Here is a 252,942-nt window from a genome sequence, read left to right as displayed (position 1 = left end):
TTAATTTGGGGACAGGTTCAAAAAGCATTAAACATTTATGGCAATTTAGCTAGTTAGCTTGCTGTTGCTAGCTAATTTGTTCTTTTTAGCTAGCTTGCTGTTGCTAGCTAATTTGTCCTGGGATATAAACATTGAGTTGTTTTACCTGAAATGCACACGGTCCTTTACTCCGCCAATTAATCCATACATAAAATGGCCAACCAAATCGTTTCTAGTCATCTCTCCTCCTTCTAGGCTTTTTCTTCTCTTGACTTTATATTGCGATTGGCAACTTTCATAAATTAGGTACATTACCGCCACTGATCTCGTTCGTCTTTCAGTCACCCACGTGGGTATAACCAATGAGGAGATGGGAGAGGCAGGACTTGCAGCGCACTTTGCATCAGAAATAGAACTGATTTCTATTTAAGCCCGTGGCAACGCAGACACTCGTTGGCGCGCGCAATAATTGTGTGGCTCAGTGGGGTCCCGTGTGGCTCAGTTGGTAGAGCATGGCGCTTGCAACGCCAGGGTTGTGGGTTCGATTCCCACGGGGGGCCAGTACAAAAAAAGTATGAATGTATGTACTTGTAAGTCGCTCTGGATAAGAGCGTCTGCTAAATGACTTAAATGTAAATGTAAAATGTAAAAACATAGATTTCAAAATTTGCACGCGAATGGTGTAGTTAGCCTGTTAGCCCTTGGCTATTGTATAACACACATATGTCAGAGTCAAGGCCCGCGGGCCACATCCGGCCCGCGAGAAGGTTTTTTACGGCCCCTGGGATGATCTTGATTTATTATTAGAACCGGCCCGCAGACCGCAGCAAGCCGGCAGCCCGCAGATCTTTTACACGCACCAATACTACATTTCCCACAATGCAACGGTGACGCACCGAGCAGTAGGCTGCTTCATTTCAATATTTATTGGCACAGCAGTCGTCAGCATCACAGTAAAATTAACTTTCAGATACCCATCAAAAATGGCAAAACGGAAGGTGGACACTGAGAACCGGGGGTTTCAAACAAGGTGGGAGTCGGAGTATATGTTCACGGAGGTAGCTGGAAAACCTGTGTGTCTTCTGTGTGGAGAAAGTGTGGCGGTACTGAAAGAGTATAATCTGAGACGACATTATGAAACGAAACACGCGGACAAAAACAAGAATATGGACATGGAACAAAGGCTACAAAAGGCAGAGGAATTAAAACGAGGCCTCAAATCTCGACAGGCTCTGTTCAAAAAAGCCAAATCACAAGGCCAGGCTGCTGTCAAGGCCAGTTTTATTTTGGCAGAAGAGATCGCTAAATCAGCCCGGCCATTTACGGAGGGGGATTTCATCAAAAACTGCATGATTAAAGTTTGTGACGAAGTTTGCCCAGAAAAAAGGCAACTCTTTTTAAATGTGAGTCTGAGCAGAAACACCATTGCCGAGAGAGTAGACCAGTTGTCCATCAATCTAAAAGAGCAGCTTGTGAAAAAGGGAAAAGATTTCATTGCATATTCCTTGGCTGTGGATGAGAGCACCGACATTTCTGACATTGCCCAGTTGTCAATTTTCATCCGCGGAGTGGACTCCAGCCTAAGCGTGACAGAGGAGTTTTTGGCTTTACGTCCTATGCATGGCACAACTACGGGGCATGATTTGTATGAAGAGGTGTCAAGATGTGTAAATGAGATGGAGCTGCCTTGGGAAAAACTCGTGGGTTTGACAACCGACGGAGCACCTGCGATGTGTGGACACAGGAGCGGACTGGTGGCGAAGATACGGGAAAAGATGCAAGAGGAAAACGCGACAGGTGAGCTGACAGCTTATCATTGTATCATACACCAGGAAGCGTTGTGCGGTAAAGCCTTGAAAATGGAGCATGTAATGAGCATCATCACGCGCACAGTTAACTTTATCAGAGCCAAAGGTTTGAATCACCGCCAGTTCAAGGCATTTCTGACGGAGTTAGAAACGGAGCATGGTGATTTGCCTTATCACACAGAGGTGCGATGGCTAAGCCAGGGAAAGGTGCTTCAAAGATGTTTCGAGCTTCGTGAGGAGATTTGTCTGTTCTTGGACAGCAAAGGGAAAGACACAACACAACTCCGAGACGAAATGTTTCTGTGTGAAATGGCTTTTCTGTGTGACATTACGAGTCATCTGAATGCAATGAACTTGCAGCTGCAGGGTCGGGATCATGTCATCTCTGAAATGTACAGTACAGTGAAGGCATTTAAAACCAAACTGACTCTGTGGGAGACGCAGATGCGGAAAGAAAATTTGAGCCACTTTCCCAGCTGCCAGACCATGAAAGAGAAGCTCTCTACCAGTGCGTTCCCGAGCGCACAGTTGGCTGATAAAATAGGTATGCTTGCCGCTGACTTTCGACGCCGATTTGCTGACTTTGAAGCACAAAAAAGCAGGTTGGAACTGCTCGGTAACCCATTTGCTGTTGACGTGGAAAGCTCACCACCAAACCTCCAAATGGAGTTGATTGACCTCCAATGCAATGATGCACTGAGGGCAAAATATGCGGCAGTGGGTGCTGCGGAGTTCGCCCGTTTCCTCCCCGACACAATGCCCCAGCTGCGCATCCAGGCTGCTCAAACGTTGTCTATGTTTGGCAGCACATACCTGTGTGAACAACTGTTTTCTTTGATGAACCTGAACAAAACATCACACAGAAGTCGACTTACTGCTGAACACCTCCACTCAATTCTGAGGATTTCCTCAGCTCAGAGCCTTACCCTGAACATTGATGAACTTGTGGAAAAGATGGGACACCACCAAGTATCACCCTCAACCTCAAACAAGTGAACATTACTGTGCAATCACATATTTAGAGTTTTTACTCAGTTCAAGTTTAAAAGTTAAAGTTTAATATTTGTTTTCACTGCATGTTACTTCTCCTTAAACAAAGTGTTGTTTTTGATTAATAGATTTTTGCACTTTATTTTATTGTATTTCAATCCAATTATATTTTAAAAATATTTCAGTTGAGTGGATGATAGAAAATTGCTATTATTGTTTTTTTCTTTGAAGTAAATTTAGCCCACTTTTGCTAAAATAGAAAATATAGGCTACTGATGGTGCCTTGAATACCGGTTTCTTTCATTTAATGTTCATGTTATGGGGATTTTTATATAAAGGAAATTTGTCTTTTGTGTCTGTTGAAAATTAAAGATTACTGACAGAGCCATAAGAAAATATTGCTTTATTTATCTGATCATATTGGAATATATTTGTTAGGTTTTCAGTAGGTTCAATTAGGTTCACTAGACTATATGCGTCATTTAAAAAATTTTCAATGAACATTCGAACAGTCCGGCCCTCGGCTTGTAGCTAAATTTTTTATTTGGCCCTCCGTCCATTTGACTTTGACACCCCTGGTATAACAGATTTCAAAATTTATTTTGCAATGCGAGCGAGCGGTGTGGTCAGCCTGTGAGCCTACAATTTCTCTGAAATTCTGCTGGACAATTGCCGAACAACTGGACGTTATGTCACACTAAGTTATTTGCAAGAGAATCTTTCTTCGAGTTGGACAGGTACAGTACTTTTATGAATAGTTTTTAATTACGTTTTGTTAAGAGGGAATAACACAGCAGTCGTCGACCGTGGGGCGCTGCACTCACATCCCTTTCTAATCGATTTAATGGTGGAGTTTTCAGCGTGGGTATATGCAATTATTTTGTTTAGAGGTGGCACCACTGGTTCAAAAGTGTTGTTGCAAAATTCATACATGTATTTTCTGGGCCCTCATTTATAAACCTTGCATAAATTGTACACAATTTCTGCCTGCGCCATTTCTGAAAGTCTGCCCAAGCCATACAAGCGCAAGTTTCCTGTTATAAAAATCAGACGTTGTCATAAAACTGCGTGAAGGAGCATTAGAACTCTGCCTGAGAAACACCTTCCATTCACTTTTTATGGTGACAATAACGCCCTTATTTGCTATCTAATGTGGAACTATTGGCATTAGGCCAAGGCATGCAGAAGGCCAATTGTTGTTTAATATTTAGTTTATCAATAGATTATTGGGTGTCTATACCCTGGTTTGGTATAGGCTCAGATTAAATATGCAATTATGTCACGCTCCTATCTCACACCAATACTGTAGCATACCCATACTGTCAAACATTTCACATAAACTACCGGTCTACTTTGTTGGCAGAATGTTTAAATCTTTAGCATCTTTAGGACGTTTAAATCTTTATGCTGTATCTGGAAAAGGACCATAGCTGCAGGAAGTACGGGGTGCTGCAGCCGCCTCTGATAAATCAGAATAAGCTTCTTTTTTTTTTTAAGGTTCATCCATATATTTACTTACATAGCTAGGAGACTGAATTTCAATATCCACCCTCCAGGAAGACAATCTGTTCCTGTATTTATTGAGTATTTGTGCCGCCATAGAAACGGCCCCTCAACACATATTGATCTCCAATATAGGCAATGAAAGCCAAGGATCTGGTATCATGTACCACCTCACAATGCCAAATATGGAAGCCAAGGATCTGGTATCATGTACCACCTCACAATGCCAAATATGGAAAAGATACAACCAAGAGCAGCACAATCTAAACTAGCAACAGTCACAGCAAATTGCCATTCTTATTTCATCAATACTATCAAGTGCAAGTATATTAAGGTTATAATATTGTGGAGAACAATCTAATGAATAATTATCAGTGGAGGCTCTTCCGAAGAGGAAGGGGAGGACCATCCTCAGTGAATTTCAGAAAAAATCTAAATAGTGAAACATTCAAGGTATCCTTAGTTTTATCTAAAAAAAATGTTAAATATATTCACGTCACCATCGAATGTATTAAAATACACAGTTTTGCCGTGAAGGTCTACAGTAACCTCAACAGCACTCGATAAGGTAGCACACCATGGTGTAGCTTCCGTCCTCCTCTGGGTACATTGACTTCAATACAAAAGGTAGGAGGCTCATGGTTCTCACCCCCTTCGATAGACTTACACAGTAATTATGACAATTTACGGAGGACATCCTCCAACCGATCAGAACTCTTGCAGCATGAACTGACATGCTCATAAAAAAATTATCTGTCAGTTATTGTATGGCTCCTTCGGGAATATGAACTAGAGGTTGACCGATTAATCGGGATTGGCCGATTTAATTAGGAGCGATTTCACGTTTTCATAAGAATCGGTAATCTGCATTTTTGGACACAGATTATGGCAGATTACATTGCACTCCATGAGGAGACTGTGTGGCAGGCTGACTACTTGTTATGCGAGTGCAGCAAGGAGCCAAGGTAAGGTGCTAGCTAGCATTAAACTTATCTTATAAAAAAGACTCAATCTTAACATAATCACTAGTTAACTACACATGGTTGATGATATTACTAGTTTATCTAGCTTGTCCTGCATTGCATATATTTTAATTTATTTCACCTTTATTTAGGTAGGCAAGTTGAGAACAAGTTCTCATTTACAATTGTGACCTGGCCAAGATAAAGCAAAGCAGTTCGACACATACAACAACACAGAGTTACACATGGAGTAAAACAAACATACAGTAGGAAAAAAAGTCTATATACAATGGGAGCAAATGAGGTGAGATAAGGGAGGTAAAGGCAAAAAAAGGCCATGGTGGCGAGGTAAATACAATATAGCAAGTAAAACACTGGAATGGTAGATTTGCAGTGGAAGAATGTGCAAAGTAGAAATAGAAATAATGGGGTGCAAAGGAGCAAAATTATAGATGGGCTATGTACAGGTGCAGTAATCTGTGAGTTTAAAGCTAGTGAGTGAGATAAGGGTTTCCAGTTTCAGAGATTTTTGTAGTTTGTTCCAGTCATTGGCAGCAGAGAACTGGAAGGAGAGGCGGCCAAAGGGGGAATTGGCTTTGGGGGTGACAAGTGAGATATACCTGCTGGAGCGTGTGCTACGGGTGGGTGCAGCTATGGTGACCAGCGAGCTGAGAAGGCGGGACTTTACCTAGCAGGGTCTTGTAGATGACCTGGAGCCAGTGGGTTTGGCGACAAGTATGAAGCGAGGGCCAGCCAACGAGAGCGTACAGGTCACAGTGGTGGGTAGTATATGGGGCTTTGGTAACAAAGCGGATGGCACTGTGATAGACTGCATCCAATTTGTTGAGTAGGGTGTTGGAGGCTATTTTGTAAATGACATCGCCGAAGTCGAGGATCGGTAAGATGGTCAGTTTTACAAGGGTATGTTTGGCAGCATGAGTGAAGGATGCTTTGTTGCGAAATAGGAAGCCAATTCTAGATTTAACTTTGGATTGGAGATGTTTTATGTGAGTCTGGAAGGAGAGTTTACAGTCTAACCAGACACCTAGGTATTTGTAGTCGTCCACATATTCTAAGTCAGAACCGTCCAGAGTAGTGATGCTGGACGGGCGGGCAGGTGCAGGCAGCGATCAGTTGAAGAGCATTCATTTAGTTTTACTTGTATTTAAGAGCAGTTGGAGGCCACAGAAGGAGAGTTGTATGGCATTGCAGCTCGTCTGGAGTGTTCTTAACACAGTGTCCAAAGAAGGGCCAGAAGCATACAGAATGGTGTTGTCTGTGTAGAGGTGGATCAGAGACTCACCAGCAGCAAGAGCGGGGGTGCCACAGGGTTCATTGATATGAGAAGAGTCGGCCCAAGAATTGAACCCTGTGGCACCCCCATAGAGACTGCCAGAGGCCCGGACAACAGGTTGCTAGAGATGCGACCCAGTCGTTTGTTCGATTAGTTCGATATTTATGGTCGTTAGTTCTTTATGTTCCGTTGCCGTTGCTCTTTCAACGGGGGGGGGGGGGGGGGGACTGCCTCCTCTGGGACTCTTTATTTGGAGTCAGAACACACTTATCTAAATAGTAAAGTCCACCTGGGATGCTCTCTATGCTAATACAGCCACACCATTCGTTGTCCGCCTTAGTCCATCCACTCCCACTGGCTAACCTCATGTCAACAGCAATATCTCCCTTCTCAAAAGTTTCAGAAGCACCTAGATGCGTATTAAACTAGATTTATCAGTGGTATCTTCTACTCTGTAAGGTGAATGCTTATAGTAACCGCTTATTAACTGCTCCTCCATATATTTTGTTGGATTAAAGTTTCCAGTTAAGTGTCCTTTGGGGGCAACATCCATTGTCATGGACAGGCATGGCACTCGATTGTGTTTGAATGGGACATGGTCCATTCAAAATGGTCCTTAGATCTAACTGATACGTAGTAAAAGATGTCTTAATATTCAGTTCCCACAAGTTGGGAACACAGTAGTAGACGTCAATGAAGTGGAAAGTGTCCTTCAAAGTACAGTTTCACCATTCGGCGACCTTTGGTTTCCAAACAAGTGGCCTTTGCGTATTCACCATATTATTATCTCATTTTGGTCACCTCCCTGACCAAAGCCCTTATCCCTTGGTTGCTCAGTTTGGCCGGGAGGCCAGCTCTAGGAAGAGTCTTGGTGATTCCAAACTTCTTCCATTGAAGAATGATGGAGGCCACTGTGTTCATGGGGACCTTCAATGCTGTAGATTTGTTTTGGTACCCTTCCCCAGATCTGTGCCTCGACACAATCCTGTCTCGGAGCTCTAATCGAATCAAATCAAATTTAATTTGTCACATGCTCCGAATACAACAGGTGTAGACCTTACAGTGAAATGCTTACTTACAAGCCCTTAACCAACAATGCTTTAAAATTAAAATAAGTGTTAAATAGAAAATAAAAGTAATTAATAATTAAACAGCAGCAGTAAAATAACAAGCGAGGCTATATACAGGGGGTACCGGTACAGAGTCAATGTGCTGGGCACCGGTTAGTTGAGGTAATTGAGGTAATATGTACATGTAGGTAGAGTTATAGTGACTATACATAGATTATAAACAGAGTAGCAGCAGCGTAAGAGAGGGGTCTTAATTAGCTGTTCAGGAGTCTTATGGCTTATGTAAAAGCTGTTAGGAAGCCTTTTGGACCTCGACTTGGCGCTCCGGTACCACTTGCCGTGTGGTAGCATAGAGAACAGTCTATGACTAGGGTGGCTTGAGTCTTTGACAATTTTTAGGGCCTTCCTCTGACTCTGCGTCTCTTCACCCAGAGCCCTTACTTGTGATCGAACAGCCTCCGGTCCACGTTTGTCGTTCCCAGCCACCAAGTCCTTAATCTTTTCATCCAGAGCCAAGTGAGTCTGACATGTCAGAATATAACGGGTCATGTGACAGATTGAAGTGTCTGGGAAAAAAGTAACAATGGACAGGGATGAGGTAATGCATATCATCATAGTCATTTTAAAGTCCTGTCTTGATTGTAGTCATTCTAAATTGTTTGATTGGTAAGAAACTGGAAACCATGCATCTAAAGTCTGTAGTTTATAGCATTACTCCCAAGAACAACTGGAAACCATGCATCTAAAGTCTGTAGTTTATAGCATTACTCCCAAGAACAACTGGAAACCATGCATCTAAAGTCTGTAGTTTATAGCATTACTCCCAAGAACAACTGGAAACCATGCATCTAAAGTCTGTAGTTTATAGCATTACTCCCAAGAACAACTGGAAACCATGCATCTAAAGTCTGTAGTTTATAGCATTACTCCCAAGAACAACTGGAAACCATGCATCTAAAGTCTGTAGTTTATAGCATTATTCCCAAGAACAACTGGAAACCATGCATCTAAAGTCTGTTGTTTATAGCATTACTCCCAAGAACAACTGGAAACCATGCATCTAAAGTCTGTAGTTTATAGCATTACTCCCAAGAACAACTGGAAACCATGCATCTACATTCTGTAGTTTATAGCATTACTCCCAAGAACTGACCTTAGATGATGTTTGACTGTCGATCGGGACACGTAGAATATCTGCTATCTGAGACACACTGAAAGCACAGGACATCAGAAACCTCAGTTGCTCTTGAGTGATGGCATAACAAGGTGCACCTCTAGCTCCTCTCCAAGTCCGAGGAGCCCGGTAACCGGAACTGGTTGTAACAATAATACTGTGTTTAGGCTACTTAATGTATTGTGACACAGCCCACCCTCATCATTCCAAAAACACTTAAATTATAGTAACTGTCACAAATTGTGGCCAAGTAATGTTTTTATGATATTGGATTTTAAAGCCAAGACATAAATAGAAATGTTGACCAAGAATGGGATAGAATGGGCAGCAGGAGAATGAAGAGTGAAAAAAAAAAAAAAAAAAGTAAACCCACACAAACCCAACCACACCCAACATTGGTCAGCCTCCCCCTACAGTAAACCCAACCACACCCAACATTGGTCAGCCTCCCCCTGCAGTAAACCCAACCACACCCAACATTGATCAGCCTCCCCCTGCAGTAAACCCAACCACACCCAACATTGGTCAGCCTCCTCCTACAGTAAACCCAACCACACCCAACATTGGTCAGCCTCCTCCTACAGTAAACCCAACCACACCCAACATTTATCAGCCTCCCCCTGCAGTAAACCCAACCACACCCAACATTGATCAGCCTCCCCCTACAGTAAACCCAACCACACCTAGCATTGGTCAGCCTCCCCCTTACAGTAAACCCAACCACACCTACAGTAAACCCAACCTCCCCAACATTGGTCAGCCTCCCCCTAGCCCACTCAAGGCTCCTCTGTATGGTCTCCATTCTACAAGATGACAGTTTGGTGAAAATAGACACCATAGATGGGACTACGATTCCTGTTCAAACAGTGCCATAGTACTAACGTTAACGTTCCTGGTTCATGTCTGAAATTGTTCATTTCTACATCATAGGCTTAGGTGAAATATTAATTATTCAAAAGTAATATCTGTGCTGTTGGAAAGCTGATTTGTTGATATTAGCAAAGTTTTTACATGGTTGTCAGAGGTCAAATGAGCATTGTGAGCTTTGTAAATGTTTTCATGCTAATCGCGAGCTAGTGCGGCTAAGGCTAGGTAGCATTGAAATGATTTGTTTGATGTCAGTACTCCTCGATAATAAGTCACCTTTATGTAATTAGCAGGGCTGTAAAAATATTACTAGACGGCGCCATTCACTGTGGCTTTGGCCGGGGTAGGCGGCTAAGGAACGTTAAAAAGTGAACTAGTAACTCATTTAGCAATCCAGCCATTTACATACCAGCACTCATTACAACAAAATACACTGCTCAAAAAAATAAAGGTAACACTTAAACAACACAATGTAACTCCAAGTCAATCACACTTCTGTGAAATCAAACTGTCCACTTAGGAAGCAACACTGATTGACATTCAATTTCACATGCTGTTGTGCAAATGGAATAGACAACAGGTGGAAATTATAGGCAATTAGCAAGACACCCCCAATAAAGGAGTGGTTCTGCAGGTGGTGACCACAGACCACTTCTCAGTTCCTATGCTTCCTGGCTGATGTTTTGGTCACTTTTGAATGCTGGCGGTGCTTTCACTCTAGTGGTAGCATGAGACGGAGTCTACAACCCACACAAGTGGCTCAGGTAGTGCAGCTCATCCAGGATGGCATATCAATGCGAGCTGTGGCAAGAAGGTTTGCTGTGTCTGTCAGCGTAGTGTCCAGAGCATGGAGGCGCTACCAGGAGACAGGCCAGTACATCAGATGTGGAGGAGGCCGTAGGAGGGCAACAACCCAGCAGCAGGACCGCTACCTCCGCCTTTGTGCAAGGAGGATCAGGAGGAGCACTGCCAGAGCCCTGCAAAATGACCTCCAGCAGGCTACAAATGTGCATGTGTCTGTTCAAATGGTCAGAAACAGACTCCATGAGGGTGGTATGAGGGCCCGACGTCCACAGGTGGGGGTTGTGCTTACAGCCCAACACCGTGCAGGACGTTTGGCATTTGCCAGAGAACACCAAGATTGACAAATTCGCCACTGGCGCCCTGTGCTCTTCACAGATGAAAGCAGGTTCACACTGAGCACATGTGACAGACGTGACAGAGTCTGGAGACACCGTGGAGAACATTCTGCTGCCTGTAACATCCTCCAGCATGACCGGTTTGGCGGTGGGTCAGTCATGGTGTGGGGTGGCATTTCTTTGGGGGGCCGCACAGCCCTCCATGTGCTCGCCAGAGGTAGCCTGACTGCCATTAGGTACCAAGATGAGATCCTCAGACCCCTTGTGAGGCCATATGCTAGTGCGGTTGGCCCTGGGTTCCTCCTAATGCAAGACCTCATGTGGCTGGAGTGTCAGCAGTTCCTGCAAGAGGAAGGCATTGATGCTATGGACTTGCCCGCCCGTTCCCCAGACCTGAATCCAATTGAGCACATCTGGGACATCATGTCTCGCTCCATCCACCAAAGCCACGTTGCGCCACAGACTGTCCAGGAGTTGGCGGATGCTTTAGTCAAGGTCTGGGAGGAGATCCCTCAGGAGACCATCCGCCACCTCATCAGGAGCATGCCCAGGCGTTGTAGGGAGGTCATACAGGCACGTGGAGGCCACACACACTACTGAGCCTCATTGACTTGTTTTAAGGACATTACATCAAAGTTGGATCAGGCTGTAGTGTGGTTTTCCACTTTAATTTTGAGTGTGACTCCAAATCCAGACCTCCATGGGTTGATAAATTTGATTTCCATTGATAATTGTGTGATTTTGTCAGCACATTCAACTATGTAAAGAAAAAAGTATTTAATTAGAATATTTCATTCAGATCTAGGATGTTATTTTAGTGTTCCCTTTATTTTTTTGAGCAGTGTACATATACTAGCTAAATATAAAATACTCCCTTGGCCTAATCAGACTAATCAGCGACACATAGGCTTAAGTTACTTGCACTGCTGTCTCTGTCTGAGCCTCCAACATAGCCATACACAGATCCATCCTCTGTGTTAGCTCTGTACATAGTTGATTAGTTCTGTCTGGAACCCAGGTGGAACCCCATGTTAATATTATTATAATTTCTATAGCACATTAATGTCAGTTATGCCTTCCCCATCAACACTTATGTTATGGGCCAAATGGATCATGCGAATGACAAATAAATGAATATTCAAACGTAAACATTTTAACTATTTTATACCCAACCAATAAGTCCCTCTGTCAATCAGTGAACGAATGGTATTTCTGTAGTTATTTGAACAGTTTATTGCCATGTATCTGGAAAGAAGAAACTATTAGTGGGTCTTGGGGTAAAAGAACACATTGTAATACATCAGCCAATTTATGTCAATACCACGGTGATTGCATTTAGCAGGCAAAACAAAAAACAGTTGAGTCGCCAGTTCTTCTTTGACTTTTATTTGAGCTTGCATTTTGTTAAAATTCATGTTTGAATACATAAAAAGTTTTTAAAAATGTCAAACTGACCAGATATCAAATTACTTTTTAAAAACCATTGTGTAAAAACTTAGGACCGATTTAGAAAAAAAACGTCTTCCGTTTCCCCATAACTTTTTTTTTTTTAATATATAGCTGTCACTTAAAAATAATGGAACAAAACAGGTCTGCATAGATTCTGCAGGCAAATCGGTGGTAATCTGGTCAAATGCATGGTACAAGCTTAAGACGATCGTCCAGTCAAATCTGTTTCTTATTGCTCAGATCTTTGATGTTTCTTCTTGATGACGTCACTGTAGAGAGGAAAAGAGAGATTGTTAGAGAAGAGACATTGACAGGTCAAATCCCTTTACTGTATCAGTCAACTCAGACTGTGCAGCAGCATCAAGACAGACAGGAGGACCAACAGACAATGGCAGGAGGCCTGCAGTCAGTCAGGCAGACAGTTTGCTTGATCAAATCCATGGCATCACCGGGTAATGAGCGCAGCGTCAATGGAAAGTGCAGACCGATGCTGGCTTTAGAACTCAAGAGTGAACTGGCCCGAGACACTACACCAAGGCCTACTGCCATCTGATGGACTTTTCCCACTGATATGTTGTAAATTGGGGGTCTCAAACTGGGGGCATGCGGGCCAGATGCGTCCTGCAAGCAGACTTAATGCGGTCCGTGGTCGAAAATGTAGATTGTATATTGAGAAGTGCTGTGAATGACTACAGCTAATCAACTGATCATACTGAGGACAACCAAACTATTTAACCAGGTTTCTGGGATAAGTTATCATTTGGCCAAATTCCAAGTTGTATTTGAGATTTTTTTTTATACATTAACCATGAATAAACGAGCACAGTCCACTATGAACAAAAACTAAGCTTGACTATGGAAATTCAATCCAGCATGTTTTCTAACAAGGAAACAAATAATTGTTTACCCATATCCCAGAAATCAGGTATGCAGATTTGATTAGAGCACCAAGTAGCGATTTGTGTGTGTGTTGGCACTCACCCGGACGATGGTAGAGATGGTATGCCGGTAGTTTCTACTCAGCCCCGCCCTGCTCGGCTGCGGGAGCGGACGTTTTCTCAAGGGATGGTTCGCCGTCGGCCTTGGCCTCCTTTCCATCCTGGGGCTTGCCGCCGGTCTGTGGGCGTCTGCGGCGGTAGTTGAAGTTTCGGCGGTAGCGGCGCTGGCGGGGCTCCTGGTTCTCGCCGTCACCACCCTGGTTCTCCTTGTTTTCCCCCTCGCCGTCCCGTACCGGTCTGGGACGGGGTGGACCACCACCTCTGCTGTAGGACGGGGGACACACCTTAACACCTGACAAATCTTAAAACAGCCCCTAGCACCCATACAACTTCAAATTCTGACAGTGAATTCCATTTAAAAACTCTTACTGAAATCCCAACTCGGAAACATTGAGTCAAATTTCAGACGATTACCTAAATTGAAATTGACCCAAACCCCAGGGTTTGCAGATTTGATGGAATTGGAGGTGTCCAAAAGCAATTATGGGGATTTGATCCACCCAGCCTTCTAATGGGCTTAGGGGTGGTTGTGCATTACATGGCTGCAAGGACACATGGCCCAAACATCTTGTGCACCATGTGTGTGTAATATGTGCCATGTACAGTATGCAATGTGCTGCCTTGTCCTTATATTTCATGAATGGGCTTCTGTCAATTGTGCCATATACTCAAACAAGCGAAGAATTGACCATTACCTAACAGTACCACCATGTGTTTGAGCATATAAAACAAGTGGTGGAGCTCACTCCTGTCATGTGTATGAACCTGTGTCTGTGCCCTCAACTACTTCTGATCAAGTACCAATTTAAATACCATGCCCCCATACAAGCTCATCGGTGCATACCAGGAAAGAGTAAAAGCAGTGCCATAACAGCCAAAATGGGAACAGGAATAACCTGAGAAAGTAATGGGCCATATACAGGGTGGTTGAGGGGGCATCAGAATAGACGTTAACTATGCATATGCTGAGATCAGAGGTATTTATGCTCTCTCCATTATTATTGTCAGAGAAGAGACATTAAACTCATCACTTCAACAGCATTGATATTCATAGATTGTTTAGTTCAGGAATGATTCAAGATAATAGTCCATAGATAGTTTGGCCAATTCGCCATGTTCACACATTTCATAATACTTCTACTAATAAAAACAATCAGGACTAAAGAGACATGAAGTCGTTGTCATTTCTGAAGGAGTACCCATAGAGTACATTTAAAATGCTAAGTAAAATAAACTTTCGGAAAGCAGTTGCCATTCAATGTTAGGCTGCAATAAGGGGAACACGCAGTCAGTAAACTGCCCAATGGTAACGTCGCAGATAAATAGATTCCGAATCACGTACCTTTGTGACAAATTCACCTAACCTTTAGTTGACAGGCAAATTAGATATGGCTTTCTGCTGTTATATAACCCCTTTTTGCAGCCTTGTGTCAATGAACTCAACACGCAAACCTTGGTCTGAACCTTGGTCGGAAGCCTCTGTAGTAGTTCTGCCTCATTGGTTTGTTGCCCTGGTCTGGACCTCCCTGGTTCTCATCACCTTCTCCACCCTATAAACAAACAGGAGTTAGTCACACACATTCAATCACTGACTCAATACCCTAGATCCAGGTCTGAAACTCACCTTTTGGATAGAACGAGTCTTGAAAAACAGGAAAAGATATACTTTGACGAAGGTCAAGTGACTGAAAGTTTAGTTACTATTAAAATAAAACTAAAATAAATGCACAGCTGTGCAGACACTTTTTCCTGTTTTGCATTTTACCTTAAGTTATTACCAGCCACTGATTCCGTGAGGAAATCAGTGACTGGTTTCTTCAAAATCAGTATTTGTCTGTTTGCAGCCAACTTCAGGTGCGGTCAGTATATTATATGAACCTAAGTGTTTTTCACTAGCGCCGACTAGACTCATTTTTCAGCCGGACACTTTCCCCACTTTAACAAGGCTACTAATTAGCTAGTCCTAAAATAATTCTGCTGAGCCCTCTTCTGTTAGAATGAACATTATTCATCTTCTAGCGATCTATTGACAGGACAGGCGCCCGTCAGTCACAAAGTCAGCGATGACAGGGAAACAGTGCTGGTTTGACAGTCTGCTGTCCGTCCCACCTCTCATCACCTGGGTGTGCTGTGTGCGCTGTGGTTGCAGCCACATTTCTTTACACGGAGGGTGAGAGCACGAATTTGGACATCCCATATGTGGTAACGATGAGTCGAAATCCAATTAACCTATTGTTTTCTGGCACATTCATATCCTTTCGCGTGCAGGGTCCGAACATTAAAGATGACCCAGGAAGAGTAAAAACATGTGCCGGCCCAATGGATCTTGTCGGCAACTTTTCAGCATAATTTTGCATTCCAGTTCAACATTTACCTGCAAAAATGGCTTAACCCTGGGGGACAAGCCACTCCAGACCACACACGAGGAGAGCCTAGCTGGCTTCTTTTTCAATTTGGCTGGCTACTCCATGTGATTGAGGAAAACATCGCTAAATATAGATTGAAGCGCTGCGTGTGTTGCAATCAGCAGTAGGTGTAACATCTTGGGTTTGTGTGAAAGTTTGATTGATAGATCTATTTTTGGTCAAGCTGAGGTTTGATTTTGGTCTGTTAACCAGTGGTTTGGAGCCAACTTTAAGTACGGTCAATATATAGACCTCGATGTAGACCTATTTTGGTCAACCTGTATTGGTCTGTTGACCAATACACATGAGGTTTTGATTTGTCCGGCCATAACCAATTGTGGCGCGCATGTTTGACGAGAGTGTGTATGACATCACTGGAACAGGGCCGGACTGCTTCAGGAGTGCCTGTGACAGCGTACCTCAGTCATCTCTCCGCGAGGTGCGTTGGTGTACGGGGGCCGACGGCCGTAGCGTCTACGTACAAGGTATGGGGGGTAGCGCCGTCTCCCAGGGAAGGAGGGCCTGCGCTGCTGGGTCTGCATCTCTCCCTCTGGGCCGCTCTCGGCGCCCTCACGGCTCTTGCGGGGGGGCCGCTCTCCTTCGCCCTCACCGTCGCTGTCTGGGTATTCGCCGTCACGGGCTGGGCCCCTCCTGCGGGGGTACCGCCTATAGCGGTTCCGGTCAGCGGCATACTTGCTCCCCTGGACCGGGACACCCGCTGGGCCGGTGACATTGGCTGCCTCTGCTCCCTGGGAAGAGATACATACATAACCACTGGGGTGCACACTACCCTTCTGGAGTATGAAGTTGGTTTTAGCTGTGTATCGTTGCATGATATTGTGTCGACTGGTCAAATCCAAAAATTGGGCTCATTAGAATCACCAATAATCATAACTTTGAGGTACATGAAGTTAAAGTCTAGATTTGATTGCCTTAAATATGGCTAAACATATTAAACAAGTCGTATGAAATAATTTGTGAGCCTGGAAGAGTGGTGCCAATTGATATGACAGCTAACAATAAAGCTCTCTGTTGTGTAAATAAAAGTTGTAACTACCTTCTCCCCTTCAACCACATCAAACTCCACAATTTCTCCATCTCCAACACTGCGAAGGTATTTCCTTGGGTTGTTTTTCTTTATGGCAGTCTGAAGAAAAAAGAAAGTATAAAACATGTCATTACAAACTTGTCTTTGTGGTGCTAACTACAATCCAATTGTGATGGTTCTATGTTGGGCAATAAATGACTCGACCATTGGAGAACTGGAGTGTTTTTACCTGGTGGACAAAGACGTCATCTTTCGTGTCATTCCTTGTGGGTGAAGGGAGAAAAAGGTGTTGTTAAATATAGGACAATAAAACCCATTGGATTAAAAATGTCTATTGTAACATTGAGGCTAACAGATTTTAACAGAACTGGCTTAATTGTGCATGCATTGAGTCTTTACACAACAAGAGCATGCCGTGGACAGCCAAATACACTTCCTAGCTTTGTAAGCAAATCCAAGGCATATTAGGATTCGGAATGTTCCCTCACAAACACCCTCATCATATTAGTGTCTTTAGGAGACGCCCGGGAGAGTGGGGCAACTTGCCTGTTGATGAAACCGTAGCCATTTCTGACGTTGAACCATTTGACTGTACCCAAGACCTTAGTTGCTGAAAAAGAAAAATATGTACACACAATTTAGGTGTGATTCACTTGTTTTTATCCCCTATATTTTTTTTGCAGTCAAATTAATAAGGCGGCACCCCAAAAAAATTTTACATGCACATGAGCAGTTTCGCATTCACATATTGCACATCAAAGGGGGGGAAATTGTGAAGTGCACTTCAAGTGGGTAATCTAATGGCAAGACTGATAAAGACCACAGACAAGGACCAGAGAAGATACTAGGGAAGCAAGCTATAATTAACCCCCAACCGTTGGGCTTTTTATAGATTGTGATGCTAAACCCTTGGTGTTTGCTTCCACCTGCCATGGCATAGTCCAATGCATATCACCATTACAGTGGCGCAACTTTCACTGGGGACAGGGTGGTCATGACCCCCATTCTGAAATTTAATTGTGTCCCTCCCAGTTTTATCATTGCACTGTGATACAACAACATAAAACGGCAGCAGTGTGCTTGAGGACCACGCGGACACCTCAGAGCGGCCGAGTAGGCTGTTGGGAGGTTAGCCGGCTGGATTTAAGACCTGTCCGAGCGGGCTAATAGGCTGTTTGAAGACAAAGCTTCTGAAAGACTGTTCAAGTCTTTGGTGCAGGCCAGCCAGAGGCCGCTGCTGTCAGTGCATGTGTTGTACTCTTTCGCCGATTTGTAAAAGCAGAGCAGAAACTGGCTACTCTTTAGTTGACTGATGTAGCTGGCAAGGTAACTGCTGTTTAACTAAACAGAAGAAAAAAAGGTGTTTATTCCCAGAGCTGAGCTGGTAGTGTAACAGATGTAACATTGGCTAATGTTTCATCTCGACTGAGGTGAATGAATTAGCTAGCTAGTAGCTACCACAACCAGCTCTAGCTATTGGTCAGATAGTAATAATAGCCACTGCATATCGATATCCAACAGCTTTTTGTATGAAATGTTTTGTAGCCTTTGTTTTGTCCCATTTCAACAGAAGTAAATGAACTTGGCTTGCTTTCGCCAGTTGATGTACCATTCGAGTTGGCTAGCGTTAGCTATTTATTTTGCTTCAATCACACCAGACCTGAATCAAACGATGAAATCAGCGGCCAAACTATTGAAGGTTAATGGTTTGACGTTTTCAGTGCAATGTGAATCATAATTAGAGTCGGTATAGCATTGTAACGTGAAACATCAGTCAGTTTCGCTAACTAATTCCCTATTTTTCACACTGACAGTAATAAACAGCTCTACGGGCTTTACGGTCATCGTACAGTCAGTACACAACATTATGCTCATCAAGTCTTAACAGGATCAGATGGTGACAGGTGTCCCAGCAGGGTCAGACAACCAGGGAAGACCAGTCTACAGAGCGCAAGTTGATGGGTAGACCTACAGTATCTACAGGACAGCAATTTAAAGAAACAGTCTGGGATCTGGGAATAACGGTCATTTCAATTATTGAACAATTGATTCTATTCTAGGTTAATATAATGTATAAATGGACACCAAGGTCATTCTTTGTCATGCATCATCTTATGAGGATCAGATGGTGACAGTGGTCTCAGCAGGGTCAGGCATCCAGGAAAGACCAGTCTGACAGAGCGGAGGTAAGTTTTTGCAGATAACACTATTCTCTGTGCAGTAAGCACTGGACAAGCCAGATGCTTCAACGATTGAAACTATTTTAAGGGAGGAAAACCTGGTAGAAGCTGTTGATGATGAATGGATACAGATATGTTTGAATGCCAAGTCATGTTCATATAATCTCAGACAAATTGCTGCCGTGTAAAACCACATGCCAGCGAAACATTAACATGGAATCAAAAGTCAGTCCTCTGCTTTAGGTAAATTAACAAAAGGGGACACATTTGCATAGGTTATGGTCTTGTGAAGGCTGGCTGAATTCTGGCAAAGAGTATGTTCTTTTATCTCAGCATGTCTACAGATTCTCCATTCTCCCTGTTTTTGTTTGCTTGGAAATGTTGATACTGGAGACTTATCAAAAGAAACTATAACCATTAATTGGAAGCTTCAACAATGTCACAAAGGATGGACGAAATGTCAATTTAGGTATCACTATATGTGATTACAAGATTAAGGATATATTGGGCAACTTTCATAAAGTCTGGATGCCTTACATGGAATACAGTATGACAAAAGTATATTGAAAACATGCCCACGCCAGGGGAGATATCTATGTAGGCAATCTCTAGCTGCTGGGCTGCTCAATCCTGGCCCTGGGGGGCTGCCGTCCTGTGGGTTGTCACTCTGGCCTTGGCCTAACCCACCTGAAACCAATAATAAATGTTTCACTAAGATCCTAAAGCAGAGTGGGGTGAGCTGCAGGGTGGTGGACCCCTAGGGACAGGACGACCCAGCTCTACAGTGTGCAAGTAAAAATGCCTCTACAGTGCACTATTAGAGATTAATTATATGGAGGATGAGGTGTTTGTGTGTAAATGTATGTTATTTTTAGTTTTTATGACTTGTTTCCTAACATTACTTTTAGGAAGGCATTTTTTTTTTTAAAGATGGGAAGGAAATTGATAGGAGAGTTGTGTTGTTATTGACTAGACTGGTGGGGGTCAGGTATGCAGGTGGCTGGCTAAAACTAAAGTTGCACCCCTGCATCATTAGCTCCAAAAACGCCCATCCTACGTGTTATGAGACCAGAACATATCGGTACTAGCCTAGACATTCAATGTGGCCTACCAGCATTTAACCAAACTGATCTGAACGAGTGCCTGCCCTGGAGGTAGCATAGCTAGCTAATGTCATGTGTAAGCTGGACTGCTAATTATTTTCCGAGCGGAACTATCTGAGCATCATTTATGAATACTAGGTAACTAGCTAGACACCCATTTACCCAGTTCAAAAGAGCAAGTTCTGAATCTTCGCACGTGGCGTCGCGCCTTATGATGATAGCTTGCTACTTTGCTAGCATATTATATTTGGTCTCAACCGTGTGGTTGGACATGAGCCAGGATGTCGTTCATAACGTCAAATGAATACTCATGTGCACAGAGGTAGAAATAGAGTGCTGGGTACGGTTTCATGCTTCATAAAAGTACAATTGTCAGCCAAAGCGGGACAAAAGAAATTCGTGGAATCAGAATATCAAGGCGGACATTTTGGGGGCCCCTATAACGCTAGCTATCACCTCGACCGAACGGAACCTTATCTAGCTTACTAGCTTAGCCATCTGCAATTTTACACGAAATAATTATTTGGGGGCTATGCTTTTTCATATTACACTTGGTTATATAGTTATCTAACGTTAGCAGTGTATTAGCGAGCTTGTTAGCATGATCGCTAGCAAGCGAGTTAATTAGTATGTGCATAGCTGCGAACAAAGGGATACGAATGCAATCGAGCCTCTGCAGTGCAGTCAATCATGGGCCTCAATGAATTGTTTGTTACAAAACTGTCGTATACACTACCAATGTATTGGAAACAGTGTTCTTTATGTGTAACCAGTGCGTTACGAAACCAGGAACCGGTCACGACCAAGACCAATATCTACTTCTGCAAATGTTTTGCCAGGTTAACGTTAGCTGCTGGCTAAATCACTGCTAGATACACGAGACTGCGGACAGGAAGGTAAAGTCAATCTAACTACCGTTGGTTACAATTACAACATGTGCCAAACCAGAAGCCAAACCACATGCATTACAGTATTAACGTTAGTTAACTAACGTTACCTCTAAACTTGTCTCTTAGGTCAGGTGTGTGGTCAGACTGATTGATGCGTTACCAGTTAGGCTAGGTAGAAAACAGTTGTAGAGCAACTGACATTTTGAATTGGCAGTTGAGACTAAATATAAACGATATCTAACGTTAAACGATTTCAAACTAGCCATCATGCTATCAAACTAAATAAAGAAACGGAACAATATTTAGCGGTTGCTATCTAACTAGTTAGCTAATAACAATATTATCTAGATTTAAACAACTAGTTAGTTACCTAACGTTAACTGTTTTAATAATCAGCTGACGTTGTGAACTAGCTAACGTCAGTTAGCCAATGGACATAGTTTATAGTTAAGCGAATTGTAGGTAAATTAGTAAGCTTTTTGGGAGTAACGCTTTTTGGGAGTAACGTTACCGTGCCAAAAACCCACAATTGCATTTAATGGTTCACCTGGCCAGCTTGCTTACCGATGACCTTCTTATCCCCCGCGGAAACGGCGGCTGCCGCCGGGCTGGATGGGCTCTCCGCGTCGACGACAGCAGGCTCCGGCGGTTGTGTCTCGGCCTCGCTGCTCATGTTTTCTGGTTGGTTATGGCTTTTGCCGGCGGTGGCTCTCTAGTGTGTTTCCCGGTTCTAGATGGTAACCTGGGCCGGCGGTGGTGGGGGCTGCTGCCTTCGGGCTCTCAACTTTCCTCTCCGCTCCCGTTGCCGATCGAACTGGGAGGAATGAGAAAAGATGCAAAGGAATATCCCTAGCCATAGTCCCTCCCACTCTATAATATAATTGGTCGAATTCTTTCTCCTCCATAAACATAACGAATAATTTCGTTACTATTGGTTATATTGGTTGCCAGTTATTCAACAAAAAAAACACCATGAATATTGGTAGAAGAGAAATGTCGAAGACCAACACTGACTACAAGACAGAGCCAGACAGACGATCACGACACATTGTAGCTAGCTACCCCATTTTGTTACATTGTACAGTACGCCTAGATTATGGAGAACCAAAACTGCCGTAATTAGAATTTCATTCATTAATACATTCACACAAATAGATACATACATTAATACATCCATATAAATGTATACATAAACGGATGAATGATTGCGTACAAATATATTATTATTTAAATAATTCATCCCACTTTTATTTTATTAATTTATATAATTTTCCTGTTTCTGTATTTCTTCCTCCAATATGATAATGAGGGGGTGTCAAGCAAAGGTATGTGGGTAGTGTCTAACACACCATTGGTTGATCAATGCCACAGTGCGTTGATCGATTGCATTTGCCTGGGCTGCATTCTGTATGATAAAGTGTCCAAAGTTTAAAGGTCATGTTCACAATAATATATAATGAATTAACATTTTGTTGCTTTGCCACACGTGCACAATAGAAACTCACAAAAATAGCAAACGGCACATTTTCCTTGCTTGACGTAGAAACAGGTAAACAGTTTTGGATCACTGTGCCAATGACTGTACCAGATCTGTGTTACGCCTGGGTTGCCTTTGACAATAAGGCACCGGACTACAGCCGTATAGTTTTCAAACTAGAAGGCCAATAGACGAGAGTAGGCAAGAAGGAGTCTACCTGGATGGGCGAGAGGAATGTCCAGTTGTCCATAAAAGCATGGTAATCTACCTCCGTTTTACACTTCGCTAACTAGCTAGATAATGAAGTAAACTGCAGTCAAGTAAGGAGGAGCATGTTGTCATGATGGAATAAATCACCTATGTGAAGCTAGCCACAATACGGATTAGCCACAATAGTGGAATTTACTGTTTGCCTTAGCAATTGTTAGTGAGATGAGACATGGCGTCATAAAATAAATAATATCTTAGCAAGTTATACATTCACATGTATGCCATGTACTGTAATTTGTCATAGCTGTTATCACACAATGGCATGCATACTTTTAATTAGATATATTGTCATTTACAGACAGGAATGTGAAATTGACATACTGATACATAAATCCTAAATACATGTGTGCCATTTTCTTGTTAATCTCTGCAGGTTTGTCATCTGATTTCTTTGAGCCTGGTGGAGATGGATGCAACCATACTACAAGGCAGGACATTTTGCTGCATCCAAGTTGAGGGTTGCTACCAGCAGTAACATGTAGCACTCTGTCAGTAAGTCATTATATTGTTTTTTTATATTGCATGATACTAGGCAAGAGGCCCTGGGCCAGTCAGGGGTGAGGGTTCTCTCTCTTTATAGCACTCACTACCTCTATCCATCTCTCTTCAGGTGCTACAGAGACAGAATGGTCCAAGGACCTCCAGAGCCTTCTGATCAATTACCTGCGTTCTCTTCAGACTACAGAGAAGTAAGCTCCACTCATAGTGTACCTAATGCATCATGTAAACCTCCTTCACTGTGGCTGTCCGCCTGTGTGATGACATAGTATATTATCTAGAGCCACTTGTTGGATTGGATTTACTGTACTCACTCCATAAGTCATGCGCTCTCCTCCCTGTAAACGTCTCCCAGACTTTTATCAAAACTAACATGTCCATCCCCTTATCCCCAGGTGAGTCTGTTGGACTATGGAACTTTAGAGCAGCACATCAAAAGACCTGCCACCCTGTTGCCAGGTATATGCAAACAGTTCCCTGAAGAAGGATGCCACTATCACGGCTTAAATGCCACATTTTGGGGATGACCAAATGCCATATAGTTTTGTATAAACTAATTTGATTAGATTACAAAACAACTTTTTCATAGCATGTTTGTCACTAACTTTTACTTATTTCTGTGGTAACTTAAACTCAACACGTGGAGATTATGATTCAAAAGGTCTAAAGTATATGAACGTCTCATGTAAAGGGTGAATACATTTTATTAATGTATATCACACAGGTCTCAAGGAAAATATATATATATACCCCAGACAAGATTGAAGAATGGGACAAGTAAAGTGAATATTTGTCAGTAATTGTGTCCGTAGCAGTTTTTATGAATTTAAGTGGTTGCGTACAATACATGTGTGACTGAATGACTTTACTTCCAGGTGAGGCCCTTGCTTCTGATACCACTGAAGGCCACAGGCAGGCAGCTTAAAGAAATGTCACCATCCAGGCCCATGTCGTAGCATGCAGTTGTCTGATAGGGAGATGACATGCATTATGTACCTTTCATCACCAAAGCAGTGTTAGCATTCACTGCATGTTGCTGAACAATTCAACCCTTTTGTTAGTGTCATTGATATATTGAAATTCGCATACAATATTCAGTTCATAAGCTACTAATACCTCTATGGCAGGGGTAGGCAACCCTGGACCTGGAGTGCCGCAGGCACTTCATGTTTTGATTTAACCGACCTGGAAGACTAGGTGTGTTGATTTTAGGCAATCACTCAACTGATCAATTAGTACAGTTGGTCAGGGCTGCGTTCAGTACATAAAAAACGTAATAGAACGTTAAATGGAACTGAAACGGTACTGTATTGAACAACTAGTTGAGAAGCTGGGAGGGGTTGGGTTGTGGGTTCAAAAGGTACCTTAAATACGTAACTCATTGCGTCAAGCCACACCCCCACAAACGGAGCAAATGAATATCTGTTCAATACCATACAATAATATTTTGGGAACAGGGTTGCCTACCCCTGCTCTAGGGACCTGTGGTGTAAGGACTGCTGTGCAACAGTGTTCTTCCAGGGACCATATTCACAAAGCATCTCAGTGAAGGCATAATATATTATAATATCAGGGGAATATGGGCCCTGGCCTATCAGCATGCTAGCCTGTCAGGAATGCCACTCCACTTGAAATGCAACAAAAACACAAGTAAGAATTAGCTTAGTAACTTAGTTACTGAAACACTAATGTAAATGTGCACAAACCCTCTAATCGGCGGAATTATATGAAAACAGCCTATTTGCAGTCACATTTGGGACATTTTCTTGCCAACTTTCAGTCACAAAAGCATGAATAAACCCGGCAGGGGAACAAAGTAGTTTGACAAAAACTGTTCAAATTGCCAGTAACTACTAGTAGCTACCAATTATATAGCCAGTTATTTTCTAGAAACGTAACTGGAGTCCACTTAGCTAGCTAAAGTGACCTCTGTTGGTGGGGGTTAGCTAAAGTAAACTCTGTTGGTGGTGGTAAAACAACGGTATCAGCCTACTCGGTGACCTACTCGATGACACCCACAGAACACAATTGTGAAGTGTACATAACCATTGTAGCTCATTTTGCAGGACTTTGACTGTGGGAAATCACCTCCCCAGTCAGTCTATTGTGAATATTGTACATTCATACTTCAATGTGCAGCACAGTGTAGGTGGGTGCCGTTTAAGATGAGGGAGGACGAGAAAATGTTTTATGAGCGTTGCATTATTTCTGTTACAGCATATTTGATGACTCATTCATATTCCATTCACCCAGCTCAATGTAACATCGATAGGTTTTGCTACCACATGATACTTGAATTTTCCCTATACCATGGAGTTTTATACAACCTAGCCAGTGGTGATTTTAGCATGTCAATCTTGGTGTAGCAAAAAAACATTTTTTTTTAGATGCATGCCAGCAAAGCCACAACACTAAACAATGATGTCGATTTAAGGCAGGCCCCCGCACCTCTCTGATTCAGAGGAGTTGGGTTAAATGCGGTAGACACATTTCAGTTGAAGGCATTCAGTTGTACAACTGACTAGGTATCCCCCTTTCCCTTACATTAACAGCACTATAACGGTGACAAACGGTGCACACAAACTGTTGGGGCCTACATAAAGCTGTCCCAACAGCAGAGTCCCAACCGCAGTCCCAACACTGCTACACCTGGCTATCAGCGGAGCCTTGTCGGGCAGCAAAACAGTTCATTCAGCCTCATTTACTGCCTTTTAAAAAAACATAGCTGATATGGCCGACTTGCTTAAACATATGTGGTTTCTACTGACAATTGAGAAGTACAAACTATGGCATAAATGGATGAAGAGAGGATAAGAGACATTCATGAGCGTGCTAGGACGGATATAGTCAATATAATTATTTATTTGTTCAGCATTTTTTAAATGCACAGCGACATAATTCAGAACATGGGCCGTTCTTACAGTATTCTCCCTGTACAACAATTCAGAACCGTAGGATAAATAAAGGGGGCATATAAACAGACAATAAAAGCTCTTACAATATTCAATGATGATATTTCTCTAAAACAGGCTATAGGATACATGTGCACCACCAAGTCAGAACAGGACAGATTTCCACCGGTCTAATGTCCATTGCTCGTGTTTCTTGGCCCAAGCAAGTCTCCTCTTCTTATTGGTGTCCTTTAGTAGTGGTTTCTTTGCAGCAATTTGACCACGTAGACCTGATTCATGCAGTCTCCTCTGAACAGTTGATGTTGAGATGTGTCTGTTACTTGAACTCTGAAGCATTTATTTGGGCAGCAATCTGAGGTGCAGTTAACTCAAATGAACTTATCCTCTGCTTGCAGAGGTGACTCTGGGTCTTCCTTTCCTGTGTGAGAGCCAGTTTCATCATAGCGCTTGATGGATTTTGCGACTTCACTTGAAGAAACTTTCAAAGTAGCAAAAATATATAAAACTGCAATTCCAATTCCCTAAAATGCTTTTTTAATGTTCATTGGAGTGTCACCTATGCCCTTATATTAGGTATATTCAAGAATAAAGCCAATAAATAATTTTTATTGTGATTCATATGAATGTCATTCAGTATTTATTACATTTTTATTTTACCTTTATTTAACTAAGCAAGTCAGTTAAGAACAAATTCTTATTTACAATTACACCCTAGGAACAGTGGGTTAACTGCCTTGTTCAGAACGACAGATTTATACCATGTCAGCTCAGGGATTGGATCTAGCATACTGGCCCAATGCTCGAACCACTAGGCTACCTGCAGCCCCTATAGCACTGTTTAAAAAAATAATATATATATATATGCCCATTTTTCAAAATCACAAGGTTATATATCCATGCTTAGACTGGCAGAAATGTGAAATTATTTTATTTTGAATACCACATGTACCCGTGACACATCAAATAACTCAAAATTTGTTGAAGTTTTTTTTACAGAACTTCCTGCCTTACACTGAAAAAAATGCTAAAATCTATGAAAATATTTTTCACTTCAAACTTTGAGATTAGTTTTTGTCTCTCTGAGTCAACAAAACAAAGTTATTGTATTTTAATATAAAAATACTGGTGTTATACTGTATGACAATATTTGTTACCCTGAATGACATATCACTACGGCCCACAAATATTGGTTAAATCTGATTTCTTCAGCAATAACAATTATGATCCTATGAACTATTATTAGTAGCAGCAATAGTATTTTTCTTTTAGCAAATCTTTTTTCTTCGGCTCTGTAATGTAAAATGGCCGCAGTCGTAAAAACTGTCTGTATGACAGCGAGATTGTCCCATCCACCTCTGAATTGTACTCTGCATGGAGTTCTTTTAGAGATTTCATGAGTATGTGCCTTTGAACCACATTTTGCGTGACAGTGTCTTTCTTCCCTGAGAGAAGGTGACTATTTTCATCTCTACTGAGAAATGCAATGACCTGTGTTTTCCTCTCTAAAGACATTTTCTTTTTCCCTCGTGGCCTGTATTTTTCACTTAGATTGCGTTTGAATTTATTTGACCTTTGCATGTCCTTTCGTAATTTGTTGCTTTTTTGTTATGATTATTTTAGTTGCATTTCCAATTGGAGAATTTTCTTCTTTAGTTCTAATATTTTCCTTTTGCAGTCGCTTCCAACGTTTTGATACACTTTTCACTTTTTTTCTGGAGTGGAGGAAGAAAGTGGTTGCTCCAGTGTTTCAGATTGAGGCTCAAGAGATTGCTCTAATTCTGGAGTCAAGGACCCAGATGGTTGCTCCAGCTCTGGAGGTGCAGGTTCATGTTGTACTTGTAGTCCTTTAATAGTTTTCAAGCCCTGCCACCTCTGACGAGCGTCAAAGCCGGTGTAGGAGGATTCAATCTTAATCCTGTTTTGGCGCTTTGCTTGTTTGATGGTTTGTCTGAGGGCATACCGGGATTTCTTATAAGCGTCCGGATTAGTGTTCCACTCCTTGAAAGCGGCAGCTCTAGCCTTTAGCTCTATGCGTATGTTGCCTGTAATCTATGGCTTCTGGTTGGGATATGTACGTACGGTCACGTGGGGACGACGTCGTCAATGCACTTATTGATGAAGCCGATGACTGAGGCGGTATACTCCTCAATGCCATTTGATGAACTCCGGAACATATTCCAGTCTGTGGTATCAAAACAGTCTAGGGTGTAATCATGAGTCCAACAGTTGCAAACAACAGTTTTTATTGGACAAATTCAGGTATGTTTCTCCTTTCAGTCTGCTTCCATTTTAAAAAAAATAAATCAACAGAATCGACAGAAGAAATACACCCATGATCACGCGCAAACACAGTTCACCCTCATAGCAGCCACATACCACATACAAACAGCATCATCACTTTGCTCACTGTAAAAACCTTTCCAAGCCAAACCTCATATCATAACCTCTACACACAGCCTACATCGTTGTCACCAAATTAGTTGACATCATAGTCAACATTGCTATTAGAACTAACGGGTTAGTAAACCCGCTACAATCATGCAGTACAGTGCCCCAGTGGCAAAAAAAATACAATACCAAAAGCTTACCTTGACTTGGAGTTCCAGTGTTGGGTAGCTATAGCCAGCTAGCTGGCATAGCATCCCTCTCTGTTTGAGGCGGGTATTTGAGTAGGCTAAACTAGCTAGCTAGCTGCATTCGCTAGCTAAGTAAGGGAAAGTGAAGGGAAAAAACAAAATATAGCTCTCTCTCTCTTGCTACACTTGCTACTCCTTTAACTATTGTCTCTTTCTTGGAGTCAACTACTCACCACATTTTATGCAGTGCTAGCTAGCTAGCTGTAGCTTATGGTTTCAGTACTAGATTCTTTCTCTGATCCTTTGATTGGATGGACAAGATGTCGTTTCATGCAGCAAGAGCTCTGATAGGTTGGAGGATGTCCTCTGGAAGTTGTCATAATTACTGTGTAAGTCTAAGGAAGGGGGTGAGAACCATGAGCCTCATAGGTTTTTCTATTAAATTCAATGTACCCAGAGGAGGATGGAAGCTAGCTGTCCTCCGGCTACACCAACAGAGTGCTGTTGAGGTTACTGTAGACCTTTAGTGCCAAAGTGGGTATTTTAATCAATTATTTGGTGAAGTGAATATATTTAGTATCGTTTTATCTAAAAAGGATACCTTTTTAATTGTTTCACTATTTAGATTTTTCTGAAATTCACTGATGAGGACGGCCTGTTCCTCCTATGAGGCGCCTCTGCTGGTACAGCCTTACCTATTGTAAAAATGCCTAGCTGAAGCCGTTTGAGCGTTCGGCTGTGAATGCCTTCACCCGCTAGTACTTAATGTGATATAATTGGTTCTGACTCACTACAGACTGTCTGGCAAGAACAGTACAGATCACCACCACACACTATAGTATACTACTATACTATAGTCTATGCTGCTCTGACATTGCTCGACCATATATTTATATATTCTTAATTCCATTCCTTACTTAGATTTGTATGTATTGGGTATATGTTGGGACATTTTTTAGATATTACTTGTTAGATATTACTGCACTGTTGGAGCTAGAAACACAAGAATTTCGCTACACCCGCAATAACATGTGCTAATCACATATATGTGACCAATACAATTTGATTTAGTATTCACACACACACACACAGACACAGAAATCTTCAGGTAAGAACAAATATACAAGATGCACAGGAATATCTACACAGGAATGAATGGCATAGCATCTATACAAGGATATTCAAAGAACAGCATACACATTTACAGCAGTACATGTAAAAGCATCTCCCTCGCTCGCTCGAGATAACTAATTACTTACAGGCAATATTTTATATCCCTCTCTCTCAGGACTGGTGGATATCTTATCTGATCTGATATGTCTGGTGCCACAGTCATAAATCTTATTGCGCATGCGCTAAACATCTAGAATCTCTCGCCATGGTTTAAGAGTAGCGCAAACCATGGAAACGCAGAGGTAAAGTGCGCATAAAGTATACTCGCTAATGTTTAGTCCCTGGACAGTAAAGTCCAGGCAAATGTCAGTACAGAGATAAAGTGGAGTCACACGAGACGTATGTGGCAGGGTCTACAGATAATCTACAGATAATCACAGATTACAAAGGGAAAACCAGCCACGTCGCGGACACCGACGTCTTGCTCCCGGACATGCTAAACACCTTCGCCCGCTTTGAGGATAACACAGTGCCACTGACGCGGCCCACTCCCAAGGACGGTGAGCTCTCGTTCTCTGTGGCCGACGTGAGTAAGACATTTTTAAGCGTGTTAACCATCGCAAGGCTGCCGGCCCAGATGGCATCCCTAGCCGTATCCTCAGAGCATACGCAGACCAGCTGGCTGGAGTGTTTACGGACATATTCAATCTCTCCCTATCCCAGTCTGCTGTCCCCACTTCCTTCAAGATGTCCACCATTGTTCCTGTACCCAAGAAAGCAAAGGTAACTAAATGGCTATCGCCCCGTAGCACTCACTTCTGTCATCATGAAGTCTTTGAGAGGCAAGTTAAGGATCATATCACCTCCACCGACACCCACTTCAATTTGCATACCACCCCAATATATCCGCAGACGATGCCATCGCACTGCACACTGCCCTATCCCATCTGGACAAGAGGAATACCTATGTAAGAATGCTGTTCATTGACCACAGCTCAGCCTTCCACACAATAGTACCCTCCAAGCTCATCATTAAGCTCGGGGCCCTGGGTCTGAACCTCACCATGTGGAACTGGGTCCTGGACTTCCAGACAGGCTGTCCCCAGGTGGTGAAGGTAGGAAACAATACCTCCACTACGCTGATCTTCAACATTGGGGCCCCACAAGGGTGCGTGCTCAGCCCCCTCCTGTACTCCGCAACAGCGCCTCTTCAACCTCAGGAGGCTGAAGAAATTCGGCTTAGCCCCTAAGACCCTCACAAACTTTTACAGATGCACAATTGAGAGCGTTCTGTTGGGCTGTATCACTGCCTGTTATGGCAACTGCACCACCCGCAACCGCAGGGCTCTCCAGAGGGTGGTACAGTCTGCCCAATGTATCACCGGGGGCACACAGCCTGCCCTCCAGGACACTTACAGCACCTGATGTCACAGCCTGTTCACCCCGCTATCATCCAGAAGGCAAGGTCAGTACAGGTGCATCAAAGGGAAAATTCTACTGTATTTTAGTCAATGCCACTCTGACATTACTCGTCCTAGTATTTATATATTTCTTTATTCCATTCTTTTACTTTTAGATTGGTGTGTATTATTAGATACTACTGTACTGTTGGAGGTAAGAACACAAGCATTTCGTTACACCCGCAATAACATCTGCTAAATATGTGTATGTGACCAATACAATTTGATTTGGCGTATGTGTTAAGCTGTTTGCGTTGACGGCTTGACAGATATGGTCGCAGAAGGTGAACGTTGAACTTTTGTTGCACACATATCCAGATGATGCTGCTGCGTACTATTTTGCGCAATGATGCTATCAGTGTGATCAAGGCATAACCCTTTCACACACTCTCCCTATCTACATCATACAGTTGACAAAATATCAACACATGCTCCACCGTTTCCTCCAGTAAACACTCATCACACAGACAACTTGCGTCTTCATCTGCCGAAAACGATAGCCACTCTGACCTGGAGTGGGAGGGGTCAGTGTCCAAATGTGCATTCGGGCATTCTGATTGGTGGAAACCAGGAAGCTGTAGACAGCTGAGAAGGGGAGAAATCACACTTACACAAGGTTGCCATGACCTCGGTTTTCCATAAAATTGGTCTGCTTTGAAAATTATGTCACAGGTGATTCGTAGTGCGTTGCTGGTTTTTCGGCTACTTCTAAATTGCACTGCGGCCGCCATTGCGTATATATATTTCACTGTGATCTGCTGCTACTGACAATCAGGCAGTGAGCCGGCTGTTACTGAGCGAGGAGGGCAACATTTTTTGTATTGTATGTAGGCTATTTAGATCAGTCATTATGGAGACATTCCAACCCTTTTCCCATAAAACGTATTAACGCCCTAGAACTGATATAAGGCGACAAAGCATTCGAAAACGACTATGCGCACTAGAGTGCTTTATATACATTTGCTCAGAGGTAGCTTAAAGATAGCTGCATTCTAATACCTACTTTTCTTATGGAAAACCATATCAAGCGAAAGGTACTCATGCTCAGTTCTTGGGTCTCAACTTTGCGTGAGTGCAACTTTAAAATGGAAGTTATAGACCTCCCTTGCGTGCTTCTGTTATGGGGGAAAAGTCCACAATGAAACTGACATTAAGTGTGGAGAATGATAGGTCTACATTTGCATTTGCTCGCCATTAAGTAGGCTATTACATTTTATGCCATTGTAGGTTACTTTTTAAATTTAATCCGTTACAGTTACTAATTACCTGTCTAAAATTGTAATCAGTAACGTGACTTTTGGATTACCTGAACTCAGTAATGTAATTTGATTATTTTCAGTTACTTTTGGATTACTTCATCCGTAAAACACATAAGAAAAAAATGTTTGAGCCACGAAGCAGAGCCACATTAGAACACACCACATTTTATTTTACAATATGCACAGTGTAATGATACATTTAGTCCACCAAGTACTTTTTAAGTTTAAGCAAAAAAATTATTATTACCAATTTAACAACATTTATTGCAGGATGTTTGAGGCACTAAGCAAAGCCACATTAAAACACATCACAAAACATTGTGACAAAAATGTATTTAGGCCCTGTATACCTGCCTCTAACATGTGTCCTTCGTCCTGATCTTGTCCATTTACACCTATATGATCTGATCACAGTCAGATCCCATAGCGTCTTTTAATAATGTACACCTGTCTAAAAATGTGGGCTTAAACACAATGTGCAGAACAAAGGATACATGTTAAAACCAGGTTTAAGTAATGGTTTAAGTATCACCGCAACATGGATGGTGCTAAACACTTATCGCACGGGACACCAGTACAAAAAAGTATGAAAATGTATGCAATCACTACTGTAAATCGCTCTGGATAAGGGTGTCTGCTAAATGGCTAAAATGAGAAATAGAAATATGAAGAAAACATTTTTTTTTACAACATGCAAAGTGTAATGACACATTTAGTCCACAAAGTGTTTTTTTAAAGTTTAAGCAAAAAAAGTTTGCTTAAAGGAATAGGTTTTGTCGTGCCCTCTTCACGACTGTCTTGGTGTGCTTGGGCCATGTTAGTTTGTTGGTGATGTGGACGCCAAGGAACTTGAAGCTCTCAACCTGCTCCACTTGAGAGCTTCAAGTTGAGACTTCCTTAGAGATCGTGCACCAGCTATTGTGCTCCTTCCTTTTCCGGTAGTCCACAATCATCTCCTTTGTCTTGATCAGGTTGAGGGAGAGGTTGTTGTCCTTGCACCACATGGTCAGGTCTCTGACCTGCTCCCTATAGGCTGTCTCATCGTTGTCGGTGATCAGGCCTAACACTGTTGTGCCATCAACAAACTTAATGATGGTGTTGGAGTCGTGCATGGCCTTGCAGTCATGAGTGAACAGGGAGTACAGGAGGGGACTGAGCACACACCCGTGGGGCCCCCGTGTTGAGGATCAGCGTGGCGGATGTGTTGTTACCTACCCTTACAACCTGGGGGCGGAGCCAGTTGCAGAGGGAGGTGTTTAGTCCCAGGGTCCTTAGCTTAGTGATGAGCTTTGAGGGCACTATGGTGTTGAATGCTGAGCTGTAGTCAATGAATAGCATTTTCACATAGTGTTCCTTTTGTCCAGGTGTGAAAGTGCAGTTAGGAGTGCAATAGAGATTGCATCATCTGTGCATCTGTTGGTGCGGTATGCAAATTGGAGTGGGTCTAGGGTTTCTGGAATAATGGTGTTGATGTGAGCCATGACCAGCCTACGGGTCGGTAGTCATTTAGGCAGGTTACCTTAGTGTTCTTGGGCACAGGGACTATGGTGGTCTGCTTTAAAACATGTTGGTATTACAGACTCAGACAGGGAGAGGTTGAAAATGTCAGTGAAGACACTTGCCAGTTGGTCAGCGCATGCTCGCAGTACACGTCCTGGTAATCCGTTTGGCCTTACAGCCTTGTGAATGTTGACTTGTTTAAAGGTTTTACTCACATCGGCTGCGGAGAGCATGATCACTCAGTCGTCCGGAACATCTGATGCTCTCATGCATATTTCAGTGTCACTTGCCTCGACGCAAGCATAGAAGTTATTTAGCTCGTCTGGTAGGCTCGTGTCACTGGGCAGCTCTCGGCTGTGCTTCCCTTTGCAGTCTGTAATAGTTTGCAAGCCCTGCCACATCCGACGAGTGTCAGAGCTCGATGTAGTACGATTCGATCTTAGTCCTGTATTGATGCTTCACCTGATGGATGGTTCGTCAGAGGGCATAGTGGGATTTCTTATAAGCTTCCGGGTTAGAGTCCCGCTACTTTAAAACGGCAGCTCTGCCCTTTAGCTCAGCACCAATGTTGCCTGTAATCCATGGCTTTTGGTTGGAATATGTACGGACAGTCAGTGTGGGGACAACGTCATCGATGCACTTATTGACGAAGCCAGTGACTGATGTGGTGTACTCCTCAATGCCATCGGAAGAATCCCGGGAACATGTTCCAGTCCGTGCTAGCAAAACAGTCCTGTAGTTTAGCAACTGCTTCATGTGACCACTTTTATAGAGACCGAGTCACTGGTGCTTCCTGCTTTAATATTTGGTTGTAAGCAGGAATCAGGAGGATAGACTTATGGTCAGATTTTCCAAATGCAGGGCGAGGGAGAGCTTTGTATGCATCTCTGTGTGTGGAGTAAAGGTGGTCTAGAGTTTTTTCCCTCTAGTTGCACATTTAACATGCTGATAGAAATGAGGTAAAACTGATTTAAGTTTCCCTGCATTAAAGTCCCCGGGCCACTAGGAGCGCCGCCTCTGGATGAGTGTTTTCCTGTTTGCTTTAGAGCAGTATACAACTCATTGAGTGCTGTTTTAGTGCCAGCATCGGTCTGTGGTGGTATGTAGACAGCTACGAAAAATACAGGTAAACTCTCTCGGTAGATAGTGTGGTCTACAGCTTATAATGAGATACTCTACCTCAGGCGAGCAAAACCTTGAGACTTTCTTAGACATCGTGCACCAGCTGTTGTTTACAAATATGCATAGGCTCCCACCCTGTGTCCTACCAGAGGCTGCTGTTCTATCCTGCCGATAGTGTATAACCTGCCAGCTGTATGTTATTAATGTTGTCGTTCAGCCATGACTCTGGGAAACATAAGATATTACAGTTTTTAATGTCCCATTGGTAGGATATACAGTTGAAGTCAGAAGTTTACATACACTTATGTTGGAGTCATTAAAACTTGTTTTTCAACCCCTCCACAAATTTCTTGTTAACAAACTACAGTTTTGGCAAGTCGGTTAGGACATCTACTTTGTGCATGACACAAGTAATTTTTCCAACAATTGTTTACAGACAGATTATTTCACTTATAATTCACTGTATCACAATTTCAGTGTGTCAGAAGTACACTAAGTTGACTGTGCCTTTAAACAGCTTGGAAAATTCCAGAAAATGATGACATGGCTTTAGAAGCTTCTGATAGGCTAATTGACATAATTTGACTCAATTGGAGGTGTACCTGTGGATGTATTTCAAGACCTACCTTCAAACTCAGTGCCTCTTTACTTGACATCATGTGAAAATCAAAAGAAATCAGCCAAGACCTCAGAAAAAAATTGTAGACCTCCACAAGTCTGGTTCATCCTTGGGAGCAATTTCCAAACGCCTGAAGGTACCACGTTCATCTGTACAAACAACAGTACCCAAGTATAAACACCATGGGACCACGTAGCCATCATACCGCTCAGGAAGGAGACGCGTTCTGTCTCCTAGAGATGAATGTCCTTTGGTGCGAAAAGTGCAAATCAATCCCAGAACAACAGCAAAGGACCTTGTGAAGATGCTGGAGGAAACAGGTACAAAAGTATCTATATCCACAGTAAAACGAGTCCTATTTCGACATAACCTGAAAGGCGCTCAGCAATGAAGAAGCCACTGCTCCAAAACCGCCATAAAAATGCCCGACTATGGTTTGCAACTTCACATGAGGACAAAGATCGTACTTTTTGAAATCATTTGCGCCAGCCATTTCACACAATATCTCCTCCCTCTTAGGAATCTGAAAATGCTCCCTTTTGATACATTTATTAAGGTCCTTGGGGTCCAAACAGACTCTCAGATCTCCATTCCTTTTCCAAACACACACCATGGAATTCACCCAGTCTGTTGGCTCCTCTGTTTTCACATACACATCGAGTTTCACCATTCTTACCAACTCCTTCTTTAGATCCTTCCGTAGTGGCACCGGAACTCTGCGTGGTGCATGATTCACTGGCTTGGCATTCTCTGTGAGGGTAATAGAGCGAATGAGAGGCAATGCTCCAAATCCTGTGAACACATCCGAATACCTTTGCGCAATCTCCTCACCATTTTGATTACTTGTCACCCGTTGAACACTGTGCAGCCAGTCAAAGTCATTAATGGTGTACACTCGCTTAACCAGTCCCAACGACTCACATGCTGTATCCCCCAAAAGAGAATCGTGCCCCTCTGGTACAATCACAAACATAAGTGTGTGGCTTCTTGTTTTCCCCTTTACAGTTAGCCGACACAAACCTTTAGTCTCAATTGCTTGGCCATTGTACGCTTTGAGAGCCACAGCTTTTTGCATGATGGCTGGTTTGTGCTTTAACTCATGAAAATCCCTCATATTTATTAGGTTGGCTTTAGCTCCTGTATCCAGCTTTAAGGTCAAAATTGTACCATTGACCACTAGTGGTACAACCCAGTGGTCACTAGCTACAGTATGGACCTGTGATGGTTATTGCCTGTCCTCCATGCAATCCACAGTGCCCACAAACAATTCACTTTGTTCATTCTCCTCCATTTTCAATGATGTGAACATTTTGTCTCCAATACTTGTCCTCTGCAAAACACATTTTCCCAAAATGATTTTTTCCCTTGCACTTGTAGCAAAATTTCCCAAACCAGGACACCTCCTGGTCTGGTGCCACACCTGATGCAATCATGTTGCTTGTGAATCCTTTGATGAAAGTCATATTGCTTGTGACTCCTTTGCTCATAGCGCCCCCTTGTGTCTTTCTCTACAAAATCCAATTGCCTATGAATGATTTCTGAAGCATCTATATAGGCCTAATTTTAAATAGTTACATTTTTATTCTTTGTAAATGGCTTACACGAGCTTGTTAGCTCCCTCCATAATTGCCTGATAATTGCCTGATCAGGAGGAGTCAGAAGAGGTGGGTTCCAGGGTGGCCTCGTGAATGTCAAGTGTTCTTCTGTTCTGTCCCAACATTTTAGAAAAAGAGTGCAATAGAACAATGCAGGCTATTAGTCAGTTACTGTATCCTTGTAGGAATGTCTGTAGTTGCTGACATCAAATCTAAATAGCAAATTATTCTATGAGCCATTCTGAGTGGTCAAAGGCTATTTCTAAATATTTCCAGACTTTTTTGGAATTTCTTACACTTATTACTGTCAAGTGGGGAAGCGACTTTTAGCTTTTACACCACAAACCTCTGGAATGCCGTACCACGCCATACCAGGGACCTTTTCACACAAAGTGAAGATTCACCTCTTTAGTTTGGCTTGTAATTAGCCTGGCTAGCTTTTGTCTTTCTTTTTAACATCTTTGTCACTCCCGTGTTTGTGCTTGTCTCCACCCCTCTACAGCTGTCGCCCATCTTCCCTGTTATCCATTCTGCCTGCCTTGACCCTGAGCCTGCCTGTCATTCTGTACCTTGTTATACCACCCTGGATTACTGACCTCTGCCTGCCCTGAGCCTGCCTTCCGGTTTGCAGACTAAGCAGTTGAATTAAAGTTCAGTTTATGAACATTGATAACATAATTCTCGTAACAGAATGATACCCTGTGCAGTAAGGCAAGAAACAGGGCATACCTTTTTTTGGCGACCTTTTTCAAATCATAGTCGCACACCTCATCTATCCTAGCCCATAGGCCGATATGTTTGAATAAGGTTTGTATCACAACTAAAGTGGCCAAATTACTTCTTAAAATTAAGCACATTCATCTGCTTTATAACCCGCTGTAGAGCCTAAGTGGCATACATAAGCTGCGCCCGAGTTTCAAGTTTGGGGAAGAACATTTTCACCATAAAAAGGCACCTTTATAATAAAGCATTACAAGGATCATCACATTTGCCGTCACGTTCGAGAACACTCGCACTTATCGCCTACTGCCGTGTGCGCATTTCTGTGGTTATAATGTGAAAAAATAGCCGAATAGCTTATCAACATTTTAAGCTAAACGATCTGTCCTCATTGCTTTTCAAATTTTGGGGATGCGTGGTTGTATTAATCTGGGATCTATATTGCGTCCCACAACAGTCCCAGAGTATGTTTGGAATATTTATTTCTTACACAGAAGGATAAGTTGACCAATAGAATAGGTCAACTTTTGTACTATGCGGGATAGTAGATTGACATAAGCTAGTGCTTTTGCTGTTCGTTAGGCCTACTCATCTTGTTGGCTGACGATAAGTAGGCTAAATGTGGACAGTTCTTACATCTCCAAAATGCTCCTTGGAATTCAATAAGAGGGACGGGCGCAGTTGCCTCCCAGATGTGTCTGTCTTCATTCACTTGTAGCCTACTTCTTAGCTGAAATGCCTGTGAGAAGGACCCAATCACTTGAAGGCATTGGCTACATCTGAGAGAGCCATGTGAGTTAGAGGTGCTTCGGAGCACGGCAGCAGGGAGAAGGAGATTATAATTAGCCTATTATATTCAGCCCAAAGACACAACGGCCACTTTGGCCGCAAAAGGCGTGGATTTTTTAGGGGGCGTTGCGGCCACACAAGGGGGATGACACCGGGAAATTCGATGCCTGGTGAGAATATTATCAAGTGCTTGTCAAATTGTGAATGAGAGACTGATGAAGTGTGTGCAGCTTGCGACCTTTTTTCAAATCATCATTAGAGTCCCATCATGCAGCCTTAGAATGTATTAAAAATCAAAACATAGCCCAACGTTTGTATCACAACTAATTAAGCGATAATGCCCTCGAAGCCAATATATCCTCCAAACACCGGCTTCGAGGACATTATCACTTTTAAACAATGGGTTATCAACATATTCAAATAATGATTGACATATTTTTATTAAAATGCAAATGAATTACTTAAAAATCATACAATGTGATTTTCTGGATTTTTGTTTTCGATTCCGTCTCTCACAGTTGAATAATAACTATGATAAAAAATTACAGACCTCTACATGCTTTGTAAGTAGGAATACCTGCAAAATCGGCAGTGTATCAAATACTTGTTCTCCCCACTGTGTATGTAATAGTGCCAGACATGCACACAAACATATACAGTTGACATTGCTGTTATGATTTTAATTGTCCTTGATGTCCTTTGTTTTAAATTGATTATTTAAAAAAAAAATGGCATTGTTTGCTGTTTTCTTCTGTCTTTTCCTTTTGTCTCTCTAGTTCATTCTCTTGGTTGTTGGTGCTTTGGGGGGTTCTTCGGGGTGGGGAATGGAATTAATTGTATTTTTTTTTTCTTCCTGGGGAGTGTGGGAGGGGTCTCGAATGGTTGAGGGACAGCTATTGGGGAACTGTGGGGGGATCTTGGAGGGTTCGAGTTCACGTTTTTTGGCCTGGTGGTAGATTGGTCAGCATGCCTTTGAGCAAGGCATTGACCCTGGATGCTTCTGTTTGTCACTCTGAATGGGAATCTGTTAGATGACTGGTATGATGTAGTTATTGAGCGGCTTCACTGCAAGTATATTGTATGTTTCGAATATTCAATAAATAAATCAATACATCTCTTAGTGCTTTATATTACCTAAAGTTCTCTGCCCTCTTGGGAACCACAACCGGAAAAGAGCTCTACCTTCATTCTCCCAACTTCCTGGAAAACAGAAAGTCAAAGGCTGGTCATTTGAAAAGGGTTGATGACTGTGTTAACACTCCACATGCAAACATGGACAGGAGAGAGACCACAATGGTCATATAATGAAAGCATCACCTTGCATCACAATCTGGTTTTGAAAGCCATTTTTGCCCTCAGTCATATCCCCATGCTTAGCTATTCGTATTTCTAAGCTACACTCATGGTTTTATATGAGGAATTATTCCAAAAGCTATGTAAACGTTACAGACGTTTTAGTAAGGGGTGTCATTTCAACCTCTCCAAAGTGTCCGAATGAATTCCACTGCTATTACACATCGAATAAGCATAAAAGATCCCACATTAATAAGAACTATTTAAAATAAAAATTATGAAAACAGATATACATTATACATTTTACCGGGCCTGACTCTTGCGATAGAATCATACCCTGCAGTCCCCTTCATTCTCCTCATCCTTCTGTGGGTCACTCATGTGAAGAGTACGGTTGATGGCAAAGAAAAGGTTTTCACTTATGATGGAGGTGGGGAACTTGAATCGGTAGGGCGGAGACTTGATCCACTAGTCAACTAGTCTGATACCTTCGCCAGTCCCATGTACATCACCAGGGAAATGTACGATAGCATGTCGCCCATCGTGACGTTTCCAGTGCATCTTCTTTCACACATGATATAGGCTACACAGGACAGGACACTGCTATACTGTAAATACAAAACAAAAAGAAGCAGACTATAACTATATAAAAAAATACTAAATACATATAGTAAACTAACGAATTTTTAATTTTCTAAAATGGAATCCAATCCTTCTAGAAAACTTTTTTCTCTGCCCATGTCATAGGTCATTCCCACCATGTTTTAAATGTATTTATTTAACTAGGCAAGTCAGTTAATAACAAATTCTTATTTACAATGACGGCCTACCCCGGCCAAACCTGGACGACGCTGGGCCAATTGTGCGTCGCCCTATGGGACTCCCAATCACAGCCGGATGTGATGCAGCCTGGATTCTAACCAGGTACTGCGGTGACGTTTTAGACCACTGCGCCACTCGAGAGCCCATCTGTGTCTGACTCACTAATAATTTCCTTCAAAGTCTCTTTCTCAGTTTCTCTGTTCTAATTCAGCCATACATCATTGGAGAACATTGACAATAGGCTACTTTTGTTCGTAAGAACCTAACGATTCATGTAGCTCTAGTTTAAACACAGACCAAATTGAAACTTACCTTGTAAAATGTTTGTGGTTTAGTGAAAACAAAGTATAAAATGAACTCATTGACTCTCTGGGCTGTGAATCGATATTGATAAGTCACAGGCCAACAGATAACATATCCTTATCATCTGTGGAGTCTACACTTTCAACACATACCAACGCTGTTCAAGATTTGTATAGTTTTAGCTGTATAGTTTTAGCTTCTCCACACACCAACAGACCGTCAGTCTCAGCTATCTTGAAATGCGCTCGTGAGTGTGGCCTGCCCTTTTATGGTTTAATGTCCATATATGGTACTAAGTCGCACCAAAGATTGTATGGTTTATCTAGAAATCTAAGATCCCCAGCTTTCAGGAGACACCCTGTATTCATGAATAGGGGCTACGGTTCTCATTTTGGCGACATTGAATAAAAAAAATTATATCAAAGTCCCCTATTTAGGGAACCCTACATTTGAAGAAGTTTTTAATGAATACACGTGGATTCCCCTTGGATAACTAAAGCCCCCATGCAGTGTTTGTAATTTCATTTAAAAATTCATCAATGTCTAATAAATGAGTGTTTATTTGATGAAAATAACTCCAAAATATATTTTGTATCAGTTATTTCCCTGAGTCTACTTTGGCCATTGAAATGCTCAGTTGGATCGTGTGGGCGTTAGGGAAAAAAATATGGAGATTTACATACAAAGCCCTGATTGGCTGATAGGATGGTCTAGAGCACAACCTCTTACCCAGATGGTCAGTTATTGGTCTATTATAATCAGATCATATAATGTGAAATCGTGATGTGGGCCAAAATTTCCATCCCACTTTCACAGGCTGAAATTCCAGGCATTTTTTTAAACAGCTATTACACAAAAAGGGCATTACCATCATTTCCACAATTTCAGTGTTATTTCGACCTCATAGTGTAAAACACATTTTTTAAATTAATAAGAAAATCACTTTTAATTGCACTGCGCCTTTAAGTAGTACTAACTGTATGTAACGGCTTTCCTCTTCCTCTTCATCAGAAGAGGAGGAGCAGGGATTGAACCAATATGCAGCGGATTGTGAAGACATGATTTATTAAAGAAAAAACACGAAAACACGAACTTGACTAATAAACTAACAAAACAACAAACGGTGTAGACAGATCTGGACGACGGACTCACATAACACACGAGAACGCACGAACAGGGAAAAAGCCTACACATAAATGACACTTAACAAACAAACCGAAACCAGTCCCGTGTGGCGCAACGACATACACAAACACAGGAGACAATCACCCACAACGAACACTGTGAAAACACCTACCTAAATATGACTCTTAATTAGAGGAACGCCAAACACCTGCCTCTAATTAAGAGCCATACCAGGGAACCCATAAACCAACATAGAAACAGAAAACATAGAATGCCCACCCAAACTCACGTGCTGACCAACTAACACATATAACAAACTAACAGAAATAGGTCAGGAACGTGACATAACCCCCCCCCCCCCCCCATAAGGTGCGAACTCCGGGCGCACCAGCACAAAGTCTAGGGGAGGGTCTGGGTGGGCATCTAACCACGGTGGTGGCTCAGGCTCCGGGCGAGGTCCCCACCCCACCATAGTCAATCCCAGCTTCCATCTCCCCCTATGAATGTCCACCCTCATCTTACCCCCACAAAATCCTTTTGGTAACATCGACAACAGGGGCAGCACCGGGACAGAGGGATAGATCAAGACAGAGGGATAGATCAAGACAGAGGGATAGCTCAAGACAGAGGGATAGATCAGGATAGAGAGGTAGCTCAGGATAGAGAGGTAAATCAGGATAGAGGGGCAGCTCCGGACTGAAAGGCAGCTCCGGACAGAGAGACAGCTCTGGACTGAGGGGCAGTTCTGGGTAAATAGCCGCTCCGGGCTAAGGGACAGCTCATGACTGGCTGACGGCTCTCGACGCTCATGGCTCGCTGACGGCTCTGGCCGCTCATGGCTCGCTGACGGCTCTGGACGCTCATGGCTGGCTGAAGGCTCTGGACGCTCATGGCTCACTGACGGCTCTGGCAGATCCTGTCTGGTTGGCGGCTCTGGCAGATCCTGTCTGGTTGGCGGCTCTGGCAGATCCTGACTGATGACTGGCTCTAGCGGCTCCTGACTGACTATCGGCTCTGACGGCTCGGGACAGACGGGCGGCTCTAATGGCTCAGGACAGACGGATGGCTCAGACGGCGCTGGGGAGACGGATGGCTCAGACGGCGCTGGGGAGACGGATGGCTCAGACGGCGCTGGGGAGACGGATGGCTCAGACGGCGCTGGGGAGACGGATGGCTCAGACGGGCTGGGGAGACGGATGGCTCAGATGGCGCTGCGGAGACGGATGGCTCAGACTGCACCTGTCTGGCGGAAAGCTCTGGCTGCTCCTGTCTGGCGGAAGGCTCTGTAGGCTCATGGCAGACGGGCAGCTTTGCAGGCTCATGGCAGACAGGCAGTTCATGCGCCGTTGGGCAGACGGCAGACTCTGGCCGGCTGAGACGCACTGTAGGCTTGGTGCGTGGTGCCGGAACTGGAGGCACCTGACTGAGGACATGCACTTCAAGCCTAGTGCGGGGAGCAGGGACAGGGCACACTGACCTCTCGAAGCGCACTATATTCCTGGTGCGTGGTACCGGCACTGGTGGCACCGGGCTGAGTGCACGCACATCAGGACGAGTACGGGGAGAAACAACAGTGTGCACAGGACTTAGGAGACGCACATGTGGCTTAGTGCGCGGTGCCGGAACTGGAGGCACTGGGGTTACTGGGCTGGGGCGGGGAGGTAGTGCCGGAAATATCGGACCGTGAAGGCGTACTGGCTCCCTTGAGCACCGAGCCTGCCCAACCTTACCTGGTTGAATGCTCCCCGTCGCCCGACCAGTGCGGGGAGGTGGAATAACCCGCACCGGGCTATGTAGGCGAACCGGGAACACCATGCGTAAGGCTGGTGCCATGTAAGCCGGCCCGAGGAGACGCACTGGAGACCAGACGCGTTAAGCCGGCCTCATGACACCTGGCTCAATGCCCAATCTAGCCCTACCAGTGCGGGGAGGTGGAATAACCCGCACTGGGCTATGCACTCGTACAGGAGACACCGTGCGCTCTACTGCGTAACACGGCGCCTGCCCGTACTCCCGCTCTCCACGGTAAGCCTGGGAAGTGGGCGCAGGTCTCCTACCTGCCCTTGGCCCACTACCTCTTAGCCCCCCCCAAGAAATTTTTGGGGTCTCCTCTCGGACTTCCAGCCACGTCTCCTAGCTGCCTCCTCATACCACCGCCTCTCTGCTTTCGCTGCCTCCAGCTCAGCTTTGGGATGGCGATATTCTCCCGGCCGTGCCCATGGACCTTTCCCGTCCAATATTTCCTCCCAAGTCCATGATACCTGTGTAGTCTCCTGCTCGAACTCACGCCACTTGGTTCTGGATTGGTGGGTGATTCTGTAACGGCTTTCCTCTTCCTCTTCATCAGAAGAGGAGGAGCAGGGATTGAACCAATATGCAGCGGATTGTGAAGACATGATTTATTAAAGAAAAAACACGAAAACACGAACTTGACTAATAAACTAACAAAACAACAAACGGTGTAGACAGATCTGGACGACGGACTCACATAACACACGAGAACGCACGAACAGGGAAAAAGCCTACACATAAACGACACTGAACAAACAAACCGAAACCAGTCCCGTGTGGCGCAATGACATACACAAACACAGGAGACAATCACCCACAACGAACACTGTGAAAACACCTACCTAAATATGACTCTTAATTAGAGGAACGCCAAACACCTGCCTCTAATTAAGAGCCATACCAGGCAACCCATAAACCAACATAGAAACAGAAAACATAGAATGCCCACCCAAACTCACGTCCTGACCAACTAACACATATAACAAACTAACAGAAATAGGTCAGGAACGTGACACTGTATGGTTGTCACCATTCTCAATTTCCCATGGCTCTTTGATAACCTGCTTTATGTCAAATGTGGTACAGCTTGGAAAATAAACAAATGTGACTCCAAAAAGCTGACAACGTAAGGCTGTTTGTTTTTAACATTAGCCTACAGTTCTCAATAAATTAAGTCTGCTTCACGTTTTGTTTGCTTGATGTGATACTTCTAAGTATCACAATGCTGGTATATGGTTACAACCCTGGTACCAAGTTCCCTTTAGTTCCAGTCAGGGGTGTAGGAGCGACTCTGACATTTTGCTACAGGAATCCAGATTTAATGTTGTTGAAAAACAGCTTTTAAATGCTAATTTCTAGTGAATTTTTTGAAAGGGATACAAACAAATTTTAACTTCCATATGGGCAAATTTAAATTGATATATGGGCAAACTGATGTTGCCAACTACTTTTAATTATTTTTTCATTGGAACGATTAGCAAACTTAGGCATGCCAGCAACAAATGCTGACACTACACATCCAAGTACATTTTATGAAAGAGAAACATTGTAATTTTGAAATCAGTAAAGTGAGTGTGGATGAGGTAAAAAAATTGTTGTATATCAACAATGACAAACCACCAGGGTCATCTTGGATGGAAAATTACTGAGGATAATAGCGGACGATATTGCCACTCCTATATGTCATAACTTCAATTTAAGGCTACTAGAAAGTGTGTGCCACCAGGCCTGGAGGGAAGCAAAAGTAATTCCGCTACCTAAGAATAGTAAAGCCCCCTTCACTGTCTCAAATAGCTGACCAATCAGTCTGTTACTAACCTGTAGTAAACTTCTGGAAAAAATTGTGTTTGACCAGATACAATGCTATTTCATAGTAAACAAATTGACAACAGACTTTCAGCACGCTTATAGGGAAGGACATTTAACAAGCACAGCACTTACACAAATGACTGATGATTGGCTGAGAGAAATTGATGATAAAAAGATTGTGGGGGCTGTTTTGTTAGACTTCAGTGCGGTCAAAGTCTGCTGCTTAGTATTGACTACAGTTTGCTGCTCCTTTACACTTTCAACCATCTCAGTGACGCACCTTTCAACAGTTCTGGCAGACACAGGCATGTCTTTTATCTTTGAGATGATTGTGTCTGTTAGGCAATCCATCAAATAAGGCCTGCGAACTACTGAGGAAAGCCTCCTTGATATATTCCCCATCAGTAAATGGTTTTCCATGTTTAGCAATGCACTGTGCAACTTTGTAGCTCACCTATAGGGGCGGGCTCCTGAGTGGTGCAGCGGTCTACGGCACAGCATCTCAGTGCTAGAGGCGTCACTACAGACCCTGGTTCAATTCCAGGCTGTAACACAACCGTCTGTGATTGGGAGTCCCATAGGGCGGAGCACAATTGGCCCAGCGTCGTTAGGGTTTGTCCGGGGTAGGCTGTCATTGTAAATAAGAATTTGTTCTTAACTCACTTGCCTGGTAAAATAAATTAAAAGAAAAACCTCTGTAGCTTTTGTCATACCTGGACACTGCCTTATTGATTCCTTCAGCCTTGTCCTCATCCTTGAAGTTTTTCTCTTGTCTCGTTTCAAAATAATGCTGTACACTTCATGTCCGACAAACAACAGTTTTACAACAGAGAGCACAAACAGACCAGTCCTTCAGCAAAACAAACCCATATTCCTTTGTCCAAGAGGCAATAAATGAGCGGACACCTGCCTTATTTTTTCTTTGCTGATGACCTTTTGCTCCCTGAACTTTTTTAAATAACAAAAGAAGGCTTACTAGCTGTTAGCCATGTGAAAACGAATCTCTCATCTTCAGTGCTGCCTTGGTTTTGAATTTGGCGGGAGAGGCGAGGGGGGGTTATCTTGCGCTGAACTAATAATATGAAACTGCAGCAAAATCATGAAAGCCCATTGGCTAATCAGGATTGATATACCTTGGGAACTACAACGTTACAGTGAATACCAATGCAGTTTCGAAACCAATGCCTGCAATTTCAATTATTTTCTCCAGTTTAAAAAAATTATAATTATCGGCAACAAAAAAAAGTGAGATAATAAACGTCCAGCAAAGGCTTAGCACGCCACACCAAAAAATAATACAAAAAATGTAAAACATTTTACTAGGAAGAATTTCACTGTGATGAATTTAAAGACAGCTAGTTTGCCAGGGGTGGTGTGCAGGCAGTTGCAGAGAACCTACTTACAGTCCTTTACACTACAGAGAAAATCAATGTGATACATTCTTAGAGACATCTAAGCTTTCAAAGTCCTTTACACTCCTTTGAAAAAAACATGTCTATTTTATTTTCTCTCTTCTTGACTGAAGGCACATCCATTGCCAACTTGCTACCCCTCTGATGAAGACTAAGACGGTGATTGTGCAAGTAATTCTGAAGCTAGCAATTATTCTTGGCGTCAAAACAGTCACTATTAGTTTTTCACACAACCAGAACTACCCAGCTTTAGCTAGTTAAATAAAACCTGTAAAGCCAACTAGCTACTAGCAAAGAGAAAGTTTTAGTTGCTCACGTTTGTTCTAACATATCAAAGTTTATTCTCCTTCATACAGGTTTTACTTAAACTTACTTTGTTGTTACCAACAACAATTACTTTACCTGGTGCAGTGAGTAATGATGGGGGTGCTACACACACTGCCAGACTGCTTTTAACAAATGAGAGTGACAATGAAGCATTTAGTTGGGGCGGGGGGAAGTGACACATTCCAGCAGCGGAGGCCTTTTCAAATAAGAGTCCCTCAACGAATCTGGGGATTCATTTTTCTAAATAAAATTCTTGCAGATTATTATTTGTATTATTGGGGGGAACCGTTTTACCTGCTTTTAACATGGGCATGTGTACCAGGGGCATGTGTACCCCCCCGGCTCCTACGCCCTTGTTTCTGGTCAGACCTTGAAGTTACGACTTACCAGCTGGTATATGGGTGTAAAACAAATGGGCCTACATTTCCCTACTTACAGGAACTTATTCAAATACCATATGTAGCATCTAGCCTAACCGGTATGGAGACGTGAGGAGAATCATTGTTGTACTGTAATTTATGGTAATCTATCGCATCATTTAATGAGTGTGTGTGGATTGTGCTGGGCTAGGTCTCTGTCTGCCCACACGCCTCAGAGTGTGGTGCTGGTGGATGAAACGTACACATACCAGACTGTCACTGCGCTGTGGGGGTGGAGAATGGGGGGGTGGAGGGGGAGGACATTCAGCCACCCTGAAAGAGCTGTTTGTACCCAAGGCATCCCTGCAGAAACTCCTTCACCCACCCAATAGTACTGGCCATCAGAGTCAGTCCACCCCATGTATGTCCAGAGTCTCCTGTCTGCACATCTTTGAGGGGGAAGAAATGAAAGCTTGTTATGGCCACAAAACCCCAGCTCATTGTGATCTGGTTGAGAGCTTCAATACTGATACCTGCTTCAATACTGAGACGCACAAGTTAAGGTCCAGAATTGTGTCCAACCACAGGTAAGATTACTGCATTAAACTTGCTTGAAAATAACATGATTAATAATGTCAATGATAAACAAAATGATGAGACATGCAGTCAGGACAGTGCTTTGAGATTGACTGACATTTTAAAGATACAGTATGTTTCCAGTGATACGTGCATAGGGCTAGTACAGGGGTTCCCAATTATTTTTGGCCTGCGACCATGTTTTGATGTTTCTTTCAAATTGCACCATGTAACAAAAGGGGTGCAATCACCATGTAAAAAAAGGGGTGTAATCAACGACCAATGTTAACTTTTTCAATTGGGGCTATGACAGTCTATTACAAATCAGTTTGACAGTACTTCAATCTAAGGGAAGTATAGTTTGAAGTGACGGAAATTCATGTATTGGGAAGTTCACAAAGTCATAGGCAATCATTGTATATGATATTCTGTGTGTAGAAAATAAAATCATTATTAACCAGGTTTCCATCCAACCTTTATATGTGAGTAAAGTACATGTCGAATAGAAAAATGTCACGTCAGGCTCGATGGAAACAGAACATTTATCAGTAACCTTTCCATATGTCGACAAAACAAAATACGCTAGACGAGGTGCAATGTTTTTGTGTTAGTGAAGCTAATTATGCGAGAAATGTTGGTGGAAACGCTTTTATGCGCAAATATTGATTTAATAACCATGATATTGAAGTTGTCTTGCAGTGGTGTAAAGTACTTAAGTAAAAATACTTTAAAGTACTACTTAAGTAGTTTTTGGTGGTATCTGTACTTTACTTTACTATTTAAATTGTAACTACTTTTACTTCACTACATTCCTAAAGAAAATAACGTACTTTTTACTCCATTAATTTTCCCTGACACCCAAAAGTACTCATTACCTTTTGAATGCTTAGCAGGACAGGAAAATAGTCAGATTCATGCAATTATCAAGAGAACATCCCTGGTCATCCTCTAACTCTGATCTGGTGGACTCACTAAATACACATGCTTCCTTTGTAAATTATGTCTGAGTGTTGGAGTGTGGCCCTGGCTATCTGTAAAAAGGAAATTAAAAAAAGGAAAATGGTGCCGTCTGGTTTTCTTAATATAAGGAATTTGAAATGATTTATACTTTTACTTTTGATACTTAAGTATATTTTAGCAATTACATTTACTTTGATACTTTAAGTATATTTAAAACCAAAAACTTTTAGACTTTTACTCAAGTAGTATTTTACTGGGTGACTTTCACTTTTTCTTGAGTCATTATATATTAAAGTATCTTGACTTTTACTTGAGCACTTTTCCACCACTGTTAACTTGGAGTCACGCGAGGACTTTGTATGGTCGTCCCACTACGACTTGTCTGGAAATCATGCAGTTTATTAGGCTACAGATTAAATCAATTATGATGAACTTCACAGAGTGGTGAAAGTAAGTTCACAGAGTGGTGAAAGTAAGTGGATGAGCTTGATGCTCCTTTCCAATAAAATATTGAGGGCCTTATTCTGGTGACATGATCATCAATGCTTGGCTGCTGTCATGAAAAGGTATTTTATGACATCTAGCGGCTACCAGAGGTTACTGATGTAACCCCGGTTCTACGAACCAAGTGCATTTTTTATTGCCACTACACTCACTTCTTGAATGACCAATGGCCCCACACACTACGCTTCGGTATTTTTCTGCTACCCCTGCAATATCCATGCTGATAACTGGTTTCCAACCTGCCATCAAAGCAGACGTACCCATTCTATCAATATACTCACATACCCAAGCTGTGTTCAAATACCCATACTAATATACCATATACTACATGCTTGATGAGTATATACTTCATACTATATACTATTAGTTCATTTTAGTATATTGTAAACAAACGATAACCTTTCAGTTGAGCATTACATGTCTACTGGAAGTTGATACTGTTGCTATGCAGCCTCTTGCTAGCTTGTTAGCATAACAAATTACTAGTTAGACATTTTACGACTTTGTGTGTTTTGGAAATTCGGACTGTTTAGAGCACACACTGCCCGCTCTGGCCAAGGAGCAGGGTTGATCCAAGTTCTCTGACCTCACAAAGGCAGTCAAGCACCCAAGCTAACTGGCTAAAGTTGGCTAATTTGCTTGCTACTTCCAGACACAAATACATTTCTGGGGGATTTCTGGGGGGAATGGCCCTAGCCCTCACCCTCCGATCCAACAGGTCCCAGACGTGCTCAATGAGATTGAGATCCAGGTTCTTCGCTGGCCATGGCAGAACACTGACATTCCTATCTTGCAGGAAATCATGCACAGAATGAGCAGTATGGCTGGTGGCATTGTCATGCTGGAGGGTCATGTCAGGATGAGCCTGTAGGAAGGGTCCCACATAAGGGAGGAGGATGTCTTCCCTGTAACGCACAGCATTGAGATTGCCTGCAATAACAACAAGCTCAGTCCGATGATGTTGTGACACACCGCCCCAGACTATGACAGACCCTCCACCTCCAAATCGATCCCACTCCAGAGTACAGGCCTCGATGTACCGCTCATTCCTTCGACGATAAACGCGAATCCGACCATCACTCCTGGTGAGACAAAACCGCGACTCGTCAGTGAAGAGCACTTTTTGCCAGTCCTGTCTGGTCCAGCGACGGTGGGTTTGTGCCCGTAAGCGACGTTGTTGCCGGTGATGTCTGGAGAGGACCTGCCTTACAACAGGCCTACAAGCCCTCAGTCCAGCCTTTCTCAGCCTATTGCGGACAGTCTGAGCACTGATGGAGGGATTGTGCGTTCCTGGTGTAACTCGGGCAGTTGTTGTTGCCATCCTGTACCTGTCCCGCAGGTGTGATGTTCGGATGTACCGATCCTGTGCAGGTGTTGTTACACGTGGTCTACCACTGTGAGGACGATCAGCTGTCCGTCCTGTCTCCCTGTAGCGCTGTCTTAGGCATCTCACAGTACGGACATTGCAATTTATTGCCCTGGCCACATCTGCAGTCCTCATGCCTCCTTGCAGCATGCCTAAGTCACGTTCACACAGATGAGCAGGGACCCTGGGCATCTATCTTTTGGTGTTTTTCAGAGTCAGTAGAAAGGCCTCTTTAGTGTCCTAAGTTTTCATAACTGTGACCTTAATTGCCTACCGTCTGTAAGCTGTTAGTGTCTTAACGACTGTTCCACAGGTGCATGTTCATTAATTGTTTATGGTTCATTGAACAAGCATGGGAAACAGTGTTTAAACCCTTTACTATGAAGATCTGTGAAGTTATTTGTATTTTTATGAATTATCTTTGAAAGATAGGGTCCTGAAAAAGGGACGTTTCTTTTTTTTGCTGAGTTTTGTACGGTTAGTGCGGTTATGCTGAGTACATTTACGAAACTTGGTTCTGTCGGGTTTTTCTCCTCTGCCTATAGAACGGTGACATCAAAACACTGATATCGATTTTGTGTTATTGACTGTGCTTTTGTTTATCCTATGTGTAACTCTGTGTTGTTTTGTGTCGCGCTGCTTTTCTTTGTCTACGCCAGGCTGCAATTGTAAATGAGAACTTGTTCTCAACTGCCCTTCCTGGTTAAATAAAGGTGATATATATTTTTTGGGGGGCCTTAGACTTTCATTTCATGTCATTGTGCCAACTCACTATAGAATCTGAATTCTTTATTAGATTTGAATTTTCCATCCGCAGGGAAATCCTGCCGAATTTTATCCAGAAATAAAAACAATTCTCCCCATATTCTAGCCGAATTGGTAGAATATGCTTGCTCTTCTTTTAGTGCCTCTATGGCTTTGCTATAGTTGACCTCTTCCTGGCTGTAGCTTGTGTTTAGATTTACTCACTCACTGCTCTAATATATGCCAATTTAACCATTATCTAAAGTAGTGGTACACACTTCCCTGGAGAGTAGTTATGGTTCTTGTGCCTTTTAATTGGTAACGGTTTTGATACCTTGTATTAGAACCAATACTAGAACGTCTTCCAGTTAACTACTGGAGAATGTGTGTTCCTTTATTCCATCACACAGTGCAGCCAGTCGGGCTGATAGGGTCCATCGTCCGTCCATAATATACATCTCTCGTTAATACACACTCTGGAAACAAAAACAGACACACAGAACTAACAGTATTTGGTTAGGAATGTCTTCCTTTCTAATTTGAAAAGAGTCATTTCTCCTCCATAAAAATGTTTTTTTAATTACTCTATGTAATTTTAAATGTTGTACCCACATGGTAGTTCCTCCTATGCACATTTCCGTGTAGGGTTTAACTTTATAGCTGGTTTCCCAATCATAACCAACTGTTTTACCAGTACACTGATTACTAATTTCTCTTTTACAATGTTTATATTTTTGTATATTTTTCCGTTATTTAAAAAAAAAAGTTTTTTAAATGTACCTGTAGGAATATTTGTATTTTTTCTCAGGATTGTGCCCTGGAATCACATAGCTTTTAACTGTGTCATATCATCCCATGGCTGTTTCTCTGCTTCAACAGAGAAACACAACCCCTGTCTCTAAACAGGATACTTCTGCTTCAACAAAAAGATGCCAATCGGAGATGTCCCCTGCTCCTACAGGGTCACCCTGCTTCAACAGGGGCCTAGGACTTTCCCCATTCAGAAATAACTCTGCTACCACAAAGTTTCTAACTCGGGGTGTCTTTGCTACAACAAATACATAATGTGCACAGCCTGTTCTTAGAACAGGATTTTCTATGATGTTTAAAAGAAAATCAGTCTCACCCTGAATTTCTCTTATCTGTCCGGAATGACATATCTACTGACTGACACTCCCGGCAGGTCCAAGGTGGGTCCCCCTCTGCTCTGTTTTAGTCAGAGCGTGTGGTACCCTGAGCCACATCTAACGGAGCCCCTGCGCACAGTTTAACCTAGGTCTCTTGGGAGCAATCTGCAAGCAGAGTTAGCATCCCACCACTGTCACTAATTTGTCGTGGAATATCTAATCCAAGGGAAGAGAGACTGCAGATTCTTTCAGACACTTTATCATGAGATTTCAAAAATGGAGAATCAACTACCCACTCAACAGCGCATAGTTGAAAAGCTCAACAAACAGTGCCGGTTCAATGCCTTTATAGAGAAAATACATACAACCCCTTTCTGTATTCGTGGCAGTCAGAAGATAGTGTATAAAAGGTCATTCGTTGTCTGTGTAAACTTAAGATAGGACAAGGTTGACAGCCCGAGGGCTCAGCCGTCTACCTGCATTCACAACAACAAACACTATATTGTACTCTTTTCTGCAAGGTTCCATACATGTGACTTTCTGTAGATAGTAAACCCACGGGATTTCACATGCTGCGGTCGCACCCAAACATCTCTTAGCTGTAAGCCTAGTCTTATGACTAAGTGACAACAAGACAAGTTTGTATCAAGTTAGAAAAAACACTAGCATATAACAAGAGACTATTCTTTAAGCAGTAAAACACGGGATAGCATGACTAATTATGCAATTTTACACGACAGCACCCACTTTTATAAAATAAGAGGTTGCTTCTTCTATGCAAACGAAAGATGGCCAACGATTGAACAGAGCAGTAGCTGAGTTTAAGTGCCATTCTGGGACTAATACAGCTTTTTAAAAATGTTGTGGTAACATTCTGATATCGAGTATCATGATGGTATCGAAGTCAGAATTTTCGTATCGTGACTACACTACAAAGACGATCATCAACATCACCCAACAGTTATACCTACAGTCATCCTGCAGAGTAATACACAATGGACATCTCACTGATAGCTTCCCCGTAAACACAGAAGTTTGACATGGCTGCCTGTGGTTCCCCCTTCTCTTTCCAATGGCAGTCAACTGGATAATGAAGGAAACCACCACAGGAGAAAACCTTGGATCCTCTGGTCCCAATTAGCAGCCTGAGACATTGTTGACAACATAGTTCACATAAAACATTTGCAGAACAAGATGTACTGGAGGAAGTGACAGGAAGTGATATTATCAAATCAATTCTCTATGTGTAATTTATTTATGCGATTGAACTAATCATTAAACTACTTTAATCAATTAGGATGCCAGGGCACCACGGAAAATATGTTTATAGAGTGTCAATTTCCCGAATATAACTCTTCAGATATTTTCAAAACAGTCACTTGTTAATGCATTATTATTTTCAAAACAGTGCTTATTAATGTATTATAATTACCTCATCAGTTCTCATTACTGAATGTGGCAAACCCTTGGAAATCAGCACGAACCCTAGCATAAATTATGAATCAGTGATATACAAATTGGCTTAATTATTTATTTACTAACTAACTAACCAAATCACAGAAACACATGAAAACACACACAATTAGTTCATACATGGGGTATGACATGATACAAAGAAAAAGTCCCTAGCGGACGAAACCAATATGATTGCTTGGTAGACAAAGGAAAGGGGGTGTGGACCGCTCAATAGCGGGAAACTCATAGCTGATAACTACACTCATAGAAAATGCTAATACTTTACATTAACGACCGCTCATTCGAAAATAAATTGCAATTGACATATTTACGAGTGTATGTCTTGTTGTCTCTCTGTGGTCGCCGGTCCGTCTGCAGGAGAGAGTAGACAAAAAAGTCTCTGGTTATAAGGGCACAGGACGAGACCCAGATGCAGACACGGGAGGCAGATGGTTCGAGTCTCTGATATTTATTATAATCCAAGGGGCAGGCAAGAGAATGGTCATGGACAGGCAAAAGCTCATAACAAGGTCAGAGTCCAGGAGGTACTGAGTAGCAGGCAGGCTCAAGGTCAGGGCAGGCAGTATGGTCAGGCAGGCGGGTTCAGAGTCAAGGCAGGAAAGGGTCAAAACCAGAATGACTAGCAAAAACAGAGAAAAGGGAAAAGCCTTATAAACTGCATGCTTTCCTGAGTTGTAGTGGGACGATCATACAACATATCGCGTGACCAAGTTTACTTCGATATGATGGTTATTATATCAATATTTATGCATAAAAGCACTTCCACCGCCGTTTCACGTATAATATATTTTACCGACACAAAAAGATCCCACCTTGTCTAGCATGTTTTGTTTGGAAAGCTCTGGAAAGCTCTGGAAGGCTTACGGACAAATCAGCGGTTTCCATCAGGCCTGTTGTAACATTTTTTGATCCAACGTATTTAACTCGCATAAAAAGTGTCACGTTCCTGACCTTATTTCGTTTGTTTAGCCTTGTTTAGTTGGTCAGGACGTGAGCTGGGTGGGCATTCAATGTTATGTGTTTCTATGTTGGGTTCATTTAGCCTGATATGGTTCTCAATCAGGGGCAGGTGTTTTACGTTTTCTCTGATTGAGAACCATATTAAGGTAGGCTGTTCTCACTGTTTGTTTGTGGGTGATTGTTGCTGTGTCTGTGTTTGTTCGCCACACGGTACTGTTTCGTTTCGTTCGTTCGTTTGTTCCTGTTCGTGCGTTCATGTTTTATGTTCTCAAGTTCAGGTCTGTTCACGTCGTTTTGTTATTTTGTATTTGTCAGTGTTCTGTTTAGTTGGATAATTCATTAAAATTCAACATCATGAACATTCACCACGCTGCGCCTTGATCCTCCTCTCATCCACATAAAGATGAATCACCCACCAAAACCGGACCAAGCAGCGTGGTAACAGGCAGCGGCAGCAGGAGCAGCGCAAGGAGGAATGGACACTACGTGGGAGGAGATCGACAGGTGGGCGATCGACCCAGGGAGAATGCCGGAGCCCGCCTGGGATTCTCTGGAGCAGTGTGAGGAGGGATACCGGCGAATGGAGGCAGCACGACGACGCGGTAGGAAGCCCGAGAGTCAAGCCCAAAAATTTATTGGGGGGAGGCTACAAGGGAGTGTGGCGAAGTCAGGTAGGAAACCTGCGGCAACTCCTCAAGCTTACCGTGGAGAGCGAAAGTACTGGCAGACACCGTGTTATGCGGTAAAGCGCACGGTGTCTCCTGTATGTGTGCTTAGCCCGGTGCGGTACATTCCAGCTCCTCGTATCGGCCGGGCTAGATTGAGCATTGAGCCAGGTGCCATGAAGCCGGCTCAACGCGTCTGGTCTCCAGTGCGTCTCCTCGGGCCGGCATACATGGCACCAGGCTTACGCATGGTGTCCCCGGTTCGCCAACACAGCCCAGTGCGGGTTATTCCACCTCCCCGCACTGGTCGGGCTACGGGGAGCATTCAACCAGGTAAGGTTGGGCAGGCTCGGTGCTCAAGGGAGCCAGTACGCCTGCACGGTCCGGTATATCCGGCGCCACCTCCCCGCCCCAGCCCAGTACCACCAGTGCCAACACCACGCACCAGGCTTCCAGTGTGTCTCCAGAGCCCTGTTCCTCTTCCAAGCACTCGCCCTGTGGTGCGTGTCTCCAGCCCGGTACCACCAGTTCCGGCACCACGCACCAAGCCTCCTGTGCGTCTCCAGAGCCCTGTGCGCCCTGTTGCTGCTCCCCGCACTAGCCTTAAGGTGCGTGTCCTTAGCCCGGTACCACCAGTTCCGGCACCACGCACTAGGCCTACTGTGCGCCTCAGCCGGCCAGAGTCGGCCGTCTGCCCAGCGCCGTCTGCACTGCCCTTCTGCCCAGCGCCGTCTGCACTGACCGTCTGTCCTGAGCCTTCAGAGCCGCCCGTCTGTCCGGAGCCGCTAGAGCTGTCCGTCAGTCAGGAGCCGCTAGAGCCGTCCGTCAGTCAGGAGCCGCCAGAGCCGCCCCCCAGTCAGGAGCCGCCAGAGCCGCCCGCCAGACAGGAGCTGCCAGAGCCGCCAGCCAGGAGCTGCCAGAGCCGCCAGCCAGGCATGACCTGCCAGAGCCGCCAGCCAGCCATGATCTGCCAGAGCCGCCAGCCAGCCATGACCTGCCAGAGCCTTCAGCCAGCCATGACCTGCCAGAGCCGTCAGCCAGCCATGACCTGCCAGAGCCATCAGCCAGCCATGACCTGCCAGAGCCGTCAGCCAGCCATGACCTGCCAGAGCCGTCAGCCAGCCATGACCTATCAGAGCCGTCACTCAGTCCGGAGCTGCCCCTCAGTCCGGAGCTGCCCCTCAGTCCGGAGCTGCCCCTCAGTCCGGTGCTGCCCCTCAGTCCGGTGCTGCCCCTCAGTCCTGTGCTGCCCCTCAGTCCGGTGCTGCTCCTCGGTCCAGTGGGGTTAATTTGGAGGGTCACCATTATGAGGAGGCCACGGAAGTGGCGATTAACTATGGTGGGGTGGGGGCCACGTGGACAGCCGCCACCGTGGACAGATGCCCACCCAGACCCTCCCCTATAGGTTCAGGTTTTGCGGCCGGAGTCCGCACCTTGGGGTGGGGGGGGGGGGGGGGGGGGGGGGGTACTGTCACGTTCCTGACCTTATTTCCTTTGTTTAGCCTTGTTTAGTTGGTCAGGACGTGAGCTGGGTGGGCATTCTATGCTATGTTGGGTTCATTGTATTAGCCTGATATGATTCTCAATCAGGGGCAGGTGTTTTACGTTTCCTGTGATTGAGAACCATATTAAGGTAGGCTGTTCTCACTGTTTGTTTGTGGGTGATTGTTGCTGTGTCTGTGTTTGTTCGCCACACGGTACTGTTTCGTTTCGTTTGTTCGTTCGTTTGTTCCTGTTCGTGCGTTCATGTTTTATGTTCTCAAGTTCAGGTCTGTTCACGTCGTTTTGTTATTTTGTATTTTGTCAGTGTTCTGTTTAGTTGGATAATTCATTAAAATTCAACATCATGAACATTCACCACGCTGCGCCTTGATCCTCCTCTCTTCCACATAAAGACGAGCGTTACAAAAAGGTTGAATGGAAACCTTGTTACTGTAAAACAACTATTCATTTAAAAAAGTGAATAAGTTAAAGGCAGCCCTGTCGCTTGGTTTGAAATTCAATCATGCTCAAATCCATAGATGGAGCTATGAATGCAATAACACTTGATTTTGGTGGAATCCAAACAAAGAGTGTCGAGGCATGATACATCCATTAAAGGGAAAGTTCACCCAAAATACTAAATTACATATTGGTTTCCTTACCCTGTAAGCAGTCCATGGACAAGATATGACAGCAATCCATGCTTTGGTTTAGTTTCCTGGCACCGTTTCCAAACGTTTTAGCATTTGTGGCACAATTCCCAATCAAGTCATAGTACAATATTAGCATTCTTTACAGGGTAAGGAAGCCTGTGTCATTTTGTAATTTGGGTGAACTATCCCTTTACAGGGAGAGTTGAAGTTTCTTATTTTTGAAATCCCTAGGGTGTAGTTGTTTCTGTAAACAAGTCACAAGAGGCCAGGTAGTACTGATAACACAAGAAACATGTTTAATTGCTTGGTAGAAGCTGTTTGTAAATTGCTGCTAACTGTTCCGTATGTCACTCTCTCTTCAACAGCTTTCCCCTGAGCATGGTGACATCGGGTGGAACGTCACAGACCCAGTAGATGACTTCTGGAGCTGGGCTCAGTCCTAATCGCAAAAGCTTCAACATGCTGGCCATCATTGAGTCCTGGGAAGAGGAGGGGAGCTACTACGAGGACAGCACCGGTCAGTTTCTGTTCATCTTGCTGTTAAAGGTGGGCCTGGACTGTCTGGTCCTGTCGATGTGCTTGCGTTGGCTGCACACCTCCTTCATGGGCGTCTGTGGCCTCTCCATCTTCCTGGGCGATGTGGTGTTGGTGTGCGCTGTGGCGGCTGTCTGGTTCCTCGGACCCACACGCTCCCCGGTGTCCATCTGTTTCATCTTGGCCCATGCCTCAGTCGTGTTCAACGCGCTGCCTCTGCCCATGCTGGGCCTGGGGCTGCTGGACTACGCCTCCGAGCCACGCTACACCACCTGTCACGTCGCTCCCTGTAGGGACCTATGGAACTATGCCCTGACGCTGCTGGTGTGGGTGCTGGCCGGTGTGCACTCCTGCTGCTCAGCCGTCACCAACCTCCTAGAGGTTGAGTACGAGGGAGGGAGGAATGCTTTAGGGTGCGCTGTGCAGGAGTCTGTGTTTGTGGTACATTTCTCAGTGGGGATCTCCGTGGCCATCTGCTGTGTAATGCTGCTCCACTACAAACAGCTGCCTTTGTGGCTGAAGGAGGCCAACAGGCGGTCAGAGCAGAGGGATAATGTTAACCCAATGCTGCAGAGCCACTCGAGATTCAGGTATGCCAAGTTACAGCAGCTAGGGGGTGACGAGGACGAGCAGAAAGCACTGGCAGTGGAGACCGAATGGCAGAGGCCCCCCCTTTACCTCAGCCTGACTTTGGACTTTGGCACAACGTGGGCATCTTACCTAGTCATGTGCATCGCCTGTGAACTTTTGGGCCTTGCAGTCCCTGCCTACATCAGCATCAACGTCCTATGGTTGGAGTGCGCCAACAGCGTATTGGTGGGGCTGGTGTTCTGGCTCAAGAGCGACTGACTGGGGCCTTACACTGTCAGTGGCATGTTTACTGGCATTTATAGTAAAGATTCACCATTCTTTTTTCAAATATTTTATTTTACAATTTTACAATTCAAGCAGGCAGAAATTCTGCCCGTATGACGTAGCATTGAGATAAAGCCACTTTCAACACTGGAAGTCAATAGGAATAGGACTTTTAGATTATGAAAACGTCTATCATACATGTCAGTTTTCAGGGTCTAAAGTGGGCACCTGATCGGGTTGCACTCCATTGCATTGGCTTGGCAGGTGACTCGTTTGGAGGTCAGACATGTTCAAAAATATTACTACATCTTGCTAGGTTCTAATTATCAGAATAAGACATCGATGGACGCTATGAAAGCTTAAACCAAGTTTATTTATCCCACAGGGTCGAACAGCTGAACCGACCAAAATACATTTCCAATAGTGGTGGTGTATGTACCCCAATTTGGGGTGGAATCTTCTCCTTCTCTCCAAACACTAAATCTCTGTTGCTAGGCAGGAAATGAAGTGGCAATAAGCTGTGTCTTCTCCCTTAACGTGACCTGAACACCCTTCATCACTAATCCACAGCTCTCTCCCCTTATCAGTGCTGCCACATCTGATCGTTTTCCCTCCACTCACCACATTCCAAGCTTAATTGCACCCACCCCATATACCTTTCTCCTACAGATAACCATTAACTTCTGGTGTAGACCCTCTAACCCTAAGCACTCAATATTTCAAAAGGATACCTGATAATTAACCCTATCCCAAGTTTAGAAGTTAGAACCCAGAATCCATCAGTCCCCCCGTTTTGAACATTTAACTCCATGCTGTTCAACATTACATAAGCTTGGGAATTACTTATAGATGGACAAACAATAATAATAAAACACAAACAAAAAATAAACATGATTGACATTCACCATGAGGTTTACAAACTCAGAGCCTTATGGCCTCTGTTCTATGATCACACAATTTCTCATAGAAACTGATAATAACGTGTCCGCTGGAGTTGATGACCCCTTCCATTTCAACTTTCTCCATCGGGTTCCTAAGTGAGGGATGATACAAGACATGAAAATCAACGAGAAACACAAAACATAACAGTATTAACAATGTGGTAAGCTTTGCATAATTATATATGCAAAGAAATCCCAAAGTTTGATAACATGACAATTCCCACTCTCTCTTCGCCTGATTCTATGCCTTCAGAATTTTGGATTCTGCTGGATTCCACAATAATGAAGGCCCTAGAAAACCTCATCATGCTTTCATCCAGTCTTCCCCATCAGGCCACAGGTTATAAGAGGTGTTCCCAAGCCATGTCATTTTCACTTGATAGGCACGTCACCTGATAGACAAGTGCCGCCCTTTCCCACCTGGACAATAGGAACACCTATGTGAGAATGCTATTCATTGACTACAGCTCAGCGTTCAACACCATAGTGCCCACGAAGCTCATCACTAAGCTAAGGACCCTGGGACTAAACCCCTCCCTCTGCAACTGGATCCTGGACTTCCTGACAGGCCGCCCAAGGTGGTAAGGGTAGGCAACAACATGTCTGCCACGCTGATCCTCAACACTGGGGCCCCTCAGGGGTGTGTACTTAGTCCCCTCCTGTACTCCTTGATCACCCACAACTGTGTGGCCATATACGACTTCAACACCATCATTGAATTTGCTGATGACACAAAAGTGGTAGGCCTGATCACCGACAATGTGTCAGACCTGCTCCCGCTCTTCCCCCCGAGCGCCAGGCTGCCCTGCATTACGCACTCCTGCCACCATCATTTACGCACACCTGCCTTCCCTCGTCACGTGCTTCAGTTATAATGGACTCACCTGGACTCCCTCAATCACCTGTTTATTACCTCCCCTATATTTGTCAGGTCCCCAGCTCTGTTCCCCGCTGCTGCATTGTTTGTTGTATGTCATTGTGTATCTGTGTTCTGACGTTGTTTCTGTCTTGCTCTTTATCTGTTCATAATTAAATGTCAACTCCCCATACCTGCTTCTCATCTCCGGCGTCGGTCCTTACACAATGTGAGACAGCCTATAGGGAGGAGGTCAGAGATCTGGCAAAGTGGTGCCAGGACAACAACCTCTCCCTAAATGTGAGCAAGACAAAGGAGCTGATCGTGGACTACAGGAAAAGGCGGGCCGAACAGGCCCCCATTAACATCAACGGGGCTGTAGTGGAGCGGGTCGAGAGTTTCAAGTTCCTTGGTGTCCACATCCCCAACGAACTATCATGGTCCAAACATACCAAGACAGTCGTGAAGAGGGCACGACAACAACTTTTCCCCCTCAGGATACTGAATATATTTGGCATGGGTCCCCAGATCCTCAAAAAGTTCTACAGCTGCACCATCGAGAGCATCCTGACCGGTTGCATCACTGCCTGGTATGGCAACTGCTCGGTGTCTGTAAGGCGCTACAGAGGGTAGTGCGTATGGCCCAGTACATCACTGGGGCCAAGCTTCCGGCAATCCAGGACCTGTATATAGGCGGGGACAGAGGAAAGCCCATAAAATTGTCAGAGACTCCAGTCACCCAAGTCGTAGATTGTTTTCTATGCTACCACACGGCAAGCGGTACCAGAGCACCAAGTCTAGGACCAAAAGGCTTCTACTCTCAAGCCATAAGACTGCTGAACAATTCATCAAATGGCCACCGGACTATTACATTGACCCCTCCCCCATTTGTTTTGTAAACTGCTGCTACTCACTGTTTCTTATCTATGCATAGTCACTTCACCCCTACCTACAGTTGAAGTCGGAAGTTTACATACACTTAGGTTGGAGTCATTAAAACTAGTTTTACAACCCCTCCACAAATTTCTTGTGAACAAAATATAGTTTTGTCAAGTTCGTTAGGACATCTACTATGTGCATGACACAAGTAATTTTTCCAACAATTGTTTACAGACAGATTATTTCACTTATAACTCACTGTATCACAATTCACAATTCAACTCACTGTATCACCTGTATCACCTCCACCCTACCTGACACCCTAGACCCACTCCAATTTGCTTACCGACCCAATAGGTCCACAGACGACGCAATCGCAACCACACTGCACACTGCCCTAACCCATCTGGACAAGAGGAATACCTATGTGAGAATGCTGTTCATCGAATACAGCTCAGCATTTAACACCATAGTACCCTCCAAACTCGTCATCAAGCTCGAGACCCTGGGTCTTGACCCCGCCCTGTGCAACTGGGTCCTGGGTCCTGGACCCAGGTGGTGAGGGTAGGTAACAACATCTCCACCCCGCTGATCCTCAACACTGGGGCCCCACAAGGGTGCGTTCTGAGCCCTCTCCTGTACTCCCTGTTCACCCACGACTGCGTGGCCATGCACACCTCCAACTCAATCATCAAGTTTGCGGACAACACTACAGTGGTAGGCTTGATTACCAACAACGACGAGACGGGCTACAGGGAAGGTGAGGGCCCTCGGAGTGTGGTGTCAGGAAAATAACCTCACACTCAACGTCAACAAAACAAAGGAGATGATTGTGGACTTCAGGAAACAGCAGAGGGAGCACCCCCCTATCCACATCGACGGGACAGTAGTGGAGAAGGTGGAAAGTTTTAAGATCCTCGGTGTACACATCACGGACAAACTGAATTGGTCACCCACACAGACAGCGTTGTGAAGAAGGCGCAGCAGCGCCTCTTCAACCTCAGGAGGCTGAAGAAATTCGGCTTGTCACCAAAAGCACTCACAAACTTCTACAGATGCACAATCGAGAGCATCCTGTCGGGCTGTATCACCGCCTGGTACGGCAACTTCTCCGCCCACAACCGTAGGCTCTCCAGAGGGTAGTGAGGTCTGCACAACGCATCACCGGGGGCAAACTACCTGCCCTCCAGGACACCTACACCACCCGATGTCACAGGAAGGCCTTAAACATCATCAAGGACAACAACCACCCAAGCCACTGCCTGTTCACCCCGCTATCATCCAGAAGGTGAGGTCAGTACAGGTGCATCAAAGCAGGGACCGAGAGACTGAAAAACAGCTTCTATCTCAAGGCCATCAGACTGTTAAACAGCCACCACTAACATTTAGTGGCCGCTGCCAACATACTGACTCAACTCCAGCCACAATAATGGGAATTGATGGAAATTATGTAAAAATGTATCACTAGCCACTTTAAACAATGCCACTTAATATAATGTTTACATACCCTACATTACTCATCTCATATGTAAATGTATATACTGTACTCTATATCATCTACTGCATCTTGCCATCTTTATGTAATACATGTATCACTAGCCACTTTAAACTATGCCACTTTATGTTTGCATACCCTACATTACTCATCTCATATGTATATACTGTACTCTATACCATCTACTGCATCTTGCCTATGCCGTTCTGTACCACCACTCATTCATATATCTTTATGTACATATTCTTTATCCCTTTACAATGGTGTGTATAAGGTAGTAGTTGTGGAATTGTTAGGTTAGATTACTTGTTGGTTATTACTGCATTGTCGGAACTAGGAGCACAAGCATTTCGCTATACTCGCATTAACATCTGCTGACCATGTGTATGTGACAAATACAATTTGATATGATTTGAATTCCAGTGGGTCAGAGGTTTACATACACTAAGTTGACTGTGCTTTTTAACAGCTTGGAAAATTCCAGAAAATGATGTCATGGCTTTAGAAGCTTATGATAGGCTAATTGACATAATTTGAGTCAATTGGAGGTGTACCTGTGGATGAATTTCAAGGCCTACCTTCAAACTCAATGCCTCTTTGCTTGACATCATGGGAAAATCAAAATAAATCATGCAAGACGTCAGAAAAAAATTGTTGACCTCCACAAGTCTGGTTCATCCTTGGGAGCAATTTCCAAACACCTGAAGGTACCACATTCATCTGTACAAACAATAGTACCCAAGTATAAAAACCATGGCCGTCATACCATTCAGGAAGAAGACGCGTTCTGTCTCCTAGAGATGAATGTACTTTGGTGCGAAAAGTGCAAATCAATCCCAGAACAACTGCAAAGGACCTTGTGAAGATACTGGAGGAAACAGGTACAAAAAAGATCTACATCCATAATAAAACGAGTCCTATATCGACATAACCTGAGAGGCCGCTCAGCAAGGAAGAAGCCACTGATCCAAAACCACCAGAATATGGTTTGCAACCGCACATGGGGACAAAGATAGTACTTTTTGGGGAAATATCCTCTGGTCTGATGAAACAAAAATAGAACTGTTTGGCCATAATGACCATCATTATGTTTGGAGGAAAAAGGGGGATGCTTGCAAGCCGAAGAACACTATCCCAACCGTGAAGCACGGGGGTGGCAGCATCATGCTGTGGGGGTGTTTGCTGCAGGAGGGACTGGTGCACTTCACAAAATAGATGGCATCATAAGGGAGGAAAATTATGTGGATATATTGAAGCAAAATCTCAAGACATCAGTCAGGAAGTTAAAGCTTGGTCGCAAATGGGTCTCCCAAATGCACAATGACACCAAGCATACTTCCAAAGTTGTGGCAAAATGGCTTAAGGACAACAAATTCAAGTTATTGGAGTGGCCATCACAAACCCCTGACCTCAATCCTATCGAACATTTGTGGGCAGAACTGAAAAAGCGTGTGCGAGCAAGGAGGTCTTCAAACCTGTGTAATGTAGTCTGTGTGTAGCTGGTGTAGAGGAGTCAGGCGCAGGACAGCAGATATGAGTAAATAAACGTATTTTCCTCAAAATAGACAAATACAATACAAAATAAGCGGACCGTATTTCATAAAAACAATCACTCACAAACAAACATGGGGGAACAGAGGGTTAAATAATGAACAAGTAATTGGGGGATTGAAACCAGGTGTGTAAGACAAAGACGATGGCTAGAAGCCCGGTGACGTCGACTGCCCAACGCCGCCCGAACTAGGAGAGGGACCGACTTCGGCAGAAGTCGTGTCAACCTGACTCAGTTTACACCAGCTCTGTCAGGAGGAATGGGCCAATATTCACGCAACTTATTGTGGGAAGCTTGTGTAAGGCTACCCAAAACGTTCGACCCAAGTTAAACCCAAGTTAAACCTTGTACAGATGAACGTGGTACCATCAGGCATTTGGAAATTGTTCTCAAGGATGAACCAGACTACAAGGTCTATAATTTTTTTTCTGAGGTCTTGGCTGATTTCGTTTGATTTTCCCATGATATCAAGCAAAGAAGCACTGAGTTGGAAGGTAGGCCTTGAAATATATCCACAGGTACACTTCCAATTGACTCAAATGATGTCAATTAGCCTATCAGAAGCTACAGGTCTACAGTAGCCTCAACACCACTCTCTGGGGTAGCACCATGGGGTAGCATGAACTTGCAGCATGAACTGACATGTTGTCCACCCAATCAAAGGATCAGAGAATGAATCTAGTACTGAAAGCATAAGCTACAGCTAGCTAGCATTGCGGTGCTTAAAATGTGGTGAGTAGTTGACTCAAAGTTGACTCTCTTTCACTTAGCAAATGTAGCTATCTAGTTAAACCTACACAAGCACCTGGCTCAAACAGAGAGCGATGCTAGGTTAGCTAGCTGGCTATGGCTATCCAACACTGGAATTCTTCCAAGTCAAGTTAAAAGCTATGTTGACTATTAGCTAATATGGTGACAACAGTGTAGGCTGTGTGTAGCGGTAATGATATGAAGGTTTGGCTTGGAAAGGTTTTTTCACTTGGTCACAGCACTGAAGTCCACAAGCGAAGGAAAAAGGTGTGAGGAGGATAGTGCGTAGATGGGATTCAGAATTATACAACGAGCAAAGTGATCATGCTGTTTGTATGTGAAAGTGAACTGTGTTTGCAGGTGATCAAGGGTGATTTCATTCCGCTGATTCTGTTGAAAAATGTTTCTGAAACGGAATGTAAACAGAATGTTTGATTGGTGGAGTGCTGCAGAGATGGTTGTCCTTCTGAACGTGGATGTCGATTAAGGCAGCCCCCCGCACCTCTGTGATTCAAAGGGGTTGGGTTAAATGCGGAAGACACAATTCATTTGAAGGCATTCAGTTGTACAACTGACTAGGTAACCCCCTTTCCTTTCCCTTCTGGAAGGTTCTTCCATCTCCACAGAGGAACTCTGGAGCTCTGTCAGAGTGACCATTGGGTTCTTGGTGACCTCCCTGACCAAGCCACTTCTCACCCGATTGCTCAGTTTGGCCAGGCGGCCAGCTCTAGGAAGAGTCTTGGTGGTTCCAAACTTCTTCCATTTAAGAATGATGGAGGCCACTGTGTTCTTGGGGACCTTCAATGCTGCAGAAATGTTTTGGTACACTCCCCCAGATTGGTGCCTCGACACAATCCTGTCTCGGAGCTCTACGGTCAATTCCTTTGACCTCATGGCTTGGTTTTGGCTCTGACATACGCTGCCAACTGTGGAACCTTATATAGACAGGCGTGAGCCTTTCCAAATCATGTCCAATCAATTAAATTTACCACAGGTGGACTCCAATCAACTTGTATAAGCATCAAAGATGATCAATGGAAACAGGATGCACCTGAGCTCAATTTCTTATAAGTTTTGTGCTATGATATAATAGCAGTCAGTTAACATGACCTTCTTGAATTATGAAGCCTTTATGTATTGTTTTTGTATATTACATAAATTATTCAATTCACAAAAAGTGATGTTAGCTGATTAAGATGATCTCATTAAACAAAATGTATAAAATCTCCTAAGCCTGTGTATACCAAAGACCTTATTTTCAGCATTTATCCAAAAACACCATTAATTTTCTTCATAGGCTTTGTCCAACGAACCTTGGCGGAGTTAGTGCCTACAAAAAGACACTGTCTTTCCCTCTATTACCGACTGCACCCACTCAACCTAAGGTTAAATACTATTTTTAGTACTGTTACACCATCCTGATAAATATTTTACCAATAACTCTTCCCCTTGTTATCACCAGACTACATAAACAAAAAGGCAACAAAGTCAGAAATAAGTAATTGTTGAACATTTTATTTGTATCAATAAAATAGTAGCTCAAAATTACACATGAAGCAAAGTATGCTCTACTTTAAAAAAAAAAAATACTAACAGAACAGTGACTGCAATGAATATTCTACTGACATCTTTAAGAACCATGATCGTAGGGGGTTGCAACAGTGTAAGACCAATTTCCTATGTGAAGTAATGAGGTTTCTTTACGTTGATGCCATACTCAGAAAGGGCAGGGGAGAGGTCCTCCATGGTCAGTGTGTACTTCTTGTCATGCTTTGGGAGGAAAGAGGTGGGAGGACAGAGTGAGAAACCAATCAAAAAGATCCAAACAGCATTCATTCTTGTGCATCTCACATTAACAACAGTTCATGTGTTCATTTCATGGGAAATGGAAAAAGAGCCTGTGACGAGACTTCCGGTTTTGGACGTTAACCAAGGCGACACTCCATCTTAACATTTACTGGATTGGTTGAACAGGGCAGAAGAGAACCTCCCCCGACCGTTTTTCTCTGTCTGGACCAGTAAGAAAGAAACGCTGCTCATGTGTTTCTTTTACGCCTGCAACGTTAGGTTAGAAATGTACTAACCTTTGTCTTGTTCCTGGAGCTCCCCGAGGCAGTTCCCTTCATTTTACAGTGCTGCAGGGCATCGTTAGCGATGTCTGAGATGAACTTCTGAGCCGCGAGGGAGACTAGACGGATTCTGAAAATGATGGACATAAATAATGTTTACGTTTGGCGCTCACGTGGGTTAGTATTGAATTGAACTGGTGTAAAAGCTGAAATAGATGGAGAGGACTCTTGGCAGTTAAGGAGCTAAGAGACATGCTTACATTCGCGGATCAGACGCCTCAAAGCCGGCCCGGTTGAGATAGTAGCCTGTCACTGCATCAGGGATCTGGCGAAAACATGGTAGAGGTTGAACTGAAGTCATTCCAATGTGTATTTTTTATTTTTTTGGTACACTAGCATCTCACAATTGACCAGAGGACATTTACATGCTAAGTGAATCAGAGGCACCTGTTAACTACATAACCCAAATATGCATTATGTATATGGACCAAGCGACTGTTGACATCAGCCTAGGTATGTGAAAAAAGTAATGTACATTTGTATTTTGTTGAACTAACATTAGTCCAATTAAGGGGGTTTGACTCACTGTAGGAGTGTAGTCCTCCAATTGCATAAGAAAGTCAGCCAGTGGTGTGGTTGTGATTACAGGCTTCACATCGCCGTTGGCAATGCCACTAGGCACATACACGCCGTTGGACACGGATGTGCCAGATGGTGTGGCCATGGCAGCTGTGGTTGGGGCTGAAACAAATAAAGAGAAATACAATGTTTAATATCTTTCTAAATGTAGCTAATATGTTGATAGCCAAGGTCCAGCAGTCGTCTAAGCCGTTGTTTCACAAAGCAGCAAGCAATGAACAGAGCTAGCTCTAAGATGGTTCTCAAGTTCTGCACAGGGCTATATGGTATGGGCTACTGTACTTAAAGAATTTCGACAAAAGTTCTAACCTAACTACAGTAGATAGCAGACCATAAATTAGTGTAACCATGTATAGAGCCAGCTCATAACCTCAAAACTCGTCTGAATACTTACAATTACTTACGGCAACCGAGGGTATGCTGCTGACGTTAATTGCTGCATTGTTGTTAGTGAGGCAATTATTGGATGTCGAGGAATTTGAAGAGCCCCCTGTTATGACTGGCTGTGGAGTATCAACGTTCATGTTTATTGCTGGCTGCACCGCAGTTCGCTTTGTAAAATGGCCAAAGTAACAAAATGAAGTTTGCTTGCTGAAGTGAAAGGGTTCAATTGAGTGCCAAAAAATAAAATGTTACGATAGTTTATAGGCAAATAAAGAAAAGTAAGATCATTCATCCACTATAACCGTGTTAGCCTGCGAAACAGTTTCTTATTTTTTTTCACGTTCGTGTGCTTCGAATTCAAAGTCCGGCGTAAACATGTCTTGTGCTTCTAATAGTTCCACCCAGGACAATATGCGCAGACTTTCATTCACCATGGCGAATCGATTGGACACACTGAAGAAGACACCACGTCAAGGTAGGTCGTCTATCAGTTTATCTACTGTAGCTTATATTGTATGCAAACGTTTCTAGAATAAATATATAGATTAAGATCGTTCTGATTTTCACGTTTTATGAACACAGTCAAAGATAAACTCTCACTGGCATGTAGCCCAAAGGCCGGTAGGTGGCGATATTGAGTCGTACGATGAAACGACCTAATAGAGCGCGACAGTTACTAGTCCTTTAAAATGATGTACCTCTCAAATCACATTTTATTTGTCACATGCGCCGAATACAACAGGTGTAGACGTTGCCGTTAAATGCTTACTTCTGAGTAAGAATGGTTGCAATAAAGTAAATACTAAACTCTTGAGAAGTTTGTCTCTTTATTTAACAAGTCAGTTAAGAACACATTGTTATTTACACTGACGGCCTACCCCGGCCAAACCCAGACGATGCTGGGCCCATTGTGTGCGGCCCTATGGACGGTCGGATGTGATACAGGTTTCCTCAGTGGGTCGTGGCAGATAGGTTGCCAGCATCCTCCTTTATATGGCCTCACAGGTCTCCATAATGCACTGAGACACTGTCTGGAATCCAAGATGATAGGTAAAGGCCAGGTTGCAAATAGAGTCTCCAGATGCCAAGTACCTGTAATGACAAAATAAATGTTTTGCTATTGGTTAGCATTCATGTATATTTTACTCTTCATAGATGTTGAATTGCGCAAAACCAGATGGAAGTCCCTCTGTGTGTCACGCCCTGACCTTAGAGAGCCTTTTTATTTCTCTATTTGGTTAGTTCAGGGTGTGATTTGGGTGGGCATTCTAGTTTGTCTATTTCTTTGTTGGCCGGGCATGGTTCCCAATCAGAGGCAGCTGTCTATCGTTGTCTCTGATTGGGGATCATACTTAGGCAGCCATTTTTCCCCACCTTCAGTTGTGGGATCTTGTTTGTGTGTAGTTGCTTTCTGCACTGCATATAGCTTTACGTTCGTTTTGTAGTCATTTAAAATAAAAGTATAATGTACGCCTACCACGCTGCACCTTGGTCTCCTAACAACGGACGTGACACTTTTTTAAGGCATCTACGGAAGGCCCCATTTATTTAAAAAGATTGCAGTCAGAGTGTAGTATAACAGCAGTACACTGCAATATAACTGCAGTATGCTGCAATACTGTGTCCAATTGACTGAGGCAAATCAGCATTTGCAAGACAGGTTGCCTCGAGTGGAAAATAGGTCAGCATAAAAATAAAAAGTCAAATGTGTTTAAGTAAACTTTAGAAATCTCAGCAAGACAAATGACTTCGGGCAAATCAAATCCAGTTGTGTATACATTATTCTTAGATCCACAGCCATGGTGTTGAACATTCGTAAATTCCTCAGTTATTCTGCGCTGGCACACTCAGGTGAGAGTGCTCTGAAATCGGAGCAAATAGCCAGAGCGAATTTACGAATTTACTATCGACAGTTGTTGCAATGACATTATGAACATTCTATTGAAATGGTTACTTGCATAGTGGAGTCTTTTGTTTAGACATGTAGCAAGCTAAACAATGAACCATAATCCGAACTCATGACGTTACTACCCTGCATGAATCTGCAGGTAACTAACCAACCAGGTTCAACTAGCAATGCAAATGGCTCTAAGATGCAAACAATATAACTACACAGATCCTACACGTGCCGTTAGTTAACTAGCTAACAGTACACTTTACCTTGAAATCAAAACTACTTTCTGACAATTAGAAACGTGTAATATCTGAAAATGTAGCTAGCTAGGCTATCTTACCCATACACATGGATGGACGCTTCTCCCTCGGTCACGGATGCCATGGTTGCCTTTAGTTTGACGTTTTAATCCGGAGACAGGTGTTTTATACAACAGCCTTCTGTGTGTTCTCTTTGACTCCATCTGCATATTTGCAATCAAACGCCAGTATTTTCTCCATCTCCTACGACCTACGTGATCATACTCTAATTAGGTTGGAGTCATTAAAACTCATTTTTCAACCCCTCCACAAATTTCTTGTTAACAAACTATAGTTTTGACAAGTCGGTTAGGACATCTACTTTGTGCATGACACAAGTCATTTTTCCAACAATTGTTTACAGACAAATTATTTCACTTATAACTCACTGTATCACAATTCCAGTGGGTCAGAAGTTTACATACACTAAGTTGACTGTGCCTTTAAACAACTTGGAAAATTACACAAAATGATGTCATGGCTTTAGAAGCTTCTGATAGGCTAATTGACATCATTTGAGTCAATTGGAGGGGTCCCTGTGGATGAATTTCAAGGCCTACCTTCAAACTCAGTGCCTCTTTGCTTGACATCATGGGAAAATCAAACGAAATCAGACAAGACCTCAGAAAACAATTGTGGACCTCCACAAGTCTGGTTCAACCTTGGGAGCAATTTCCAAATGCCTGAAGGTACCACATTCATCTGTTCAAACAATAGTACACAAGTATAAACACCATGGGCCAAGCAGCCATCATACTGCTCAGGAAGGAGATGCGTTCTGTCTCCTAGAGATGAATGTACTTTGGTGCGAAAAGTGCAAATCATTCCCAGAACAACAGCAGAGGACCTTGTGAAGATGCTGGAGGAAACAGGTACAAATGTAAGGAAGAAGCCACTGCTCCAAAACCGCCATAAAAAGGCCAGACTACGGTTTGCAACCGCACATGGGGACAAAGATTGTACTTTTTGAAGAAATGTCCTCTGGTCTGATGAAACAAAAATAGAACTGTTGGCCATAATGACCATCGGTATGTTTGGAGGAAAAAGGGGGAGGCTTGCAAGTCGAAGAACACCATCCCAAACGTGAAGCACGGGTTGGCAGCATCATGTTGTCGGGGTGCTTTGGCGCAGGAGGGACTGGTGCACTTCACAAAATAGATGACATCATGAGGAAAGGAAAATTATGTGGATATATTGAAGCAACATCTCAAGACATCAGTCAGGAAGTTAAAGCTTGGTCGAAAATGGGTCTTCCATATGCCACGAGGCATTGTGGATCTAAGAATAATGTATACACAACTGGATTTGATTTGCCCGAAGTAATTTGTCTTGCTGCAAAAATCAGTTCTAACTTGTGAATAAAATTCAACAAATCGTCTATATAATATGGAGTATGATTTTTTTACATTCTGAAAAATAAAATACGAATGTGAAAATTGATCACTGTCAATTAGTGTTGACTCTCCATAAATCATACCCCACTAAGCATTTGACGTCTTTGGGACATCTTTCTTTGGTCCGGACCAAATCTGAACCAATGTGTTCAGAATGTGAACAAGATCAGGAAAAAATACCCATGTCAGCACCAGGTATAAACAGGGTTTATGTTTGAGTGTAGACATTTGAGTGTATGCATTCTCTGAAAATGTTCTTCCTGCAGGTGACCAGTGCTACCTGTAGCAGACTGGTCTGGGCTATCACTTTTGTCTCAAACCCCTGTACCACTGACCATGACCAGGATGGATGAGAATATGGTAGTGAAAGTTGACTGCCAGGACTGGTTGTTGTATTAGCAGCAGTCATTTATTTAGTTTATTTGGACAGGGACAATATACAACAAAAACATACATTTTTTTGAAGTGAAAAGTGATGAGTTGCACCAGTTAGCTAACAGCTCATTCACATCTGCAGTCCCCTTAGATTTGGCAATACAAGGCCTGTGTTAATTACCAGTAATTATATAGTATATAGTTTGGAGATCATGAGGGGCACGCACAGTTTGTAGAGCATGAGGGGCACGCACAGCCTGTATGCCTACCTGCCTCTTTCCCACTTTATTTTAATCCCAAAACAGGGCAGGATGTCAAGATTAGAGGAAGATTACTTTTTTTTCCATTGTACACAAATGGAAACTTTTGTTGTGCTTTGTCCCTTCCCCTCTGAAAAAAATGCATAGGCCTTACACAGAGGTTGAAGCAAGGGCGCACATGGAGCAATTTTAGGGGTGAACTGAAGGGCCTTAGGGATTCGAACTGGTGACGTGGATCACTGACCCGCCTCTCTAACCTCTAGGCTACCAGTCGCCCAAATACAATTTGCAAAATATAATTCAACCCACATAATTACACAATTTTCACAATTATTCAGTGTGACCAAAGATTATTTATTATAATGACAAGATAGTCGAGTAACCACTCTAACAATTAAAAAACATGTCCTCAAAGATAGAAGGCAAGCGGGAGGAGGCGAGATCAGGTGGGACCGTTCTTGCCAATGAGCGGGCAGAATCTCACAGTGAAGAACAGGCACAACTCCGATACAAAGTCGTTTTTTTATGTTGCCGAAATGCCACGTGCGTCCACTTATATCAGTGCATTCATAACAACCTAAACATTACGAAACTTCTATTCGATCAAATAAGCCTCACGTAGAAAATGTGAAGTAAAAAATTGTGTTGATCAAATTCGACACGCATTGATTCCTCACTTCGCGGTCTTATTTTAGTGGACAGCTTTTGTGCGGAGTACACCCTCTTGCTTTGCCTCTTCCTCTCTGAGTCCCCAGTCATGTGACACCTGATAAAAATGGCCACCTTCGTGTTTTGATTAATAATACTTTTATGTTTGTTTCATTCTTCGTAGAATTTGAATAGATAACACACATTTAGTAGGAAACTGTTTTTCCCCCTTTAAATTTATGACAATCAATACAAACTGCTATTTGTTATACGAGTTAGACTATGCACATTTGTGTATATTATATAGAAAGCTAGCTAGTTGGCTGGCACAATAAGTAAACTAAAGCTAGCTGAAAGTAAAGGATAAACGATGGAGTTGAGTGCCGACGAGGTAAGGTAACGTCTAAATGTTAACTACAATTAGTTTAATACAATATGTGTCAACGAAAGTTACTGCTTGTGGTCGTGATTATCTGTGCAAGACCATGTCGTTATCTTTTCAAAGCCTAACGTTAGCTAACTAGCTGATATTAGATTGGCTAACTAGCTGAGTCTCTAACGTAACGCATTGAGGATCCGCAGATGTAATTGTTAGCTAACAACACGCATCTTCGCATGACACGAGCCTTTTCGATAATAATAAGGGTTTGGATACCTTGACGTCTATTAATGCGACATACCATCGTAATACTGGATATTTAGCTAGTTAGCCCACCTAATCTAGCTAGATAACATATTAACTAACAGTATCTAACGCAGAAGGCCACCATGTGCAACCCAATCAAGCCAGTTTAGCTGCTTACCGATTAGGTATCTAACTAGTTCTGTAACTAGCTAGATGCCATTTTCTATCAGTGGTGGCTAGATTTATATGACCGTTTTACCTGCTAGCCGGTGTTATAGCCAGCTGCTCGCTAGCCAACGTTCTTGCTTGCTGTAATGGTAACGTTAGTGAAGATAAATGAGCATAAACTGTATTAATTTCAATCTAGCTGGCTAGCTAGTTATGTACGATCTAAAAACGTAAATATTAAAATTCCCTATCCAGCGTTGCCCATGATTTAATCCACATGTTTTATGTATACTAAATATGTATCACACTGATTTAATCATTATGGTTTCTAAAAAAATATCCCTGAGTGTCTCTCATATTTGGTCTGTTATACCGGTAGATAGTTAATGATGATTCAGTCTGACTAACATCTGTTCATTGCAGATCCGCAGGAGGAGACTGGCAAGACTGGCAGGAGGACAAACATCCCAGCCCAGCACTCCCCTGACGTCCCCACAGAGAGAGTCCCCCCCTGGGCCCCTTCCTGGGACCTCAGGGGCCACACCCCAGCCCTTTCCACCAGCTGCCTCACACGCACTGGGACTCAATGTCCAGAGTGTCACCCCCGCCACCTCTCCTATGGGCGCCTCTGGTATGAGCACAGACAGATTATGTTTAAAGGGATAGTGTGAGATTTAGGCAATTATGCCCTTTTTCTACTTACCCAGAGTCCAATATGTTTTTTGTTGTTGTTTTTTTAAACTTTTATTTAGAAGAGGGGTCACAATTGAGACCAGGGTCTCATTCTCAAGGGAGCTCTGTGAACATGAACACACAATTCAACATCATTACAATAAATACAAAAGATGACTCAACTATTACATCCCTCAAAATTGATCTAAACTGTCCAATGGAGACCAGCAAGTTTAGCTTCAAGCTGGCCTGAAGGCTATTCCACGAGCTGGAGGCATGAAAACTTAAAGCATTTTCCCTCAGCTCAGTGGAGACCCGTGGGACCGCCAGAACCAGCCAGTCCAGAGAGCGGGTCTGAAAAGAACTGCTTTATATACAAAAAAGCATCCAATTCTGGGCCCTTCTGTCAGAGACTCCAAGCCAATGGAACTAGATAAAATGCAGTGATGTGTATGAAAATTGTCCCCAGTGCTGAGTAATAGATTGAGTCTAAAGGTTTTAAAACGGAGGCTGCCGCATGTGGATTATATCACCATAATGAAGTGCTGGGAGAAGTGTTCAAGCAACAATCTGCCTTCTACTTTTCAAAGTGAGGCTGGTTTCATTTATTGAAATAGGGTTTATCTTAATTCTGCCCCCCCCCCCTGTTTTTCATTGTTTTAAAAGAGGGTATTCTGATTTACGATAAGCAAGTATTAATAATGGGGATATTGCTCAATTTGGTCACCTTTTAATGTGCAAATGCATATGTCCTCTGGCTAAAATCGACCCCAGCGGCACACCTTTCATAATATTGAGGAAACTGTCCATTAGTTCTTGAACCAATTGCAAGATGCCTGATCTAGGCCCATTTCAGACAAGGCCATCTGTATCAAACTCCTTCAACAGGTCAATAAATAAGGCAGCACAATGTTCTTTATGGTCTAAACAATATAGCACATCCAAGACAAGTGTAGCCGCTGAAGCGGTTAGAATTGTATGAGTTAAAGTTCTAAGCTGAGAGTTGGCCAGGGACTCAAACATTTTGGCAAGGCAAGATTGCTTGTAAATTGGACAGTAGTTATTTAGGTCTGACGGATCGCCGCCTTTGGGTAGAGGGAGGACTTGTGCCATTTTCCAGATCTTAGGGATAACCTCAGAAACACGTGTCATGCACTCATGGATACCATTTGTTTGTCTCTGCGTGTAGCTTGAAGGAAGTTGAAGGTCGTTTCATGAGCCATTGCTAACTATCTAGCTGTTCCCATGGACTTAGTCATTGCACACAAGTTCCTTCAAACTGCACGCGGAGACAAAGATGTTATCCATGAGTTCATCTGACTCTGGGGAAGTAGAAAAAAGGTCTTAATTGCCAGGACAGCGCTATCCCTTTTAAAGATGACTACAATTGATCAAAACATTCAGTAAAGCCTCAGTCTTTTGGCTGAATTTCTATAGTGCGTTATTTAGCTAGCTTTCACACAATCTCCTATGTTGGAAGTCAAACAAGTTTTGTCAGAATGCTATTTCTTGGTGTAAAGGCATTGGTGTATGCTAAATGGTGAATTAAATGGACAGCACACATGAGGCTAAACTTCAATAAAATTCCTTTATTTGCCCTGTATGGATGTTTCAGCCTCAGCCTTCTACATGCAGAGAATGCCTGTGTTTTTGTTGTCAGCCATAATTAGGAAAATGGGTCAAGTTCACAGACGTCACTGGCTAGTAAAACGCACCACTAGGGCAAAGTACTTCACTTCTTAGCCATGTTGTATTGAGTGAACATGCTTATATACAAATGTGTACTTTCCACTAGTGTTACACAATATACCAGTACCAAAACATCATGATACTTTTAATACCAACATTTTAGAACACCGTTGTACCGTTTCACATGATGCTGTCCATTTTGTTTTCTTTTTTTCTGCCCTAGTCAGTTTTGTTTATACATTCAGTTGAAATTGAAGCAAGAGCCACGAGTCTCTTGAATGTGCCGGTCCAATAATATCCACTTCAATTTCATGCGCATATCACGTGGCAGCTGTAATCAGCCAGCTGCATCCCCTACCCGGCTTCACTCACCTGCTTCTCTCCGTCTGCTCTTCCTGTGCATATATTTCTTCATCAATTTTTATAATACAATTTAGCCATACTGGCGGGCAGGTATGCAGACCCTGCTGAGCCTTCTACTGTTAGATTTGTTACGTTGGAGCAGAGCGAGCGAAGTTGATATATTGTATCATTTCATCGCCTGTTATAACCAGTCAGAGTAGACTTTGCAAGGGGGGAAATGGCGCAAAGGCATGCTTGCAGCTTTACAGCAAAAAACGACTTGTCTCTAGCTTAAACATTAAAAAAATTACTCATTACTGTAGAGCTTTTTTCTTTCTATTTGTACCCATTTGATATAATTTCACAAAACAAGTTGTTGACCTTTAAAAAAACAAAAAAAGAATAATCCCGGTTTGCTAATTATTGTTTTGATAAACGTTGTTCAATCATGTTACCTAGCTAGCTAACAACCTGTTAACTTGACCGTAGGCTAGGCTTGGGCGGTATCCAAGCCATACCTGTCATACCTTCATACCGACCTCGTGCAATGCTGGGATATTCAGTAATACCGGCACTGAACACAAGGGGTGCTATTGTAATCTAAAGGTTAGTAATGCTAACAAGTACATGTAAAATCCCATAGAGAATGCTAATGAGCGCATTGCAAACATTTTATAGTATCTGACCTGAAGTATTTGCAGGACAGACATCCCAGCTCATAAAGTTATACTAATAGCACAAAAAATGTTACTCAGTTTGCTGCTTGCTCAAAGCAAATATAAGACATCAAAACTCTTAATCCAGGAGGGGATTTTCTGCTGTTACCAAGCGAAACTTGGTTTGGAAGAAGCTAACCACTTAGCTAGACAGCTAACTAGTTTCTAAATGAGCAACCCAAATGCACCGCATTTAGCACATTTTGGACAGTTAACTTATACAATATCTAGCTGCGAGCTCGGGTGCATCCTGTTTCCATTGATCATCCTTGAGATGTTTCTACAACTTGATTTGGAGTTCACCTGTGGTAAATTCAATTGATTTTACATAATTTGGAAAGGCTCGCACCTGTTTTATATAAGATCCCAAAGTTGATAATGCTTTTAGAGCAAAAACAAAGCCATGAGGTCGAAGGACTTGTCCGTAGAGCTCCGAGAGACTGTGGTCTCCATTCTTAAATGGAAGAAGTTTGGAACCACCAAGACTCTTCCTAAAAGCTGTCTTCGGTCAGGTAGGTAACCAAGAACCCGATGGCCACTCTGACTGAGCTCCAGAATTTGTCTGTGGAGAAGGGAGAACCTTCCAGAAGGACAACCATCTCTGCAGCACTCCACCAATCAGGCTTTTTACGGTAGAGTAGCCAGACAGAAGCCACTCTACAGTAAAAGGCACATGACAGCCAGCTTGGCGTTTGACAAAAGGCACCTAAATGATTCTCAGACCATGACAAGACTCTTGTCTGATGAAACCAATATTGAACTCTTTGGCCTGAATGCCAAGCATCACATCTGGAAGAAACCTGGCTCCATCCCTATGGTGACGCATGGTGGTAGCAGCATTTTGCTGTGGAGATATTTTTCAGCGGCAGCGACTGCAAGACTTGTCAGGATCGAGGGAAAGGTGAACAGCACAAAGTACAGCGATATCCCTGATGAAAATCTGCTCCACTGCGCTCAGGACCTCCGACTGGGGCAAAAGTTCACCTTTCAACAGGACAACGACCCTAAGCACACAGCCAAGACAACGCTGGAGTGGCTTCAGGACAAGTCTCAATGTCCTTGAGTGGCCCATCCAGTGCCCGGACTTGAACCCGATCGAACATCTCTGGAGGACATGAAAATAGCTGTGCAGTGACGCTCCCCATCCAACCTGACAGAGCTTGAGAGGATCTGCAGAGAAGAATGGGAGAAACTCCCCAAATACAGGCGTGCCAAGGTTGTAGGGTCACACCCAAGAAGACTCGAGGCTGTAATCGCTGCCAAAGGTGCTTCATCAAAGGACTGAGTGACGGGTCTGAATGCTTATGTAAATGTAATAAGTCTGTTTTTTATTTAATACATTTGCTGACATTTCGAAACCTGTTTTTGTTTTGTCATTGTGTGTTAATACATATATATATATATAATATATATATATATATATATATTTATTTATTTATTTATTTATTTAGAACATGGCTGTAATGTAACAGTGGAAAAAGTGAAGAGCTCTGAATGCACCGCAGTGCTCTACTTTTGACCACGGCCTATATTATACAGGGAATTGGGTGCCATTTGAATAAACTAAAAAAAAGGTTTCATTCTGTTGCCCTTGCTTATTTGTTTTTGTCTTCCTGTCGTTCCTGTCTCAGGTGTGGTGTACCGCAGTCAGAGCAGCGAGGGTGTGAGCTCCCTCTCCAGCTCTCCCTCCAACAGCCCGGAGACCCAGAGTCTATCCAGATCTCAGAGTATGGACATCGACACTGGCTCCTGTGAAAAGAGGTGAGCACCTCGGATCGATCTTTTTCAAAACCACCCTTAGCCCCTATACTGCCGAGTGGGTTAGGTAGGATGTGGCAGAAATATAGAGACTCAAAAAATATATCATGCTATTGCCAATCATACAGTGTGAGGGATCAACGTCCACCTCATGTTTGAAATGTTTTTTTTTTTAGTCACACTGAAACAAAAATAAATCCTTTAAAGAATGATAGCAACAAGCTTTGGAGTACATTTTTAAATGACATTTTGGGGGACAAAATGCAAACTTTGCTACATTCATTGAATCAGATGGCTCATTCATCACACAACCCACTGATATTGCCAACTACTTTAATTATATATTTTTTTCATTAGCAAACCTAGGAATGACATGCCAGGAACACATGCTGACACTACACATCCATGTACAGTACCAGTCAACTTTGGACACACCTACTCATTTCAGGGTTTTTCTTTATTTTTACTATTTTCTACATTGTAGAATAATACTGAAGACATCAACTATGAAATAACACCTGGAATCATGTATTAATCAAATCAAAATCTATTTGAGATTCTTCAAAGTAGTCACCCTTTGCCTTGATTACAGCTTTGCGCACTCTTGGCAATCTCTCAACCAGCTTCATGAGGAATGCATTTCAATTAACAGGTGTGCCTTGTTAAAAGTACATTTTGTGCAATTTCTTTACTTCATGCATTTGAGCCAATCCTTTGTGACAAGGTAGCGGTTGTATGCGGAAGATGGCCCTATTCTGTAAAATACCAAGAACAGCTCAAATAAGCGAAGCGAAACTGCAGTCCATTACTTTAAGACATGAAGGTCTTTGGTTATCTACACAGGATGGTGTTTTACCCCCAACCCGGCTTAGTTTCCCAGATGCCAGGAAGATGAGACAATGAGGCATTGTTCTAAACTCTTCCAGGCTATCTCTCTCTCTCTCTCGTCACACAAACCACATCTTGTCAATGGATGACAACTTTAGGTTTTTATCACCAAGCCATTGTCAGCTCAAGCTGTCTCTAGGAAAAAACCATTTCCCTTGACCATATGCCCAGACTATCTGCAGGAAGCTAGAGTGGAAACCATCTCTTTAACAGTTGCCCTCCCACGCTTCAAAAAGACTCCTCTCAGTTAACTCAAAGGGAGAGAGTAGGTCCTAAGAACCTTTCTCTATTTCATAAAACAATCATTTGGTGCATAAATATAACAATCTTCTAATCCTGCGACCACAAATCAGTTAGGTGAGGCATTGCTTTGGTGGACAATACAGGGATAGAGCCAGCACTGGTGGCTGACATGTAAACAGTATGGCATGTTGCCAAATGAGATGGCCTTATAGCGGAGTGTTTTAGTAAAAAATAAAGGCGCTTCCTTTTTTCTGATAACATTAGAGTGAAAAGCTGTAATCCGATGGAGGTTTCAATAAGAGTGGCACTTCAGTCTTACAGCCATGTTGTTGGGACTGGAGCACTACTAGACCCTGTTCTTCAGTCTCTAAAACAGTTTGATGTTGCTGGGACTGGAGCACTACTAGACCCTGTTCTTCAGTCTCTAAAACAGTTTGATGTTGCTGGGACTGGAGCACTACTAGACCCTGTTCTTCAGTCTCTAAAACAGTTTGATGTTGCTGGGACTGGAGCACTACCGGACCCTGTCTGTCAGTCTCTAAAACAGTTTGTTGCTGGGAAAATGTTCCGAACCCTTTCAATAACACAAGAGGGGGCCAGCGAAAATGATTCCCTTCCCTCTGCAAATGAGGGTGTTGAATAATTTGGTGGTATACTCCCAGTGCTGACTCCTGGGGCTGGTACGTCCGTCTCAAGCGGGGCAAAGCTATTTGATAGCTGGATTGGATCTTATCTGAGTTGAGCTGAACATCTGTTGGAGTGGGACAGATCAATGCTGCCTTACTCATCAACAGCTTTGCTATAACTGAGTTTCAGTTTGTCTGGGCTATAGCAAGGTCGGTGAACTAAGAAAGAAGGTTATGCTTTTCTCGCAGCCGAGCGAGCAGCCGGAGGATCTCTCCCCTAAGGTGGTGCATTTATGGCAGACCAATCCCTGTTCGATCATCTTGCGATTGTGTGGATATCGGCTTGCACCTAAATAATTTGTGCCCAGCCGTGGATAAAAACACAGGTGGGTTTGCACTGCTAGCATTAGCCTGCTCCTTTTTCATGACGGCTAGCAGCTAACTCCTACTTAACAGGGATCCGGAACACAAACTTGCAGTCCCAGCTGTGAAGGCTAACCGCATCACGGAATCTGTAGCAATAAAAACTTTAGCTATGATAAGAAACATTTAATGAAAACTATTTCATAAAACAACAAACCGAGTGTAGACAGTACACTGTTCTGTTGCGTGCTCTGATGACGTTTGTTGCGTGATGACATCAAAGCTAACCCCGAAAGTTTATGTCTACATACTGTCTGTGTGTGTGTGTGTGTGTGTAAGATGAGTGGAATGGCACAAAACATGAAAGCACTTAAATGCAGAAAAGAGGCCTAAGGATTTGTTTTCCTGAACGTTCCAGTAATAGCAGGCCTTAAGAACAAAACTTTCCAGATGAACAGTTAAAACCAGTGGAAGGTCAGTGTGCAAGCAATCAACTGCTGGGTGTCGCCGAATAGTAGCAATTCAACATGTAGAATTGTCCGTGCATAAATCAAGTAACATAATTTAAAAAATCGCAATCAAAATCCGTCAGTTTAAGCTACTACGTGTGTTATTTTTATTAAGGTCCTCATTTAGCCGACGCAAATGGCAATAGCTAGGTTACGGTAGTCCGACCAAATGGAAGAAAACATTATAGACAAAAGACTTTACTCTTAGTGCATTCGGAAAGTATTCAGACCCTATGAATTTTCACATTTTGTTACGTTACAGCATTACTCTAAAATGTATTAAATCGTTTTTTCCCCCCTCTGTCTACACACAATGCCCCCTAATGACGAAGTCAAAACAGGTTTTTAGAAATTGTGGCAAACTTATTAAAAAGAACAAACTGAAATATCACACTTACATAAGTATTCAGACCCTTTACTCAGTGCTTTGTGAAGACCCTTCGGCAGCGAGTCTTCTTGGGTATGATGCTACAAGCTTTGCACATCTGTATTTGTGGAGTTTCTCCCATTCTTCTCTGCAGATCTTCTCATGCTCTGACAGCTTGAATGGGTAGCATTGCTGCGCAGCTATTTTCAAGTCTCCAGAGATGTTAGACTTGGTTCAAGTCTGGTCTCTGGCTGGGCCACTCAAGGACATTCAGAGACTTCTTCCGAAGCCACTCCTGCGTTGTCTTGTTGTGTGCTTAGGGTCGTTGTCCTGTTGGAAGGTGAACCTTCTCCCCGGTCTGAGGTCCTAACCTGCTCCAGTTCCTTCTCACTTCATATGACCTGACCTCCGGCCGAATTCCTCACTACTTTTTAATCCACGGCTGTCCTACCTTCAGGTGACTAAAAGCAGACTGTCACATCCGACGAGCGGCGGAGCTGGTGCAGTATGATTCGATCTTAGTCCTGTATTGATGTTTTGCATGATTGTTGATTTTTGTCGGAGGACGTAGCGGGATTTTTTATAAGCTTCCGGGTCAGAGTCTAACTCCTTGGAAGCGGCAGCTCTACCCTTTAGCTCAGTGCGGATTTTGCCTGTAATCCATGGCTTCTGGTTGGGGTATGAGAGTCAATGTGTGGACGACGTAATTATTGATGATCCAGTGTCTGATGTGGTCTACTCAATTTCATCGGAAGAATCCCAGAACATATTCCAGTCTGCTAGCAAATCAGTCCTGTAGCTTAGCATCTGCTTCATCTGACCACTTTTTTTTTATAGACCAAGTCACTGGTGCTTCCTGCTTTAATTTGTGCTTGTAAGCAGGAATCAGGAGGATAGAATTATGTTCAGAGTTGACAAATGGAAGGCGAGGGAGAGCTTTGTACGCACCTCTGTGTGTGGAGTAAAGGTGGTCTAGATTTGTTCCTTTCTGGTTGCACATTTAACATGCTGATCGGAATTTGGTAAAACTGATTTAAGTTTCCCTGCATTAAAGTCCCCGGCCACTAGGATCGCCGCCTCTGGATGAGCGTTTTCCTGTTTGCTTATGGCGGTATACAGTTCATTGAGTGCATTCTTCGTTGCAGCATCGGTCTGTGGTGTTATGTAGACGGCTACGGAAAATACAGGTACTCTCTAGGTAGATAGTGTGGTCTACAGCTTATCATAAGATATTCTACCTCAGGTGATCAAAACCTCGACACTTCCTTAAATATCGCGCACCAGCTGTTTACAAATATACATAGACCGCCACCCTTTGTCTTACCAGAGGCTGCTGTTCTATCCTGCCGATGCAGTGTGTAACAAGCCAGCTGTATGTTGATCACGTCGTCGTTCAGCCACCACTCGGTGAAACACAAGATATTACGGTATTGTCCCGATGGCAGGATATACTTGCATTAAGCTCGTCCAATTTATTTTCCAGCGATTGTGTGTTGGCCAGTAGTACGGATGGCAAGGGCAAATTAGCCACTCATCGGCGGGCCTCACAAGGCACACCGATTTCTTTTCCGTCTCTTTCTCCAGCGATTGACTGGGATGAGGGCCTCTTTGGGTGTCTGGAGTAAATCGCTCTCGTCCAACTCATTAAAGAGATTCTTCATCAGGTTCAAGGTGAGTAATCGCTGTTCTGATTTCCAGAAGCTCTTTTCGGTCATCAGAGACAGTAGCAGCAACATTATGTACAAAAAAAATAAGTTTCAAAAAATTTGAAGTAACTAACAATATAGCACGGTTGGTTAAGAACCCATGAAACGGCAGCAATCCTCTCCGGCGCCATTTAATACTGACGAACAACAGATGTATTGTCTGTCTAGATGTGCAAGGAGTTGACTCCGCCTCCTTGGAGGGGGGTATAAATATTCAGTACCAGTCAAGATTGGTCAATCTAGTTGATTATCTCTGGGTTAGGACGTTCGTCATTGGTGCTGGTGGACCTGATTCAAGAGCCTACAAGGGATTCACCCTACTCTAACATTCTTAAGAAAATACACTACCGGTCAAAAGTTTTAGAACACCTACTCATTAAAGGGTTTTTCTTTATTTTTACTATTTTCTACATTGTAGAATAACAGTGAATACATCAAAACTATGAAATAACACATGGAATCATGTAGTAACCAAAAAAGTGTTAAATATATCAAAATATATTTAAAAATGTTTGATTATTGTGGAAGTCAAGGGGAGTGAATACTTTGCACTGTATATACCCCCTAATAGACTTTTAGAGGTTAAAAGAAAATGACAGCAAGTGTTGCGATAAGACGGCCACCCGCTGTATTTAACTGTTCTTCGACACTGTGTGTGTTGTCCTTTTGTGTTGGTAGAGTACAGTTGATAGCCTGTTACTGTGATTTGATGCAGGGATGAATTCATTGACCATGTTGCTTTTCCCCCCCTCTCTCTCTCTGTGGCCCAGCAGCATATCCCAAGTGGATGTGGACTCAGGGATAGAGAACATGGAGGTGGAGGACAGTGACCGCAGGGAGAGGAGGAACCTGGCTGAAAAGGTAGGCAGGGCTCCCAATCCACCCTCTTCCTTCCGGTATGTACTTTGATCAGTCGCTCTTTGGCTGTGTTCAAAATGGCACCCTCTATTGCGCACTACTTTTGACCAGAGCCTTCAGACGCAGCCTCTATCACGAAAAGGGTCTGCCAAATGAATGGGAGATAACAGAACTCTTTTTCTGTTTTGGTGTGAGTTGGTATATCAATACTTTGGACCAAATGAGCTGGGGATTCATGTACTCTAAATCAAATAAATGTGTGTTTGTCACATGTCAATACAACAGATGAAGGCTTTACCGTGAATGCTTACTTATGAGCCCTTTTACCAACAGTGTAAAGTTAAGAACAAATAAAAGTAAAGGACACAATAGATAACGAGGCTATATCAAGTCAAGCTGTATTTATACAGCACATTTCCAACACGTAACGTAACACTCACAGGAAAAAAGAAAAATTTAAGTAGAAATATTTACTCCACAACAAAAATGCGATTTAAAAAGACAAACTGAATGACTTAAAAGCACCCCAAGGAAAGCGACGCTAAAAATGTTTTAAGATCTGTTATTTAAATGTGTCCACAGTTTTGGCCCCCCTCAAGTTCTCTGGCAGGCTATTCCAGAGGCTGCCTCTCCATGCCTCTTGGTCCTAGGCTTAGTTAAAAGGACAGTGCCAGAGGACCTGAGTGACCTACTGGGTACATAACTTAAAAGCTTTTCTGACATATATTGCGGTGCACAGTCTAGGATTTCTTTATGCTGCAGCATTCTGTATGGTTTGCAGTTGACCAATGGCTTTCTTGGGTAGGCCAGACAGAGCATTACAGTAGTCAAGCCTGCTTGTAATAACAGTATGGAAGAGTCTGTCTCTGTTTCAGCCAGAAAGAGAAACTGATGCACCGTGGCAATGTTCCTGAGGTGGTAAAAAGCTATTTTGGTCACATTCCTATTGTGACATTATTATTTATTTTTTACATTTAGTTCAGTATCTAAAATATAATAGTTTTTCACTTGGTGTTTTATCTTTATAGCCCGTGAATAAAAAAAAATGTGGCTAGATTGTCTCTGTGCATTGGCTCAAACTATAAGTACCTCAGTCTCCACTTTCTGGAGGACCGAGTTTTGAAATCAGTGGAATGCCCAGTGGAATTAGAGTATGATAGCTAATGGAGAAAATTCTAGAGTTTTGATTGCAAATATGCAGAGGGTGTCAAAAAGAGAACACACAGAAGACTATTGTAATACGGAGACAGGTATTTTATACATCTTCAAACAAAGGGCAACCATGGCATCTGTGACAGAGGGAGTGGCGTCCATCCATGTATACAGGGAAGAGGCTAGCTAGCCACATTTTCAGATATGACACGTTTCTAATTTAGTCTGTCGTTTTCATTTCAAGTTAAAGCGTACGGTTAGCTATCTAGGTGTGGAAATGCAAATAGTCTGGGTAGCCATTTGATTATCTGTTCAGGAGTCTTATGGCTTGGGGATAGAAGTTGTTTAGAAGCCTCTTGGACCTAGACTTGGTGCTCCGGTTACACTTTCCTTGCGGTAGCAGAGAGAACAGTCTATGACTAGGGTGGCTGGAGTCTTTGACAATTTTAGGGCTTTCCTCTGACATCGCCTGATATAGAGGTCCTGGATGGCAGGAAGCTTGGCCCCGGAGATGTACTGGGCCGTACGCACTATCCTCTGTGGTGCCTTGCGGTCGGAGGCCGAGCAGTTGTCATACCAGGCAGTGATGCAACCCTTCAGGATGCTGTGGTGGTTAATTTCTTCACTATCAAATGACAAGAGATAAACTTATCCCACAAGTCAGAGTTATACTTAAACTAAAACTTGAATCACTTATTAATAAGGGAGCAGGTCAATACAACGCACACATAAAGTGAATCGATTGAGTGCTCTACAATAATGATGGCTGGTCATGGCTGGTCGACAATTCACGCTCAGATGATTCGTGGAGAGCCCCGAGACAAAAGTACAAAGGTCTTTTATAGCCAAGATACACCTCTTTCAACCTACATGACGATCAACCGATATATGGAATGGTTCACAAGGTTAAGATCTGTTTGTAAGATACCTATAATACATATGTGTCAACAGTTTTCATTGTCTGGTCAACAGTTTCCAGTGTCTGGTCCTCTGACTCCAAACATCTCTCCCTGGTACGGTATAGAGAAACATGCTCTTTAGGTTTTATCACCCAAAGACAGTGTACATTTCCTATGTCAGTTATCTCCCAGAGGCCCATCCTCAGTAGAACACACACACAATAGGTAGAATAATATTCTATTCTGCTGCATAAAACAACCATTTAATGCAATAAAAGTATTATAACAATCTTACAATTTTTCCACTTTAATGCTCTCGATGGTGCAGCTGTAAAACCTTTTGAGGATCTGAGGACCCATGCCAAATCTTTTCGGTCTCTTGTGGGGGAATAGGTTTTGTCGTGCCCTCTTCACGACTCTTGGTGTGCTTGGACCATGTTAGTTTGTTGATGTGGACACCAAGGAACTTGAAGCTTTCAGCCTGCTCCACTACAGCCCCGTCGATGTCAGTGGGGGCGTGCTCAGTCCTCCTTCTCCTGTAGTCCACAATCATCTCCTTTGTCTTGATAACGTTGAGGGAGAGGTTGTTGTCCTTGCATCACACGGCCAGGTCTCTGACCACCCTATAGGCTGTCTCATCGTTGTCGGTGATCAGGCCTACCACTGTTGTCATCAGCAAACTTAATGATGGTGTTGGCGTCGTGCCTGGCTGTGCAGTCATGAGTGAACAGGGAGGGGACTGGACACGCACCCCTGAGGGGCCCCTGTGTTGAGTATCAGCGTGGTGGACGTGTTAACTACCCTTATCACCTGGGGGCGGCCCGTCAGGAAGTCCAGGATCCAGTTGCAGAGGGAGGTGTTTATTCCCAGGGTCCTTAGCTTAGTGATGAGCTTTGAGGGCACTATGGTGTTGAATGCTGAGCTGTAGTCAATGAATAGCATTTTCACATAGGTGCCCCCTTTGTCCATTTGGGAAAGGGCAGTGTGGCATGCAATAGAGATTACATCACCTGTGGATCTTTTGGTGCGGTATGTAAATTGGAGTGTGTCTAGGGTTTCTGGGATGATGGTGTTGTGAGCCATGACCAGCATTTCATGGCTACAGACGTTAGTGTTACGGGTCGGTAGTCATTTAGTTATCTTAGTGTTCTTGGGCACAGGGACTATGGTGGTCTGCTTGAAACATGTTGGTATTAAACACACAGCCAGGGAGAGGTTGAAAATGTTAGTGAAGACACTTGCCAGTTGGTCAGCGCATGCTCGGAGTACACGTCCTGGTAATCCGTCTGGCCCAGCGGCCTTGTGAATGTTGACCTGTTTTAAGGTCTTACTCACATCAGCTGCGGAGAGCGTGATCACACAGTTGTCCGGAACAGCTGATGGTCTCATGCATGTTTCAGTGTTACTTGCATATACGTTTTTTTTTAGCTCGTCTGGTAGGCCCGTGTCGCTGGGCAGATCTTGGCTCTCAGCTCTCCCTTTTGTAGTTTAATAGTTTGCAAGCCCTGCCACATCCAATGAGTGTCGGAGCCGGTGTAGTATGATTTAGATCTTAGTACTGTATTGATGCTTTTCCTGTTTGATGCTTCATCAAAGGACATAGCGGGATTTCTTATAAGCTTCCTGTTTAGAGTCCGCTCCTTGAAAGCGGCAGCTCTAGCCTTAAGCTCATTGCAAATGTTGCCTGTAGTCCATGGCTTCTGGTTGGGGTATGTACAGTTGAAGTCAAAAGTTTACGTACACTTAGGTTGGAGTCAATAAAACTATTTTTTCATCCACTCCACAATTTTCTTGTTAACAAACTATAGCTTTGTTAAGTTGGTTAGGACATCTACTTTGTGCATGACACAAGTAATTTTTCCAACAATTGTTTACAGGCAGATTATTTCACAATTTCATTGGGCCAGAAGTTTACATACACTAAGTCGACTGTGCCTTTTTAAACAGCTTGGAAAATTCCAGAAAATGGTGTCATGGCTTTAGATGTTGCTGATGAGAGGCTAATTGACATAAGGTCCTGAGCGCTCTGGAGCAGGTTGTCATCAAGGATCGGTCTGTACTTTGCTCTGTTCATCTTTCCCTCGATCCTGACTTGTCTCCCAGTCCCTACTGCTGAAAAACATCCCCACAGCATGATGCTGCCACCACAATGCTTCACCGTAGGGAGGGTGCCAGGTTTCCTCCAAACGTGACGCTTGGCATTCAGGCCAAATAGTTCAATCTTGGTTTCATCAGACCAGAGACTCTTGTTTTTCATGGTCGGAGAGTCCTTTAGGTGTCTTTTGGCAAACTCAAAGAGAGCTGTCACATGCCTTTTTACTGAGGAGTGGCTTCCTTCTGACCACCCTACCATAAAGGACTCATTTGGTGCAGTGCTGCCGAGATGGCTATCCTTCTGGAAAGTTCTCCCATCTCCACAGAGATACTCTGGATCTCTGTCAGTGACCATCGGGTTCTTAGTCACCTCCCTGACCAAGGTCCTTCTCCCTCGATTGCTTAGTATGGCCGGGTGGCCAGCCAGCTCTAGGAAGAGTCTCGTTGGTTCCAAACTAATCCTTTTTTATTTATTTATATTTTTTATCCCATTTTCTCCCCAATTTTCGTGGTATCCAATCGATAGTAATTACTATCTTGTCTCATCGCTACAACTCCCGTTCGGGCTCGGGAGAGACGAAGGTTGAAAGCCATGCGTCCTCCGAAGCACAACCCAACCAAGCCGCACTGCTTCTTAACACAGCGCGCCTCCAACCCGGAAGCCAGCCGCACCAATGTGTCGGAGGAAACACCGTGTACCTGGCCCCCTTGGTTAGCGCGCACTGCGCCCGGCCCGCCACAGGAGTCGCTGGAGCGCGATGAGACAAGGATATCCCTACCGGCCAAACCCTCCCTAACCCGGACGACGCTATGCCAATTGTGCGTCGCCCCACGGACCTCCCGGTCGCGGCCGGCTGCGACAGAGCCTGGGCGCGAACCCAGAGACTCTGGTGGCGCAGTTAGCACTGCGATGCAGTGCCCTAGACCACTGCTCCACCCGGGAGGCCCTAATCCTTTTTAAGAATTTTGAAGGCCACTGTGTTCTTGGAAATGTTTTGGTACCCTTCCCCAGATCTGTTCCTCAACAAAACCTATCTCGGGGGCTCTATGGATAATTCCTTCAACCTCATGGCTTGGTTTTTGATCTGACATGCACTGTCAACTGTGGGACCTTATATAGACAGGTGTGTGCCTTTCCCAATCGTGTCCGATCAATTTAATTTACCACAGGTGGACTCCAATCAAGTTGTAGAAACATCAAGGATGATCAAAGGAAACAGGATGCACCTGATCTCAATGTCGAGTCTGATAGCAAAGGGTCTGAATAGTTTTTGTAAACCTTTCTAAAAAAACAGTTTTTGTTTTGTCATTATGGTTTATTGTGTGTAGATTGAGGATTTTTTATTTTATTTAATCCATTGTAGAATAAAGCTATAACATAACAAAGTGGAAATGTTGAAGATCGATGAAAAAGTTAACGGCATGTTTAAATGAAGTATTTCTCTGTCCAAGGTCCTGAACGTGAACTTTGATGGGCCCTGCCCTACTGTGTTCTCCAGACGACAGCTCTGTCCATTGTGCTAACGCCAATAGTTTGATTTAAGATGAATGGACTGTCACTTGGTTGATGTTAATCCAAATTTGTTCACATGTCGGCCTCTTGGCCTTCGTTTCACACATTAAACCCTGATCCCCCTGCATTTACCCAAGGGTATGTAAATGTCGATTTTTACCGCCTATCGGTAAACTCAACATGACCGCAGGTCCACCTGTCACTTGAACAGCATTGTCCGCTCTAGCTAGTCCTTGTAACTCTCCATGGGTGTGCCTGTCCCAGGAATCCGCTGAAACCTCAGATGTCTCTGAAGAGCAGGCTCTGCAGCTCATCTGTAAGATCCTGCGTGTCTCCTGGAAGGAGCAGGACAGAGATGTCATCTTTCTCCCCTCGCTTGCCGCAGAGTTCTACCAGAGCAGCCCCAAAGAAGGTAGGGCAAAGATGCAGGGGAGTTGATATGATTTTTCTCCTTCAGTTGTATAGCTTTTTGCAGAAAAGTCCTAGATTAGTGCTTTATGATATTGGCATCTGATTGTAATAGCTATACAAAATGTATGTCCTCTAACCCAACGTTTCTGTTGAAATTTGAAGAAAATATTTGTATTAAATTGAAATGCAAATAGTTTTCTCTCATGTATATTATTGTACGTTGCACTGCAATGACAAGTCATAAATTAATTGTGTGTGCTATTTCTCTTCCTCCTCCCAGTCTACTCTGACTTCAAAGACCTGATTGGCCAGATCCTGATGGAGGTTCTCATGATGTCCACCGTGTCGCACATCCACAACCCCTTCGGCAGCCTGACTGCCACGTCCCAGCCAATTGCTGCTGCCAAATCTCCCGACCACCACCTGACGCTGGTTCAGCCCTCTAGCCAGGGTGGCAGTCCCATGGCCACCTGTGCAGGCTCATTTGGGGCCAGCTCTCTGTCCAGGCAAGTACGCCCAATGACCCCACAACTAGCCCCCAGTCCTGGGTAAATACAGTAGGACTGTGTCCTAAATGGCATTCTATTCTCTATAGAGCTCCCCTACTTTTGACTAGCTCCCATAGGGCTCTGGTCAAAAGTAGTACACTGTATAGGGAATAGGGTGCCATTTGGAGCTCAGTCTAAACTTACCATTTGCACATATGGTTGTTCAAATTCAACCAGTGCCATTTAACTCAATCTCTGATTAGAAATTGTACAAGACACCCTGATGGAATCCATTCAAAATAGTGTCTAATGGAATTCCAGAGATTGAATTGTTCCCTTTCTTGTAATTGAGGCCTACTCAGTAGGACGTGCTGTCTTTTTTGAACTGGCCCAGTCATGGTATCGTTCTGTGTTCTTCGTTAAGTTTTATATAACCCCTTTGTTTTACCATGTTGTCCACAGCCTATACGGGTGTAGTCCACACCCACTGGCTTTGAACCCAGCCAGGATGACCTCTCCATCTCTACCTGCCTCCACCCCCTCCTCCCCACATCCAATGGTAGCCCCAAGTCCCCCTACTATGGCCAACTCCTCTAGGCTCTCTCTCTCCGCCCCCCTGCCCGTTTCCCAGCGCTACCGGCCCTACTCTGTCACCTCTCCCTCAGGGTTCTCCACCCCCCCTTGCCCCACTCTGGCTAGCCTCCCTGGGTTTTCCTCCGTCCCTGGCCCTGTCCCTGCATGCTTCCCAGTACCGCCCATCGCCCTGTCCCAGGCCCCAGCCCCAAGACTACCAACCACTCCCCAGTCGGTTCTCCTTCCCTCCCCTAGACCTCGCCCGCCCAGCTCCATGCCCCTCCCTCTGGTGCCCACCTCGCCCAGAGCAGCTTCCCGACAAGCTGCCCGGATCCCGTCTAGGTACCTCCTCAACCACCTGTGTGACAGAGTGACATGCAACAAGCTACCTTACTAAAACATTAATCCTCCGCTGCCCATGATATATCCCCCCTAACACGATTGGATTGGGGTATGAACTGAAAAGCTTGCTCTGTAGATTTAAAGGTGGTTGCATACGCTGTCAAATGAAATGAGATTTAAAGCCCTTTCCACCAAGTTAGAATTTAAACGTATTCCCTTGTGCTGCATGCCACTTCCTGAAATGTGCCACTAGACACTTGGAATGTGTCCATATTGGCACCCTATTTACTGTATAGTTCCCTACTTTTGACCAGGGCCCATAGCGAATACGGTATGGTGCCATTTTGGACGCAGCCTTTGTTTGGTGGGTGATACTAGTCTCGTGGGGCATCCTTCCAAATCTCGTCTGGTACTAATATAACACTTGACCTGAGTACCTCTTATGTCTGTGGGGTAAGAAAAGCACGTTTAGCTAGCTTGTGTATTGCTACATGATGATGGGCTACTTGTGTAGGCCTATTGCGTAAATTAACATGGGCGTTTTCCCAGACACAGATTAAGCCTAGTCCTGGACTAAAAATGGAGTTTCTCCATTGAGTGCTTTTTTGTCCAGGACTAGGTTTAATCTGTGTCTGGGGAAGAAGTCAGAGTAAAGGTTTACATATAATTCCCACCCACAAACCTTCAATTCTCTGATTAGAACAATTTACAATCGCTGTCATAAAAAAATAGTGTGTATGTGTAAATAAAATGCTCAGTGTTGGGACAATGGCCCAGTTCTGACGAATAAAAACTTGGAGCTGGAACAGTGTCATTGAGAAACCAGGAGAAAGACCCTTTATTTTTGCTTGCACATGCATTGCTTGTCCTGCATGTTTTTTGTGTGAAGCATAGCTATGGTACTCTTTGTCTATGGTGGCTGTAGGAGCCCATGTGTCCTTGTATCTTCATATAACATGTACTGATGGACATGGAATAAGGTCAGCACTAGGGGAGTGGTCTGGTGTTTTATTCCACAGTGAATCACAATCAGGGTTCAGCTGAAGTCCGAGAGGCGTGCTAGTCATATCACTTCCTTCCTACGTCCTTTCCTCAGTGCTACCCTCTTCCTTCCCTACCCCACCCTCTCTTATATATGACCTGTGTGTCTAAACTGTCCATCAAATCCCCATCTTAGTCGTCGTGTTTTTCCACCCTGACCACCTATCTTATCCCTCCTTCTTCCACGCCAGCCCCCTCTCCTTTCTGTTCTTCACCCTCTGACATGTCTCAGGACAGCAGCGACGAAGAGGATGAACAGGAGGAGGATTTTTCGCAGTTTGGGTCCAGGTAGACACCGCTGCACGGCCTGTGTGTTCAGTAGACTCACCGGCAGGTAGGCCTGTACCCTACCTGCCCTAAGCTCTCTCCTGGCCCTTTACACTAAGTCTGAATTTGTCCTGGTAGGTGACCTAAACTGGGACATGCTTAAACAACCTGACCGAGTCCTAAAGCAATGGGACTCCATAAATCTATCTCAGATTATTACCAATCCCACAAAGGTATGACTCCAAACACCCAGATAAGGCTACTCTCCTCGATGTTATCCTCACAAATAATCCTGATAGGTATCAGTCTGGTGTTTTCTGTAATGACCTTAGTGATCACTGTTTTACAGCCTGTGTTCGTAATGGCTGCTCAGTGAAACGACCTGATTTGTCATAGACGCTTGCTAAACAACTTTAATGAGCAAGCCTTCCTTCATGAACTGGCCTCTGTAACATGGTATAGAATCAGCTTGATCCCCTTGGCTAAGATGCTTGGACCTTCTTTTTTTCAGTGGTATTGTTAACACGCCCCCATAAAGAAAATGAGAATTAAAAACAGGTTCAGCCCCTGGTTCGACTGCGATCTTGCAGAGTTACTCCACCTCAGGAATTGCATTTGGCGAAAGCCTCGGCACACACATACTCAGGCTGACTCTAGTTCAGGCAAATGAGAAATAAGTGCTATCCGGAAGGCCAAAGTTAGTTACTTTAAGGAGCCATTCTGTAAGTCAGGATTCCTATTTGACTCAGCCATGCCTCTTTGCCCGTCCAACATTTCCTCATCTCCCAACCCTTCTAATGCGGCTATCCCCGATGCTTCTCCCTCTTTTCCCCCTTCTCCCTCTTTCCCCCCTTCTCCCTCTTTTCCCCCTGCCCCACAACAAAGTTTCTCCCTGCAGGTAGTCACTGAGTCCAAGGTGCTGAAGGAGCTCCTGAAACTTGACCCCCAAAAAACATCTGGGTCAGATGGTTTAGACCCTTTAAGGTTGCAGCCCATAACATCATCAAGCCTATCACCAAACTTTTTAACCCGTCTCTCCTTTCTGGAGAGGTTTTATTTTTAATCCCAGCCCCCGTCCCCACAGGAGGCCTTTTGCCTTTTTGGTAGACCGTCATTGTAAATAAGAATTTGTTCTTAACTGACTTGCCTAGTTAAGTAAAAAAAAAAAAAAATGAACGGCATGCTTCAGCAGTGTGACAAGCCTAGCCACTGACCGCTGATTTGCGTCCCAAATGGCACCCAATTCCCTACTTAGTGCACTAATTTTGACCAGAACCACAGGTCCCTGGTCAAATGTAGTGCACTATATAGGGAATAGGATGCCCTTTGGGACGTAACCAGAGTTAAACCACTGCAGGCCAGCTGCAGCAGGAACAGGTTGAGAAATGTAGAGGCTGTAAACACTTGCAGATTTTACGGGCCTCGGCTGTATTTGAAGCTCAGCTTTGGAACTAGTTTATTCCAGTACAGCTTGAGGCAGGGTGCTCAGCTTTGGAACTAGTTTATTCCAGTACAGATTGAGGCAGGGTGCTCAGCTTTGGAACTAGTTTATTCCAGTACAGATTGAGGCAGGGTGCTCAGCTTTGGAACTAGTTTATTCCAGTACAGATTGAGGCAGGGTGCTCAGCTTTGGAACTAGTTTATTTCAGTACAGATTGAGGCAGGGTGCTCAGTTTTGGAACTAGTTTATTCCAGTACAGATTGAGGCAGGGTGCTCAGTTTTGGAACTAGTTTATTCCAGTACAGATTGAGGCAGGGTGCTCAGTTTTGGAACTAGTTTATTCCAGTACAGATTGAGGCAGGGTGCTCAGCTTTGGAACTAGTTTATTTCAGTACAGATTGAGGCAGGGTGCTCAGTTTTGGAACTAGTTTATTCCAGTACAGATTGAGGCAGGGTGCTCAGCTTTGGAACTAGTTTATTCCAGTACAGATTGAGGCAGGGTGCTCAGCTTTGGAACTAGTTTATTCCAGTACAGATTGAGGCAGGGTGCTCAGCTTTGGAACTAGTTTATTCCAGTACAGATTGAGGCAGGGTGCTCAGTTTTGGAACTAGTTTATTTCGGTACAGATTGAGGCAGGGTGCTCAGTTTTGGAACTAGTTTATTCCGGTACAGATTGAGGCAGGGTGCTCAGCTTTGGAACTAGTTTATTTCAGTACAGATTGAGGCAGGGTGCTCAGCTTTGTTGTCTGAATTGCAGTTAAGTGAACAAAACAAAAATTATGACTAGGCTAGCACTGCAGTTAGTAAGTAGCCTGATATCAGGTACTCAAGCACTAGGATCCTGAAGGTCTTGGAAATAATCAGCATGAGTTTGGCCCAGGATTGTAATTTCCCTGTGAATTAGGCCTGTCATGGACTGTAGCTCAGATGGCCAATTTCTCTAGCTCTCGGATCAAATTTGTGCAAAGAATCCAAGTTTAGACCTGTTTGTCAAGACCAGGCAAATAAGTCTTGGAAGTGCATGTCGAAGATGCTGTTTAATCTTTCTGCAAACAATATTCAGATCAAAGACGACAACAGGTTTGATCTTGTCTTCAGATGGTGTCTGTTGCTGTAAATGCTGCTTGCTGCACCCCGGATAAACAATCTGCTGGATTGAAAGTGCAAGTTCTCAACCAATATCACAAGACAATCAGTTCTCCGTTCTGTGCATTCAAGTCTCTGCTAGAAATCTTTCAAGCACCCTTTGGCAGAATAATTATTCACATTATTCCTGCAGTCACTGAAAATGTAGATTTCTGCGGTATTGGCAGAACATTTTTTGCAATACGTGTGCAACGCAGCCCTGGTGTCTCCTAGCGATAGTTTGTCACAAAAACCTATGTAAAAGTTTTTTTTAAATTAACTTTTAATGTCTGCAACTGTAGATTACATGACTAACGGTATAGCCAGGGGTTTGTGGTGGTGTGAAGATGCTCACAGGTTACCCACCGGTCTGTCTTCTTCTGAACCCTGAACTGTCTTCTTCTGAACCCTTGTGGTCATTGGATATCTCTGTGGAATCCATTACCTGTATTGTGTTCATTAGGCACCAAATGGAAGAGAATTAACTAAAAATGGACTGAAACAAACCAGGAGGGAGCAAGCGACTACATGGAGTTGAAACAAAAGGTTGCAAAAGGTTTTCCGTTGCGTGCCCTATTAAACACGACCAAACTTCAAACTGCTATTGAGGGAAATTATTGAAGGAATTTTGTCAAATCGAAGAGTTAAGTTAGTTAGATTTCAAACTCGAGAGTTGTGGATAAAAAAATGCTGAAACACTACGTTGCAGTACTGTAGCTAACGTTTGACATTTCTTTCAGGAGAACCTGAAAGGTCGCTTATTTACCACATTTGTCGACGCGGCTTGTTTCTTATGGTGCCCTGGTTCTGCTCCTGTTCTGTTAAATGTAATGACTTTGTCTGTGTTTTACCCTCCGTCTCTCTCTGTGTAGTCTGGGTGTGTCTGCAGGGGGAATGGACTCGCAATCCTGCAGCGACTGCTTCTCCATCGAGGCGTGCATGGAGACTGAGATGCTCAACTACCTCATCGAGCGCTTCGACAGTGCAGGCATGGAGGAAAGTAAGGCGCCCAAGGTAAACTGGAAACACCCCGAACATATGTGTTATCTACTCATTTGGAAGTTTGGTTTTGGAATTGCCGGGGACCTCACGATACGATATTATCACCGTACTTGGGTGCCGATTTATTGCGATTCGATACTGGGGTTTTTATTTTGACGATGTTCAAAACATATTGCTCACTATTTGTCTGCGGCAGAGAGAAAAGTGAGCGCATGAGAAAGTTAGTTTTGATCAGTCATGGAAATAGAAGTACTGAAAACATGTTGGTTCACAATTTAAAAATAAGATGTAGAACAAGCTATAGGATGAAAAGTACCGGCGTTTTGCCGCAGGTACAGCCCACTAGTGCTAGCTGACGCTACTTAGCACAATTTTTTTTTTTTTGCATTTTACCAACCAGTACATGGGAGTTCAAGTAACATCGTCCAAAAAATATAGCGATGGGTTTCTATCATACTATTTGAAGCATTTGGAAACACCATTTTAAGATAGTGTCCCCAAACAATACTTACTTTTCTGCCATGCGTGGTGTGCTATGCCTAAAACCTTGTCCTGAGATGAGGCAAAGTTACATTTGCACATTGGAACGCTCTTTTCTGATTAAAATGCGTCTTATTTAAAAGAGATGGACAATACACATGAACATAAACCCCTCGCAACACAAATCAGGTAATACCCAATTGAGTTCAAAGAGACTGACCACAATTAGGGCTGTGGCGGTCATGACATTTAGTCAGCCGGTGATTGTTAAGCTAATAACTGCCGGTCTCGCGGTAATTTACTTTTTTAATGAACATAAACACATTTAGCATCTCCTGGCTTCCACGCACAGCCTACAAGCCAATGGTGCTGACCTTTGGAACATATACATTTTTAAAAGTCTACTAAATACATGTAATATAGCCTACACCATCGCAATAAATCCATAATTTATTTTAGACAGGTCTAAAGGAAAGAAACAAGTCCTCCTATATGCTTAATTTAGTTATTTATGCAACTTTAGTTGTGATACAAACGTTGGGGTATAGGTTTTGATTTTTAATACATTCTGTAGACAATTGCATAGCCTTATAGAAATGTTGCGCAACATGAGCTCATGGGCTCTTATGAAGTGTTTGATTTAGATTTTCTGAAACATTTGCATTGATGTCAGAGTGATTAGAGGGACAATAGAGTGCTGAGTACCAGGCAGTTAGCAAGTTTGGTAGGCTACTAATGACCACCAGCAGCATCAGAGCACCGTTTTGGAGAAGCCTAGTGTTGGAATCGGCTAAACTTTGAACATTGAGATATTCAATAAATGATCGAGCCTTGAATAGGAAGAGTGGAAGAGACTGGGTTGTGTGTCAGAAGTGAATGGTTCTCTGTGGGAAGACGGATAGCTTTGGAATGCGTTGGGTGGAAGGGAGTAGAGCAACGGTTGAGATGGGGGAGACAGATAGACATCTGTGGACTGAAGGAAGGAGGGGTTGAGATCAGTTCCCCTTAAGGGAGTTATCAGGGTTTAGTATCTGGTTACCTTCTTTCTGTTGAACCATAAGATGTAAGGATTGGAGAGAGGAGGAGGAGTGTCCTACAGTGGGATGGAGAGAAATGTTAAAATAATTAAACTTGGTTAAGCTTCTCTAGTGTCCGTGAGTTATTTACTCTGAAAAATAAGAACCTAACACTACTTACATGACTAAACGGTCAGATGGAATTTAACTGCGGTCATGACTTGTGACCAGTGGTGTGGTGGTAATGCGGTCACCGTAACAGCCCTAACCACAATACTGCTCACGATGAGAGGAAGCGCCACTCCTCTGTGACCAAATTATGATTCTGCAGAAGAATGTGGAGACAGGGTCACCTTGACATGAGCAGCCCTGATGCTGTCAAAACAAACTGAACTTGTACTTCTCTCTCCTCCTCTTGTCTTCTCAGATTTGCAGCCACCCCGGTGTCAGCCAGCTCCTCAGCAACATACGCTCACAGTGCATTTCCCATGCCGCTCTTGTCCTTCAGGGCGCCCTCACGCAGCCCAGGTCAGTCTGACACCTTCCTGTCACCTCTTCCAATACTGTGGTCATAATACAGTCATTTCTATTATTCTGTTCATCAGTGTTTCCCCTGCCATTGAATAGGAGTGTCTAGCTGCCTAGGTCTGTTGCATGTTCGTTTCAGATGACCCATTTATTTCCAATAGATATTTTTTTACAGCCCAATTATCTATTCGTAAGCACATGGAAGAAAACAGCAGTTAAACTATGGAAAATACATGTTTTGTTCTTTTTGTCTGCTATTTCATCACCCCTAGCAGGAGCTACTGTTCGAGCACCGTAGCAACTCATTTATTTATCATTGGGTTCACATATACACATTATTTTGCCATGCCTTTTACACCTTTGCTCCCACACTCTAGAGTTTCCAATCACCATTCTCTGAGCAAGTTAGTTAGCATGCATGCTACCACTTGTTAAAGGGCAGAATACAAGTATATGATGCAAGAATTTGGTCAATAATAAGTTTGTTCCTCCAAATAGTATTGGCCAGGAGACTCGTTCCAGGTCTGTTGTGTGTCTGAGTAAAGCCTAAGTTATATCCTACGCAATACGCATTGCAAGAAAGAAAATTAGCTACGCAAAATGGCCAGCTTGCATAGTAGCAAGCGTGTGTAGCCTCAGTTTAGTAACTCGACGCAGTCAATCAGTACAATGTATTTATAAAGCCCTTTTTACATCAGCAGATGTCACAAAGTGCTTATACAGAAACCCAGCCTAAAACACCAAAGAGCAAGCAATGCAGATGTAGAAGCATGGTGGCTAGGAAAAACTCCCTAGAAAGGCGCAAACCTAGGAAGAAACTTAGAGCAGTCAGGGTCTGAGGAGTGGCCAGTCTTCTTCTGGTTATGTCAGTGAAGATTGTTGTTCAAGATGTTGAAAGGTTCATAGATGACCAGCAGGGTGAAATAATAATCATAGTGGTTGTAGAGGGTGCAACAGGTCAGCACCTCAGGAGTCAGTTGGCTTTTCATAGCCGGGCATTCAGACAGAGTATTTGTATCTATTAGGGATCCAACACATAATTACAGATTAAACATAACATTAGTTTACCACTTCATATCTCAAATGTAGAATACCATCATACAACAATATTACACCGTGTGTTTAGAGTTTGTGTGCTAGCTCCTGTGTGCATAGGTGTCTCTGATGTGGAAGTTCCATGTAGTCATGACTCTATGTAGTATTGTGGGCCTCCCATAGTCTGTTCTGGACTTGGGGATTGTGAAGAGACCTCTGGTGGCATATGCATGGGTGTCCGAGCTGTGTGCTAGTAGTTTAAACAAACACCTCGGTGCAATCAGCATGTCAACATTTCTTACAAAAACAAGTAGTAATGAAGTCAATCTCTCCTCCACTTTGAGCCATGAGAGATTTACATGCATCTTTTTATCATTTATTTCTCTCAGCCAATCATCAGTCATTTGTGTAAGTGCTGTGCTTGTTGAATGCCCTTCCCTATAAGCATGCTGAAAGTCTGTCAATTTGTTTACTGTAAAATAGCATTGCATCTGGTCGAACAAAATGTTTTCCAAAAATGTAATAACGATTGGTAAAAGGCTGATTGGTCGGCTTTTTGAGCCAGTAAAGTGCGCTTGACTATTCTTAGGTAGCGGAATTACTTTAGCTTCCCTCCAGGCCTGAGGACGCACACTTTCTAGTAGGCTTAAATTGAAGATGTAGCAAAATAGGAGGGGCAATATCATCCATTATTATCCTCAGTAATTTTCCATCCAAGTTGTCAGACACTGGTGGCTTGTCATAGTTGATAGACAATACTTTTTTTTTACGTCTTTTAAACTCATTTGAAGGAATTCAAATGTACAATGCTTGTCTTTAATAATTTGGTCAGATATACAGTACCAGTCAAACTTTTGGACACACTTACTCATTCAAGGGGTTTATTTTTACTATTTTCTACATTGTAGAATATTAGTGAATACATCAAATCTATGAAATAACACATATGGAATCATGTAGTAACCAAAAAAGTGTTAAGCAAATCAAAATGTATTTTATATTTGAGATTCTTCAAAGTAGCCACCCTTTGACTTGATGACAGCTTTGCACACTTTGGGCATTCTCTCAACCAGCTTCATGAGTCACCTGGAATGCATTTCAGTTAACAGGTGTGCCATGTTAAAAGTTCATTTGTGGAATTTCTTTACTTAATGTGTTTGAGCCAATCAGTTGTGTTGTGACAAGGTAGGGGTGGTATACAGAAGATAGCCCTATTTGGTAAAAGACCAAATCCATATTATGGCAAGAACAGCTCAAATAAGCAAAGAGAAACGACAGTCCATCATTACTTTAAGACATGAAGGTCAGTCAATCTGGAAAATGTCAACAACTTTGAAAGTTTCTTCAAGTGCAGTCGCAAAAACCATCAAGCGCTATGAAACTGGCTCTCATGAGGACCGCCACAGGAAAGGAAGACCCAGAGTTACCTCTGCTGCAGAGGATACGTTCATTCGAGTTAACTGCACCTCAGATTGCAGCCCAAATAAATGCTTCACAGAGTGGAAGTAACAGACACACATCAACTGTTCAGAGGAGACTGCATGAATCAGGCCTTCATGGTTGAGTTGCTGCAAAGAAACCATTACCAAAGGACACCAATAAGAAGAAGAGACTTGCTTGGGCCAAGAAACACGAGCAATGGAAATTAGACTGGTGGAAATCTGTCCTTTTGGTCTGATGATGCAAAATTTGAGCTTTTTGCTTATCACCGCCGTGTCTTTGTAAGACGCAGAGTAAGTGAACGGATGATCTCCGCATGTGTCGTTCCCACCGTGAAGCATGGAGGTGGTGTAATTGTGTGATTTATTTAAAATTCAGGCATACTTAACAAGCATGGCTACAACAGCATTCTGCAGCAATACGCCATCCCATCTGGTTTGCGCTTAGTCCCACTATCATTTGTTTTTCAACAGGACAATGACCCAACACACCTCCAGGCTGTGTAAGGGCTATTTGACCAAGAAGGAGAGTGATGGAGTGCTGCATCAGATGACCTGGCCTGTACAATCCCCCGACCTCAACCCAATTGAGATGGTTTGGGGTAAGTTGGACCGCAGAGTGAAGGAAAAGCAGCAAACAAGTGCTCCGCATATGTGGGAACTCCAAGACTGTTGGAAAAGCATTCCAGGTGAAGCTGGTTGAGAGAATTCCAAGTGTGCGCAAAGCTGTCAAGGCGAAGGGTGGCTACTTTGAAGAATCAAAACTAAATTTTGATTTGACACTTTTTTGTGGTTACTATATGATTACTTATTTGTTATTTCATAGTTTTGATGTCTTCACTATTATTCTACAATGTAGAAAATAATACAATAATGAAAAACCCTTGAATGAGTAGCTGTGTCCAAACTTTTGACTGGTGCTGTACTTAGATGTGTAGTGACTGCATTTGTTGGTGGCATGTTATGCCCAATTTTGCTAATCATGCCAATTTAAAAAATCATTAAAATAGTTGGCAATATCAGTGGGTTTTGTAACGAATGAGCCATCTGATTCAATGAATGTTGGAGCTGAGTTTGCCTTTTTGCCCAAAATTTCATTGAAGGTGCTCCAATGCTTTTTTACTATCATCCTTTATATAATTTATCTTTGTTTCATAGTATAGTGAGGCAGAAGCAGGTCAGGTTTCCATAGCTGCAGTCAGAACAGCAGAAACTGGGTCAGCAGCCCAACCAGGTGAACTGGGGACAAAGACAGTCAGGAGTGGCCAGGTAGTTCTGAGGTATGGTCCTCCGGGAAGGAAGAGCGAAAGTCTGGAGAAATCGAGGTAGCATCCTTAAGATCACACAGGAGAAATACATCAGATATGACTGATTGACCGTAGCCCCTCGGCACATACACTACATGACTAAAAGTATGCGGTCACCTGCTTGTTGAACATCTCATTCCAAAATCATGTGCATTGATATGGATTTGGTCCTCCCTTTGCTGCTATAACAGCCTCCATTCTACTGGGAAGGCTTTCCACCACATGTTGGAACATTGCTATGGGGACTTGCTTCCATTCAGCCACGAGCATTAGTGAGGTCGGGCACTGATGTTGGGCGATTAGGCCTGGCTCGCAGTCGGCATTTCAATTCATCCCAAAGGTGTTTGATGGGGTTGAGGTCAGGGCTCTGTGCAGGCCAGCCAAGTTCTTCCACACCGAACTTGACAAACCATTTCTGTATGGACCTTGCTTTGTGCACAGGGGCATTTTCATGCTGAAACAGGAAAGAGTCTTCCCCAACTGTTGCTGCTAAATTTTAAGCACAGAATCGTCTAGAATGTCATTTTATGTTGTAGCGTTAAAATTTCCCTTCACTGGAACTATGGGATCTAGCCCGAACCATGAAATACAGCCCCAGACCATTATTCCTCCTCCACCAAACTTTACAGTTGGCATTATGTATTGGGGCAGGTAGCGTTCTCCTGGCATCCGCCAAACCCAGATTCGCCTGTCGGACTACCAGATGGTGAAGCGTTATTCATCACTCCAGAGAACGTGTTTTTACTACTCCAGAGTCCAATGGCAGCGAGCTTTACGCCACTCCAGCCGACGCTTGGCATTGTGCTTGGTGATCTTAGCTTTCTGCCGGCTGCTCGGCCAAAGAAACCCATTTCATGAAAGTACCAGCGAACATATTGTGCTGATGTTACTTCCAGAAGCAGTTTGGAACGCCGTAGTGAGTGTTGCAAACGAGGACAGACTATTTTTAAGGTCTATGTGTTGTTGCTCAATTTCATTCAAGTCCGCAACGGGTGTGGCTGAAATACCCGAATCCACTAATTTGAAGGGGTGTCCACATACCTTTGAATATATTGTGTAGACTATTGCAGCATAGATACTGGGGACTGAGACGGGGGTCGGGGGACACCATGGTCCCATCTGACAATTCTCCTGGACAGGACAAACCAGGCAGAATATAACCCCACTCACTTTGCCGAAGCACAGCCTCCCACCACCAGAGAGATATCGACAGAAGAACTTACTACCCTGAGATAAGGCAGGGTACAGCCCTCGATCTCCCCCACGAGCCCGAGGGGGCGCGAGACCGAACAGGAAGATGGCAGTGACTACCACTCAAGTCGAGTATAGTGAAAAAAGCCTGGCAAGACATGATGCACTCCTAGGGATGACATGGGAGAGCACTAGCAACCCAGAGAATCCCAGTGGAGAGAGGAGCCGGCCAGGCAAAGACTGCAAGGGTGGTTCGTCACTCCAATGCCTTGCCGTTCACATTAGCACCTTTTGGCCAGACTGCTCAACCATTGGACCTACTGAAGAGATGAGTCTTCAGTAAAGACTTATCGATTGAGATCGAGTCTGCGTCTCTCACATGGATAAGTAGAATGGCGATCTATACGAGAAAGCCCTGCCTCCAGCTGTTTGCTTAGAAATTCTAGGGACAATGAGGCCTGCGTTTTGTGACTGCAGCATACACATACATGTAGGTATGTACGGCAGGACAAAATCGGAGAGATGGGTAAGAGCTTGTCAATGTAATAACCTTAATCAGCCCTAGCCTCAACATCAAGCTAGTAGCTAGCCCTGGAGTAAAATGATAGATTTAGATGATCATTTTGGGGTTCTAGTCAAGATTCTAGCAGATGTATTTAGCACTAGCGGAAGTTTATTTAGTGCTAGCTGGAGAGTAGAGCATTGCAGTGTTTAATCTTGAAGTGACAAAAGCATGGATTCGTTTCTGACAAAGCTTCAGATTTTTTTGCAGTGTTATGAAGATGGAAAAAGCTGCTCTTGAAATATTTTTTATATGTTCGTTATAGTAACTCGCCGCTTTTAGTAACTCGGCGCAAACACGCACAGTATAAAATAGGCTTTTGTTAGAATGCCTGTTCTTCCAATTGTTAAATGGTAGAAAACAAGAATACAATGCACACTTTCTTATTCAAAATCGCTCCTAATTTGGTCTCAAACTATTATTTGGCCAGGTGACATGGTTCAGGTTATGTGTCTGAGTAAAAGCGTTTTTCCTCCCCTTGCCCCTCCACTCAGGAGCCCCCTGCAGCAGTCCCTGCTGGTGCCCTACATGCTGTGCCGAAACCTGCCGTATGGCTTTATCCAGGAGCTGGCCTGCATGACCCACCAGGAGGAGGTCTTCAGACAGGTGGGCTCAACCGACAGACTGATTGACACACAGACTATGCTTTTATTAGTGTGTTGTCCAAGCTAGTAATAGGTAAGACTGATCATTTAAAGGTCAATTAGAAGACATTTGGTAATTGAGAATTCGATCAAACACTTGAGAAAAACCATGTGAAATGCAGAAGATTTTCCCCCCCCTATTATACCAAGTTATCCTGTACATTTCACCATGTTGATTTTTCAGCTATCTTTACTGTGGTGCAATCCTCATTTGCTCACCTGCTCTTATGTGTCTTTCAGATCTTCGTTCCAATCCTTCAAGGGCTGGCTCTGGCTGTGAAAGAATGTTCCTTCGACAGTGACAACTTTAAGTTCCCCCTCATGGTAAGGTGGCAGCGGAGAAGTAGTGCAGCCTGTGAGAGAGCCTGTCTATTTAACTGATGGGGGGGAAGTTTGAGATGTGCCAAATGGATTATGTTCCCGGCATAGCTGAACCTCTGCTAGCGTGACGAGCCAGTAAGCCCTGAGCGAACCTTATAGGCTCCCACCATAGAAATATATATATTCAAGAATGGGAATTTTCCCATTGAAGTCAATGGTTCTGTTATTGGTGGGCCGGTTGCCATATTGAGTGTGCACGTGTGTTCCATTCAAATTGCCGTGGTCTGAGTGGCTAGTATTTCTATGGCTCCCAGTACTCAAGGCTTGGTAACAACATAATTTGAAATTTTTACACACACCACGTCTTGTCACACATGCCATAAGATGACATCGGGTATTTTTTTAGATTTTTTACACCAGGTGACGGAAACTTAATTGAAGGTCACATTTGAATATGGTCATTTAACAGTCAATGGTCAATGTTATGAGGCTATTTTGGATGGGTGTTTACTTGCGTTCACTTACGACGTGTTTTGTTTTCTACAGGCTTTAGCTGAGCTCTGTGAGATCAAGTTTGGGAAGACTCACCCCATGTGCAATTTGGTGAGTATTTTCGGAGAGCCTGAGACATCTTTCTTATCTCTTCATCTATTACTTAATTTGTAGGCGTTTTAAAGGTACTTTTCTTCGTACTAAACCATTCGGTACAGGGACCTCGGTTCGGTCCACACTGAACATGAATTAATACATAAAAAAATTAAGCACTAGGCCTAGAGGCTATGCCTTCGCTGCATTGTATGCTACTTGAGTAAATCTGATCTAAAATAAATTTCAGGCTATTCCGTTAAAATAACTAGAGCCTATGCGCACGTTGTAATCAAAATTTAAATCTTAATTGTCGCACTTCAAGCTGGCCTTTCGTGAGGTGCCGCCGGGAACTTGTTCTGTACGATGGCGAGTGGTGAGGTAGATAAACCAGGAGAATTATCCATTGTCGTTTTAAATCTTCCGTTTGGGAACATTTTGGCTTCCCAGTAGATTACTACGGCGATGGACAGAGACCTCAAACATGTTGTCACATTTACGCCGACATCACCGCAGTATTCCTACCAAGACAAAAACACAAAACAACCACACAACTACATCTTCCCCGTCTGAAGCAGCCCTTTGCAGCTGATTCTGACCGGGCCAAAGAAATTACAAGAGCGATAGGTATGTTTATAGCCGTGGATATGCGCCCATTCTCAGTGGTTGAGAAGAATAGGGGGTTTCAGCACCTCGTGAAAGTGCGCGAGCCACGATACAAACTTCGCCCTCTCGCACCCATTTCAGCAAACTGGTACTACCCGCTCTATGTAATCAAGCAAAATCGAAGTTGCCAATGAATTGGCCAATGCACTGTGTTGCGCTTACTACAGATGGATGGCCCTCCAGGGCTACAGTGCTACTTAACAGTGACATCTCATTACCCCAGAGTGGGAAAGTAGAAATACGGCGCTAAAGAATCACCCCCTTTATGAGAGTCACATATTTTTCTTTGTTAGAAAACATTCTAGCACAGGCCAATACAATGTCATAGCCATGTTTACGTATTGATTTCACATGCATATTGCGCTTTATTTTAGTGTTGAGTAATTGTTTGTTTTTTCATGTAAAAATATCCAAGGTGTTGGTGTTCTTGATTGTGCTCTCATCAGGTATTATGACTCGTAACCATATGGAATTAGGATTATCGACACTTTGTATTTTCTTAAATAAACATAAGTTAACTACAGTAACTCATTTTCCCGCTGTACCCGAAACCGAACCATGACCCCCAAAACCACAATACGTACCCGAACCATAGGTTCACCGTTACACCCCTTTAGAATTAGCTAACAATCTCCTCCATAGCACCTCGTAATCCAAAGTGTTGACTCTCTTCTTCCCCATGGGAAGACAAAGGATGCGGCCCAAATGGAACCCTATTCCCTTTGTAGTGCACTACTTTTCACGTGGTGCTGTGGTCAAAAGTATTGCACCATAAAGGAAATTGGGTGCCCTTTGGGACATAGACAAAATCCCCTTATGCGTAAATAAGGAATATATGCCTTCAGAAAGTGTTCAGACCCCTTGACTTTTCCCACATTTTTAGGTTACAGCCTTATTCTAAAATGTATTTTTTTTTTTTTACATAATCTACACACAATACCCCATAATGACAAAGCAGAAATAGGTTTTTCATAATTTTTTTGCTAATTTATAAAAAAAGAAACATCACAGTTACATAGGTATTTATACCCTTTACTAGTACTTTGTTGAAGCACCTTTGGCAGCGATTACAGCCTCGAGTCTTCTTGGGTATGTTGCTACAAGCTTGGCACACCTGTATTTGTGGAGTTTCTCCCATTCTTCTCTGCAGATCCTCTCAAGCTCTGTCAGGTTGGATGGGTAGTGTTCCTGCACAGCTATTTTCAGGTCTCTCCAGAGATGTTCGATCGGGTTAAACGCCGGGCTCTGGCTGGGCCACTCAAGGATATTCAGAGACTTGTCCCGAAGCCACTCCTGCGTTGTCTTGGCTGTGTGCTTAGGTTCGGTGTCCTGTTGGAAGGTGAACCTTTGCCCCAGTCGGAGGTCCTGAGCACTCTGGAGCAGGTTTTAATCAAGGATCTCTTTGTACTTTGCTCCGTTCATCTTTGCCTCAATCCTGACTAGTCTCCCAGTCACTGTCGCTGAGAAACATCCCCACAGCATGATGCTGCCACCACCATGCTTCACCGTAGGGATGGAGCCAGGTTTCCTCCAGATGTGACGCTTGGCATTCAGGCCAAAGAGTTCAATCTTGGTTTCATCAGACCAGAGAATCTTGTTTCTCACAATCCTGTCTCGGAGCTCTACGGACAATTCCTTTGACTTCATGGCTTGGTTTTTGCTCTGACATGCACTGTCAACTGTGGGACCTTATATAGACAGCTGTGTGCCTTTCCAAATAATGTCCGATTAATTTAATTTACCACAAGTGGATTCCAGTCAAGTTGTAGAAACATCTCAAGAACGATCAATCGAAACAGGATGCACCTGAGCTCAATTTCGAGTCTCACAGAAAAATGGTCTGAAAACGTATGTAAATATGTTGTTTTTGTAGATTGCTGAGGGATTATAATTTAAAGCTTTAACACTTTAACACACGCACTTAACTTATACTGTTTTTAGCGACACTAGAATCGTGCCCATCAGAGTTTGAAATCAGTGCGAACCATGATGTAAGGCAATTCCATTCGTAATAGTGCCTTGGTGAGAAATAAGCATAGGTGGTGTCCTCATCCTACTTTGAACTTGAGCTTGCGTTACAAAGAATACAATAGGCAGAAAACACAAACATTGTTTCACATTGTGAAGGGGTGTTGTACAGGTCACATGCAATTTGAATTGTCAGGGTAGGGGTATTGGGGACTGCCGTTACCAATCAAGTATGGCTTAGTAATGTAATAGTCACCATGTTAGCTCAGCAAAAAAAGAAACGTCCTCACTGTCAACTGCGTTTATTTTCAGCAAACTTAACATGTAAATATTTGTATGAACATAAGATTCAACAACTGAGACATAAGACGAACAAGTTCCACAGACATGTGACAAATAGAAATTGAGTAATGTGTCCCTGAACAAAGGGGGGGTCAAAATCAAAAGTAACAGTCAGTTTCTGGTGTGGCCACCAGCTGCATTAAGTACTGCAGTGCATCTCCTCTTCATGGACTGCACCAGATTTACCAGTTATTGCTGTGAGATGTTACCTCACTCTTCCACCACAGCACCTGCAAGTTCCGGACATGGGGGAATGGCCTCATCCTCCGATCCAACAGGTCCCAGACGTGCTCAATGGGATTGAGATCCGGGTTCTTCGCTGGCCATGGCAGAACACTGACATTCCTGTCTTGCAGGAAATCATGCACAGAACGAGCAGTATGGCTGGTGGCATTGTCATGCTGGAGGGTCATGTCAGGATGAGCCTGCAGGAAGGGTACCACATGAGGGAGGAGGATGTCTTCCCTGTAATGCACAGCGTTGAGATTGCCTGCAATGACGACAAGCTCGGTCCGATGATGCTGTGACACACTGCCCCAGACCATGACAGACCCTCCACCTCCAAATTGATCCCGCTCCCGAGTACAGGCCTCGGTGTAAGGCTCATTCCTTCGACGATAAACGCTAATCCAACCATCACCCCTTGTGAGACAAAACCATGACTCGTCAGTGAAGAGAGCTTTTTGCCAGTCCTGTCTGGTCCAGCGACGGTGGATTTGGGCCCATTGGCGACGTTGTTGACGGTGATGTCTGGTGTGGACCTGCCTTACAACAGGCCTACAAGCCCTTAGTCCAGTCTCTCACAGCCTATTGCAGACAGTCTGAGCACTGATGGAGGGATTGCGCATTCCTGGTGTAAATCGGGCAGTTGCTGCCATCCTGTACCTGTCCCGCAGGTGTGATGTTCAGATGTACCGGTCCTGTGCAGGTGTTGTTACACGTGGTCTGCCACTGCAAGGACGATCAGCTGTCCTTCCTGTCTCCCTGTAGCGCGGTCTTAGTACGGACATTGCAATTTATTTCCCTGGCCACATCTGCAGTCCTCATGCCTCCTTGCAGCATGCCTAAGGCACGTTCACGCAGATGAGCAGGGACCCTGGGCATCTTTCTTTTGGTGTTTTTCAGAGTCAGTAGAAAGGCCTCTTTAGTGTCCTAAGTTTTCATAACTGTGACCTTAATTGCCTACCGTCTGTAAGCTGTTAGTGTCTTAACGACCGTTCCACAGGTGCATGTTCATTGATCAAGCATGAGAAACAGTGTTTAAACCCTTTACAATGAAGATCTGTGAAGTTATTTGGATTTTTACAAATTGTCTTTGAAAGACAGGGTCCTGAAAAAGTGAGTTTTTTTGCTGAGTTTGTGCCTGTCGTGTGTGTCCTGCCCAGATGACGTCTCTCTCCCTGTGGTGCCCCAAGTCTCTGGGCCCGGGGATGGGCCGAGAGGTTCAGAGACTGTCCTTCCTGGGAGCATTCTTCAGCCTGTCTGTCTTTGCAGAGGATGACGTGAGTAATAGGGGTAGAGTGAAGTTGCCCCTAGATGCTGATCCTGGGTCAGTATTGAGTTTTCTACTCTAATGGTTAAGGTTGGAATTGTGCGAGAGGAAGCTGATCCTAAATCTGTACATTGAGGAAGCTTCACCCTGGAGCTAGATAAATGTGTGCTTGTGTGACTCAATGCAATTTGGCCAAAAGAAGAAAAGGAATGTAGCCCAGCAGCAGTGCTTGTCCCTTGGATTTCACCAATTTTGCTGATTAACATCTTTCTGGTGGTTCCTGTTGTATTGCCTAAGTTTACTTCACAAAATGCATTTTTTTTTCTTTTTTTTTAATTGCTCACAGATATACAAATGACCATGACAAGTTTATATTATGTTGCCATTATATTTTACCAGCAAAAAATTTACTTTGTTTGGGGTCTTTTCCTATTCAGACCAAAGTGGGTGACAAGTACTTCTCGGGCCCAGCCATCACCATGGAGAACACTCGCGTGGGTAGCCAAACCCTGCAGCACTACCTGGAGTCAGCCCGGGTAAGTCCCACCCACCTGGCAGGGCTGTACAGTGCGACCATTTTACTTGCATATGCGGCAAAATATTTTACCGCGCGACCTGGAATTTTTATTTAGGAGCACCAGTGTGCCGAGAACAATTCAGGATTCTAGCTTTGTTAACTCAAATATTTTTCATTGTGCTCCTAAAGTTTGGTTGTGAGCCTACAATTTTTTTTCTTTGTCAGGGTGACTTGTTTAAGATTCTCCACAACATCCTACTAAATGGAGAGACAAGAGAGGTAGTGCTCAACTACATGGCAGCTCTGGTCAACCGCAATGTGAAGAAAGCCCAGATGCAGGTAAAAGGCTTAAAGCTTAGTGATCCTATTTTAATTTAATCTGTAAAGCATCTGTATTGAGGGTTTCTAATGTGACCATTTCAAGCTAGAATGTCTGAAGAGACCCACTGCTATTCTAGCACACACTGCAATCCCCCCCCCCCCCCCCCCACACCTTTGCTGTAATTCTTTCACTGTCATATCGGATACAAATACATATGAAAGGAGTAGGACTGCCCCACTCCTTAAATAACAGAACTATTAAGGGAGTTATTGAGCAGTTCTTTATTTCATAGTATATGTTCCCCTCCCACCTCCTCCCCTACTCTCGCAGACAGACGACAAGCTGGTGTCCACGGACGGCTTCATGATTAACTTCCTGTCGGTGCTGCAACAGCTGAGCATGAAGATCAAGCTGGAGACGGTGGACCCGTACTACATTTTCGACCCCCGCTGCCGCCTGCAGGTCAGCCGCGAGGAGACCCGGCTCAAGGCCACCATGGAAGAGCTCAACACCTGGCTGGCCGAGATACGTGAGTGGACACACACAGATAATATAACAGTAAATATGCCCGATGTCATAGATTTCCTATGCATCAGAATGGAACAATTTGTCAGCTCCATTTTTCTGTTCTATCTAGGTGGACACCACCGTTGTCGTCATAATGTTTCAAGTGTACAGTGAAATGCCTTTTCTTTCAAGCTCCAAACCCAACAATGTAGCAATATCAATGTAGCACAAAATAATTACAAGGTAGAACAAAAACACACCAGAAATAGAAATAAGAACACGAGAGAATCACGGTCACCAACGTCAACCTACCAGACGACACCTTTTTCTCAAGATTTGAGCACAATGACCCTGAGCTGCCGAGGAGAGCCCCCCCGATGACAACGTGGGCCACACACGGTCTCCACTGAGGACATATGTAAGTTCAACGACTACAGCTCGGCCTTCAGTACCATAGTGCCCTATAGGCTCATTACAAAGCTCACAGCCCTGGGTCTTAACTCCTCCCTATGCAACTGGGTCCTGAACCTCTGACAAGCCGTTCCCCAGGTGGTGAAGGTAGGCAACATTACCTCCTCGACACTGATCCTCATCAACGGGGCCGCTGTGGAGATGGTCAATAACTTCACATTCCTCGGGGTACACATCTCGGAGAAGCTGAAATAGTCTGACCACACGGACACCGTAGTGAAGGAGGCACGACAGCGACTCCTCAACCTCAGGATGCTGAAGAAATTTGGCCTATCCCCGAAGGCCCCAAACGGTCTTCTACAGGAGCATCATGGAGAGAACACAGTCGGACTGCATCACAGCCTGATACGGCAACTACACCTCCACGCAAGGCTCTCCAGAGGGTGTTACGTGCAGCCGAACGCTCCGTTGGGCGCACGCTGCCTGGCCTACAGGACACCGACAACACCAGGTGTCTCAGGAAGGCCAAGAAGATCATCAGCCACCTTGTCCTCCTCGCTTCAATCATTTAGACACGGGCAGTACAGGAACATCATGGCAAAAACTGAGACTGTCCAATGGCTTCTACCCTCAGATCATCAGGCTGCTCATTAGTTGGTTACCTGCTCCACCCTCGCCCTGCTACTCCCCCTATGGACAATCCCCCCCCCCGCTACTGCCCCTATCGATTTTCATTGTACCCTGCAGTCACACCTGCAATCCTGTGCATGTGACTATTAAACAATCTGAATCTCTGAATATATACAGGGTCAGTTCAGTACCATATTAACAATGTGCAGGGATACTGGAGTAATAGAGGTAGATATGTGTAGACGTAAGGTGACTAGGCATCAGAAGATATGATAAACGGAGTAGCAGCAGCATAAATTATGTGAGTGCATGTTGTGTGTGTAGATAGAAGCTGTTCAGGAGCCTGTTGGGTGTCAGAATTGATGCACCAGTACCGCTTCCCGTGCGGAAGCAGAGAGAACAGTCTGGCTTGGGTGGTTGGAGTCTTTAACGATTTTCCGGGCCTTCCTTTCACACAGCTTGATATAGAGGTCCTGGATGGCAGGGAGCTCGGCCAAATTATGTATTGGGCTGTCCGCACCACCCTCTGTAGCGCCATGCTGTCGAGGGCAGTGCTGAACTTTTTGAGGATTTGAGGGCCCTCACAACGATGATGATGATGAGTAATGTATGTCATTGAGATCACAGCTGGGTTCAATTGGTATTTGTTTCCTTTCAAATGCTTTAGCATTGGATTGAGTCGGCCCAGAGTACCAAAAGATTGGAACTATTCAATTGGTTCTGTTGTGCCAGGCAAGCTCAATCGAGCACAGCTAAGCATTTGCAAGAAAACAAATGCCATTTGAACACAGGTCTGGTTGAGATTATGCATAGAAACACTGAAGATTTGTAGGCACACTGCTAATGGCTATACAGAACGTTTGCCTCTAGGGGTTCTCTTGAGCCAACATAGGTCTCCTAAATGGATAGGGGAAAGGGGCATACCTCTCCACACATGAACAAAAGCTTATAGGCCTATTGTTTGCATAAAACAAAGTATTTCTGTGGTTAACTGCAATAAGCAATAATGCATCTTTAAAGGCGCGATATGTAGCTTTGTTCACGACCCAACCAAATGCACATAGACAGATCTGTAACTCACATTCCTTTCTCATTGAAACCAAGTCTAAGCGCCATGGTCTCATGTCAGATCAGCGCGACAGCCGTCTGCACTTATCTGTCTGTCTTCATTACCTAATTGTACATCTAGCAGAATCAGTATTAATGAAATTCGAAATATGCACGGAAATTAGCGAGCAAACGTTAGCTAGCTGGTGTCTGCTTGCTGGCTGAACCAGTCTCAAGTCAATCCATATGAAACTAATTCTGGGATGCGTCTTTATTATAATTCATGTGATGGCATATTTTATCAAATCGATTACCTAACGTTTAATTGATTACGTGATTGAATAAAATAATGCAACAATTAACTCAACCTGGGGCACCACGGAGAAGTTTATTTAAGGAGTTCCGTCTTCCCAATGAACTCTTAGAGATCTAAAGATCTGTTACATTTCAGTTATCAATCAGTCATTAATTATTCTTTACCTTCTATCAGTCTCATCTGAAAGTCGTAAGATCTATCTGCATGAACCCTAGTCTACAGTCGTGGCCAAAAGTTTTGAGAATGACACAAATATTATTTTTCACAAAGTCTGCTGCCTCAGTTTGTATGATGGCAATTTGCATATACTCCAGAATGTTATGAAGAGTGATCAGATGAATTGCAATTAATTGCAAAGTCCCTCTTTGCCATGCAAGTGAACTGAATCCCCCAAAAATATTTCCACTGCATTTCAGCCCTGCCACAAAAGGACCAGCTGACATGACAGTGATTCTCTCGTTAACACAGGTGTGAGTGTTGACAAGGCTGGAGATCACTGTCATGCTGATTGAGTTTGAATAACAGACGAAGCTTCAAAAGGAGGGTGGTGCTTGGAATCATTGTTCTTCCTCTGTTAACCATGGTTACCTGCAAGGAAACACGTGCTGTCATCATTGCTTTGCACAACAAGGGCTTCACAGTGGGCATTGTCACCTACAGAGAGGGGGGGCTATGATCCTCCCCCCAGGACACGTCATGACTTATGCTAACAACGCCAGATTGCACACTCAATGCTGAATACTCCCTCTAGCTAGCTACTGTAGTGAAGTTCTTGCTAATGCACAAATTGTTCTTATTTTTTTACCTTTATTTTAGCAGGGAGTCCACATTGACACCAGTGTCTCTTTTTCACTGGAGCCCTGCATATACAATTTCATAGAACAAAAAAATCGAATGCAATGTAAAACAAATAAAATACAGCCCGATACAAATTGCACAGACAAACATAAATATACACAATCAACTAAAACAAACACATTCTTCATTATAAAATTCCTCTGTCCACTCTCTAAACTAACCCACGGACACTAAGGCCTCTTTTTGTACTGTTTTTCCAAACATACGGAGTAGAAAAACTAAAAGCCGATTTTATATAAGTCTGAAGACTCCTTTGGTGTCTTCAGTGTTAACCAACCTTGTGAACGGGTTTGATTGCTTGGAATTTTAAATCTTAATAGTTTTACTTAAGCAAGTCGGAAGCTTCTGGAGCAGGTTTTGTAAACAAAAGGAGCGTAATGATGTGAAGAGCACACTTATCCAGTGGCCATCCAAGGTGAACATTTGCCCACTGAAGTCGGTTACGACGCCGAACTACAGTCGGGTCAAAACCCTGGTGAGGATGACAAGCACGCAGACGAGCTTCCCTGAGACGAAATGTTGTGTAAAAAACACAACGACCGGAGTAATAATGAAACAGTACTCTAAATTTGTCCAATTCAATTTTTATATATCAGGGGGTTTCGCTGGCAACTCTATTTCCAGCGGCCATGAAAGTCTTATTTTCAATGACGGCCTAGGAACAGTGGGTTAACTGCCTTGTTCAAGGGCATAATGACTAACCACAAGGCTACCTGCCGCCCATGACCAAAAGTATGTGGACACCTGCTCATCGAACAACAAATTCCAAAATCATGGGCATTAATATGGAGTTGGTCCCCCCTTTGCTGCTATAACAGCCTCCACTCTTCTGGGAAGGCTTTCCAATAGATGTTGGAACATTGCTGCAGGGACTTGCTTCCATTCAGCAACAAGGGCATTAGTGAGGTTGGGCGATTAGGCCTGGCTCACAGTCAACGTTCCAATTCATCCCAAAGGTGTTTGATGGGGTTGAGGTCAGGGCTCTGTGCAGGCCAGTCAAGTTCTTCCACACCGTGCCGTTAAACAACTTGGAAAATTCCAGAAAATGACGTCATGGCTTTAGAAGCTTCTGATAGGCTAATTGACATCATTTGAGTCAATTGGAGGTGTACCTGTAGACCTCAGAAAAAAAATTGTGGACCTCCACAAGTCTGGTTCATCCTTGGGAGCAATTTCCAAGCGCCTGAAGGCACCACGTTCATCTGTACAAACAATAATGCGCAAGTAGAAACACACTGGGACCACGCAGCCGTCATACCGCTTAGGATGAACGTACTTTGGTGCGAAAAGTGCAAATCAATCCCAGATCAACAGCAAAATACCTTGTGAAGATGCTGGAGGAAACAGGTACAAAAGTATCTATATCCACAGTAAAACGAGTTCTATATCGACATAACCTGAAAGGCCGCTCAGCAAGGAAGAATCCACTGCTCCAAAACCGCCACAAAAAAAGCCAGACTACAGTTTGCAACTGCACATGGGGACAAAGATTGTACTTTTTGAAGAAATGTCCTCTGGTCTGATGAAACGAAAATAGAACTGTTTGGCTATAATGACCATTGTTATGTTTGGAGGAAAAAGGGGGACGCTTGCAAGCCAAAGAACACCATCCCAAACGTGAAGCACAGGGGTGGCAGCGTCATGTTGTGGGGGTGCTCTGCTGCAGGAGGGACTGGTGCACTTCACAAAATAGATGGCATCATGAGGAAAGGAAAGTGATGTGGATATATTGAAGCAACATCTCAAGACATCAGTCAGGAAGTAAAAGCTTGGTCGCAAATGGGTCTTCTAAATGGACAATGACCCCAAGCATACTTCCAAAGTTGTGGCAAAATGGCTTAAGGACAACAAAGTCAAGGTATTGGAGTGGCCATCACAAAGCCCTGACCTCAATTCTATAGAACATTTGTGGGCAGAACTGAAAAAGCGTGTGCGAGCAAGGAGGCCTACAAACCTGACTCAGTTACACCAGCTCTGTCAGGAGGAATGGGCCAAAATTCACCCAACCTATTGTGGGAAGCTTGTGGAAGGCTACCCATAATGTTTGACCCAAGTTAAACAATGTTATAGGCAATGCTACCATACTAATTGAGTGTATGTAAACTTCTGACCCACTTGGAATGTGATGATAGAAATAAAAGCTGAAATAAATCATGCTTTCTACTATTATTCTGACATTTCACATTCTTAAAATAAAGTGGTGATCCTAACTGACCTAAGACAGGGAATTTTTACTAGGATTAAATGTCAGGAATTGTGAAAAACTGAGTTTAAATGTATTTGGCTAAGGTGTATGTATACTTCTGAATTCAACTGTATATGCCCTGTTAATGTATGCACTCATGACTGTAGGTCGCTTTGGATAAGTGTCTGCTAATTGGGATTCATTATAATTATTATTACCTGCAAAATTGACTAACTGGATGTGCCATTCACCTACCTGAAATTGTCCTATATGTTGTCCTAATTGTTTTTATCGACAGATGACCCCTCCAAGTTCTATGATCCCAAGTTCCCCACAGAGTGTTTCTTTCTGACGTTGCACACCCACCACCTGTCCATCCTACCAGGCTGCCGACGCTACATCCGCAGGCTGAGAGCCATTCGCGAGCTCAACAGGTGTACACACACACACACACACACATACACACACAATCTGTTTTGAAGTGGTCCAATAGAGAGGCTTTTTTTAGTTTTGCTATGATTTGCTATGATGTGCCCTAATGAGGATGACCCTGTTGTTTGACGTGGCAGGACGGTGGAAGAGCTGAAGAATAGTGAGAGCCAGTGGAAGGACTCTCCCCTGGCCAGCCGACACCGAGAGATGCTGAAGAGATGCAAAACCCAGCTCAAGGTTTGCTAACTTTAACTAAAAAAAAAAAGTGTTTTTTGTTTTTTTCAGTCGTATGGAACTTTACCAATTTTCCCATCTGCTTGTGTTCTACTTTTCATACGTGATACATCTTTGGTGAATTCGAAAACAGTAGAAAACGCAACATTTATCCAGTGCGTCATAGTTTCTTTCCAAATGTTCTTCCATTTTGTGTTGTTTCATACATGCTTTATGCTGAAATTAGTGTTGCAGACATGAAAATTCAACATCTTAACTTGTCACAACATGAGTGAAGGACCATATTCAGTAGAAACCCTCGATCTTGTGATCTTTGGCCCTGACAGAAACTGGTGCGCTCCAAAGCCTGTGCCGATGCGGGTCTTCTGGACGAGAACCTGTTACGCAGATGTTTGCAGTTCTACAGTATGGTCATTCAGCTCATCCTACGCATGGTCGATCCTGCCTACCCACAGTAAGTTACTATGCCACAATCGGGAACTGTTTTAATGCTGTAATATAAGGTTATATTACGAAGTAAAGTAGGCTACCTGGAGAAATGATTCTTACTAACCTAAGAATTCAAAGATGTTTATTTTTATATTAGAATCAACTTCCTCATCTTTGTAAGTTTGTATTTTATTTTTTTATAGAGCAGCTTTAATATTGCAGATTGTGGCTTCATCAATGTAATAGTCTGCATCATCCCAATTCCCCATATATTTTGTGTGTATAAACTCAGCAAAAAAAAGAAACGTCCCTTTTTCAGGACCCTGTTTTTCAAAGATAATTCGTAAAAAATCCAAATAACTTCACAGATCTTCATTGTAAAGGGTTTAAACACGGTTTCCTATGCTTGTTCAATGAACCATAAACAATTAATGAACATGCACCTGTGGAACGGTCGTTAAGACACTAACAGCTTACAGACGGTAGACAATTAAGGTCACAGTTATGAAAACGAGGGACACTAAAGAGGCCTTTCTACTGACTCTGAAAAACACAAAGAAAAATGCCCTGGGTCCCTGCTCATCTGTGTGTATGTGCCTTAGGCATGCTGCAAGGAGGCATGAGGACTGCAGATATTGGCCAGGGCAATAAATTGCAATGTCCGTACTGTGAGACGTCTAAGACAGCGCTACAGGGAGACAGGGCGGACAGCTGATCGTCTTCGCAGTGGCAGACCACGTGATACAACACCTGCACAGGATCGGTACATCCGAACATCACACCTGCGGGACAGGTACAGGATGGCAACAACAACTGCCCGAGTTACACCAGGAACGCACAATCCCTTCATCAGTGCTCAGACTGTCCGCAATAGACTGAGAGAGGCTGGACTGAGGGCTTGTAGGCCTGTTGTAAGGCAGATCCTCACCAGACATCACCGGCAACAACGTCGCCTATGGGCACAAACCCACCGTCACTGGACCAGACACGACTGGCAAAAAGTGCTCTCCACTGACGAGTCGCGGTTTTGTCTCACCAGGGTTGATGGTTGGATTCGCGATAATCGTAGAAGGAATGAGCGTTACACCGAGGCCTGTACTCTGGAGCGGGATCAATTTGGAGGTGGAGGGTCCGTCATGGTCTGGGGCGTTGTGTCACAGCATCATCGGACTGAGCTTGTTGTCATTGCAGGCAATCTCAACGCTGTGCATTACAGGGAAGACATCCTCCTCCCTCATGTGGTACCCTTCCTGCAGGCTCATCCTGACATGACCCTCCAGCATGACAATGCCACCAGCCATACTGCTCGTTCTGTGCGTGATTTCCAGCAAGTCAGGAATGTCAGTGTTCTGCCATGGCCAGCGAAGAGCCCGGATCTCAATCCCATTGAGCACGCCTGGGACCTGTTGGATCGGAGGGTGAGGGCCATTCTCCCCAGAAATGTCCGGGAACTTGCAGGTGCCTTGGTGAAAGAGTGGGGTAACATCTCACAGCAAGAAACCCCCCCCTTTGTTCAGGGACACATTATTCCATTTATGTTAGTCACATCTCTGTGGAACTTGTTCAGTTTGTTTCAGTTGTTGAATTTTATGTTCATACAAAATATTTACACATGTTAAGTTTGCTGAAAATAAACGCAGCTGACAGTGAGAGGACGTTTCTTTTTTTGCTCTGTGTCTGTGTGTTTGTATATAAACTACCGTTCAAAAGTTTGCGGTCACTTAGAAATGTCCCTGTTTTTCAAGAAAAGCAAATGTTTTGTCCATTTTTAAATAACATCGAATTGATCATAAATACAGTGTAGACATTGTTAATATTGTAAATGACTATTGTAGCTTGAAACAGCTTTTTTTTTAATGGAATATCTACATAGGTGTACAGAGGCCCATTATCAGCAACCATCACTCCTGTGTTCCAATGGCACGTTGAGTTAGCTAATCCAAGTTGATAATTGTAAAAGGCTAATTGATCATTAGAAAACCCTTTTGCAATTATGTTATTAACAGCTGAAAACTGTTGTTCTGATTAAAGAAGCAATAAAACTGGCCTTCTTTAGACTAGATGAGTATCTGGAGCATCAGCATTTGTGGGTTCGATTGCAGGCTCAAAATGGCCAGAAACAAAAACCTTTCTTCTGAAACTCATCAGTATATTCTTGTTCTGAGAAATTCAGGCTATTATTCCATGCGAGAAATTGCCAAGAAACTTAAGATCCTGTACAGCGCTGTGTACTACTCCCTTCACAAAACCGGCTCTAACCAGAATAAACAAGAATAGAAAGAGGAGTGGGAGGCCCTGGTGCACAACTGAGCAATTGAGCTTTTGTTTGTATTGTTTGTGACTTGCATTAAGGGGGTCAATAACGTTCCCTTATATTCCTTCTTTGATTTTTGCAGCATAACTCTACCACTGAATCCCGAGATCCCCAAAAGCTTTGCTGCTCTGCCAGAGTTTTACATTGAAGATGTGGCCGAGTTCCTGCTTTTTGTTGTGCAGTAAGTCGACAGATCGATGGTCATAATTATTACATAGTGCAGAGCCCGACAAAGACAAAAACATTTCTACAAACTTGGGTGTTAAAAGTTTTTCTTTCATGTCATAAAAACTGGGCTGCTGTATCCTTCGTTTTGATTGGCTCCTAAAACAACTTCATTGAAGCTTTAGCCAATCCTAACCAACAGAGTATAATGGGGACCAGCAGAGTGGTATTGATCGTGTTGTTTTACCAGCAAATGTTTCAGTCTATCTTTTATACATTTATTGGAGTATTGTATAAATGGTCACTTCAAAGGGATGTGATATAAGTAGGGCCAGAAGAATTTCCTAACGATCTGACCCAACCAGAGAAACTCCTGGCCCTGACATGCAGCGGACATTCTCTTTCCTTGTATTAATACATGCATGAGGGGGACCCTCCTCTTCCCTGGACAAGTCTCCTCTGTTTGACTTTTTCTCAGTTAGTCTCCCCTCATTTCCTCGCGTCCTCTCTGCACCTTCTCAAACCGCATTGCAGGAGAAGTTCAAAGTTCCCTCCCCCCAGACCTTCTCCTCCAGTGCGTTATGAGTAGGTGGTGAGCAGAGAGGAAGCAAGAAATCAAGGAAAGATTAATTACATAAATGTTAATTAACACCCCTCCCAAATTGCTGCTTACACATTATGAATTAACAAGGGTATATCTGCAGAACACTTTTAAATAAGAGGGTGTTTGAATGGGGGTCATATAGAAATTACCTTTTAAAAAAATGTAAAATCATGCATCTTCTGAGAAATGGATTTTGACAAAGTCAGCATCTATTTTCTATGCCCTGCCAGGTATTCCCCTCAGGTTCTGTACGAGCCCTGCGTCCAGAACATTGTCACCTTCCTGGTGGTGTTCATCTGCAGTCAGAACTACATCCGGAACCCCTACCTGATCGCCAAGCTGGTGGAGGTTCTGTTTGTCACCAACCCTGCTGTGCAGCCGCGCACCCAGCGCATCTCTGAGATGATGGAGAACCACCCACTGTCCGTCAAACATTTGGTCCCGGCCCTCATGAAGTTCTACACTGGTGAGACCACTTGGTGCGGGGGGGGGGATCCAGTTTATGCGCCAATAAACTGTGCTGGCTTGGATTTTTTTCTTTTTCACATTTGTTCTTGGTTCCATCATCTACAGTGGGTGTGTAGTACGGCTTGGCTCGACTCAGTTGTCTGAAAATGTTAAGTGGACTGATTCTCACAGGCAACTGACTGAGTGACTCCTCCCTCCCGCAGACGTGGAGCACACCGGTGCCACCAGCGAGTTCTATGACAAGTTTACCATCCGCTACCACATCAGCACCATCTTCAAGAGCCTCTGGCAGAACATGGGCCACCATGGCACTTTCCTGGAAGAGTTCAAGTAAGTGGGCTAAAATCAAAGCTTAGTATTCATCTCATGACAATTACTTTTATGGTGACGGCCTGGTCTAAATAGGTGTCCACTGTCCGGTCATGGTTGTATGGTGCGTGTAACATGTACTCGGAACTAGTTCAGACTCATAGTGAATTTTCTGTGTGGCTTCCACAGGCCTCCCAGTCAATCAATACATCTGTTTGTTCCCCTGTAGCTCCGGGAAACAGTTTGTGCGTTACATCAACATGCTGATCAACGACACCACCTTCCTGCTGGACGAGAGCCTGGAGTCCCTGAAGCGCATCCACGAGGTCCAGGAGGAGGTTAAAAACAAGGAGCAGTGGGATCAGCTTCCCAGGGTCAGTACGGAATTTCTGGGGAGTAAACAAATGGGTTGTGAAGTGCTTAGGAATGTGTTACGAAGCTCATTTGTAGTGCCTTAAGACTGAAACACTGAGTGTTCCTCCACTTCTCCCTCAGGAGCAGCAGCAGAGCCGCCAGTCCCAGTTGACCCAGGATGAGCGGGTGTCACGCTCTTACCTGGCCCTGGCTACAGAGACGGTCGACATGTTCCACATCCTCACCAAGCAGGTCCAGAAGCCCTTCCTCCGGCCCGTGAGTACCACTCTGACCAGGACAAAAAAATACACATTTGAATCATGCTCTGTTTCCAGGCTACAAAGGCAGAGAGGGGCTCTAGAACACCCCATTTACAAATGTTGTTTTTGGCAAAGATGAGGTTTGCGTGACTTTTACTGGCTGTCAACATAGCAACATACAGCAGCCGACAACAACAATAGAACATTGAGAAGAAGAAACGATGTGCTGTTCTACTCGAATGAATGAAACATTTTAAGGCCTCTTTGAAAAGGGTATCCTATGACTGGCGGGAAAACAAAGGGGATGATGGCTACCACTTAGTAAATGGAAAATGTAGAAAAATGTATTGTGGGGTTTACTTTTCACTATCAAGGCACTCTTGAAGAAAACGCAGGGAATAACTTCTTGATTTAAAAAGTGTTTATTGTCTTGGCATTACGGTAGAAATATTAATAACCTGAAAAACAAACGCCAAAGTGTTTCGGCCTGGTATGTGCCTTCATCCGTTTTCTTCAAGAGTGCCGTGATGGGGAAAGTAAGGCCCAACATTCATTTGTCTACATTTTTCGTTTACTAAGTGGTCGCAATCATCCCCTTTGTGTTTTTCTTTCCGAGAATAGAATATTGCTGTGCAGCAGCACAAAATACATACAAAATACAAAAGCCAACTGACATTTACTCCTGATTTATTATTTGACCATGCTGGTCATTTATGAACATTTGAACATCTTGGCCATGTTCTGTTATAATCTCCACCCGGCACAGCCAGAAGAGAACTGGCCACCCCTCATAGCCTGGTTCCTCTCTAGGTTTCTTCCTAGGTTTTGGTCTTTCTAGGGAGTTTTCCCTAGCCGCCGTGCTTCTACACCTGCATTGCTTGCTGTTTGGGGTTTTAGGCTGGGTTTCTGTACAGCACTTTGAGATATCAGCTGATGTAAGAAGGGCTATATAAAATAAACTTGATTTGATTGATTTAAAATAGTTGAAGTCGGAAGTTTACAAACACCAACCAAATACATTTAAACTCAGTTTTTACCAATTTCTGACATTTAATCCCAGTAAAACGTTCCTGTTTTAGGTCAGTTAGGATCACCACTTTATTTTAAGAATGCGAAATGTCAGAATAATAGTAGAGAATGATTTATTTCAGCTTTTATTTCTTTCATCAAATTCCCAGTGGGTCAGAAGTTTACATGTACTCAATTAGTATTTGGTAGCATTGTTTAACTTGTGTCAAACGTTTCGGGTAGCCTTCCACAAGCTTCCCACAATTTTGGCCCATTCCTCCTGACAGAATTGGTGTAACTGAGTCAGGTTTGTTGGCCTCCTTGCTCGCACACGCTTTTTCAGTTCTGCCCACATATATTTTCTATAGGATTGCGGTGCTTTGTGATGGCCACTCCAATACCTTGACTTTGTTGTCCTTAACCTCACTAGGGTATGTGAGACGCTAGCGTCCCACCTCGTCAACAGCCAGTGAAACTGCAGGGCGCCATATTCAAAACAACAGAAATCCCATAATTAAAATTCCTCAAACATACAAGTATTTTACACCATTTTAAAGATACACTTGTTGTAAATCCAGCCACAGTGTCCGATTTCAAAAAGGCTTCACGACGAAAGCACACCAAACGATTATGTTAGGTTAGAGCCAAGTCACAGAAAAACACAGCCATTTTTCCAGCCAAAGAGAGAAGTCACAAAAAGCAGAAATAGAGTTAAAATTAATCACGAACCTTTGATGATCTTCATCAGATGAAACTCATAGGACTTCATGTTACACAATACATGTATGTTTTGTTCATATTTATATCCAAAAATCTGAGTTTAGGCGGGACGCTGCTGTCTCAATTGGCAAAAAGCCAGAGGAAATGCAGAGCGCCAAATTCAAATTAATTACTATGAAAGTTACTTTAAAAATCTAACTTTCATTAAATCACACAAGAAGGATACCAAATTAAAGCTACACTGGTTGTGAATTCAAATAGGCTTTTCGGCGAAAGCAAACGATGCTATTATCTGAGTTAGCACCATTGTAAACAAAGAGATAAGCTTATTTCAACCCCGCAGGAGCGACACGAAACGCAGAAATAAAAATATTATTCATGCCTTACCTTTGACGAGCTACTGTTGTTGGCACTCTATGTCCCATAAACATCACAAATGGTCCTTTTGTTCGATTAATTCCGTCGATATATATCCAAAATGTCAATTTATTTGGTGCGTTTGATCCAGATAAACACCGCTTCCAAATTGCTCAAACGTGACTACAAAATATCTCAAAGATTACCTGTAAACTTTGCCAAAAAATGTTAAACTACTTTTGTAAAACAACTTTAGGTATTTTTTAACGTTAATAATCAATAAAATTGAAGACGGGATGATCTGTGTTCAATGCAGGATTAAAACCAACTATAGCCAGCTTTCTGGTCACGCGCTTCTATCTAACAGGACACTTAATGTGACTCTCGTTCAAGATGGCTGTACTTCTTCTCTACACAAAGGAATAACCTCAACCAATTTCTCAAAACCTTTGATCTTCATCAGATGACACTCATAGGACTTCATGTTACAGAATACATGTATGTTTTGTTCGATGAAGTTCATATTTATATCCAAAAATCTCAGTTTTTCTCAGTTTGGCGCGTTATGTTCAGTAGTTCCAAAACATCCGGTGATTTTGCGGAGAGCCACATCAATTTACAGAAATACTCATAATAAACATTGCTAAAAGACACAACTGTTATGCATGGAATTTTAGATCCACTTCTCCTTAATGCAACCGCTGTGTCAGATTTCAAAAAAACTTTACGGAAAAAGCACACCATGCAATAATCTGAGTACAGCGCTCAGACAAAAACGATCCATACAGATAACTGCCATGTTGTGGAGTCAACAGAAGTCAGAAATGGCATTATAAATATACACTTACCTTTGATCTTCATCAGAATGCACTCCCAGGAATCCCAGTTCCACAATAAATGTTTGATTTGTTCGATAAAGTCCATTTATGTCCAAATACCAAATTTTTGTTCGCGCCTTGTGTTCACAAATCCAAATTCACGATGCGCAGAATTTGCCAGAAGAAAAGTCAAAAAATTCCATTACAGTTCGTAGAAACATGTCAAACGATGTATAGAATCAATCTTTAGGATGTTTTTAACATAAATCTTCAATAATGTTTCAACCTGAGAATTCCTTTGTCTTCAGAAATGCAATGGAACGCAGGTCACTCTCACGGGAGAGCGTGTGATCAGCTCATGCCAGACACCTGACTCAGAGCTCTCTTTCCCTCATTCTTCACAGTAGAAGCATCAAACAAGGTTCTAAAGACTGTTGACATCTAGTGGAAGCCTTAGGAAGTGCAATATGACCCCATTGACACTGTATATTCGATAGGCAATGAGTTGAAAAACTACAAACCTCCCACTTCCTGGCTGGATTTTTCTCAGGTTTTTGCCTGCCATATGAGTTTCGTTATACTCAGACATCATTCAAACGGGTTTTAGAAACTTCAGAGGGTTTTCTATCCAAATCTACTAATAATATGCATATTTTAGCCACTGGGCCTGAGTAGCAGGCAGTTTACTCTGGGCACCTTATTGATCCAAGCTACTCAATACTGCCCCCAGCCATAAGAAGTTAACAAGACATTTGTGGAGTGGTTGAAAAACTCAGGTTGGGGTCATTAAAACTTATTTATGTGAACTTCAGACTTCAACTATACATGGGACAAATTGCACTGTGAAAAAACATTACTGCAGTGCTCCACATCTGCCAAGCTCGCCGGGCCAGTTAATCAAGCTTTGGCCAGCACATTTTCAAACTCCAAAACAGAGAAAAGGTATTTATATTTGTATTTAATCCTTCTCAATCTTCCCAATGTCTGACGCAATAACAGGGATGCAAGCTAGTCACCTTTCTGAGAAATTCTCCATTTTGAATCCAAAATTGGTGACCTACGTGAATCATGAGAAGTTTTTTTTGGGGGGGTGGGGGTTCAGATCACTACTGGCTGTAAGCGAACGAGTGATGCGTGTTTGGAGTAATACTGGCTGCTGTATCCAGGGCTCAGCCTATCGTTCACACAACAGAATAGCACCCGACTGAAGAAAGAAGAGACAACCTAGTTAGCCAGGATTTTTCACTTGGTACTGGCCCGGTGTGCCACTGGCAAATTTACCTTAATGTCAAGGCCTGTACGGTATAAAGCCTACTTCAATAGTAACCTTAAACCATTCCTATTCATCGACGTAGATACACAAATATTTTTCCTGGTGACTGAACTTCCTGCTTTGTGCGTTCCAGGAGTTGGGGCCTCGTCTGGCGGCCATGCTAAACTTTAACCTACAGCAGCTATGCGGGCCCAAGTGCCGGGACCTGAAGGTGGAGAACCCAGAGAAGTATGGTTTTGAGCCCAAGAAGCTCCTAGACCAGCTTACTGACATTTACCTGCAACTTGACTGTGCCCGCTTCGCCAAGGCCATCGCCGACGACCAGGTAAACTGTAGTAGTCGCATACCTGGGTTTTCAAATAGAAAAGTCCCAAAACTGCAAACCCCACCCATCTGGCAAAAATGTTAAGTATTTGAACCCGTGTCTGAGTAGAAGTAGGCCCCAATAAATTTTTTTGTATGGATGCTCTGCTGTATTTTATATACTGTATAACTTTATGTATCTATGTATGACCAGAAAGATTTAACATTTATGACGAATACATTAATCTCATCTAAACTAAACCCTAAGCCTTGCTAAATAAAGAGGTTTATACATTAAAATAACTCTGCAGGAAAGACCTTACTGCAGCCTGACTGTATATTGAGTGTACCCATAGCAGTGAATCAGGAAGTAAAAAAAGTTCTACTGACTCAAATTTCTATGGTTACACACCTACACTCCCACAGTAAAGTATATATTTTTTTATTTGGCTCTATACTACAGCTACTCTCCCATAAAGCCCAGATTGGTGAAGGACTGTAGTCCTTCTGGGAGGTTCTCCTATCTCAGCCAATGAAATCTGTAATTCTGTCAGTGGTCATTGGGTTCTTGGCCACCTTCCTGACCAAGGTCCTCCTTGCCTGGTTGCTCAGTTTGGTCAGATGGCCAGCTCTAGGCAGAATCTGTGTAGTTCCAATGATGGAGACCACTTTGCTCTTGGAAACTTCCAACACTCTAGAAATTGTTTAGACCCTTCCCCAGATACAGTATAGTGCCTAAGGAAAGTATTCAGACCCCTTCACTTTTTCCACATTTTGTTACGTTACAGCCTTATTCTATAATTGATTATATAAATAAAAACTTCTCAGTAATCTACACTCAATACCCCATAATGACAGTGAAAACAGGTTTTTAGAAGTTTTTGCAAATTTAAGAATAACAATTTGTTGTGTCATAGCAAAGGGGTGTGAATACTTATGTAAATTAGATTTATTGTTTGTGTATTGTGTGTAAAACATTTAGAATTCAGGATGTAACACATAATGTGGTGTATGAATAAGGCACTGCATCTCAGTGCTAGAGGCATCACTACAGACCCTGGTTCGATCCCGTGCTGTATCACAACCGGGCTGTATCACAGCCGGCCATTATCGGGAGTCACAATTGGCTCAGTGTCATCCGGGTTAGGGGAGGGTTTGGCCGGGGTAGGCCATCATTGTAAATAAGAATTTGTTCTTAATTGACTTGCCTAGTTATATAAAGTTTAAATTTAAATAACTTTCGAAATGAAAGCACTTCATCTACAGTGCCTTCAAAGTATTCACACCCCTTTGACTTATTCCCCCCCAAAATTTGTGTTAGTCTGAATTTAAAATAGATTAAATTGAGATGTTTTGTCACTGGCCTAAACACAATAGCCCACTATGCCTAAGTGGAATTGTGTTTTTAGTAATTCATTTAATTAATTCAAAATGAAAAGTTTGTCTTCAGCTAATATGTATAGTGTTCAAACCCTTTTTATGGGTAGCATAAATAAGTTCAGGAGTAAAAATGTGCTTAAGAAGTCACATAAGTTGCATGGCCTCACTCCGTGTGCAATACTAGTGTTTAACAACATTTTTCAAACACAGATTCAAACACAAGCAGAGAATTTCAAACATAGATTCATCCACCAAGACCAGGGAGGTTTTCCAATGCCTCGCCAATAAGCGCACCTATTGGTAGATGGGTAAAATAATAAACTGATATTGAATATCCTTTTGAGCATGGTGAAGTTATTAATTGCACTTTGGATGGTGTATCCATACACCCACTCACTACAAAGATGCAATTCACTTTTTGTCCTGAATACAAAGTGTATTTTTGGGGTAAATCCAATACAACACATTACTGAGTACCACTCATGTTTTCAAGCGTAGTGGTGTCTGCATCATGTTATGGGTATGCTTGTAATCGTTAAGGACTCGTTAAGGAGTTTTTCAGGAATAAAAAGAAACTGGTTCAGTCTGCTTTCCACAAGGCACTGGAAGGACAATAGCCTAATCAAAAGGCCAAATCTACACTGGAGTTGCTTACCAAGAAGACAGTGAATGTTCCTGAGTGTCTGAGTTATAGTTTTGATCTACTTGAAAATCTATGACCTGAACATGGTTGTCTAGCAATGATCAACAACCGATTTTTGAAAAAGCTTGAAGAATTATGGGCAAATATTGCACAATCCAGGTGTGGAAAGCTCTTAGTCTTACCTAGAAAGACTCCGCTGTTATCGCTGCCAAGGTGCTTTTACAAAGTATTGACTCAGGAGCGTGAATATGCATGTAAATTAGATATTTGTGTATTTAATTTTCTATATATTTGCAAAAATGTCTAAACATGTTTTCACTTTGTCATTAGGGGGTTATTGTGTGTAGATGGGTGAGAAAATATATTTAATACATTTAGAATGTGGGCAGTAACACAACAAAATGTGGAATGAGCCAAGGGTTATGAATACTTTCTGAAGGCACTGTATATATCAATCAATCAATCAATCAATCAATCAATTTTATTTTATATAGCCCTTCGTACATCAGATAATATCTCGAAGTGCTGTACAGAAACCCAGCCTAAAACCCCAAACAGCTAGAATGCAGGTGTATATAGCCCCCCCAAGGGTCGTTGCACCTCAAACAGGATCTCAACACCCACCATCTCAAATTTTTCTGAAATAGTTTCTGTAGTTAGAAACCGATAAGATTAAAATTCATGAAACATTGTTTTGTTTAAATTGAATTTGATCTCTGATTAAGCTAATTGATTGCACCCAAATTTGACTTTTTTCATTTATAGGATTCATAATATAATGTTCAATAATTATAGTACCTAACATCCGATTTGGACCATAATTCTTCCTAACAATGAGGTAAGATATGAGGAATCCAGGAAAATGATCAAAGACCACAGATACCCCAACAAACTGTATACAGTAACAGTTCTCTGTCTGACACGTAGTATGGAGCTGAGGTTTGGAGTATTGCTTCTTCATCCTATGTAATGTATTCCCTCTGCATCTGGTGATGTTTTTTCCCCCCTGTTCAGAGAAATTTACCATTGAACTTGCTTGCATTATTTACCATAAATGAATGTTAAGTATCAGGTTTTGCCCACTAAATGCCTCTGTTCCTGCTACTGCCACACCCTTTTATCCATTTTGCTGGTCTCCTGGGTTTAAAATGGATCACAACATTTTCTTTTAAACTTTGGATAGAAAACCAATTGCTTTTGTTCATGATGAAAATGCATTGTGTGGTCATCCTCAGTTTTTTTGTATTTGTGTTTTATTATGTATCCCCATTAGCCGCTTCCAAGACAGCAGCTACTCCTCCCGGGGTCCAGTAAAATTAATGAAGTTTATACAATAAAAAAAATAAAAATAAAATACATTAAGTGTGTGCCCTCAGGCCCCTACTCTACTACCACATATCTACAACACAAAATCTGTTTGTATGTGTGTGTCTGTGCTTTTGTTTGTGTTGCTTCACAGTCCCTGCTGTTCCATAAGGTGTATTTTGAATCTGTTTTTTAAATCTTATTTTACTGCTGCATGAGTTACTTGATGTGAAATAGAGTTCCATGTAGTCATGGCTCTATGTAGTACTGTGCGCCTCCCGTATTCTGTTCTGGACAGTTCAAGCCATTCCTCCATGAAGGCAATTCAGTTTGTCCTTCTCTTAGGCTTAATCTGTCTCCAGGAAATCTGTGTGTGTTTAAAGCAAACCGTTTGGCTACAGCAGTTCTAATGGTTTCAATATTATGGTCTTGAATAATGGTAAAAGTCCCAAACACCCACGGTATAGTGTTTTGTAATGTTGGGTTTAATGGTAAATGTCACTAATCATACTACATATCGCTATGTTTTAGAATAGTTTTATTGATAAAAATGACTGCAATGCTTTATAATTAGGGATGACTAACCAACCCTAACCAGCCGACTAACTAACCCTCATTAACTGGTCAACAAAATTTCGAACAGTAAAATGATATGACCAACAGAAAATGGCCTACTATCCATGCATACAAGGAACTGACATTTTTAATTAAAAGCTTAATGGAAACATTCAACAATAGCAAGCCTGTAATCTTAGTCAAATGGCTATAGCCAATTGTTGAACATGCAACTCCTGTAATGAAGCAGCTAATAAAACATACGTTTCACATTTTACCAAAAGGCAATTGGTGGGAAACCGCAGTTCTAAACAGCACACAGTGCGTGGTTCCATATGTGAGAGATGAAAATCTCGATTAGAATTTAAAAAGGTGGGGAGTCTAATAGCAACAACTAGGATGGGTTGCTAATATGACTAGGATTGTGGCTTTGTCTTCTGGACAACTAAAGAAACATGTATGGTTAATGGCATGAGGGTCTTTATAAAAGAAATTGCCTCCACGTTTCTATGGTTGGATTTTCGCTAGGCTACTTTGAAGCAAAGCAATTTAAAGGAAAACGTTCAGCTTTCAAGCAATTCTACTGCCTCAAGCTCACGTTGCAAAGTAGTGGGTGATGCGCTGTTAGCCTGCCTAGTGTTGACTAAAACGCTTGAATTACGAGTTGAGATTGAGAACCAAAAATACTAGCTTTTTTTAATCGTGGCCATCCCTCAAATGTTTGTCACTTGTTTGCATTTAGAATGGTTATTTGTTGGGCACTGACTGGGCTTCTAAAAGCATGTTTTACTCCAGTACCAGTTTGTCGTTGCACATCTCACACTACAAGAGAATTGCAGATTTGGTGCCGATTTAAAATCAAATGTTTGAAAATATTCGGACGTCTGGGACTGCTCAAAGATGAGATCGGTAGCCCTCAGATTGCGTCTCTGACCTGCTCACATTAAACGAGTGTCTGAAGGCCGTGCTCCCTGAGGAGACAAAATCCCTGTCTTTGCCTACTATCTCAAAAACTTGTCGGGACTGCTAAATCGGTGCCAAAATCGTGTTAGTGTACACCCAGCTTCAGAAAGGGGCAAACTGAATTGCTTTCATTGAGGACTGGCTTGACTTGTGAGGATGACCACACAATGTATTTTCATTATGAGCAAAAGCCATTGGTTTTCGACCCCAAGTTGCAAAGAAAATGTTGTGATCCATTTAATAAACACTAGACCAGCTAAATTGATAAAAGGGTATGGCAGTAGCAGGAACATTGGCATATAGTTAGTGGGCAAAACATGGTACTTTAACACTAATTCATGGTAAATAATGCAATTAACTTCCATGGCTATTTTCTCTGAACAGGCAGGAAAAAAACATCACCAGATTCACAAGGCAGTACATCACATAGGATAAAGAAGCAATATTCAAAGCCGCAGCTCCATACTACTTGTCAGACATAGAGAACTGATACTGTATACCGATTGTTGGGGTGGGGTTCCGTGGGTGGCTTTTCACAATTTGATTCTATTCCACGTCTTGCTCAATGGTCGGATGTTGGGTACAACAGTACCAGTGAAAAGTTTGACACACCTACTCATTTAAGGTTTTTATTTTACTGTTTTCAAAATTGTGGAGTAATAGAGAGAACATCAAAACTATGAAATAACACATATGGAATCATGTAGTAACCAAAAATATATTTTATATTTGAGTTAATTCAAATAGACACCCTTTGCCTTGATGACAGCTTTGCACCCTCTTGGCATTCTCTCAACCAGCTTCACCTGGAATGCTTTTCCAACAGTCTTGAAGGAGTTCCCACATGCTGAGCACTTGTGGCTGCTTTTTCTTCACTCTGCGGTCCAACTCATCCCAAACCATCTCCATTGGGTTGAGGTTAGGTGATTGTGGAGGCCAGGTCATCTGATGCAGCACACCATCACTCTCCTTCTTGGTCAAATAGCCCTTACACAGCCTGCAGGTGTGTTGGGTCAATGTCCTGTTGAAAAACAATTGATAGTCCCATTAAGCCCAAACCAGATGGGATGGTGTATCACTGCAGAATGCTATGGTTGCCATACTGGTTAAATGTGCCTTGAATTCTAAATAAATCACAGACAGTGTCACCAGCAAAGCACCCCCACACCATAACACCACCTCCTCATGCTTCTGCAGAGATCACCCGTTCACCTACTCTGCATCTCACAAAGACACGGCGGTTGGAACCAAAAACCTAACATTTTGACTAATCAAATAAAAAAACATATCTCAGACTGGCCAATAAAAATAAAAGATTAAGATGGACAAAAGAACAGACACTGGACAGAGGAACTCTGCCTAGAAGGCCAGCATCCCGGAGTTGCCTCTTCACTGTTGCCGTTGAGACTGGTGTTTTGCGGTACTATATAATGACGCTGCCAGCTAAGAACATGGGAGGCGTCTGTTTCTCAAACTAGATACTCTAATGTACTTGTCCTCTTGCTCAGTTGTGCACCGGGCCCCCATTTCTTCTTTCTATTCTGGTTAGAGCCAGTTTGCACTGTTCTGTGAAGGGAATAGTACTCAGCGTTGTACGAGATCTTCAGTTTCTTGACAATTTCTCACATGGAATAGCCTTCATTTCTCAGATCAATAATAGACTGATGAGTTTCAAAAGAAAGGTCTTTGTTTCTGGCCACTTTGAGCCTGAAATCGAAACCACAAGTGCTGATGCTCCAGATACTCAACTAGTCTAAAGAATGCCAGTTTTATTGCTTCTTTAACCAGAACAACAGTTTTCAGCTGTGCTAACAAAATTGCAAAAGGGTTTTCTAATGGTCAATTAGCCTTTTAAAATGATCAACTTGGATTAGCTAACTCAACGTGCCATTGGAACACAGGAGTAATAGTTGCTGATAATGGGCCTCTGTACACCTATGTAGATATTCCATAAAAAATCTGCCGTTTCTAGCTACAATAGTCATTTACAACATTAACAATGTCTACAATGTATTTCTGATCATTTTGAGGTTATTTTAATGGACAAAAAATGAGCTTTTCTTTCAAAAACAAGGACATTTCTAAGTGACCCCAAACTTTTGAACGGTAGTGTATTTCTGAACACATGGATAATGATGAGTCAGAAAGTTAGAGGCACAAAGATCATACCCCCCAAAAATGCTTACCTCTCCCCTGTTATTGGTAATGGTTTAGTGTGTTTTGTTGTAGCCTCTGAACGGCATCTCACTCATTATTCATGATTTTGGTATTATCAGGATTCATTTGGAAGTGTTCAGAAATGTCTTATCTACTCACTTATTTTAAAAAAATACTCCATTCACCATTGTTACTATTGGGCAATACATAACTCAAAACAAACCGCAAATGCATCCGAGTTTGTAGTCACAAGCAAGGAGTATGGGACCAAATACTAAGCTTTTGACTAATACAGTAAGTGAATTTGTCCAAAATACTTCTTCATCTGGGGGACTGGATACATAAAGTGCTTTAATTTCTAAAAATTAAAACGGATATGTATGAAAATACCCTGAAATTAAAGTTCACATTCTGTATTGTTGCCTCGATTGAAACATTTGATCTCAAATCCAAAATGCTGGAGTATAGAGCCGAATGTAAAAAAAAAAAAAAAAAAAAAATGTTGCTTCACTGTTCAAATACATATGGAGGGGAGTGTATGTCATTATACCAGGTTTGGGTAAAGTACTTAATTGATTATGAAATTCGAGGCACATGGTTGTTAGCACAATACAAAGCCTGGGGAAGAAATAGCAGTGCTAGTGACTGTACTGTCAGTACCGACCATGCTGACATCTCAATGTAGTTATAATTTGGAAGAATGACACACATCCTTAGGCCTCTCACGGAAAATTCCCCCGAAAGGCTGTTTATTTGCTCCCCTTCCCCCCCCCCCCCCCCCCCCCCCCTTTCCAGGGATGTATTCACTAGGAACCAAACAGGCCAAAGCGTGGAGGGATCTACTGTTGCAGAACGTTTTGCTATGGTGTGTAGTTATAAATACTCCACAGGCTTACATGGTGTTCTTTCTCTCCCCTTTCCAGCGGTCATACAGCCGAGAGCTCTTTGAGGAAGTGATTTCCAAGATGAAGAAAGCCGGCATCAAGTCCACCATCACCATTGAAAAATTCAAGCTGCTATCGGAGAAGGTGGAGGAGATAGTCGCCAGGAACTCGCAGTCCGAAATGGACTACAGTGACGCACCTGACGAGTTTAAAGGCAAGTGTTCAACTTTTCCAGTGTTCAAACTCGCAAGTGTTTAAATTAACTTTCTAGTGTTCAAACTGGCAAGTTTTGGAACAAAACATATAGATTTTATTTATTGTGTTACTAATTGCCCCTGACCGCAGCGGCATGTTCATTTGGATGCAACGTTGTAGTAAGACTTAAATTACTAAGACTGGTCACAGTCCTCTATTCCACATTAGGCCTGCTACAGCACTGTGTCTGTTCTCTACCTTACATATCTGTCCGCAATGTTCTGAATGTCCGTAGGATTTTTTCATGAGTCCAGGACTTCGGTCAAATGAGCTGACTTCAAGTCAGTTTGCAGTTTGCACTGCAGCTCAGTGCAAGAGGCGTCACTACATTCCCTGGTTCGTATCCAGGCTGTATCACACCCGGCAGTGATTGGGAGTCCCATAGGGTGGCGCACAATTAGCCCAGCGTGGTCCGGGTTTGGCCGGGGGAGGCCACCATTGTAAATAACAATTTGTTCTTAACTGACTTGCCTAGTTAAATATAGGTTAAATAAAACATTTTATAAATATGACTCACTATCCGCAGTGCTCGAATGGAGTGTGCCGTTGATATACAGTGAAAATCCACTCCGACTGAGGATATCCGAAATTAGTATAAGAGTAATACGACCATAATATTCAATCCGACTCCATTATCATATGAATGCTATAGGCCCATAAGCTTATTCCATGGGTCTAGCCAAGGTAGCGAGCCTTGCATCACTCGGAATACTATAAATTACAGTGCATTCGAAAAGTTTTCAGACCCATTGACTTTTTCCACATTTTGTTACGTTAGACTTATTCTAAAATGGATTCAATTGTTTTTTTTTCCCCTCATCAATCTACACACAAAACCCATTAATGACAAAGCAAAAACAGATTTTTTTGACATTATTGCAAATATATTAAGTAAATTAAGTAAATTTAAATTTAAACATTTACATATGTATTCAGACCCTTTACTCAGTACTTTGTTGAAGCACCTCTGGCAGCGATTTACAGACTTGGGTCTTCTTGGGTATGATGCTACAAGCTTGGATTTGCGGAATTTCTCCCATTCTTCTCTGCAGAGCCTCTCAAGCTCTGTCAGGTTGGATGGGGAGTGTTGCTGCACAGCTATTTTCAGTTCTCTCCAGAGAGGCTCGATCGGGTTCAAGTCCGAGCTCTGGCTGGCCCACTCGAGGACATTCAGAGGCTTGTCCAGAAGCCCCTCCTGCGTTGTTTTGGCTCTGTGCTTAGGATCATTGTCTTGAAAACCTGCTCCAGAGCGCTCAGGACTTCATCAAGGATCTCTCTGTACTTTGCGCCGTCTTTCATCTTCTCGTGTTGTGTTTTGGGGTTGCGACAACTCGTGGAACTTGGCTGCAGCGCGTGGTCACCTAGTCTGTTCATATGTTTTATACCCCCGGGTCACAAAGGGGCGTTTCCGTCTTTATGGCGTATCTAGTTACGAGGCAAGGTATGGATTTTACTCAGATCCGGTTTAGACAACTAACTTCACATTTCATCTTTAACAAAAACATATTTGATCTGGAGACTTTCCACACAATGCACAGTATGCAAACATTGGGTACTATTATAAACTCTTCAAGTTAAGTTTTTGTTATAATGTCGTCTTAACTTTTAATAACATAACAAAAACGACATTCATTTTCATATTCCATCTATCGTTGTTACCAACATTTTGGCTGATGGAATATATTGTCCCGAAGTCCATTTATTGCATGTTACCGTCCTGAGGTAGGTTCTCCATAGGACCCACTCACACATTCCAATCCTCCATACTGAGAGGACAAAGGATTCGTCTGCTGCCTTTAAGATTTACAGTGGGCATTAGGTGTCACCTCTGCGGCAGTGAGAGATGTCTCTGTAGGACTGTGATCCATGGTAACATGACCTGAACAGGCCAGTCATGACAGTCCTCACGTGTAACATAAAACCCTCTATTACAGTACAGCAACCTCTCAATATAGGACAACTTTTAATTTAAAGATAATTGCCTTATCTTAATTAAGATTTCTTATTGCATTTCTAGTCTGCTTTATTTTTAGCATAGACACTTGCATGCAGAGAGCGTAATAACAATGTCTGAAGAGAGGAAAGTATATGTTGATTTTATGAATTTAATTTTAATTGATGATAAAATGTAATTTTATCTTTGTACGTGTGTGTCCACAGACCCTCTGATGGACACATTAATGACTGACCCTGTGATACTGCCCTCTGGGAACATCATGGACCGAGCCATCATCCTCCGCCACCTTCTCAACTCCCCGACTGACCCCTTTAACAGACAGCCTCTCAACGAAAGCATGCTGGAGTCACGTATGTACACACACAGCATGGTCTTCCAGTCAAGAGCTGGTCACATAAGAATGAAAGGAGGGGACCAGCAATCTAACTGCAATTTAAGTCTGTTTATTTTCCATTTTCTTTTAGGCAACATGTCCTACTAGCACACCTTATTAACTGTTAAGGTCCTCAGGGGTTTGTGGTCACGTTTTGCTGTGTCTTTATTCACAGTCCCTGAACTGAAGGAGAGGATCCAGGCATGGATGAGAGAGAAGCAAGGCCAGGGACGTTTCCTCTAGTAACACCCCCAACTCCGGGGGTAAAGGATGTTATCACCACGACTGAATTCAATACCATCAAGAACAAATTGAAAAAAAGAAACCTGTGATTTTTCTCCTTTTAGATGACGATCTGAGAAAATAAGGATAAAGGCCCTTGGCTCTAAAAATGAAACATAATAAAATTTCGACTTTTAAAAAATTTTTCTCATGACTTTGTGTGTGTATATATCTACATATGCATATATTTAACAGAGTGAATGCATATAACGCTGCAAGGATAAACAGTTGTCACAGCCTACAGGTTTTAGCAGCAAAATGCAATCAATCGCCTTCCTTGTTAATTTTTGTAAGCCTTTATGTATACTTTGTTAGGGAGGGTGATATATTTTTGGATATGGGAATGGAGATCCATTTTGGTTAAGTAGTAAAACTTTCACTGGACAAAAATATAAACGCAACAGTTCATAAAAAAGATTTTTGTCTATCAACAATGACAAGCCACTGAGAGCAAATTATGTTCTTCAATAACGCAAATTACAAAGCAAATCGGTTTATTAAGAGGACAAATCAAAATGTTATGCTGGGAGTCAGATCTTCAGTCTCCCCTGTCCTCAGCTTTTCACTTAAGTTCACTTAAGTGAAATAATCCGTCTGTAAACAATTATTGGAAAAATTGTAGGCATTCTCAGCTTGTAGGTACTCTCGCATGTTGATACTCAACCTTCTTACCCCAATTAGTACCAATAATCGCCTTATACCAATTAACATCTCTCCATCATGTCACTCTGGTTAAAAGGAATACTCTAATGGAATACCTGCCCTTGATGTGAATGGAGCAGACGTACAAAACCAACAACTACTTTTATTGTGGCATAGTGTAGAGCGAGAGCTTGAAATGTATTGACGCCCGAGTGTCCCTCATCCTGCTGATGCATCTCTGTGTTGGAAATGGAAACACCACACAAATCCTGTATTAGGAGGAAACTCACAGGGAAAATCATTTCTAACATCTTTCACATCTCTGCAAGACAATAATATTAAATCATCCTATTGTCAAGGTAATCATTCACAAAGTCCTTTAAAAGTGACCAGCTCTTCTACTCTGGTATCAGTCCCATAGATAACTATTAGACATGACCAGCTCTTCTACACTGGTATCAGTCCCATAGATAACTATTAGACATGACCAGCTCTTCATACTGGTATCAGTCCCATAGATAACTATTAGACATGACCAGCTCTTCCACACTGGTATCAGTCCCTCATAGATAACTATTAGACATGACCAGCTATTCTACACTGGTATCAGTCCCATAGATAACTATTAGACATGACCAGCTCTTCTACACTGGTATCAGTCCCATAGATAACCATTAGACATGACCAGCTCTTCCACACTGGTATCAGTCCCACATAGATAACTATTAGACATGACCAGCTCTTCCACACTGGTATCAGTCCCATAGATAACTATTAGACATGACCAGCTCTTCTACACTGGTATCAGTCCAATAGATAACTATTAGACATGACCAGCTCTTCTACACTGGTATCAGTCCCATAGATAACTATTAGACATGACCAGCTCTTCATACTGGTATCAGTCCCATAGATAACTATTAGACATGACCAGCTCTTCTACACTGGTATCAGTCCAATAGATAACTATTAGACATGACCAACTCTTCTACACTGGTATCAGTCCCATAGATAACTATTAGACATGACCAGCTCTTCTACACTGGTATCAGTCCCATAGATAACTATTAGACATGACCAGCTCTTCCACACTGGTATCAGTCCCACAGATAACTATTAGTCATGACCAGCTCTTCCACACACTTAATGAAGGCCCCCTCATGCACATATTAAAAAAGCACTGTTCACTGTTTACCCACTCTCATTGTAAATCGAGAACATATAGCCAGCTCATAAATATGCTAAGTATGTGAGTTTAGCTATACTCTTCTTCAGATGTAGAATGACAAGGGGCACATTGATTGTACATGCCAGTTAGGCCATCATACTGCTGGCCTATGGCTGCATTGGTGATACATTATGTTATCTTGCACATTTTGTTCACATGGCTGATATTCTGAGACAGTGATAATCAAATAAAACCGGTTTGAAGAGCTCACAACTGGATAAAAAGGTCACGTTCATTTGAGAAAGCAACACGGAAACAGTCAAATTAGAGACAGATATCCGTCACACCTTTTTATTGCAGAATTGTGATCTGTAATTAATGAACATGGACACTAGTTCATCTTGAATAATGTTTTTAAGTTAACAATTAATACAAGTTTAAATATTTCAATGAATTAACGTTGAATGAAAATATATATATATTTTTTTAAATGTACAAATAATCAAACTTGTTTGTAAATGTTAGACATCTTAGTGAAAGTATGCTGTTATTATTAAAGCATAATTTCGGGTGAACAAAAAAGTCCAAGGGTGGCCAACCCTGCTCCACTCCTTGATCTACTGGCTGGGCATTCTATTCCAGCCCAGCAATTATACAGATTATTATCAACTCATTAGGTTTGATAAGACGAATCGGGTGTGTTAGCGCTGGGCTGAAACAAAAGCCTACAGCATACTTCCAGAAGAAGGATTGGCCTGCTACAGTTGTAATTGTATTTATTTTATTTCACCTTTATTTAAACAGGGAGTCACATTGAGATTAAAAATCTATTTGACAATAAAAACATAATAATAAAACAATATAATTCAGCACACAATAAACCAAAATATGTTTAATAAAACCAATCACAGAGGTCCTCAATCAATAATGTAAACTGCCTGAGTGGCACCAGCACATGTAACTGCAGTGAACTCTGCAGATTGTTCCACAAATTAGGGGCAAAAAACTAAATGCAGATTTTCCCAAATCTGTGGAGACTGAAGGGATCTCTAGTGTTATCCATTCCTGAGAACGGGTTTGGTAATGGTATGATTCTTAACTTAATTAATTAAGTTACATATGCAGGGAGTTTCTGTCAGATTGCTTTGTAAATAAATAAAAGAGAATGCAGCTCTCTTCTGACAGACGGAGAGGTCCGTCCCACATTTTATACAGACTACAATGATGAGTCCTAAAATTGTCCCCCGTGATAATTGTATTGTGGAATGGAAGACTGCGTCCAAGGGTTTTAAAACAGAGTTTGCCGCATGCATGTAAACAATATTACCAAAATTCAATACAGGGAGAAGCATTGTTTTTCAATACTGAGGCATGATTTATTTCAATATAAAAAAACAATCTTGGATCTTAGCTTAGTCAGATTTTCTATATGCGTTACGTCAATCCAGACACCCAGGTACTTATATTGAGAAACAAGCTCAATTTGGCTTCCATTTGTAGGCCAAATATGCAGGTCCCCAGGGTCAACATTTCGTGACCTAGAGAACAGCTTGAGCTTGGTTTTACTTGTATTTAACACTAATTTAAGATCTAAGTGATTTCTGAATTGAATCAGTCATGTTGAAGTTCACGAATGGCCTACTGTACTGTAAACAAATACAAAAATAGTTTTTGGTTAAACTTTCCCAGTAACCAATTCTATTAAATCCATTTTGCTTACCCTCTTGCCTGCATTTGCTACCTTTTGGTTAACCTACTTGTATTGCCAGCCACATACCACCCTGCATCCCACTGCTGGCTTGCTTCTGATGCCAAGCAGGGTTGGTCTTGATCAGTCCCTGGATGGGAAACTAGATGCTGCTGGAAGTTGTGTTGGAGGGCTAATAGAAAGCACCCTTTCCTCTAGTCTAAAAAAATATCACAATGTCCCAGGTCAGTGATTGGGGATATTGCCCTGTGTCTTTCGGATGGGAAGTTAAACAGGTGTCCTGACTCTCTGTGGTCGCTAAAGATCCTATGGCACTTATTGTAAGAGTAGGTGTTTTTTCCCTGGTGTTCTGGCTAAATTCCCAATCTGGCCTTCATACCATCATGGACGCCGAATCATCCCCAGCTTACAATTGGCTTTTTCATCCTCCCTCCTCTCTCCTGTAACTATTCCCCAGGCTGTTGCTGTAAATGAGAATGTGTTCTCAGTCAATTTACCTGGTAAAATAAGGGTTACTTTGCTTTCACTGCCAGTATTTTCAATTGCGAGTTTTGCCATTTTTCCGTGAAGGGCGAGGTTTAGAGGGAGGCGTAGACGATGAGTGTCCATTGGTCCACTAGTTTTGGAGTGACGGTTCATCTTAACCCCATCAATGAACATGATAGACAGACTTTTTTTCTATTGGCTACTTAACCAGACGGTCTGACATCACCACTACTCCCAAATCTTTCACCCCTGTGCCCGCATGTTCTAAACATGGCGAACCAGTTACCCAAACTTTGGGCAACAGGTAATTTCATATGTTTACTTAAGTAGTTAGATGGCTTGTCATTAAATGTATTAGATAGACAAGCTTCTAATATCCCTACATTATTTACCCGTGACTTGCAATTGTGAATTACGTTAGCTTAGTTGGCAGGCTTTGGTGTCGGACTAGCTAGCCAAATGGAAATGGAATTAAATCGCAAGGCTGCATGCCTGTAACGTTAAGTTACAGCTAGCCACTGCCAGCCGTATTGAAAGGTGTGTGAGAGAGAGAGAACCCCCCCCCCCCCCCCCCCCCCCCCGCTAAAACCCTAAAGAGCTTTTCCCATAACAATACATGAAGCCTAGACTCAATCTTGCCTGAAATTTATTGTATAAAGATACGCTTCATATATTGACCCGTTACAATTTTGAAGTACGTTACTTAACTAGTTTAGTCGGCTGGCTTAAGTTTAAATAAATAAATCGCAAGACACTGCGTGCCCGTAGCTACTCGCTACCAGGCTGTAGGGTTGTCCTTATGATTTTATTAAACCAAGTCACGTCGAAATAGGCCATTGTGATTTTAGACCCTCACGAATGTCTCCAGTTAGCTAGCTTACATTTATCCACCATGACACAACGATACTCTTACATCATGAGATTGAAATCACATTTCGCCTTTTATGAACAGCTACTTGGTTATTAACGGAAAGCATACATTGAAATATATCTGATTGTTTCTCAATTACCCTCTGGACTAGCTGGATATTTAAGCTAGATGCATTCAAATGTGGTCAAGTCAGTTGACGCTTTTCCCCTATATCCAGCTAATGTTTACTTTGTGTTCAGCAGAGAGAGTATTCAGAGGTGGTTTCGGCTGCACACAGCCTCATCTCTGTGCTGACCCAGACTATTAATCAGGGTCAGAGTCCAGTGCCACTGCATCAGCAAACTCAGGTGCATCAATGCATGGTCAGGTTAGCCAATGTGCGGGAGCACTGGTTGGTCGGCTCAATTGAGGTAGTATGTACATGAATGTATAGTTAAAGTGACTATGCATATATGATAAACAGAGAGTAGCAGCAGTGTAAAAAGAAGGGTTGGGGGGGCACACAAGGCAAATAGTTTGGGTAGCCATTTGATTACCTGTTCAGGAGTCTTATGTCTTGGGGGTAAAAACTGTTGAGAAGCCTTTTTGTCCTAGACTTGGCACTCTGGTACCGCTTGCCATGCGGTAGTGGAGAGAACAGTCTATTACTGGGGTGGCTGGGGTCTTTGACAATTTTTAGGGCCTTCCTCTGACACCGCCTGGTGTAGAGGTCCTGGATGGCAGGCAGCTTAGCCCTTGTAAGATACTGGGCCGTACGCACTACCCTCTGTAGTGCGTTGTGGTCAGAGGCCGAGCAATTGCCGTACCAGGCAGTGATGGAACCAGTCAGGATGCTCTCGATGTTGCAGCTGTAGAACCTTTTGAGGATCTCAGGACCCATGCCAAATCTTTTTAGTTCCCGGAGGGGGATTAGGCTTTGTCGTGCCCTCTTCACGACTGTCTTGGTGTGTTTGGACCATTCTAGTTTGTTGTTGATGTGGACACCAAGGAACTTGAAGCTCTCAACCTGCTCCACTACAGCCCTGTCGATGAGAATGGGGGCGTGCTCGGCCCTCCTTTTCCTGTAGTCCACAATAATCTCCTTAGTCTTGGTTACGTTGAGGGATAGGTTGTTATTCTGGCACCACTCGGCCAGGTCTCTGACCTCCTCCCTATAGGCTGTCTCGTCGTTGTCGGTGATCATGTTGTGACTTCTGCATACTTAATGATGGTGTTGGAGTTGTGCCTGGCCATGCAGTCATGGGTGAACAGGGAGTACAGGATGGGACTAAGCACGCACCCCTGGGGAGCTCCAGTGTTGAGGATCACCGTGGCAGACGTGTTGCTACCTACCCTCACCACCTGGGGGCGGCCCGTCAGGAAGTCCAGGATCCAGTTGCAGAGGGAGGTGTTTAGTCCCAGGATCCTTAGCTTAGTGATGAGCTTTGAGGGTACTATGGTGTTGAACGCTGAGCTGTAGTCAATGAATATCACTCTCACATAAGTGTTCCTTTTGTACAGGTGGGAAAGGGCAGTGATGAGTGCAATAGAGATTGCATCATCTGTGGATCTGTTTGGGCGGTATGCAAATTGGAGTGGGTCTAGGGTTTCTGGGATAATGGCGTTGATGTGAGCCATTACCAACCTTTCAAAGCACGTCATGGCTACAGACGTGAGTGCTACGGGTCTGTAGTCATTTAGGCAGGTTGCCTTTGTGTTCTTGGGCATAGGGACCATGGTGGTCTGCTTGAAACATGTTGGTATTACAGACTCAATCAGAGCAATGTTGAAAATGTCAGTGAAGACACCTGCCTGTTGGTCAGCACATGCACAGAGCACACGTCCTGGTAATCCGTCTGGCCCTGCAGCCTTGTGTATGTTGACCTGTTTAACTTTGGGGTAGGGGGCAGTATTTTCACGTCCGGATGAAAAGCATGCCCAGAGTAAACGGCCTGCTACAAAGCCATAAAAGCTAGAATATGCATATTATTAGTATATTTGGATATAAAACACTCTGAAGTTTCTAAAACTGTTTGAATGATGTCTGTGAGTATAACAGAACTCATATGGCAGGCAAAAACCTGAGAAAAAATCCAACCAGGAAGTGGGAAATCTGCGGTTGGTCGATTTTCAACTCAGCTCCTATTGAAGATACAGTGGGATATTGGTAATGTTGGTAAGGCTTCCACTAGATGTCAACAGTCTTTAGAACCTTGTCTGATGCTTCTACTGTGAAGTGGGGCCGAATGAGAGGGGAATGAGTAAGGTCTACCATGACCTGAACATGCGCTGAGCATGTGCGTTCATATGAGAGCAAGCTCTGTTCCATCGCACTTCTGAAGCCAAAATAGTTCTCCGGTTGGAACATTATTGAAGAATTATGTTAAAAACATCCTAAAGATTGATTCAATACTTAGTTTGTCATGTTTTTACGGACTGTAAAAAAACTTTTAAAACTTGCCCGCGCGTCGTGAGTTTGGATGTTTTGGAACTTGTGAACGTAACGCGCCAATGTAAACTGAGATTTTGGGATATAAATATGAACTTTACCCAACAAAACATACATGTATTGTGTAACATGAAGTCCTATGAGTGCCATCTGATGAAGATCATCAAAAGTGATTAATTTTATCTATATTTCTGCTTTTTGTGAATCCTCTCTTTGGCTGGAAAAATGGCTGTGTTATTCTGTGAATAGGCACTCACCTAACATAATCGTTTGGTTTGCTTTCGTCGTAAAGCCTTTTTGAAATCGGACACTGTGGCTGGATTTACAACAAGTGTATATTAAAATGGTGTAAAATACATGTATGTTTGAGGAATTTTAAATATGGGATTTCTGTTGTTTTGAATTTGGTGCCCTGCAGTTTCACTGGCTGTTGAAGAGCCCAGGCTGGGCTGGGTTCGCGCCCAGGCTCTGTCGCAGCCGGCCGCAACCGGGAGGTCTGTGGGGCGACGCACAATTGGCATACCGTCGTCCGGGTTAGGTGAGGGTTTTCCCGGTAGGGATATCCTTGTCTCAGTATGTAAAATGTAATAAAAATGTATGCACTCTACTGTAAGTCGCTCTGGATAAGAGCGTCTGCTAAATGACTAAAATGTAATGGCGCCGACAGAGATGGTCGCCTCGCTTCGAGTTCTGAGGAAAATATGCAGTATTTAGTTTTTTTAATGTATTATTCCTTACATTGTTACCCCAGGAAATCTTAAATGTTATTACATACAGCCGGGAAGAACTTTTGGATATAAGAGCAACGTCAACTTACCAACATTACAACCAGGAATACCACTTTCTCGAAATGGATCCTCTGTTCGGACCACCACCCAGGACAATGGATCTAATCCCAGTAGCCTACCTAAAACAACGGCGCGGCAGAAGGAGCGGCCTCCTGGTCAGGCTCTGTAGACGTGCACATCGGCAACCGCTCCCGAGTATACTACTCGCCTATGTCCAGTCTCTTGACAACAAGGTAGACGAAATTCGGACATGGGTTGCCTTCCAGAGAGACATCGGAGATTGTGACATTCTCTGTTTCACGGAAACATGGCTGTCTTGGGATATGTTGTCGGAATCGGTTCAGCCACCGGGCTTCTCCATGCATCGCGCCGACAGAGATAAACACCTCTCTTGGAAGAAGAAGGGCGGTGTATGCTTTATGATTAATGACTCATGGTGTAATTATAACAACATACAGGAACTCAAGTCCTTCTGCTCACCCGACCTAGAATTCCTTGCAATCAAATGCTGGTCATTTTATCTACCAGGAGAAGTCTCGTCAGTTATAGTCACAGCTGTGTACATTCCCTCAAGGTACTTCACTGGGCTCTATGTAAACTGGAAACCATATATCCTGAGGCTGCATTTATTGTCGCTGGGGATTTTAACAAAGCAAATTTAAGAACAAGGCTACCTATATTTTATCAGTATATTGATTGCGCTACGCGCAGGGGTAATACTCTCGACGACTGCTACTCTAACTTCCGCGATGCTTACAAAGCCTTCCCCCGCCCTCCCTCGGCAAATCCCACCACGACGCCATCTTGCTCATACCGTCTTATAGGCAGAAACTCAAACAGGATGTACCAGTGACGAGAACCATTCAACGCTGGTCTGACCTATCGGAAGCCACGCTTCAAGATTGTTTTGATCACACAGACTGGAATATCAAATCAAATCAAATGTATTTATATAGCCCTTCTTACATCAGCTGATATCTCAAAGTGCTGTACAGAAACCCAGCCTAAAACCCCAAACAGCAAGCAATGCAGGTGTAGAAGCACGGTGGCTAGGAAAGATTCCCTAGAAAGGCCAAAACCTAGGAAGAAACCTAGAGAGGACCCAGGCTATGAGGGGTGGCCAGTCCTCTTCTGGCTGTGCCGGGTGGAGATTATAACAGAACATGGCCAAGATGTTCAAATGTTCATAAATGACCAGCATGGTCAAATAATAATAATCAGAGTAGTTGTCGAGGGTGCAGCAAGTCAGCACCTCAGGAGTAAATGTCAGTTGGATTTTCATAGCCGATCAGTAAGAGTATCTCTACCGCTCCTGCGGTCTCTAGAGAGTTGAAGACAGCAGGTCTGAGACAGGTAGCACGTCCAGTGAACAGGTCAGGGTTCCATAGCCGCAGGCAGAACAGTTGAAACTGGAACAGCAGCACGGCCAGGTGGTCTGGGGACAGCAAGGAGTCATCATGCCAGGTAGTCCTGAGGCATGGTCCTAGGGCTCAGGTCCTCCGAGAGAGAGAAAGAGAGAATTAGAGAGAGCATACTTAAATTCACACAGGACACTGGAGAAATACTCCAGATATAACAGACTGACCCTAGCCCCCCGACACAAACTACTGCAGCATAAATACTGGAGGCTGAGACAGGAGGGGTCAGGAGACACTGTGGCCCCATCCGATGATACCTCCAGACAGGACCAAACAGGAAGGATATAACCCCATCCACTTTGCCAAAGCACAGCCCCCGTACCACTAGAGGGATATCTTCAACCACCAACTTACCATCCTGATACAAGGCCGAGTATAGCCCACAAAGATCTCCGCCACGGCACAACCCAAGGGGGCCCCCAACCCAGACAGGAAGATCACGAATATGTTCCGGTCATTCTCAGAAAACAACATCTACCTATACGCTGACTCAGTGAGTGAGTTTATAAAGAAGCGCATGGGAGATGTTGTACCGACTGTGCCTATTAAAACCTACCCTAACCAAAAACCGTGGATGGATGGCGGCATTTGCGCAAAACTGAAAGCGCGACCACAGCATTTAATAATGGAAAGAGGTCTAAAAATATGGCTGAATATAAACAGGGTAGTTATTCCCTCCGCAAGGCTATCAAACAAGCGAAATGCCGGTACAGGGACAAGGTGGAGTCGCAATTCAACGGCTCAGACACAAGACGTATGTGGCAGGGTCTACAGGAAATCGCGGACTACAAAAAGAAAACCAGCCACGTCACGGACAGCGACGTCACGCTTCCAGACAAACTAAACACCTTCTTTGCCCGCTTTGCGGATAATACAGTGCCACCATCACGGCTCGCTAACAAGGACTGCACCCCCCCCCCCCCCCTCTCCTTCTCAGTGGCTGATCGAGTAAAACATTTAAACGTGTTAACCCTCGCAAGGCTGCTGGCCCAGACGGCATTTCTAACCGCGTGCGCAGACCAGCTGGCTGGTGTGTTTACGGACATATTCAATCGCACCCTATCCCAGTCTGTTGTCCCCACATGCTTCAAGATGGCTACCATTGTTCCTGTACCCAAGGCAAAGATAACTGAACTAAATTACTACTACCCCATATCACTCACTTGTCATCATGAAGTGCTTTGAGAGGCTAGTCAAGGATCATATCACCTTACCGACCACCCTAGACCCACTTCAGTTTGTATACCGCCCCAACAGGTCCACAGATGACACAAATCGCCAGCACACTGCACAATGCCCTATCCCATCTGGACAAAAAGAATACCTATGTAAGAATGCAGTTCATTGACTACAGCTCAGCATTCAACACCATAGTACCCTCCAAGCTCATCATCAAGCTGGAGGACCTGGGTCTCAACCCCGCTCTATGCAAATTGAGTTTCTGATGGGCCGCCCCCAGGTGGGGAAGGTAGGAAACAACATCTCCACTTTGTTGACACTCAACACTGGGGCCCCACAAGGGTGCGTGCTCAGCCCTCTCCTGTACTCCCTATTCACCCACGACTGCGTGGCCATGCACGCCTTCAACTCAATCATCAAGTTTGCAGACGACACAACAGTAGCAGGCTTGATTACCAACAACGACGAGACAGCCTACAAGGAGGAGGTTGGGTCACTCGGAGTGTGGTGTCAGGAAAACAACCTCTCACTCAATGTCAACAAAACAAAAGGAGATGATCGTGGACTTCAGGAAACAGCAGAGGGAGCACCCCCTTATTGTTGTTGGAATTTATATGTATGATTAGAATACTCCACTCTGAAACCATATAATTGTATGAAATTGACTAGAATCATAAAGTTATAATTAATGATGTGTGTAGTTTTAGTCAGTAAAACAATGTCTCGACAGTATCTTAAACACAGACTGTCTGAGCAAAATTCGGTGCCGACCTGACTAGAGATTGGGAGAGGACAGGGAGTGCTTCTCACGGTCCCTAATCTCTGTCGGCTGGGTAGTGAGACAGTATGTGCGTAGGATACCTAATGTTTGTGTGTGAAAGTATGTGCGGAAAGAGTCTGTGTGTGTATGTATGTGCGTAGGATATCTACTGTTTGTGTGCAAGAGTATGTGCGTAAGGAGCTGGTATAAAATGAATGGTTTTGTACAACTAACGAGCGCTCTCTTAAATAAACTTTCTGACTATCGTAGCTGGGCCTCCGTCTGATTCATTTCAACCAGTTTCTTACAAATGCTGGGTTTCAGACTGAGTAGTTAATTGAATTGGGTTTATGAACATTGAGAAGATAATTCTTGTGACACTTATCCACATTGAAGGGACAGCAGTGGAGAAGGTGGAACATTTTAATTTCCTCGGTGTACACATCACTGACAAACTGAAATGGTCCACCCACACAGACAGTGTGGTGAAGAAGGCGCAACAGAGCCTCTTCAACCTCAGGAGGCTGAAGAAATTTGGCTTGTCACCCAAAACGCTGACAAACTTTTACAGATGCACAATTGAGCGCATCCTGTCGGGCTGTATCACAGCCTGGTACGGCAACTGCACCACCCTCAACCGCAAGGCTCTCCAGAGGGTGGTGCGGTCTGCACAGCGCATCACCGGGGGCAAATACCTGCCCTCCATGCCACCTACAGCACCCGATATCACAGGAAGGCCAAAAAGATCCTCAAGTACAACAACCACCCGAGCCACTGCCTGTTCACACCGCTACCTTCCAGAAGGGGAGGTCAGTACAGGTGCATCAAAGCTGGGAGTGAGAGATTGAAAAACAGCTTCTATCTCAAGGCCACCAGACTGCTAAACAGCAATCACTAACTCAGAGAGGCTGCTGCCTACATTGAGACCCAATCACTGGCCACTTTAATAAATAGATCACTAGTCACTTTAAACAATGGCACTTTAATAATGTCCACATATCTTACATTACTCATATCACATGTATATATTGTATTTTATACAATCTACTGCACCTTGTCTATGCTGCTCGGCCATCGCTCATCCATATACTTACATGTACATATTCTCATTCACCCCTTTAGATTTGTGTGTATTAGGTAGTTGTTGGGGAATGGTGATATTACTGCACTGTCGGAACTAGAAGCACAAGCATTTCGCTACACTCTCATTAACAACTGCTAACCATGTGTATGTGACCAATACATTTTGATTTGAGGCAGGTTCCGATGAGCCCATGCACAGTGCATATTTGTATTAATTTCCAACATTTTACATTGATTTGAATCTGTGTTCAACATCATCCCTGAAAATGGCATAACATATGGATATCATTAACCTGTGAAGCTGCTCTACAGTAGGGCGGGGGAATATCAACAAACTATCATATATTTAAATTGGACGGTATTTTATGCCTTTGAAAAAAAAAATCTAAATATGCTTTATGAGCTTCAGTGCGTGAGCCTAGGGTGGCAACACATGCACTACCATTCAAAAGTTTGGTGTCACTTCGAAATTTCCTAGTTTTTGAAAGAAAACCACATTTGTTTGTTCATTAAAATAACATTAAATTGATCAGAAATACAGTGTAGACATTGTTAATGTTGTAAATGACTATTGCAGCTTGAAACGGCAGATTTTTTATGGAATATCTACATAAGTGTACAGAGGCCCATTATCAGCAACCATCACTCCTGTGTTCCAATGGCACGTTGTGTTAGCTAATCCAAGTTGATAATTGTAAAAGGCTAATTGATCATTAGAAAACCATTTTGCAGTTATGTTAGCACAGCTGAAAACTGTTGTCCTGCTTAAAGAAGCAATAAAACTGTCCGTCTTTAGACTAGTTGAGTATCTGGAGCATCAGCATTTGTGGGTTCGATTACAGGCTCAAAGTGGCCAGAAACAAAGACCTTTCTTCTGAAACTAATCAGTCTATTCTTGTTCTGAGAAATGAAGGCTATTCCATGCAAGAAATGTTCAAGAAACTGAAGATCTAATACAACGCTGTGTGCTACTCCCTTCACAGAACAACGCAAACTGGCCCTAACCAGAATAGAAAGAAGAGTGGGAGGCCGGGGTGCACAACTGAGCAAGAGGACAAGTACAGTTGAAGTCGGAAGATTACATACACCTTAACTAAATACATTTAAACTCAGTTTTTCACAATTCCTGACATTTAATCGTAGGAAAAAATCCCTGTTTTAGGTCAGTTAGGATAACCAATTTATTTTAAGAATGTGAAATGTCAGAATAACGGTAGAGAGAATGATTTATTTCAGCTTTTATTTCTTTCATCACATTCCCAGTGTGTCAGAAGTTTACATACACTCAATTAGTATTTGGTAGCGTTGCCTTTAAATAGTTTAACTTGGGTCAAACGTTTCGGGTGGCCTTCCACAAGTTTCCCACAATAAGTTGGGTGAATTTTGGTCCATTCCTCCTGACAGAGCTGGTGTCATTGAGTCAGGTTTGTAGGCCTCCTTGCTCACACACGCTTTTTCAGTTCTGCCACAAATGTTCTATAGGATTGAGGTCAGGGCTTTGTGATGGCCACTCCAATACCTTGGCTTTGTTGTCCTTAAGCCATTTTGCTACAACTTTGGAAGTATGCTTGGGGTCATTGTCCATTTAGAAGACCCATTTGTGACCAATCTTTAACTTCCTGACTGATGTCTTGAGATGTTGCTTCAATATATCCACATAGTTTTCCTTTCCTCATGATGGCATCTATTTTGTGGAGTGCACCAGTCCCTCCTGCAGCAAAGCACCCCCACAACATGATGCTGCCACACCTGTGCTTCACGGTTGGGATGGTGTTCTTTGGCTTGCAAGCCTCCCCCTTTTTCCTCCAAACATATTAATGGTCATCATGGCCAAACAGTTCTATTTTTGTTTCATCAGACCAGAGGACATTTCTCTAAAAAGTATGATCTTTGTCCCCATGTGCAGTTGCAAACTGTAGTCTGGCTTTTTTATAGCGGTTTTGGAGCAGTGGCTTTTTCCTTGCTGAGCGGCCTTTCAGGTTTTGTCGATATAGGACTCGTTTTACTGTGGAAATAGATACTTTTGTACCTGTTTCCTCCAGCATCTTCACAAGGTATTTTGCTGTTGTTCTGGGATTGATTTGCACTTTTCGCATCAAAGTACGTTCATCTCTAGGAGACAGAACGCGTCTCCTTCTTGAGCGGTATGACGGCTGCGTTGTCCCATGATGTTTATACTTGCGTACTATTGTTTGTACAGATGAACGTGGTACCTTCAGGCGTTTGGAAATTGCTCCCAAGCATGAACCAGAATTGTGGAGGTCCACACTTTTTTTTTCATGAGGTCTTGGCTGATTTCTTTTGATTTTCCCATGATGCCAAGCAAAGAGGCACTGAGTTTGAAGGTAGGCCTTGAAATACATACACAGGTACACCTCCAATTGACTCAAATTATGTAAATTAGCCTATCAGAAGGTCTAAAGCATGACATTTTATGTAATTTTCCAAGCTGTTTAAAGGCACAGTCAACTTAGTGTATGTTAACTTCTGACCCACTGGAAATGTGATACAGTGAATTATAAGTGAAATAATCTGTCTGTAAACAATTGTTGGAAAAATTACTTGTGTCATGCACAAAGTAGATGTCCTAACCAACTTGCCAAAACTATAGTTTGTTAACAAGAAATTTCTGTAGTGGTTGAAAAACGAGTTTTAATGACTCCAACCTAAGTGTATGTAAACTTCCGACTTCATCTGTACATTAGTGTCTAGTTTGAGAAACAGACGCATCACAAGTCCTCAAATGGCAGCTTTATTAATTAGACCCGCAAAACACCAGTCTCAAAGTCAACAGTGAAGAGATGACTTCGGGATGCTTTCCTTCTAGGCAGAGTTGCAAAGAAAAAGCCTCATCTCAGACTGGCCAATAAAAAGAAAAGATTAAGATGGGCAAAAGAACACGGACACTGGACAGAGGAACTCTGCCTAAATGATCCATGGTATGACTTTAAAACAAATGTCAGCTTAGAACCCCGCCAAGTTTGTATGAAGATCTGGTTATTAAATGGGTACATAGTTCAATAGTAATATCCTTTAAAACACTCTGGAGACAAACAAACGTTGCTGCTCTGTTTCCAATCGTCCACATGGCTGGGAGAACCTATTCAAGAAAGTAAATACACTTTGAAAATGTACAAAAATATGTATTATTAGATAATTAGCTACAGTGCAGGCTAACTCAAATGAGCTCCTAACGTAGCTAGCTAGCTATCTAGCCAACTACCAATACTGTATAGATGGCTAGCTAAGTGAATTAAATATCACCAGCTACCTAACTTCATATTAGCTAGCTATCTTGATGTATTTATCACTGTAAAAAACAAACTCCAAATGCATTTGTAGGTAGCTAGCTAACAGCCATGGAGGAGGGTGAAAGGATAGCAGCCCCAACTGTCAGTGAGAGAGGAGGCTATTCTGGATGGGGCAGGTACTTTTGTGTAGTTCCTGTCCCTAGAAGTTAGGACGGAGATAATAGTAACATAATATTCTGTGCGGTGTAATTTGACTATAATGAAGTCTGTTTCTTGTGAGGTTTTCTGTCCTCAGACAAAGAGAGCTATGAAAGCCAGTCTACATATGAAGAGGTCCCAATGAAGAGCAGTGGTTCTCAGTCCTGGGGACTCAAAGGGGGGCACATTTTTGTTTTTGCCCTAGCACTACACAGCTGATTCAAATGATCAACTCATCAAGCTTCAAGTAGCATTTATGTATTCATTTGTGATGCTATCCTTGATATGATCCTGCTATTGTCACATGCTACACGTGTGTGTGCATATGCATCTATCAATCCAATGTTATCATGATTTGTTATCAGGGATATTATACTTTAGTAATCCACAATTACCTGGTGATGTAAAAGTCTAATAATTACATTGTCTTCCTTATTCCTACAGATACCATGTATCTGGAGATCCCTTCAAAAACGATTGCCTTGAGTTACCGTGTAGGGCACTGCAAGGTTGGGTGACCAAGGCCATCTGGGACTGCCTCCTGGAGGAATTCAGATGTGTGAAGGCAGACCAGGAGGACCAGGAGAGGATCTGCAGCTCGCCGCCGTGTGCCAGAGGAGGAGTCTGCTGCTCTGCAGGATGTTTCAAGGATGGGGTCCAACAACGCAGCAAGAGAGGCAATCCGTGTGCAGGAGATCTTCACCTCCTACTTCTTCAAAGAGGGGGCTGTTCCCTGGCAACACCATAGACTACACTATGCACAACCAAAGGCTCTTTTAAGAGGGTGCTGTTCCCTGGCAACACCAGACTACACTATGCACAGCCAAAGGCTCTTAAGAGCCATTCACATTACTGTTATTGCATTCTTCAATTTACTTAGCTATGTCAACTAGAGTTATTCAATTCTCAGTTTCTCTCCCTTTGATTTCTACTTCTCAGGTGAGGGTCCTGTTTAGGTAAGGATGTGATATCTGTGCAAAACAGGCTATTTTTGTAGTTTTTTGGAACAATTAGACACCCTATAACCCACACCTACACACTCTGATTGATGGATTGTGTTGTGCAGTTAACAGGCTCAGGTGTATAACTATGTTTCCTTCCACCTTCAAAGAATAAGCAAGAGGGCCAACCAGAAGAGCATGACACTTCATTATTTCTGTAACTACGCTATATTGTTTTTCAGCATAAAGTGCTCTGCAGCCACTTAGTGTGGTGTGGACACCAGGTGAGGCCACACACAGATTCCTGTTGAACACTGTCGCTTTAACTACCTTATCTTCTCAATAACAGTTGCTCTCCTTCACTTCATCCCTGTCTCCCCTTCTCCTTAAATCCTCTAGTTATATCAGCTGTGTCGGTGAACCCCTCCCACATCTGGACTGGCTACATAGAGGGCACAGCATGATCAGATGTGAGAGGTCACTTGGTCAGGTCAACAGGAAGTATTATTAAAGAGATGCTTTATATTGAAATACAGATAGAGCTGGAGTAGTCCCAGAGTTAATGATCCAAAGAGTTTTGCATTTCACCTCCTGATGATTGAGTGTTAGAATAGAAAAAACAACAACACTTAAACATGCTCTCTCTCATCTGCAGGTATGCTTTGTTGTAAGAGGGGATGCCAACCCCCAGTCCTGTCATCACCACTTCACCCGCTCTTAAGATAACCTTCGGGCCGACTGGGAGGCTGGTTAGGAGACACTTATGTAATTGTGATGAACTGAGATAATATTAAGGTAGCACTGTGATTCATTAATCATATGCTGCCTTCCCTGCTCCTATGTCCTTACCTCTTTCCCACCTCTCTCGCCACCTTTCTTCCTCTGTTTTTATAATGCACAACAGATGTGCATTGAAGTACAGATTGAACTTGTATGTAATATGTATTTATAACTCTTGGATAATGAAATTCTTTCAATTTCACATTCTCCACTGGTTGAAATTAAGTCTCATTTGATGAAATACTACACCTATCCTGTGTTTATCAAATCAATGCATATGAAGGAAATTAGGTATTGAGATGAACCGGTTTTAGGGTATTTACATGGTGCATAGGAAGTGTAGTGTACCGTTTAATTTTTTTCTTCTGTATATATGAATTACAAGTCAGCCTTTTACTAGTTAAATCATGTTTCTAGTCTATTGCATAGTTACAATGTGTAACCATTGATGTCCCAGGAGCAGGAGTGGTAAACACTGTTGAAGTGTATAATTATAATGCAGACAGCATCATTCAAAGACTGGAGTTTGATACACCTGGTATTGGAAATGACTGAAAAATAATGTATCACAGAGATTCATACCTGAACCACACCTTCATTTGCCAATGAAGAGTACACGATCAGTGACTATATTCAATGTACAGGCTACAATGTCAGGATCTCATTCGTGGTAATAACTACATGTATATGCCCTAGTACGAAGACCACTTTGTGCAGCTTACCCTGCACAATCAAGTCTACTTCTGATAAGCTTCCCAGTAAAACAACCAAGCCACCCAGAAAAGTGCTAAAAAATTGCCCATATTAACATATGCAGCATGAGAAACAAGGTTCATGAAGTTAATTTGTTTGTAACAGACAACGTTCATATTCTGAAACTTAGTGGTAGAAATATAACATTTACAGAAAAGACGTATGCCAACGGGGGCGGTATTGCGGTCTATATAAAGAACCACATTCCAGTAAAGCATAGAGAAGATCTACTGTTGAAGTAATATGGCTACAGGTTCGTCTGCCTCACCTAAAGCCCATTCTGGTGGGAAGCTGCTATAGACCACCAAGTGCTAACAGTCAGTATCTGGATAATGTGTGTGAAATGCTCTGTAATATACATGATATCAGAGAAGTACATTTTCTGTGTAATTTAAATATTGACTGGCTCTCATAAAGCTGCCCACTCAAGAAAAAGCTTCAAACTGTAACCAAGGCCTGCAACCTGGTTCAGGTTGTCAGTCAACCTACCAGGGTATTTACAAACAGCACAGGAATTAAATCATTAACATGTATTGATCACATCATTACCAATGCTGCAGAAATTTGCTTTAAAAGCAATATCCAAATCCATAGGATGTAATGATCACAATATAATAGCCATATCTAGGAAAACCAAAATTAAAGAGGTGGCAATATTGTCTATCATACCCCGGTGGCTTGTCATTGTTGATAATCTGGATGGAAAATTACTGAGGATAATAGTCGGACGATATTGCTACATCTTCAATTTAAGCCTACTAGAAAGTGTGCGCCCTCAGGCCTGGAGGGAAGCTAAAGTCATTCCGCTACCCAAGAATAGTAAAGCCCCCTTTACTGGCTCAAATAGCCCACCAATCAGCCTGTTACCAACCATTAGTAAACTTCTGGATAAAATTGTGTTTGACCAGAAACAATGCCATTTCACAGAAAACTAATTGACAGACTTCCAGCAAGCATATAGGGAAGGACACTCAACAAGCACGGACAGCACTTACACAAATGACTGATGATTGGCTGAGAGAAATTGATGATAAAATTATTGTGGGAGCTGTCTTGTTAAGACTTCAGTGCAGCTTTTGACATTATCGATCATAGTCTGCTGCTGGAAAAACATGTGTGTTATGGCTTTACACCCCCTGCTATAATGTGGATAAATAGTTAGACAAGTAATAGAACACAGAGGGTGTTCTTTAATAAAAGCATCTCAAACATAATCCAGGTAGAAGCAGGAATTACCCAGGGAATGACAGATTTTTTAAATATTTTTTTAAGGGGTGGATCAGACTGATGTTTTACATGCTCCAAACCAACTGTTATTTCATTCCTTTTTTTGTTGTTGTTTGTAATGTTGCTGCTACCGTCTCTTATGACAGAAAATAACTTCTGGACATCAGAACAGCGATTACTCACCACGAACTGGAAGATTTTTCCTTTAACGAGTCCGACGTGAAGGATATACTGCTTTCCCGGGAACAGGCCCAAAGCCACGTCATTTGAGTGAAGAGAGGATGGAGAAAAAGGGGGTGGAGGTTAGGCTGCCGTCTGAGAATTCGTAGGCGAAAGATTAAACCCCCACTGCAATCCGTTCTATTGGCCAACATGAAATCATTGGAAAATAAAATCGATGACCTACGAGCAAGATTAAACTAACAACAGGACATTAAAAACTAATATCTTATGTTCCACCAAGTCGTGGCTGAATGACGACATGAATGACGACATGAACAGCATACAGCTGGTGGGTTATACACTATCGGCAGGATAGAACAGCAGCCTCTGGTAAGACAAGGGGTGGCGGTCTATGTATATTTGTAAACAACAGCTGGTGCACGATATCTAAGGAAGTCTCAAGGTTTTGCTCGCCTGAGGTAGAGTATCTCATGATAAGCTGTAGACCACACTATCTACCTAGAGAGTTTAACTGTATTTTTCATAGCTGTCTACATGCTGGCACTAAGACCGCACTCAGTGAGTTGTATACCGCCATAAGCAAACAGGAAAACGCTCATCCAGAGGCAGCGCTCCTAGTGGCCTGAGACTTTAATGCAGGGAAACAAATACGTTTTTACCAAATTTCTACCAGCATGTTAAAAGTGCAACCCGAGGGGTGAGGGAATTATTTTTTAAATAACTAGACCAGCTTTACTCCACACACACAGAGACGCGTACAAAGCGCTCCCTCGCCCTCCATTTCCCCCCCAAATCTGACCATAATTCTATCCTCCTGATTCTTGCTTACAAGCTAAAAATTAAAGCTGGAAGCACCAGTGATTCGGCCAACAAAAAAAAAAGTGGTCAGATGAAGCAGATTCTAAGCTACAGGACTGTTTTGCTAGCACAGACTGGAATATGTTCCACAGATTGGAATATTCTTCCGACGGCATTGAGGACTACACCACATCAATCACTGGCTTCATCAATAAGTGCATCGATGACTTCGTCCCCAATATGTACATACCCCAACCAGAAGCCATGGATTACAGGCAACATCCGCATGGAGCTAAAGGGTAGAGCTGCCGCTTTCAAGGAACGGGACTAACCCGGAAGCTACTAAAAAAAATCCCACTATGCCCTCTGACGAATCATCAAACAGGCAAAGCGTCAATACAGGACTAAGTTCGAATCATAGTACACCGGCTGTGGCAGGGCTTGCAAACTATTACAGACTACAAAGGGAAGCACAGCCGAGAGCTGCCCAGTGACACGAGCCTACCAGACAAGCTAAATTATGCTCGTTTCGAGGCAAGTAACACTGAAACATGCATGAGAGAATCAGCTATTCTGGATGACTGTGTGATCACGTTCTCTGCAGCCGATGTGAGTAAGACCCTTAAACAGGTCAACATTCACAAGGCCGCAGGGCCAGACGGATTACCAGGATGTGTACTCCGAGCATGCGCTGACCAACTGGCAAGTGTCTTCACTGACATATTTTACCTCTCCCTGTCGGAGTCTGTAACACCAACATGTTTCAAGCAAACCACCATAGTCCCTGTGCCCTAGAACACTAAGGTAACCTGCCCAAATGACTACCAACCCATAGCACTCATGTCTGTAGCCATGAAATGCTTTGAAAGGCTGGTCATGGCTCACATTAACATCATTATCCCAGAAACCCTAGACCCACTCCAATTTGCATACCGCCCCAACAGATCCACAGATGCAATCGCTATTGCACTCCATACTGCCCTTTCACACCTGAACAAAAGGAACACCTATGTGAGAATGCTATTCACTGACTACAGCTCAGCGTTCAACACCATAGTGCCCTCAAAGCTCATCACTAAGCTAAGGACCCTGGGAATAAACACCTCCCTCTGCAACTGGATCCTGGACTTCCTAACGGCCACCCCCAGGTGGTAAGGGTAGGTAACAACATGTCCGCCACGCTGACGGGGATCCCGCAGGGGTGCGTGCTCAGTCCCCTCCTGTACTCCCTCTTCAGTCATGACTGCACGGCCAGATACGACTCCATCACCATCATTAAGTTTACCAATGACAACAGTGTTAGGCCTGATCACCGACAACGATCAGACAGCCTATAGGGAGGAGGTCAGAGACCTGGCCGCGTGGTGCAAGGACAACAACCTCTCCCTCAATGCGATCAAGACAAAGGAGATGATTGTGGATTACAGGAAAAGGAGGACCGAGCACGCCCCCATTCTCATCGACGAGGCTGTAGTGGAGCAGGTTGAGAGCTTCGAGGTCCTTGGTGTCCACAACACAGCTGCACCATCAAGAGCATCCTGTGGTTGCATCACTGCCTGGTATGGCAACTGCTCTGCCTCCAACCGCAAGGCACGTGTGTATGGCCCAGTACATCACCGGGGTAAAGCTTCCTGCCATCCAGGACCTCTACACCAGGCGGTGTCAGAGGAAGGCAAAGACTCCAGTCAATTGTCAAAGACTCCAGCCACCCTAGTCATAGACTGTTCTCTCTGCTACCGCACGGCAAGCGGTACCGGAGCGCCAAGGCTAGGTCCAAGTAGCATCTAAACAGCTTCTACCCCCAAGCCATAAGACTCCTGAACATCTAGTCAAATGGCTACCCAGACTATTTGCATTGACCCCCTTCTACGTTGTTGCTACTCTGTTATTATCTATGCAAAGTCACTTTAATAACTCTACCTGCATGTACATATTACCTCGACACCAGTGCCCTCGCACATTGACTCTGTACGGCACCCCCTGTATATAGCCCCTATAGTTATTTACTGCTGCTCTTTAATTATTTGTTATTCTTACCTCTTACTTTTGGGGGTTATTTTCTGAAAACAGTAATGTTGGTTAAGTGCTTGTAAATAAGCATTTCACTTTAAGTTCTACACCTGTTGTATTCGGTGCATGTGACAAATACAATTTCATATGATTTGAACGAGGGCACTGAATTCAAGTCATAGTTATAACTATATTGCATATTAAGTTGTTCCATGTCGACTGAAAAGTCTAAAGGTATGCACAAACTAATACTTCGTTAAAAAAAAAAAATATTAAGCATATACCTTACTGTACCCTTGGTAAACTGTGATAGACATTGTCCTACAGATAACAGTTACTCTTGTTCTTCGAATCACTGGTGTTCAACAAACTATCTACACTAGGTTTCCTTGATAATGGTTTCCAACATGATTGGCAGAACCTCATTTAAGAGCAAGAACATTTCTGTGTGTTTTTCAGAACATCTTATTGAACGTGTTGTAATTTTGACTCTACACTTCAAGCAGTTCAGGGACAAGCCGGCCATCCTCATCAGTACAGCAAGAAATCAAGGAATACCATCCTCAATGATACCACTTCTATCAGCTCTGGAGACAGTTCATCAGCCAGAATCGCCTGTGAAGGCGTGCAAATTATGCAAAAAGGATGGATGGAAACCTAAAACACAGATCAATGAACAATGCATGTTAAGTGCACTAGTCACAATTCAATTTACATATCCTTCTGTTATCATTCACAATAACTATGCTCTGATTTAGTGCATGTTGTCATACTCATAACCAATACTTCCTTCACTCAATTTACCCAAGTGTGGTCTTATTGAGTAGTTATAGCACAGGTAGGGATGACAATGTTCACTGTTGCCCATTAGGCAAGAAAGAGGTACACTGAACTAGACAAATTCATTGCTCTTTACGCCATGAAGGGGGAGGGGGTTAGGAGATCAAGTTATCAAGGCATCTTTCAGCCATTTTACATTTAAGTCATTTAGCAGACGCTCTTATCCAGAGCGACTTACAAATTGGAAAGTTCATACATATTCATCCTGGTCCCCCCGTGGGAATTGAACCCTGGTCCCCCCGTGGGAATTGAACCCACAACCCTGGCGTTGCAAGCGCCATGCTCTACCAACTGAGCCACACGGGACCACGTGGTGGCCCCTCCAGATCTTCCAATATAAACAAAGCTTTAGACAAATGCAGTGGAGGTTCTTTTACCAACCTAGAAAACCCTTTTAGGCAGCCATTATAAAGAGTGAAAGTAATACAAATTAAAAAGGTATTTAGGCATACTTATTAAATCATAACACCAGTAGTATAAGAATAATTTGGTTGTAAGCCTGTTAAAACAATTCCTGCGCAGTTCAATTTAGACAAGTGTCTATCAAATGTACCCATTACATTAAATCAACACCGCCGTTAGCATGATACTCAGTTTGGCAAATTGGGTTTTTGTGGACATCGGCCAAAAAGAAATCTGCAACTTGAATCAACCATGGGCAATTATAGTAATAACCCATTATCAGTTACTGCTTTTTGAAATTATTTATACACCATATTTAGCAACTTTTGAAATATACACTGCTCAAAAAATTAAAGGGAACACTTAAACAACACAATGTAACTCAAAGTCAATCACACTTCTGTGAAATCAAACTGTCCACTTCGGAAGCAACACTGATTGACAATACATTTCACATGCTGTTGTGCAAATGGAATAGACAAAAGGTGGAAATTATAGGCAATTAGCAAGACACCCCCAAAAAAGGAGTGATTCTGCAGGTGGTGATCACAGACCACTTCACAGTTCCTATGCTTCCTGGCTGATGTTTTGGTCACTTTTGAATGCTGGCGGTGCTCTCACTCTAGTGGTAGCATGAAACGGAGTCTACAACCCACACAAGTGGCTCAGGTAGTGCAGTTCATCCAGGATGGCACATCAATGCGAGCTGTGGCAAAAAGGTTTGCTGTGTCTGTCAGCGTAGTGTCCAGAGCATGGAGGCGCTACCAGGAGACAGGCCAGTACATCAGGAGACGTGGAGGAGGCCGTAGGAGGCCAACAACCCAGGAGCAGGACCGCTACCTCCGCCTTTGTGCAAGGAGATGCACTGCCAGCGCCCTGCAAAATGACCTCCAGCAGGCCACAAATGTGCATGTGTCTGCTCAAACGGTCAGAAACAGACTCCATGAGGGTGGTATGAGGGCCCGACGTCCACAGGTGGGGGTTGTGCTTACAGCCCAACACCGTGCAGGACGTTTGGCATTTGCCAGAGAACACCAAGATTGGCAAATTCGCCACTGGCGTCCTGTGCTCTTCACAGATGAAAGCAGGTTCACACTGAGCACATGTGACAGACGTGACAGAGTCTGGAGACGCCGTGGAGAACGTTCTGCTGCCTGCAACATCCTCCAGTATGACCGGTTTGGCGATGGGTCAGTCATGGTGTGGGGTGGCATTTCTTTGTGGGGCCGCACAGCCCTCCATGTGCTCGCCAGAGGTGGCCTGACTGCCATTAGGTACCGAGATGAGATCCTCAGACCCCTTGTGAGACCATATGCTGACACATGCACATTTGTGGCCTGCTGGAGGTCATTTTGCAGGGCTCTGGCAGTGCACCTCCTTGCACAAAGGCGGAGGCAGCGGTCCTGCTGCTGGGTTGTTGCCCTCCTACGGCCTCCTCCACGTCTCCTGATGTACTGGCCTGTCTCCTGGTAGCGCCTCCATGCTCTGGACACTACGCTGACAGACACAGCAAACCTTTTTGCCACAGCTCGCATTGATGTGCCATCCTGGATGAACTGCACTACCTGAGCCACTTGTGTGGGTTGTAGACTCCGTCTCATGCTACCACTAGAGTGAGAGCACCGCCAGCATTCAAAAGTGACCAAAACATCAGCCAGGAAGCATAGGAACTGAGAAGTGGTCTGTGGTCACCACCTGCAGAATCACTCCTTTTTTGGGGGTGTCTTGCTAATTGCCTATAATTTCCACCTTTTGTCTATTCCATTTGCACAACAGCATGTGAAATGTATTGTCAATCAGTGTTCCTTCCTAAGTGGACAGTTTGATTTCACAGAAGTGGGATTGACTTGGAGTTACATTGTGTTGTTTAAGTATTCCCTTTATTTTTTTGAGCAGTGTATTTCAATATGATTTATGCATATTCAAAAGGAGTTCTTAAAATATATTAAATTAATGATCCTCTGGGGCCACATGAAGTCGTGCCCCCAGGGACTTATATTCTATCAGGGTATTGCCTTTTATTATGATTTGGCACCCCCTGGAGGTTAAAATGTTGGCTGCATGAAAGAAGTTAATTGGGTACGAGGCTGTGAGCCGGTTAATAAGCAAGTTGCTCCCATTCTAAAAGGAGAGAATGGGCTAAGGGCTGGAATCAAGCACGATTGACATGTAAAAGTAATTTCCGGGGGCCTCCCGGGTGGCGCAGTGGTCTAGGGCACTGCATCGCAGTGCTAACTGCGCCACCAGAGTCTCTGGGTTCGCGCCCAGGCTCTGTCGCAGCCGGCCGCGACCGGGAGGTCCGTGGGGCGACGCACAATTGGCATAGCGTCGTCCGGGGTAGGGAGGGTTTGGCCGGTAGGGATATCCTTGTCTCATCGCGCTCCAGCGACTCCTGTGGCGGGCCGGGCGCAGTGCGCGCCAACCAAGGGGGCCAGGTACACGGTGTTTCCTCCGACACATTGGTGCGGCTGGCTTCCGGGTTGGAGGCGCGCTGTGTTAAGAAGCAGTACGGCTGGTTGGGTTGTGCTTCGGAGGACGCATGGCTTTCGACCTTCGTCTCTCCCGAGCCCGTACGGGAGTTGTAGCGAAGAGACAAGGTAGTAATTACTAGCGATTGGATACCACGAAAATTGGGGAGAAAAAAAATGGGATAAAAATTAAAATAAAAAATAAAAAAGTTATTTCCGATTCAGCCGATTTATGCAGTGTTTACTATGAACGCAGACGATTTATGCAGTGTTTACCATGAACGCGAGGACATTGCCTTTAAATTGCAATCGCGCTTAACTTCCACGATACGGATTGAGTCGAGCATAAATCTAAATTCAACAAATTGCGGAGTTGATCTATAAAAGATGTTGATCTAATATTGCCATAAGGTTGCAACAGACTCAAAATAAATTGGAAACATGGCAACGGTAACTTCTGACCAGACACTAAATATGGTGCTGGCTGCTGATAAAACTTTTAAAACTTGTCTAAATGGACAAATACAACAAATGATTCAAAATGTTAAACTTTATTTTACATTTTGGAGAACTAAAAATAAAGAGTTAAATATCAGTACACAAGTGATATGATTCCTGCTGGCGAGTTCAATCATAAATTATCCAAAACCCTGTAGAATTGACTCAAGTCAAACAAGTCATTCCCCTTTACGGCGTTAAAATAATTCAGGAATGTCCTGTCAATCCGAATGAAATTTTACATTTTAAAGCAAATCAAAAAGAAATCTACGGAATACTTGAAATAAAAGCCTTTACTTAAATCTTTGCACTTCCATTTACAATAACCAATGGCTGTATTGAGACAAAGCATAACTTGACCAAATTAATCTGTCAAATGCAAAATAAAAAAGTTAAATTCTAAAAAAAATTATCAGGTCGTCTTCAAAAAACGTAACGAAATAAAACAAAAAAACATGATCGTCACTTAATTGCAGGCGATTAGTTAAATAGATGACATTTTAGCACTGCTTTTAAGATTGACTAATTTGAAGGTATAAACCGAAAACCTCTGCCCAATTGAGAACGGCCAGTTTTAAATTTCAATGGGGTGGTCCAAGGGGTCTTGTTAGTGAGGTGAATAAGCCCCTTTTCAAACATAAAAGGCATTCTGCAGCATCTCCACTGTTGGCGTGTTGCCTGCCCCCAACCAACAGTGCATCAAACTCCAGTCTTCAGCTTCCCGAAAATTGACTTCACTCTGGTGTTCTGATGGAAACCTGAGCCGGCAGTGTCCAAGGTCCCTATACATGCGAATTAAAGTGTTCGCAGTTCAATTAATGTTAACAGTCCAAAATGTTTAAACTAAATTACTGTCAGGTAGGCAACATACCTAGTCAAATTTTGTTTTATTTGAGAATTCCCTTTGATTCACAAAACATATAAAATGCATCCAAAAACACTATAACACAAAATGTCAATAGCTCGTCAAACGCTTGCCACTTCACCCTCTTAAGACACACTGAGATCACATGCACCGTCACACAATCCTCCAAGCTCCCCCAGTGCTCTCAACACAGACAATCACCAACAGCAGGTCACATTTTCACACGGAAAGGGGGTAGGAACAAGAAGAAAATGAAGCACACACACCATTCACATCAAATCAGACAGCAAGAAAGGGTACAAATATTCATTGCTCTAAACATTCCATTGTGTTTAAGATTGATAGAAATAGAGAAAGGAGACCGTAGGGATCTCAAGATACGATGAATGTCCTTTCGATGGTCATATGGAACACACTCGCACAAAGCCACAGGTTCTTCTCAACTCTCGCAGACATCTGTCTCTTCAGCATCGCACAACCAGTCCTTTTCATACTGCTTTTCCCACACTCAGTCTCTCACTCTTTGGCCACTACCGATCGCTTTGTTCTCAAGTGATAAAGCAGACAAGATGTTTTGATCCATGAAAAGGGGAGATAAAGACAACACCCACCGTCTAACACAGTATATGCAGAGTGAAGCTGTGTCTTTTGATGGCAAAGCATTTACACATGGGACGAGGGGTACTGATACGGAGTTTGGTCGAACATTGCTGCCAACGAGGGGCTTCTTTCCAGGAAATTCGAGAGAGAAAAAAGAGTTAACTGTTGAAGAGATTTTCATGAAGGCGTTTCCATAAAACAGCAAACAAAAAAAACAATCAACTGCATACAGAGATTAAACCTCAAGCCCAATTCAAGACCATATACAGGTGGTTTAGGGGGGCTTTCGTGATACTCGTGCATCTCAGAAATATCTACTTAGCATGCAGAGTCATCATTTCACGTCTTAAACTAAATCACTTTCTCAAGGAAAAAAAACGACATGTAGTGTAGCAGTTTACCCCTAAAGAACTATACACTTCAACCACTCTGTGCACTCATTTCCTACAGAATTAGTCACACACACAAACATAGGAATACTCAAATGTCTTCTTTAACAAAATGAAAGGCAATATAGTTTTAAATAGCAGGGACATAAGATATGACTAACTCTTTCTTGCCCCTCAAAATACTTACCAGATTAATCTAGAAACTTTAAATCAAAGTTTTCTACATTCCCCAACCTGATGATTTTGACTCCATAGAGGTGCCAAATCCAGAACTGAACCCACTGCTGGAGGCAGAGTTGGTGCCTGCAGCCCACCCTAGGCTAGCTGAGCTGGGGCTGCTGTAACTGGTGCTATTAGAACTATAGGCCTGGCTCTGATCTCGGGTGGCACTGGTCTGCCCGGCGGCAGCGGTGCCTGCCGAATTGGTCTGACCCTGCTGGTTAGCAAGCATACCCATCATGCCCCAGCTGCTCTGCAGAGCGGCGGCCATCATTGCTGGGTTAAGGCTAAGCCCCCCGAAATTCACCCCACTACTGCCACTGCTCCCTAGCCCTCCACGACCACCGCCATAGCCCTGGCCCCCGAACGCACCAGCCCCACGATCCATCATTTGCCTACTATTATTGTGCTTAGGCTCAGCGTTGGAGATGTGCACGCTGACACCCTTGATGATCAGGTCCTCTCCGCACAGGGCTGAGGCAACCTAGACAGAGAGGGGGGCGGTTGTAGGAGATGATTCAACAAGCAAACCAGAAGATAATCTGCGCACCACAGGTTGAGCAACGGCCATTGGAAAACATACCTGGTCGTCTGCAAAAGTGACAAAGGCGAAAGCCCGGAAGGGTTTGGGAATGAAGACGTCGGTGACCTCGCCATACTGCATGAAGAACTGCCGGAGCTCATCAGTGGTTATGTCCTCTGTGCAGCGGCCAACAAAGATTTTACGGCTGCGCATGGGCTCATCGGGACCTGCCTATCGTGACAATAAAAGAGTGAAAGCACTTAAATATTTTACCTGAACTGGGAATAGAACACAATTGAGACTTTAGAGGAAAGGATTCAAATAAGCAGGTACTCTTTAAACATTGATTAAATACCTTAGAGTTGGGTAGTTTGCAGTCACACCATCTTCCGTCAATCATGTGTCGCTGAGAAATCACTTTGGATTGAGTCTCGTACTCAGTGAACCGAACAAAGCCAAAACCCTTTGAGTTCCCAGTCTTAACATCTCTTTTGACCTGCGCGCAGAGAGAGACAGAGAGAGCGAGAGAAAGGTATGATTACTGACATGCATGCTACCTCCATGAAGTACATCAACCATTAAACAAAATGTTGATTAGGTTGGGTTACCTGCACCATGATGACTTCTCCAAAAGTGGCGAAGTAGTCTTTCAAATCTTGCTCAGATGTTTTCCAAGGCAAACCAAGGATAATGAGGTCTGATGTTTTCTCGATACTCCTCTTCATTTTAACCGCAGAGGCAGCATCCATTTCATCCATTTTCCTTTTGTTATCTGACACAGGAATGCAAAATGTTGTATGACATTATGATAAGAGTGATAGACAGAATCAGGAGGATGAACAATGTTAAAATACGTGGTCATTGGCCTAAACAAACTAACTAGCTAAGAAATATAAATGTTAGGTAGATCTAGCTAGAATACCCTATGGCAACAGACCCTACGGAGCTACGCATATCGCGTAGCGATGTCGCTGTAGTGTGCTCCGACATTCTACATACTCCCATATCACATGAAAAAAGCAGCATATCATTCCTTGTGTAGCCATGGCAGTATTGTGTAGGCAATGAAGCTCACTTGGTTCCTTGCTCTGACCTAAAGGCTATGCATCAAAGTAACCTATTTTGCGTTAATAAATACATTTAATCTCAGTGACTGTTCAAACAATAACCCAAACATTGTAGCCTTTTCAGAATCCCCCCAAAAGTAATAACTATAGATTCCAGGCTATTGTAAAAACAGCTGCGAGCTGCTTTTTCTCTGCAACAAAAACATGACAATATTCTATTTTAGCTGATAAGGGGGGGGGGGGGGAATATATTGAAGCAGCTTATTAAATTGGGATAATGTTGTAGGTTACACCGGCAAGTATATGAATATTTGCCAGGGCATATTATTTAATTATAAATCTGAATATTTCAAATGGCGATGTGGGAAGCTAATCAACAAAATCACTTTGACTTCAAGATTGCTGTCTCGGTTGAGCTTGGCATTAAATAAGCACCCTATTTGGCATTGCTACAATATATAAAATCGCAGTGACTGTTCAAACAAACCAGACATTGTAGCCTTATTTTTGGGTGTCTTTACCCTTTATCTCCCCAATTTCGTGATATCCAAAAAAGGTAGTTACAGTCTTGTCCCATCGCTGCAACTCCCGTACGGACTCAGGAGAGGCGAAGGTCGAGAACCATGCGTCCTCCGAAACAACTCTGCCAAGCTGCAGTGCTTGCTTAACGCGGAAGCCAGCCGTTGGTGACCGAAGTCAGCTTGCAGGCGCCCAAGCCCGCCACAAGGAGCCGTTCGAGGGAGGTGGGACAAGGAAATCCCGGCTGGCCAAACCCTCCCCTAACCCGGACGAAGCTGGGCCAATTGTGCGCTGCCTCATGGGATTGAATCCGGGTCTATATCGACGCCTCAAGCTCCGCCTTAAACCGCTGCGCCACTCGGGAGGCCCCAAAAACATTTTGACCGATAGGTAATTTAAAAAATAATTGCTTAGATACGCCAAGAAAACCAGTGGTCCAAATCTAATTTTTACCCGTGTAGGATGGCCACAATTAGGGTGACTAAATCAATGGGAGACCAAAAAAAAGAAAAATCAGGAAAATAGCATTGCGTCAGCTAGGCTGGAAGCTGTGCGAGAATTAAGGCAAAACTTACAGAATCACAGTTGAACTCATCCTCCTTCGAGGTCATAAAACAGAGTTAAGATAGACATTCATATTTTAGTACACACTTCATATAATGCGAAATTCCTATTATTTTTAGAAGATCTCACATAAACAAGCATGTCTCTGAAATGTCAACAGAGCACACTGCAAGCCTTTTCAAAGCCTTTTACATTTAACTCAGCTCGTGTCATGTGAATGTAGCTTTTTGAGACCAGCTTTAACAACTTTGCTGATGACCACCATAACATGTCAAATCCTCAAAAGTGCGAGAAAGCAGCACCGCTGTCAAGAGAGCTTGGTGCTTATTATCAGATGCATTAGGTTATGAAATCCAACTTTTTGATTTGTTAGAGAAAGATCCAACTGAACGATTCAGAACATTAAGAATCACATTTTTCTTAGTAAAATGTACTTTATAACATAAGTGAAATGTCATCACCAAAGCACGTTTTCACCCACTGTGGGCAGAGTAGGTTGACACCCTACTTATTAGTATCCCCAAAAAGGTATATTGTTTAGAAGTGATAATGTTATTCTAGGCTATTTGTAGGGTGGTAGGTGATGCGATAGAATGAACACTATGAGAAATCTACAAAAATCAGCAGTAAAACAAATCGATTTTCCATGTCTAAAAATCACAATACCGTAAGTTATGAAATATACGCGATATGAGCCAAAATGTAAAGCAAGTGCCGTGCTCAGAGCATTTAACTCCGTGGGACAGCCTTTTTTGTGAAAACCGGGAAATATGTGTCTTCATATTTGCTTTTGGTGGAAGATATTCCTCCTACCAGAGTAAGATCGATATGAATATAGCGGCATATGAAAATGGGGTTGCGGGAAAAAGTCCAAATCCCAGGATAAAAAATAATACATTTAATGGCGTCTTTGTCTCAGAAAATGTTTGTAACGTGGTTAACCTTAAAATCGAAATGCAAATTATTCCAATTTTAAAAAAGTTACAATTCAACCAGAGAGCGCCATACAATTCAACCAGAGAGCGCCCTTAAGAGCGTGGGAAAGGCCACACTTGACCGTTGCACCACGGTGAATGGTTAGGCCAGCGACGCTATGAAACCACACACTATTCTAGAGACTTTGATATTACAGGCCGCAATTGATATGGTGAAAACAATGTGTGGAGGGGGCAGAGGCACAGAAACTCACATCAATACCTTTGTCAGATAACACTGAAACTAAGAATTGATGATGTAGTTAGCAATCAAGAGGAAACTGACTTGACGACTCAAACTCGCCACCTTATGCTCTCCAAATGGACGTTAGCTGTGCGGGCCGAGAAGCATTGACTATTGTTCGCTACATGTCAGGGGATGCTATTCACGAGGACATATTGTTCTGTCTCACGATTCCCAAGCATGAAACGTCAAAGGGGATGTTCAGTGTGCTATATTGGCAATTCCATGGGATTGAATGGTGGGCTTTTGCACAGATAAACTCCATCTATCCCGGGACGGCGAGCAGGCCTCTGTACTCTAGTTATGAATGGGTCTCCTATATAGACACATTGTATGATACACCCACAGCTATCTATAAAATGGATACACCGAGAGCAACTGGCATCAATAGAGCTGAGCGCAGAACTCAGAGGCATGCAGCAGGCAGCTTTGATAAATGACTGACATCGCACACGCCTGTTCGCAAAGCTATGTAGAGATATAGGATAAGAGCATGACAATGTTCTTTCACACCAAGGCTTGGTGGTTATCGAGGGAGGGTGTTAGAAAAAAATCTTTCCAATTGAGAGGAATTTGTCAAATTGCAACAGATAAAAATGACTTGACTTTCTGAGTAATGAAAATAAAATGTGTCTCCTTGCCTATGTAACAGACATGTTTAGGAAAATGAACGAACTGACCGCAAGCATGCAGGGGAAATAAAAACTATTCTATAGATGATTGAATCCGTGATATACATTTGACTGCGATCCTAAGCTCAGATGACATGCCGGTAAGTGAAATCGAACAGCTGATCGAGTTGACCGAAAGCTGCAGACAAAAACATTCAAGGGTTACTATGGAGGAGTTTTGGTTTCTGACTCAAATGGAATACTGTGCCGTCTCCCTCCGAGCATTAAAACTCAAGGTACACTAATTCAATGCCCTTGTCTGCATTAAAAACAAATATTGATCCAAGTTGTACGTGACAGGAAAGATGAGGTGGACACTTGACCACACCCCCTGACTTTGAGAAGCTCTGATGCTACATGCATCAAGCACACTTAATTTGTTTAGGAAAAACATTCACTACTCCCTCAAACATCGCTCTCTTTACATGTAAACACTGCATGTGACCAATAAGGCCTGACCTATAGCCTATCAGAATCACATCAAAACATGTTGTAACAAACTCCGAACACATGACAGCATAATGTGGAGGACGTAAAAAGAATACTTGAAACGGGCGAATGTTGCTCAGGAGGGAAAGGGGAAGGCAGATCTGTGGAAGACATTCGACTTAATTTGGGGGGAAATACTGGGGATCAAGAAAAAGGACCGCATATGAGCAAGCGTTGCATGTGTATTGTGTGTGGCAAAAAGGAGCTGTTAGATTACAATATTTTTTATGACCATTGCAATCAGTGTAAACACACACGTATATATACAGTTGAAGTCGGAAGTTTAAATACACTTAGGTTAGAGCAATTAAAACTCGTTTTTCAAACTCCACACATTTCTTGTTAACAAACTATAGTTTTGGCAAGTCGGGTAGGACACATTCTTTGTGCATGACAAATAATTTTTCCAACAATTGTTTACAGACAGATTATTTCACCGTATCACAATTCCAGTGAGTCAGAAGTTTACATACACTAAGTTGACTGTGCTTTTAAACAGCTTGGAAAATTCCAGAAAATTATGTAGTGGCTTTAGAAGCTTCTGATAGGCTAATTGACATAATTTGAGTCAATTGGAGGTGTACCTGTGGATGTACACTGCTCAAAAAAATGAAGGGAACACTTAAACACAATGTAACTACAAGTCAATCACACTTCTGTGAAATCAAACTGTCCACTTAGGAAGCAACACTGATTGACAATAAATTTCACATGCAGTTGTGCAAATGGAATTGACAAAAGGTGGAAATTATAGGCAATTAGCAAGACACCCCCAATAAAGGAGTGGTTCTGCAGGTGGTGACCACAGACCACTTCTCAGTTCCTATGCTTCCTGGCTGATGTTTTGGTCACTTTTGAATGCTGGCGGTGCTTTCACTCTAGTGGTAGCATGAGACGGAGTCTACAATCAACACAAGTGGCTCAGGTAGTGCAGCTCATCCAGGATGGCACATCAATGCTGTCAGCGTAGTGTCCAGAGCATGGAGGCGCTACCAGGAGACAGGCCAGTACATCAGGAGACGTGGAGGAGGCTGTAGGAGGGCAACAACCCAGCAGCAGGACCGCTACCTCCGCCTTTGTGCAAGGAGGAGCACTGCCAGAGCCCTGCAAAATGACCTCCAGCAGGCCACAAATGTGCATGTGTCTGCTCAAACGGTCAGAAACAGACTCCATGAGGGTGGTATGAGGGCCCGACATCCACAGGTGGGGGTTGTGCTTACAGCCCAACACCGTGCAGGACGTTTGGCATTTGCCAGAGAACACCAAGATTGGCAAATTCGCCACTGGTGCCCTGTGCTCTTCACAGATGAAAGCAGGTTCACACTGAGCACATGTGACAGACGTGAGAGTCTGGAGACGCCGTGGAGAACGTTCTGCTGCCTGCAACATCCGGTTTGGCGGTGGGTCAGTCATGGTGTGGGGTGGCCGCACACCCCTCCATGTGCTTGCCAGAGGTAGCCTGACTGCCATTAGGTACCGAGATGAGATCCTCAGACCCCTTGTGAGACCATATGCTGGTGCGGTTGGCCCTGGGTTCCTCCTAATGCTAGACCTCATGTGGCTGGAGTGTGTCAGCAGTTCCTGCAAGAGGAAGGCATTGATGCTATGGACTGGCCCGCCCGTTCCCCAGACCTGAATCCAATTGAGCACATCTGGGACATCATGTCTCGCTCCATCCACCAACGCCACGTTGCACCACAGGCTGTCCAGGAGTTGGCGGATGCTTTAGTCCAGGTCTGGTAGGAGATCCCTCAGGAGATCATCCGCCACCTAATCAGGAACATGCCCAGGCGTTGTAGGGAGGTCATACAGGCACGTGGAGGCCACACACACTACTGAGCCTCATTTTGACTTGTTTTAAGGACATTACATCAAAGTTGGATCAGCCTGTAGTGTGGTTTTCCACTTTAATTTTGAGTGTGACTCCAAATCCAGACCTCCATGGGTTGATAAATTTGATTTACATTGATCATTTGTGTGATTTTGTTGTCAGCACATTCAACTACGTAAAGAAAAAAGTATTTATTAAGAATATTTCATTCATTCAGATCTAGGATGTGTTATTTTAGTGTTCCCTTTAAGTTGTGGGAAAATAGCTTAAGGACAACAAAGTCAAGGTATTGGAGTGGCCATCACAAAAACCTGACCTCAATCCTATAGAAAATTTGTTGGCAGAACTGAAAAAGCATGTGCGAGCAAGGAGGCCTACAAACCTGACTCAGTTACACCAGCTCTGTCAGGAGGAATGGGCCAGAATTCACCCAACTTATTGTGGGAAGCTTGTGGAAGGTTATACGAAACATTTGACCCAAGTTAAACAGTTTAAAGGCAATGCTACCAAATACTAATTGAGTGTATGTATGTAAACTTCTGACCCACTTGGAATGTGATGACAGAAATAAAAGTTGAAATAAATCACTCTCATATTTTTCTGACATTTCACATTCTTAAAATAAAGTGGTGATCCTAACTGACCTAAGACAGGGAATTTTTACTTGGATTAAATGTCAGGAATTGTGAAACATCGAGTTTAAATGTATTTGGATAAGGTGCATGTAAACTTCCGACTTCAACTGTATATATATATATATATATACACACAGTCAAGTTTGGACACACCTATCGCTGCAGAATGCTGTGGTAGCCATGCTGGTTTAGTGCTCCTTGAATTGTAAATAAATCAGTGTCACCAGCAATGCACCCCCACACCTCCTCCTCATGCTTCACGGAGGGAACCACATGCGGAGATCATCCGTTCACCTACTCGGCATCTCACAATGACACGGCGGTTAGAACCAAAAATCTCAAATTTGGACTCATCAGCCCAAAGGGCAGATTTCCACCGGTCTAATGTCCATTGCTCGTGTTTCTTGGCCCAAGCAAGTCTCTTCTTCTTATTGCTGTCCTTTAGTAGTGCTTTCTTTCCAGCAATTCGACCACGACGGCCTGATTCACACAGTCTCCTCTGAACAGTTGATGTTGAGATTTGTCTGTTACTTGAATTCTGAAGCATTTATTTAGGCTGCAATCTGAGGTTTAGATAACTAATGAACTCATCCTCTGCAGCCGAGGTAACTCTTGGTCTTCCTTTCCTGTGGCGGTCCTCATGAGAGCCAGTTTTATCATAGCACTTGATGTTTTTTTTCCACTGCACATTTTCCGGATTGACTTAATGTCTTAAAGTCTATTTGAGCTGTTCTTGCCGAAATATGGACCTGGTCTACCTTGTCACAACACAACTGATTGTCTCAAACGCATTAAGGAAAGAAAATCCACAAATTAACAAGACACAGCTGTTAATTGAAATGCATTCCAGTGACTACCTCATGAAGCTGGTTGAGAGAAGGCAAACGGTGGTTACTTTGAAGAATCTCATTTGTTTAACACTTTTTTGGTTACTACATGAATCCATACGTGTTATTTCATAGTTTTGAAGTCTTCACAATTATTCTACAATGTAGAAAATAGTATAAATAAAGAAAAACCCAGGAATGAGTAGGTGTCCAAACTTTTGACTGGTACTGTAAAAGTGTTTTAACAGTAAAAAAAAAAAAAAAGTATAGAGCCTTTGACAGCAAAGACCAAAATCAGATTTGTTTATTAAAAGCTCCCTGTGTTATTGTTTTAAAACTGAAATGCTTGATTGCATTTCAAAGCATGAATGACTCGTATGCTGTGTGATGACATGAATGAAAGAATGATTGATACAGGCCTTAGTAAGTTACAGTATTAAGACTAAACAGGCTGCGCTCTTAGGCCTACAGCTGGTGGTTATACAAGGCTACTACTATTTATTTATTATTTCACCAGGTAAGCTGGTTGAGAACAAGTTCTCATTTACAACTGCGACCTGGCCAAGATAAAGCAAAGCAGTGCGACAAACAACACAGAGTTACACATGGAATAAACAAGAGTACAGTCAATAATACAACAGAAAAAAAGAAAGTCTATATCCCCGTCCCCGTGTGTGCAAATGGCGTGAGGAGGTAGGCAATGAATAAATAATTGCTATTTAGCAGATCAACACTGGAGTGATAAATGAGCAGATGATGATGTGCAAAAAAGCAGAAAAGTAAATAAAAACAATATGGGGATGAGGTAGGTAGATTGGATGGGCTATTTACAGATGGACTATGTACAGCTGCAGCGATCGGTTAGCTGGTCAGATAGCTGATATTTAAAGTTAGTGAGGGAAATATAAGTCTCCAGCTTCAGCGATTTTTGCAATTCGTTTCAGTCACTGGCAGCAGAGAACTGGAAGGAAAGGCGGCCAAAGAAGGTGTTGGCTTTGGGGATGACCAGTGAGATATACCTGCTGGAGCGCGTGCTACGGGTGGGTGTTGTTATGGTGACCAGTGAGCTAAGATAAGGCGGAGCTTTACCTAGCAGACTTAGATGACCTGGAGCCAGTGGGTCTGGCGACAAATATGTAGCGAGGGCCAGCTGACTAGAGCATACAGGTCAGTGGTGGGTGGTATAAGGGGCTTTTGTAAAAAATAAAGGTAAGTTTGGCGGCGTGAGTGAAGGAGGCTTTGTTGCGAAATAGAAAGCTGATTTTGGATTGGAGATGTTTAATATTAGTCTGGAAGGAGAGTTTACAGTCTAGCCAGACACCTGGGTATTTGTAGTTGTCCACATATTCTAGGTCAGAGCCATCCAGGGTAGTGATGCTAGTCGGGCGGGTGGGTGCGGGTAGCGAACGGTTGAAAAGCATGCATTTGGTTTTACTGGCATTTAAGAGCAATTGGAGGTCACGGATGGAGTGTTGTATGGCATTGAAGCTCGTTTGGAGGTTAGTTAACAGTGTCCAAAGAAGGGCCAGATGTATTCAGAATGGTGTTGTCTGCGTAGAGGTGGATCATATACAAACGCCTACTTATTATAATGATCATATTAATAATTGTAATAATAAGGAGACCAAGTAAAAGGAGGGTAAGGAGCGAGAGCCGTGTGTATGTGTGGCAAAAAGGTTTGTTTACATTACAACAACAAATTCTGCCCGTTTGGAAGTGTTAAGACTAAATAAGCTGTAATACCAGAGCCTTTATTACAGCATAACATTAAATTAAAAACAGACGAATTTGTGAAACTGCTCTATCCAACATTTTGCGGTTGCGTGAGGATTGGTGCTCAAGTAATGAGTAGGCTATTAAACAAACACTCAAAAAGGCTAAATCAGCAGGATCTGTCTTAGTTCTGTGTGGGTGTGAGATATCTATATACAGTAGGGAGAACAAGTATTTGATACACTGCCGATTTTGCAGGTTTTCCTACTTACAAAGCATGTAGAGGTCTGTAATTTTTTATCATAGGTACACTTCAACTGTGAGCGACGGAATCAAAAACAAAAATCCTGAAAATCACATTGTATGATATTTAAGTAATTAGCATTTTATTGCTAAAAAACGTTTTTTGCTTTGTCATTAAGGGGTATTGTGTGTAGATTGATGAGCAAAAAAACCCAACTTAATCAATTTTAGAATAAGGCTGTCACAAAATGTGGAAGTCCATGGGTCTGAATACTGTGAGAGAAAAATTACGTATTTACCTGATTTGTTTGATATTAATAACTTTGCTATTATGCACATTGCAATATAGGGTAAGGTGCCAATTCAATGACAGACTGAAGATCACGCTGTTACAGAACCACAGACAGCAACAGTTCTACATAAAACATCCATATATGTTAACAATGTGACCACCTTCAATTAAAAACGGGTTTAACATGCTCTATATATATTTTATTCCATACAGACTAATTAAAATATTATGCATCAAATTTGCATTAAGTATGATAAAAAGTTTACCAATTTCATGAATTGTTACTCAGTTTTGAATTAAGATGTTAATAATATAACCATTCTACCTTAAATTGGTCTTAAATGAATGTGATTAAGTATTCCATACTGCCTCATTTGCATATCAACTGCCTAATTTGTATAATATTGCATATGAATTTCCAACATTTTACTTTTATTTAAATCAGTGTTCTACAGCATCCCTGAAAATGGCATAAAAATATAACCACTAATTTAAATGGACAAAACGTGCTGAAATTACGAATCCAGACAGGTGATTAGGCGCCTTTTTGACAAGGGATATCATTGACCTGTCTGTTACATTTTTTACCTTTTCCGATCACTTGAAAATAAGATCTCAGCAATGGTAAGTCCTATCCTCGTGAAATTAAATGTTCTGTGTTCCTGTAAAGCTGCTCTACAGTAGGGCGGGGGGAAAATCAACAAAATATATCATGTATTTAAATTGGACGGTATGACGGTATTTTTTGCTTTTCAATAAAAGTTCAAAATGTGCTTTATGAGCTTTAGTGCGTGAGCCTAGGGTAGCAACACATTAATTTCAATGGGTCTTTCGCCATTCTGATTACTTCATACTGTTCAATTCAACTTTATTTTCTCAAATTTCCTGCACTCATTCAAAATCATTTCCACACTGCCACGTAGGGTTGCATGTTACGGGCAAACAATCTAGGCCTTATTTTTACCAAATATTGCAATTGCGATCTTAGATACTTCATGCGGCTAACATTCTTGCTTTGCGTATTCCTCTGATTTAGAAGATATTGTTGCACAAACATTCTGATTTAGGTCTTACACCACCAATGGTCTTCAGGCTGTATAGCTAATTAAGGTGAAGTTCATCTAAAGTTCCATGCATAACACTTGTATTTTCATCAACATTTTTGATGACTATTTCTGTAAATTGATGTGGCTCTCTTCAAAATCACCGGATGTTTTGGAGGCAAAACATTACTGAACATAACGCGCCAATGTAAACAGATTTTTGGATATAAATATGAACTTTATCAAACAAAACATACATGTATTGTGTAACATGAAGTCCTGGGTGTCATCTGATGAAGATCAAAGGTTAGTGATTCATTTTCTCTCTATTTCTGTGTTTTGTGACTCCTCTCTTTGGATGGAAAAAAGTCTGTTTTTCTGTGACTATGTACTGACCTAACATAATAGTTTGGGGTGCTTTCGTCGTAAAGCCTTTTTGAAATCTGACACGTTGGCTGGATTCACAACAAGTGTAGCTTTAATTTGGTGTATTGCATGTGTGATTTCATGAAAGTTTCATTTTTATAGTCATTTATTTGAATTTGGCGCTCTGCATTTTCACTGGATGTTGGCCATGTGGGATGCTTACGTCCCACATATCCCAGAGGTTAAGTTTACTCTGACTTAATACTTTTATTAGCTAGCAATTAGCATTAGGGATTAGCGGCTAACAAGATTTAAGCACAACTTGCTAAGAAAATACAAACGAGCTGTTTGCTGATGTAAGAAACACTAAGTGTAATTATAGAATGCTAGTGGATATATATTAAGAATCGAAGTGAAAACAGCATTGTTGTAATCAACACTGCTGCATTGACCATGCAGACTAAACGTGATTGTCTCATGGTAGAGGAACAACAAACGTACTCCTTAAGATACAAGGGGTGGGGCTAGGTAGGTGTGGAAAGCGACATGGAGCGGAGAGAGGACTCAAGTTGCAAAGTAAACTATAAAACTGGACCTTACAAACGGCGTATCACATTTAAATACAGTTATAGAAGGTAAAGTAAAAACCCAACCCATGCATCAATACTGGTATATCGTAAAATACGATATACCACCCAGCCCTTCTCTGTAACATGGAATACAATGTATAACAGCATGACCATAGATCCATTCTGACACCAAACACTCTAATACACTGAAAATAAATATAAATGCAACATGTAAAGTGTTGGTCCCACGTTTAATGAGCTGAAATAAAGAATATTTCTGGGATGTTTTTATGCACAAAAAGCTTAATTCTCTCAAATTGTGTGCACAAATGTGTTTACATCCCTGTAAGTCAGCATTTCTTCTTTGCCAAGAAGCAGATTAAAACAACATGATCATTACACAGGTGCATTTTGTGCTGGGGACAATAAAAGGCCATTCTAAAATTAATCATTTTATCCACAACACAATGCCACATATGTCCAAAATGTTGAAGGAGCATGCAATTGGCATGCTGACTGCAGGAATGTCCACCAGAGCTTCTGCCAGAGAATTTTATGTTAATTTCTCTACCATAAGCCGCCTCCAATGCAATTTGATGGACATACTGCCAAATTCTAACCGGCCTCACAACCGCAGACATGTATGGCATTGTGTGGATGAGCAGTTTGCTGACTTCAACGTTGTGAAAAGAGTGCCCCACGGTGGCAGTGGGATTATGGTATGGGCAGGCATAAGCTAAACACACAATTGCATTTTATTGATGGCAATTTGAATGCACAGAGATACCGTGACGGGATCCTGAGGCCCATTGTCATGTCATTCAGCCGCCACCATCACCTCATGTCTCAGCATGATAATGCACAGCCCCATGTCACAAGGATCTGAACACAATTTCTGGAAGCTGAAAATATCCCAGTTCTTCCATGGCCTGCATACTCCCCAGACATGTCACCCATTGAGCATGTTTGGGATGCTCTGGATCGATGCATACGACAGCGTGTTCCAATTCCCGCAAATATCCCAACATTTTGCATAGCCATTGAAGGAGTGGGACAACATTCCACAATCAACAGTCTGATCAACTCTATGCGAAGATTTGTCGCGTTGCATGAAAAAATGGTGTTCACACCAGATACTGGCAGGTTTTCTGATCCACGCCTCTACATTTTTTAAGGTATCTGTGACCAACAGATCTATGTGTGTAATCCCAGTCAAGTGAAATCTATAGATTAGGGACTAATTCATTTACTTCAATTGACTAACTTCCTTATATGAACTGTGACTGAAATTGTTAAGCTTTTTTCGCCTCTGTGGCTAAAAATGTACACTATCTGATATGCGAAAACATTGCAGCATATCAAATTGGGATAACAGTTACACAGGCAATTATAAAAATTTGGCAGGGCATATTATTTAATTATAAATCAGATTATTTCACATGGTAATATGGGAAGCTAATAGACTAGCTAGCGTGCAGTGATTAGCCAACTTGCTAGCAAGGGAAGACGAGACCAGACTTATTTTGCTTTCACACCAAATAAAAAGGCAAGACTAAATATTGCTATTTGGGAGTTTGCATTGGTAACATGTTACTAGAAGGTGCACGTTGCTCCCCAAAAAAACAGACTTCACCTAGCGCAAGCAAAGATCTGACGCATGCACTGAGACACAGGGTTACTGTACCGTAGGCCGCAGACCTGTCACAGAAAGAACAATGAGACAGATTTCAGATGTACAGTGCGCATTCTGAAAGCATTCAGATCCCTTGACTTTTTCATGTTACAGCCTTGTTCTAAAATTGATAAATACAAATCAACACACTTTATTCCATAATGACAAAGCAAAAAATGGGTTCGAAATTTACATAAGTATTCAGACCCTTTGCTATAAGACTTGGAATTGAGCTCAGGTGCATCCTTTTTCCATTGATAATCCTTGATATGTTTCTACAACTTGCTGCAGCATTGAAGACACCAAGAACACAGTGGCCTCCAACATTCCTAAATGAAGGGGTTTGGAATCACAAAGACTCTTCCTAGAGCTGGCCGCCCGGCCAAACTGAGCAATCAGGGAACTGACCAAGAACCCGACGGTCACTCTGACAGAGCTCCGGAGTTCATTGTGGAGATAAAATAACCTTTCAGAAGTACAACCATCTAGGCAGCACTCTACCAATCAGGCCTTAAGGACATTATCTTTCATTATTACAGAAGTTACAGAAATTATTTTCAAAACATTAAATTGATACTCCTTTATAGGGTTAGCGTTACATGTTTACCATACACGTCGCAAAATACATTTACATAAACTCGTCCTCTCACCGTCAACTACATTTATTTCCAGCAAACTTAACGTGTGTAAATATTTTTATAAACATAACATTCCACAACTGAGACAAACTGAACAAGTTCCACAGACATGTGACTAACAAAAATTGAATAATGTGTCCCTGAACAAAGGTGGTGGCATTGTCATACTGAAGGGTCATGTCAGGATGAGCCTGCAGGAAGGGTACCACATGAGGGAGGAGGATGTCTTTCCTGTAACGCACAGCGTTGACATTGCCTGCAATGACAACAAGCTCAGTGAGATGATGCTGTGACACACCGCCCCAGACCATGAAGGATCCTCCACTAAATCGATCCCGCTCCAGAGTACAGGCCTCGGTGTAACGCTCATTCCATCGATGATAAACGCAAATCCAACCATCACCCCTGGTGAGACAAAACCGCGACTCGTCAATGAAGAGCACTTTTTGCCGGTCCAGCGACGGTGGGTTTGTGCCCATAGGCGACGTTGTTGCCGGTGATGTCTGGTGAGGACCTGCCTTACAACAGGCCTACAAGCCCTCAGTCCAGCCTCTCTTAGCCTATTGCGGACAGTCTGAGCACTGATGGGAGGGATTGTGCATTCCTGGTGTAACTCGGGCAATTGTTGTTGCCATCCTGTACCTGTCCCGCAGGTGTGATGTTTGGATGTACCGATTCTGTGCAGGTGTTGTTACACATGGTCTGGCACTGTGAGGACTATCAGCTGTCCATCCTGTAGCGCTGTCTTAGGCGTCTCATAGTACAGACATTGCAATGTATTGCCCTGGACACATCTGCAGTCCTCATGCCTCATTGCAGCATGCCTAAGGCACGATTCAGGCAGATGAGCTGGGACCCTGGGCATCTTTCTTTTGGTGGTTTCCAGAGTCAGTAGAAAGGTCTCTTTAGTGTCCTAAGTTTTCATAACTGTGACCTTAATTGCCTGTCTGTAAGCTGTTTGTGTCTTAACGACTGTTCCACAGGTGCATGTTCATTAATTGTTTATGGTTCATTGAACAAGCATGGGAAACAGTTTTTAAACCCTTTACAATGAAGATCTGTGAAGTTATTTGGATTTTTACAAATTCTCTTTGAAAGACAGGGTCATGAAAAAGGGAAGTCTTGTTTTTTTACTGAGGTCCAGTTGTGGCATTTCTGGCAAAATAACAACCCAATATATTTATCCCAGCACAAATTAGCTACCAAAACCAAGCTAAATTGCCATAAATGTTTAATGGTTTTCGACCTGGCGCCAAATTAATATAATTGGTTCAAATCAACATACGCGCGAGGTCTAGTCAGCATTTAAGTGTTCCAACATGTCACATTACAGCGCGTGTTTACGGAAGACCGAACACAGTGGGACCCACCTGTGCCAATTGGCTACCTAGCATGTTCCAAACACCTGTGTGTCAAGGAAGAACGACGCCATAAACGTGTTGTCACTGAAAAATACTGTCGATTGCAATTGTGATAAATCCAGTTATGTGTGTGTATTTTGCATTTGTAAAATTAAAGTAAAGGGCTTTGTATTTCTAGAACCGTATCACAATTGAGAATCGACTCGTGCAGATGTATTTGGCTGACAGATCGAGTCTACCTCTGAAAATAACAAGGTCAGTGGACCAAGGGGGTAAAGTTAGGCTTCTTACGAGTACATATTGGTCTAGTTGCTAGCTAACATTAGCAAGTAACGTTAACTAGCTAGCTAGTACAGGTACCAGCAACCATGCAGCTTCATTCGGCGAGCTAACGGTAACTACAAACGTTGCCTCTAAACGAAAACACACCTTACCTTTTGGGTAGTTGACGACGTACACCAGACTACCCCAGTCATTCTCAGGTGCATGCAAGATACCCTCAACTAGACGGACGCCTCGCATGCACTGAGACACAGGGTTCCTGTAACGTAGGCCGCACGCTCCGGGAAACTGGGCTGCAACTGTTGACAGCAAAACAGTCCCATCATCCTCAGATGGGATCTCCATTGGCTCTTCGTTTTCATCCTCTGCCACGCGAATGTACAACTCTGCCATGGTTTCGAAGTTAGATTAGGAAGTAAAGTTAGCAAGCTAGCTAATGGCTAATTCACGTTCAAAGCTAATGGCGCACGCGGGGTTCTGTCGATTAGCTAGCAAAGCCAAAGCGATATTCCAATGAGTTTCTAATCTAATTTGGGTAATACAAGTTCAGTGAAAGACAAAAAGTATAGCTAATGTGTGCGTTCACGGGGCAGACAGCTGTTTTAAACAATTCGATAGATGGTGGCCATGAGAGCTGAAAAGGCCCTGTGTTCCTGGCTAATAAACACCGCACACGCTTGCAACATGAATGGTTAGCAGGATCTCGCACGAATATTATACACAAAATATTGTCCTATCTTCTTTATTGTTTTAAAAACGAGGTCGACCCTGTTCGCAAAATAAATTATACTTGATAAATTATAAGAACCAGTATAATTACACCTCCAATTTGTAGGTAAAAAAAATAATACGAAAGGCGTCCGCTAATCTCCCTAGCCTTCAAACGTCTAACAAAATGGCCGCTTCTTCTTCGGTGGGGTTCATCGGTGGTTGGCATCCAACGTTATGGTGCATTACCGCACCCTCCTGTACTGGAGTGTGGTCCAGAGACAGGGATAAACAAAATATTGTCTGCCAGCGCCGTTTCTCTTAAAAAAATATGACATATTTTAGCCTGTATCTTAATGACGTTCTACACAATATACTCTTTAAACGAATATCCTGTATCTCCCCAGCTAGCAACGAGGAATCGGCCCGGAATCAAAATGAATGACTGACCAGAATCAGCCCAAGTACCTCAGACTGTTTCAGTCTTCCGGAATTCTGCGGACTTTGCCGGCATTTTACCAGAATCCCCCCATAAGCGCTCGATGCTCGATTTTGTATACATTTTATACATACAAATGATGCCCATCCACAATTTTTTTTAAATAATTGAATTTATTTTTTGACACCCTTTTTTGTCATATCCCAATTGTCTTGTCCCATCGCTGCAACTCCCGGTCTGCGGTCCAAACAACTTAAAATACACACCCTTGTCCACTTACCCTCGCCTTATGCCCTTGGGGGAATCCCCGTCGCCATCCTGGAAGGTGGTCCAAATGATTAGCCAAGCAAGGTAGTTTGCAAAGTAAGCCCCTCAGCCTTTGTTTTTAGTTGAGTTTGGAAGTGTACACTCCGGGGCCTGAAATTCTCCATAATTCAATTTGTGACGATTGTACATCCGCTAAGAAAAGTCTGCGAAAACTTAAAAACAACTTTAAAACCTATATTTATATTTTACATTTTTTAATTTCACCTTTATCTAACCAGGTAGGCTAGTTGAGAACAAGTTCTCAGTTACAACTGCGACCTGGCCAAGATAAAGCAAAGCAGTGCAACACGAACAACAACACAGAGTTACACATGGAGTAGAACAAACATACAGTCAATAATAGAAAAAAATTAAAACTAAAGTCTATATACAGTGTGTGCAAATGAAGTTGGATAAGGAAGGTAAGGCAATAAATAGGCCATAGTGGCGAAATAATTACAATTTAGCAATTTAACACTGGAGTGATAGATGCAGAAGATGAATGTACAGGTAGAGATACTGGGGTGCAAAGGAGCAAAATAAATAACCGTATGGGGATAAGGTAGTTGGATGGGCTATTTACAGATGGGCTATGTACAGGTGCAGTGATCTGGGGGCTGCTCTGACAGCTGGTGCTTAAAGTTAGTGAGGGAGATATGAGTCTCCAGCTTCAGTGATTTTTGCAGTTCGTTTCAGTCATTGGAGTCAACAAACAAGTGCAAGTAAAAACGAATGTAAATAAGTTAGAAATTGTGCTACTAATGCACAGACACATCTCATAAAGGTAATGATGTTTTTGTTTGATTAGCTTTTAGAAATTGTAGAAATAAAACATTTTCCTTCTTCAGAAGTAGCTAGGCAGGCTAATGTTAGTTAGCTAATTAATTTGCTACCTATCATACAGTATGTGTATATGAATAATTATACAGTTAATATAAGTAAACATGCAATCATGATTGACTGTAGCGCACATAAACCACCCGGTGGCTGAAAACACAATCGTAGCGAGATGAACGAGTGACGAATTTCCTGGCAAGGGCAGTCCATTTAAAATGAATTCCTTCCTCCCTCACCCCTTGCCCTGCAAGTGTCAACTCATCAGATGTCATGATACGTCATTAGAAGTGTCCACTTAATTTGAGGGCTGAAGGTGTGTCTTTCAAGTGTTTGGAATGCAGCCTTTGTGACTGTGTGCCTGGCCCACCACAGGAGCCGCGCCGGCAGCGCGATGGGACAAGGACATCCTGCCCGGCCAAGCTCTCCCCTAACCCGGACAATTGTGCGTCGCCTCATGGATCTCCTGGTCACGGCTGGCACAGCATCTGTAGCAACTCAGTTTGCAACTCAGTTTGCAGTGTGACTCAGTGTCTAAGACCACTGCGCCACTCGGGAGGCCCAATTTGTAATGCTTATCAATATGCACAAAGTATCAAAATGCTAAAATACTACTTAAACAGGACTCTTAAATTAAAAAAATATCACAAAAACAATGAGAAAATATGGGGAAATAAATAAATAATTGAATGTTTATTGTATAAAGCATCCCGTGTAATCATCTGCCAGAGATTAGACACAATCAGCCCGAGCCCCAAGTAATACATTTGGGCCAGATAACTCACAACGGAATCAGCCCGAGCCCCAAGTAATACATTTGGACCAGATAACTCACAACAGAATCGTCCCGAGCCCCAAGTAATACATTTGGGCCAGATAACTCACACCAGAATCGGCCCGAGCCCCAAGTAATACATTTGGGCTGGATAACTCACACCGGAATCAGCCCGAGCCCCAAGTAATACATTTGGGCCGGATAACTCACACCGGAATTGGCCCGAGCTCAATCCTCACATCCTAGCCATAAGTAATACTCCCGAAGGCGGCCCAGACTCGGGTCACATGACGTCGGCCGAGTCTGACTCTCAGCCGAGTGCCCCGACTCTCAGCCGGAATCGGCCTAGATCCACTGTGCTAGCTGGGTCGTTCTCCCTCATGATCTCAGCCTCACTATTGGGAAAATAATTTGATGACATCTTGTGGTCTTAATGTGAATTAGAGGGGAGGCAGGGGCTCTTTACCCCTAGAACCCTACAACAACTGCCTCGTTCTCCCCCACCTTCTCCTCCACAAATCTTATCTGTATACCCATCTGTCTAATCTTGCCATGGGTTTGTAGTACATTATAAATCAGGTTAAATGTCATCTTTGCTTGCCTTTTTCTTCTTCCAAAGCTGCCATTGGTAGACTACACCCAAAAAGGTGTATTGCCGCCACCTACTGAGCGGGATGAAAACAAAAAAATCCCCAAAAGGTACATTGTGGGTGGGGGTAAAAGTATCCATACAGACTGCCAGTGAGTGGTTTAGTGCAATTTTTTTGTAGGTGAGGGAGTGCAAAAAAAGATGTTTCCTCAATTAAAGTTTGTACCGTCAATTGAATTCAGCCCACAGTGGATGAGTCATAATACCCATAAAACCCAGTAGTCAAACACAGAAATGGTTCAAATGTTTTTTTCACCATTAATTTTTCCCATAGGGGATTTTAGAACCACTTCAAACAAGATCTGTGTTTATGTAGGCGTGACGTTTTGATAACCGTGCAAATCTCTCTCGGTCAAAATTACTTTTATTCCTGTATTCGGCTTTATTTACTCTCATTTTCGAAAAGTAGATATCGTGCAAGACTACAAATCCCTGCAAAATCCTGCATGTCATCTCTACCCATGTAGCACAAACGTCTGGCCCACATCTGGCCTGTTTCTAGCATGCCAGATCTAAAACTGCTGGCCCAGGTCTGGCAGCCTGATCCGACCCAAATCCGAAATGAATGAGAGTATAGACTAGGCCCGAGTCCTTTGGCCCTGATCAGGCAGCCTGAACTGAGCCAAAGCTGCCATTTTAGGGCCATAATCGTCCCAGCAATGGCCCAAATCCTCTCGATTCTACTTTTCCATGTGAAGTTAAGCCTGGAAATTTGGGTAATTTTGCATAAATTCACCAAAAAAGTTAGCTTATAACAGTGAACCTTTTTTTGTGGGATACACATAAGGCAATACTAGGTCTTGTGGCATATTTTGGTTAAACTATCCCCAATTCAATGGAATTGCAACCCTCTGCATGCACAGTGCATTCTTCCATCACATGTGCAGTGCACTCTTCCATCACATGTACAGCTGATTCTCAAGATCTTGTACACTAATGAGATGCTATTGAGCCCACACTACTACACTGTCTGAGCCAAGGACTACATGCTTTCTGGTAAGTTTTGATTACAATACTGGGTGGGGTGAACATATTTTATATGACATGCATTATTTTTTGTTAAATAGTAGTCTACAGCAAAGTGTGTTGAAATCATTTCTAACTTGTTAACAATTTCTGTTAGTTTGTTTTTGCTACCATGTGGATTTTAGCTTGCTTGAGCCTGTTAACCCAGGAGTGTTAATTCACCTGTTTCCATACATGTTTCATTTTAAAACATGTATCTTACAAAGGAGTTGTTTAATCTAACTGCTTAACTATTTATCTATACATTGAATTGTATTTGGGTTTTTAGAATCTTTACTGATGTGTGGAGACATTTCACTGCAGCAAATGTAGAAGGAAAAGCTGTGTACATTTGCAAATACTGTTCCAAATCATATGTGAAGAATGCAACAAAGATGCAGAATCATCTGGCCAAGTGCATAAGAGTCCCTCAGCGCTCACAACAAGCAACCTCTGACAAAAGTCCCTCTACTTCTATTTTGAGGTGAAAATTATGAATCAGACAACTTATCGATAGCAACAGCTCATGGTCCTCTTGGAATCAGTTTTTTTTTGGCTCAATGGAGGAACGTAGTCAGAGAAATGCTGATGAATGTCTTGCTCGAGCTGTGTGTGCAACTGGTTCAACCTCGGATGCTCACAGGCAATGTGTATTGGAAGAGATTTCTGAATGTTCTTTGCCCAGCATACACCCCTCCAACCAGACATGCTTTATCTACTCATTTGCTGGATGCAGAGTTCAACAGAGTTCTAGTGAAGGTCAAGCAAATGATAGAGAAAGCAGACTGTATTGCAATCATCTCTGATGGGTGGTTGAATGTTTGTGGGCAAGGAATAATTAACTACATCATCTCCACCCCTCAACCAGTATTCTACAAGAGCACAGACACAAGGGACAACAGACACACCGGTCTCTACATTGCAGATGAGCTGAAGGCAGTCATCAATGACCTTGGAACACAGAAGGTATATGCACTGGTGACAGACAATGCTGCGAACATGAAGGCTGCTTGGTCGAAAGTGGAGGAGTCCTACCCTCATATCACACCCATTGGCTGTGCTGCTCATGCATTGAATCTGCTCCTCAAGGACATCATGGCACTGACAACAATAGATACACTCTACAAGAGAGCCAAGGAAATGGTTAGGTATGTGAAGGGTCATCAGGTTATAGCAGCAATCTACCTCACCAAGCAAAGTGAGAAGAATAAGAGCACCACATTTAAGCGGCCCAGCAACACCTGTTGGGGTGGTGTTGTCATCACGTTTGACAGCCTCCTGGAGGGGAAGGAGTCTCTCCAATAAATGGCCATATCACAGTGCCGATATGAACAGCCCCATCAAGAGGATCATCCTGGATGATGTATTTTGGGAGAGAGTGGTGTGGTATCCCGCCCGGGAGGTCTTCCCTGGGGGGTGGTAATAGAGGGGAGGTACGTACTGCAACGTTGGCTCCCTCTACTGGGAGTACATGAGCTGGGCACCCCGACACGGATGGCTCCAAGTGGAGGTAATTAGGGGAAAGTGCCAACCAGCCGTGGAGGCCACATAAAAGGAGCACTGTGGCACACCTCGGGAGAGAACCAGGTGAGAATGACACAGAGCTAATGCTGAGAAGAAGGACCAAGTAAAACCTACGGGATTTTCTTTGTAATGTGTATTTTATGGCCAAGTAAAGTTGTGTTTGCTGACTAAAACCTCCCGGTGTCTGTATTAATCTCTGCACGCTCAACCCAGCACCCCACGGTTTACCACAGTGGTAAGCAGCCTGAAACTCCTGAAACCTATAGCAGTAGCCATTGCACGGATTGAGGGAGACATTGCCATCCTGTCTGATGTTCAGACTCTGCTTGCAGATGTAAGAGAAGAAATATGTACTGCCCTGCCCACTTCACTGTTGCTCCAAGCAGTTCTGAAATGCATCAAAAAGCATGAAGACTTCTGCCTGAAGCCCATACACACCGCAGCGTAAATGTTGGACCCAAGTATGCTGGCAAGAGCATCCTGTCTGGTGCAGAGATCACCAAGGCCTATGGTGTCATCACTACCGTGTCTCGCCACCTTGGCCTGGATGAGGGCAAGGTTCTTGGCAGTCTGGCGAAGTACACTTCCAAGCAAGGGCTTTGGGATGGAGATGCAATATGGCAGTCGTGCCAACATATCTCATTAGCCACCTGGTGGAAGGGACTTTGTGGATCTGAGGCTCTTTCTCCTGTTGCCTCCATCATCCTCCAAATCCCAACAACGTCAGCTGCCTCAGAGCGCAACTGGTCCTTGTTTGGGAACACACACACCAAAGCACGCAACAGGCTGACCAATACAAGGTACAAATTTGAGGCTTTTTGAGCCTGACAACGAGACATCCTCATCAAGTGAAAATGAGGGCTCAGAGTCTGATGTTCAAGAGCTGAACATTGAGGAGGTCCAGGGAGAAGACATGGAAGCTTGAGAGGAAGACAACCAAAGCTTTAGTTTCTAGACTATCATTTTACAGATGTATATTGAAAATATTTTTGGGAGATGTGATGGATCATTGGGGATTATTCAATATTCCCTTTCTTTTGTTGTTCAGCGACATCATCCAATGTGAAGTCAGCTCATTTAATTAAAGCTTAATTCGTAACTACATTTTTATTTCTATTGGAAGGATTTAATAATTTGCAATTACGTCTACTTATGATAAGGTAAAAGGTTTGTTTCTGTCTCCATATATGGTAAATATATCCAATGCAAAAAAACATCTACATTTAAATGGTATTAATATAAATTTCCCATATGTTCCCGTTAATTCCGACGGAAAGTTTCCACCTGAATATTCCCCAAACTGTGCAACCCTAACAAGAACATTGCCAGCCTGCATTGCAATCAAACAAATAGAATGAACAACAAGTCTGCTTCTCTAGCAACCTAACTGATAGAACTACAACCAGGTTTAGTGGAAGGATACAATAGTATGAATTTACTTATCAAAATAAACATCTCAATGACAACTTCATTTTTACCAGTTAATGTGTGCTTGTTTTCTTCAAGAATCAATGGGTATACAGTGCCTAGTGAAAGTCTACACACCCTTGAACAGTTTTCACATTTGAGATTGACTATTTTACTGTCCAGCCACACCAGCTCAGGCTCAGGGAGCCAGCCTTAGAATTCCCATTTCACCAAGACATAATCTGCAGGCAGGAAGACAAACAAGAAGAGATGTACTGTCGAACACATCGCTTTACATGGGGTTCATGTGAGGAATGGGATCAGCTGGAAACACTAATCATTCAACCTGTAGAATGTTGTTTAACATCATTATAGTTTGTTTTCTTTTTTAAATTTAAAGTTTTATTAAGCTTTCTTGTTTTTCAATCAACCAACAAAACACATTCCACATTCACAGATGTGACAGACATTTTAAAAAAATACAAAAATAACTAACAATAATAATAAAAATGACAAATAATAAAAATAAAAAAATTATATAAAAACTTGCAGCAGCACTATCAAGGTTCTTATTAGCTATTTCCAGCCTTAGCTGAGACGACGAGCAAATAATCCATTTTTAGATTTTACAGCACCTTACACAACATGCATCTGCTCATCTCCCTAATCACCCCATTCACTCTGTCCAATTTGAAATATTGTTGAGGAGTGGAGACCAGAGTCTATCAAACTTGGTCTGTCTCTTGCGGAGGTCATAAGTGAGCTTTTCAAGAGGGAGAAAGTCAACAATCTGGTCAATCCACATTTTAAATGTAGGAGAAATATTAGAGGCCCACAATAGAAGAATACATTTCTTAGCAAAGTATGTAATAGTCATAAACACATTTTCTCTGTCAGGATCAAGAACAAAGTCCTAACAAAGTAGGATACACAGGGTCATATCAAACTGTACATCTAGTATTTTCTGTGCAGCAGTATGTATAGATCTCTCTACAGCTCCAAAATATGTGCATATAGGTTCCACTTTCAGAGAAATGTTTAGGAGAAATGTCTGTTTTCATTCTATGGAGTCTCATTGGAGTGTAATAAAATGTGTACACAAATGTGTAATTAGATTCTTTCATTTTTACATTAGTAGAGGAGCAGTATACTCTGTCGCAGACCTCCGCCCATAACTCATCACTGATAGTCAGGCCAAGGTCCTTTTCCCAGATCAGAGTAGAGGAGGAGCCTCCTTTCTCAGAAAGGAGTCTATAGATGTAGGAGATTTTACCTTTAATGGATTGTGCTGTAGCAAGAAGGGTTTCAACTTCATTCAGCTGAGCTCTAAACCTCCTCTTGGAAGTAAATAAGGAAATGACATGTCTAATTTGAAGATATATAAAAAAAAAAAAAGGGATCTTGACACATTGAATTCACTTGAAAGGATTTCAGTGTAGTAGTTTTCTGATTAAATAGGTCTGAAAAGGTCCTGATTCCTAGAGTATGCCAAAGATTAAAGTTGGCATCACTCAGGGCAAGTCTGGGTTGCATACTATAGGCGAGTGAGAACATGTTTGGGAGGAAACCAGAACCAGAAACCATTCGCTCGAAACTGAAAGCTCGAACCACTGCTTTTAACCAGGGCAAGGTGACCGGAAACATGACCGAATACAAACAGTGTAGCTATTCCCTCCGCAAGGCAATCAAACAAGCTAAGTGCCAGTATAGAGATAAAGTAGAGTCGCAATTCAACGGCTCAGACACAAGAGGTATGTGGCAGGGTCTACAGTCAATCACGGATTACAAAAAGAAAACCAGCCCGGTCGCGGACCAGAATGTCTTGCTCCCAGACAAACTACATAACTTTTTTGCTCGCTTTGAGGACAATACATTGCCCCAGTGACACGCCCGCTACCAAAACCTGCGGGCTCTCCTTCACTGCAGCCGAGGATGAGTAAAACATTTAAACATGTTAACCCTCACAAGGCTGCAGGCCCAGACAGCATTCCCAGCCTCAGAGCATGCGCAGACCAGCTGGCTGGTGTGTTTACAGACATATTCAATCAATCCTTATTCCAGTCTGCTGTTCCCACATGCTTCAAGAGGGCCACCATTGTTCCTGTTCCCAAGAAAGCTAAGGTAACTGAACTAAACGACTACCGCCCCGTAGCACTCACTTCCGTCATCATGAAGTGCTTTGAGAGACTAGTCAAGGACCATATCACCTCCACCCTACCTGACACCCTAGACCCACTCCAATTTGCTTACCGACCCAATAGGTTCACAGACGACGCAATCGCAACCACACTGCACACTGCCCTAACCCATCTGGACAAGAGGAATACCTATGTGAGAATGCTGTTCATCGACTACAGCTCAGCATTTAACACCATAGTACCCTCCAAACTCATCATCAAGCTCGAGACCCTGGGTCTCGACCCCGCCCTGTGCAACTGGGTACTGGACTTCCTGACGGGCCGCCCCCAGGTGGTGAGGGTAGGTAACAACATCTCCACCCCGCTGATCCTCAACACTGGGGCCCCACAAGGGTGCGTTCTGAGCCCTCTCCTGTACTCCCTGTTCACCCACGACTGCGTGGCCATGCACGCCTTCAACTCAATCATCAAGTTTGCGGACGACACTACAGTGGTAAGCTTGATTACCAACAACGACGAGACGGCCTACAGGGAGGAGGTGAGGGCCCTTGGAGTGTGGTGTCAGGAAAATAACCGCACACTCAACGTCAACAAAACAAAGGAGATGATTGTGGACTTCAGGAAACAGGGGCACCCCCCTATCCACATCGACGGGACAGTAGTGGAGAGGGTAGTAAGTTTTAAGTTCCTCGGCGTACACATCACAGACAAACTGAAATGGACCACCTACACAGACAGCATGGTGAAGAAGGCGCAGCAGCGCCTCTTCAACCTCAGGAGGCTGAAGAAATTTGGCATGTCACCAAAAACACTCACAAACCTTTACAGATGCACAATCGAGAGCATCCTGTCGGGCTGTATCACCGCCTGGTACGGCAACTGCTCCGCCCACAACCGTAAGGCTCTCCAGAGGGTAGTGAGGTCTGCACAACGCATCACCGGGGGCAAACTACCTGCCCTCCAGGACACCCACACCACCCGATGTCACAGGAGCGCCATAAAGATCATCAAGGACAACAACCACCCGAGCCACTGCCTGTTCACCCGCTATCATCCAGAAGGCGAGGTCAGTACAGGTGCATCAAAGCAGGGACCGAGAGACTGAAAAACAGCTTCTATCTCAAGGCCATCAGACTGTTAAACAGCCACCACTAACATTTAGCGGCCGCTGCCAACATACTGACTCAACTCCAGCCACTTTACTAATGGGAATTGATGGAAATGTATGTAAAAATGTATCACTAGCCACTTTAAACAATGCCACTTAACATAATGTTTACATACCCTACATTACTCATCTCATATGTATATGTATATACTGTACTCTATATCATCTACTGCATCTTGCCATCTTTATGTAATACATGTATCACTAGCCACTTTAAACTATGCCACTTTATGTTTATATACCCTAGATTACTCATCTCATATGTATATACTGTACTTTATACCATCTACTGCATCTTGCCTATGCCGTTCTGTACCATCACTCATTCATATATCTTTATGTACATATTCTTTATCCCTTTACACTTGTGTGTGTAAGGTAGTAGTTGTGGAATTGTTAGGTTAGATTACTCCAGCAACTTTACTAATGGGAATTGTTAGGTTAGATTGTTAGGTTAGATTACCGACAATGCAGTAATAACTGCATTATTACTGCATTGTCGGAACTAGAAGCACAAGCATTTCGCTTCACTCGCATTAACATCTGCTAACCATGTGTATGTGACAAATAAAATTTGATTTGATTTGAAATACCCAGGTATTTCTTACAGTCCCTCCACGCTAGTAGGGTGCTGTAAATCACAAAGGTTTTGGCTATGTTTCCCACTTCACTAAAGTTATTAATGAATATAATTGAGCTTAGGGGCAATGAACCACAGGATTGGGCTTCTATCTGAATCCACGTTGACTCTTGTCTGTTTGTGATCCATGTTAGCATGTTGCAGATTTGGGCAGACCAGTAGTACAATTGAAGGGAGGGAAGGGCAAGACCACCCTTAGATTCAGGTTTCGATAGAGTGGAGAACATGATCCTAGGTTTTTTTATTGCCCCATATAAATTTGGTGATGCTTTGGTTGGTTGTTTTGAAAAAAGAAATTGGGAGATAGTATGGGAGCATCTGAAATAAATAGTTCAATCTAGGGAGGATGTTCATACGGAAAACATTAATTCTTTCTACTAAGCTAATTGGGAGGGAGACCCAGGTTTGGAGATTGTTCTTGAGTCGATCCAGGAGTGGAAGATAATTTTCCTTGAAAAGGCTATTCAGATCTGGTGTTACGAAGATCCCAAGGTATTGAAATCCATGTGTCTTCCATTGGAACGGACATCGTGTCTTCATAGAGCTGGTGAGTGTAAGATTGAGAGGGCAAACAGTGGATTTGTAAAAATGTATCTTATATCCTGAAAACTTGTCATTTTTATTTTACCTTTATTTAACTAGGCAAGTCAGTTAAGAACAAATTCTTATTTTCAATGACAGCCTAGGAACAGTGGGTTACCTGCCTTGTTCAGGGGCAGAACGACAGATTTGTACCTTGTCAGCTCAGGGATTCGAACTTGCAACCTTTCGGTTACTAGCCCAACGCTCTATCTAACCACTAGACTACCCTGCCGCCATTGCCCATTGATTCTTGCCATACTGAGCAATTGTGTCTAAAATGGGAGGGAGGGATTTCTCAGGGTTGGATATGTAGAGCAAGACATAATCCGCGTAGAGCGAAATCTTGTGCTGCAGGTCGCCTGCAGAAACACCCATAATACTTGGATGGCTCCTTATCAACTCTGCCAGAGGCTCCACCCCCAACAAGTAGAGCAGGGGGGACAACGAGCATCCTTGTCTTGTGCCCTGTCCCAAAGGGAATCTGTCAGAGTTCAGTCCGTTAGTAGTCCCCATGGCATTTGGATGAGAGTATAGGGACGTAATCCATTTAATAAAGTTTGGGCCCATATTGAACTTTTCTAAGACTGAGATCAGAAAGTTCCACTCCATCCTGTCGAACGCCTTCTCAGCATCCAGTGAAGCCAGCAGGACAGGGGTCTTCTGTGCGTTTACTTGATCAATAATATCAAAAAAGCCGGCGAATGTTATCAGAAGAGTACCTGTCTCTAATAAATCCAGTTTGGTCCGCTTATATTATTTTGGGAGGAAGAGTGTTTAGTCTTTTGGCAAGCAATTTGGTAATTATTTTGTAGTCGAAATCCAACAAGCTTATGGGCCGGAAGGAGGAGCAGGATAGAGGGTCCTTGTCTTTTTGAGCAACACTGTAATGCAAGCTGTGTGCATTGAGTCTGGGAGAGCTCCGTTTTTGCTCAAATTATCCAGCATTGGCATGAAAATAGGGCTAAGCTGGGGTCAAAAAGCTTTGTAGAACTCTCTGGGAAATCCATCTGGGCCTGGGGACCTATTAGGTGGTGTCGTGTCTTTGGCTATGCCGGATTAAGTGATATGACATGCAATTCTATAAAATCCTTTCTCCGTAATTAATATTACCTTATTGAGCTAATCATGTAAATGTAATTATTAACTAGAAAGTCGGGGCACCACAAAATAATATTTATAGAGCTGTTATCTTCCGAATAAACTCTTAAAGACCTTTACATCAATAGCAGTCAATATTAATCGTCACCTTAATTCAGTCTCATCTGAAAGTTGTAAATTCTTGGTTATCTTCACGAACCCTGGCTAACAAGTTGAATCAGCAATACAAAATTGGGTTTAATTATTTATTTACTAAATACCTAACTAATCACACAGAATTACATATACACAGAATGAATCATACCTTGATTACAAATTACGTCATAAAGGAAAACGTCCCTAGCGGGCGGAACAGATATGACAGCTGGTTACACAAAGAAAAGGGGGATTGGTTTGAGTGAAAGAGCGGGAAGACTTGAGGAACAAAGGGAGAAGCCATGCTATTGTAAATACAGTATCTTTTGCATTCTAAATTACTGCCCATTTGGAAAAGGAAAATGCAATAAATATTTACTCTGAGCTGCGCTTCGGTAGGTTGGTGGTAGATGGAAGGCCGTGTTGCCCAACCGAGTCCTTTGAAGAATGTCTCTGGTGGTAAATTGTATACGTTGTAGTAACGTTGTTGTGTGGTAGACGGAATACTCTGTCTGTTCTTTCCGAGCCCACGTTTGCAGCTGCTGTTGCTAACTCAACGGCTAGGAGGTGTCACTTCTGTAGTGAATAAAAGTTCAAAGTTCATACCATTCGCAATCAAAGCTCACGCTGAGGTTGGCTTAGTTCTGTAGTTGACATGTTAATCCTTTTAACGCAGAGGCTGCAGACCTCACGTACTTGGAACAGCAGGTTATATTGTCGTCAAGGCTTTATATAGGAAGGGAGAGGAGGGCGTGTTTGAAAAGTTTTATAACCCATGTCTCTTCACAGGGACGGGCCACTGATTGAGCAGAGCCCTAACCTTATGAAAACCCAAATCTCTCATTTGGAAGCTAAAATTACATTTAATCTCTTCACCAATAATTTTATATTCAGACATTTAAATTGAACAACAATTCCATGTGACTCCGATAACTACAATGTGCAGACTTTCCACTGTAGAGTTTATGTCATCCTATCATTGATGAGAATGTCTCGAACTGACATCATATTCATTAAGGACCACCGCATATGTTCAATTGGTCGGATTACCAGAATATAGTTCATTTCCCCCCACCTTCTGATGTTCCCAGAATCTCTATGTTAACCAAAGGATTTTCAAATGTCACATCAGTAGGTTAGAGAGAGGAAAAAGGGGGGAGAGGTATTTATGACTGTCATAACCTACCCCCAGGCCAACGTCATGACAGTGGCATGGAGATAATTGCCTCCAGGATCTCATCAGGAGTGAAGGGGGAGTTGAGATCTTCTTGAATGGTCTCTGATAGTTTAGGTAGCGAGATTCTCTCTAGGAAGGAATGGAGTTCTGCCTCCGTATGTTTTCTCTCAGAGGTATATAGTTTGCAGGAAAAATCATGAAAAGTTACATTTATCTTTTTTGGGTCATATGTGACCTCGTCCTCTGCTGTTCGGATAGCCATGATTGTACGCTCTGCTCTGACTGCTCTTTTTATAATTGGTAAACAAGCAATCTACTAGTCCTATTGCTATACTCATGGTATTTCTGTTTAGTAAAGAAAAAGTTGTTTTAATCTCCCGAGTGTTGTCCAAATTCAGTTTGCTTTGGCTGCTTTAAGATGACTCCAGGAGGTGCTGTCTGGGGATTGTTTATGTACTTTTCCCACAGCATTCCAGCTCCCTCTCAAGATCTAGCCTGTGTGTTTCCATAGATTTTTTCTTAGAGGAAGCATATGCAATTAGATGACCTCTTAGTGTGGCTTTGGCAGCGTCCCACATTGTGGCTGGAGAAACAGGAGAATCTTTGTTGTCTTGAGTGTAGTTGTCTATCCATGTAGTTACCAATGTATGGAACGCTTCTTTTGATAACATGGAGGTGTTGAATTTCCAGCTCTTTGACCTCGGAATGTTTTTGCAGAGGTCAAAGCAGAGGTGGACAAAGGCGGGATCTGAAAGTGCTATGGGTCCGATTGTACACATGGCTGAAATTATGAAAATCTTTGTGATAAAAATGTAATCTATACGAGAGTAGGTGTTATGGACATTAAAGTAGGATGTGTAGTCCATAGATGAGCTATTAGTCTCTCTCCAGATATCTATCAGTCCCATCTCTTTAGTAAGAGAGTTCAACATCTTTGCAGATCTAGGATTTGTGGTGGGGACTTGAGATGATTTGTCCAGGGTTGGGTTGAGGGTACAATGAAAATCTCCGGCCAGCACTCTAAAGGAAACACAAATACAAAACAGAACCTGGTTGTTTTCACCCACACTAAAACAGTTTATTTTTAAAACATATGAAAAAAATATATTTTTATAATTATATATATTTCAGCAGATTAGGGAAATAAAGAAAATGCATGGGTTATCATTTTTGACATGAAAGCAGGAGTATCTGTGTTAGGGGCGTATATGTTTAAGATAGTAATTGGTTGCCCATACAGTGACCCAGTTATCAGAATAAATTTCCCTTCCGGATCAGATATGTTTTTGTCAATTATGAATGGAACATTCTTATGGATAAGTATGGCTGTGCCTCTACTGTTTGATTCGAAAGATGAGAAATACACCTGTCCCACCCAAGCTCTGCGGAGTTTGGCATGTTCGGCATCACAGAGGTGTGTCTCTTGTAATAGCGCAATGTCTGCTTTTTCCTTTTTTAGAGCACATAGTATCTTTTTCCGTTTTATTGCATGATCTAGACCATGGCAGTTCCATGTCAATAGATTTAAGGTACTAGTCAACGTCATCGAACAGTAATTGAACTCTAGTGCAAGTCATCTCTGGGTAAAGGTGGATAATAGTTACAGCTGCGATCACATAAAATAAAAATAAATGGTGTACATAAAATAACACTCTGAACACCCCAGCCGAGTTCCCAAACAACTCGACACATCCCGTTGGATCTATTAACCCCCCCCCCCCCCCCCCCCCCCGCTCAGTCTCAATTCTGTGTTCCGAAAAAAAAAAAAAAAACGGGAACAGTTAGCAATGCACAACGTCTTCCCCTCCCCACCAAAGAAATGCCTCATCCTCTCCGCCCCGCATTGAGTAAGTGACAACGTAGCCCCCGTCCAGACCACATTAAAAAAGAGGGAGAAAATAAAATCAATAGCCCAGCCTACATATACCTCCCCCAAGAGAAACAGGGCTAATCGTTTGGACCAAATAAAACAGAAATGTTGGGGCAAATCCTTAAGAGGGATCTATAGGATACGTTTTTCGTTTTTATTAAAACGTAATATCAACAGGATGTCACGACTTCCGCCGAGGTTGGTCCCTCTCCTTGTTCGGGCGGCGTTTGGCGTTCGACGTCACCGGTCTGCTAGCCATCGCCGGTCCACCTATCATTGTTTTGTCTTGTTTTCTCGCACACCTGGTTTACATTCCCTCATTACTCGTCTTGCATATAACCCATTGACTGTATAGGGTCAACCATGAATAGTTTTGAAAAAATATGTTTTTTGGTGGACCACAAGTTACATCCAAATAATTCAGGTAGCTAACATTACACAGAACTACCGGGACCATATGAAAAAATAAATATTGTGTTACTGTAAATCAGTGTTTAGCTGCCATAGTACACATGAAACGAAATAAACCATTGTCATCATCATCATTATTGAACCTCTTTGCCATTTCCACTCGAGACCAGTTGGGGTCACACGAGTATTTTGTGATAGTGCATGTACACTAGATAGCGGTAAATTGCCATGTGCCGCTTAGGCCGCCCATTGTGACTCGCTTGTGGGCGTGCTTGCCAACTTCCAATACTGTATAGATGGCTAGCTAAGTGAATTAAATATCACCAGCTACCTAACTTCATATTAGCTAGCCATCTTGATGTATTTATCACTGTAAAAACAAACTCATTTGTGAATGCATTTGTAGGTAGCTAGCTAACAGCAATGGAGGAGGGTGAAAGGATAGCAGCCCCAACGGTCAGTGAGAGAGAAGGCTATTCTGGATAGGGCAGGCACTTGTGTAGTTCCTGTCCCTAGAAGTGAGGATGGAGATAATAGTAACATAATATTCAGTGCGGTGTAATTTGACTATAATGAAGTCTGTTTCTTGTGAGGTTCTGTCCTCAGATGAAGAGAGCTATGAAAGCCTGTCTACATATTAAAGAGGTCCCAATGAAGAGTAGTGGTTCTCCGTTTTGGGGGCTCAAAGGGTTGCACATTTTTGTTTTTGCCTTAGCACTACACAGCTGATTCAAATGATCAACTCATCATCAAGCTTCAAGTGGCATTTATGTATTCACTTGTGATGTTATTGTCATAATGTGTGCAACTGGTTGTAGGTAAGTCAGGTGCAGGAGAGCAGAGATGGGTGATAACAGGCGCCCTTTATTCATGCCCAAGAAAACAGCGATAATACCCAAAGTACACAAACGGTACAATAAACAAAACATACGGGTCAAACACATACCCGGCACAAACCAGCCTGATGCGAACCACACGTAACAAACAATTCCACACACAGACATGGGGGGAACAGAGGGTAATATACATATAGTCAGATGAGGGAATGTGAACCAGGTGTGCGGAAAACCAAGATAAAACAAATGGAAAATGAAAGGTGGAGCAGCGATGGCTAGAAGACCAGTGACGTTGACCGCCGAACAAGGAGAGGGACCGATTTCGGCGGAAGTCATGACAGTACCCCCCTTGACGCGCGGCTCCAGCAGCGCGCCGACAGCGGCCTCGGGGACGACCCGGGGGGCAAGGTGCAGGGCGATCCGGACGAAGACGGTGGAACTCCCGCAGCATAGAAGGATCCAAAACGTCCTCCACCGGGACACAGCATCTCTCCTCCGGACCGTACCCCTCCCAGTCCACGAGGTACTGAAGGCCCCTCGCCCGATGCCTCGAATCCAGTATGGAGTACGCCGGGGCCCCCTCGATGTCCAAAGGGGGCAGAGGAACCTCCCGCACCTCAGACTCCTGGAGCGGGCCAGCCACCACAGGCCTGAGGAGAGACACATGGAACAAGCGGTTAATATGGTAATCGGGGGGAAGTTGTAACCGGTAACTAACCTCGTTCAGTCTCCTCAGGACTTTAAATGGCCCCACAAACCGTGGCTCCAGCTTCCAGCAGGGCAGGCGGAGGGGCAGGTTTCGGGTTGAGAGCCAGACCCGCTCCCCCGGTGCAAACACCGGAGCCTCACTGCGGTGACGGTCTGCGCTGGCCCTCTGGCGCAGCACGGCCCGCTGGAGGTGAACATGGGCGGCGTCCCAGGTCTCCTCCGCGCGCCTGAACCAGTCGTCCACCGCAGGAGCCTCGGTCTGACTCTGATGCCAAGGCGCCAGAACCGGCTGGTACCTCATTACGCACTGGAAGGGGGAGAGGTTAGTAGAGGAGTAGCGCAGCGAGTTCTGAGCCATCTTGGCCCAGGGCACGAACGGCGCCCACTCCCCTGGCCGGTCCTGGCAATAAGACAGCAGAAACCTACCCACATCCTGGTTCACTCTCTCCACCTGCCCATTACTCTCAGGGTGAAAACCCGAGGTAAGGCTGATCGAGACCCAGACGTTCCATGATTGCCCTCCAGACCCTTGACGGGAACTGGGGACCCTGATCAGACACTATATTCAGGCATCCCGTAGTGCCGGAAGACGTGTGTAAACAAGACCTCCGCACTCTATAGGGCCGTAGGGAGACCGGGCATAGGAAGGAGATGACAGGACTTGAAAAAACGGTCCACAACGACCAGGATCGTGGTGTTACCCTGTGAGGGAGGAAGATCGGTGAGGAAATCGACAGACAGGTGCAACCAAGGCCGTTGTGGAACGGGTAAGGGGTGTAGCTTACCTCTGGGCAGATGCCTAGGACCCTTACACTGGGCACACACCAAGCAGGAGGAAACATAAACCCTTGCGTTCTTAGCCAAGGTGGGCCACCAGTACTTCCCACTCAGACAGTGCATCATCCGACTGAAGCCTGGATGACGTGTGAGCCCAATAGATCAGCCGGTCACGAACAGCAGACGGAACGTACAGACGCCCAGCGGGACACTGGAGGGGAGCGGGCTCTGCATGTAACGCCCGCTCAATGTCCGCGTCCAGCTCCCATACTACCGGTGCCACTAGGCAGGAGCCCGGGAGTATGGTAGTAGGATCCATGGGCCGCTCCTCTGTGTCATACAGCCAGGACAGTGCGTCTGCCTTCACATTCTGGGAACCTGGTCTAAAAGAAAGGGTGAAAAAACATGACACACCTTGCCTGACGAGGATTCAGTCTCCTTGCTGCCCGGATGTACTCCAGGTTGCGGTGGTCAGTCCAGATGAGAAAATGGTGTTGAGCCCCCTCAAGCCAATGTATCCACGCCTTCAACGCCTTGACCACAGCCAACAGCTCCCGGTCCCCCACATCATAGTTTCGATCTGCCGGGCTGAGCTTCTTCGAGAAGACGACACAGGGGTGGAGCTTCGGTGGCGTTCCCGAGCACTGAGAGAGCACGGCACCTATCCCAGCCTCGGATGCATCCACCTCCACCGTGAACGCCAAAGAGGGATCCGGATGCGCCAGCACGGGAGCCGAGGTAAACAGAGCCCTTAGGTGACCAAAAGCCCTGTCCGCCTCAGCCGACCACTGCAAACGCACCGGGCCCCCCGTCAGCAGTGAGGTAATGGGAGCCGCTACCTGACCAAAACCCCGGATAAACCTCCGGTAGTAATTGGCAAATCCTAAAAAATGCTGCACCTCCTTTACCGTGGTGGGAGTTAGCCAATTACGCACAGCTGAAATGCGGTCACTCTCCATCTCCACCCGTGAGGTGGAAATGCGATATCCTAGGAAGGAGACGGACTGCTGGAAGAACTGGCATTTCTCAGCCTTGACATACAGGTCATGCTCCAACAGTCGACCAAGCACCTTGCCCACCAAGGACACATGCTCGGCGCGTGCAGCGTAGTATATCAGAATGTCATCGATATACACCACTACACCCTGCCCGTGCAGGTCCCTGAAAATCTCATCCACAAAGGCTTGAAAGACTGACGGAGCATTCATCAACCCGTACAGCATGACGAGGTACTCATATATATATATATTTTTTTTTATTTTTTTATTTTACCGTTCTTTTACCAGGTAAGTTGACAGAACACGTTCTCATTTGCAGCAACGACCTGGGGAATAGTTACAGGGGAGAGGAGGGGGATGAATGAGCCAATTGTAAATAATGCCCTGAGGTGGCACTGAACGCTGGCTTCCACCCATCTCCCTCCCGGATAGGCGCCAGGTTGTAAGCGCTCCTGAGATCTAGTTTAGTGAAGAAGCGTGCCCCGTGCATTGACTCAATTGCTGTGGCTATGAGAGGTAATGGGTAACTGTACTTCACAGTGATCTGGTTAAGGGCTCGATAGTCAATACACGGGCGCAGATGTCCTTCCTTCTTCACAAAAAATAAACTCGAGGAGGCGTGTGAAGTGGAGGACCGAATGTACCCCTGACGCAGAGATTCGGAGACATATGTCTCCATAGCCGCCATCTCTGCCTGTGACAGGGGATACACGTGACTCCTGGGAAGTGCGGCGTCTACCTGGAGGTTTATCGCACAATCCCCCCGACGATGGGGCGGTAATTGAGTCGCTTTCTTGGAGAAGGCGAGAGACAAATCGGAATATTCGGGGGAATGCACACGGTGGAGACCTGGTCTGGACTTTCCACCGTAGTAGCACCAACGGAAACCCCTAAACACCTCACTCTCGCGACCACCCCGTGCGAACCATCCGTTGCCATGAAACAGTGGGGTCATGACAGGCTAACCAGGGTAGGCCTAGCACCACGGGAAAAGCAGGACTGTCTGAGCAAGATTCGGTGCCGACCTTGGCTAGGGGCCACAGATTTGGGAAAGGACAGGGAGTGCTTCTCACGGTCCCTAATCTTTGTCGGCTGGGTATTGATACAGTATGTGCGTAGGATACCTACTGTTTGTGTGCAATGTATGTGCGTATGAATTATGTTTGTGTGCAAGAGTATGTGCGTAAGGAGCTAGTATAAAATGAATGGTTTTGTACAACTAACTAGCGCTCTCGTAAATAAACTTTCTGACTATTGTAGCTGGGCCTCCGTCTGTTTCATTCAACCAGTATCTTACAGATTCTGGGTTGCAGACTGAGTAGATTATTTGAATTGGGTTATGAACACTGAGAACATAATTCTCGTGACACATACCTTTGAAGATCTTCTTCTGTTGGCACTCCAAAAGGTCTGTTACATTACAAATGGTCCTTTTGTTCGATAATGTCCTTCTTTATATCCATAAAAACTCAGTTTAGCTGGCGCGCTTCAGTCAATAATTCACTCGGTTTCCCTCTTTCAAAATGCATACAAAATGAAACCCAAACATGACCAATAAACTTATCCAAACAAGTCAATCAATGTGTAACGGCTTTCTTCTGTGGACGAAGGATCGGACCAAAGCGCAGCGTGGTTAGTGTTCATCATTTTTAATAAAGAACATAAAACGTGAACACTACAAAATACAAAACAACAAAATGTGAAAAACCGAAACAGTTCTGTCTGGTGCAGACACACGAAGACATGAAGACAACCACCCACAAAACCCAACACAAAACAGGCTACCTAAATATGGTTCCCTATCAGAGACAATGACTAACACCTGCCTCTGATTGAGAACCATATCAGACCAAACATAGAAACGGAAAACTAGACACACAACATAGAATGCCCACTCAGCTCACGTCCTGACCAACACTAAAACAAAGAAAACACAAAAGAACTATGGTCAGAACGTGACACAATGTTTATAATCAATCCTTTGGTACCCTAATACGCAAATAAACAATAAAATTTCAGACGGAGAATCGTTATTGTCGTTACCGGAGAAAAATACCAAAGAACGCGCTCTCAGTCTTGCGCTTTGAAACACTACAGCCAAAATGGGAGCCACCGAGAAAAACTACAATTTCTGGCTCATTTTTCCAAAAACCAACCTGAAACTCTTTCTAAAGACTGTTGACATCTAGTGGAAGCCCTAGGAACTGCAATTGGGCACAATTTCGCCCTATTATAAAAGTGCCAGCCATTGAAATCAGTGGTAGGATACATTTTTTGGGGGGGGGATGGTTTGTCCTCGGGGTTTTGCCTGCCATTTCAGTTTCGTTATACTCACTTTAACAGTTATAGAAACTTTAGAGTATTTTCTATCCAAATCTACTAAATGTATGCATATCCTAGCTTCTGGACCTGAGTAGCAGGCAGTTTACTCAGGTCAAAATACCGCCCCCTATCCCAAAGAATTTAACTTGCAAAAACAGGTGGGCAACAGAAGACTCTGGATGAGAGTGGTGCAGACTTACCTGGGGTGACGCCAGAGTGCCCTGCCTGCTGCCTCGACTCCCAGAGGGACCAACCTGGCACCGACCGGCAGTGTGCCCTCAGCGGCCACAGATGGTGCACGTGAAGGCGCCTCCTCCAGCCTCCCTACACGCAGCCCCTCCCAACTCCATGGGCACCGGAGCGGGAGTGCTGGGAGATGGAACCGACAGAGCCCCCTCAGGACGTCCACGGATGACCAGCAGGTTATCCAACCAGATGGACAGATCCACCAGTTGGTCAAAGGTGATGGTGGCATCCCTGCAGGCCAACTCCCGTCGGACGTCCTCTTGTCGGCTGCATAGATAGTGTTCGATGAGGGCCCTGTCGTTCCACCCTGCTCTGGCGGCCAAGGTCCGGAACTCCAGCGCGAAATCCTGTGCGCTTCTCGTCCCCTGCCTCAAATGGAAGAGTCGTTCCCCCGCCGCTCTACCTTCAGGCGGATGGTCAAAGACAGCCCGGAAGCGGCGGGTGAACTCCTCGAAGTGGTCCAACGCCGCATCTTCCTCTCCCCACACGGCGTTTGCCCACTCCAGAGCTCTCCCCGAGAGGCATGAGACAAGGGCGGATATTCTCTCCCTTCCTGAGGGAGCTGGGTGAACGGTGGCCAGGTATAGGTCCAGTTGTAAAAGGAACCCGACACTGTGCGGCCGTCCCATCATACTCCCTGGGAAGGGAGAGATGCATCCCACTGGTGCTGGATCCAGACGGGACGGATAGAGGTAACCCCGGTTGCGCTTGTCAAGGCGCTGGAGAGACTTCCTTTCTCTCCCAGCGGTCCATGGTCTGGACAACACGATTCATCATGGCACCGAGATGTAGCATTGCAGCGTTTTCCTGGACGCGCTCCTCGACTCCTCTGACCGGGGTACCTGCTCCTGCTGACTCCATGGTGGTTGAAAGATTCTGTCAATTGTGTGCATACTGGTAGCGAAGTCAGGTGCAGGAGAGCAGAGATTGGTGAACACAAGTGAAGACTTACAGAAAACGTTTGACCTCTGTCATTGCCAACAAAGGGTATATAACAAAGTATTGAGATAAACTTTTGTTATTGACCAAATACTTATTTTCCACCATAATTTGCAAATAAATTCATTAAAAATCCTACAATGTGATTTTCTGGATTTTTTTTCTCATTGTGTCTGTCATAGTTGAAGTGTACCTATGATGAAAATTACAGGCCTCTCTCATCTTTTTAAGTGGGAGAACTTGCACAATTGGTGGCTGACTAAATACTTTTTTGACCCACTGTATATACATTGCCTTATTTAAAAGAAAATAGCTATCATGCTATAATCGGCATAGTTTCTAAGACCAAGTCTTCATTCTGGCTTAAACAAAGCAATCTGATCATACTCCAGTAAAATACACCCTACAGGGAATTAAAAAAAATGGCTTCTGCAAAGCACATATACATTGTGCAATCAACATCCACACATTGATTTCATTCTTTGGGTCTTTATTCAAACACAAACACACTTGGAATAAAATGCTCTTTCAGTGTCTTGTTGCAGGTTGTGCAATGTTCAAAAGTGTGTGAGAGATTAGGATTAATGTGTGTGTATGTGTGGGGGGTCAAGTTTGGACGGTCGTACATATGCAAATAGTCAAGATTGTATATTTCAGAACCATGGACAACAGCAATATCGGCATAGCGATATTTGTCATTCAGCACCACATGACAGTAGACAGCGGCCATCGCATGTGAAGTTGGCACTGGGGAAATCCCATGTAATGAGAAACGAGGCCTAGGAGGCAAAAAGACTGAAGGAGAAGACTCCCACAGGAACTCTATGCTAAACTGTTCTGCCACATTCATTTCAAATGTTACATCTTTCGACTTGTAAATAATAGGGAATACATCTTCAAATAATTGAAACTGATTATTCAAACTACACTGTACAGCTTTAGTGTGTCTGTGCATCATAGGTACAACTATAAGCAATTCCGTTCTCAAATGTCTGTTTAATGTGAGAAACCAAATGAAAAACACTTGTTAGACAATTACAATGCGGACTGTCATGCATTTTTACTATTACCAACAAGACAACGAAGTGATACGTGCCATGGAGACTTAAACGGATACTTTTATAACACCAAAAGGTCCCACGCTGAGCGATATTGTTTACTACACTATTATGCATACAATCCAAGTCATACGTTTATTGTCATTCATACTCTTATTTTGAACCGAACATCTTTGCAAAAGTGGTCATTGTGTCAATTCAGAGCTTGGAAATATTGGAATAATGTGCTTAAGGGGACTGACACTCAAGGCGCACAACAGGATAACACAACAACCACATTTTCAATTGACAATCATTGCTTTAAATGGAAGTGGTCGATAGATTTGTATAGGCATATATAAACAATGTATTTAACTTGTAAACCAAGGTTGGATTAGTAGGTCTAAGCAACATGCACCTGGATAATCGCGCCATGAATCGGGACGGGCTCCTACATCCTCATATACACATTATGACACAACAAAGAGCTTAATCTTTCACGAAATAAAGACATAGAAACATACCCAATTATACAGGTTCTACACATTCCATTTCTCCATGGCAATAGAATGTAAACATTCTATTTGCGCCAAACATCGTCTACAACTCAATTCTAAGTGCAGCATATTGGACGACTCCACAGTCATTGATCATTCGCGACTTTAAGTCATTCCTGTTATCTCTAGAGCATCCCGTATATCTATAGCGCTGCATTTCTTCCCCATCTTACCATGGACAGGGTTTTGTGCATTCCGGAGTTCACTTATGGTCCCACAAAGGTAATCTTAGGAGAAATGCATTTTAGCAAAATATAAATGCCTGTGCATAACAAAGCATAATTATTTTCATTATCTTCAAAGGAATTCTGTAGAAGCAGCCTTTATTTTCAGACTCTGCAGGCCTGCTGGGAGGAAACATATTACAATAAACAGGTAGGATTCATCCCACAAAACATAAACAACAGAAAGAGAGTTGTATTTCAAGACTGTTTAGAGAAGTTGGTCATAAGAGTTCTTAATATCACTTGCAAATTGTCAGGCATGAGCAGTTGTGAAATGTTGCGAGAGGCCCTTTGAAAGCACATGATATGGTATTTCGTGGCACGGTCTCACACCTTACCTCATCTTGCAGAAGAAGCTCATGGTCCACTATCTGCTGCTCCAGAGTCAAGGCCAGGTCCCGCCCCATGTCACCACGGAGCACATGAGCAACTGGCTGGTGTCTCAGGGCAAAAAATCCCTTAGGGAGAGGTGAGTACCACGTCAGCACTCACCTTCACTGCCATTCTCTGCCACCAGCAGCACTCCAGGAGGTGTGGGTAAAATAAACAACAGAAAAATCAGAAGCCAGGAAAGTTGAATTGCTCTGTGTTTTATTTGAAGGGTGTGGAAGGAAACCCTGGAGGAGGGAAACGACCTCGCTCGGCTGGTAAGAGAATGAGAGTTAGAGACATACTACAAGTTAGTGAGCTCTTTACTAGCCTTTCAACAACTAGTTAGCACAGCAGGATAGATCTGTTGTGAAATTACACTAATGGGACTTCCTGTTTCATACTGCAGGCCTGGGAAGTAAACACTTGCCTAAAAATGATGAACATAGAGCACGAGGCTTTCTGCAAGCTCCGTCGCTCCATGCACTCCACCTCGCCAGCTGACATGTGAGTTCCATGTACTGACTTGATCCATGTATCTACACATCTGGAACTACGCAGAAACAGACTAAGACAGTGTTCTATGTGAGAACATTGCACATCGTTTAGCTTAGTCTTCTCCTTTTTGTTGATTTCAGCGATCCTAAGGTCCACAGCATCGTGGAGAGAGCTGTGAGGAGCATTCTGGGCAAGCAGTCCAATGAGCCCCGTAGCAACCTGCTCAGCCCATCTCAGGTGGTGGTGGAGGTGGTGCCCAGGCTCCTCCTGGCCCTGTGGCTTCAGCCAGAGGAAGGCCATTCAGAGCACCCAATCCTTATAAGCGGGATGGCCGTGGGCATGGTGGCGGCTGTAGTGGAGAAGCTCTCCTGCATGTTAAAGGACCCTTCCCCTCACATCCCTTTCTCCCGGGCTGCTGCTTTTGACTCTGTGCGGTCGATCCTCGGGAAAATCAGTCAGTCCTTCTCCACGGATGACCTCCAGAGCCCTTTTTATATGAGCTCTGTCTGTGCCTTTGTGGCGGACGAGGTGCAGAGCTGCTTTCAGCCCCCTGCAGCCACCCTACCAGTCCCCCCTGTCCTCGCGGTGGCTGTCTCCACCACACTACCAGCTGACATCCAAGCAGGTGAGTAGCAATGATAGAGAGCATTCTGACAGATGCCTGTTGTGATGACATCTTGGTGCCTTGTAGTAGTAGAGCTCATCAGGATTGTTGTTGTCACCCATAACAGACGCAGACGCGGCTTCCTCCCACCTGGAGGTTGTGGACATCACCCCTAACACAGAGGCAGACCAGGCTTCTTCCCACCTGGAGGTCGTGGACACCACCCCTAACATAAAGGCAGACCCGGCATCTTCCCACCTGGAGGTTAAAGACATCACCCCTAATACAGAGGAAGACCAGGCTTCTTCCCACCTGGAGGTTAAAGACATCACCCCTAACACAGAGGCAGACCAGGCTTCTTCCCACCTGGAGGTTAAAGACATCACCCCTAACACAGAGGCAGACCAGGCTTCTTCCCACCTGGAGGTTAAAGACATCACCCCTAACACAGAGGCAGACCAGGCTTCTTCCCACCTGGAGGTTAAAGACATCACCCCTAACACAGAGGCAGACCAGGCTTCTTCCCAACTGGAGGTTGTGGACATCACCTCTAACACAGAGGCAGACCAGGCTTCTTCCCACCTGGAGGTTGTGGACACCAACCCTAACAAAGAGGCAGACCAGGCTTCTTCCCACCTGGAGGTTGTGGACACCACCCCTAACATAGAGGCAGACCAGGCTTCTTCCCACCTGGAGGTTAAAGACATCACCACTTACACAGAGGCAGACCAGGCTTCTTCCCACCTGGAGGTTAAAGACATCACCACTTACACAGAGGCAGACCCGGCATCTTCCCACCTGGAGGTTAAAGACATCACCACTTACATAGAGGCAGACCAGGCTTCTTCCCACCTGGAGGTTAAAGACATCACCACTTACACAGAGGCAGACCCGGCATCTTCCCACCTGGAGGTTAAAGACATCACCACTTACACAGAGGCAGAGCCCATCTCTTCCCTCTTGGAGGTTGTGGACGTCCCACCTGAAGAAAGGACTCTCACGATGGCCGTCTTCGCCACTCTGCCAGCTGACATCCAGGCAGGTGAGTAACACTTAGAAAGCACTCTGACAGGTGCCGTTTGTCATGACATCTTAGTAGAACCTTTCAAATGGCCAGTGTTTAGAACCTACGGTTTGCATTTGTTTACATTCTGTTCCTCTTTTTTCCCTTTCCAGAGGATGTTGCTGTGGTCATCCCGGATGTCACCCAACACGTCACCAAGGACGTGACACTGGATGTTCCATGCAGAGCTAGGAAAGGGGCAGTCCGGCGATTGTTTTGCAGGCTTTGGAGGGCAGTGTGCTGCTGCGCCTGCCACAAGGAAGAGGAGGAACAATATTAATTATTCATCAGACATTCAGAAATGGGATTGAACCATAGACCATTAAATTATTTGCATTATAATTGGACTCAATTCTGCTTTTCTTCGGTTTACTACTTAATTTCAGAACTTTTCTATAAACTTTCACTTTGCAAGTGTGGAGTAGGTTGTGCAAATACCTGGGAAACATCCCAATTTTAAAGCTTTTAATAATTTACTAAGTAATTTTTTTTTACAGCATTATTTGACGTAAAAAAAACGAAGGGCGCTCAACCAAAAACTTGAATCATCATAGAAAAGGAAAAAGCGCAACTCTTGCTCACTATAAAAAAAGCATTGTTTTATTCAAGCAAGGTTAAACGATTAACGTTTCAGCCTAGTCTATGACGATATGCAAGTTGTGTTTGCCCAGTAAAAGGGCGACCCAGACTCACCCTGGTTCTTGAGGGTTGAAGACAGTGAAAAATGATCATTAAGTAAATGGGACTTTTAAATTCTTGAATAAAAATCTTTAATGAACATTAATTTAAATACAATTAACTTGAGGATCAGAGCAGGCAGGCTGACTGGCTAGCCCTGAAGTCCCTCTGCCTCTACCTCTGTGTGGTTCATCTCAACCAAGAGGTTGTGTGGGTTGTCTTTCTCTCTGGGGGTGTGAATCACTATGACCTCTCCCTCTGCCTGCCATTTGGCTGATCAGAAGCCTTCTGCTCTGTCTTGCTCACATGAACAGGAGGAATTGCCTCTGGGGTAACCTCCTTCTCTATCTAACACCTCTTCCACCTCCTCTTTCTGACTGTGTTCGACTGAGGTCACTCGTTCTCTCTCCCTGGGTGTTGGATAGTTCCTCCTCCTCTGTGTCTTTGTGAGTTTGGAGGGTGGGAGGCCCCCCCCCCCCCCCCCGCACACATACAATGAACTTAACTGTACATATCAGAATCATACATTCGACAGCCACCTCTTCCCCCACATGTATTGAGCCCCCACCTCAAACATGTTGAGTCAATTCCAGATGCTGGAATGGTGCTGGAATGCAGGTGCAGTAGGGCCTAGTACGTAATGATGTGATACCATGTGTACCCCATATCCTGTGTTTGTGTTGATGTTTTTTAAACATCACATTGTCACATTGAGTCACATTGAGATTAAACATCTATTTTACAAGAGTGCCCTGTACAAGTTGAAGTCATATTGAACAACTACCAGAGAGAACCTTCTCTACATAGGAATTGCATACCATATTTTTTTTTACATACATCAAAATAATACTTTATTGTCAATCAGCATTTACTTACTTAGATAAGGCCTCAACAAGGCCCCAGTTAAAACCTGTTAGTGTGTAGGGGGCGCTATTTTCACTTTGGGAAAGAATCGTGCCCAAATGAAACGGCCTTGTACTCTGTTCTAGATCGTACAATATGCATATTATTATTACTATTGGATAGAAAACACTCTCAAGTTTCTAAAACTGTTTGAATAATATCTGTGAGTAAAACAGAACTAATTTTGCAGCAACCTTCCAGATAGGAAGTGAAAAATCTGAAAACGATGCTCTGTTCCAGGGCCTGCCTATTGAATTGCCTTATATTTATGGATTTGCATGCACTGCATACGCCTTCCACTAGATGTCAACAGGCAGTGGAAGGTGGAATGGGGTGTCTAGCTTGATCTGAGGTCGAACAAGAGCTCTTGGAATGACGTGTCCACAATTTCCTTTCTCTACCTAGGCGCGGGAAGGACCTTCCTATTGTCTTCTGATAAGCGTTCGGTATACACGGCTAATATCTCCGGCTTTGTTTTTATTTGATACATATTAGAAAAACATCATAAAGTAGGTTTTTTCAACCAAGTTTCATCAGTTTATTCAACGTTTAATGGGTCTTTTGGAGTTTTCCGTTCTATGCGTCAAGAGGAGATGGACATGTTCGCGCCACATGGCTAGCTAAGGTTGCTAATTCGACAGGAGAGAAGGACATTCTAAAACCAAACAACGATTTATTCTGGACCTAGGACTCCTTGTACAAGATTCTGATGGAAGCTCAGCAAAAGTAAGAACAATTTACGATGTTATTTCGTATTTCTGTGGAAAATGTTTAGTTCTATTATCCGCACTTTTTGCAGGCGCTGTCTCGCTATAACGTAAGCTGTTTGTTATGGTAAAGTTATTTTTAAAAATCTAACATGGCGGTTGCATTAAGAACTAGTGTATCTTTCATTTGCTATCCAACATGTATTTTTTAGTAAAGTTTATGATGAGTTCTTTGGTCAGATTAGGTGAGTGTCCAAAATATCTCTGGACAATTTGGTGAATCGATGCTACATACTCACAATGTATAACCACGGTTTGCAGCTCTAAATATGCACATTTTCGAACAAAACATAAGTGTATTGTATAACCTGATGTTATAAGACTGTCATCTGATGAAGTTGGTCAAGGTTAGTGATTAATTTTATATCTTTTGCTGGTTTTTGCGATCGCTACCTTTTGCTGCTAATAAATGCATTTGTGTGTTTGGCTATTGTGGTAAGCTAATATATTTCTATATTGTGTTTTCGCTGTAAAACACTTAAAAAAATCTGAAATATTGGCTGGATTCACAAGATGTTTATCTTTAATTTGCTGTACACCATGTATTTTTCATAAATGTTTTATGATGAGTATTTATGTATTTCACGTTGCTCTCTGTAATTATTCTGGCTGCTTCGGTGCTATTTGTGATTGTAGCTGCAATGTAAAACTATGATTTATACCTCAAATATGCAGATTTTTCAAACAAAACATAAATGTATTGTGTAACATGTTATAAGACTGTCATCTGATGAAGTTGTTTCTTGGTTAGTGACTAATTATATCTATATTTTGTCGTTTTTTTGAAAGCTACCTATGCGGTGGATAAATAGCGTTGTGTGTTTGGCTATTGTGGTGAGCTAACATAAATATATATTGTGTTTTCGCTGTAAAACATTTTAAAAATCGGACATGCTGGCTGGATTCACAAGATGTTTATCTTTAATTTGCTGTATTGGACTTGTTAATGTGTGGAAGTTAAATATTTCAAAAAAATAATTTTGGAATTTCGCGCTCTGCGAAGGCAGCGGAATGTTGTGGGTGTTCCGCTAGCTGAACCCAGGGGCGAGAAAGGTTAATGGTTGAAAATAACTTATTTCAGTGCCAATGAGTTACACTGAGTGCATAAAATATTAATAACACCTGCTCTTTCCATGACATATGCTGACCAGGTGAATCCAGGTTAAAGCTATAATCCCTTATGGATGTCACTAGTTAAATCAGTATAGATTAAGAGGAGACACGTTTTAAAAAATATTGTAAGGCTTGAGACAAGGATTGTGTATGTGTGCCATTCAGAGGGTGAATGGGCAAGACAAAATATATACGTGTCTTTCAACGGGGCATGGTAGTAGGTGCCAGGGGTACCAGTTTGTGTCAAGAACTGCAACGCTAAGTTTTTTTTACACTCAACAGTTTCCCGTGTGTATCAAGAATGGTCCACCACTCAAAAGACATACAGCCAACTTGACACAACTGTGGGAAGCATTGGAGTCAACATGGGCCAGCATCCCTGTGAATGTGTTGTACACTCAGTACATTAATAGTATTGGTACCGTGTTCTTGCCGTAACCTGTAAAGCTGGAGCAGCCTGCGAGGCAGGGGGAGGTGTAGGTGATGCCGTTGTCTGAACACACAGGGTCCCACTCCCCAGCCAAGCAGGAGCAGTCTGTTACACTCTGACAAAAGGCTGCCATCGTACACCAGGGGACCTGGGGAACAGAGAAAATGGCTGGCAATAATGATGTTTAAATAATTGTTGCTGAACTATCATTGACATAGGCACAGTGACAAAACAGTCAGGAATCCTGGCTCAGTAACAACCATACTGTATATTCCCACAAGAGGGAACCCTGGCACAAGCCCATGTGTAGTTTGGTCTAACTCGCTCATATTCCACTGATCAAAACTTTTGTTTTTATCAACCCACCCACCAACCAACCAATCAGATGTCATATTTACATGTTGTAGGACACGGTCAGACCAGGCTCCTTAACGTTGTCATACTTAGTGCCAGACTACAGAGGGAGGAGGAGGTAGGCCATGAAGGAGGTGACGAAAGAAAGCTGGGCTCCAGACACAACGCCAAGCTTATACCTCTTCATCAGTAGACCTCCCAGGAATATCCCCACCGCACCCACAGGCAGGTTCAACTCACCTGGAAAAGTTATACTCACACATCTTTAGTGCTACCAGTGTGCTGGAGTTTCATTTCCACTCATGTTCAACAAACCTACAGGGGATGGGAGAGATGCCATTCAACATCAGTACTGACAGGAGGGAACATTTCAGTTGGAGCATGTCCAGGTTTCTATGGCTTCGTTGAGACAGGCTGCTCAACTCAGTACTTTTTTTGAGTAACTGGTCTTTTGAGCAATCAGATATGCTCTGAAAAAGAGCTGATGCAAAAATATCTAATATGACTGGTCAAAAGACCTATTAGTGGAAAAAACTTCAGTCCTTGCATCGATTACAGAGGGCTGAAAAGGATTAGGATCAAGAATCGTTACCCCCTACCCGATGTCCACCGCCTTGGAGTTGGCCCTAGGAGGCCAATTCTTCACCAAACTGGACCTCCGCAACACTTAAAATCTGGTGAGAATCAGGGGGGGAGATGAGTGGAAAACTGCCTTTAACACCCCTAGTGGTCACTGAGTATTTAGTCATGACCTTTGGAATATCGAACTCACCGGCAGTCTTTCAAGCATTGATCAATGACACTCTTAGGGATTTGTTGAACCGGTTCGTCTTTGTTTACCTCGACGACATCCTGATCTTCTCCAAAAACCCTTCCGGAACACATACAGCCCTGTCCCACCTCACTCAAGCAGGTTTTTGCTGGAATCCCAAGGCTGACAGGGCATTCATAGAGCTCAAGGGACGTTTCACCTCTGGACCCAACCTCGTTCATCCTGATCCTACACGCCCCTTTGTGGTGTTGGTGGGTGCTTCGGACACCGGAGCTGGGGCGGTCCTTTCACAGCGGAACGAGGAGGACAAGAAACTGCACCCATGCGCCTTTCTCTCCAAGCGGTTCTTGACCAGCGGAAGGCAACTACGATGTAGGCAACCGGGAGCTCTTGGCAGTTAAGTGGGCCCTTGAAGGGGCAGAGACACTGGTTGGAACCACTGCTTCATCTTCTGGTCTCTTCTCTGCACCTGGGTCGAACTTTACCACATCACAGTTAAAGCATCTCTTAATCCCTTCTCTTAACATGTATGGCCCCAAAACATAATCAAGCAGCTGACCAATAACGCAAGACTTTAGTTCTAAGTTAACTGAGATTAATCAACAACTGGATACATTTCTTTATTTCTAAAGTGAAACTATCCTCCGCATTGGAGTATCTCTAGAAGTTTAATCAGTATTTAAGTTGTTTTACCGTCCCATGAAGAAGTGTGGCAGGCCTGTGAGGAAGGATCCTACAGCCATGAGGAAACAGCCCATAGCAATGAGCCTGGACCGGTGCAGCTTCGCCCCAAAATGGCTGACCACAGCCAGGAACAGCAGGTTACATGCAAGAAACCACAACACTACAGTAGCCAGGAATCGCAAATTATAAACGCTGTTTTAAAAAAAAACTAAAAATGGCATATCAGTTTGGATACTAGGCTGCAACAACATAGCATCACATAAAACAATGTTAGATGTTTGACAGTAGAGTCATGGACAAACACCAGTCAATCAATTAATAGGAACAACTATAAAACTGGACAGTATTGAGAGCAGACTGATTGAACCACAAAAAAAAATGGATTATACTGTAGTCTGTATCTGGTTTTTACTACATGAATTCTCAAGTAACTCAATGTTATTGTTGATACCCATCTCAAAGCTGCCGTCTATGAGTCCGATGAGAGAGCTGGACAGGTCAAAGTGTCTCTCTGAGTGATGGCACTCTTCATGTAGGTCCCTGACAGAGCTTAGGTGAAGGAGGCGAATGACAGGGCCACGATGAACTGCTGACAAACACAAGAGAGAGAATATTAGTGTGTGTTTGTCTGTGTGTATGTGCATGCGTGGATGCGTGTGCAGACAGAGTGCATGTGTAGCTGAGGTGGCCTGCAATAGTAAAAAGAACGGACACAAGTTTACGTCTACAAAGTTCTGGCGCTTTCTTTATTCTGAAGAATGTTTTTTTTCTTCTCATGTTCAATTGTCTATTTTCTTGTTAGAACTTTGAAAATATTCACATCAAACAAGTGTGCACTTTACCTAAAGCAGAATTCAAAAATGTTCCACAAATAACCCTGTCTTAGTGTGTGGTTTCACATGAAAACCACAATGTATTTCACATTCATACAATAGAAACACCTATATATGAAAACATAACTGAATGTTTTTCTATATACCGCTACCTCTATAGAAAACGGACAACAATACATTCAGCTTTATATTGGCACCTCCAGAAAATCGTCTCTCTCTCACTGTATGCACTAAAAGTCCACCAGACTGAGCGTGCTCGACCAGTTTACCAGCTAGTGAGCACAATTTTACACAAAACCAATTAAACCAGTTAAACCAACTCAGAAATCCCTAACAAATGGATTCTTTATAAAAAATATCCTAGACAAAACCCAGTACAAGTAAGCTACTCAGTAAACATAGTCCCTGTGACTCGTAAATCGTTTTTTTACCTCAGCTAGCATCAAGCTAACATATTCTCTCACTCAATGTAAATCACGATCTTCTCTCACTCAGTTCGACACAAAGCCAAAACAAAACCTTCCTTATGTGATAATATCTTGACAAAGTTGTTAAATAGCATGTCATTACATATTGTGTATATATTTGAAAGTTTAGAAGTTCTGTTACATACCTGTAATAGTAAAAAGAACAGACACAGTTTACGTCTGTAAAGTTCTGATCCTTATTCTGCAGAATGGTGAGCGCTTGGCCAGAACTTGCTGTTTCTCCTGCTACAACAGTGCAACAGCGCCATCTATTGGCCTGATGAACTGCTAACGCTAAAGTATGTAGAAATTACAATTTAGATTAATTAAGACAAATACATAAACAAATTGGGGGGGGGGGATAAATAATAAATTGGTGTCTGTTTTTGGTGACTTTGTTTTCAACCCATTACACATGCACAATCGTACATGTGCATTTTAAAGCATTATTAAGATCCTTGAGTGTGGAACTGCAGGGCGTTTACGCAAAACCCACATGAATTTCACATGTGTACACGGGAAGAGTTCCAAAAACATGTTTTCATGTAATCTTACGTGAAGATAATGTGATAACATGTAAAACAACATGTGATTACATTAAACTACACATGTGAAAATGTGATCACGTTGTGTTCCAAAACATGTTTTCACATGATTTCACATCAAATGTAAGTTGAAATCATGTGGTTTTTCTGTAAGGGAAGGAATATAAGATGCATTTTGATGTTATGTTTCATGTTACATGATCTTGAAAATACAATGTTCTTTGAGGTTCTTCCATGTTCCGTTCCATGTATTTTCCGTTTTTATTTCCTTCAGTCCTTTTCACTTTCCTTGGCAAAACAAGCTCTGTCTCAGTCAAGACTTATTCAGAGCCACCATGAATTGAAAGCAGCTTCTGACGGATTTTAAACCATTCAACAAATAGTTTTATAATGAAGCGTAGACCATACTAAACACCCTGGAGTCTTTACACACACATTTAAAGGCAAAAATCTCAAATTTGGACTCATCAGACCAAATCACAGATTTCCACCAGTCTAATGGTCCATTGTTCGTGTTTCTTGGCCCAAGCAAGTCTCTTCTTATTATTGGTGTCCGTCCTTTAGTAGTGGTTTCAATGGAGCAATTCGACCATGAAGGCCTGATTCACGCAACCTCCTCTGAACAGTGCATGTTGAGATGTGTGTGTTTCTTGAACTCTGTGAAGCATTTATTTGGGCTCCAATCTGAGGTGCAGTTAACTCTACTGAACTTATCCTCTGCAGCAGAGGTAACTCTGGGTCTTCCTTTCCTGTGGCAGTCCTCATGGGAGCCAGTTTCATCATAGCGCTTCATGGTTTTTTGCGACTGCACTAGAAGAAACTTTTAAAGTTCTTGAAATGTTCCGTATTGACTGACCTTCATGTCTTATGTAACGATGGACTGTTGTTTCTCTTTGCTTATTTGAGCTGTTCTTGGCATAATATGGACTTGGTCTTTTACCAAATAGGGATATCTTCTGTAAACCATCCCTACCTTGTCACAACACAACCTATTGGCTCAAACGCTTTAAGAAGGAAAGAAATTCCACAAATGAACTTTTAAGAAGGTACACCTGTTAATTGAAATGCATTCCAGGTGACTACCTCATGAAAAGGTTTGAGAGAATACCAAGAGTGTGCAAAGTGGTCATCAAGGGAAAGGATAGCTACTTCGAAGAATCTCAAATATAAAATATATTTTGATTTGTTTAACACTTTTTTGCTTACTACATGATTCCAATTGTGCTATTTCATAGTTTTGATGTGTTCACTATTATTCTAAAAAGTAAAACATTTTAAAAATAAAGGAAAACCCTTAAATGAGTAGGTGTGTCAAGACTTTTTACTGATACTGTATATATTGTGATATTGCAAATATGGTACAATCCAAGGATGCAAAGCTCTTGGAGACTTACCCAGAAAGACTCACAGCTTTAATCGCTGCAAAAGGTGATTCTAATATGTATTGTGAATACTTATGTAAATGAGATATTTTTGTATTTCATTTTCAATACATTTGAGACAAAATTAAAAAACATGTTTTCACTTTGTCATTATGGGGTATTGTCTGTAGCTGGGTGAGATGATGAAAAAAACTATAATTTAATCCACTTGGAATTCAGGCTGTAAGAAAACAAAATGAGGAAAAAGTTAAGGGGTATGAACACTTTCTGAAAGCACTGTATATCTGCAAGAAAGTGATAATTGAGCGACTATTTGAAAGGGGGTCATACAGTGGGGCAAAAAAGTATTTAGTCAGCCACCAATTGTGCAAGTTCTCCCACTTAAAAAGATGAGAGAGGCCTGTAATTTTCATCATAGGTACACTTCAACTATGACAGACAAAATGAGAAAAAAAATCCAGAAAATCACATTGTAGGATTTTTAATGAATTTATTTGCAAATTATGGTGGAAAATAAGTATTTGGTCAATAACAAAAGTTTATCTCAATACTTTGTTATATACCCTTTGTTGGCAATGACAGAGGTCAAACGTTTTCTGTAAGTCTTCACAAGGTTTTCACACACCGTTGCTGGTATTTTGGCCCATTCCTCCATGCAGATCTCCTCTAGAGCAGTGATGTTTTGGGGCTGTTGCTGGGCAACACGGACTTTCAACTCCCTCCAAAGATTTTATATGGGGTTGAGATCTGGAGACTGGCTAGGCCACTCCAGGACCTTGAAATGCTTCTTACGAAGCCACTCCTTCGTTGCCAGGGCGGTGTGTTTGGGATCATTGTCATGCTAAAAGACCCAGCCATGTTTCATCTTCAATGCCCTTGCTGATGGTAGGCTTTGTTACTTTGGTCCCAGCTCTCTGCAGGTCATTTACTAGGTCCCCCTGTGTGGTTCTGGGATTTTTGCTCACCGTTCTTGTGATCATTTTGACCCCACGGGGTGAGATCTTGCGTGGAGCCCCAGATTAAGGGAGATTATCAGTGGTCTTGTATGTCTTCCATTTCCTAGTAATTGCTCCCACAGTTGATTTCTTCAAACCAAGCTGCTTACCTATTGCAGATTCAGTCTTCCCAGCCTGGTGCAGGTCTACAATTTTGTTTCTGGTGTCCTTTGACAGCTCTTTGGTCTTGGCCATAGTGGAGTTTGGAGTGTGACTGTTTGAGGTTTTGGACAGGTGTCTTTTATACTGATAACAAGTTCAAACAGGTGCCATTAATACAGGTAACGAGTGGAGGACAGAGGAGCCTCTTAAAGAAGAAGTTACAGGTCTGTGAGAGCCAGAAATCTTGCTTGTTTGTAGGTGACCAAATACTTATTTTCCACCATAATTTGCAAATAAATTCATTAAAAATCCTACAATGTGATTTTCTGGATTTTTTTTTCTCATTGTGTCTGTCATAGTTGAAGTGTACCTATGATGAAAATTACAGGCCTCTCTCATCTTTTTAAGTGGGAGAACTTGCACAATTGGTGGCTGACTAAATACTTTTTTGACCCACTGTATATACATTGCCTTATTTAAAAGAAAATAGCTATCATGCTATAATCGGCATAGTTTCTAAGACCAAGTCTTCATTCTGGCTTAAACAAAGCAATCTGATCATACTCCAGTAAAATACACCCTACAGGGAATTTAAAAAAATGGCTTCTGCAAAGCACATATACATTGTGCAATCAACATCCACACATTGATTTCATTCTTTGGGTCTTTATTCAAACACAAACACACTTGGAATAAAATGCTCTTTCAGTGTCTTGTTGCAGGTTGTGCAATGTTCAAAAGTGTGTGAGAGATTAGCATTAATGTGTGTGTATGTGTGGGGGGTCAAGTTTGGACGGTCGTACATATGCAAATAGTCAAGATTGTATATTTCAGAACCATGGACAACAGCAATATCGGCATAGCGATATTTGTCATTCAGCACCACATGACAGTAGACAGCGGCCATCGCATGTGAAGTTGGCACTGGGGAAATCCCATGTAATGAGAAACGAGGCCTAGGAGGCAAAAAGACTGAAGGAGAAGACTCCCACAGGAACTCTATGCTAAACTGTTCTGCCACATTCATTTCAAATGTTACATCTTTCGACTTGTAAATAATAGGGAATACATCTTCAAATAATTGAAACTGATTATTCAAACTACACTGTACAGCTTTAGTGTGTCTGTGCATCATAGGTACAACTATAAGCAATTCCGTTCTCAAATGTCTGTTTAATGTGAGAAACCAAATGAAAAACACTTGTTAGACAATTACAATGCGGACTGTCATGCATTTTTACTATTACCAACAAGACAACGAAGTGATACGTGCCATGGAGACTTAAACGGATACTTTTATAACACCAAAAGGTCCCACGCTGAGCGATATTGTTTACTACACTATTATGCATACAATCCAAGTCATACGTTTATTGTCATTCATACTCTTATTTTGAACCGAACATCTTTGCAAAAGTGGTCATTGTGTCAATTCAGAGCTTGGAAATATTGGAATAATGTGCTTAAGGGGACTGACACTCAAGGCGCACAACAGGATAACACAACAACCACATTTTCAATTGACAATCATTGCTTTAAATGGAAGTGGTCGATAGATTTGTATAGGCATATATAAACAATGTATTTAACTTGTAAACCAAGGTTGGATTAGTAGGTCTAAGCAACATGCACCTGGATAATCGCGCCATGAATCGGGACGGGCTCCTACATCCTCATATACACATTATGACACAACAAAGAGCTTAATCTTTCACGAAATAAAGACATAGAAACATACCCAATTATACAGGTTCTACACATTCCATTTCTCCATGGCAATAGAATGTAAACATTCTATTTGCGCCAAACATCGTCTACAACTCAATTCTAAGTGCAGCATATTGGACGACTCCACAGTCATTGATCATTCGCGACTTTAAGTCATTCCTGTTATCTCTAGAGCATCCCGTATATCTATAGCGCTGCATTTCTTCCCCATCTTACCATGGACAGGGTTTTGTGCATTCCGGAGTTCACTTATGGTCCCACAAAGGTAATCTTAGGAGAAATGCATTTTAGCAAAATATAAATGCCTGTGCATAACAAAGCATAATTATTTTCATTATCTTCAAAGGAATTCTGTAGAAGCAGCCTTTATTTTCAGACTCTGCAGGCCTGCTGGGAGGAAACATATTACAATAAACAGGTAGGATTCATCCCACAAAACATAAACAACAGAAAGAGAGTTGTATTTCAAGACTGTTTAGAGAAGTTGGTCATAAGAGTTCTTAATATCACTTGCAAATTGTCAGGCATGAGCAGTTGTGAAATGTCGCGAGAGGCCCTTCTGAAAGCACATGATATGGTATTTCGTGGCACGGTCTCACACCTTACCTCATCTTGCAGAAGAAGCTCATGGTCCACTATCTGCTGCTCCAGAGTCAAGGCCAGGCCCCGCCCCATGTCACCACGGAGCACATGAGCAACTGGCTGGTGTCTCAGGGCAAAAAATCCCTTAGGGAGAGGTGAGTACCACGTCAGCACTCACCTTCACTGCCATTCTCTGCCACCAGCAGCACTCCAGGAGGTGTGGGTAAAATAAACAACAGAAAAATCAGAAGCCAGGAAAGTTGAATTGCTCTGTGTTTTATTTGAAGGGTGTGGAAGGAAACCCTGGAGGAGGGAAACGACCTCGCTCGGCTGGTAAGAGAATGAGAGTTAGAGACATACTACAAGTTAGTGAGCTCTTTACTAGCCTTTCAACAACTAGTTAGCACAGCAGGATAGATCTGTTGTGAAATTACACTAATGGGACTTCCTGTTTCATACTGCAGGCCTGGGAAGTAAACACTTGCCTAAAAATGATGAACATAGAGCACGAGGCTTTCTGCAAGCTCCGTCGCTCCATGCACTCCACCTCGCCAGCTGACATGTGAGTTCCATGTACTGACTTGATCCATGTATCTACACATCTGGAACTACGCAGAAACAGACTAAGACAGTGTTCTATGTGAGAACATTGCACATCGTTTAGCTTAGTCTTCTCCTTTTTGTTGATTTCAGCGATCCTAAGGTCCACAGCATCGTGGAGAGAGCTGTGAGGAGCATTCTGGGCAAGCAGTCCAATGAGCCCCGTAGCAACCTGCTCAGCCCATCTCAGGTGGTGGTGGAGGTGGTGCCCAGGCTCCTCCTGGCCCTGTGGCTTCAGCCAGAGGAAGGCCATTCAGAGCACCCAATCCTTATAAGCGGGATGGCCGTGGGCATGGTGGCGGCTGTAGTGGAGAAGCTCTCCTGCATGTTAAAGGACCCTTCCCCTCACATCCCTTTCTCCCGGGCTGCTGCTTTTGACTCTGTGCGGTCGATCCTCGGGAAAATCAGTCAGTCCTTCTCCACGGATGACCTCCAGAGCCCTTTTTATATGAGCTCTGTCTGTGCCTTTGTGGCGGACGAGGTGCAGAGCTGCTTTCAGCCCCCTGCAGCCACCCTACCAGTCCCCCCTGTCCTCGCGGTGGCTGTCTCCACCACACTACCAGCTGACATCCAAGCAGGTGAGTAGCAATGATAGAGAGCATTCTGACAGATGCCTGTTGTGATGACATCTTGGTGCCTTGTAGTAGTAGAGCTCATCAGGATTGTTGTTGTCACCCATAACAGACGCAGACACGGCTTCCTCCCACCTGGAGGTTGTGGACATCACCCCTAACACAGAGGCAGACCAGGCTTCTTCCCACCTGGAGGTTGTGGACATCACCCCTAACACAGAGGCAGACCAGGCTTCTTCCCACCTGGAGGTCGTGGACACCACCCCTAACATAAAGGCAGACCCGGCATCTTCCCACCTGGAGGTTAAAGACATCACCCCTAATACAGAGGAAGACCAGGCTTCTTCCCACCTGGAGGTTAAAGACATCACCCCTAACACAGAGGCAGACCAGGCTTCTTCCCACCTGGAGGTTAAAGACATCACCCCTAACACAGAGGCAGACCAGGCTTCTTCCCACCTGGAGGTTAAAGACATCACCCCTAACACAGAGGCAGACCAGGCTTCTTCCCACCTGGAGGTTAAAGACATCACCCCTAACACAGAGGCAGACCAGGCTTCTTCCCAACTGGAGGTTGTGGACATCACCTCTAACACAGAGGCAGACCAGGCTTCTTCCCACCTGGAGGTTGTGGACACCAACCCTAACAAAGAGGCAGACCAGGCTTCTTCCCACCTGGAGGTTGTGGACACCACCCCTAACATAGAGGCAGACCAGGCTTCTTCCCACCTGGAGGTTAAAGACATCACCACTTACACAGAGGCAGACCAGGCTTCTTCCCACCTGGAGGTTAAAGACATCACCACTTACACAGAGGCAGACCCGGCATCTTCCCACCTGGAGGTTAAAGACATCACCACTTACATAGAGGCAGACCAGGCTTCTTCCCACCTGGAGGTTAAAGACATCACCACTTACACAGAGGCAGACCCGGCATCTTCCCACCTGGAGGTTAAAGACATCACCACTTACACAGAGGCAGAGCCCATCTCTTCCCTCTTGGAGGTTGTGGACGTCCCACCTGAAGAAAGGACTCTCACGATGGCCGTCTTCGCCACTCTGCCAGCTGACATCCAGGCAGGTGAGTAACACTTAGAAAGCACTCTGACAGGTGCCGTTTGTCATGACATCTTAGTAGAACCTTTCAAATGGCCAGTGTTTAGAACCTACGGTTTGCATTTGTTTACATTCTGTTCCTCTTTTTTCCCTTTCCAGAGGATGTTGCTGTGGTCATCCCGGATGTCACCCAACACGTCACCAAGGACGTGACACTGGATGTTCCATGCAGAGCTAGGAAAGGGGCAGTCCGGCGATTGTTTTGCAGGCTTTGGAGGGCAGTGTGCTGCTGCGCCTGCCACAAGGAAGAGGAGGAACAATATTAATTATTCATCAGACATTCAGAAATGGGATTGAACCATAGACCATTAAATTATTTGCATTATAATTGGACTCAATTCTGCTTTTCTTCGGTTTACTACTTAATTTCTGTCATGTTTTTGATCATCATGTCTTGTCCCTGTGCTTCCCTCTGCTGGTCTTATTAGGTTCTTTCCCTCTTTTCTATCCTTCTCTCTCCTCCTCCCTTTCTCCCTCTCCCGCTCTCTCTCTATCGTTCCGTTCCTGCTCCCAGCTGTTTCTCATTCTCCTAACGACCTCATTTACTCTTTCACACCTGTCCCCTATTTTTGCCCTCATTAGAGTTCCTATTTCTTCCTCTGTTTTCCGCTTCAGTCCTTGTCGGATTCTTGTTTGATGTTTGCTGTTCAGTGTCCTTGTTCCGCCCTGTCGTGTTTTTGCTTTCATCAGATGCTGCATGTGAGCAGGTGTCTAGTGGTCGCGTCTCCAGTCGTTCATCTCTACTGACGAGAGGATTTCAGTTTTCCTGTTTTGTTTTTACCTTAGATATATCAGGAGTATCGTTTTTGTCTAAGACTGGAATAAAGACTCTGTTTCTATTACGTCGCTTTTGGGTCCTCCTTCATCAGCATAACAGAAGAATCCGACCAAGAATGGACCCAGCGACTACGGATTCTCGCAAGACTGCCATCGAGATCCAGGGAGAAATGCTCGGTAGACACGAGCAGGAATTGTCTGCTGCTCGTCATGCCGTTGAGACCCTGGTCGCTCATGTCTCCGATCTCTCAGGACAGTTTCAGAGTCTTCGTCTCGTGCCACCAGCTACTTCCTGGTCTTCCAAGTCTCCGGAACCTAGGGTTAATAACCCACCTTGTTACTCTGGGCAGCCCACTGAGTGTCGCTCCTTTCTCACCCAGTGTGATATTGTGTTCTCTCTCCAGCCCAACACATACTCAGGAGAGAGAGCTCGGATCGCTTACGTCATATCGCTCCTGACTGGTCGGGCTCGGGAGTGGGGCACAGCTATCTGGGAGGCAAGGGCTGAGTGTTCTAACGTTTATCAGAACTTTAAGGAGGAGATGATACGCGTTTTTGATCGTTCTGTTTTTGGGAAGGAGGCTTCCAGGGTCCTGGCTTCCCTATGTCAAGGTGATCGATCCATAACGGATTACTCTATAGAGTTTCGCACTCTTGCTGCATCCAGTGACTGGAACGAGCCGGCGTTGCTCGCTCGTTTTTTGGAGGGACTTCACGCTGAGGTTAAGGATGAGATTCTCTCCCGGGAGGTTCCTTCCAGCGTGGACTCTTTGATTGCACTCGCCATCCGCATAGAACGACGGGTAGATCTTCGTCACCGAGCTCGTGGAAGAGAGCTCGCGTTAACGGTGTTTCCCCTCTCCGCATCTCAACCATCTTCTCCCATCAGCTCAGAGACTGAGCCCATGCAGCTGGGAGGTATTCGCATCTCGACTAAGGAGAGGGAACGGAGAATCACCAACCGCCTTTGTCTCTATTGCGGTTCTGCTGGACATTTTGTCATATCATGTCCAGTAAAAGCCAGAGCTCATCAGTAAGCGGAGGGCTACTGGTGAGCGCTACTACTCAGGTCTCTCCATCAAGATCCTGTACTACCTTGTCGGTCCATCTACGCTGGACCGGTTCGGCTGCTTCCTGCAGTGCCTTGATAGACTCTGGGGCTGAGGGTTGTTTTATGGACGAAGCATGGGCTCGGAAACATGAGATTCCTCTCAGACAGTTAGGGAGGCCCACGCCCATGTTCGCCTTAGATGGTAGTTCTCTCCCCAGTATCAGATGTGAGACACTACCTTTAACCCTCACAGTATCTGGTAACCACAGTGAGACCATTTCCTTTTTGATTTTTCGTTCACCTTTTTACACCTGTTGTTTTGGGTCATCCCTGGCTAGTATGTCATAATCCTTCTATTAATTGGTCTAGTAATTCTATCCTATCCTGGAATGTTTCTTGTCATGTGAAGTGTTTAATGTCTGCTATACCTCCTGTTTCTTCTGTCCCCTCTACTCAGGAGGAACCTGGTGATTTGACAGGAGTGCCGGAGGAATATCATGATCTACGCACGGTCTTCAGTCGGTCCAGAGCCAGCTCTCTTCCTCCTCACCGGTCGTATGATTGTTGTATTGATCTCCTTCCGGGGACCACTCCTCCTCGGGGTAGACTATTCTCTCTGTCGGCTCCCGAACGTAAGGCTCTCGAGGATTATCTGTCTGTTTCTCTCGACGCCGGTACTGTGGTGCCTTCTTCCTCTCCCGCCGGAGCGGGGTTTTTCTTTGTTAAGAAGAAGGACGGTACTCTGCGCCCCTGCGTGGATTATCGAGGGCTGAATGACATAACGGTTAAGAATCGTTATCCGCTTCCCCTTATGTCGTCAGCCTTCGAGATGCTGCAGGGAGCCAGGTTCTTTACTAAGTTGGACCTTCGTAACGCTTACCATCTCGTACGCATCAGAGAGGGGGACGAGTGGAAAACGGCGTTTAACACTCCGTTAGGGCATTTTGAATACCGGGTTCTGCCGTTCGGTCTCTCTAATGCTCCAGCTGTCTTTCAGGCATTAGTTAATGATGTACTGAGAGACATGCTGAACATCTTTGTTTTCGTTTACCTTGACGATATCCTGATTTTTTCACCGTCACTCGAGATTCATGTTCAGCACGTTCGACGTGTACTCCAGCGCCTTTTAGAGAATTGTCTCTACGTGAAGGCTGAGAAGTGCGCCTTTCATGTCTCCTCTGTCACTTTTCTCGGTTCTGTTATTTCCGCTGAAGGCATTCAGATGGATCCCGCTAAGGTCCAGGCTGTCAGCGATTGGCCTGTTCCTAAGTCACGTGTCGAGTTGCAGCGCTTTCTCGGTTTCGCTAATTTCTATCGGCGTTTCATTCGTAATTTCGGTCAAGTGGCTGCCCCTCTCACAGCTCTGACTTCTGTCAAGACTTGCTTTAAGTGGTCCGGTTCCGCCCAGGGAGCTTTTGATCTCCTCAAGAAGCGTTTTACATCCGCCCCTATCCTTGTTACTCCTGACGTCACTAAACAATTCATTGTCGAGGTTGACGCTTCAGAGGTGGGCGTGGGAGCCATTCTGTCCCAGCGCTTCCAGTCTGACGATAAGGTTCATCCTTGCGCTTACTTTTCTCATCGCCTGTCGCCATCGGAACGCAACTATGATGTGGGTAACCGCGAACTGCTCGCTATCCGCTTAGCCATAGGCGAATGGCGACACTGGTTGGAGGGGGCGACCGTTCCTTTTGTCGTTTGGACTGACCATAAGAACCTTGAGTACATCCGTTCTGCCAAACGACTTAATGCACGTCAAGCTCGTTGGGCGTTGTTTTTCGCTCGTTTCGAGTTCGTGATTTCCTATCGCCCGGGGAATAAGAACACCAAGCCTGATGCCTTATCCCGTCTCTTTAGTTCTTCTGTGGTTTCTACCGACCCCGAGGGGATTCTTCCTGAAGGGCGTGTTGTCGGGTTGACTGTCTGGGGAATTGAGAGACAGGTAAAGCAAGCACTCACTCACACTGCGTCGCCGCGCGCTTGTCCTAGTAACCTTCTGTTTGTTCCTGTCTCTACTCGTCTGGCTGTTCTTCAGTGGGCTCATTCTGCCAAGTTAGCTGGCCACCCCGGCGTTCGGGGTACGCTTGCTTCTATTCGCCAGCGGTTTTGGTGGCCTACTCAGGAGCGGGACACGCGCCGTTTCGTGGCTGCTTGTTCGGACTGCGCGCAGACTAAGTCAGGTAACTCTCCTCCTGCCGGTCGTCTCAGACCGCTTCCCATTCCTTCTCGACCATGGTCTCACATCGCCTTAGACTTTATTACCGGTCTGCCTTCGTCTGCGGGGAAGACTGTGATTCTTACGGTTATCGATAGGTTCTCTAAGGCGGCACATTTCATTCCCCTCGCTAAGCTTCCTTCCGCTAAGGAGACGGCACAAATCATCATTGAGAATGTGTTCAGAATTCATGGCCTCCCGTTAGACGCCGTTTCAGACAGAGGTCCGCAATTCACGTCACAGTTTTGGAGGGAGTTCTGTCGTTTGATTGGTGCTTCCGTCAGTCTCTCTTCCGGATTTCATCCCCAGTCTAACGGTCAAGCAGAAAGGGCCAATCAGTCGATTGGTCGCATTTTACGCAGCCTTTCGTTTCGAAACCCTGCATCTTGGGCAGAACAGCTCCCCTGGGCTGAGTACGCTCACAACTCGCTTCCTTCGTCTGCTACCGGGCTATCTCCGTTTCAGAGTAGTCTTGGTTACCAGCCTCCTCTGTTCTCGTCCCAGCTCGCCGAGTCCAGCGTTCCCTCCGCTCAGGCTTTTGTCCAACGTTGTGAGCGCACTTGGAGGAGGGTCAGGTCTGCACTTTGCCGTTACAGGGCGCAGACTGTGAGAGCCGCCAATAAACGTAGGATTAAGAGTCCTAGGTATTGTCGCGGTCAGAGAGTGTGGCTTTCCACTCGTAACCTTCCCCTTACGACAGCTTCTCGCAAGTTGACTCCGCGGTTCATTGGTCCGTTCCGTGTCTCTCAGGTCGTCAATCCTGTCGCTGTGCGACTGCTTCTTCCGCGACATCTTCGTCGCGTCCACCCTGTCTTCCATGTCTCTTGTGTCAAGCCTTTTCTTCGCGCTCCCGTTCGTCTTCCCTCCCCCCCTCCCGTCCTTGTCGAGGGCGCACCTATTTACAAGGTACGGAAGATCATGGACATGCGTTCTCGGGGACGTGGTCACCAGTATTTAGTGGATTGGGAGGGTTACGGTCCTGAGGAGAGGAGTTGGGTTCCATCTCGGGATGTGCTGGACCGTTCGTTGATTGATGATTTCCTTCGTTGCCGCCAGGGTTCCTCCTCGAGTGCGCCAGGAGGCGCTCGGTGAGTGGGGGGGTACTGTCATGTTTTTGATCATCATGTCTTGTCCCTGTGCTTCCCTCTGCTGGTCTTATTAGGTTCTTTCCCTCTTTTCTATCCTTCTCTCTCCTCCTCCCTTTCTCCCTCTCCCGCTCTCTCTCTATCGTTCCGTTCCTGCTCCCAGCTGTTTCTCATTCTCCTAACGACCTCATTTACTCTTTCACACCTGTCCCCTATTTTTGCCCTCATTAGAGTTCCTATTTCTTCCTCTGTTTTCCGCTTCAGTCCTTGTCGGATTCTTGTTTGATGTTTGCTGTTCAGTGTCCTTGTTCCGCCCTGTCGTGTTTTTGCTTTCATCAGATGCTGCATGTGAGCAGGTGTCTAGTGGTCGCGTCTCCAGTCGTTCATCTCTACTGACGAGAGGATTTCAGTTTTCCTGTTTTGTTTTTACCTTAGATATATCAGGAGTATCGTTTTTGTCTAAGACTGGAATAAAGACTCTGTTTCTATTACGTCGCTTTTGGGTCCTCCTTCATCAGCATAACAATTTCAGAACTTTTCTATAAACTTTCACTTTGCAAGTGTGGAGTAGGTTGTGCAAATACCTGGGAAACATCCCAATTTTAAAGCTTTTAATAATTTACTAAGTAATTTTTTTTTACAGCATTATTTGACGTAAAAAAAACGAAGGGCGCTCAACCAAAAACTTGAATCATCATAGAAAAGGAAAAAGCGCAACTCTTGCTCACTATAAAAAAAGCATTGTTTTATTCAAGCAAGGTTAAAAGATTAACGTTTCAGCCTAGTCTATGACGATATGCAAGTTGTGTTTGCCCAGTAAAAGGGCGACCCAGACTCACCCTGGTTCTTGAGGGTTGAAGACAGTGAAAAATGATCATTAAGTAAATGGGACTTTTAAATTCTTGAATAAAAATCTTTAATGAACATTAATTTAAATACAATTAACTTGAGGATCAGAGCAGGCAGGCTGACTGGCTAGCCCTGAAGTCCCTCTGCCTCTACCTCTGTGTGGTTCATCTCAACCAAGAGGTTGTGTGGGTTGTCTTTCTCTCTGGGGGTGTGAATCACTATGACCTCTCCCTCTGCCTGCCATTTGGCTGATCAGAAGCCTTCTGCTCTGTCTTGCTCACATGAACAGGAGGAATTGCCTCTGGGGTAACCTCCTTCTCTATCTAACACCTCTTCCACCTCCTCTTTCTGACTGTGTTCGACTGAGGTCACTCGTTCTCTCTCCCTGGGTGTTGGATAGTTCCTCCTCCTCTGTGTCTTTGTGAGTTTGGAGGGAGTTATCCTGTTTCGGCTCCCTCTAAGGGTGTGCACCGTAATCTCTTTCGGTGTGTTGAGGGGTTCAGTGGTTTTGGAGGGAGTCTGAAGTTCGATCTCTAACGATGAGTGTGGGGGCTGTACCGTGGTGGTGTCCCCCTCCCTCCTTAGGAGGAGCCACTGAGACATGTGATGAGGTCAAGGAAGATCACTCTGCAAGGACGGGATAGGACACATCACAACACTGCTGCTCATTCATATTCAAACACACCTCAGAGTACGGACACAAACATGGACGCCCCCCCCCCCTCCGCACACATACAATGAACTTAACTGTACATATCAGAATCATACATTCGACAGCCACCTCTTCCCCCACATGTATTGATCCCCCACCTCAAACATGTTGAGTCAATTCCAGATGCTGGAATGGTGCTGGAATGCAGGTGCAGTAGGGCCTAGTACGTAATGATGTGATACCATGTGTACCCCATATCCTGTGTTTGTGTTGATGTTTTTTAAACAGCACATTGTCACATTGAGTCACATTGAGATTAAACATCTATTTTACAAGAGTGCCCTGTACAAGTCGAAGTCATATTGAACAACTACCAGAGAGAACCTTCTCTACATAGGAATTGCATACCATATTTTTTACACATTTCAAAATAATACTTTATTGTCAATCAGCATTTACTTACTTAGATAAGGCCTCAACAAGGCCCCAGTTAAAACCTGTTAGTGTGTAGGGGGCACTATTTTCACTTTGGGAAAGAATCGTGCCCAAATGAAACGGCCTTGTACTCTGTTCTAGATCGTACAATATGCATATTATTATTACTATTGGATAGAAAACACTCTCAAGTTTCTAAAACTGTTTGAATTATATCTGTGAGTAAAACAGAACTCATTTTGCAGCAAACTTCCAGATAGGAAGTGAAAAATCTGAAAACGATGCTCTGTTCCAGGGCCTGCCTATTGAATTGCCTTATATTTATGGATTTGCATGCACTGCATACGCCTTCCACTAGATGTCAACAGGCAGTGGAAGGTGGAATGGGGTGTCTAGCTTGATCTGAGGTCGAACAAGAGCTCTTGGAATGACGTGTCCACAATTTCCTTTCTCTACCTAGGCGCGGGAAGGACCTTCCTATTGTCTTCTGATAAGCGTTCGGTAAACACGGTTAATATCTCCGGCTTTGTTTTTATTTGATACATATTAGAAAAACATCATAAAGTAGGTTTTTTCAACCAAGTTTCATCAGTTTATTCAACGTTTAATGGGTCTTTTGGAGTTTTCCGTTCTATGCGTCAAGAGGAGATGGACATGTTCGCGCCACATGGCTAGCTAAGGTTGCTAATTCGACAGGAGAGAAAGACATTCTAAAACCAAACAACGATTTATTCTGGACCTAGGACTCCTTGTACAAGATTCTGATGGAAGCTCAGCAAAAGTAAGAACAATTTATGATGTTATTTCGTATTTCTGTGGAAAATGTGTAGTCCTATTATCCGCACTTTTTGCAGGCGCTGTCTCGCTATAACGTAAGCTGTTTGTTATGGTAAAGTTATTTTTAAAAATCTAACATGGCGGTTGCATTAAGAACTAGTGTATCTTTCATTTGCTATCCAACATATATTTTTTAGTAAAGTTTATGATGAGTTCTTCGTCAGATTAGGTGAGTGTCCAAAATATCTCTGGACAATTTGGTGAATCGATGCTACATACTCACAATGTATAACCACGGTTTGCAGCTCTAAATATGCACATTTTCGAACAAAACATAAGTGTATTGTATAACCTGATGTTATAAGACTGTCATCTGATGAAGTTGGTCAAGGTTAGTGATTAATTTTATATCTTTTGCTGGTTTTTGCGATCGCTACCTTTTGCTGCTAATAAATGCATTTGTGTGTTTGGCTATTGTGGTAAGCTAATATATTTCTATATTGTGTTTTCGCTGTAAAACACTTAAAAAAATCGGAAATATTGGCTGGATTCACAAGATGTTTATCTTTCATTTGCTGTACACCATGTATTTTTCATAAATGTTTTATGATGAGTATTTATGTATTTCACGTTGCTCTCTGTAATTATTCTGGCTGCTTTGGTGCTATTTGTGATTGTAGCTGCAATGTAAAACTATGATTTATACCTCAAATATGCAGATTTTTCAAACAAAACATAAATGTATTGTGTAACATGTTATAAGACTGTCATCTGATGAAGTTGTTTCTTGGTTAGTGACTAATTATATCTATATTTTGTCGGTTTTTTGAAAGCTACCTATGCGGTGGATAAATAGCGTTGTGTGTTTGGCTATTGTGGTGAGCTAACATAAATATATATTGTGTTTTCGCTGTAAAACATTTTAAAAATCAGACATGCTGACTGGATTCACAAGATGTTTATCTTTCATTTGCTGCATTGGACTTGTTAATGTGTGGAAGTTAAATATTTCAAAAAAATATTTTTGGAATTTCGCGCTCTGCGAAGGCAGCGGAATGTTGTGGGTGTTCCGCTAGCTGAACCCAGGGGCGAGAAAGGTTAATGGTTGAAAATAACTTATTTCAGTGCCAATGAGTTACACTGAGTGTATAAAATATTAATAACACCTGCTCTTTCCATGACATATGCTGACCAGGTGAATCCAGGTTAAAGCTATAATCCCTTATGGATGTCACTAGTTAAATCCACTTAAATCAGTATAGATTAAGAGGAGACAGGTTTTAAAAAATATTGTAAGGCTTGAGACAAGGATTGTGTATGTGTGCCATTCAGAGGGTGAATGGGCAAGACAAAATATATACGTGTCTTTCAACGGGGCATGGTAGTAGGTGCCAGGGGTACCAGTTTGTGTCAAGAACTGCAACGCTAAGTTTTTTTTACACTCAACAGTTTCCCGTGTGTATCAAGAATGGTCCACCACTCAAAAGACATACAGCCAACTTGACACAACTGTGGGAAGCATTGGAGTCAACATGGGCCAGCATCCCTGTGAATGTGTTGTACACTCAGTACATTAATAGTATTGGTACCGTGTTCTTGCCGTAACCTGTAAAGCTGGAGCAGCCTGCGAGGCAGGGGGAGGTGTATGTGATGCCGTTGTCTGAACACACAGGGTTCCACTCTCCAGCCAAGCAGGAGCAGTCTGTTACACTCTGACAAAAGGCTGCCATCGTACACCAGGGGACCTGGGGAACAGAGAAAATGGCTGGCAATAATGATGTTTAAATAATTGTTGCTGAACTATCATTGACATAAGCACAGTGACAAAACAGTCAGGAATCCTGGCTCAGTAACAACCATACTGTATATTCCCACAAGAGGGAACCCTGGCACAAGCCCATGTGTAGTTTGGTCTAACTCGCTCATATTCCACTGATCAAAACTTTTGTTTTTATCAACCCACCCACCAACCAACCAATCAGATGTCATATTTACATGTTGTAGGACACGGTCAGACCAGCCACCTTAACGTTGTCATACGTAGTGCCAGACTGCAGAGGGAGGAGGAGGTAGGCCATGAAAGAGGTGACGAAAGAAAGCTGGGCTCCAGACACAACGCCAAGCTTATACCTCTTCATCAGTAGACCTCCCAGGAATATCCCCACCGCACCCACAGGCAGGTACAACTCACCTGGAAAAGTTATACTCACACATCTTTAGTGCTACCAGTGTGCTGGAGTTTCATTTCCACTCATGTTCAACAAACCTACAGGGGATGGGAGAGATGCCATTCAACATCAGTACTGACAGGAGGGAACATTTCAGTTGGAGCATGTCCAGGTTTCTATGGCTTCGTTGAGACAGGCTGCCCAACTCAGTACTTTTTTTGAGTAACTGATCTTTTGAGCAATCAGATATGCTCTGAAAAAGAGCTGATGCAAAAATATCTAATGTGATTGGTCAAAAGACCTATTAGTGGAAAAGACTTCAGTCCTTGCATCGATTACAGAGGGCTGAAAAGGATTAGGATCAAGAATCGTTACCCCCTACCCGATGTCCACCGCCTTGGAGTTGGCCCTAGGAGGCCAATTCTTCACCAAACTGGACCTCCGCAACACTTAAAATCTGGTGAGAATCAGGGGGGGAGATGAGTGGAAAACTGCCTTTAACACCCCTAGTGGTCACTGAGTATTTAGTCATGACCTTTGGAATATCGAACTCACCGGCAGTCTTTCAAGCATTGATCAATGACACTCTTAGGGATTTGTTGAACCGGTTCGTCTTTGTTTACCTCGACGACATCCTGATCTTCTCCAAAAACCCTTCCGGAACACATACAGCCCTGTCCCACCTCACTCAAGCAGGTTTTTGCTGGAAACCCAAGGCTGACAGGGCATTCATAGAGCTCAAGGGACGTTTCACCTCTGGACCCATCCTCGTTCATCCTGATCCTACACGCCCCTTTGTGGTAGAGGTGGGTGCCTCGGACACCGGAGCTGGGGCGGTCCTTTCACAGCGGAACGAGGAGGACAAGAAACTGCACCCATGCGCCTTTCTCTAATAGCGGTTCTCGACCAGCGGAAGGCAACTACGATGTAGGCAACCGGGAGCTCTTGGCAGTTAAGTGGGCCCTTGAAGGGGCAGAGACACTGGTTGGAACCACTGCTTCATCTTCTGGTCTCTTCTCTGCACCTGGGTCGAACTTTACCACATCACAGTTAAAGGGTCTCTTAATCCCTTCTCTTAACATGTATGGCCCCAAAACATAATCAAGCAGCTGACCAATAACGCAAGACTTTAGTTCTGTTAACTGAGATTAATCAACAACTGGATACATTTCTTTATTTCTAAAGTGAAACTATCCTCCACATTGGAGTATCTCTAGAAGTTTAATCAGTATTTAAGTTGTTTTACCGTCCCATGAAGAAGTGTGGCAGGCCTGTGAGGAAGGATCCTACAGCCATGAGGAAACAGCCCATAGCAATGAGCCTGGGCCGGTGCAGCTTCGCCCCAAAATGGCTGACCACAGCCAGGAACAGCAGGTTACATGCAAGAAACCACAACACTACAGTAGCCAGGAATCGCAAATTATAAACGCTGTTTTTAAAAAAAACTAAAAATGGCATATCAGTTTGGATACTAGGCTGCAACAACATAGCATCACATAAAACAATGTTAGATGTTTGACAGTAGAGTCATGGACAAACACCAGTCAATCAATTAATAGGAACAACTATAAAACTGGACAGTATTGAGAGCAGACTGATTGAACCACAAAAAAAAATGGATCATACTGTAGTCTGTATCTGGTTTTTACTACATGAATTCTCAAGTAACTCAATGTTATTGTTGATACCCATCTCAAAGCTGCCGTCTATGAGTCCGATGAGAGAGCTGGACAGGTCAAAGTGTCTCTCTGAGTGATGGCACTCTTCATGTAGGTCCCTGACAGAGCTTAGGTGAAGGAGGCGAATGACAGGGCCACGATGAACTGCTGACAAACACAAGAGAGAGAACATTAGTGTGTGTTTGTCCGTGTGTATGTGCATGCGTGCATGCGTGTGCAGACAGAGTGCATGTGTAGCTGAGGTGGCCTGCAATAGTAAAAAGAACAGACACAAGTTTACGTCTGCAAAGTTCTGGCGCTTTCTTTATTCTGAAGAATGTTTTTTTCTCTTGTTCAATTGTCTATTTTCTTGTTAGTACTTTGAAAATATTCACATCAAACAAGTGCGCACTTTAAATTACACAACATGAATGCACTTTACCTAAAGCCGAATTCCAAAATGTTCCACAAATAACCCTGTCTTAGTGTATGGTTTCACATGAAAACCACAATGTATTTCACATTCATACAATAGAAACACCTATATATGAAAACATAACTGAATCTTTTTCTATATACCGCTACCGCTATAGAAAACGGACAACAATACATTCAGCTTTAAGATATTGGCACCTCCAGAAAATCGTCTCTCTCTCACTGTATGCACTAAAAGTCCACCAGACTGAGCGTGCGCGGCCAGTTTACCAACTAGTGAGCACAATTTTACACAAAATCAATAACATGTAAAACCAACTCAGAAATCCTTAACAAATTGATTTTTTATAAAAATCTCCAAGACAAAATCCAGTACAAGTAAGCTACTCAGTAAACATAGTCCCTGTGACTCGTAAATCGTTTTTTACCTCAGCTAGCATCAAGCTAACATATTCTCTCACTCAGTTCGACACAAAATCAAAACAAAACCTTCCTAACGTGATAATATCTTGACAAAGTTGTTAAATAGCATGTCATTACATATTGTGTATATATTGGAACATTTGGAAGTTCTGTTACATACCTGTAATAGTAAAAAGAACAGACACAGTTTACCTCTGTAAAGTTCTGATCCTTATTCTGCAGATTGGTGAGCGCTTGGCCAGAACTTGCTGTTTCTCCTGCTACAACAGTGCAACATCGCCATCTATTGGCCTGATGAACTGCTAACGCTAAAGTATGTAGAAATTACAATTTAGATTAATTAAGACAAATACATAAAAACATGGGGGGGGGGGGGATAAATAATAAATTGGTGTCTGTTTTTGGTGACTTTGTTTTCAACCCATTACACATGCACAATCGTACATGTGCATTTTAAAGCATTATTAAGATCCTTGAGTGTGGAACTGCAGGGCGTTTACGCAAAAACCACATGAATTTCACATGTGAACACGGGAAGTGTTCCAAAAACATGTTTTCATGTAATCTTATGTGAAGATAATGTGATAACATGTAAAGCAACATGTGATTACATTAAACTACACATGTGAAAATGTGATCACGTTGTGTTCCAAAACATGTTTTCACATGATTTCACATCAAATGTAAGTTGAAATCATGTGGTTTTTCTGTAAGGGAAGGAATATAAGATGCATTTTGATGTTATGTTTCATGTTACATGATCTTGAAAATGCAATGTTCTTTGAGGTTCTTCCATGTTCCTTTCCATGTATTTTCTGTTTTTATTTCCCTCAGTCCTTTTCACTTTCCTTGGCAAAACAAGCTCTGCCTCCGTCAAGACTTATTCAGAGCCACCATGAATTGAAAGCAGCTTCTGACGGATTTTAAACCATTCAACAAATAGTTTTATAATGAAGCGTAGACCATACTAAACACCCTGGAGTCTTTACAGACACATTGAAAGGCAAAAATCTCAAATTTGGACTCATCAGACCAAATCACAGATTTCAACCAGTCTAAGGTCCATTGCTCGTATTTCTTGGCCCAAGCAAGTCTCTTCTTATTATTGGTGTCCGTCCATTAGTAGTGGTTTCAATGGAGCAATTCGACCATGAAGGCCTGATTCACGCAGCCTCCTCTGAACAGTGCATGTTGAGATGTGTGTGTTTCTTGAACTCTGTGAAGCATTTATTTGGGCTCCAATCTGAGGTGCAGTTAACTCTACTGAACTTATCCTCTGCAGCAGAGGTAACTCTGGGTCTTCCTTTCCTGTGGCAGTCCTCATGAGAGCCAGTTTCATCATAGCGCTTCATGGTTTTTTGCAACTGCACTAGAAGAAACTTTCAAAGTTCTTGAAATGTTCCGTATTGACTGACCTTCATGTCTTATGTAACGATGGACTGTTGTTTCTCTTTGCTTATTTGAGCTGTTCTTGGCATAATATGGACTTGGTCTTTTACCAAATAGGGATATCTTCTGTAAACCATCCCTACCTTGTCACAACACAACCTATTGGCTCAAACGCTTTAAGAAGGAAAGAAATTCCACAAATGAACTTTTAAGAAGGTACACCTGTTAATTGAAATGCATTCCAGGTGACTACCTCATGAAAAGGTTTGAGAGAATACCAAGAGTGTGCAAAGTGGTCATCAAGGGAAAGGATAGCTACTTTGAAGAATCTCAAATATAAAATATATTTTGATTTGTTTAACACTTTTTTGCTTACTACATGATTCCAATTGTGCTATTTCATAGTTTTGATGTGTTCACTATTATTCTAAAAAGTAAAACATTTTAAAAATAAAGGAAAACCCTTAAATGAGTAGGTGTGTCCAGACTTTTTACTGATACTGTATATATTGTGATATTGCAAATATGGTACAATCCAAGGGTGCAAAGCCCTTGGAGACTTACCCAGAAAGACTCACAGCTTTAATCGCTGCAAAAGGTGATTCTAATATGTATTGTGAATACTTATGTAAATTAGATATTTTTGTATTTCATTTTCAATACATTTGAGACAAAATTAAAAAACATGTTTTCACTTTGTCATTATGGGGTATTGTCTGTAGCTGGGTGAGATGATGAAAAAAACTATAATTTAATCCACTTGGAATTCAGGCTGTAAGAAAACAAAATGAGGAAAAAGTTAAGGGGTATGAACACTTTCTGAAAGCACTGTATATCTGCAAGAAAGTGATAATTGAGCGACTATTTGAAAGGGGGTCATACAGTGGGGCAAAAAAGTATTTAGTCAGCCACCAATTGTGCAAGTTCTCCCACTTAAAAAGATGAGAGAGGCCTGTAATTTTCATCATAGGTACACTTCAACTATGACAGACAAAATGAGAAAAAAAATCCAGAAAATCACATTGTAGGATTTTTAATGAATTTATTTGCAAATTATGGTGGAAAATAAGTATTTGGTCAATAACAAAAGTTTATCTCAATACTTTGTTATATACCCTTTGTTGGCAATGACAGAGGTCAAACGTTTTCTGTAAGTCTTCACAAGGTTTTCACACACCGTTGCTGGTATTTTGGCCCATTCCTCCATGCAGATCTCCTCTAGAGCAGTGATGTTTTGGGGCTGTTGCTGGGCAACACGGACTTTCAACTCCCTCCAAAGATTTTCTATGGGGTTGAGATCTGGAGACTGGCTAGGCCACTCCAGGACCTTGAAATGCTTCTTACGAAGCCACTCCTTCGTTGCCCGGGCGGTGTGTTTGGGATCATTGTCATGCTAAAAGACCCAGCCATGTTTCATCTTCAATGCCCTTGCTGATGGTAGGCTTTGTTACTTTGGTCCCAGCTCTCTGCAGGTCATTTACTAGGTCCCCCTGTGTGGTTCTGGGATTTTTGCTCACCGTTCTTGTGATCATTTTGACCCCACGGGGTGAGATCTTGCGTGGAGCCCCAGATTAAGGGAGATTATCAGTGGTCTTGTATGTCTTCCATTTCCTAGTAATTGCTCCCACAGTTGATTTCTTCAAACCAAGCTGCTTACCTATTGCAGATTCAGTCTTCCCAGCCTGGTGCAGGTCTACAATTTTGTTTCTGGTGTCCTTTGACAGCTCTTTGGTCTTGGCCATAGTGGAGTTTGGAGTGTGACTGTTTGAGGTTTTGGACAGGTGTCTTTTATACTGATAACAAGTTCAAACAGGTGCCATTAATACAGGTAACGAGTGGAGGACAGAGGAGCCTCTTAAAGAAGAAGTTACAGGTCTGTGAGAGCCAGAAATCTTGCTTGTTTGTAGGTGACCAAATACTTATTTTCCACCATAATTTGCAAATAAATTCATTAAAAATCCTACAATGTGATTTTCTGGATTTTTTTTCTCATTGTGTCTGTCATAGTTGAAGTGTACCTATGATGAAAATTACAGGCCTCTCTCATCTTTTTAAGTGGGAGAACTTGCACAATTGGTGGCTGACTAAATACTTTTTTCCCCCACTGTATATACATTGCCTTATTTAAAAGAAAATAGCTATCATGCTATAATCGGCATAGTTTCTAAGACCAAGTCTTCATTCTGGCTTAAACAAAGCAATCTGATCATACTCCAGTAAAATACACCCTACAGGGAATTCAAAAAAATGGCTTCTGCAAAGCACATATACATTGTGCAATCAACATCCACACATTGATTTCATTCTTTGGGTCTTTATTCAAACACAAACACACTTGGAATAAAATGCTCTTTCAGTGTCTTGTTGCAGGTTGTGCAATGTTCAAAAGTGTGTGTATGTGTGGGGGGTCAAGTTTGGACGGTCGTACATATGCAAATAGTCAAGATTGTATATTTCAGAACCATGGACAACAGCAATATCGGCATAGCGATATTTGTCATTCAGCACCACATGACAGTAGACAGCGGCCATCGCATGTGAAGTTGGCACTGGGAAAATCCCATGTAATGAGAAACGAGGCCTAGGAGGCAAAAAGACTGAAGGAGAAGACTCCCACAGGAACTCTATGCTAAACTGTTCTGCCACATTCATTTCAAATGTTACATCTTTCGACTTGTAAATAATAGGGAATACATCTTCAAATAATTGAAACTGATTATTCAAAGTACACTGTACAGCTTTAGTGTGTCTGTGCATCATAGGTACAACTATAAGCAATTCCGTTCTCAAATGTCTGTTTAATGTGAGAAACCAAATGAAAAACACTTGTTAGACAATTACAATGCGGACTGTCATGCATTTTTACTATTACCAACAAGACAACGAAGTGATACGTGCCATGGAGACTTAAACGGATACTTTTATAACACCAAAAGGTCCCACGCTGAGCGATATTGTTTACTACACTATTATGCATACAATCCAAGTCATACGTTTATTGTCATTCATACTCTTATTTTGAACCGAACATCTTTGCAAAAGTGGTCATTGTGTCAATTCAGAGCTTGGAAATATTGGAATAATGTGCTTAAGGGGACTGACACTCAAGGCGCACAACAGGATAACACAACAACCACATTTTCAATTGACAATCATTGCTTTAAATGGAAGTGGTCGATAGATTTGTATAGGCATATATAAACAATGTATTTAACTTGTAAACCAAGGTTGGATTAGTAGGTCTAAGCAACATGCACCTGGATAATCGCGCCATGAATCGGGACGGGCTCCTACATCCTCATATACACATTATGACACAACAAAGAGCTTAATCTTTCACGAAATAAAGACATAGAAACATACCCAATTATACAGGTTCTACACATTCCATTTCTCCATGGCAATAGAATGTAAACATTCTATTTGCGCCAAACATCGTCTACAACTCAATTCTAAGTGCAGCATATTGGACGACTCCACAGTCATTGATCATTCGCGACTTTAAGTCATTCCTGTTATCTCTAGAGCATCCCGTATATCTATAGCGCTGCATTTCTTCCCCATCTTACCATGGACAGGGTTTTGTGCATTCCGGAGTTCACTTATGGTCCCACAAAGGTAATCTTAGGAGAAATGCATTTTAGCAAAATATAAATGCCTGTGCATAACAAAGCATAATTATTTTCATTATCTTCAAAGGAATTCTGTAGAAGCAGCCTTTATTTTCAGACTCTGCAGGCCTGCTGGGAGGAAACATATTACAATAAACAGGTAGGATTCATCCCACAAAACATAAACAACAGAAAGAGAGTTGTATTTCAAGACAGTTTAGAGAAGTTGGTCATAAGAGTTCTTAATATCACTTGCAAATTGTCAGGCATGAGCAGTTGTGAAATGTTGCGAGAGGCCCTTCTGAAAGCACATGATATGGTATTTCGTGGCACGGTCTCACACCTTACCTCATCTTGCAGAAGAAGCTCATGGTCCACTATCTGCTGCTCCAGAGTCAAGGCCAGGTCCCGCCCCATGTCACCACGGAGCACATGAGCAACTGGCTGGTGTCTCAGGGCAAAAAATCCCTTAGGGAGAGGTGAGTACCACGTCAGCACTCACCTTCACTGCCATTCTCTGCCACCAGCAGCACTCCAGGAGGTGTGGGTAAAATAAACAACAGAAAAATCAGAAGCCAGGAAAGTTGAATTGCTCTGTGTTTTATTTGAAGGGTGTGGAAGGAAACCCTGGAGGAGGGAAACGACCTCGCTCGGCTGGTAAGAGAATGAGAGTTAGAGACATACTACAAGTTAGTGAGCTCTTTACTAGCCTTTCAACAACTAGTTAGCACAGCAGGATAGATCTGTTGTGAAATTACACTAATGGGACTTCCTGTTTCATACTGCAGGCCTGGGAAGTAAACACTTGCCTAAAAATGATGAACATAGAGCACGAGGCTTTCTGCAAGCTCCGTCGCTCCATGCACTCCACCTCGTCAGCTGACATGTGAGTTCCATGTACTGACTTGATCCATTTATCTACACATCTGGAACTACGCAGAAACAGACTAAGACAGTGTTCTATGTGAGAACATTGCACATCGTTTAGCTTAGTCTTCTCCTTTTTGTTGATTTCAGCGATCCTAAGGTCCACAGCATCGTGGAGAGAGCTGTGAGGAGCATTCTGGGCGAGCAGTCCAATGAGCCCCGTAGCAACCTGCTCAGCCCATCTCAGGTGGTGGTGGAGGTGGTGCCCAGGCTCCTCCTGGCCCTGTGGCTTCAGCCAGAGGAAGGCCATTCAGAGCACCCAATCCTTATAAGCGGGATGGCCGTGGGCATGGTGGCGGCTGTAGTGGAGAAGCTCTCCTGCATGTTAAAGGACCCTTCCCCTCACATCCCTTTCTCCCGGGCTGCTGCTTTTGACTCTGTGCGGTCGATCCTCGGGAGAATCAGTCAGTCCTTCTCCACGGATGACCTCCAGAGCCCTTTTTATATGAGCTCTGTCTGTGCCTTTGTGGCGGACGAGGTGCAGAGCTGCTTCCAGCCCCCTGCAGCCACCCTACCAGTCCCCCCTGTCCTCGCGGTGGCTGTCTCCACCACACTACCAGCTGACATCCAAGCAGGTGAGTAGCAATGATAGAGAGCATTCTGACAGATGCCTGTTGTGATGACATCTTGGTGCATTGTAGTAGTAGAGCTCATCAGGATTGTTGTTGTCACCCATAACAGACGCAGACGCGGCTTCCTCCCACCTGGAGGTTGTGGACATCACCCCTAACACAGAGGCAGACCAGGCTTCTTCCCACCTGGAGGTTGTGGACATCACCCCTAACACAGAGGCAGACCAGGCTTCTTCCCACCTGGAGGTTGTGGACACCACCCCTAACATAGAGGCAGACCCGGCATCTTCCCACCTGGAGGTTAAAGACATCACCCCTAATACAGAGGAAGACCAGGCTTCTTCCCACCTGGAGGTTAAAGACATCACCCCTAACACAGAGGCAGACCAGGCTTCTTCCCAACTGGAGGTTGTGGACATCACCTCTAACACAGAGGCAGACCAGGCTTCTTCCCACCTGGAGGTTGTGGACACCAACCCTAACAAAGAGGCAGACCAGGCTTCTTCCCACCTGGAGGTTGTGGACACCACCCCTAACATAGAGGCAGACCAGGCTTCTTCCCACCTGGAGGTTAAAGACATCACCACTTACACAGAGGCAGACCAGGCTTCTTCCCACCTGGAGGTTAAAGACATCACCACTTACACAGAGGCAGACCCTGGCATCTTCCCAGCCTGGTAGGTTAAAGACATCACCACTTACACAGAGGCAGAGCCCATCTCTTCCCTCTTGGAGGTTGTGGACGTCCCACCTGAAGAAAGGACTATCACGATGGCCGTCTTCGCCACTCTGCCAGCTGACATCCAGGCAGGTGAGTAACACTTAGAAAGCACTCTGACAGGTGCCGTTTGTCATGACATCTTAGTAGAACCTTTCAAATGGCCAGTGTTTAGAAGCTACGGTTTGCATTTGTTTACATTCTGTTCCTCTTTTTTCCCTTTCCAGAGGATGTTGCTGTGGTCATCCCGGATGTCACCCAACACGTCACCAAGGACGTGACACTGGATGTTCCATGCAGAGCTAGGAAAGGGGCAGTCCGGCGATTGTTTTGCAGGCTTTGGAGGGCAGTGTGCTGCTGCGCCTGCCACAAGGAAGAGGAGGAACAATATTAATTATTCATCAGACATTCAGAAATGGGATTGAACCATAGACCATTAAATTATTTGCTTTATAATTGGACTCAATTCTGCTTTTCTTCTGTTTACTACTTAATTTCAGAACTTTTCTATAAAGTTTCACTTTGCAAGTGTGGAGTAGGTTATGTAAATACCTGGGAAACATGCCAATTTTATGCATTGTTTTATTCAAGCAAGGTTAAAAGATTAACGTTTCGGCCTAGTCTATGACGATATGCAAGTTGTGTTTGCCCAGTAAAAGGGCGACCCAGACTCACCCTGGTTCTTGAGGGTTGAACACAGTGAAAAATGATCATTAAGTAAATGGGACTTTTAAATTCTTGAATAAAAATCTTTAATGAACATGAATTTAAATACAATTGACTTGAGGATCAGAGCAGGCAGGCTGACTGGCTAGCCCTGAAGGCCCTCTGCCTCTACCGCTGTGTGGTTCATCTCAACCAAGAGGTTGTGTGGGTTGTCTTTCTCTCTGTGGGTGTGAATCACTATGACCTCTCCCTCTGCCTGCCATTTGGCTGATCAGAAGCCTTCTGCTCTTTCTTGCTCACATGAACAGGAGGAATTGCCTCTGGGGTAACCTCCTCCTCTATCTAACGCCTCTTCCACCTCCTCTTTCTGTGTTCGACTGAGGTCACTCGTTCTCTCTCCCTGGGTGTTGGATAGTTCCTCCTCCTCTGTGTCTTTGTGAGTTTGGAGGGAGTTATCCTGTTTCGGCTCCCTCTAAGGGTGTGCACCGTAATCTCTTTCGGTGTGTTGAGGGGTTCAGTGGTTTTGGAAGGAGTCTGAAGTTCGATCTCTAGCGATGAGTGTGGGGGCTGTACCGTGGAGGAGCCACTGAGACATGTGATGAGGCCAAGGAAGATCACTCTGCAAGGACGGGACAGGACACATCACAACACTGCTGCTCATTCATATTCAAACACACCTCAGAGTACGGACACAAACATGGACGCCCCCCCCCCACCCCCCCAAACACATACAATGAACTTAACTGTACATATCAGAATCATACATTCGACAGCCACCTCTTCCCCCACATGTATTGATCCCCCACCTCAAACATGTTGAGTCAATTCCAGATGCTGGAATGGTGCAGTAGGGCTTAGTATGTAATGATGTGTTACCATGTGTACCCCATATCCTGTGTTTGTGTTGATGTTTTTTAAAATTGTATTTAACTTTTATTTAAACAGGGAGTCACATTGAGATTAAACATACATTTTACAAGAGTGCCCTGTACAAGTTGAAGTCATATTGAACAACTCCCAGAGAGAACCTTCTCTACATAGGAATTGCATACCATATTTTTTTTACATACATCAAAATAATACTTTATTGTCAATCAGCATTTACTTACATCTAGTTAAAACCGTTTTTCAATAAAACATTTTAATAGAAAATCATGTTGAAATTTTTGGAAAGAAGTGGGATGGCGGGGCCAATAGCTGAACATGAGTAATTGTTGCCCATCACGAGAGAGGGTATGAGCCAAAATTTGGGACCTCTAGCCCCTCGGGAAGTATTTTTTATAATTATTTGAACATTTCAGAAATTGGTCAAAAAAGTGACAGAGTGCCCACTTTTTCCTTTCGCTCTAGAGACTAAGTCCAACCGTGCACCAGGTTTTATTTTTGGGTTACCAGGCACAATTTTCAAAACGGTTTTAAATGCATTTAGGGGGCATACAGACCTCCATGCCCACTATGGGAGACCCCTACGGCCTGAGTGATTTATGGAGGTTTTTAAAAAAGTTCAGAAAAACGACTAAGTCCAGACATATCTGTTCATTGCACTATGTTTTTTCTTCACGAAAATATTCTATGTTTCATGTTTTGGGTTACCAGTCACGATTTTCAAAACGGTTTTAAATGCTTTTAGGGGGCATCCAGACTTCCATGTCCGCTTTGGGAGCACCCCACTACCGGGAACGGTCACTTGAGGGCGCCATTGGTCAACTTATGGAGTTTTATTTTTATTTATTTTTATTTCACCTTTATTTATTTAACCAGGTAGGCTAGTTGAGAACAAGTTCTCATTTGCAACTGCGACCTGGCCAAGATAAAGCATAGCAGTGTGAACAGACAACAACACAGAGTTACACATGGAGTAAACAATAAACAAGTCAATAACATGGTAGAAAAAAGAGAATCTATATACAATGTGTGCAAAAGGCATGAGGAGGTAGGCAATAAATCGAATAATTACAATTTAGCAGATTAACACTGGAGTGATAAATCATCAGATGATCATGTGCAAGTCGAGATACTGGTGTGCAAAAGAGCAGAAAAGTAAATAAATAAAAGCAGTATGGGGGGGTGAGGTAGGTAAATTGGGTGGGCTATATACCGATGGACTATGTACAGCTGCAGCGATCGGTTAGCTGCTCGGATAGCAGATGTTTAAAGTTGTTGAGGGAGATAAAAGTCTCCAACTTCAGAGATTTTTGCAATTCATTCCAGTCGCAGGCAGCAGAGAACTGGAAGGAAAGGCGTCCAAATGAGGTTTTGGCTTTAGGGATGATCAGTGAGATACACCTGCTGGAGCGCGTGCTACGGGTGGGTGTAGCCATCGTGACCAGTGAACTGAGATAAGGCGGCACTTTACCTAGCATAGCCTTGTAGATGACCTGGAGCCAGTGGGTCTGACGACGAACATGTAGCGAGGGCCAGCCGACTAGGGCATAAAGGTCATACTTCTCTCTCATTGCACTAAGTCCAGCCTGAGCACCTGGTGATTGAACTGGTGCACCTGGGGATTGAACTGGTGCACGTGGTACCCCATAACACCCTAGTCATTCAGACCCCCAGGCTACATACATTCTCAACCGTGACCAAATGACACACAAAGACAATGGTGAATTTCAAAGAAATGTACTTTATTTATTAGTGAATCGTGGATTGATTTGCAGGTGTACAGATAGGCCATTACATTTCCCCATATATAGACTTGTGTTAAAATAATATAAATTGAGTTATCAGTCATTTCTAAGCTGCTTATTGTTTCAGTATTGAGTTATTTATTTTTTTACAAACCAGTCTGTTGGGAGTTGAGTTTTAAATCCCCCCCACACCCCTCCACCTCATCCTAATAGAGCATGGAGAGAGACAAATCAGAAAACAGATGGAAAAAAATGTTGTTGAAATAATATTTAGAAAGACTTTTCAAAAGAAAGAGAATACTGGACAGAAGAAAGAAAGTGAAGTGGTTTCTTCACACGCTGGACAGATTGTTACACTGAAATAAAAACAAAGGCAAAAGCTCAGTCTCCGCACTGGCTGCACAAGCAGCCTGCAGCCCTGATGTGTCAGGTGTGTCCGTGGCTGTTCACTTCTCCTGACCTGGCTCTGTGCCTGTCTCAGCTGCTGTCTTCACTGCTCTCTCCTCCACTTTGTGTGGTCCAAACTTTTCAGTCACCATGGGATGTTGGAGCATCGATTGGAAATCCAATTTCCCCACAGCGGTACGTGCGAATGGAGACTCCGGGATCAGAGGGGTCTGAGATCGAGGCCACAATGAATCTGAATTTATTGTCGGTTTGATGATTCTCTGAAATAACGCAGAACCGCCGAATGATATCTCTAATTTTCTTTGAGAGCTCAGGGGAGGTGTACCATGGCTGGGTCTCCTCTTCAGGGGCACTTGGTACAAAACTATCATTCTTCTCCAGCTTCCTGAAATCATCAGATTGGAGGCACTGGGTCAGGTTAGAGAGATATGGCTCTTTGTTTTGCAGAGAGGTGGAGGTGAAGCAGACGACAGTCTCAATCATGGGATCGAAGAGGACTTTGAAAAGTTTGACTCTTGAGTTCATGATGGGAAAGTCTTTCAGCATATCAGTGTAGGATCTCAACAGGTTCATTTCAATCTCCTTCTCGTCCAGCCACTTCTTCATCTTGCTGCTGGTGAATTGAGAATCATTGTGGGTGTTCAGTATATCAACCAGCTTCTGCTCCTTTTCTCCGCACCCCCGGATAGCTGGCAGGACCCTGGACACAGCTTTCTCAAACACTGTTTTATACTGTAGGAAATTCTGCTGGAACAGTCCCAGTTTGTCTTTCAGATCTTCAAACTGGTTGAGAAAGCTGTCGCCGATCATGTCATTTGCTCTCACGTTGACCTCTTTGAACAAGTCCAGCACCTTCTCGACCTGGGAGACCAGATCCACGCTGATCTCTCGCAACAGCTGAGCAGCGTTGGAGTGCAGCTTCATCATAGGGTAGAGCCACACTTTCACAGGCACAGCCTTTTCCCCCTTCTCCCCCAGCAACCCTGGTAGTGTTTTATACACCTCGATGGCTTCCAGGTAAGTGGTGGGATTCTGTTTTATATCAAAATCGCCGTGGAACCTGCAGCTGAACCGATCTGCAGTCGTCTTCTCCTCTTCTGTCAATTGCACCTTTCCCTCCCCTTCGATGGAGAACATAGGGATCTTCTTGACCATCATATGCAGGGTCCCCTGGATCTCCTGCTTCTGTTCTTCTGTAGAAGCCATCTGGTCGAAAACCATGAAGGCTTGAGCCCCGTACAGCACGGCTGTGATGATGTGAGTGGCTGTATGCTTATCAAGCATCCAGGGGTAGGTAATCTTACCCAGGTTGCTCATGGTCAGCTGCTCGTAGCGAACAGTCTTGCTGCATTTCATAGTGACCCTGCACTGCCTTGCAGAGGAGACGTCATCCTTCAGATACTTCGCTGACCCCTCCACCTCTATCAGTCCCCCCATGAAGCTGGCCTTCAGTGAAGCACTCACGTCCAGCAGATTGGACTTCACCATCAAGGAGTTGGAGGTTGAGATTGTGAAATCTGAGCTTGGATGTTGATGGACATCAAGGTTTTTTTTTATAGCTTCAGTGTCCCAGAGGGCGACACCTGAGAGAGAGAGAGGGAGAGAGAGAGAGAGAGAGAGACAGAGAGAGAGAGAGAGAGAGAGAGAGAGAGAGAGAGAGAGAGAGAGAGAGAGAGAGAGAGAGAGAGAGAGAGAGAGAGAGAGAGAGAGAGAGAGAGAGAGAGAGAGAGAGAGACTTGACTTTTTGTCTTTCTTTACTGAAACTTTCTCATTTCATTTAAAAAACTTACCCCCACTTAAAAATAAATAAACAAAATATATGTACTGCATACATGTACCATACTCACCTTTCCATCTACCACATGATACAAACCAACATCACAATACCCAAAACAATATCCACTTCTACAACCGTACATCCAAAACATCTTCCCCAGCTATACAGACAGCCCCCCC

General features: G+C 43.3%; 5 protein-coding genes, 3 long non-coding RNA genes and 1 pseudogene across 10 annotated transcripts in view; 5 read left to right on the top strand and 4 right to left on the bottom strand.

Moving 5' to 3' along the window:
- Positions 1-12,156: 12,156 nt before the first annotated feature.
- LOC129860439 (Y-box-binding protein 1-like) lies at positions 12,157-21,731 on the bottom strand (annotated as a pseudogene).
- Positions 21,732-22,274: 543 nt separating this feature from the next.
- Positions 22,275-23,904, top strand: LOC129860440 (uncharacterized). The gene is made up of 4 exons (XR_008760376.1): positions 22,275-22,595; positions 22,980-23,098; positions 23,217-23,295; positions 23,500-23,904. It is a non-coding gene; the product is annotated as an uncharacterized LOC129860440 (long non-coding RNA).
- A 24,484-nt stretch (positions 23,905-48,388) lies between these two features.
- Positions 48,389-65,778, top strand: LOC129860438 (uncharacterized). The gene is made up of 2 exons (XM_055930826.1): positions 48,389-48,597; positions 58,889-65,778. Exon 2 carries the CDS (start codon positions 58,938-58,940, stop codon positions 59,904-59,906), a length of 969 nt encoding a protein of 322 aa, XP_055786801.1. The 5' UTR covers positions 48,389-48,597; positions 58,889-58,937; the 3' UTR covers positions 59,907-65,778.
- A 2,102-nt stretch (positions 65,779-67,880) lies between these two features.
- Positions 67,881-69,867, bottom strand: LOC129860437 (transcription initiation factor TFIID subunit 10-like). Its single transcript, XM_055930825.1, has 5 exons — positions 69,488-69,867; positions 69,041-69,195; positions 68,715-68,779; positions 68,470-68,584; positions 67,881-68,155 (listed from the first exon to the last, which is right to left on the bottom strand). The coding sequence occupies exons 1-5, from the start codon at positions 69,615-69,617 to the stop codon at positions 68,063-68,065; spliced, it is 558 nt and encodes a 185-aa protein (XP_055786800.1). The 5' UTR covers positions 69,618-69,867; the 3' UTR covers positions 67,881-68,062.
- Positions 69,868-74,431: 4,564 nt separating this feature from the next.
- LOC129860436 (ubiquitin conjugation factor E4 B-like) lies at positions 74,432-139,541 on the top strand. 3 transcript variants are annotated; one of them, XM_055930823.1, is made up of 27 exons: positions 74,432-74,738; positions 75,564-75,771; positions 80,191-80,320; positions 85,793-85,880; positions 91,800-91,947; positions 92,227-92,452; positions 98,097-98,238; positions 100,150-100,250; positions 106,279-106,390; positions 106,669-106,752; positions 107,296-107,352; positions 111,696-111,812; positions 112,240-112,338; positions 112,545-112,658; positions 112,972-113,170; positions 118,894-119,029; positions 119,165-119,264; positions 119,588-119,715; positions 122,087-122,185; positions 123,004-123,239; positions 123,445-123,571; positions 123,780-123,924; positions 124,046-124,180; positions 128,474-128,665; positions 136,570-136,744; positions 138,946-139,092; positions 139,291-139,541. In XM_055930823.1, the coding sequence occupies exons 1-27, from the start codon at positions 74,718-74,720 to the stop codon at positions 139,356-139,358; spliced, it is 3,534 nt and encodes a 1,177-aa protein (XP_055786798.1). In that variant the 5' UTR covers positions 74,432-74,717; the 3' UTR covers positions 139,359-139,541. The 3 variants fall into 3 exon arrangements, with proteins under 3 accessions (XP_055786798.1, XP_055786796.1, XP_055786799.1); XM_055930821.1 differs by having other exon boundaries at positions 85,790-85,880; XM_055930824.1 differs by lacking the exons at positions 74,432-74,738; positions 75,564-75,771; positions 80,191-80,320; ... (1 more) ...; positions 91,800-91,947; positions 92,227-92,452 and adding an exon at positions 93,361-94,724.
- A 26,770-nt stretch (positions 139,542-166,311) lies between these two features.
- On the bottom strand, positions 166,312-185,802 carry LOC129860435 (TAR DNA-binding protein 43-like). Its single transcript, XM_055930820.1, has 5 exons — positions 185,026-185,802; positions 169,482-169,645; positions 169,229-169,369; positions 168,934-169,104; positions 166,312-168,834 (listed from the first exon to the last, which is right to left on the bottom strand). Exons 1-5 carry the CDS (start codon positions 185,264-185,266, stop codon positions 168,352-168,354), a joined length of 1,200 nt encoding a protein of 399 aa, XP_055786795.1. The 5' UTR covers positions 185,267-185,802; the 3' UTR covers positions 166,312-168,351.
- Positions 185,803-210,446: 24,644 nt separating this feature from the next.
- LOC129860434 (uncharacterized) lies at positions 210,447-211,031 on the top strand. The gene is made up of 3 exons (XR_008760375.1): positions 210,447-210,534; positions 210,734-210,852; positions 210,985-211,031. It is a non-coding gene; the product is annotated as an uncharacterized LOC129860434 (long non-coding RNA).
- A 34,106-nt stretch (positions 211,032-245,137) lies between these two features.
- LOC129860298 (uncharacterized) lies at positions 245,138-245,723 on the top strand. The gene is made up of 3 exons (XR_008760346.1): positions 245,138-245,225; positions 245,426-245,544; positions 245,677-245,723. It is a non-coding gene; the product is annotated as an uncharacterized LOC129860298 (long non-coding RNA).
- Positions 245,724-250,597: 4,874 nt separating this feature from the next.
- LOC129861416 (neoverrucotoxin subunit beta-like) overlaps positions 250,598-252,942 on the bottom strand; it is a 15,661-nt gene continuing 13,316 nt past the window's right edge. The window contains exon 2 of the mRNA XM_055932807.1: positions 250,598-252,569. Coding sequence (XP_055788782.1) covers positions 251,107-252,569 — 1,463 coding nt within the window. The 3' untranslated portion in view covers positions 250,598-251,106. The remainder of the gene's footprint in view (positions 252,570-252,942) is intronic.

Source organism: Salvelinus fontinalis, chromosome 8, assembly GCF_029448725.1.
Source record: "Salvelinus fontinalis isolate EN_2023a chromosome 8, ASM2944872v1, whole genome shotgun sequence".
NCBI lineage: Eukaryota > Metazoa > Chordata > Actinopteri > Salmoniformes > Salmonidae > Salvelinus > Salvelinus fontinalis.
Note: the sequence above shows the minus strand (reverse complement) of the source record. Positions and strands in the feature narration are given on the sequence as shown.

Bases quoted from the DNA above. Each gene is read 5' to 3' on its own strand.
- LOC129860438 (XM_055930826.1), top strand. From the start codon at position 58,938: ATGACTTCTGGAGCTGGGCTCAGTCCTAATCGCAAAAGCTTCAACATG.
- LOC129860437 (XM_055930825.1), bottom strand. From the start codon at position 69,617: ATGAACGTTGATACTCCACAGCCAGTCATAACAGGGGGCTCTTCAAAT. The intron at 69,196-69,487 runs GTAAGTATTCAG...TATTTGTTTCAG, and splicing joins CTCGGTTGCCGTAAGTAATT to CCCCAACCACAGCTGCCATG. The intron at 68,585-68,714 runs GTAAGCATGTCT...CATCATTTTCAG, and splicing joins GAGGCGTCTGATCCGCGAAT to AATCCGTCTAGTCTCCCTCG.
- LOC129860436 (XM_055930821.1), top strand. From the start codon at position 74,718: ATGGAGTTGAGTGCCGACGAG. The intron at 112,339-112,544 runs GTAAGTCCCACC...TTTCTTTGTCAG, and splicing joins ACTACCTGGAGTCAGCCCGG to GGTGACTTGTTTAAGATTCT. The intron at 123,240-123,444 runs GTGAGACCACTT...TCCCTCCCGCAG, and splicing joins CCTCATGAAGTTCTACACTG to ACGTGGAGCACACCGGTGCC.
- LOC129860435 (XM_055930820.1), bottom strand. From the start codon at position 185,266: ATGGCAGAGTTGTACATTCGCGTGGCAGAGGATGAAAACGAAGAGCCA. The intron at 169,646-185,025 runs GTAAGGTGTGTT...TTCCTGTGTCAG, and splicing joins CGTCGTCAACTACCCAAAAG to ATAACAAAAGGAAAATGGAT. The intron at 168,835-168,933 runs GTATGTTTTCCA...CTCTCTGTCTAG, and splicing joins TCACTTTTGCAGACGACCAG to GTTGCCTCAGCCCTGTGCGG.